The sequence below is a fragment of the Poeciliopsis prolifica genome, unplaced genomic scaffold, assembly GCF_027474105.1.
Source record: "Poeciliopsis prolifica strain line A6 unplaced genomic scaffold, Auburn_PproV2 SCAFFOLD021, whole genome shotgun sequence".
Classification (NCBI taxonomy): domain Eukaryota; kingdom Metazoa; phylum Chordata; class Actinopteri; order Cyprinodontiformes; family Poeciliidae; genus Poeciliopsis; species Poeciliopsis prolifica.
The window spans coordinates 3,286,190-3,574,547 of NW_026562396.1; the positions used below are offsets into that span (position 1 = coordinate 3,286,190).

The 288,358-nt window shown below is 35.9% G+C and overlaps 1 protein-coding gene and 1 long non-coding RNA gene across 5 annotated transcripts; one reads left to right on the forward strand and one right to left on the reverse strand.

Annotated features, from left to right (window-relative positions):
* Nucleotides 1-34,758: 34,758 nt before the first annotated feature.
* LOC129369460 (protocadherin-9) lies at nt 34,759-219,592 on the reverse strand. 4 transcript variants are annotated; one of them, XM_055044862.1, is made up of 6 exons: nt 219,314-219,592; nt 218,827-219,200; nt 215,236-218,362; nt 163,984-164,085; nt 77,812-78,013; nt 34,759-37,168 (listed from the first exon to the last, which is right to left on the reverse strand). In XM_055044862.1, the coding sequence occupies exons 3-6, from the start codon at nt 218,269-218,271 to the stop codon at nt 36,798-36,800; spliced, it is 3,711 nt and encodes a 1,236-aa protein (XP_054900837.1). In that variant the 5' UTR covers nt 218,272-218,362; nt 218,827-219,200; nt 219,314-219,592; the 3' UTR covers nt 34,759-36,797. The 4 variants fall into 4 exon arrangements, with proteins under 4 accessions (XP_054900837.1, XP_054900839.1, XP_054900840.1 ...); XM_055044864.1 differs by having other exon boundaries at nt 77,812-77,887; nt 218,827-219,592; XM_055044865.1 differs by lacking the exon at nt 163,984-164,085 and having other exon boundaries at nt 77,812-77,887; nt 218,827-219,592.
* LOC129369461 (uncharacterized) lies at nt 115,331-117,853 on the forward strand. The gene is made up of 4 exons (XR_008606946.1): nt 115,331-115,504; nt 116,471-116,505; nt 117,138-117,228; nt 117,392-117,853. It is a non-coding gene; the product is annotated as an uncharacterized LOC129369461 (long non-coding RNA).
* Nucleotides 219,593-288,358: the final 68,766 nt, after the last annotated feature.

A 288,358-nucleotide genomic window follows, 5' to 3' on the forward strand; every position in this document is an offset into this window, starting at 1 on the left:
TGTGTAAATACTGGAATGGAAGAGATCATAAAATGATCCATTATACAGCCACTGATGCATACGGTTAATAGAGGTGAGATGTTCAATACTGAGGTCAGCTGTTCCCGAGGGTTAATTGAACCTCCAAATGTTGTAAACAGATCTGATCTAGACAACAGTAAATGAACCGCTGACACAGGTTCAACATTTTTATCCACCCATACTTCCGAACAAAACTTGGGGAGTCAAAGCAACTTTTTCACCTTGCTTTCTGTTTTTCTTTTGTCAAAAATTACTATGGCCGCAAGAGGACTTTGTCATAATAAGAAACAACCATGGATTGTAATAAGCCTCTTGCTCAAATGACCTACGGGGTTGTTTTTATGGGAAGATGGTCTTTACTAACACAGCTGTCACTTCTTCTTCACTTTCATTCTTTTAAGGGACAATAAAGCTGTCGTCTGTGATGTGTGATTCTGTCTTTTATTGTCACTATGGGTTAGTTTGGTGAGTCTATTGTTGTATTTGCTACATTGAGTTTGAGTGTTTTAGAAAAGTATAAGACACCATTTCTGTTTAATTGTCATTTCCAACTTGTGTGTTTTAGCATTGCATTTTTTCAAATCCAATTTGTCAATTTTGTGTCATTAATTTTGATATTAGGGATTAGTTTTCAGAACAGAATATTATTTTTTTCAAGAGTAATAAAAACTCAGTTGATATACAACTTAACAAATGAATTGAGACAACAATAATTATTTTTCTTCATCAGATATTTATCTGTAAATTTGTTGTCAAGCAACAAAATTCTCACGCATTATATTTTTCTTTGTCAGGTATATATCTGCTGATAGATTGTCACTATACTTCTCTACTATTCCCCTTTTGACATTATGGCCATTGCATAATCAGCACAGATGCAGAGCTGAGACATCTTGGTAATTCATAGATGTGATGTTGATGTAAAGAAAGTAAGGTCTAAACTGGACTTTCATGTCAGTCTTTTACCCTCAAAACAAGTAATCTGTCCTAATTTGTTTTGAGTCAAGTAAACAATATATATTATTTTTTGTTCATTGGATGTGTTACACCACATCATGTAAGAGTGAGCGACGCATTATCAAGGGGTACATGGAAAGAAGTGGAGAAAGAAAGAAAATAAAAGAAAAACCAAAAGAAGGAAAGAAATACAGACAAATGTAGATTCTCTCTCTCTCTCTCTCTCTATATATATATATATATATATATATATATATATATATATATATATATATATATATATATATATATATATATATATATATATAATTTTACTAACCTTAATTTGACCAGGTAAAAAAACAATTGATGTATTTTCCCATGATAAATAATATATCTTGTATATCCTTTACATCAGTTTGTGATTGTCCTTTCAAAATAAAATAAAATATATGCATGTGTGTATATTTTTTTCACAGCGTTACTGCATAAATTATTTGTCATCTTCTCATTTAAACAATGGTGATTAAAAGGTTTCTTCCTGCATGTTGGAGCATGGCTCAATAGTTTCACAGAATGAACAATTCGTTTTATGGAGTCGGTGAGAAAAGCAAAATTACTTGGCGATAGATTGACGTGATGGTGACTGCAGTGACATCATCTGCAGTCACTGTACAAAAATGGTAGCAGGTGTGCTGTAGGACTGTGAGCATATTTTTCTTTCAATAAATGCTTCCAAATCAATATGTTCAATTTCACCTTATGGGTAGTTTTCACATTTTGCTCCTCAAGATGGCACATCTCATCCTAGAGTTGACAGCAGCTAATCTCAAAGCTTTGTTTTTCAGCATGATCCACTGCTTATGAGGCAGATGTGTATTGGATCTATCAACCTTTAAAAGTTAACAAGTTGTCTGGGGAAATGCCATTTGTACCAGTTCAATATGAAATGTCAGACTCCGATAAGATGGTAAAGTCATACACACATGCCAGCTGTTGGAGAGGATCTACAGGAATGCCTTTGTGATTTCATCACATCTACTGGCTTTTACTAACAACAATGGGAGTTAGGAAACAAATTAAATGATCAATTCCAAACCCTGAGTCAAAATTACAAGAGTGATTTAGGACTTACTTCAGATAAGATTGACTTAAAACGTAATTTTCATCCCATCAAAGTGATAACAAAGGGGTAGCTAATCATCTTTTTCACAGGTCGCTCTAATCAAAGAGTTGATTGACTTCAATAATTTGCAGGAAAAGTGAAGAACAGCAGATTACGTGTAAACACCACTGAAAGAAACTCACTAACATAGACAGCTGTATTAGACACTATTGTGAAGTAATTTGCAAAAATACTGACTTTTTGCAAAATGCAAGGATTAGAAACAACCAATGCATCTGTGCTTCATTGACAACGCAAACTAAGGAAAATTTTTCCACACAGGCAGGGACTTCATTAAATGGGCACCCCAGTTTTCTGTTTAAGTATTATGCAGTTTGCAGAATGTTATTTAGACTAATCAGTGACTATGATAGATCTTGTTATCAGCGCCCATTATTTGTACCTGTTTCTCTTCCTTGTTAAAATATAAGGCATCATGTTCTCTTTGAAACATCAGGTCACTTTAAGTAAACATTTAGGTAGCATCTGTATGGAATCAGAAACAAATTGGTCATCGTTGTCTTTTCTCCAAAATGAAGACTCAATCCAAATTGTAAAGGTCATTTGAGGGTCAAATATGTATTTTGTGATTGAAAAAAAAATACATTAAGTAAAAGGTAATGTGAGATGCATGTTATGGGTTTGTGACTTGTGTGAAAGTTGTAAACAAATAACGATTTCAATATGACTATGTCATGTTTGCATATTTTGAAGCAACTACATGTATTGAAGGAGTTGATGGTAAAAAGCACACTATCTATAAACAATGATTATGATCAAGGCATCTGCCAAACCATCTACGTTCCTGAGACGTAAGTAAACTTTCTACAATAATCTTTTAATGAGCTAAAACCATTGTTGTTAAAACTCTTCTCCAATCAATAAGTGATATTTAAATGGGTATTTTATAACGGTGCTTATAAATAAGTACTTTGGTTGTATTATCCCCTCATACAGAGGATCTCATACTCCCCCTGTATGATATCTTTGTTTAAAGCTATTGTGAAATAAGTGCATAATCAGTCATAATTAAATTATAACTAGATAGATAAGGTAGGCAAACAGTTGAAATTTAATTACAGCTATTACAAATGGGCAGTGAAAAACAGACAATATAATCTACAAATTGGATGAGGACAACACAAAGATACTTTGTCATTCGCCTCACTTGTCAGGAATCTGTTATGCATTTTCTTTCTTTAACAGTGACAGAACTACAAAGTACCTCATATCTATTTATGCATTTTGCATAGCATTAAGAAGCACTCTTCTTTGTTTGGAATTTAAAGTTAGACATTTATTGCAAAGTATGCATGCATACAATATTAGCTTTGGGAGATAAGACATTACAAAACAAATTACATGAAGAAGCTGTAAACACATAATACTTTATCCACATACAAATTGTTAGAAAATTTCTTATTTGGTATATTTCTCTATTAAAATTATTTTTAAAAAAATGCACCAAAATCTTTTCTCTCTAACTTTCCCGAAATAAAAAGAAAAAATTGACAACCCTCTGCATATCTCACCCTCATGTAAACACACGCCGACGAGCAAAGATAGATTTTAGTTTACCTCCCATAAACTTCCACAGAGTCTTTATCTCATCTTTTGACCTTGATACATTCATTCTTCGGGCCAACGCATCAGGTCACCAAGACAGAATTCCAGATGAGAATATTCGATACCATTCTGTGGTCGGATCACTGTTGTCCAATGGGATTCAGTTTGGAAGTTGATATACAACTGGGAGCATTGAGGATCTCTGGCTTCATGCCACGTCCCTGACTGTCCCTTTGTCCTTTAATGCAACATTATTTTCTGTTTTATTTTCTTCAACTCTTATAGCTCTTATAGGTTTCCCCCACCAAATCAAAGAGTCTATATTTGTTTATTAATTTCTTTATTTAATGAAAATGCTTGCCGATGTTGGAAAGACATTAAACTGTAAATAGAAGTAGATAAGATCACCAGAGGAATCTACAAAGTGGTGACTGAAATTTCAACACATTACAAGAATATTCAAGACAAAATTATTAGTTGATTAATTTTGAAAAAAAGGAAAGCTTTTTTAGAACCAATAATAAATCTGTGGTATTATTTGCATAAAGAAAAAGACTCCTGTACTGCGTGTAGCGTACCTTAACTGTGGAAGCATATTTGGTCACTGAGAAAAATGTTTAAGAGACAAATTTCTTGTCTTTTTAAAAATTTAATGAGAACATTACATCTAGTGTTTAACCGCAAAGTACCATTTGATTGAATTTATCATAAAGAACTATATTTGAATCAGAGGAAGACAGCAGCATAGCCTTGGAAAATAAATTATACCTAATTGACAAATTACGTTGCCTCAATTAGTCTGCTCCTGCATTTATCTCTGTAATGCGTAGCTTTCCACATATAAATGGTCTTGCCTTTGCTATTTTCAGTTCTATTTTAGCTCCGTCTCAAATCATGAGCGTTGTAATATGCAAGCGTTAATAGGAGGCATTACAACTCTAATTAATATTAACAAGTAAGGATCAGTCAGATCAAATTAGAACAGACAGCGAGCTTTCGTTGAACATTCAGATTTTATATTCAAGGAATTTGGGTTCTATGTCTTTCTGCATTCTCCAAAATTATACATATTTAAAACATATTATCAAAAAGGCTAAGCTATGCATACATGCAGATGACGAGGATAGAATCTAAACACTGAAGACATCAATCTATACTTTTTTATTTGAAAGAGTACAGTCTCTGCTCTGAGCTTTGACCACAGCTCATGTCGCTCCAACAATTACCTTTCATTCTCTTGACATTTTTATTAGCCAAAAAAAAGTGACAGGACTTTTTTGTTTTTCTTTAATAATTTTATATTTATGTGACACAAAAATTCTGTGGAAATACAGCAAAATTGTGAAAAAAATCCAGGGATGCGATGTCATTTGATTGGTTATTTTTTTGTTGAGTTTTGGGTTTGCTGGTGTTTCTAGAGACAAATGTCTCACATTTTTTTGATGTTTTTATAAACCAATCATCTTGATTGTTTGTTTTGTTGCAATGTCTCTGGAACAAAATGCGAATCCCTGAATAATTTCTACTTTATAAATTTAAAATTTTCATTATTCCGTCAGTGTACTGAGGCTTTCATCTTACCAGAAACTGCTCACTGAGTCTGAAGTTTGGTCTAACAAAGTCTTGACCTAAAGATCAAACAGATTATGTTTGATCTTTTCACATCAATCATACATCTATGCCAAGATATATTTCAAAATCTGCAGTCTCCGTGTAGGTGCCACATAACTCCTGTCTTAACCTGAGGCTACAGTAAGAATGCATAAAAGTGCTGCCAAACATACGAGAAAATTACAGAGATCTGATCTCTGAATGAACCATTTTTTTTCCTTATTGGTGCCATTTTGTATTTACATCTCCATAAATTCACAAAGACTTGGGGCCAACGAGATAAAGTTTTCATACACAATATGAACTAGTATAAATAACACCATATTGAGAGATTTTATTGCTATGTTTAATAACAAATAAAGAAGTAGGAACATATATATTTTTTCTTGTTATCTACCAATTTACACTTGCTACAAATCCTTGCTAATTTTCTCCTTAGTTCTTTTGAGATATATATATATATATATATATATATATATATATATATATATATATATATATATATATATATATATATATATATATATATATATATATATATATATAATATATATATGATTGGGATTGGACTGGCCATAAACACAAACGTTGTGTTATTCTTTTATTTATTTTTTATTTTTTCGTAACTGCAAAGCACAGTTTGTGCATTTGGGGTGAAAATATTTTATTCCATCTAGAAACACAAGCTACTGATTGAAATGATCCGAGGTGACGTTAGTCTTTTGTCCTATCCAAGCAAACAGCAGCTAAAGTTTGACATTGCTAATGGCTTTGGCTGGTTTCTTGCCTCTTCTTTGCTTTCAAGACTTGTGTCAAACTCTCTTCCACATAGTTAGTGGAATGTGGCAGTGACAACACTGGCTTAAGAAAACAACTTCAAGCATAACGCTGCACATTCTTGAGTCCAGTAGCATTACACTCAGGTATCATTTAAGGGGGTAGCTGAGGAAAACATTTGAAGAAACACCTATCAGAGATAATTTTATTTTAATGAGAACCACTGTAGCCTTTTCCCACCGTGGCAGTCACAGCAGCTGTTAAGCAGCGTTATGCTTTACACCCAGCCAAATGTCTTATATTGAATTCAATCAACTTTGTTTACAAAACGCTGTTCTCAGCACAGCAAATGTCAAAGAACTTTTTTTCCCCCAGGGATGAGTGCTAACAGCCTTGGGTACTGTTTTTCATCTCTCTAAGTTATGCAGTCCTGCCCAGAAACAAAGAAGAAGAACTTATGAAAGAACACCAGAAAGTGTTGGCCTGGGAGCATAACATGTTAGACTTTCACATTTTAAATAATGCAATTATATGAAGTTGCCAAACAGGCAGCACAGCTGTCAAACCATGTTCTTTTGATATTTATTCATGTGAGCAAATAACTATTTCATGTTTCATGCACCTTTCCACCCTAAAACCTGTGAACGGGGAGAAAAATATAAACGTATTGCTTGACCAGTTTGAATCCAGTTTCACCCCATGCCACTCATAATTTAGTCTGGTAGCAACCAGGCCTTTGATCTACACTTTGCTTCATACGGAGGGTCTGAACTTTTGTCTATTCAGAAACAATTGTTTCCTTGAGGCATGTGCTGTGTTGAAGTTTTAAATGTCACCCAATTGCTATCATATGCGCTTGACACATGGTGTGGATCATTTCCCTGAAACTTACTGAAAATTGCCAATAGACAACCATCTCCCACTGCAAAGAGAGAATGCTGAGCAGAACAAGATGTTAATTCACTATATGAAATCGTGGTGAACACTTCCTGAAGTTTGATAGAAGTTTGATAAAACTTTAGACGCACTACAATTCTAAAACAATGCAGAAAATCAAATCACAGCTTCTCCTTCTGTTCACTGATTTGCCTGGTGGAAATTCTATCGGAGGAATCCTGACGTACCTTAAAGTAACCATGTTTGACCACAAACAGCGACTTGTCTTGCGAACTTCTCGGTCTAACATGGCAGCAATACGCAAACGGCTAAAGCGCCCGGTGCAGATTTCTCATCGCCTCTCCCGCTTTAGAAAAACAACACAGTATGAAAAAAGTTAGCAAAGCTAAGAAATAATCAAAGTGGTTAACTGGGCCGATTTATTTACAAAGGAATTATTTATTGGTTGTTTAGCAGTTTGTTCCACTACAGACATGCACAGTAGTGGCCACAAAGTCATGAAGTTCTGCTCCTAAATTTACATTATCATTACCCTTAAGTCTCTCCTGTGAAAGATAAAGGCAGTGAGTCCATTTTGCACCATAAAACCGTTTAAACTCATCCATGCAGCACGTTCTCTCCACTGCCACTTTCAAGATGGTTTTGTTTATGTTACAAATGTAAAGTGGAATTCAGTCAAAAGCTACACACTTTCACTGTTTCAATGAATGATCCACTTTTAAAACCATGTGTTGTAGGTTTAAAGAGAGTTTTTTTCTGTTTCTTTCTTGAGCTGTATTCAGTGTTTTAATAAGATTTATTTCACCTTTTGTGTAATATTTTTTATTTACTTATGTACAGTATTACATTTTTTTACAGAACGTAGCTGCAATTTCATGCTTAGGCTAAACACACAAGACCAAGGATAATCACCTTGGTCAGTTTTTATTTTTATTTATTTTTGGGATATTGTGCTCAATGTTTTAAAATGCCAGGGTTACAGCTGCCAGTTGAGAATTTGTTAAAATGGAACAGAATTAGATAAAAGGCTGTTTTAAAGCTGAAAAACGAAGCTGTTGCACACAAACTAAATTCGGCAAAGATTCAACATGATGTGAATAGATGTCATGCCAGGGTTTAGATGGCTATAATATAAATATTACACCAACAAACTCAAACTATTTTTAAATGAAGGACCAAAGAACTCTCTGTGCAAGGGTTTCATCTTTCTCTCTAGCCAAAGAAACATATTTTATCTTCCAAAGCGCATATTTTCCAACTGCTTTCATCTAAAAAGAATTAAATTACGCAACAAGAAAAACATCATTAGACAAGCTTTTCAGTGTGTGTTCATCAAGGGACCACTCTCTCTCTCATATAAAAGACCCCTGTGGAATTTTGTTGCCAGGGTTAGAGAAGCTTGAGGTAGAAGAGAAATGAAATGGTGCAGCAGATTTCCACAGGCAAACTTAGTGTGTCTTGTAGATATGCGTGTACCCTTCGTCCTACGAATGTGAAAGAGGGAGTTCAGCGTGGTTGAGATTGGAAGATGTTACAATTGCCCACAGCAAGTAGCTGCATCAACTCTCCCTTCAAAACTTGAAAGGCCTGCTGGTCCTCTCTCATGTCTGTTGTCATCATAGTGGTCCACACTGGCAGGGGGTCCCTACTACGTCCATGTCATTAGCTGAGCCCCCAGTAAGATGCTTTTCTACTCTTGACTTCCACTTTCCTGTTCTTTATGACCAGCAGTACATAAAATGAAAGAGGGTTGTTGAATGTTTTTTTTTTTTTTTTTTTCTGACTTTGAAGGTCATAAGCACCATCAATGTTTGGTTAAGATATAAAAGTGGGGTTTTCATGAAAAAAGTAAAGGTTTTTCTTTTTTCTTTTTCTTCTTTTTCTCAGTTACATGGCAAACTGTTATCTGGAATCATTTTCATTTTACAAGAAATAAGACCAGTGACTGAAAACCTTTTCGTATATAATAAACTCCTTCAGTTGTACATTAATAGTAAAAAAATCAGATGTTTATATTTACTGCACAAAAAAGTTGTTTTTTTTCTAGTGGCCTAATAGCTAGAGATAGATTTTATAATTTAGTTCTTAAAAGCATACTGATTAGTATGAACACAAACATTGATTTGTTGTTTATTGCATAATGTACCACAATATTGCAACTTTCACATTGAGATTTATTACACAATTCAGTTTTAATTACATGTTATTACTATTGTGCATGCCAGAGCAAAACCAAACACAGACAAGCAGCATTCAGTTTTCTGCAACAAACAGAAAACTCAATGCTGAAAAATAAATTGTTTCTTTGAATTAAAGGCTAAAAACCCGTCTGTTTAGAGCTGCCTTTGGTTGACAGCTCTGAACAATGATTAATTCTAGTCTGGATTGCAATTTTCCATTATTTTTCTTTACTTTGCCACTGTGGTATGATGTGTCTTTGTTGTATTTTTTGTTGTATTTTTAACATGCGAAGCACTAGAAACGCTCTGGTTTCTAATGTCCTATACAAATAAAATTGTCCCATTCATAGAAGTTTATTAAGTCCAGCGGACCCCAAATCACTTCAAACTATCTTCAGTTATTCACTCATTCATGCACGCACACATTCACGCAATGATGGCAAGTTACTACATTATAGGCAAAGCTGCCCTGGGGCAGGCTGAGAAAAGAGAGTCTGGAATGCAAACCGATGACCCACTGATTACAGGATGAACTCCTGCTGCTGTCACCACTGTTCCCCCCTACAAAACAAACTAATATAATTATAATTAAATACTACAGCAGTTAAAATTATCAGCATTTTTGATGTTTTTTTTCCCCTTCACTTTCAGTATTTGTTAAAACTTTTTATTTCTGAAATATGAGGTGGTTAAAAAAGCATTAAAGAAAATGGTTTCTTAGCATTAATGACCTGTACTAAAATTACACTTTTAATTAAATGTACACTCAAAAATAGAGATCCGACTAGATTCACCAGAAATATCTAGCATGATGAACTGTTGTAAGAGAAATTCACAGAAGATAAAATTCAGTGTAAAGGAAAGTTAATTTGAACTAAATGACACAGTTTTTTTTTTATGTCTTTGCAGATCATTAAAATTTTGTATATACCAGTAGACATGTGGTTATACAGTTCACAACTGGCAGTTTTCTCTGTGGCAAGTTGTCATTTGTCCACAATTAGTGAACCAATGTTTCCCACAGAAGGTCCAAAAATCATCTCTCTCAGAACCTGGACTGAGTAGTTGTAATGGTGGCAGACATTTGGACATTTTTCCTCACTCAGATGTCAATAGTGTCCTTCAAGGAAATAGACGTAAACACCTTTTATTCCTTCATCTCTTCTTCTCTCCAGATCTCAAGCCTATTATTTTCTCACTTCTGTCAGAGCTCTTACAAGGCAATCATGGAAAAAGTCAAAGAGGTAAAAATAGTTATATAATGTAGCATCGCACAAGGATTTGTCTCAGCTGACTGAGAACAAGATTCTGTTTCTTCATTCAACATTAACATAATCTTCCGTGATCCATCTGACCCACTGCAGTGCCCTCTCATCTACAGAACAGCTTAGAGAGATGACTGGGTGCTTTGACAGTGCAGATTATTGAGCATGTCAGTTGACATTCTTTTGCTCTGATGTACATTTAAATTCAAATACATATACATATATGCATATGTGCACCAGACAAAAGACACACAGAGACAGGCATTCACTATGTGGCATTAAATAAGAGCAAACCTACTTTGTTTTAGGTCAGTTAGAAAATAACTAAATTATTTTTGATTTGCTAATTGCCAGAAAACTCAGTGAAAACTTCGTTTAGAGATACATTTGGTCAGTCTCTTTTAAACTGTATTTAAACGGTTGGATTAAATTCTTTTGATTTGCTTTCACAAGTCACAATACTTTGCTGGAGTTCTGGCCCATTCATCCTGACAGAACTGGCGTAACTCACTCAATCGCACAGACCTTAAAGCCCACAAATTCTCCACTGGACTGAGGTTAGGGGTTTGTGATGGCCATGCTAAAACATTGATTTTGTTGTCCTTAATTTGTCCTCGTAAGAGAAGGGGTTATGTAGACCCCACAAGATTTTTGCTCTGCGCACAGTCTGGTGCACTGACTTCATGTGCTGCTTTATGATATTTTCACCGCAGTCTGACTGTGACATTTGCAGCGCTCCTCATGAGCGTCACACAAAGACAGCAATAGATTTTAGCCACCTTCTAACCTTTTATTGTCCATTCTCTTGTCACAGAGATTAAAAAAAAAATTAACACTGTTTGAAGAAAGTATCATCAAAAAACTAGCACTAGGATTGGGAGTTGATATTAATATTAACTGAAGGAATGTAGAACCACCTCATCTTTAATAATGCCAGCTCAAACCAGTACCGTTCATGTAAACCTTGCAGGCATCTCACTCAAAGTAGAATTATGTGCTGGTTGGATTTCCTCCAGTTTCATCCATCCATCCATCCATCCATCCATCCATCCATCCATCCATCCATCCATCCATCCATCCATCCATCCATCCATCCATCCATCCATCCATCCATCCATCCATCCATCCATCCATCCATCCATCCATCCATCCATCCATCCATCCATCCGGTCCAGTTTCATCCATTTTTATTTTACTTTTTGTGTAATAAAAATCCATCCAGCTTTGCATATGTATTTACATAAACAAAAGCATATTTTGTATATGTAAATACATATAAGTAAAATCTGACAACAATATGAACATTCAGTTACGACACAGCAATCTTTGCCAAATGCTCTCCTGCTTTGTTCTTTCTGCGACAGTGAAACAAAAATGTCAACATGTTGATAATATTTGACCTCATTTACATATGGTGTACCTTTATACTAACAGGCACAGACTGCCTTTCTGGCATTTAAATTTCTTAAGTGTACTGGGTGGCACCAGACCTTTGCAAGCTGCTTTGTCTTTTCCACCATATGGCATCTTGACAGTGTTTTCCTCGCTAATTAATCCTTAACACATATGCCAGGTCCAAATCACTATAATGTCAAGCTACATGCTGTATCCTTGCTGCATCAAAAATAAGCTGCCATACAGCATACTAACAAAATGGCATTTCATTTTACTGACCATTTTGTTTTTCCAGTGAAAATCAGATTGTAGATTGAAGAATTTGCCTCAAGAAAAAGAATCCACAAGCATGAAGAATTGTTTTGTTCTGTCTGTTTGCTGCTTTAATTGTTTTTTTTTATTAATATTGACAGGTGTACAAGTTTCCAAAAGGAAAAAAAAAGGCTTTGAATAGGAGGTGTACAAATAGTGTTAATTTATGCAGTTAATACAGTTAATTTCGTAAAGGCTACTATATAGTTGAAAAAATTAGTTTTGAGGAATGCAATTAGCTAAAGATCTCCAAAATTAGTGCTAAAATTGTTTCAGATGTTTGTTCTGCATCACATTACACTGCCTTTCCTTTCTTTCTGTCTCTCTCTGAGATACTTTCATAGATAGGTAGAAAGTCTTAACATAGAAATTAAGCAATACTTCTTAGTAACTAATCTTTATTTGTAGAAATAACACATTTATGCCCATGGAAAACTTACCAAAACCTTACTGCCAATAGCAAATAGATTATTGTGTGATTGACTCTTGTTTAGAGACATCTATTGGATTAGGTTATGCAATTTTGAAGTAGCTAGGCACTTTGGCAATTCAACAATTTATTAATTTAACATAAAGGGTCCTCAGTTGTGGAAGAGCTGCACATAGCCACAATAGCCTTCCACTTCCTCTGTAAGATGACCCCTGCTTGATAGCTCACTTAAGTGGGATGACATCTCAATTGATTTAATGTGGTGTTGGTCGTTCTAGCATGAACAACACATTAAAGGTGTGCTCTGGAAGGACGAGGTCATATCTGCAAGCAGATCGTTCTCTTTACTGCCAAATTCCAGAAGTTTTACCCAATAAAGCCCACTCTGTCTGGATGAGCATTGGCATCTTTGAGGATAATGTTTGGTTACCACAGATGGAGATCTGGTATCATCACTGGGTGCAGAATTTTATCTTGATATATCTCTGCATGAAGATTGCTTCTACTGATAGCATGTCTTGTTTTTCCAAAGATGGCTATGCCAGCTCACAAAGTCGCTTCCGCAAAAAGGCTGTTTAAGACATGTAGAGAGCATTTTTCAAAGGCTTTTATTAATTAGAATTAGTAAAATTCTAATTTGATCTCTTTTCTCTGACTTAATGAATTATATCAGACAGTGTCAGATGATTAACCACTCTGCACTTGTCAATGACAGTATTCCTTAAAATCTTCTGTGATGATGTGAACAGGTATGCATGGTTCTTTTTGTGACTTCTGCTGCTAGATTCCTATGGTCTTTTTTGGCATGGACAAACTGATGTTGTCTCCGTACTTCACTTTTAGCTTACATTTCATTCTCCCCCTCCTTATCTTTCTGTTTGAGTTGGGACAACTGCCAAGGAATTTGGCAAGGAAAAAGAAGGAGAAATGCTTCTTTTACCTTAATACCACACATCTACTGATTCAGCAACATGAAGCCATATCCCTCTTTTCCACTCTTTCCTTCCACTTGTAGCCAACCAGGTATGTTGAAAAGAAAATTAATCACTTTTATTTTGGCTCAATGAATTTTAGCTCTTTCTTGTGTGGACAGAAAGATTTGGCAAATAAGTTCAAGTTAAAAAACGCAGTGTAGGAATATGTGATCTCCCTGGTTGAAAGTTGTGCTCCAGTGCTTTATTATCGTTGGCCACTGAGCAGATAAATTAAAAAAGGCACAGTGTGTACAACAGAAACATCTCACTCCGGAACATCACATTTATTCTTGGTGATTTGAATAGATTAATCTTGATCCCCAACAAAAGAAAAGTATCATGTGTGATTTTTGGTCATCAAATTGACAAGATCCCATTACTATCAGCAAACCAAGAAACCAAGAAAAGCAATGCATGTATAAGGAAGAATGATTATACTAAGCAAACTTCCAGTATGACAATTAACAATTTAACCGAAAGATCAACATATTATTTGACCTATTTCTGTAAAACCACTCAAAGACAGTTTTTATCCTTTATGAAATACAAATCGGACAAAAGAAAATTAATCCTCCCATTCTCTTTTTATTTTGCATTTAATGCTAATATTATAATACATTTCTAGCTGCAGTTGTACCTGTTTTTAAGATAAACTATCTGATCACCTCATTTACTGAAAGGGGAAATGACAGATAACTTTAGATTTGCTAAACTGCATCTGACCAAAACCTCAAGCATGGTGGCTCGCATGTCTTGTACAGAAGAGATTAAAGAAAAGTTTGTAATCCATAAAGTACAGAACACTGACAAGCAAAATATATACCAGTACTTTGTTTTAATCACTGATCCAACCACGAGGGAATGTGTGTATGACAATAAAACATACAATACTTTGTTAGTTACACTTTGGCCATATTTCATCAAACAGAAGCAATCAATGATTCACAAAACAAGGCTGAAAAAGACTAATTTGTTTACTTTCTGCTCAGGTTTTATTTGATAATTTTTAAGTCTTAGTAATGACCAGATCATTTATGTTTTAATTATTTTCTCATGTTAAAATCCTAAAAATAAAATAGTGTCCACTTCTGCTTAAGTATTTTGTATATTACAAAAGCAGAGCATTCAATACTTTACTGTTACTTTCCAATATCGGTATGCTGAATCTGTAATTTGTCCCCTAACACAGCTTGCAAGGTTGCATCCATGTGGTCAGGTGCGCAGGGCCTTGACCGGTTGATGTTGAGCTTCCTTGCACACTAAGGAGTCTGGCACTCAGGTCAGTTGTAATGGCCGAAGCCAGATGGTACCTATCCACTGGGGACGAAGGACACAGACATGCTGGTCACAGTTTAACTTTGGACGTTGCATATTCTAGCATTATTTAATACTTGATTACATGCATCATTTATCACAATTATGTCTTGATAAAAGTTTGATGCAAAACATAGCAAAGACATGCTGAATATTCAAACTTTGCCCTCTCCTGTCTAATCAACCCCAAAGAGTGGAGCAAGGAGAGAGGAAACTGAAACAAAGAAAAACAAAAGTAAAGATCAGCAAAGAGGACTTTGATGATACAATTGCATATTAAACTAGCTGATCATATTTCTTACACAGAGAATATTATTCTTGTATTAGATTTTTTTTAAAAAAATGTTTGAAACTATCAACATTGCACTTCACTTTTTCTGCTTATCAGCACCAAAAAATAAAAGCTTTTGAATATTTGTCTGGTTTCTGAAGTTTATAAGGATAGATATACAATGATCATAAGCATTAATATTGCTGCTCATTTTCCCTTTTGAATAATTCAGAAATAATAATAATAAAAAAACCTTAAAATATATATTCATATTGAAAGATTTGGCAAAGTAACAATGGATGAATGTTGTTGCAGATGCATTTACATTTTGATTGGATTATGTAAAACAAAAGTTGAATTCAAAATCCATTTGACTGAAACTCAGCAAAGGCTATCTAGGGACAGAGACATCATTATGGATATTAATTGTTAATAATTATCCACACCCCCAGGGTACCTAATTTTTCAGGGCAGAAGATTTAGAGAGATAAAAAAAAAAACTCATGCATGTCGCAAGATGGAAAGAGCAAAGCATACAAGAGAGAGAAAAGAACTGCATCTATATCTTTACTGACACTTGTAGATTTTTCTTAACTTCCGCTGAAAACTCTCTGTTGTATACATTGCTTAAGGACTTGAGGTATTAACATGAAATCCAGATTAATGTCAGACCATCTGCTTTAAAATATTTGTATCCACACAGAGGATTTAATTTAATACCAAGACTGTCAAGAGAAGTGCCACATTTTGTAAGCACGGCTGTCCATGTTGAAACCCCAAAGACTGTTCAATTATTTCTTATAATTCTTTATGAGTGATGAAACGTTGGTAAATCTCTGAGTTTCTGTGAAATGATTCCCCAAATGTGAAGCACGGTCTGAGAAAATAGTTTATTTTTTACATTCATATTTTTCCACTGCAACTGTTGAAAAACACAAAGTGTTAAAAAGTTTTCTGTTGCTTTAGATTCAGTGATATGGACAAAAAAACCTAACATGATTTTTTTTTTTTCTGAATTTAATAATTTAACCATGATATTTATTATTATTATTATTATTATTATTATTATTATTATTATTATTATTATTATATTATTATTATTATTATTATTATTATTATTTATTAATAATGACAATTAAATTCACACTACTGATTATAATCAGTCTCACTTAAATAATGGTTTCCATCTTGTTGTGTGTTATACCTAATGTGTTATCTGTTTTATTGAATTTTAAAGCAGGTGTGTACAATCGTTACTGATATTTTCTGTCTCAATATATTTCGAAAATAGTTTTTTTTTCCAACACAATATGAGACTGAATAATTTCCCATCGTATTTCTTTCATTAAAATGTAAGAGAAAATAATAATAATACAAAAAGATCAGAATTTATCAATGCTTGTGTGATCCTAACATTCTGTTAGTATTTTTTATACAGCTGAACATGGTAATGGATCACTTTTGACCTGCAAGACAACACTATGATTAAAAATGCGGTAGAAAAGTTCTACATCAATAAACCCTGGTGGACTGATTCTTTGAAAATCATCTGACTCTGAAACCTGCAAAGGCAAAGGAGCTATGAAATGATTCAAGTCTTGTCAATTTTGGGAAGAAAAGCATCACGAGAAGTATTGAGTTACTGGTAACATTTAAGAAAAAACATAAGAGAAACACAGCATACTGTCAATGTTTCAGTTAAGCTTCTGATCCACATGCAAGGCTCTCAGGAGACAGCAGTAAAAGTAATCGTTTTATTGAACGAGGAAAGTGCAATTGATAATGGTCTTGATCCAGGGGAGATTCTGCTGCTTGAAAACAGTAACTGTAGGGAAAAGGGAGACGGTGAGACTGAGAAGGTGGCTGAGATTGTGGAGGTTGAAGTAATGAGCTTATGGCAGGTGGTGGAGGAAGACGCCAGGGAGGAGTGAGCAGAGCCTGGAGTGCTTGGTTTGTGTGGCAGGTGATCGGGGAAGCTGGAGCTGATCTGACAGATGGCGGCAGGAAGAGCGTTGGAGGGCGGACAGGACAGGTTGGTTCGATGGATGTGTAGATGATTGAGGAGCTTGTGGTTTCTGGCCGTGGTTGAAATACAGAAGGATATGGACCGAGAGATAATTGTGAAGGAATCCAGGAAGTGATGTAGAGGTAAATTTCCAGGAAACGAAGAGGTACCTTCAAGAAACCTGCAACTCTATTATGCCACAAACAAAACTCAAACAAACCCAAAATCTGAAATTTGCACAGGTAGGAAAGACGACACCTTTACTGTTTTTTATTGAAGTTATTCAGAAAAACCTGACTGTTGCATGTTTGCTACTACTTATCAGGGTCTTGGAATAAGACAAATCTAAACTACTCTCCAGGTTGGCATGAAGATAATTGTGGAGGAATCCAGGAAGTGACATAGAGGTGTGCTGAAGTTCATTACCGGTGAGGCTTCCCAGAGTTGGAAGAACAAATCCAAAATCCTATAGAAGCTTGTATTTCAAATTTGACTAACTGATTGAAGCATTTAATTATGCTTTAATCATTTTTGTATAATTTAACAAAAATTATACAAACATTTTGACAACACAAAACAAAAAATTAACATATGGTCAAATGTTTTTTGAAATAATTTTTATTATTTTTAATTTACTGAGCACAATAAAAATGAAAAAAAAACTTCTGATTACAATTGAAAATAATGTATGGCCTTACCTATGATTTCATATGAAGCCCATGTAAATATCATTCTCCACCAATATAGCACTGATTTAAAAAAAAAAAATCTTGCTTGTCTCTCATTTTCCTTTCACTTTTAACAATCAATGGGGATGATCACCAAGGGGGGAAATGGTCGTGAACAGTTCTACTCCAAGTGCATTTTTTGTTGTTGTATTTTTCTGACTCCTTCCAGTCTTTTCAATGTGTAGAAGAAGAAGCTCCATTGTGCTAATGGGTTCCAGCACTGCCCTCTCGCAGAGAGGCACGGTACTTTTGCCTCACCCTTTTGCATTTCCACTGTGCATTTATGGCTAATCACCAACTCTATGTGTCATTCACATTCATTAATATATAGGGCATACTGTGGAACGTCAACATATGAATATGTAATTTATCAAATGCATTGACGTGAGGAGAGTTAGCAATAGGCATGTGCCAGCTGCTTGGTTCATTCACACCTTAGGCTTGTTCCATGTAATTGATAAAATTGTAATTCATCCATTTTGATCATAAAGATGTTATTACCAAGAGATATAAAAAAAATATATATAGAAAATAAATTGGACAAGGTGATTTTCTGTCGTCATTATTAGTTTTACTTTCCATTTTTCTTCTTTGAACTGCCCTTGACTGCACATCACTGCCCAGGCCAGAGGGGATGTATAATCCTCGTTCCTAGGAACCTCTCACTGACCCAAATAGAAAGTACATAGGAAATTATTCTGAACTAATCCTAATCAAATGGCTGAAAAATCTTAACTAACTTCTTTCACTACACAAGCACTACAGGTGATGGAGTTGCGAGCTGTCATTCTGAGGCAGAGAAAGGCAATTTCCACAACTTGTTTCTATCATCTTATTCTTTTTGTAATGATGCATATCTTATAACCATTACTGATGGTTATAACTATCTGTAGGTGGAACAGTAACTGAGAGCTTTGGATTTTGCCAGAACTGTTTCCTCAGCATGCAGCACATGCTCCAGGATTTTCTAGAATAATGCGCCGTTCACAAAACCAACTCTGGTCCACTGAGATCATGAGTGTAAATGTTTCTGGCTCTTATATATATCAGAACATTAGCTTTGCTCTGGCTGGGGATGACACATTCAAAGATTTGGCATGGCAAGAACCAGAAGCTGCTCATTTTAGTCTTACAACAACGCTCGACTGGAGGAAGATGTTTTCAGTCTCTGAGGCTACTGTGAATTTTAAATATGTTTTCTTAGTAAAATATGGAGACATAAATTATAGAAATAAAACTGACGAGGTGTCAATTTTACAGGTTGAGAATTAATGGGGCTTGACCAAAGTTGCTACTGGGGGACGTTCACCTTGAAGCAAATTAAGTATCTGAGCTTGACTACTATAGTGGGTTCTTAATTACTTATAAAATAATACCAACTGTTGCCCTAAAAATATTATTCTCCTGAAAGATCTTAGCTAACCTTGGATGTTAGTAGAGACAGCACAGCAAAACCATGTTAAATAATAATGTTTGACTGTTAAGCTGTGACGACAAATAAGTGGTTTCACAAATTCTGCCAGCATATTGCCATCTTGCGTTCTTCTTAAGTTGCAGATGATAATTGCTAAAGCATATGCCTACTTTCTAACAAGATATTCATTTTCAATACATTATTAATCCCGTTTGTCCATGAAATTAACATACCCCATGGTTAAAAATATACTTGCTATGATTAGTAATTCTAAACTGACCTTAAAGCAAAATCCAACTAAAGTTTTTTACCTTTATTTTTCACCCTACCAGTGTGTTATCTGTGTGGAAATGGAAGATTAGGCATCGCAAATTGTTTTCGTACTGTATAAAGAGGGGGAAGAGGCATGGAGGTTGTAGCCCTGTGAGAATTTTCACAGACACATGTGAAAATGATTCAAGTAAGATTATCACTTAATAATTTCCAAAAAAAATATCTAGCTTGCAGATTTCCTATGACACGATATCACAAGGCCTCCACAGAAGAAGACCAGACATGTGTGGGAATCTGCCTGAAAATGACAGAAACAGACAAACACTGATGCAATTAACAATAAATGCCAAGCAAGGAAAGTGACGCAAATTTGCTAAAGGAAGTTTGACAAAAAGCTTCTCAAAACATATCTTTCACCCCTCTAGTCCTTTAGCAATAGAAATGTATGTTCTTCATCCAACTTTGACTGTGGTGGTGGTACAGTGTGTCTTCTGTCCTTTGGAGCTGATTCTACCAAGAGGAGCTTGATAAAAACTCTCCAAACCACAAGTAAACCAACTGTGTGCACTGCTGGGAAATGATAAAACTATAAAATCTTTAGGATAATTTACAAAATGTTTTAGCCTACAAATATTAGGAGTTCAATACTAGATTCTGCGCTTAACAGGGATTCAATAAAAATATGCTAAAATTGGACAAATATGTTCTTTAAACATTAACACTCTGTGGGCAGCATTTTTGATTATTTTTGAGCATTTTAATGATTATTATTCCCTTCATGATTAAGTCAAGTGTGTGAAAGTTTCTGCAATGAACAAGACAGAATCTGCCAAATAAGTCTTTTACTAGCAAGGTTTTGTTTTCTTTATACCCAATCTCATGACTGGGCCTGTAGTAATAGAAAAAACACAATTCTGGAAGATTTGTTATTTTGACAATTATATAGCAACTTCAGGGATGACAGTGACAGCTGCAGCGGTTTGCATTGGTATATTGTAAGCTATCTATCTGGAGCAAGGGGGTTATAGTTTAGCTCAATTTCTTCCCAACAAGTCTCTTCTATCCTGTAATTTTAGTACAAAGTACTTAAATAAGCTGACCTAGAAATGACTGACAGCAGAGGAAAAATGGTTTGTTTGAGAGAATAGTTTGAACAAAACAATTGTGCCTCTCCAGTGAATCTGCTCAGTTAGGAGAAGTCATTGTTGGGAGATATATTAATGGGGGCCCAGACAATACTTCTAAAAATCTTCAAGAATAATGGGCATGCTGCTTCCAGAAACCCTGTGGTGGAGAGTTCAAAATGAGCCAGTGATTCTAAGATGAATGGTGGAGAGTGGGAAGGCAGGGTTGATAGAAAAAAAATGTTGGAGCAACCAGTCATAGTTTTTGTCCTGCCAAGAGCCTGAAACTTGTAGTCTATGGCTCGCTCAGTCTCTTTGCCACAAAGAAATCTCCCAAAATCGTTGACCTGTCAGGAAGATAATGTCTCATTGAATGCTGACTTAATGATAATAAGATGGCAAGCAGCTGTAGTGACTGCAGCTTGCGACTGGAGCTCCCCTGACTGGAGAGAATGAGTAAACCACCTGAGAAAACTAGTAACACAAGGGAGAGGCAGAGAGGGGAGAAGGACATGTCCAGGACTGCCAAGTGGCAATCGAAGCTCATAGAGGTTGTGTGCAGACAATCTGCAGATTTGTGATACTGTGTTTTCCGATCACATGCCAATTTGAAGGACAAAGCTTAGATGTCCTTTGACATATTGGAGAAAAAGACAGTTGGGATATTTATCAGAGCACTGTAAAAACTGAAAAACAAAGATATTTTTCCAAAAGTTTCATCACAAGCCACATGTACTCTTCAGTTTATAGAATGCTGTAAAAAAATCAGGTCTTCATTTATTTTTTTTTTTTTTTTTTTTTTTTTTCAAAAAACTCATTGCTACAATCCCTAAATGACAGCAGAGACTGGGTGATGGTACATTTTTGGAACTTCATTAATAGAAAGTCTAAGGTTATATCATTATGTCATTCTACATAAGTGGTCCTTGTGCAGTCCTTGTGAATCTCGGCTCTTTGACTCAAAATCCACCGTCACCAATCAAGACCATTTTTAAAAGATCATCCATGCTTTCATTAGGTCATGCCTCAATTATTGTAATTTAATTGTAATTTCTCTGATTTACTTCACCCATAAACCCATATTCTCTTTTCCTTCAGTTATAGCATGAGTTGTCTCTAAATATTAGACAAACTCCTGTTTTCCCTTCTCTCATTTTACAGCACTTTGTTCAGCCATTTTTGTTGTTTTTAAATGTGCTTTAGAAGCGTATTGAACGGATAAAAGCAGTATGTGAGCGGTCTAAATTATTTTTGCATCTGTTTTCGCCCATTTTTATATTCTTTGACCAGGCTGCATTTGAATAAAAACTAGATTGACTTTCATATTGAGTAGTAGAAAATTGCACGTGAAGCACAAAAACTGCACTAACTAAAGAATTCAAACATGCCTTAATGCCATGACAATCCTGATTGTAGAGACGAAGAGGTTCAAGTCTGAAATGAAGCTCTTCAAACATGCATATCCACACAAACCCTGTTTGAAATGGGCCAATTGTAATTTCAGTAAATTCCCCAAAGTCTTTTGACAACCCCTTTTTCAACGCCTTTCAGGGGCTTCGTCTGCTACCAAGAGATTTCAGTCGTCACCACAGGGAATGGGAAGCTTTTCCCAACAGCAAATCATTAGACCGAGCTTCTACCATGGTGTATGAAGTATTTGAAAGCTGGGGAACTGAACTATTTCTGATCAAAGAGGATCTTACTGAAATCAGTTCTTGATGCTCCCTTGTCTCAGTCCTTCTACCTCTGAGTAATTTGTTTGTTTGTTTTTCTTTGTGTGCTTTTGAGAGCGGATTCTGTGATTAATCCGAAGTGGCATGAGAGCCAGAAGCTCATGGCACTCTGATCATGAATTATTCATGTTTGTCTCAGTTTACTAATTTGAAGCTTGTCTTTCATACAGCCCAGGATGAAAATTTGGTCTAGCCTCCCAGAAGGTTTACCAAACAGCTGGATGAGCTTTGACAAGGTTAAGGTGAAGACAAATGGCAACCTGAGTGAAGATGTACATAAATCTACCTAAATGACAAAAAAAAAAAAAAATGCAATATTTATATGAGTATAAAATAGTTGAAAGCATTATACCAGTAACAGCTGGAGAGAGCGGTATCACAAGCCCCCTGCATGTCATACCTTTTACAGTAAAAATGTAAAATCCCTTCTGCCTTTCACTATATAATCAAACGTTTAAGGCTGAGATTTAACTGTTAAAATTTTGTGATTTTACTGCAGTGAGTAATATATGTCAAAGTAGTGGGGTGAGCTAAAGTAAGGCAATGAGAAAATTATAGACACAATAATTAGACCATGTGTTATTTTTTTTGGGAGCTCATCTTCCACCCCCACATCTCACCACCCAAGGATTTTAGCTGTGACCTTGAACTAAGAAAAACAACTTGCAAAGAAAAACTGTTTTAAATTGGGTTTCAAATCAATATGTCTAACCTTTTAACTTTATGTAATTATTTCTTTTCGCTTAGTTCTTTCAAGCCGAATGTATCATCAAGATGGGACCTAAGTTTGGACTCAGTGGTTGTGTTAAAAGGTCTGACAGTGTTGTTCGTGAAGTACAGAGAATGAGCTCATCTAAAAGATTATTCTATAAGACGGTTCTATAAATAACCGGCTTCATAAAATCCGAAAATTCTCAGATTAAAGAATTTCCATGGAATCCCTATATATCCTAAATCCATTCACCTAAAACTGATTAGGATTACTTGTCACAGCATGGCATGTACAGAGATCATCACTGATTAGCTATGCATTGCACTATGTCACAACTGACATGCACAAAATAGTGCTGATTCAAAATTATAGTCCCCATCCCACATGATGTTACTACTGATCAATACAGCTTTGCATGGTCATTAGTTCAAACCAGAGATTGACAGCTTTTTTACAAAAGAAGGTGCTTTTCTTTGATCACATCACTTGGCATGATAACCCCTTCCCCAGTCTCTATGCTGCTTATACTTTGCCTGTTTGTTCATGAATTACAGCTGCCAGCCATCATCTTGATATTCTGTGATAATTTCAGATAAAGTTTCATACAGACCTAAATTGTTCCTCTGTGCTGTCCCACTTGCATTAACCTCTGCATAATTAAATCAGAACTTGTTTGAATTTGTCCTTCCTATTGTCCATCCACTGAATCCAATGTCCACGGCTAAGATTCTGTTCATCTGGCCTCATTTAAAGTAATTTCAGATTTTGGTTGATGTAATGGAATTTCCATTCTTACCCATGTGCACCCTCTCAGATGTCTATTTCCCAGTGAAAGGAGGGTAAAAGGGGTCTCCCTTTTTTTTCTCTCTCTCTCTCTCAACCAGATGAAATATAGCAGGAACTGGAGCTGAGATACATAACAAGAGCCTGAGCTGAACCCTACCTGAAGTTGGAATGGGGTCAGGCCAAAATTATTTGCTTGATGGTCGGGTTTGGGATGGGCCTCTGTGGCGTGTCTAACATAGCAAGCAAAAAAACAAATGAGAATGCACAATGTAAAGTTGCGTTGATCTGCTTATTAAATTCTAAATAGTGGAGTTGGCAGCTTAGCCTGTTGAGGAAAGAAACAGGGCAGAAGTTCATTAGACTGTAACAAGCGTCACAAACCGCAGGCAGCTCCGCTCTGCTCTGCTCTTTTCAATCACAAATCCCAGATGATTTGCTCTTGACTCACTGGTTGCAAAGAGAAACAAAATGGAGCTGAGAGATAAAAACGGGGGAAGTTATATTGCTTACTCAAATTATTAAGCAGTAAAAGGTCAGTTAAAACAATATGCCGTGTTTACCTCTGGCTCGGGTTTATAATTACAGATAATTAGTTGGTTCGGATTGGGCTCGGACAAAATGTTTCGGGCCAGGTCAGGTCGGGTCGGTTCTTTTAGACCCCATCTAAATCTCATAGTGAGAACACTGAAAACATTCAGATCAAAGTAAAATAAAAAATTCTGGCGTTTTTTAATCACGGCTATGTGCTTCAATTTAAAAGCAAGATTTTCAAACTACTTGTTTCTGTTCGTGTTTGTAGAATGACTGCATTACTAATAGTTCCTATAGTAACTTCTTACAGCCTTGTTATTATTGTTTGTCTCCTACTCCAAGTTTTACTGTTAAAACGCTCTCTTTGTGTAAAAAGTTTTTGCCTTATGAAATGATTTTGTTATTCCATGATATGTAATAATGTAGAATTGATTAAAGGCCTTGCGTTGTGAGTAAGTGCTTGGCTTCTTAAAGATAACTTCTGTTGTCCTTTTGGTTTTCTACAGATCACTTAAACAATTTCATATTAGACAATGATGGCCTCACTAAACAGAAAAGCAGTCTTCAGAAATTCAATTGTAGCAATTCAAGAATAGACGAGAAACAAGAAAAATCATATTATCATTTCTCTGTTGGGACCAGTCATGGGCGGGAACAAGAACTGAACTACACTCAGAGAATGAAAGAGACTGATTAGAACTCTGAACCCCAAAATGCACAGCATTAACCCATTTTTTATGACGACTCCCAGGAAGCAGAAGTTTCACAGCTGGAATATCCATGACATCATAGAGCTACAGAAATCTGGCATGCAGTGTGATTCTTTGTCTTTGCCTGCAGCTCTCAACAGACTGCAGCACTCTTTCCCAATCTCTTTTTAATAGGTGATGATGGAAGAAAAATAATTAACTGACTAAGCATAATAAAAATGCTTAGTCCCCCATGAAAACAAGGCGGACACCTTAAAGCATCGTTTGCAGAGATTCATCACTCAGATGCAGAGACTCCTCTTGGACAAGTTAATAAAGAATTATTTTGGGTTTTACATATGAGCACAAAGCAAGTAACGTGGTGACCAGATCCTGTGCCTTGTTAACAATATGTGGTGTAATATACACAACCTACGAACAATCCAAAAATTCTAATTGCTTGGATCTGAATGAGCTTAATGTTTTATCAGAGTAAAAAGCATGCAGGGCTAAATAGCTTTAGCATATTTCTGCAGAAAGTGGAGAAGAAAGCTAAGAAAGACTGACTGTAATTGTTTAATTTCCAGTGTTCAAGTTGGCATCCCTTATTAAAATAAATCAATGGCATTTCCATGAATACTAATTGTGGTGTGGAAGCAATAGCTGGTGTGGGCGATAGGTGAGAATCTGATCAGGCCTCTGCCTTTCCTGCCCTACCCCAGGGAGGCCTGGTGGAAACTCTTTAAAGCAGAAGAGCGAAATCAATAGAAGATGTCGGAAAATAATGAACTTGTTTGGAGCTTAATGTTCACATGCCAAAGGCTTTCTAATGTACAACTATATACACAGGTACATAAAAAAATAGAATAACGTGAAAACCAAATATACTTTGTCACTCATTTCAAAAAGTGAACATCATTTGCATATTAATTTCACACAGTTAAATATTTCTAACCTCTTGATGATTATGGCTTTCAGATGATAAAACCCCAAAATTCAGCATGTCAGAGAATTAGAATGTCCCATAATATAAATAAAATAGAATGTTCTAAACAGAACTTTAAAGATTCTGAAAATAATGTTCATTTCTATGCACTTAATACTTGGTTGGGCCTCTTGTTGCATAAATTATTGCGTCCATATGGTCATAAAACCGATCAGCTTGCAGCACTGCAGGAGTAGTAATGGACCCCCAAGTTGCTTTGATATGAATGTGTGAAGCTGCCACCCAGGGAAAAAAAACAAATATGTTACAACATGAAAACTTTACTGTTCTTGAAGCAAACGATGTTTCGATGATGTTCAGTAAGAAATAAGGCAGATTGCCCTCTCCATGTTTAGAAGCATATGAATTGAGTCGCCACCAGATGATACACTGATTCTTCATGTTAGAAGTTGACAATAAAATGCCAAATGAGTGTACTTTGCTTCTTAAATAATTTAGAGGAAGCTTCTTCGGAGTTCTGTTATTACTATCAGTGATGTATTTTGTATAGGTTTATGAAATCAGTATTTGATTTAAACTATTTTACGTGTTGAGAACCAGATTTTATTATTTGTATGATACAAAACTCTGAAATTAAAAGTGTAGGCTTTTCTTTTCCCTGTGGCAGAATGTTGACATTTTTTTTTGTTTCTGAAAGTAAACTGCTTTTAACTCTATTTTCCTTTCGTTTTTTCATAACACTGGTTCATTAAGCAAACTGCTTCGGAGTTATTCTAAAGTGACTAATTACATTCTCCGAGCAAATTTTGAAAACTATCTTTTCTCAACAACCCAATTATTGTGAGCTTGTTACACATGTAATTGTTTTAGACTTGCCACAGTCTTTGATCAAAGCAAATTGCCAGCTGGAATGTTGCTATTCAGGTGCACACAGTATATTTGGGCTTTTTACATTTAAGATGAAATTATAAAATCACTACGTTTTATTTGGATTATTTTCTGGAGTGTTATTTTTTGCAGTTTGTTGTATATTTCTCTACAGGAATTAAAACAAGCAAATAACTCCGGTAATTTATGAGAATAATATGTTTAGTTTGAGAATAGTATTTGTTTCTCACTTTTGCTATGTTCCCTTTGTTGAGGAAATCACTGTTCAGTGACAGACTAAATATCCTAAATAAATGAACAGCTAAATAAATCTTGAAGTATTAACTGTTACCATACCCCTGGGTTTCTTGTATGAGAATATATTCTACTTTCACTCAAAAAAAAAAAAAATAAATAGATGGCAGCCTAAGAAAAGCCAAGTAAAAAGTAACTTGATTAGGGGAAAAGGGACTCAGTAAGACGGAAGAAAGTTTAAGCTTTTTAACTGGTCCTCCTTTGCATATAAATGAGAGATTAGACAGAAACTATATCTTCGTGCCTATTAGAATACATATGCCTAATTACAATATATTCATAAAGTCAGAGTGTAATTTCCACAAAGGAGATTACAAACGAAGCACAAGGTCGGAAAAAAGCCCCTTCTGTTCTCTCATATCATTAGGATGATGATGCTGATGCTGCAAAGAACATGACTCACGCTCATTGGTTCTCCTCAGAGATTATGGATTTTAAGACTGAATGCAAAACCAGTAATAAAAGCAAGATGAGTAAGTACTTGTGAGTTTTATGCTAATAAAGAAAATGAAAATACGGAAGACAAAAGACAGCTCAGTTGAACTTTGAAAAAGATTCAATTTCAAGAGTTATAACTGACCATCAAGCTCAGCTGATTTGAAGTACAACAGTCCCCTGAGTGTGTGAGGGAAAAAATGATTTTGTATTGATTTTCTTACTCTCTGAAGACATCATGTAAAACATTGAAAACAGAAACAATTATACAACTCTCAGAAACAATGATGATGCATATCCTTGTTAATTGAGCTTGTTTATTTTTTTATTTTTTCAAGAATTTCATTTGTAACAAAAACTATAAGGGGAGAAAATATGTCTTGTTCATTTAGATGCAAACATGTCCTTCCTAAAAGACATGCAGTATATTTTTAAGTGCTTGTCTTTTCAACATGCACCATTTCATCTGAAATTATGTCCTTTCTAAATAAACTATCACATGGAAAAGTCACTGAAAAATGTGTTCTTCAGCAAGTAAATGTTTGAAAGGTCTAATGTCTGGTAATGTTCAGGCACAGTCTTGATTTAAATTTGAATGGATCTCACTTATGTGTGTCCTGTCTTTCAGGTATTCAAAAGTTCTTGGATTAAATAAAATTAAATCATCCCCAAAGCCAGTCCAATTACACCTAATTCTATTTTAATTCGGCCAAAAGGTGACTTGAGAGGAGGCATTTCAAATGCTGGCTGGTTGTAAAAAGAAAAAGTTTCAATTATGGAGATAATATATGAAAAGGGTGATCTTTCATGAAACTAGTAAGTTTAAATGAAAAGGAGAAATATGCACTTTAAAATATGAATCATTACGACCAGCGTAGTTAATTCTTACATTTTTTTCAAACTGTTTCTGGATTTATATATAGATAGATGTAGGCAGATATATATTTATATTAAATTAGCTATATCTGATAATCTTTGAATCTTTGGACATGGCTACAGAAGCAAGTGTTTATTAAACACCTTCACTGGGGAAATATTTATATCAGTATGAACATTCACAAGAAGGACATATGCTTTTAACCTATTCATAATAATGTATTTCTTTCTAGACATAGTATAAGAAAAGCATAACAATAATTCATGAATTATTCCTTTCTTACCATTTGGATATCAGATTATTCTATTGTTTGTCTTTTTTTTATATATATCAAAAAACAGTGACAGTCCCTTACTGATGTCACTAGTTAATTATCACTTGATGGTATCAACATCCCTAGTGACTATATCACCAGGGATAAAATTATGAATGATACGACTTCTTAAATTATTTTGGGGTTCAAAGCATTGAACATATTTAGCAGAGTTTACCTTTTAGGCAAGTGATTATGTTGATTGCTTAAGTAGATTGATCCAGATCTCCTAGTTTAGTCCATCTTTTCTGTAGAGGGTCAATATTCTTCTCCTATTGATATTGTGTTGGGATCTTGATCACTAAAGCACATATTTTCTTCTGCTACTGTCTGAACATCCTCCACCACACAGTTAAGGAATCTCTTCATTATACCATTGACCTTGTTGGCATTATAGTTTACAGTTTATGTATTAAAAAACTAACATCAGCAGCTGAGACTTTCCCTGAAAAATATGAACCCCCACAGTTTTGCTGAATTAATTTTTTGGTCATGCAAGGCATTTGCTGCGGACACAAATCTCAAATAAATTGGCAGCTGCATTATGGGATGTAGAACGAAATAAATTAATAGTGCGAAAACTTGCAACAGACACACGAGGAGAGCAGACAGGAAATGGAGAAACAGCAACAGTAAAATCTTGAGGTGATGGGAAAAAAATGACAGCTTAAATACGCTGAGGTTAAAAGATGAATAATATGAAAACAAGGAGAGTACAATCAACATGGGGGAATCAACTGAGGGAAGGATGAATAATTGACACCAGAGAAACAGAATAAAAATACAGAATACCTACATAGCCAAAATCTAAGGTCTAATAACAACATCTGTGAGATAAAACCAGAATGCACAGAGCAGGACTCAAGAAAAAAAAAAAACTAAGAAACTCAATACAAATAAAGTAACTATTATAGAGACAGAATAACGATGCCGAAATTAACTTCATACAAACAACTTAGAATCTAAATACACACAGCTCACAAATCATGAATAAATGTATGGATGATATTGATAATTCTTAAGCAAAACCTCCATTTCACCATAATATGATTGAAATACAATAAATGGAAAATTGCTAAGAAAAAAAAATCTTCTTTCTGATGTGCCTAGAGGAAGTGAAAATGTGCATGACAGTACTTGATTGATTATTTTGTCTCTGTACGTAATATGTAATGTTTTTCATAAGCCATGTCCCTAAAACCTTTTTTGCAGTCTCTCTGACCAATTTATTTAATGTATGATTTTGGTGATGGCACTCATAAAAATTTACTGTTTGTATATTGCTGAGTGTACTGTGATTTCTTTATAACTTTGTGATTTTATTTATTCTTTTTTTTTTTATGTAAAGCACCTTGAACCACCTTGCTGCTGAAATATGCTATATGAATAAACTTTATGGATTGCATGATATTCAATAAATTAGGTATTGCCATTAGGTGTGCTCATCATATTTTTTAAAATAACACCCTCTAAGTAAGTAATACTCTTTCTTCCATCTGTCCAATGTAATATTCTAATCTTAAATGTCATGTTTTAATTAGCTGTGAGCAAAGAATCGTCATCATTAACAGAAATAAAGACTTAGAAATCAATCTGTCATTAATAAATATAAATGCCACATAGTCAATGGAGTTATTGAAATAGATTAACTTTTCAATAAGGTTCAAAGTTATTGAATGAGTCTGCATATTTTCAAGTGTAAAGTAAAATAACATATGTTGTTTGCCTTCAACAAAAAAAGCAAAAGGAGAAATATCAACCCCAGCACAAGTTTTTTTTTTTTCTACACTGCATTGAAGTAGCACTCTGGGAGTGAGGTCTTAGTCATTACAAGGTCCCACAGAGAAGGCAATAACAGGGGAGAAGCAAACTGCTCTACAACCTATTTCAACACACTGTGTTTAAAGACAGTTGCTCTTGACAAGAATCCTTTTCAGATTGCTGTGGTGGACATGGATGGGTCCAATGCCAGCACCTGGGTTTCTCCTGTGTGTACAGATTTACTGCAGACTGCAGAGGTTAATCAACAATCGCGCTCTGCTTTCTGTCTTTCATCTCAGCCCTCTGTTGAGAGCTCAGGCCTCATCTGGAGGGAATATTGGCAGAGTGTTTGTTCCTTGATTGGCTTGCGGGAGCAATCTATACAGATGTGTCTGCTGTGTCCATGTGGATCAAATTTTGAGAAGGACCAAGATGGACTGAAGCCATCAGATCGTTCTCTAAATGGCCTTCTGGTCCAGGGAATTGCTGTTTCACAAGCAGTGTGCTCATTGATCCTCACTAAGGTGTTAACTCTTGATGACACTATCAGGGCTTTATAGCAGTGGCTTTACCAGGTGTCAAGTTAAATATTTAATTTTCACTTGTGGTAAATATAAATACAATAAGCCTTGCAGACATAGTTTTTGCAAAAAGGTTTTCTAAAAATCCGAATTGTAAAGTTTATTAATTTTGTATCTTTTTGGCGTCAGGGAAGTGTAAAAAAATCTTGCTTTGTGCATTGAAAAAATTCTGTTTCTTTACCTGCCTTGAGCAGTGTTTCAGATTTTCACCAGTGAGGTGTTGCACTGGAATACAAAATGTTCCTCTCAATTTGCCATTCAATTTAATAACAGGCCAGAGAGTTCCAGGCATCTCCCTGTGTAATCCCGTTCGCATCATTTCCTGATCTAAAACTTGGGCATTTAAGGCTTTTAAAGAAAACCTCTGTATTCAGCTTTGACCCATTTTTCACTATGACCTCTATGAATGTAATAACTCAAATGACTCAGATTTGCGGTACGAGGTCAGAGTTATAGTAGCTGGCCAAGCTACAATTTCTCTTTAATCTGTCATAGTTATTGCGGTAGCTTCGGCATGACAGTTCATGTTCCCTCATCATCCTCTCCACTGACCTTCATGTTTCATTTAGCAGGCCACCGCCTTCTCTGGGTTTATAAATATAATATATTATCCTGCTGTTTATTTCACTCTAAGGTTAGAATTTTGAACAAGATGCATAAGCCTCACCTATTTTCAGATATTTCTAAAGCTTGTCCTTACAGAGCTGTGAATCATTCTAGAAATTGCACACTGTAATGCATTTGGAGAATGCTATTTCTTAAAAAAAATATTCATTTGTCTTATTTTTATTTTGTTCAAGTTGGGTTGTTTTTATTGGTTTTATCTCACTTCATTTGAAAAACTTCAGACTCTTATAAAACTTTGTTTCAGGGTGATATTGTGTAGATTTAGTTTTTTAGAGAAGGGTTAAGTAAAGTTAAATAGCTTGGGTTGAACAGCTTCAGGGTTATTCAACTCTTGCCATTATGCGAATACAATCTGTTAAAAACCTCTGTTCTTTCAATTCTGCTCTCTTTCTGGTTTTAGATCTTGGCCTCTCACCGAGGCTTCTTATTTCAGAGCCAAATCTAAATCCCTGCCAGCTCACAACATAAAAGCTCAAAAGCTGTAGGATAGCTCAGTTTGGTTGAGATCCCAGGTAAAGTTACACACTTAGTAGATGAACTCATATATGCTATTGGTTAATACTATTTTTTTTTTCTATTATTATCTGAAAATGTTATTTTTAAACTATGAAGACGGTGCTATTTTTTTGACTACTGAGTTTTGTTGGGAGTTCTTTACTCCTGTTTGATGCGCATGCAGTCCCTGCGACTGATTTCTGCTGAACGTTTGCTCTCTTCCACTCCAGTTTGCCTGTCTGAAAATTATTCACAAAGCCGCAGAAGAACCAAATGCGATTGGGATTTTTTTTTTTTCTTGGTTGTGGCGTGACACTAATTTACTTCCTCTCTCACTTCCAAGGCAATTAGCTTTGAAGCTCCTCAGAAACTATTCTTGCACAAATCGATAGCTAGCATGGCAAGTCAGAATTTAAGCTAGTCCGCTGGGCAACTTCATATTTTTATATTTTTTCATATAAAAATATGAAATTAGGTTACAGTGAGAAAGAGAAACCTAAAGGACTAAAAAAAAAAAAAAAAAGCAATTGTCCTACGAGATACCACATATAGTACGTGGTATCACCATGTAATGCACTTTAAGCAAAACACTTTAATTTGTATGGAAAGGGCCTATGGAGGTGTTTGAACCCCCCAAACATATTTACTTATTTAAGAGCACTTGGGAGTTCATCTCTCAATCAGTCGATCAATCAAGAATAATCTGGTTCTGAATGGTTCCATGGCCGTTGATTGCTTGTTATCGACTCTATTAAATAAATCAAACTTCCTGCTATATGAAAGTCAAATGAGATTGCTTCCTTTTTCCTGTAACTGTTATTTTATTATTTGCTTGTATATGACAATTTTGATAAGTCTTCAACTGTATCATTGTCCTATTATCTATCCGGCTATTATGTCTAAACAGTCCAGTTCAGGGTCCTGTCTCCAGTTTTGGTGCAGCCCATCACATAGCCACACATAGTTTAATTCATCACTATAATATCTGTTGACGTACTAATGTATTTTCAAAAAAATAAAATAAAATAAATCAGGTCTAACCATTTATGTGCTTTTAATTATCATATCAATGTAAAGACTAATGTGTATTTTCAACTTTAGGGTTTAATCGGACAGCATTTGCCTTAAAGCTGCACTATGTATCGTTTATTTAAAAAAAAAATAATGTTTTTTATATATATTTATTAAAACTTTCACTATGTTGGGATAGTGTAATACGAGAAAGATACACTGTAAAAAAAAAAAAAAAAAATCTAACTTCTCCATGTTCTCCCAGCTAGGCAGCACTCCTGGTTAAAAACAACCAATCAGAGTCAACAGGACGGTCTTACTGCCGTCAATCATGCTCGTGTACTTGTTGCTTAATGTGCCACTGGCAGAAGAACAACCTACCTTTACTGGAGAACTGTTTATAGGTGACCATGTTAACTAGCTTGGGAATTCACAACAGGCTTTATGCTTTCGGGAAGACGCTGTGACATAACAGAGAGCAAGGAGGAAGAAGGTGAACAGTGATTACACAGGGATGATTGGCAGTGCAAAAACTCCTCATGACTGACTGGTTGTTTCTGACCAGATGGTGTATTTCTACAGTCAGCATTGAAACACTGGGAAAAGACACACGAGATCCTTTTGTTCGATTTAGGTGACTTCTTTGACCTTATTATTTGTAGTAAACTTTCTATGTGATTTGTCCAATCCGGCGAGTTTCAGAAATTGCACTGAGGGAATACAGTACAAAAACAGGAAAATAATTGAAAAACTCATGATTATTTAAATGGTAAATAGCAAATAGTGGTTGATTTATTTCATTGTTTGTTTCTATTTATTTCTAATGTTGATAAGACCCAATTCCTGAAAGCCATTGCTGAAGAAATCCCAATGAGGAATGGCAAAAAAAGTCCACATTTCTGTGTTAAAATGTTTATGATACAATATTGTATTTTTAAATCTAGCTTTAAATGAAGATCATCAAAATTAACTGATACAAAAGCTTAAAAACATCTGTGTGTTTCTGACCAAGCTGCTTCATATGTTTCACCTAGGGAATTGAGTTACTGAAATAAATTAACTTTTCAATAATATTCTGATTTAATAAAAGTCTTATATTAAATGCTATTTTTGCAAAAACATTCTTATCTTGAGGTGAAGAGATTGAACTTTTTATTGCAAAATAATGCCACGAGTATGTCTTATTTTCTTTGCCTCTCATTACAACTATTATTACAAAATGTTTGAGAATCTGAGGAATTGGTTGGAATAGCACAATAATTTACTTAGTTTAAAAATGCAGCAAAGACTATGTGATAAAATACTTTATAGATGGCTAAAGTTTTTATTTTTATGGTAACCTTGTTAGGGAACTTTCCTTGAATCATGTCTCTTGGGATTTGTATGAGCTGTCTGCTTATGCCACAGTGACCCTGAAGTAATATTTTTAAGAAGCTTTTATTTTCTCTAAGGACAGAAAATGCAAAATAGAACAGTTGCAAGAGAAACTGTTCATCAGGACACACTCTCTTGGAGGATGCTTTAACAAATCTGGTTCTGCTTTGTTCACAAGTAAATGCTTCGACCAAAATATGTGTTAAGTAGTGTAAAAACAGATAATTATTTTCCATTTTTGGAGAGAAAGAAAATCACTCTAATTAGCTGCAAACCCATGCGATATCTAAACAGTGCTTTGAATTTAAATTAAACGTTCACAGGGGCATTTATTCAAAAAAAGGACACAGACTTTCTGACGTAGCCATCTTGTACGCAAAAAAGCATACACATAATTAAAACATTTATTGCAGTAGCTGTATACCTGTAGAGTAACAAGGATTAACTGTTTCAGTATTGGTGATGTCAAACACCCTCACAACTAATAAACATACTGCGATAAGCAAATCACTCCATCCCACTTAACATCTTTATATTGTGACATTAATGTGAAAGTGCTTTACAAACGGAACTACTCTTTATGCACAACTCAACTCTACCCCCACCCAATCTCGAAAAGAAAAAGAAAAAGCAAAGACAAAAATGACAAATTTAATTAAATAAGGTATATCATTTAGCATGCTTTTCCTTTGTGTATTTGCCGTCCATGCTGTGAAAACCAACTCTTTCAGATGGTGAAATGACAAGTTATCTTGGCTGACATACAGTCTGTCCATGCCTTTTTTTATTCTTTGACTTTATTTTGCACTTCATATCTTTAAATGTGACAAACACTCAATGCATAAGGCATTTGATTATCAGACCGAATATTTTTAGTAGCCAACATGTTCTTGTCATTTGAATAAGCACAATTCAGTGTTTCATGAAGGCACGGTGATTTAAGTGTTATCTTTACCTGTGTTGTCTTATGTATGGAAAATAATAGTCTGTGGAAATAGTACATATATATACAGTATATATATTTATATATATATATGTATATTTACATACATAGGTCAATAAGTTGCAGGTACTACTGAGAAATTGCCCTCAGTTAAATCACAAATTGAAGAAAATCTATACAGTAAGATCAACCTTAGATAAAACATTTAGCCATTTACAAATATATTGCTATTCAATTGTACTAAACACTTTTAAAATCAGAGCGCTTTAGAGACTTTCAGTTTTATAATGCACATGTTGAGCACTGACATCCTTAATAAAGCTTTTTTTTTGTTTTGTTTTTCTAACAAGAAAAAAAAAAACTGATTTGCCTTTGAGATTTTGCAGCACTTGAATAAAATTTATATGGGATATAGGAAACAGTAAATTATGTGACAAGATTTTCTTTCAGTAAAAATCCAGAAAAAAAAAAAAAAAAAAAAAACAAATATTTTCTTGTTGGATATGTCACTTTCTGCTGGAGATCTCTGCCCGGCTGAATTTCCCCAATTTTGATGAGAATCCATTATGATGACAAAAGCAGAGAACTGTCCTACCCACTGTGAATATTACTATACATGATTGTGGTTAATAAGTATTATTTACAAACACAGAGACAGTGACAGAATAAACAAGTGTCCACAAACAAGTGTTATAGGACCAACACTTTTTTGAAATATAATCAAAATTTTCTTTGATTGTGTTGATTAATATAGTCCCAAACAGCTCAATAACAATCACACCACAAAGATTTGTATATATTTGTCTGATAGTCATTTTTTTCCCTCTTTTTCAGTTTTATGCAGGTCCTTCTTCCACATGTCCCAAAAGAAGTGGAAAGAAAAAGGTTTTCATTGAGAATTGTATTATTAAAAAAAAAAGGGTAAATGCAGAGACATTTTACTGTGGAGAATTAAGCATCAGCGCTATTTTCAGGCCTACACAGTACATGTGGCGTTGAGACTGCAGAAGCATTAACTGAAGTTGAAGAAAGGAGACAAGAAATAAACCAATGAAATAACGCAATGAAACACAGGGTGAGCCCAGGTGAGATGCCTCACCAGTTTACTCTGTCCAGATTTCTTGCAGCAAAGAAGAGTCAGTTTTATAGTTGCTGGTCCTTTGGACTGTCTGGGCAGGATGCTGACTGGCAAGACTTCAGACTCACCAAAGGAATATCAGCCATGCTGCTGCTGGTGAAGTGTCCTTCCCCACTCCCAAACTGCTTCCTGTCGCCAAAATGCTCTGACCGTCCACTTTCGTTTTTCCAGGTTCTGGAGAGAGTGTGTCCATTAAGGAGTTTGTCCTTCTGACCCCACTCCCGCTGAGAGCTGAAGCTAGACACGGGCGACTTAGGATGCTGGTATGATCCTAATGTGGGAGGCATCCAACAGTTGTCTGAATGTCCAAGGACCAGGCACTCCTGTGTGCACATCTCTGTAGCTTCCACAAGCCCTCGTGGTCCCAAGGGTCCATCTGAAAAACAAAAGGCCAAAATCCAGTTTGAGTAACACTACTAAGTGCATTAGGATATTTTATTGTACCTAATAAATAATCTTATTCAACTGTATTTTTATTAAATACATTAAAAAGATGGAGAAAATATGAAAGTTGGACTAAAACACAGCTCACTCTCCATCTTAAATGATAAGAACAATAACATACAGTCAAACATGGTGGTGACTGCATGAAAGTTGCTTTGGTTTGATGAATTTTGATAATTGATAGAACCATAAATTCAGATCCCAAGCCCAACAACTTGTTTCCAGCTGGATGTTTCAAAAACAGCAAGAAAACAAGCAAACAAACAAACAAAAAACCATAAATAAATAAATAAAATTAAATATTTTAAATATTTAAAAATATGTCGTATGTTGTCTAGTCAACATCTGGGCTTAAATCAAATAGACACATGGAGTTTATTCTGGGAAACTTTCTAGTGAGACTGAATTAAAACAAACTTGCAAAGAAAAATGTGAAACTCGTTACCAGTAATTGTTAAAGAATGCGGTGGTTGCATTCTCAGCTGTTTTTCAGGTAGCTTATCAGCTGTCATTAAAAAAAAATATTCTCCTGTATTAAATGCTAGAACTTGGCTTGACCAAAACAAGAGAATGTCAGTCATTTATGTTCTTAAATAATGAACACTCAGAATTAACACATGGAATTAAGTGCATATATTTCCATGAAGAACGCCAAGGAGTAGTGATGCACTGTTTCCAAGTGGAGACAGGATTCATTCTTCAAAAGAGGATAAAGATTGTTCAGCAGAGATCTCAGGGGCCGTTGAAGAATGGAGATTGCCAAAAAAAGGAGTGGCTGTGATCATGTTCAGGGTGTGTAGGAAAAAGCACAGAAACTACTTACTGACCTGCCATTTATGTGACATTTAGCTTTTTTGTATTGGTAGATAAATGGCTACACTGAGAGCATCATAGCATCATGATGTCACAGATGGCATTTCCTCAAACTCACAATTCTAGAATAGAATATTTCATGCATCAGAGTATAAGTATCTGCATGCAGCATCAGTATTTGTTGTATTAATTGGCAAAACTATGATGTCTGTATTTCACTTTGCTCCTTTAAAGCAACTCGGGGATTATTATGGACACATTGTGTTTTCCTGTTTCCCTGGTGTGATAAACATGACCATTTGCATGTAGCCAATCAGTGCCCTGGTATGCAGCTGAGAATAATTTGAATCAGCCACTTTCTCTTGCAATCAGCACATACCTTCTCATGTCGAATATTTACAGATAAAATTTGATTAAAAGACCACTTGAAGCAGTTAAGTGATGTGTTTCGCAATATATACATAAAAAGCATAACTTTTGGTACTGTCAAGCAGAGCATCGAACATTCATAAAAGTCTATACACAACAGACTGCTGAATGATAATTTGATCTGTTGTCCCCCACGCGTTTTATTAGGACAACAATAAACATGGAAAATGAACCATGTAATTTAAACCAAGATCTAATGTGTCAGTGTCACACTGTTTTAATAAAGCAGTGTATTTGAAAAGTTTTAATTACATCTGATTATCTTTTCCCTTTCAAGAAAATCTGCAGTCCCTTGAAGGTCAGACATGATAAAAATGTCAGTGTTCGTGGGTCCGACTTCACATTCATGCAGCTACCCCACACTCGAAAGACCAGCTTTTCCAAACAAGGTCCTATTAAATACTTTTTATTGTTTTTATTAGATTTACATAGACACAAAAAAAGATAGACATACAATTTTGGTCAATTCAATCAATAACAAAATACTTAAATTTGGAATTTCAAATTATGAATTGCAATCAAATCCCAAATCTATTTTTTTGTCAATTTTTAAAGGTACAGTATGATGTATTTTCCAGGAACAGTGTCATTTTATAGCACAATCAAGTAACTTTGTCATCTTCTATCATAAAAACTAATGCATCAAATAGAAATTAAATTTCCTAGTTTGAGACCTTGAAATTGGGCCTCTGTCTCTTTAAGAAGCTCCTGCTGTTTCTGACACATTGGCTTCAGCACATCAAACTATGCTACTCCATTATGCCATTTACTACTGTTCCTCGGAGTGTTGGGTCAAGATGTAGTTTATAACTCTGTCATGTCTTTACCCTTGAATGATTTATATTTTATTCCACTGCCTAATAGAACCAGGACACTGCAGTGGATATTCATAAAATGTAAATACTGTTTTTCTCAAATGACAAAGACTAACAGAATTTATGCATCTTTGATTTTATGAATAGGACAATAGATCACACATTTCCTAAAGTCCTTGCAGCGTGTTTGAGCATGTATTTATTTTTGGGAAGAGAAAAACAAACAAACAAAAAAACAAGCACAGTTTATTTAGTTTTTTTTTTATTTCTGTCATTAATAGAACTCCAAATACCAACACTGAATAAAAATAATGCTATTTGTTATCATGTGCAAAATAAAACAATAAGTAACAATGTCTTACAGTGGGTCTTCACTAAATACATATCACTTCCTTTTGCCAATGTCTAGACAAAATGGTCAACAAATTGTTTTGTGCTGTTTGTCTGTGCATAGCCTGTTGCTAATAGCTCAGAAAGCAAGTTCTTCCCCAAACACTTGCGCACACATGCACACACTTGACACGCACAAGCAAATAGCCGCTGGCTGGTGTTTGGTGCAGAGCCCCTGAGTGCTTTAAATAACATTGAGGCACAGGTGTTGAGGAATGCAGGGGATTCAATTGTGTGTCAGATGGTGCTGACTTTTGCTTACAGCGTTGTGCAAATTATGCAGAGGTCCACAAAGACAGATACCTTAAAGACAGAGGAACCATTAGACTGTCTCGTGATGCAGTGCTATTAGGATATGCTGGAGGCTGTCTAGTCTTAATTCTGCAAGAGCTGTGGAATAAATGTGAGCCATGAGGAATAGCTGCCTAATGATGGACACTTTGACCAAGCAGCATTAACAAACCTTTCTTTTTGTCCTCCTACTCAGCATCAACAGATCACAGAGGTTACCGAGGGGAAGGAAAGGAAGCTCAGTGCTGACCAGAGGATGTTTGCAACTGTAAGGGAGTGTACTTGCTTTACTCTTCTGGCTATTACTAATGAGATAACGTTTGGCTAATTAATTGGATGCACACTATCAACACTGATGTGCCAGCCCCACACCAACAACAGCCTTCAGAAAGTCAAGAGGGAATGGGAAGAGGGGGTGTGAGAGTGATTGAGTGTGGGGGGATTTAGCATCCATAGGGCTTGTTTATTTATCCATGCTGTTAAGCATGGCCAGATGTTGTTATTTGGGGATAAATATGGCTTTGTTTTAGTCCAGCACTGAGGCTTAAAAGTACCGTACCAATGTCTCCAGCTGGTGCTCAAAAACCCTCCAGATACGTCTGGCAGATTAACATTTCATGCCTTAAATCTGCAGTAGGTATTCCTCGTGACCCTTTGATTCTTCTCAAAACAGCCTAAACACATAGGCCACCATCGTATATAATGATACACCCTATTATAACCATGCCCTGCAAATAGATCTGGTTCACACAAGCAGTACAGATATCACAAACAGCTTGGAGAAAATGTGTGAGCAGTGTCCAACAAGGCATAGAATTACAACTCTATACAGCTTTGCAAAAAAGAAAGAAAAAAGCAGCCTGTGATCTACAGTAAAGGCGATCTGGTGTTAGATAGATATAATAGTGAGCAGAGCAGAACAGAGCAACATGCTGGATGCATTCTCCTGAGAATAGCAGTCTGGCTGATGGATCCTTTCTAGTGCTCCCTTTGAGGCCAGGCAGCAGCTTCTCATGAGAGGACATGAAGGGCAGGAGGGAGTCAAAATAGAAAATGAAGACAAAGCTTGAGTTCTAGAGTGAAGGGTGGTTTAGAAAAATATAAGGATCAGGCAAATTTTAAAAGAACAATAACAGAGGAGGTATAGGTAAGAAAAACTAAAAATATTAAGCATGTTGAGACAGGAGTCATTTACATAATTCCCATGATCCCTGATAAATATTACTGGATTAGACCTCACTAAGTACTATTCTTGGATCAATTTGTAATTTAAATATTCAAACAAATGTACTCTCTTGGAAGCACACATTTTCAGCATTAAAAGTGAAACACTGTCTATGGAAACATACCTAGTATTATTACTTACAAGTTTGTTGGCAATGTTTTTCAAAACCTGTGACTTGCATTTCTCAGTCTTTAACTATTATTACAACTAAGTAAATGAGAGAACTATCAGAGCACCTCTTCAAAGCACATGATAAATTACATAGTAACACATGTTTTTTTCCATAAACCCTATTTAAATTTTTTAGCATCAATATTGTATATTTGACATGAGAGACATTTTAAATTATTGTGCAGAGCCACAGCCTATTGGCTGAAAAACTGAGTGCAGTTTGAATGCAGTGTGACGGTTCATCTAATTTATTAATCAAAATGATCTTTGATTAAAAATATGATATAATGCATCCATAACGTGTGTATACTCCTAATTATTTCAAGGTCACAGGAGAGATTGGTGCCTATTTCCACCAGTCATTGGGGAGAGAGGCAGAGTACATCCTGAACAGGGCACCAGTTCATCACATAGACACACAGAGGGGATGAAAAACATGCGCATCCATACACATGCACACGCATGCACACATACCTAAGAGCAATTACAGACATGGTTTTGGATTCTGGGAGAAAGCCACACTTCCTGGAAAAAATGTACGCATCCAAAGGGCAAATATGCAAACTCCTTGCAGAAAAAGCCGAGGCCAGGATTCAAACCCAGGAACCTATACCTTCTTGCTGCAGGGGAACAGCGGCAACATCTATTGCTATTCAGCCCTCCGACAATACAGCAAATGTTATTCTCGTACGACAACTAATAGGTGTGGTTTTGTCATGCTTTCTGTAGGGATCCACATACATTAGCACAAGATGAAGTAATACTAATTGGGTCACTGCTAATAAATTTGCTTATCACTTATTACATTTTATGTGTGCTTATGCAGAGTCTCAGAGTTGCAGTGTTTATGGTCTATTTTTTAATGCTGTCAAAAATGCATGACAGGTGGTGATAAAATTGTGTATGCCAAAGTGTCAAATTCAGAGAAAGTCCATGTTGAAGCACTATTTGCTTAAGGCAGGATAACTTCCAATGCCAGTGATATATGAAACTTCTCCATTCAAAGTCCTACACTTATAATCTGCCCACTTATTTTCTACATTTCAAGGCAATCTCCAACAGTTGGTGAGTGAGAGGTGGGCACTTCACAAGGTATGATAACTAAGTAAAGTAAAAAACAAACAAACAAAAAAAAAACATTGTGAAGTTCCACTTTGCTGATAATAAAGAAAACAAGCACCATGATGAGCAGACTACATGAGATTCTGCTCCTTTGGTGCATGCAAAGCAGTTATCAGTTTTAGAAACATAATATACTAAAATGAAATGCTAAAATGAAAGGGTAGCTTTGATTAAAAAACTGTGAAGTATTTCCCTCTCACCAGGATATACAAGCAAAGAAGTTTGGGATAACTAGAAAAATAAAAAAAGTCAGAAACATCTTCCACTGCATCTCCGGTGACATTCAAACATCTTTCCTTTTTGCCTCGGCACAGAGACTTTTGCCAACAATTGTTGTCGCTGCAATGCTTTCCAAGCAACCACAGCCTACACCAAATAAGATGGAGATGTGGAAAAAAAAATGTTTGTACTGCACTGCAGCAGAAGCTAAACAAGTCACCATGGACTAGTCGCTACACATCAAAACATTTTTAGTTTTTCTCCTGCAGGATGTCTCCATGTGACAAGCGCTGGCAGATATCACAATGTTCACCGCAGCCAAGTTGCAATGTACATTTTTGGATCTAACTGTGGTTTTGGGAACAATAAATAATCCATATACATTTATTGTATCGTTGCTTTCCTCCAGGTGAAAGCTCGATTGAACAACATATGTAAAGATGACACTATAGAATGCAAAACAAGAGACTCGAAAAGGCACATCGTAATACATCACTGTTTTCAGTAACTACTTCTTTCAGTTTGATACAGTGGACCCCCACCACAGTTTTTCTTTTTCTTTTCATTGTTTTTTATTGTTGGATTAAAATTAAATTGAACTGTGTTTAATGAATGACATTGTTACTATTTACCTGCTTTTCCACAATGATGAGACATCTGTTAAATACAATGCATTTTAAACACCACATGCCATAGACTATATTAGTATACATATAGTCTAATGGTTTAATGTATTCCTAGTAATTTATGTCTGTTTTTGTGAAAGAAACAGTGTTGTTCTTATTTAATTGTTTTTTTCTGTAAAAAAGGAATGATCTGTAAAGCAAGATACAAATAAATGGAAGGGGCAACACCAAATAAGTTTATACTTATGTCTCCATCTCTTTACACAAAATAGGCAATATCAAAAGCAGCAAATTGTCTCTATCAGTTCACTTTTGCAAGAAAGTGTGTTAATATTGCATAAGATAAACAAATAAATAATAAGTATAAGCAGTAACATCTTAATTGATTTCAGTATCAGCCAATTTGACAGCTAAACACACTTTAGATTTGCACTTTCATTTGGTGTTATTGACACCATGTTACAGACAGATACTGTCTGTAACATGTACAGACAGTGATTGTGTTGATTCCAAGAAGAAGTAATATTGCAGCAAGAGTATATTTATTTCCTTGAATCTAAAAAAAAAACAAACAATTTTGCCATCTTAATGGAATAATATAAGAAAAGCATCAGTGTTGTTCAATATTTCGGTTCAATTGCTTGCTAGTGCATCATATTACACTAAGTCCTTGTTATTTTATTTGTTATGTGGCGGTCTGTATTATACAAGTATTGATTTTCTTATCTGGGAGAGATAAGATGTCAAGAAATTGTCACTTATGAGTTGCTATTAAATTGCCATGCATGAATTGCAATTTCATTATGTCAGGCAGAATCGTGTTGCAGACTGCTGAGAGGCATTTAAAAATAACCACAGTAATGAATTAAATGCAATTAAATTATTTTCGTGAAGTAGACTTTCTTTTTCTTTTATGTTTTGATATGGGGTTTGAAATGCATCAGTTAGATTGACTTTACAATTATTTTTAGATATTGGATGTGCTGATTAAAAAGCAAAAACATAGTAATCCCAATCAGGTTGTCATTGTTTGCACTGAAACTAAATATATATATAAGTGTCTTTGTGTGATTGTATTTATTTAAAATAGTAAAAGACTTTGAAAAAAAAAGTATTAAGCAATGGCCTTAAAATGACACAATATTTCTGCAATATTATCTTTGTCCTCTTTATTTGATCAGTCTCTGCAAATAAATGCCTGAATAAGTACAAGGTTTTCAAGAAATGTTTAGTTGCAATGTGTTACCTTGCTGTTTGCCTCATTTCATGAAGTATTTATGCTCTTAAATATAATTAGGTCTATGTAGACCAATTCTGGACAGACATGCATGCAAGCAAAAAACTGATTGCAGCCTACAAATGCAAGGTGTACCACTGAGACTTGTAAGCACAAGGTTTCAACAATGGGTTTCTTCTGTCTTTACATTAAATTGCTCATCTTACAAGTACTTGATTAATAATGACAAATGACGCTGGCATTGACTATATAACAATGCATTAACATGCTATTACTCCTAATGAGTAAGTGATCATGAACTGAACAACTTAGACCACAAATTGTAAATTTAATTTCTCAAAATATAAATACAAAAAAAATAACACGTTTTAATGCAGAAATGTGGGATCAATAAAAACGCAAATGTTGTTATTTTTGAAAGATGCTTTTCATCTGATAAAGAAGCCTCATTGGAATACAAGTTCTACTTTATTGATTGTGAACTTAAACACATAGAGATGGAGGAAGTACTAGAGGTAACAGCTTACTGGCTGGAAAGAGAACATGGAAAAAGTAATAAAAAAGAAATAAAAAAAGTGAGTGGAGAAAGCAGTAGACAATGGATGATATAGAGGCACAGATACATTTTACTGTGAGGTGGTGACAGAAAGATGTAACTTTCTGTGTTGATGATTACCTTGAGCCCCAAGGAATTAGATCAGATAATAAAACAGACCCTTGCTATTCCCCTGCGAACTCTGTAATTGCAGTGCTGAAGTGTATCTCCTCTCTGTTAATAATTGTAATTTCAGACCAGGTTCTGCCTACGTACATTTATTCAAAATTACCTTAGGGAAAGGACAGTGTCATGCTGCCTAATAAAAGTGTGCCAAAATAAAGTGATGAAAGGAATGCTTGAAAAACGGTCAGACATTCTTCAATTTGGTAAAAGCACATCAATGGAATATATTTTTGTATTTAGATTTCTTGAAATAATTTTACTAAATGTACATGAATTATAATACATGGATATTAAAGAATAGGACTGCAGAGTTTGTTTCATTAACAGTTTACTGTGTTTGGTCTCTCAGAGCTTAGCATGTGTTGTGCAGTTCACAGTGATATTTTCTATTAAATATGGAAATGTGTCAAAATATACGCATTGCTCAGGAATCAAATATAGCACCTTTTCTTCAATCATGAGAGTAATTTGCTTCTATTACATTGGTGTTAACATGTTGACAAGTGGTAGATATATATTAAAAGGTACTGCGTCATTTACAAAAGTGTCAGAATTTGTCATGAAATAGAACAAGTTGAAAATGATTCTCTGATCAAATACAGATATATAGGAAAGATAAAATATAACCTAATCTTAATGTGTTTATATTTAATGTGAGGTAATGAATACTGCCTCTACATCAAATCTATAAATATTTTCAGAAATTTATTATGCATTCAGTGTAAATATTGGTTTTGAATGAGAGGTGAAATGGAAAAAACTAAAAAAAAAAAAACGACAGAAAAACCTGTTAATAGAAGCAGAAAATTTGCGTGTCTTTCATATGAATAATTCTGCTTTGTGAGCTGGTTGGGTTACTGGGAGGAAGTTGAGGTCAGGGTCTGGCAGAGACCCCTGTTGGGTGCAGGTGGCAAATAACTTCTGTCAGCCAAGTAATTAAGTGTCCATCACATCTATGCAGGAGGGCAGTGCAACCCAGAAGCATCTTCCAGTCTCCATCTGTGAGACGAACTGGAGCTTCTACATGGCCAGCATACGACCACTATGTCTACAACATGTGAAGAAAATATTTTTAGATGGTGCAATAAAAATATCAAATTCTTACAAAAATGTTTAAAAGATTTTTGAAGCGGGTGTAGGGAAATTCAAATAAAGTAAATTTCCATGCTGTCTTTCATGGAAAGATGTAATTCAATGATAATGTCAAATGTTCATGTGTACAAGGTATGTAAACATCTTTTTTTGAAATAAAACAAGCACAATGTAAGAGCAATTTGAATTGCCTTGTTGCTGAAATGCGCCATCCACATAAGTTTGATTGATTTATTGAAGAAAAAACAAATATTGTGGTTAAAACCTGCCTTGCAAATCATGTCAAAATTGAAAAAGAACTTAATTGAAATTGGGGTATGACTGTGCTAGCAAAAGACAGTAAGTCAATCTACAAATGAAAACATAAACTGGTCTCAATCCCATGGGGTAGAAAATACATAAAAGCATGTAAGAAAATAAAATGCAATAATTTCCATCTGTGAGAAGGTAAAAAAGGGGAAAAGATCTGCTCCACAACTAAAACAGCTTTCACAGATAAGTAGTTCAAATATTAAGCTATGCATATAAAAGAAAATGTACAGGTTTTACTCATATGTTTTAAAAGTTTACATAGACCAAAAACATTTTGCACATTTCAGACATCTCATGTGAAGACTTTTTCAGATTTTCTGGATTTTAAATACCTTCATTATTCCCCCCTATGTGTCCTTCAGTACAGAAAAACACCAGATGCCTACCTGCGTGGTGTTACAGCATTGTTTGGCAGGTCATGTGTTGGATTTTTTTTTTTTTTTTCAATATGCGGTTATGGCATATTAATTTTGTAACATGTGTGAAAGTAATTTGTTGTTTTTGAAGATGGTGGCAATTAATCTCTCAAATGACCTAGCTTGATTAAATCAGAAGAAAGAGAGGATGCTATGAAAATAAATGCCAGCATTAGGGTAGAAATTACATGATGACCTTACTGAACAATGATTTATGGATTCCACAGTCAGGCAATTACATCAGGTGATACCTTTGAAATTTCAAACCATGGAAATTAAATTTGCTCCTTTGCAAACTGTGCACTTGTCAAGGACATTTAAAGTGTGGCTTACAATTCAATCATCCTCAGTAGTCACATTTTACTCAAAAAATTTTTCAATATCAACAGGAACTGTGGAAAACATTTTGCAAAAACTAAACAAAATAAGAGAAACTATACCGTAAAAAATGGCTGTAAAAACTACAGTACTTTTTTAAAAAAACATTGAATTGCAGTTTTTTGTTTGTGTACGAAAATAGAATTTATGTGGTTATATTTAGCAACTCATGCTTGTTTACTAATGCTAACTTCTGTTATTTCTTAGCTAGCATTATGTGCAACACAAGTGCTTTTTAGTTCAGTTCACCTAGAAAATGCAAATAGCTATATTATTGTCTTTTTGCCGAAGTTGTTTGAGGGTAGGATGCCTCAGCAGTTTGTTTTCTTTTTTTTTGTTTATTTGTTTTGTTTGGTTTTTTCTCTCGCACACAAGACTTTCAACAGTAATGTGTTATTACACTCGATTAACCTGATTAACCCAGTTGGTCAGATTTAAATTGAAATAAAGCGATTTTAAATTAATATGTGTATTTTTTATTAGAAAAATAAAAAGAAAGCAACTTAATTTTGCAAATTAAGTTGCTTAATTTACATTTAGATTTAGTTCACATTTAAACTTTCAAAGGCTAGCAAAGTTTGTAGTTTCATGAACTCCTATAAACTGACAACTTTTAGTAATTCTATTGTAATTTTATTATGATAAAAATGTGATGAAATCAAGTAGATCATTTGTTTTTCCCTGTTTAGATGTGACATTTAACTGTTCTAAAAAGTACAGCTCAGTCTAAACTTGGACATTAGTTTGAAAAGTGTAAATCAGTTCCTGTATGAAAAGGTTGAGCCTATTTCTGTCAAGGCCACCTTTTCTAATCAAGAGGGTCACTCGAGATAAGTAGAATTAAAGGCCTTATCTCACCACCATGAACCTATTTCAGTAATAGTGTGTCAAGAACCACTGGATCTAGGTATATTAGCTTCTCAACTTGCATCGTCTTACACATATTTCAGATATGCTCTATGAGAAAAATTCACAAATATTTGAACTTTCCATGAATACTTTGGAATTACAGTCCACAAAAACATCAGCAAATAGGTGAATCTGTGAATACAGAACAAGTACATATATATATATATATATATATATATATATATATATATATATATATAAATCTAACAGGAATGAGCTGTGAGTAATTGTTATCCTTTTCCATTTCTTATTCTTATAATTGGACTGAACTGCACAGGCTTACTTGATAAAATAGCCGCTGGCCAGCTAGTTAAGAGCAGGGCACAGTACTGTCTACCTCACTATTTGTTTCAAGGGTATGATTTAGGATTGCTTAGGATTGTCAATTATTTTAGGTGAATTGTAACATGTTTGTCTGCTTAACTCAGTATTTATTTATTTTTTAATGAAAAAACTATTCTGGGCAAATCTGTTAAAATGATGTATGCTTTCCATTTTTTTTTCAGTTTAAAAAGAATCAGATGAATCAATTGCAGATCAATTTTCTTCATTTTCTACATATGAATGAGCTGAAACATTTAATGTACATCAATTCTGAAAATGCAAAACGAATCAAAAATGTTTCTTTTTTGATTTTTGGCTGCCATCGGGGTTCTACCCTCTGCCACTACAGTTTCAGACAATCATCTGAGTATGCATTTCAAAATATGATGCACGGGGATGAAAGCAAGGCTGCACACCACTCAGGTTTGTTGGAGTAGATGTGCCAGCCTCACCATATGCCACAGAAAACTGCAATTACACAACAAATAAATACAATAAGCTATCCAGACAAAGTGACCAAAACTTTTTGATGAAAATAGATAGTGGTCTTGACATTTAAATTTTAAAGGAAAACATTTTTCATCATGATTATATTTAGAACTAATCTCTATGTAGGTACATTTGTACCTGCAATTGCAAATAGTGGCTGGTATTAAGAATGCAATCTACATGAAGATGAAAAAATAGTAAGATTCAGCTTGTTTGCTGAGCAACATATTCTATTTATATGCAAAAATTAAACCAAAGACCTTGACTCAGATGTGTTTAATTGAAGCTACTATTTCACAGCGCAGCTGGGGTTATAATTATGACTAATTAGCTCCTGTATAAAAGTTGTATAAATTGGACGATTTTATATTTCTGTCTAAGATGCAAGAATGACAAGCTACTGTGATCAGTTTAGTGTAGCTTTCATTTTACATGCCCCATACTGGCCTGCAATGTTCTTTGAATTCAGCTTCTATAGACATCTCCCCCTGATTAACAGAGAAAACAGATTGCCTACAGTATCGCTTTTAAAACTGTTCAAAACAGGTTTGTTGGGAACGCTTTGCTAACAAGGAAGCCTTCAGCTGCTGAAATAGCTAGTAAATTTTAAGTGGCACTCTGTCAAGACCAATCCCTCCAGTGGACCCAGTCACCGGACATTTGATGAGTTGCTTTGTCTGTTCCCCTCTCAATGTCAAAAAATCAGCAGGCACTCTGACTCCCTGATGGGGTCAGAGACCTCCGCCGCTGTGAGAGGGCGACCACGTTGATTCGAGGACACACAATCATCACCCACAGATAAAGGGGCTTACATTTCCTGAGATACAATTGAAACACCATGAGTCGGTGCCAAGCATATAAAAAATAAATTAGACAAAATGTACACAAGATTATAACACTTAGCTAGCAGACAAGTGGTGTCATTGCTATGAACGTCTGCGGTTATTTTTATCCAACATTTGGATCCTGTGACACATTGAATAATGCAAATCTGAATTCACTGACAAAGGAGTGGAAATGAAAGAAAAGACTGTATGGGGCAGAAATGGTGCCAGCGGCCCCATCATTTCATTTATTTTAGCCCATCTGTAAATGGCATGCATTTTAATCCTTTTAATTATGGTTCCTCACTACAATTACCTCAAATTAAATTACTTTGCAAACCTCAGAAGGATACATCGCGAGCGGAGAAGAAGTGGATCCTTCTGTCAGGGATTTAACCTCAGTTTCTGTGTGACACACTTAGCTGTCTCCCCCACCTTGTAAATCCGATGCTATATTAAACTGAAATATTGAAAATACCCAAAGCCTCATACTCTACCCATTCTGGAACCCAATCAGGCCTCAAACTCATCTAAATCCCCCCTTTCCCAGTCTGACTGCATTCACTGGGCTACAGAGATTACCGCAAGGAACCCTGCCTGGCAGGCACGCCACACTTAAATAATCTCTGGGTGAAATCCCAGTGTTAATGTGGGGTTTCTGGATCATGGCACTGCAGCGTTTTGCGGTGCTCTGTGCCACACTGGTCTGGTCGCAGATGCCAGCATGCACCAGCAAGCAAAAGATGTATTGAGAGGGGGGAGGACGGGGAGACGATCATAATGAAAAGAGGGAGAATAAGAATAGTGATGAAAAGAATAGAAGAGAACGGGAACAGAGTGAAGAATTGCAAAACAACAATGTGGCATGAGGCGGCGGAGAAGATGAAAAGACAAAGCAGGGGAGGCATCGAGGGTGAGAGAGAAAGGGCTGTGGAGGCGAGATAGTCCCCTGAGTGGGACAGAAGAAGCTTGCCAAGGTCTAAATGACATTACTCTGCATGTTATATACTTCATGGCCTTGGGTGGGTGTCTCATGTGCCAAGAGATGCATAAAATCTTGACTGCTATTCTTACCCTTCTCCAGAGCTGACCCATAAACACACTCATCTCACACTTGAAGTGTGGCATCAAACCAAGGATGCTTAACGCAGAAAATAAATTAATTACTTGATGTTTCAATTGCAGCGCAATAATTGCTTTAGTCCACAGGATAACCAAGAAAGTGAGAAGATAACATATGCCAGTGAAGGCGACAGCATAATGACAGGATTAGTGTAGGTCTTAAAGACTTCATCTTTCACAGATACACATGGAAAGGGAGGGGGAGGGAAGCTGTGAGACAAGGAAGACAGTGAGAAATTTCTTTGAAGAGATGTTCTCCTTTAAAAGCAAACCACTGGCAAATAACTGTAAATACAAAAACACCTTTTTCTTTCTTTCCTAATGTGAAACCTGTCAATTATTATAATGTTAAAAGCAAAAAAGAGCCGACAAATCCCTATCAAACTCTCTGTTCTGCATCTGACCGATTCTCAAATATTGCTACTGTCTCAATCATTGCTCCATCGCCTGTCATTGATAATCTGGATTCTCTGTTGTAATAACATTTCTAATCAGTCAGGAGAGAAGACTATCTAATCAGCTGAAAAATCTCCTCAGAAGAGATTGTGTTTTAAATAAGTTTACAATAAACAAATCCCAAAGTGTAAAAAAGGACATACAGTAATTCTGTAGCACACATGTAGCACTACGTTAATTCAATTAAAATCTATTGACCGGCATAAGTTCATTCGTATTTGCTTCAATTTACTGTGGATACTGATTAAACTGAAGATTGCTTTTCATACAGATAAAAGGATTCACATGCCGGGTGTTCTGACCAGCTTGAAGAAGGGTAATTAAGAATAGCATAACATCAACAACATAAGGTTGTGTCAAGGCCTTTGACACTTCTAATTGTATTTATCTAAAGCCTTGACTCCTCGGTCCCAGGAAAATTCATTAGATGGCTTAGCAGCATGAATTTCTAACACCGAACGTCAAGAGTTTTTGAACACAAGGCTTTGTGTTGTTGCAAGAGGTAGACGGGCTGGCATCGGCTGGTGTGTGTGGGGAGGCAGTTGGACGAGAGGAACAATCTGTACCAGTTAATTAGCACACACAAGGGGGCATCAGGACAGCTCTCTCTAAATCCTCTCCTTCATCTCATGCCCATCCACAACAAGGGCTGCTAGATTAACCTGCCGGTATTATCACCTCAGCCACTGGGGCTGTCGATGCATAATAGAGCAGGGAAGTCAAAGCCAGAGATGGAAATTACGCATTGAAAGTGGAGTTTATTGGTCTTAAATGATGGCAGGGAAGTGTCATGTCAGGTGTTTTAAGGTGTTTCACTTCATTTGGTTTCTAATTTGTCTGTTCCTATTATGGCTGAGTTGCTCTCCTCAAAGAAACAGCTCAACTCAATATTGTTCAATTTTGCTCGTCATTGCTATTACACTTTTAACACGTCAACAAATGCCTTTATTTGTTAAACAGTTTATTTATTTATCAAGGACAGTTTGTCCTTGATTTATTCATTTGAAAAAAAAGGGATTTTTTTTTTTTTTTTTTTTTAATTCTTAAGTCTACCTTTGTCAGTTCTGCAGGACATTGTTTAATGGCAGTGTGGTCAATTTCTTCTTCTTCTTCTTCTTCAAAAAAAAAATCTAAAACTCTAGCATTCTGAGAAATTTGCAATGGTTACCTTCATGAGTTAACGAGTTATAACGACTGTATTTGTCCACAATATTTGTGTGAATGTAACTTCTTCATAATTTTGGCAGGGTGGCAAATAAATCTTCTGCGGTGATTACCACACTGCCTTCTGATTAACAGATTTTCTGCATTAGTCCTGTAGGGAAAACATTATCTCAGCTGTTTGGGTATTTCATGTCTAAGAAACTAAACTGAAATTGATCAAGCAACTGATCAATTGACAAGCAACTGACAGGAATTGGAATTAAGATGTCCTGTCATATGTGTAATTCTTGGACCACACATGTCATTATTTGTTTGCCATCATGAGCCCAACAATTTAACCCTATGCTGTAAACTGCCTCAATGTGAGCACACGTCCCAAGTGATTTCTTTCCAGGATATTTGTAGCATTTCTCTCTAACTCCTTTGCTGAAAGTACTTTTCTTTAAACGCATATATCACCATGCTGAGAAATGACTTCACTTTTTTCAATAAAAGATAAAGACCATCTTATTACCTTCCCATTAAGGACATAACATTTTGTTAAATGGACTCCTATTTAAAACACTCCTTTGAGCTCTGAGCCAGATTCGATGAATCTCTGCTGCACTTTAATCAACTCCAGCTCTGCTGGTTCCACAGTGCCTTTTCATGATTAAGACGAATAAAAATTCATAGTATATGATTATTCCAAGTCCCATTCAAAGCAGAGTAGAAGTCCCCAAAGGGTAATTTTACATATATCTACATCTACAGTATGAAATATCAACAATATTTCCATTTTTGGGGATGAAGAAATGACACAGGTAAAAGATTAATTAATATACCAGTTAAATCCCTCATTCTTTATCTTATGCATTTCTCTATCACACACAAACACAAGGACAGACATGCATTCCTGGCCATAATACAAAAGGACATAAATGACTCAAATTATAGCATGCAAAGCGATTTAGACTGATTTCAGAGCATGTCCATACCCTTTGAATATTTTAATGGTAATATCAATTTGCCATCATCCAGATCTCCTTTGTTTGAATTGCTAAACTAATTTATAAGATATTATATGTGAAAAGTAAACACTTCCTGAATTTAGCATTAAGGGTCAAGTGAAAATGCTGACAGTAGATGATATTTAGACCTGAAATCTCTGCCAAAGGCTATCAGCCCTGATCATGAAGACTGTGAATAACAGGGCTTTTGGCAGAAAAGGTTATGAAAGTTGAAGACGTTGTGCAAACAGCAAAAGTGCTTCTCAAATAGCTTCATCAGCTGTTCTCCACCAGATAGCTCTTGTACCCAAGGGAAAGGTCACAGTGGCCCATTTTTAAGAGCCTTAGCTCCGAGTGAGTCATTTCAGGGCCCATCATAACCGATCATGTGACACTCCAGGCAGAAACTGGCAGTTGTCAACATTAGTGAGAGCCAGTCCTTAACTCTATTTCAGTTCATGTGCTCTTCCTGCTCTTAGCCTAAATCAACAAACTGTCTTGTAGGGACAGGGTTAGGTGAAATGTTTAAATGATTTAAATAGGAAAAAGTGTCCTGAAAATGTATTCATACCACTTAAACTTTTTTTCACATTTTGTCTTATTTTGAATAAACATGAATGCATTAAAGTGGGATTCTACCTGTGAAGTGGACAGAATATTATTACTCAATTATTAATTTTCTTATTGGAAAAAAAATTATAAGTTTGGTAACAATTTTAATTATTTTATTTTATTTATTTTATTATAAAACCTCTCAATGAAATCCAGGGAAAGCAACAATAATATTAGTAAACAATTTAAGGAACTGAAACTCCCCTGTGCAAAAAAATAAATAAATAAATAAATGACAACAAAGACTAAAATAAATTTAAATTAAGTAGGGAAAGCTCTTACAGGATGAGGCTTGAAACCCTTGCGTGTTTAAGTGACCTCAGGTTCAAGATTTATCTCCCTACTTTTTGACCAGTCAATGTCAAAAAATCATGCAGTGTCATGTATGTTCCTTGGACAGGCTCCATATAAAGCATCCTGAAGGATTTTCCAGGATTACTGTATTTCTTTTCCTGTTAAGGTTGTTGCTCCTGTTTTAGTCTTTTATTTTTTAAGGGAAACATCTGTCACATCCACGCTCCAAAGGTTGGGATCCTATCCAATTCACATATGGCTCCCCTGATAGGGTAGGTTTACTCATTGTCTCTTCTGTGAGCCCATCTGCTGCAGCTGGTGTTACTTTACTCTTTTCTGGAGACTTGGAAAATCTGTCTACTTCAAAATGTAATCATATACCTAAGTATAACTGATTTGATAGCAATTTAAATTCATTACACATTATACATATTTACATAGAAATAAAAAAAAACAAAACAGAACATGATTTTCTGTCATGTTTTTATGTACATGTCTTTGACCCTCAAGTCAAATTAGAACCAGCTGCTTTAAGGGACATGGAAATGACTCCCATATCATTGAACAAAAATTGCATTCATGCTTCACGGAGGTAAATGATAGCAGGGATGTGAAAGGGGTAGTGGCTGATGCACTTTTATTCATTATGCGTTATTTGCATTTTACATTGTCGCTACATTGCTTCTAAATTAGCTTCAAAATTAAAATATGCAAATTAGTATCCGCATCATGTCTGCCACCATCAAAAACAGTAATGGTCATGAGTGCAAGCAGCTCATTCAGCTTGGTGGCACGTTTGAGTGCCGCTTGTCTTAACATAGAGCAAAGTGCAACTGGTTTGTTGTAGTGGTATTCTGGACATTTAATTCATCCTTTATGTACTTTGGAGCTTGTAACACAATAACTTGGTGAGGAATTAATTTGTATTAAATCATTTCAGATTTTATGTGAAAGGTGTTAATTATTTTCTATGGACCTTAATGGAGTGCTCTGTGGTGAATTTTATTTTGGGTATCATTTACAAGCAAAATCCATAAAGATCATAAATCCACATTATCGGAAAACAATGTGGTTTCTCCTGTACTCATGGCCACATTTCACTAACTTTGTGAACTTAGTGTTAAGCCCAACAGTATTACAATCAGAAAATGTTTTGTCAAACCTTTTAACATTCATTCTTCACCATGAATGAAAAACAAAAATTCTGAACGTCAAATATTCACAGAAACTGCTTAAAAAATGACTCAAAGTCCATTTTTGTCTCTTACATTGCCCGTAGTACATAATTGACTATCAGTATGTATCCTGCTCTTGAAATTGTGCACCATCTGGGTCACTTTCAGTATTATGCATTAAGAAAAGATGTTCTAGTGTTGGAACAAGACTCAATTATTTTTTCACAGCTTCATGACAAAATAAACTGACAAAACTGACAAAATATTAGAAATCAACCAGAATACCAGTAATCATCTCAGTCCCTGAACCAGTGTCTCACAAGGAAGATTTTTCCCGTTCTCAGATTGTTTGTACTGATAAAGTCCACAAAGCAATGAATGGCTAAGCACGTGAAAGAGTTGTGTAACAGATTTTTTTTTCTAACCCTTCATCTTTATGGACTTTGACCTATAATGACTACATATAAACCCCTTAAGGGATTTATGACTCTGCTGTAGATGCTCAAGGCCTGTATTATACTTTTACTATTTTGCCACCTATCAACATTTATCAATATCTGATAAAAATAATAGATGTGGACACCTTTGTGTATTTATTCTTGCGATGAAGAAAATAATGACCACAGTGGCCTTGGTGTCCTGAGCCTCAATCCATAACGTCGCCCAAAAATTTACATTCCTGTTACTATCAGTTTATATTTCCCTTTTCTCATTGTGTTAAATGACATCTATTTGGAAAAGAGGCACTGCAAAGACCTGTAAGCTCTGCTTGTTTGCATAGCCCTCCGCGGTAATTAAGTACTATCCAAGCAAACCCTTGTTTCGTATGGGTGTGTGGCAGTACATGAGTGACTTTGGAAGTTTTTCTGAGTAAACATTGAGTGATTTACTGTGGTTCAGTAAAGCATTAGTGTTGTTCATTAATGCGTTTGTGTATTTGACCCATACATCACTGAAAAATAAGAATTGTGCAATCAGTGCACAATTCTTATTGTGCACGGATTAACACAATGTCATACACACACATTGCATATTAACACAATGTCTTAATATGCACTGACATTTTTGTTTTTAAGAATAAAAAATAAAAATAATTTTACTGTAATGTGTACCACTAATGTTTAAGGCAGAATTATTTACTTGTAAATAGGGGAGGCTTAAGGATTTTGTTTTCCAGAATTGTATAATAATCCAGTTTTTTCTATATTTCTGTTGAGCAAAGGTACAAATACGAGTCACATGTGTCTCATACAAACCGTATCTCATACAAACATGTTATTGTAAATTTACAGTTTGTCAATAAGGTAACAACAAAAGGTGTAGACAAACCTTTCACTGTAATATCGACACCTGTATTTTGTCTTATGTTAAGATAAATGAATGACGTTGCAAGTAGGTATGCTTATACAATGCCAACTTTCTTTTCCTAAAAGTGATCTTTGACCCCTGCAGAAAAGTGATCTCAATACTAATAACAGTGGGATTATTTACAGACAACACAGATACAATCATTAAGCAATTAATGTGAAAAAAAAATGCCATTTTCACAGTTATACATTTTATAAGAGTGAACTTGCTCTAGAAGCTGTTTCTGTGGTTCAAAGAGAAGAAATCTACTAAAAACATAGAGGGAAGGATGTGATGTGAGCAGCTCGATCATGTGGGTCTTGATGGAGCTACTGACTTAATTTGGATTAAAGAGAAATGCAAATAATTGATATTGATTGTATTTTTTGATTTTTTGTTATTAAGACTAGTTGTGGTTTTAAATAGCATTTCACTGGTGTGTTCCCGTAATATATAATTACCCAGTGATATTTTTACATTTCCTGTCTACTTAACATCTTTTAATACAAAAACACGGTGGACCGCCAGTGGAACGCCTCAGCGCCCCGACCACCAGGGTTAGCAAGATTTCTGGGGGAAACCCCAGAAGCATTTAATTACATTTTCACACAGGGGTAGGTTGGCTAATAAAATTTAAAGTTTCCTTTTGTATTCACTCAGGCTATCTTGGTCTGAATATTATTATTTTATTAAGAGCATCAAAAAAATGCCAACATAAAAGATTGAATCTGCAAAGGGCAAATACTGTTTCATAACACCACAGACCTTTGCTGTGCTATGAACATTGGAAATGTGTTACTTGCTTTATTATTGCTTTTAGTTAATCTTAAATTTAGAGTTTCAAAATAAGACTGGTGTAATTAGGTCAGTAAGTAGGTCTTAGGAAACTGTTACAATGTAAATGTGCTTAACCTAAAAACGTATTTGTCCTGAACTGCAATTGAGTGTGTGTGTGCGTGCGTGTGGGTAGGCGTGTGTGCGTGTGTGTGCGTGTATATGTGTGTACATACATGCTTTGTTTGATTTTGATCTAAAATTTTGAAGGTGCAACAATTGTGTTTTTTTTTTTTAATCTTGATTACTAAGCATATTAAATGAAAAAAAAATAAAAATAAAAATAAAAAAAGAAAAACTTCTAGTCCACACCCAAATATCTTTTATTAAGTTTGTTCACCTACAAGAAAAATGAAAAACAGCTTGATACAATTTGTCAATTGATTACAATACACCAGGTCAAGGTCATAAACTGGATAAATAACCGCTGTATATTCATTTTGAGTACAGACTGACTCATGGCTGCACTTGGCAGATATATGCAACACACTACACTATGAGCACCAATTATCATTTGTGTGCATGTTAAAAACAAATTCACACATTTGTTCCCAAGCGTGTAATGGAGGCTCGGGGGAATAAACACATCATGATGTGTGATTTCTTTAAATCATGCAATATCCAGGGTAAGTCTGTAATGATCTGACATCTCAAGCGAGAGAAAGGATTCTTTAGTCAAGGTTTGAAGGATCTTGATGATGACTGTTTCTTACTTCATCATACATTTCTTGCACAATGTCTGTCATCAAATCTATTTCTATCACACTCAAAGACAGTTTTGGTTTATCCTGTTTTTTTGGGTTTTTCTGCCTTTGTTGTTTCTAATAAAAGCGTAACTATAAGCTTGCCTTTAACTGTAAAAAAGAAATAAGAGGATGAAAGCAATACAAATAATAGAAGGGGCTTGATTTGTGCCCTAAGCAGGAAGTAATAAATGCAGTGATAGAAGTTTATTCCAGGGTGGACAGCATTTTTAAGAACAAAGGAATTTAAATAGTATGGATAAGGATTTGTTAAAGATGCATACAATATTTTCTTTAGATAGCATGTGCATATTTACTTTTCAGTCACTTGTAAAATGAAATATTAATTTCATCATTTTGAGCTCGTCAGTGTGTGCACAAACACAGGACAAACAAATAGTCAAATTAATGTGATAATTCTTACTCTTGTCTTCCTGACATACTTCTAAACATCCATTTATATTAAAGTAAAGAAAGAAAGACATGAAATAAAATGGCCCAATATACTCCAAGAGTTACAGCTTCGATCAGCTCTTGTATCAAGTACAGACTAACAGTACTCTAAGATGTGTGCATTTATCCTTTATTAGGTATTACAAATAGCCATGTTAGAACTTCAGAACCATCCAGCCAATAAAACTGCCATTTAAACTTTTATTTCTTAAGTGCCCCCAGACAGCAAAATGAAACTCGGCTGTGCATCAGGGGCTACAGAGTTGGGACACCGTGCAGACAGACAAGCTTTGTATCGAGGCAGAGCCGATAGGTCTGGCAAGTGTGTCCTGTTTGGCATTTAAAACACCTCTGCTCACTCCTGTGTCGTGGGAGAAGTGACGGACCTGACAGGCTCAGTCTCCTGGGAGCCACTGGGCCTCTTTCCAATCTCCGTGGGTCAGTGCGGGGGTGAGACGCCAGCGAGGAGCTCCTGGCTAGAAAGACTAATTATCATGGCTGCCTCGCATTTAGCTGTACAGTGTTCGGCGTGAGGTGGCGTACACCTCCTGGTCACGCTGTCAGATACCTCACAGGACTAGCTCTAATTGTGGGGATTGTAAAGCTATGGGTGCTTAGGTTTAGGCTGCCAAAGGCTTCTCTGGCGTATCTAAATAAATGGGTGAACAAACAAACGTTAGATGTCCCTTCCCCAGTTTAATGCTGATATTATTTGTATCTGTATTCATGTATGTTGCCCTTTTAAGTTTGTATGGAATACTTTGATTGGCAAATCACGGAGCAGGCATGTTACTAAATGCACATACGCTAACACACACTGTATTGCCTCTGACCATACTCATAATAATTTAATATATGCCTGAAGGCAGAGTTTCAGGCAGTGGACAAATATAAATATTAATTAACACACCAGGGACTGAAGCATTGTGCAAAAAAAGCTTGTCTGCCTATTGGCTGCTGCTGTATTAAAGGAAACTCTGGTCAGACTTTTAATGTGGTTTAGAATATGCATTAGAACTTCAAACATTATGTTCTGAAGTTAACATGTTCTCACTGATATTGAAGGTTTAAATAGTAACACAGTTAAAGTTGCAGTGAGTCCATAATGAAATTCTGCTCCATGAAGTTTCATTGTTTTTTGATAGAGTTTTTTGACATAATAAATATCTTATTAAAGTTAATTTTGAAAGTTTCAAAGCTTTTTTTTCTAAATACAGATAAACATGTATTTTTATTTCAAGAAGTTTTACCAATTTAAACTATTCTTTCACACAAGAGTATCATAGGATCTCAGTATTCAAGTACTGAGTGCCAGTGATGTATTCTGGGTGACAGATCTAAGTACTCTTTGGAGCCGCTCACTCCCACATTGCCCGACTTCATCATATATCACAGAGAGCTGGCAAGTGGGCAGGAAAAAAATGGGTTACGTCCTGACTTTGACCATTTTAGCCTACATGAAGAATACTGCTCCAAAATGTTATACCACTGAGCATAAATTATAATTTTAGAAAGCTTTTAGTAGCATTTCTAACTAATAAAAAGCAATATGTGATCTATAGATTAAAAAAAAGTACTGAATTCCTTTTTTTTATTTTTTATTTTTTGATGATGCACAGAAATTACCAAGTTTATTTTCCAAATACCTTGAAAGTTTGGTTATCTGTCTCACTTCTATGCACGCATGAATGCAGCAACAACATACACTAAGCTCCGACTTAACCACAGTACTCAGGGGGATCAACTTTCAATCCCATATTACAACATGGCATGTCGGTGGAAAAGCTCAAGAGCAAATTACAGGAGTTTTACTCGTGACTGAACCAACCCTGGACAGGTGTAAAGGCATACATGTTCGACTCAGCTCCTCACTACGAGAAATATGAAATCAGCCACACACAATACGCTCTCTCATCTCTGGCAAGGAAAGAACTGAGGTGTTAAAGTAGAGGGAAGACAGATGGGCAGGAGTTGTGCCTGCCAGCTGCTTATACTGGTTTGCTCTCTACTATCACAGTTTGGCACAAAAATGCATGGATTGTTTTTTCTCCTTGCTATTTCTTTCAAGAATACCTCATACAACTAAAGTTATGACTACAGGTTGGCACATGTTGTTTGTGGTGTATTTTCTCTGTCTAGCCCTTGAGTGCCACAACATTTATGAACAAGAAACAATTAATTTAGAGATCTTTGATTCAAAAATAGTATGGATTTTTAAGAGGGCAGGCAGTAGCTTCTTTGACAAGAAATCACAAGAAAAAAGGGAACAATAGTTTGGAGTGTGATGTAGTTTGAATGCCAAAATTAAGACTATTGTGTTCCCAGTGATAGCTACTTTCTTATTGCAGAAGGCTATATCTGTTCCGAAGCGAGTTACTGACATGATTTATGAGAGGCCGGCACAGGTACCTAGCCACTGGTGCTGGCAAATGAGAAAGAGACTCGTGACTCACTTGCGTCAGCTTTAAGGACCTAATAACTAGCAGTAGAGGCTGGTCACCCACAGGACTGTCTACTTCCTGTGCTCTTGATTACCACAGATAGGTTTGCATTAGCGAATGATTTGCTGGAGTTAACCTCGAAAAGTTTAACAACTACCCAAGGCTGGTCAACCCGCGTCTCCTACTGTCTTCCTGAAAAGAAAACTTTATCAGGAATACAATATTTGTAAGTGACATTCATTGCATCGTGATGTTCTTTTGACAGCGTTTGCTCTGTAATTCAGTTAGACACTAAGTACAAACATGGTGGATAATACAAAGGTGAATATGGCTGCTGATTGAAACTTCCTATTCAGCAGATGGCTAAAGGGCAATTCCATTTAATTTTTCTCTACCTTGGGCATCTTTAATTAGTTGCACTTTGGTGACCTTGGTGGTGAATAGGAATGTAACATAGTTTATAATGTGAAAAAAAAAAAAACATAAATTGATGAGACTAGGCTTGCCTTTTTGGAGTACAAATCAGAAAAAATATATTTTCCATCACCAGGATAAAGAACACAATTTGTAAATGGTATAGTCGTGACTAAAAGAAAGAAGTAAGTGCACAATCAAATTAAAAAATGCTTTTGAAACACAAGGTATGTCTTCTTCACATATACCTTCAACAACTCACTTCTGTTTCTTCTTCAGAATTTCAGATGGACATGCTGACTTGTTTTTCAAGTTAAAAGTTTGAGTTCAGCCCCTGAGGGATTGCACTCTGTCACTTGTAGTGTAAATTCTTTATCGGAGTCACACTGTCTACCATGCAAAATTGCAGCTTGTAATGGCAGATAGATTAAAAGGAATCACTCTCACCTAGTGGCAAATTCCACACCAGTAAGCAACAAATGCCTTGCCAAGCTCTCAGTGACATTTCCAGGGATTAGCTCATAATGTTAAAGCTGAGGCAGGACCCAGTAGGAGGGACAGCAGCTAAGGATAGCAACGTTGTGCAATTCCCTCAGACACACACATACGCACGCACACGCCCACACATAAATGCACATAATATTTATTACAGTCATACTTCATAAAATAAACAAATAAGTAATATACATTGTTTCAAATAAAACTACATTGTTATAAACAGCCACATGCTTTTTTTCCAGTTGTGCAGTGAACAGACAAAAAACAGGCTTATCCAGATGTAGAGATGAACAGAAGTGAATGTCAAAATATTGATTTTCTTGTTGTTGTTTTTTCTCTGAAGAACAATGTCACAAGAAGGGAAATTCTGTGTACACACTTTATTTTTATGCCGTAAGTGACACATCCAAACTTTGTTTTGGAGCTTGTCTGTTGGTTATGGTGTGTTTAGCAAGGTCAAGAACTGGAAACTTCCTACTGTAATCGGTTATTAGTCAAAATGTAGCTTTAATTAGTCAGCACTCCTCTTTTCTTTTGATATGCTTTTGGTCCCTCAGTCTAGTTGCAAAGGCAAGACAAAGAAGGAATGTAAAGAAAGAATACAATACAATGCCACTAGAGTTTTCAGTGGCAGCTCAAGGGTGGAACACAAACAAACAAAAAACTGCAATTTAACAGCTGCTGATGGTCACGTGGTCTGAGGGGTGATGCATGGAGAGCGGTATGGTGAGGATGACATGCAGAGAGAGAGGCCTATATGACAAATTTTGAGGCTTTCTTCCAAAATGCTGCGTCTCAAAGTGTAGGCATAACAGCCATGGCATCAGCTGAGTCAAAATACTGTCAATCAACTGTCAGTCTGCTCGGATTGAGTGATGATGACTGACAGCCAAATGCTCGGCTTGGGAAATGCACACTCTTACTCTGCACCTCTAATGTTTAGGAGCTCAGTGGAATCCTGTAATTAAAGGCTGTCATAGCTTGATCCGATGCAAAGCAAAACTTGATCTTGACATTTATGGAGCTGCGTAGATGTCTGAGCCCAAGCTTAACTCAGGGGAATTGTATAATATGACAATGTATTATTCAGTTGCAGACCACATTTGTATTTGTATGAATGCGTACCTCAAGCCTTGCCTGCACTCTTTTCTCCACTGGATAGCAAGTAATTAAGCCAATGGTCCTCAAAAGCTTTAATACATTTAAACCAACAGGCCTTTCCTTAAATGACTAACGAATACCACCAAACTGTCCACATTTGGATAATGTTTTGAGAAAGCCCTCCTGCAGGAGCAGATTGTGAGCAATCTTTTCTCCTCTGAAACTTGCTTTATTTTGTCAGTGACCTTTTCCCTTCTATCACTTGCAGGATCAGTATGCATTCTCCTCTCAGAGTGATTACTTCTCACCCTGTCAGCTCACCTTGACTTCACCTGTCATCCCTCCATCTATTTTCAACGTGATATTTTCTTTCTCGCCTCTTATTAGTTGTGCCCATCTGAGGTCTCTGTTGAGTACTCAAATCTATGTCTCCTTTCCTTCACTCACCCAGACTGTCTTTCACACACACACACACACACAAATGCACGCATCCCTTCACATGCCATATACAGGTAAAATGTTGGCAGTTTTTTTTTTAAAGCAGACTTGAATCTCTATGCTATTTGTGGTCTACACTCCGATCTCCCTAAAATGCTTTTACATTCAGTAGTTGATTACGGTTGCTTTCAGCATGAGGGATTTACAAACAAAAAGGTAGTGCACTTTAATCTTAGTGATGACAGCACTACAGCAGAAAAAGCCAAATTAAGTCACTTATAGTAACCCAGCAGTATCACTTGAAAGGTGGAGTGAAGAAAGAATCCTATAGGCATCTCCAAGCCAATTTAACCTGTAGATTTCTTAATATTTAAAAACAATAAATGGTATGTTACAACGAAGATAAAAGGTTACGGGGAAAGAAACTGCACAGCTCTATCAGTCTAGACAAGGATTGTGCTAAGGTTTTACAAGGTTATGTGTTCAAAAATTCTATTTAATAAATAAAAGTGTCACCTACTTATGCCCTCAGGCTAGATTATCTTTTAAACATCAGAGTGTTATGCTGTAAAAGTATATATAGCATAAAAGTCAATCTTTTAGTCAAAATGTTTCATGTCTTATCCATGTATACCTCATCAACACAAACCTTTAAAATAAGACAAGAGAGGATAAAAGTGCATTTCTTGCAATCAGTGATTTTTTTTTTCCTGGCTCAGATTTTCATTGATTAAAAATATAAAGCATTCACTGTTATTAATCTAAATGGTAAATGGCTTGTACTTGTATGGCGTTTTATCAAGTCCATAGGACACCAAACCACTTTACACTTTATTCATTCAATCACACACACATAAACATGCTGATAGTGGCAAGCAGCTAGTAACCGGTAGGATAGTGACCCAGGGAAGGCTGTCAGAAGCAAGGCTGCTATGCACCAGAACCACAATCTATCCAAGTGTCTACTTGATATTATTGGAACTGATAATATTATTACTAACTAGCACTATGCTATCGATAGCAGCTGCAGTGTATTGAAAAAAAGTCTCCATTAAAGGTTAAAATATGAGAAAACTTTTTCACGTTTTCTAAAACAATATTCATATGTGTGTGAAGCATATGAAGCATGCATGTGTTTGGCAAGAAGGGTGCAAGTTGATGTATCTGTACTCTTTCATTATAGTGTCATTATTTCAATGTCTTTTTTTTCTTTTTAGCTTATGCTCATCTGTCCATCTATGAGTGTAGGTGTGATATTCTCTATCAATGAAGAGCTCAAGAAATTATAGGTTGATTAAATGGTAAAATATAGAACATTCCTCTCCCACCTCAGCCACTGTAACAATTCAGCAAGTTGAAGTGACAGAATTTTAACAGTTCTGACAAAGTGTTTTAGCAACATAAGATCAAATAATGCTGCCACTGAGTTACTGCAATGATCTCAGATTGATAGAAAGCTGATGCTGGAGCAATATTTACCTAAAGATGTCTTACAATTGCATGATGTAGTATTAGAATTTCATTTTACCATGGTATTGATGTATTATTATAAAACACGCTATGATTAATCCCGATTTCAAACTCCAAGTAACACACACTTTTCACTCTGCTTAACATATGCAAATTATTTTCTTAGTACAATGTTTTTTTTAATTCAATAACTAATTATTTTTTTGGGTGTAAGCATATATTTTCATTCTAAATGATGCAGAACGAATGTTTCAACATATATTTATAAGAAAGGAGTGAAAATTAGGCATCTACAAAGCTGCATAGACACAGTTATAGATTTATGAACATGTATAACATTCTCTCTGCTTTTTCTGTCTTGTTAAAAGAATTCTTATCCTTATTTTTGTATTTGTTTTTAGATACACAGCTTTACCGAGATCTATAAAAATCTCACTCCCTTGATTGTTTTTTTCTGTGCATCTAAAAAGGCAGCTGCTCAAGGATTGTTTTCTCTGGTATTAAATTGCTTTCTCTTACCACATGATTATGGGTTTCCATAACAACCAAGACAGAGATCACAGAAATACCAGGGTAAATAGGACTTGATAAGGAAATATTAGTCCAACATCTCAACCATTTAAAATAATTCGGAACTAAAGTACAAGCAAATAACGCTAATTGTGCCGGAGAAGCAATACTCAACAGTTCACTGTTAGAATGCTGCAAGTTTTAAGCTCAGTACAAGTGTTAAGGTTGCAGAATCCATGAAGCAACAACAGCAAACATGTTGCCCTCTGTGACTTGAAGTCCTTGTCAACCTGTCACAATTGGAATGTCAAAACTGTTGACCCTTAATTGTTGATCTGCCTTCAGCTATACAGTGTCCTTGTTAATACTTTGAAGGCAGCAGTGAGATGTTTTGTTCCACCATGTTGTGTCAAAATTACATTGAGGGGTTGTGAGTTATTGCACAGGACACATGGTAAACAAAAAAGTTAGTGCCAGTCCCTCGTTGGTATGTGTTAGAATGGCTTTAGCTCAAAGGATAAAACCACAGCAACACATCAGTTGGATGATTAAGTCTATTTTTTCCAACAAAAATATTATTTTTAATTTGATGTGTTGATAGAAAAGCGTTTGTAACACAGTAGTCACAAATCTGTATAACTTGGATCCTTTTTGGATGGAAACTGAACATTGTAGGTTTTTGCATACATTTTAAACACACGATAATTCATACCTTTTTGAAAAAGAAACAAACAACACAGTTAATTCCATCCACAAAGCTGGCAGACTTTGAAATCTTCACATTCTACTGACTAGTTTCAACAGGAAGAGAAAAAAATGGTCTGATTTACATGTTAGACCTGTATTCTCATGCACCTGGGAAACATAAAAAAAAATGAAATTCAATCTTTTATTTACCTGAGGCCTTTCAAAACATCTGCTGGTGTTCTCAGAGTCAGACTCTGAATTCCAAATTGGCAAATTTCTGCAATTAACCACAAGGCAACACCTCACTTCTTGGTCGTTTTTTTTTTCTTTCTGAACTAAGCACCATCTGCTTCTCTGAGAAATTCGCCCTTCAAACACACCAACAGACACGCACACTGACACATTAACCTGTCTGCCTCTCACACTCACATGCATATAGGATAAGATCCCGACTGTGAAAGGATTCATCAATGTGACAGTGCCACGTCAACACGTTTTTCAGTTTGTCAGAAGTCTCTTTCTCAGCACTTGTTCCTAACTTCTCCATGGTTTCCTCTGGTGTATTGCTCCGAGTCCCCGTTCAAAGCACACATTGGGGGATTAGTCCCTATCACAGCACTCACCACCCCTAGATCAGTTCACCAGGGTTAAGGTGTAGCTTTCTCTGAAGATACTGTTTTCATTGTGAGAAGTCTCATGGTGACATGGTAAGGGAGACCAGTGAGGGGATACTTAATGCTCTGATAACCTATTTAAGTTGCTGCCTTGGTATAAATATTTGCTCTCTTTCCCTCTCCTTTTCTCCTTGTCTTTCTTTTTAAGTGTTAAGGCCAGCAGTTTTATGTGAACGTTTGACTCCGCAAAAGTTCCCAACATTATTTGTCGTTTTAAATGCACTGTGGACTGATTTTACACTAAAATATTAGCAAATCTTAAAAGGATGAGTGATATGTGTATTCCATTTAAATGCAAACACAATTAAAAATACTTTGTTGATCCCAAAGGTAAATTAAATGCTGTTGGAGTGCATGGTTTACAAATTTCTTCAGAGTGGCTCTGAATGATGATGACTGTGGGCAGGAAGGCTCTCTTGTAGAAATCAGTATTACAGCAGATCTTAGAAGCCTCTAACTAAAAATGTGTCATTGTTGCGTGGAAGTCTGTCCATTACAAACAACTCTGTTGTCTGTAATGTTCTTCACTTTCTAAAGAATACATCTTTGGACAATCATGTCCACCAGTTCAAAAACAGAGCCGGCCTTCTTTATCAGCTTGTTGAGATTTTTTTCGGCCCCTGGCTCTGATGCTGCTACCTCAACAGAGGATGGCAGAATAGATTACACTCCCCACAAAAGACTTATAAAATATATCCAACATCTTACTGCAAACAGTGAAGGATAGAGAACTCTTCAAGGAGTAAAGTCTGCTCTATCCTTTCTGGTAGACAACTTCATTGTTGCGTCTAAAGTCTAGCCCGTTGTTCATATGAACACTGTATACTCCTCCAGTACCTCCATTTCTTCTCCCATGATGGAAATAGTATTTGACTTATTTATCTTTCTTCTGGTATCTACAGCCATCTCATTTGTTTTCTTTATTTCCAGATAAGGCATGTTCCTTTTTTCAACACCATGACACAAAATGATCTGCCAGCTCTCAGTACTCATGCCAATCCATCTCTTGATCACATGACCACTGCAAAATTATTCATACAGATGACAGCAAAGATAAAGAAGATGGTTGTTCACAGAATGCTGCACAGAGAGTTGAGTGGAAGGAAAAAGTGTGGTACGAAAAAAAATCTCAAAAATAAAATGAATTGAAGTGTTCAGTGAAGCTTCGATTCATATTCACTCCATATTGACAGTGAACTGAATATGGAGTCAGAACATTGCATACTTATATAGATATTACCAGCCACAGAGCTGATTGATTGCAATTCACTTTTCTTCTTCAAAGAATTCCAAGAAACAAAGGGGTTCAGATATAAGACAGTTACTGTAATTGGCTCTTTTCAAATAGCAGATAAAAATGTTCATTTCCAGCAGTGAGATCGGAGTGTTCTCACATTTTTCTCCTACCAATTGTGACTAATCATTGGCTGAGGAGATGCTCTACATTAGCCCACCCGTCTGCCTACCCTGGATGTTGGCACCGGCTGCAACAATAATGACTGAGGCTACTCTCAGACAATGTTTACTAGCTGACAGCAGCACCCAGCGTTCTTGGTATGCTCCAGCAAGCATTTCTATTTAGCTCACTTCTGAAGCTCCTGCCTAATTTCTCTTTGGAGACAGAAATCCTTTAAACCCCATTGTATCCTGGGGCAACATATTTACTGAGGGCTGGCTTTCCAATACCTGAGAGAGATTAACACTGCTCCCTGATTTATGAATCCATGCCACCCACCCACAGGCTTGGTCAGGGGCCTCAGCTACTCTACCCTGCGACTTCCTCTTCACACAGCGGGATTTAGGTTTCAGAGAGAACACACAACCACACGTCCGCTTTCTTAAGCACCGCAAAACTGGGCTTAATGAGATTTGAAACTGTGAATATTCATATAACATCACTCTGAATTTCCCCTTTTAAATCAAAACGCAGAACTTGCATTGTTAGAAAGTAAATCGTACTTTTAACTAATCCTTTGCATTAATACTTTCATCAAAATGAAGCCTCTGCATTTAAGAAACACCAGTCTGGTATAACTGATACCGTGAAGTAATCAAAAGAGGCACTGGTTTTACAGTAGCAGGAGGAAGTTGCTGTCAACAGATCTGTGGCTGCCATCTAATGTTTTTGCACACCATCAACTGAAAGTCATCACAGGCTGTCTGCGACTGAGGTGGTTGGCTGGTAGCCAGACTGAGTGGTAGTCTGGTAGTAGTCTTGTTTATCCTGGATAGTCGATTGCTGGGCATCTGTACCACAGGAACAACAAAGCTGTTGGTAAGTACTTCAGAATAGTTGTCTGTTTTGTTTATTCAAATGAGAGAGATTCTAAATTGCCATAATTTTCTAAATAAAGAATTCATTATATGCATAGCGAACGTATTTATTTGAAAATATGTGCATCATTAAAACCAGACAGTTATAGGGCTTATATTATCTTTGCAATATATGACTTATGATGGCTAGCAAAACCCATATGTTGAGGCCTTATGGCGTTTAAAGATGCTATATATAGGTTGTCTCAACAGCATCACAGCCTGTAGTGTGAACGATTTCTTTGTGTGAGTCTTGTATTTTATTTGGGACCTTTTTTCCTTTTTTTCAAATCTCTTTTTATAATTCTATGATACTGAATAAACATCTTTTGTTCAAGTGTCTTCAAAGTAAAATCTGCTCTTTGTCTGCAAATTGACAGTAGGATACAGCATGTAAAATGTAAAAGGACCTTCCTTCCCCTAATTAGCTGTAGAGTAATGCCAGATTGCATTTCATTTGGAGTATTCTACCATTATTCTTTGCTTATGGTAAGCTATTAGTGTAAGGCAAACAAAATATTTTGACACATTGTGAGATACATGGGATCACAGAGTTTTCTTAATGGCTATAGAATATTGCAGACTAATGAGTGCAGCATTGACACACATATTAAAAAGCAAAGCAAGCCAGAAAGTGTGCAACCCCAGCAAGGAAAAAGCAAGGTAGCATCAAGTCTGTCTAACTCATGTTTAAATGTTTAATCTCTAGCAAAAGCCTTAGTCTTTTCTCCACCTCACTGATACTTAGTGGTGGGTGAACATTTAGTTTTAACTTTATTTGCTACAGGGATCAGGATGACTGCTCTGGGCTTTGTTTCACCATCACATCACGGCAATAGCTTCCGTGTGTGGATTACTTCAACTTCAAATGCTTTTGTCTGTGACACTTAAGTGCATTCTTCCACTTCAGCAGCTCATCAAGAGTGCTGCAGTCTTTTTTATTGTTCAACCCAAGTCAAGGTTTATCAACTCTATGCTTAGTTTCAAGAACTGAACACATGCAGCATGAAAGCAAAAATCCAAATTGTGCCCAAGAGTAATGCACACACCACAAGCACATATAAGCCCACTCACAAGGCTGTGCTGAAGTCTTTTTATTTTCTGTTCTAAAAAGTTTATTTTTTTTCCCTGATTTCATTTCATCTCACTTTTGTGCATCGAACGAGTAAAAATAAGTTAAGTGTTTATAAGTGGTTTTCATATAGAAATAGGCCTAACATTTTCTCGCATAACATCTTAGTAATTAGTATAAACTCAAACAGAACATTTAGTTGCATTTTGATAAAAGTCATTTTGGTAAGATGTAAAGTAGACAAACGATTGGAAAATGTCTGTGGGTGAAGAACCATTTTCAGTTTGTAGGAATCCAGCAATATTTTACAAACTAGGGCTGCACAAATATTGTAAACAAATATTTTAGTAATCGTGTAATCTGGTAATTATTCTTACAATGTTATATATATATTTTTTATGTGGGTAATCAGATAAAAAAATATATATAAAACATGAACCAGGAGCTCCAAACATCACTCCCGTCATTTTACGGACACTTATTGGAGCCCCAAAAAATGACAAAAACCCTGACATTGGCATGAATCATTAAAATTCTCCAAGACCGAACTTGAAAATTGGGTGTTGTGTTGCTAACACTTAGCTTTCGTCAACAACTCAGGCGGGAGCGCAAATACGGAACATGGTGCGCTAAATAATGAAACATAACAAAGTTTTGAGGCAGATCAGTTTTCCTCGAAGAATTTTAATAATCGAGGAACTTGAATCACTCGCGGAATCATTTCAGCCCTCTCCCAAATACACCTCAAAACTGGTTCTGGAAAGAATAAAGCATGCAAACATTACGGTTTTAATCTAAACTCACCAAAACCCCAATATCAACAGTATAGAAGATTTGGGGACTACATGGCATTACACATGTATGATATATTGCAAGAAAGTCCAAAAGCATTGCTTCTTGTTCAGTGACTGTGATAAAAATTCTAAAGGATTTACTGACATTGTTAACAGATAGACACTTTTCCAGATAGCTGGAAAAGTACACATTTCTTTTTACATCAACCCTTTGCTAAATTGGTGGGGGGGGGGTTTGTTTCTGAAATTTTGTTTCTAATTTTCTTATTTCCAAAGCCAGTTGATTTTCTGTGATATATTTTTGACCTTAATAAATCAAAATAAGCAACAACAAAAGCAAAAACACACATCTAATGCTTATAAGAATAGAAATCGGTTACTTAATGTTGAGTCTCCACAAGTGCATCAGCATCAAACGTGAAATTTTACTGTCTTTAGATTTTCAAGACAGAGATTTTACTAGACAGCTGTTATGAATAAAATTCAAATTATACAACTAAACTAATTTTTTTCTGAAACTAACATTCAATTGCTTTACTTTCTGTTTTTGCGTAAATTGATTCTGCAAAAGACTTTCTAATCTTACAATTGCCTTTCGCGCTCATCAAATAACTTATCTAAGCCTTTTGTTCAATAACTCCCGTTTAATATCATCTCACATCCCTATATACTGTGTATTTACAGTCTCCTCTCATAAATTGTTTCAGCTTTCATTCAACTTTCTCAGAATCCTTCAGAGGTTATGTGAAGTGGTCATTTATTTGTTTTATTATGACTTCATTATGCAGCAAATGCAGAGAATTACTTCACTCTGTAATTGCAAAGGGACACCCAATGGTCCTTGAAGACATTCAGCATCTGATGACATAGTAACCTCTCCTTTTGTGGTTTATTTCATTTGTTTTATTAGAACAAACTAATAAAGATGGAAACTTCAATTTCAAGTCAATACTTTGCATTTGTTAGGGTAGAAAATGAAAACCACATTCAAATAAGAATGTGCATGTTATCCTTGTCCTCTGAAAGCACCTTAGCAAAAAAAATAATAATAATAAAAAATAAAAATCTGATTAATTTCTTTTCACAGAACATGATGAATACAAATTATAGGCAATCAGTTTAAATCAAATTCCTTAATATGTGTGGACCAACAACCACAATACAAAACAAACAAACTTTGTATTTCAAGTAACTGAACTTTAGCTGCACAGCATGGGAAATGCAGTGTTAAGGCTGGTGAGCTGTTATTTCCCTGGAGAGTGCTGAGTTTATTTCCTCAACTTCAACAGATTGGCATCTTAGTGACTCCTCATGCAGCACAGTGGGCCACAGTGGGAGGAATGGTGAATCAGGGGGTGCAGAGATGCCAGTCCTGCAATGCAATAAAGTTTTCGAGAAAATCACCCAGTGCATCTCATGTAGTTCACCAACAACTTACTTGGAGCACACATCAGCTCGGGTATATGCATTCAAGCAGGTATACTTCTTTTTTTTTGTTTGTTTGTTTATAATCAACCTGTTATTTCAGCTGTTTAAGTAATGTTTAAGTAAAATTTATAAAAAAAAAAAAATTCTATTTAGAAAATAAACAAAGGTGAATAAATATCCATGCACACAAAGATGAAACATAAGAACATATCACAGCCATTCACATAAATTAATGCTCAAAAGCAGGAGGACACAGAGTCGAAAACTGAAAGATGTGACTGATATAAGTAATGTGTTAAAATAATATTTCACCATGAACTGAAATCTGCTAAAGAACCACATTGATGTCACTTCACTTTGTTCACTTCATTAACAGCAGTTCGTCCTACATTTTGGGACTGAAAACTTCACACTAAAGGGACAAAGCTGAAATTCTTTGTAAAGGAGGTGAAAATCCTCTTTTTGATTGGCACAAAATTAAACTAGACAGGTACAACTGGTTGCCATTGAATTATGTTTTTAAATCACACTAGAATCAGTTAAAGATTTAAATAGAAGCATAAAAGCTTGATCTCACCACTTTGCACCCTTTTTAATGCTAAGATGTTTTTACGAGTAGAATGTGGTTCTGACACTTGTTAAAAGTACTTTGATTAGGAAAAAACACAACGAACATATGACACAGATATGTGAATAATATAACATGGACCAAAGGTCACATAGGATGGGCAGTGTCATGACAGAAGCAGAAGATCAGAGGTAAAAGTAGCATTCTGGCTTCCTGCAGTTAAGTTAGCAAGGACAATTACAGCAGCAATAACTTAGGATACCACAAGGGCTTATATCAAGATTTGACACTGAGCGATGAAGGGAACATTAATAATTTTGTCAGGACATATGAGCGGGTGCAGTCATACATGAATAAGCCAGAACAATGGGAAGACAAACTGCCTGCTGACTGAACTGCTGATACACACTGTAAAAACAGAGAATGTAAAATTGTGAGTCAGTGTAATTTTGGTTATTATATGAGAATGGATGATTTCTAAGTGTTAAGCAGAAAAAAAAAAGAATTTTTTGTTTGGTCTTTTGTTTTGATGAGTCATATTCTAATATTCATTGGTCATTTGTATTTTGCATTCCAACATAAACATATTACATATGATGCCGATGGCTGTCGCGTCAGTGGTTTCATAAAAAATCTAAGAGATCTGAATACCTGATTACTTGCATCCTGCAACAATATGCTAACCATAAAACATTCCCTGTTTTAAGTTAGCACAACATGAAAAGTAATCCTCCTTTCAGCAGTCTATCTTTTTTATCCTTCCAGCTGTTCGTGGCTATTTTGCACAGCTTTCACTCACATGAATACTGTTCACTCTCTATACCTTCTGCAGTGTGGCATCGGTTTTGATCCAGGTGAATAGGGTGAGAATAATCGCTGTCCAAGGTTTGCTACAAGGGAAATAAAACTACCGTAAATGTAAGCCATTTACTAGGTAGCATAGCCATCAGCCAGTTGGAGTGTTTATCACCTAAAAACTACAGCACCACTTTTTCCTGTTGATTTCACTTCAGGGCAACTGAACCCTCTATTCCTCCCTAATCAATGTTTTGTTATGAGGTTTACATGAAGCATTCTTCACACCTGTTAGTGTGCTCATACATGAATATCTTTGTAACATTGATTTATAGCCCATCTATAAATCAGATTCCTGTTAGGTAAAACAGGAGTCAGTAATGGAAGCAGAGGGTTTCTGCTTTGTCACTGCAGGTGAAAGATACTGCTGGGTGAAATGTGTTACTAAATGTGACAATTTTGAATATGCACGATAATGTGGCCAAATCGACTTCTTAACACAGATTTGAATTGTAGTTGAAAAATATAGTCTCTTTATTGGCCAATATATTCAATATATTAATTACAAATTAATCTCTGTTTCTGTCATCACTGTTGTGATGGAGTTGATCTAACTTTCGGGGATTGTGTACCTTAGTGTTGAAAGTTTAAAACTGAACCAGCCGTAGGGACTTTTTTCATTACACACTCTTCATACATTACTTTCATGGTGTCATTTGTTGACACCATGAACAAATGACACTGTGTCGTTACTATATGATGTGGTTTATGTAGAATAATACGTACCAAGTTCCTTGAAATGTATTATGTTCACTTTATTTAAAGAAACAAAAACAAAACTAAACTGTACATCAATGTGTGTCCTTGGTTTCTACTTAAAAAAGTAAGAACATCAGATTCATGCAGATGAACATAATATCAGTTTTTTGGGTCACTTACTTTTTTTGTAAGCTTATATTTTTGTTATATCACCGTCAATAATCTTTCTGTGTTCACAAAAAGAAACGCATGTTAACAAAAAAATGTAAATAAGCATCTTGACTGCCATGTCTCTATTTACAATCCATCTGTCTGCCACGTCATTCACTCTTCTGTTCAACAAATGTTTCAATTGCTTTATTTCTTTACATGTTTTTAGTTTGGTTAGGATTTCTAGATTTCTTCGAGACGAAAAAAGAGAGATAATCACTTATAGGAGCCTAGAGAGTCAGTGAACCCTAACTCTTTCAGCTCCTACATTGTAAGCGTGGGTAATTCACATGAAAGCTGCAACCTACGTACGTCTCATTGCTTTCCTGTATAACATAATATAATTAGAAAGTTCTGTGTTTTTTCCACTGAAAGAAGGCTAAGCACTAGAGGTTATTTAATGAGTTTTAACCACTTTATGACTGCATAGTCTGATCTATTAATAATGTAGCTTGTAGATTACAGACAATGTGCCTATACTAACTTTTGCTTTATAAACAAAAGATATTTTCAAATAATTAAGGTTGAAGGATAAGGTTAATGTTGATTTCTAAGTATTACAAATACATTTATCTAAAACCAACTTTAATGTAATCATCTTAAAACTAATCACTTTTTTCCAATGTGCTGAACAGACTCATGACCTTAAGTTCCATAATAATTTTATAATTCAAGCCATTTTGTCATTTTCATTCCTACTTGTATTATTTTTTTGTCAAAAAGTTGTACTATTACCTTAAAAACCTAAAAATAATAATAAAGGCCACCCACCAATACGGTCTCCATCAAAAATCATTTACCATTTTGGAATATTTTCAGTACTGTGAGAACATACTTTTTTATAACTTATCTCATAAATGTCAAATATGCTTCATATATCATTTCCTTTGACAACAGATAAAGTTAAATTATACCTTTAATACAAGAGAGAATCTGTGGCTTATCAAGTCTGACAAAAGGTAACTGAAAACTAGTTAACCTGGGACAACTGTGTTCATATATTTGAAAGTAGCACAGCAGGTAACACATCCGTCATTGACAAGACGTAAAATCATTGTCCTGCCAAGAAGCAGGTCAGTGATCAAAGACCATTGCTGTCACTGTTAACAGTTTGCCAACAGGCAAACAAAAGTAACAAAATCCCTTTCACTGAGGACAGAAATGATGGTAAACTGAAATAAATACACCCTTTTTCCATAGTGAAGCCTCTTACTTGTTCTTCTTCCTGTTTGCTTAAATTAAATGGTCTATAGATTACATTTGTGGAAGAAGAACCTGGTGTGACTCGCTTTACTCCTCTCTCCATCTCCACTGATCACAAACAACTGTTATTTTCCACAATTGTTTATTCTTGGTGGGTCAAAGATCTCTTTCTTTGTATGTGAAAAATTCTAACTTTGTGTGCTGAAAACACTGCCTATCTTGTCTGTTGTGGGCGAGAATGCTTTGAAGCTCATCATGATCTAAATTTTACTTATCTTTTTTTTATCTAAACGGACAAGCCGATTTGCTGCACATGGCAGGTCCACATGTAGCTCTGTAAGCAAAGTGAGCCGCTTGGTCTGAACTTTACTCACTGAATGCTACTGCCAACTGTGACCGCAGCTGCTAAGTTGGAGCCAATATGATATCACACAAACTCAGTTTGTGCACAGCATTTGTTTTTATGTACTGCTGGCTGCTTCAACCTCAGCAGGCATGCCGGCATCGACCTTCGGGTGATGGGTTTGGTCTTTGTGCACGCCTCACCTCTTAATGATAAAATGTGAAAACTGGGTCGGAGATGTACATTCCCACCAGAAATAGTGGGAAGTTAACATCTTCAGCTGAGTACCAAGATTTCCAACTGGGAAATCATCTCTAAATAAATCAAATGAGTTTCACAAATAGGTGAGGAGCCTTTGGGAGGCCCAGGTTTGCTCCTGGGAGGAATGAACAAGTCTGGATGATTAACTGAGAAATGAATGACCTGCTCATGTATCCACTAGAAACCTACTTGTGCAATGAAATGACTCTAAATTAAATGATATTTGGTGCGTTCAGTCCTTTATAGAGACAGATGTTGTTTTTATGACAATTTATTATCTCTTTTCAGGAAGGAAAATGTGATACAGTTCTATTTTCTCAGCCTGAACTTCCAAACAAATATTCAGAATTTACTGTGTTGAATACAATGATCAAATTCACTGTGTTGAATACAAGATGGCTCGATACTTTGGAGAAAAGAAGCAGTATTACATCTCACACAATGTCCACAAAATTGGAATAAAGCAAAGAAATTAAGAAACTGTGTAAAAATGTGTGAAATTGTTCAGTATGGTACAAGAGGAAATTTTCCAGAAGAATGGGAGAGAAAAAAAAAATCTGAAGCAATCAATAATGCACTGAAGAGAAGAGATATTACGACTTACCAGAATTAGGATCGGAGTTGCCATCAGCTTCAGTCCTCTTATCTGGGGAGGCCTGTTCGTAGAAGTCGTCCTGCGCCTGCACCAGAGGGAGAGGTTGTGTGAGGAGAGAGCCACTGCCTACAGGCTCGTGGTCCCCCAGACCGCTGTCACTGCAGCTCTCCTGAGAGCCATCCGGCAGGTGAAACGTGACGCGCCGCTGTGACTAGAACCAAGAGCACAAAACAGAGCCTCTGATGTTAGTGCTCTGCTCTGCCCCCTCATGTTTTTTTTTTTTTCAAAGTATTTCTTTACATTGAGCCAAACATGCTCATGCTTGCTACATTACACAATGAGTCCTGATTGGGATAGCAGTGTGTGAATAATTTTGAACAAATAATGCAAACTACTAGGGTTGCAAACCGACTTTTTGAATTAAAAGGTCTACTTTGACCTGTTCTTGTAATCCATGGGAAAGGGAATTCAGGCATTGCAAATGTAGTCACGTTTCACTGCACATTGACAACCCGTAACAGCATGCAAATTCATACCATGCATTGTAACAAAAATTAATCAGGATGAAAAATAAAAAAGTTACATCTCTTTCATAAGTATGTGGTGTAATGAATGTGTGGCATAAATAATTATGGTTATTAAATCCTCCTCCCTTGCCAGGTGATACAATCATGTTTCAAAACAGTAGCAGGAACATTAACAACCTGACTATTTCGTTTGTCGTGTCGATTTGTTTTGATGATGGTAAAGTCAAAGTCGATCCCGAAGTCAGCAAACCTTTTCCCCAGTGGGTCATTATTTTAGGATTCTGTTCTCTGAAAGTGTCATTTGGCCATGTCTTGTAATCTATTTTCTAACATGGCAATGTTTAGCATCATTCTATTTAAGAGTGAACATTAACAGTCAATATTTGACAATATTCCTGCTTGAGAACACGACTGTTTCTTTGCATGCGCATGCGCAAAGAAACAGTCGTGGGAAGGTTAATGAGAGCAGCTTCATTGCAAATTTTGGTCATAATAAAATGCAGTGATTGCAAGAACTGAAAGTAAAATGTGAACAAACTGATTAATGAACTAGCTGTCGCCACAATGTAAATGTCATGCCATGATACAAATAATGTATCGATTGCGATGTTACATTTGAACAATCCATCATGTTATTTTATGATGCTGTAATATTTGTTTAGTAACCAGTGAACAATAATCAGTGAGGATTAATTAGTGTTTATGTTTCTCTTTATTCTCTTATGAAGATCCTGCTCACTTTTTCTGGTCATTAACCACTTCTACATCAAAATGCTCCACTTTTTCTGGACATTATTGCTATGTCTTTTGCTAAACTGCACTATTTTACTTTTTGAAATATTTTTCAAATATTTCTCCCCCATTGAAATACATTGAAATCTACAAAGATTAGATCTACAAAACGACACAAATTCAGCTAAAATCGTTTGCTTTTTCACAGCTTTCTACTTCTGCCCACATCAACCTAGAAACTCCATTCAACTTTTAAACAAGTCCCAAGACTTTAAACCATATTCAAATATCTCTGCTATTTGATATCTCTTAAGGTTTTTTTTTTTCCATACTTGCGATTTAAGTTTAATGCAGATTTTTTCTCATTTTTTCAGATTTACAATGTTAGGTGGAATTCTCTGTTTTTAGTTGTTAGAGTGCACACTCTAGTATCTGACGTGTTTTTAACTTTTCATGCTTTCTGACAAACAAAATGATGCTGTTCATACATATTTAATTGCACAGCAATAATTTATGCTTTAAAACATAGCCACGAGTAACTACTTTAACTATTACTATCATTGCTACAGGTCTCTGTTTTCTGTCAAATTCTTCTGGAATACAGACATGTCACACCTTCTCCTATTCCTTCAATGCGTTTCTCTGTTTTGCTCTGTTTATATCTGTGTGTCAGCATTTTGCTTGTCTTCCTTTCTGTATATGACTTCTGCTTTTACTGGTTTTACTGTCTACAAAGGTCTTCTGCAAACTTTAATCAATTTGAGCAATTCATATATCAAAATTTTCAGCTTTTTTGTTACTTTAAGCTATTTCTTTTGCTATGTTTCACTTTTCAACTTTTTCAACTATTTCAGGTTTTACACTAATTTCTGCTTCTGCTAATCTGTGCTATATTTTTGGCTAAATATCACACTTTAGCAAATTATTTCTACCATATATGAAGAAAAAAAAAACAGCTTTCTTCTGTTTTTATGCTGTGTTTTGCTGTTTCTTGCATTTTCTGCAGCAATCATTCTGCAAATATGCATTCTCATGACTGTTTCGCTAGGAACAGCAATTTTTCTAGTTGATTTAGTTTTAATCTGTGGAAGCTCAAACATATAAATGATTTCACCAAAGGGAGAATTAGCGCAATTCATCTTAGAAACATTACTTCTGATTCACTTGGATATATGGCAAAAAAATATATATATATGGCAAAAATATATCCAAAAAATATATCCCCTAAAAAAGAAAAATAACAGAAAAAAAAATAATACGCCGATCATCCTAAAAGCCTTCCTGATTGAATTTCCTATTGTAAATTCCGAGTGTCTTTCTCGTGCTCTAATGACATTTTCCTCAGGCTTTTTCATAAGTCCAGACAGAAGCCTTCAACTAACCTTTTGTGAGCATAGAGAGGTCCCTGCCACATCCTTGGCGATGACAGACAGAGGAGGGTTTTATAGTAATTATTGGCAAAAGCAAAGGTCACCCAATCTGCAGTCTAATGCAAATCATCTCATTATATATTTTAGAACTGCTCTGAGTGCGTGCAACATTCAATTAAACAAAAAGGTAGTACAAAGAAAAAAAAGGGTGTTGAAAAAGATGGCTCGATACCTTATTTGTAGAAAAATGGTGGTGAGAACTGAGATAGATAGATAGATAGATAGACAGATAGATAGATAGATAGATAGATAGATAGATAGATAGATAGATAGATAGATAGATAGATAGATAGATAGATAGATAGATAGATAGATAGATAGATAGATAGATAGATAGATAGATAGAGATAGATAGATAGATAGATAGATAGATAGATAGATAGATAGATAGATAGATAGATAGATAGATAGATAGATAGATAGATAGATAGATAGATAGATAGATAGATAGATAGATAGATAGATAGATAGATAGATAGATAGATAGATAGATAGATAGATAGATAGATAGATAGATAGATAGATAGATAGATAGATAGATAGATACATAGATAGATAGATAGAGTTTAACAATGACAACTGAAAGTCGAAGATCCAGCACAATTAAATAAAGGTAAAGGTCTTGTAAAGCAGCATGAATCTGGATAAATGTCACTGTTAGCAATTATAGAGAGGCAGATGAACAGATGTGGCATTTCAAATGAAGATGACATACCAACAGTTCAGCTGGGAAGGATAACCCATCTTTAAAGAAGGTTTCTCGTTTGTTTGTTTGTGTGCAGGTAATTAGGCAGAGCACATCTATCAGTTTTACATGAGCTATGTGGTGCACATGTAAGTCACTGATTTCCATCTTTAAGAGAAGCCTTAAAGATGGCTTGTTTGGTGAATCTGCACCTAATTAAATGGAGCTGTAAATGTTTATCTTTCTGCAAATGCCAACGACATTGGCCTTAAGTGTACATTCACGTAAAAGACAAATGCACTGTGATATTGCAAAGCAATGAATAAATTAAAAATACAGATGATTATATTTTAAACATATATTTTCACATATAGGTAATATATACATAAAGAAAAACGTGTCAAGTTATGATAAAATGGCTCATATGACAAAGAGCAGAGAAGGGAACAGCAATGTTTTGACTCAGTTTCTCACTATGACATGAGGTATGCAGAATACGCATATGCAACATTTACATATACAGGTCGATATATGTATCTGCTGCACTTTAGTGCTCAAGCTCTAAAGAGAATTTCCTCGGGGTCTTATTTGTAAAAAGCATTAATATTTAATGCCAGACAATAACTGAACAATTAATGATTTCACTTTGCGTACAATTTCATGCTAAACAAAAACAAAGTAAATAATGTTCCAGCTTGATATGTCATCCACTATCTATGTCTGCGGGAGTTTTCTGTCTCAGTTTGTGCATGTGGTTATTAATGGGTTTAAGCATGTTTGAAGATATTTGTGTTTTTCTTTAGCTGACAGTCACTTGTGGTAATATTAGCATAAGACCGGCTTAAAGTATCCCTGCTGCCAGTTTACAAGATATTATGGCTTATCATGCCTGCTAACCCTTATTATACGCTTGTTTTTATAATTTGCCTGACCAAACACACATACTTCAACAAACATAAAGCAAATAGCACCACTGATCTGCTGTGTGGTTTAAATTCTAACAAAAAAAGGACAATTACTTCAGAAAGTGCTTGCTTTGGTGATCTCATACCTGAGAAAATGTGTCTCAAATGTGTGAAACAAACAGGTTTGTTCAAAACTAAATATATTCTCCAGGAATCAAAACTGAATTTATGGTTGCTTCTCAGTTTTGTAATCATTATGGATATTTAAGCTGTTGCAAAGCTGGAATGACGTATCTTTAAAAAAAAAAATGTAGTTTTTGTGACAAACAGCAGACTACATTTTAAAGGGTAACTTTTTTTTCTGAATGAATATGTATAGCCACATTTTTATTGCTAAAGTGATTTCTTAAGAAAGCTGAAGAACTTTTTCACAAACAACTAATCTAAGCATCTCTTTGACTCAATACCTAATTTATATTTCATCCAGCATGAAATATAACAACAGCATCACGTTGCAATGTCCACAATAACTTTGAAGATGTCCGTTGTACCTTTGGATGTCGTCAGTCGTTCTCATTACAGTAACAAGCTAATGCAGCATCCACAGCAATCATGAGCAAACTGGATTAGAAGCTTGAGTAAAAACAAAACTGTTTAAGAGAGCTGGGTGGATCAGCATGTGCACCATGTGCAGAGGTTGTAGTCCGTGATCCGGTTGCCCTGAGTTCATTAGGCAAATTATTGCTTGTCTTTTCCTTCTCTCTCCTCCCAGTTTCCTGTCCATTTACTGTTCTATAAAGGTCACTAGAGGCTGAAAACTCTTTAAAAAATAAAATACACAAAAAAAAAACAAGAATGAAAGTTCAAATAAGGATGCTATAATAGTGCACAGCACGAACTGAATCTGGTTGCTGCACAAATTTCCAACTATCTCCAAGAGAATATATGGTTCTGTATTCTGAAAAATTCTGAAGTTGAGAATATGTATGAAAAGCTAGGCTGCCAATGATTTTATCACTGAAGAAATTGTTCAGAAAAGAGCAACTGATGATTAAGGGGCACAGTACTGCACTCAGACACAAGGAACACCAAATTTTTAGGTTATTCTTCCGTTAATTACTTCAAACTCCATTCAAGCAAACAGCATTTTGTTTGCTTGAAAGAGCAAACAAAAATCTAACTTTGAGCAACAGAGATCCTGACAATTGTAGCAAACATTTTCTAAACAGACTTTATATTCAAAAAGAAAACTACTAACTAGACTGTGGTGGGCAGCCTGGACTATGCATGTGTAAGTCCAGGCTGCATAGTCCAGCATACACCGTTCCAATGTAGAAAAGATGTAAGTTAGAACAGAGTACAAAAAGAAATAAATTAATCCATTCCTCATTTATGCCTTCTTATCCTTGTGGTGTCCATTGATGACTGTGTGAGAGGGGGGGTACAACATGGACATGTTGGCAGTTCATCACGGGGCAACAAAGAGACACAGAAAATAACCATGCACACACAGACACACAGTCCCATCTAATTGGACAGTGGGGGGAAGTCTGAGTCCTCGGAGAGTATCTACGCATGCACAGGGAGAACATGCAAAATGCATGCAGAAAGATCAAACTCTGGATCTTCTTGCTGAAAAGCAATAGTGTCCTGTTGCAAAAAATATATATATTGATAAACTAATCTGCAGATCTGTGACAGTGCAAATGTAAAGGAATCTATTTTTAATACAGCTCTTCTGGAGCCAAAAACGTCATTGTTACAAGTAAGGTCGTAAAAGTCATATTCATTATGTTAATTTGGGTGTGCAGGTGTCTTTCCCTGATTGGTGGGACTGGAAGAACAGCAAGACACTGAATGGAGACTAAAGAGATTATGCTGCTGTGGACCACCGAGTATTTACCTTGTCTTCATTCTGAATGAAGCCACAATTCATGTGGCAGCCAAATCATACCCTGAACATACATTCTCTCCTAAACCCAACCAGACGTGACTGTGTTTACACAGCATAGATTTCATTTTCTACTTTTCTTTCGGTTAGAGAGGTAAGTGCTTGACTTTATTTACTTATTTTAAATAGTTAAAATTTAGTTTCCCTCTGTTTCTAATTTTGACTTACGTCCATTAGAGTAAAATCTCATTTTGCAGTGCAAAACAAAATGAAAACATCAATTTCTTAATAAATATCATTGTAAACCATTACAATATGCCTCTGGCTAGTTCTAGTCTGAAGAGGATCATCACCTTTATGTTATGACTTGCTCACCACTAGATAAGCTACCAAGTGAAACTACATCTTATCTCAAAAATTATATCTTTTACATAAAAATATGTTGCAAAAAAACTACTCTCTCAGACTTTAAACAGCAACACCTTAATTTAATTTAACAAAAAAGGGGAGGGTAGGGCTTATGAAAACCCTCCCTGCCTCTGTGTCTTTCTCCTCCTGAGTTTGACCATATGGAGCTCAGTATGCAAGTTCAAAACAACTTCTGTGTTGCACCGTGTTCCAAATGAACACAATATAGCCTTCCTATCAGGCCAACATTTAATGAGAAGAAGCACACACGGGACATGGTGTCAGCACACGCACACACAAACACGCACACGCACACCAAATAATGCAACTAACCTCCTAACCACCACAAATAATCTTATCCAACAGCAGCCTGACACCTGCGGTGAGCGAACACTTCCCATGAGTCCATTCTCACAATCAAACCACGAAGGGAGATCAGTCAACCAGGAAAACAAAGCTCACTCTCCAAAAGATCTCCTTACTCCCCCCCATCTCTGCCCTGCTCTCTTTAAGACACCAAAGGTGCTCTGCCATCTGCTGGTCGTTTGATAAAGTGCATGTTTTTTCCCTCCTTCTGAGTTCCAGTGCTGGCATTGATTTATATTTTTTTTTCTCCCTCTACAATCTGTTCTATGGCTTTGCTTAACATAGTTAAATGACTTAATTAATAATTCACAGATCTGACCATACAGTTTTATTTGCCCCCAACCTTAAAATACAAAGAGAGAAGCTGAATATATATATATTATGCAATTTTTGGAAGAGTATTTAAGTATTAAACTGATCCACAGAGTTTCCGCCAGTTGTGACAAGCTGCTACGTTCAATAAAACATCAAATCTAGTGACACATAAACAGCTGATAGACGTTGCCTCTAGTCAACATAGCATGGAGTTTTCCTTTGGGCTCATGTATAAAATACTGCAGTCTCAGTCAGGCTCTATTTTGATGACATAAAAAACAGCAAAAAAATATATTTTTGAAATGGTAAAAAAAGATGAAAGATACAAAGAAACAAACAGTTTCCAAACAGTTTCCAAACGCCTTTCTGTAAGTAACACTGAAATAAAAAGTGACATATAAATCACAATCTCTGCATCTTTCATTATGACACCTATATTGATGCAGTTTGCTCCTGCCACCTCTCCAGAGTCTAATTCTCCTGCCTTCTGCTTTTTATCATTAAATCACAGTGAGACAGTTGTGAAAAACATCTGCATTCTGCCATGATCACAATAAAACTTGATTAGTCACTCTTGTATGCTGTGCCACAAAGACACAAATGCAAACTCACAAAGATAAACACAAAGATGCATAAATCTCAGTCACATCTGACCCATTTCCCAAATTGCAAGCTTGGATGAAAGGGCACGTTGAGTGTGTTCGTTTATGTCATGTCTAACACTAGGACACATCTTGTTGTTCATTCACCCAACAATGTTTGGGTTTGTGATAGTGCTGTTTGTTATTTTGAGAGTTTTTTTGTGTTGAAAGGGTTTATGCAGATGCAATTCATATGTTGAAAATGTGTTCAGATATTCTTTTAATGTCTTGTTCACATCTGGGATTTTTCTTTCTATTGTTTCATTAAAAACAGAAATAATTGTATGATTGTGGAGCTTATTTCTCAAAAGACATACTGTCTCAAAAGAGATATTTTAAACTTGGCAGCTAATGTAACAAAGTTCTTTTGTCTCATCTTGCACATTTTTTTTTTTTCAGAAACCACACATCAGCCGATATTTAATAAATGAAAAAGCACACTCTTTACTTTATTTTCCAATGTGGGATTTTTGAAAATAGACAAATTTGTAAATTTAATATGCCGTTGAATACAATAAAAAACAAACCACTTTTTGAACATTTGCATTTTAATGACGTGTCTCTTTAAAAGAGTTATGTGCCATCTGCTAAGCAATCACAGTATCCATGAAGGAGATGTCCAGTCTAAACTGACCATTAGCTAACTTTTAGCACAAGAACACAGCTATTGAAAAAATATACAAGAAATACCATTGCACAAACTATTTTTTCCAGATTTAGCTAATAGATTTTATATAATTATAAATTATATAACAGTCAACACATATTGAATTCCAAATATTTTTAGCAATATTACTCTTACACATATTGATTTGCATTGACAGTATATTTAGGATATACTGTGCAGCTCTAATATTGAATTGTATTAAATAGCATAAACCAGTTGTCTTGTTTTTTTTTTGTTTTTTTTTTAACCAAGACCATGGAAATTCAGGGAGGTGATTAGAGCACACACCTTTTATTGGGTATAAGAATTTATTTCATCCCTAAAACCTAGATCTTTGCTAAAGACCCTAACCTAAACCTTTTCCTCCTTTGAATCTCTCTTCTTCTAGAGCCTGAAGTCAGGCTAAAAGTGCAATCAACAGGCACACAGCTAGTTGAGCTAAGCAAGTCTGACACAACAACAGCCTAAAGCTGAGAACTTGAAATGCAAACACTGCCTGAGCATGTATACCACATTTCTACATGGCAGCACCATCTAGCTGTCTCAAAAAGCTTTCCAACTCCTTAAGATTGGTATGCGGTGCACCAACTATGGCATATGGGATTTTACATTGTACATTCCAGTCTCTCAAAACTGAGGAAAAAAAATCATTAACTAAACAGACTTCACCTGAACTGACTTTTTGAGAAGGATGAAATTTCATCTATAATAAATGCTATCTAACACCACCTGGGGCTAAATACGGACATCTTGGCCTCTTCTTCTCTTTTATCCTCTGTACCCTGCAGTGACCCCTTGCCTTTTCTGATGAAGCGTTCACCAGCCTTTCGCTTTACGTCTCCCACTGTCTCTTTATTCCAACTTCAATATGTTGCTAAATCACCTGGCTTGCCTGAGTGAGAACTGTGACACGGTTGTGGTTCGACCAGCTCCCCTCTGCGCCTTAAGCAGAGCTGAAGAAACCTGTGCAACTGCCACAGAGCATTAGCTACAAAGTTAACTACTACTGACTCACTCTTCAGTTCCACCCTCTGCCGACATCTACAACCATAAAATGAGAGACACAGCAATTCTTCTCTATGTGTGTCTCCTGCATCAGGATGAAGGATTTGACACTCAGAGACAGTTAACTATAGAGCAGAGCGGGCGAGGCCCTGAGCACTGAATGGGAAAGCTTGATGTGTTTATGAGTTACAGTCCATGTGATCTAGGTGCCGAACTCACCACACTATCCTCTGAAGTCTTCGGTCCGTGGCACTTTCTGTTATAGAGTGTGTTTAATTTTCATTGAATTCACATCAAATTCTACCTTTGCATAAAATAATTTGTGAAAAAATTATGTGCACATGTGCAAAATAAATAATAATCAAAGCGTGTTCTGTGATTGATACTAACCTACAACCCTATTAGCCGTCATGAAATCCTATTTGTGATTTCATTACATCAAATAGGTACAGAAGCACACATTTGTTTAGTTGGCTCTCTGTTTATCTTGTGGAAATAATGGCTATTTACACAGCCATGATTATCCGGCTTTGAGGGATCAAGTGTAAATCGATGCAGCAGGGAGGTCTGTTTGACGTTGGCAGTTGATGTGAATTTCTCAAATTTGAAAGATATTTATGCAATTGTGAAATGGTTGTGACTTTTTTTCCTTCTTTATAGCAGACAAGAAATTAACTCTCTTCCCTCTGTTCATCAAATGAACAAATGAATGTGTCACATTCCTGCCCAGGCAGATTGATTTTTCACGTAAAGGTTAAGATTTTTACAGAAATCAGGTGAGTTGTGTCACACTGGTGAACAGTATTTATTGGTTTATGACAAGAACACATTTTAAATTGAAACATTTTTACTCTTTTTTTTTTGTGTGTCTTTTGTAGCCCATACCAGAAGAACTAAGACAAAATTGCTGAGTTTTTAAATTATTTCTGCCTCTGCTGCTCTGGGAAAAGAGTTCTTGTGTTTAAACTCTGAAAAGTTGGGGAAACTGTGCTTTCTTCCCAAAAACCAATTTTCTATTTGTGTTCCTTTAAAGCTTTATCTGTCAAATGCAATTTTTTTTCTTCATTTTCTATTTACATTTCAGTACATTTCTTGTTGTAATTCTATTTAGCTGAAGTAAAAGAAGAAACAAAACATATATTATGTATATCCCTCATTAAACTGGAACTTAGATGGGAACTTTCACCTCTGCGAAATGTAGCTTTGCATTTTATTATTATTGATCACTAAAACACTGAAAACTGACCAGGAGCATCAGCCCTCCTTTTGAGGCAGAAAATAAACAATATTAGTTTTCTCCGTGTAGGGTCATAAACTAGAGTAAAATGAAAGTAGCAAGTGAAGATATACATTTTTATAGCAATTTAAAAATGTTTTTTCTCTTCATCAAATATCAAATATCAAATGTATTTTTTTTGTGTGTTTTTTTTGTGTTTTTTGTTTTTTTTTTAGAATAACGACTTTTCAGATGAACAGGTGCTTTTCTTGACCTAATGGACTGAAATATTTAGCTTTTGTAGTTTTATTATTGTGCAAAATGGACACCACAGTTTGGGCGGCCACTACCATAATGAGATCAACTTTATTAGCCATGTTCTTGTCCCTTGTGCCATTTTCAAAATATCCAGGTCTTATCTCTGTTGATAATGTTTCCACTTCTCAAACTATATTTCTTAAACTAACAACCAAACATGTTTTTACACAAAGCAGGTTATTCATGTTTTGTTTTTTTTCTTTTCTTCAGAAACCTAAACGTTAAAGGACTCGAGGATAGATAAAAAACAACTTTACCAGAGACTCTTCCTTCTTGGCAGTCTCTGCCATCCTGACCATTGTTCTCTGTGGACCATTGTTCAAATGACATCCTCATGAAACTATTTTATCGGGCTTTCACTCTTTTTATACAAAGGCTTTATCAAACAACCTTTATTTTCACTTGGGACAATCTACTTTCGAGGTCTTTTGATGCAATGACAAAGACGTCTGTTTTTCTTCTGCGAGTTCAGCTTACTTGGTTGCCGGATAAAAGGAGCGCAGACACACATATCATGGAAAGACAGACGCAGTCATGCAGTCATCCATTAGGTCACTTTCTATACCAGCTTACTCCTGTGCAGTATCATGGAGGCTGGTTCCTTTTTTCTAGTGGTCAATGGGTGAGAGGCAGTTTACACACTGAACATGTTGCCAGTCCATCGCAGTGCATCGGCGCCACAACAGAGACATGTGACGTTGAAACGCATGCTCATACCTCAGGGCAATTTGTCATATTATCCCATCATGCAAGATTTTTAACCACTGGGAGAAACTAGATTACTCGAGATAAGCCCATGCATGCTCCATAACTGCATGCGAACTTGAAATACACATTTTATGCCTGAAACTTCTTGCTATAACAAGACTACATCAAACACCAAAGCCATGCAGCTCTGAAAGTAAATGAATCTGGTTATAATCCAGCACAGCAGATGTTGAATGATTGTGAATGGGGAACACATAGTTACAAGAAAATGTTCCAAAACCTAATATTGTAACTGATCAAGCTTTATATGAATATATCTCCTTCTAATAAGAAGTATCCATTTCAATGTTTCTTACATTTTAAATGGTCAAGCAGAGATCGTACCTTGCTGTTTATTCATTGTAAGTTATAAGCTCCAAAAATGCTCATTTAAAGATGATTTTTCACCTAAGTTTCTGCTTTGAATGCTAAAAAATGTTTTTTCTTTATATTGCACTGTTCCTTTTGACGTTAACAACAAATTAGTTTAAATTTAATTGGCTGCTAATTAGAAAAGATCATTGTGAAAGTGTGTCAATCTCATGAAATTTGGTGAAAATATAGAGCTAATCCAGTACATAAGCTTCTTTATTATCCAAAATAACTATGATTTAAAGCATAATCCGAGTTATCAAAGTGCCTAATACTGTAGACAAAAACCTACTATTCTGATATTACAGGATACAAAGAAAATGTAGTTTGCAAGTGAGTAGTCTAATCAAAGGGGAACAAAATAAATACTTAACCCATATGTTCAAACAAGTGTTTTGCATTCACAGATAACATTAAAAATTGTTTTTGAATACTGAAGGGATGAAACTGAAATTCAACACAGAAACTAAAATCATGTGCTAGAACCAAACAGCTCCCAGTAGAAAATAATTTGATAACTTTGCAGCATGCTTTCACATGCAGTATGTGAAAGCATGCTGCATGCGCCTAAACATTAGAAAACACAACTACGTTCTTCTATGGACTTAAGAATGTAAAATGTCATCTTTTAATACGTAAAATTAATTTCTTGTGAATAATTCGAGTTGAAAACAAAAAAAATATTAGTTTGGTTAAAAACAGTTCAACGTTTTCTTCGAGGGTCTGGACTGTTAGCTAATGAGAGATGATTGCTTGCTGGAGGCGTGGAGTCAGTTCAAGTTTAAAATTTTATTTCATTGCTAAAAGTTTGGCTGTAAGCTAGATCATTCCATGAAGTTTACCAGAAATTGCCTGTAACAACCATCCCTCACTGTGAAGAGAGAAGTGTTGAAGCAACTGAGATGCCTGTTGATGTTGATTCAGCATTTGGAAGCATGGCGAACAAGTAGTGAATGCATTCTGTCACTTCCTCCGCTGCCATTGCTAGAACTGCAGTCAGACGACAACTCTAAAACAGCGCAGAAAATCAACATCGATTTTCACAACTCCTCCTTCTGTTTGCTGATTAGCCAGGTTGGAATTGTTCTAGAGAAATCCAGCTGAATGAGAGAAAGCCCAGACGGAGCATTGTGTAGAAGGGCAATGGCCAGAGTAGGCTTCTACAGATTCTGGTGCGTGCAGGAGGTTTAGAGACAATGCTGACCAAGCAGACCCACTCATACCTTAGGCATGACTCCCTGATGCTCGTGACATGTTAAGGGTGCAGCTCTACTCCCAAGTAGTGTTTGATCACCTAATTTCAAAGATACAATTTCATCTATATACTATAGACAACAGCAGCACAATTTTTATTTATTTTATTTTATTCAATGCTTTTTATTTTAATGTGTACACATTGTATATTGCTGTACAAATACAAAGACACTATTGTTTTGAGACAAGAAAAAAAGGATAAATACTCATGTCAACCACTGATGCTTTTTACAGCTAATAACTGATATTGCCACAGTATAAAACATGTTCCAAGAAATCAAAAACTTTTATTTTTCCTCACAGCAAAGTCACAGAAAAGGCAATAGGCTGAAGTTCAAGTCCTAATAATTAATTTCATGGTCTGTAGCAACTAATCATCTGTAACATATGTGGCAGCCGGGCCATTTTTATTTGTTTTTATCCTAAGCAGACAGCAATTTCCTACCTACCGTTCCCAGTCAAAGCAAGTTGCTGGCATAATGCAGGGTGGTGGATAGTATTTCCCAGTGCATAATTTGTTTTTGTTTGTATGTGATAGCTCGCTTGTTTGTATTCAGTGAGTCTGTGAAAGAAACAGAATACTTCTGTGTCTCTGTCTTCTCTTCACTGTTTGTTTACTTTAATGGAAAACTATTCAGGCAAAATGTAGACCAAAGCAGCATTACATGCTTGTGTACATTGTTGAATATCTAAAAAGCTGTGTATTATTTCAACTTGTGTTGGGAAGCAGGTGTTTAAACACAAAGTTTCATCACTGGAAGTGAGATAAACAAAATCATGTGAATTGTTGAGATTGAAAAGATATGAGTTTCAGGTGGCCAGAAAAAAATAAAGTCCGTACAATGTATGGGCACCAATACTTAAAGGTATTGTGAGTCACATAAAGAGAACCTGCAGCAAGAAAATACAATTATTTCTGTTGCTACTAAAAAAATGCATTGCTTAGCAATATTTTCAAAAAATACTGTGTTTTTGTACATATAAACATAAAGACAAGAGGAAAAGTTTTAGAGATTTAATAGCTAACATGAGCATTCAAAAATAAGTTATCCCCTCACAAGTATGTTTTTTTCCTTTTGCCTTTTATTGTGTTTATCATCAAGCAGATCTAGTACCAGATGAGGACATTTCTCTGTCTTTTTTTTAAAGAAAACAAGTTAGCATTATTTAACACAAAAGAAGTTGTTAAACAATATATATTTATATATAAATATTAATTTTCACATAGAGAAAACAAGTATTTTAATTTATTTGGTCCTTTACGAAGAAGTAATTGCACAATTTGTGGCAATGACTATAATTAAGAGTGATTACTGCCAATAGGCCTTTTATATCACTGGGAGGAATGATCCCCACTCTATTTTGCAGAATTGGTTAAATGAAAAGAAGGGTTTTTATTCACAAGTTTCTGGTTTGAGGTCATTTCAGGGCGTCTTATTTTGTTTTCAATCCAAAAGTTACATTTTGGTGAATTTGAGGGAATTTATTTCTTATTTTCTTGATTTTTTAAAAATAATGAGACATGATGTGTTTTTAAGATGTTCAGGGTATATTATGTTGACAGACAGGTTATGTGCAAGTGTTTTCCTGACTGCAAATGTGGCCGTAAATTAAACTTGTGTGACTACTGAAACTAACTTTAAGATTCAAAAAACTTTCTTCAACCACAATTTAGTTATGATTATAAAAATTATAGATAAAGGCCTGGCGGCTGCTTCCTATCTGCAGGTTGAGAAAACTCATGTTTAGCTGAGCTATAGTACATGCTTTTCTAAGTACAGTTGATGGCTTCAACTGGGAAATCAGTCTTAAGTTGCTTTGATCTGAGTGGGAAAGGTTGGACTTATTTCATTAGAACCTTATTTCATTGTCACTTGAATCATATCTCTTTTGTTTGCTTTAAAAAGCATAAGACAAACAAAAATGATTTTTTTAATTAACATTTAATATGGTACCTTGCATTAGCCTTTGAATGTCATTGTTTTTAAGCTTTCTTATCATGTTCTATCACTTACTTTTTCTATCTTTTTGCTTTGGTCACTTTTCTTTAAATCAAATTGTGTTTTGTTACCCACAAGATTAGAGCTTTTGCAGGCTAAGTCCTTACCCTAACTGCCTGAGGGATGATGCCCTGGTTTCTATAATAAGAAAAAGGCGAGGCTGTGCATGTAGAGTGTGGCTGAGGATTATCTTTTCTTGTGCTCACCTGCTGGTCTTCTCCAGCTTAACTTTGACTGACTAATCTCAACAGTCTTTTCTTGTAATGATAGACTGACGTTTACGCTTCATCTGTGAATATGTTTAAAGAAAATATCCTTTCACAAATCTGTCTCACTGTCACACACTAAGATCATTTCATGAAAATCTCCAGTAAAGATGGGTGACTAATATGGCTTTATGGTTAAACCATGATCCAATACTAATTATCGCATAATAAGGGTGATAAAAGCAAGATGGGACCAATGCACTATTTCAGGAGTATTGACTTTCAGGTGAGCTTTAAGAATGAGCATGGCAGACCACTGGTAAAAAACAAAAAAACAACCTTGTTTCTTCTCTGTGGCCATCAACAGCTTACAAGCAATTCTTGCCTAGTTGTCAACATGTCAGTAAGACAGGAAGCGCTTTCTTGTCAGTCTCCCTTGCGGTAAATTGCCGATTCACAGAGAGAATAGATTATGAGGAGAGCTTAGTTACATATATATTTAACTAGATATCAGAATACAAATACAAATACAGAACAATTGTAAGTTATATCTTTTAAATACATCAAGTAAATTTGAATAAGACTGACTAATCTTACTTAGAAAAAGAAATATTGGTACAAAAAAAAGAAAAAAACTGAGTCATCACAATTTAGAAATAGAATAGAAAGTTTAAGAATGCAGAAAGATGTAATAAAAGTTTGTGTCTTGAATTTGTCCAACAATCTGAAAAACTGCTATGATAGAAAAAAAGAACTCACACACATGCATGCATACAGAGAAACAAACGAGCAAGCAATCAAATAATTTTTAGAGTAGCCACATGTCAAATGTTCATTCATTTCACTTTATTAGGAGGAAACAGGGACCAATATAAACCCTGTCACTTAACACTGACAAATCCTACAATCAGAGTAAAACAGATGCATTTCTGTTTAGGGCTTCAGGCTTGCCACACATTCCCATAATATAAAGCTGTCATTCCTTTCTCACAAATATTTAAAACTGGCACAAAAACATGTTTTCCAAGCCAGGGGTTGACACTCAAAATAATGTTTGCTGTTCAAGAATATCCTGGAGCCATAACTTATTACACATCTAGTAAAACAAATCCCTGGAGAGAGAGAAACAAGCATGTCTGGAAGTTGCATGAGCAGCACAACAAGCAGTTCTATTTTTTGTTCTTTTATGATGGGTACATGTATTGATTATACATGTACCCATAAGATGACTAAATGGCATGTGTTCACTTGGGATTTTCTTTAAACCATCGTAATTCTACGGCTTCACAGTTTATATTGGTTATTTATTTCATCATCCCCTCTTACCAATATTACTGAAGAAAAACAGCATCAGGAAAAATGAGATGACAAGCAAGACCCGGTGGGGGAAAAAATGTCCAAATTATAAGAATGGTTTAAAGTGACAACTTTCAAAAAAGTCATTCATAAAACCTGCCTGTGATGACTAGCTGGGTGCATGTAAACATAATTAATGGCTTCTGCAGCCTGTATCATCAGGAATGTAATAAACCGTTATGGCTTTGAAGTCTTTGCTAAACCTCTCATGAGTTCAGTGACTTATCACATAAATGATTATTGACTTCTCTGTGAGTTATCAATACTATCAGTGCAGTTTTCCATACGGTATGCCTTTCAACTTCATCACAGTAAGCCGGTAGTGGCAGCAAGCAGCGATGGTGTATAGCCGCAAGAGGTTTTTACAGTGACAATAAAAGGGTCAGCTGCAGCACATTCTGCAGAACTATGTGCACCTTTGAATTGAATGGAAGATTACCAAACATAAAAGTGTTCAGCGTAAAAGGGTAAGGATTTAATTCATCATTCATAACTGGATTTGCAGTATTTTAAGATATGACTAAAGGTACAAAAGAGTATGGCATTCTAGCGTTAACAGAGAGCTGCGACGACACAAAAGCATCATCAGATGAATGTCTGATTGTGCAATATATTGGTATAGAAAATGGCGCCCCAAGTCTTGCAGCGGAGCCAAAACAACTTAATGGATTAATTGGGAACCAACAGAGATAATTAGGCCTTTGGGGTTGTATGATTCCACCCCTCGTCGACTGTTGCCTCAGAACTGTGATGTAGTGTGTTCCTGCTGTGTAATCGAGATAATTAGCAAGAATGTTGTGTCACTGTCCAAAGATTAGCAAAAGGGAAAGGCCAAACAAGCCTCATTAAAATGTGATTCCTACCTTGAGAGATTTTATTAGATTTATTTACTTACATAGGTAATGCATCACTTTCATTTCCGTGGTTTGATTTGTGTCCTTGTGAAAGTGAGGTAAGAAAATAGAATGATTTATATGTTCACTTGAAGACAGACCTTGCTCACTTGGTAAGTAAGTGAGAGGAGGTGGCTTTTATCGTTCCGACCATTAACAGGTATCCAAACAAAGCACAGCAATGTTTCCGTTTCTGCTCTGTGTGAGGACTATGCACACCACTGTTAGATATTTGCCTAGCTGGAGGAGAAATAAGTATGAATGGTTAGATTATATTGTAGCTGAGACTAACTGAGCCAGGGCTTCAGTTGTTTACTGTCCTCCTATTATAGGATGCCAAGGTGTCCTTCTGTGAGCCTGTCAGGCACTGAGTAGTAGGCCAAATTGATTGGTCTGCTCTTGCCCACCAAAAGGACCTGAACTCAATTTGCTTGTGATGGCTTCAATTTCCTGGCTGGACAAAATCCCCCCAAATCACCCCCCATGCCCCAGTCCTTTTCTGCTGTGCTCTCTTTCTCAGCATCCCTTCCTCGCTCAAGAGCTGTCATTTAATTTCATTACTCAACAAGGGGAGGTTCATGCCCTGTCTCAGTTTCTATCGTTCACCCCTCATTTTGTTCATGTGAACCTTATCAAGTTTCAGGAAGGAAAGGTTTTTAGACTGCGGTTGTTTTAATGCGTCTGATCGGTTTTACTTACTTTTTTTCTGCCTGGCAGCAGCTGAATCAAAATTTACAAAGCTATTACTGTCAGCTGGAGGGCTAAAAGACTATTTTTACTCAAGTGTTTTAGATCAGCAGAAGACAATTCAATCCTACACATCAGAAAAAGAAAGAAAAAAAAAAGACCAATGCATGACATTTTGTGATTTATTAGGTTATGTATAAAAAAGAGAAAGCAGTCTGCTGGACACATGTTTTAGGGATGTTTTTTTCCATCATTATTTAAGCTGGTTATTCAAAAAAAAGTCATCAAAGGTTAGACTAATTTAGGCCTTACTTTACAAAGGCTTTTTTCTGCAACATTCTCAAGAGCGAAGACCTAATTTGCTTTTCCAAACATAATTTCAGATGCATGTAATGCCCACACGGTCAGTGGCTGATTAGAAAGAAAACAGGATCTAACGCTGGAGTCAAGCTTAGAGGTCTTTGAAGTGATTACCTTACATGTTTGGGCCTTTTTTTTTTGCTGTTGTTGCACAAAGATAAACATGTGGAGCCACTCAGCATATGCCAGCTTATGTCAAGATGAAAGATCTTACAAGCCATTATCAGAGACCTGCAGATTGTTCTGAGGGTATTAGCTGGCTGCTGAAATCCTCTACATTTGCAAAGATCTTGCTGTGATTTCCAATCCGGTGAATGGGGGCCTAAATTCTCACCATTTTTAGATGGCCTCAATGTCTATAAATTAAAACTTGCCAAAATGTGAGGTCCTGGAATTCTACTATATAAAAGAAGAAGAGAAAATTCAGTCTTGAACATACACACTTAAACTTTTTTTTTTTTTTTAGCAGAGATAAAGAGGGGCTGAGAGAAATGGGCTACATATTCGTTCCCCAACTCTCCCTCATTTTACTCATCTTTATCTCAGAGGATATGATCTCTTCTGGGTGTATTTACCAGCGTTCTACAAGCTTTTACCTCCAGGAAACAAGCAGCTGATCTGGCTCATATTTTACAATGATTCATCTTGCTCAGTATCAACCACGAGGCATAAACACAATACAACCAAATTAAGGCCACTCAGACAGACAAACAAGCCGAAGAATTTTAAACCTATGCCTTTTTTTTGTTTCATTTTGTTTTGTGCGCCACTGCAATTTATTGCTATGTGAGGGCTTATTTCTTGAAGCTGTTTTTCATGTTGTAGCTCTACTTTAATCTTTTTTTGTTGTTGTTATTATCCACAGGCAAAGCAGAAGAATGACATTGCTGTTCTTCTGCTTTGCATTGCAGTCTGCACACTTGCAGTCAATGTTTTTTTTTTTAGAGTTTACGGCAATTCTTGAATCCAGGTGAAACTCTCTTGTTTTTGTGTGAGAACGTTCAAATTGCAGGACACACTGAAAGACATCAAAAACTGCTGCCTTAATAAAACATCTACTGTTGTTACTGTGCTTTTTATTTGAACACGGTGATTATTCTTCATATGCAACACTGTGTTCAATCATTGTTACACTTTCTGAGCAGTTTGATCACCTTAAGCAAGAATGACTTCTGCAGAGTCTGCTTAGTTTGCACAGACACACTGTGCCCCTCCATTGCTGGACGTGTCTGTTCTGGCTGTCTTCAAGTAAATCAAAATTCCCCAGAGGGTGAAAAAGCCAGAATCTTATGTTTGGTAGAAGGATCAAAGCAACAAAGAAAAACCCCATAAAGAGCAATGAAAAGGGAGAACAAGCTGGATGCTTATTAAAGCCTTCAGTGTCTCTAACAAACAAAATGTACAGATAAAATCCTTTGAAATGTATAAAATTGTGTTTTTATTTTCAGATACTCTGAGTGTTTAAAAAGATGTTCATGTTTTTGAAGCTTGTTGAGTAATGTGTTAATTTAAACAACACAATTATATTCATTATTGGAGAGCTGTTTCCAAATACCAATCCACATTTGTTTTTTGTTTTTTAAACACGCTGTATTACATGAAATGTATGGAAATATTTTAAAATAGGCTGTGTGGTAGATGAGCTGAGGAATGCTGGGTCTAACTCTTTGAAACAATAAAAACATTGCAAATAATATATAAACAAATACATCTTAAAACTGAATGAAAATAAAAACTATGTATTTTTGGGAATCTCTTCTCAAATGAAATGTTTTAGTTTGCAACAAATCATCAGCAAACTATTCTCCTCTCCTATTTTTTCTTATTTTTATTTCCTTTTCTTTTTGGTGTTTAAGCATAAGGCTTCAAAACCTAAAAAAAAAACCCAGGGTGACAGACAGAAATGACAGAAGTAAAATCGAAATGGAAAGTAAGCATTGTGACATTAGAGTGGGAGTAGTTTAAAAGACTGTTTGACCTTCACATCTTGAAAACTCAAGTTAAAATTGCAAAGTGTTTCCAGGTCAGAGTATGACAGAAAAGTTTGAGGGCAAAATGCTGGATACATTAACAAAAATATATACACTTGTAAATAATTTTTAATTGATAAAATTTAAACATTACAAGTTTAAACCTAAACTGTGTGTGTGCGTGTCTGTGTGTGTGTGTAAAAGGTTTACTTTTGTATCGAGTTTCTGTCATATTCTTGTTGTGGTGCAACTGGTTAAATTGCATTCTAAAACAAGATAGATTGTTCTGCCGCACAGCTGTGCCAAGCAGATAAATCAATTAAAGTGACCCGATCTGACAAGTTGCCTCGTCCCCAGACAGGCTTAATATGAGAACACATGTCCATGAGGCTTATGCCTATCTCTGTCTCACCATAGGACCTTTCTCTTCAGGAACTCTGAGCTAAAAGACAAGCTAACAATGCCAACGTTTAGACACAGCTAGTTCAAAAGACAATGAAATACATTTGTCATTATTATTTTAATTTTCATGAGCAGTTAAATTTTTTTTCACCTGCAAATTTTTTTAATCTAGCTGTGACAAAATCACTAGATGATTTGTTGTGTGTGACATTTCCGTCCAAACTTTACAGTCTAGTGGCAATCAAGCATCATTTGTTTGATTTTACACATTCAACTGCCAAAGGATATTTGATTTGGGAAGAAAATTCATTTGTGTTTTGTGAAGCCTCTTATGATGAGAACACCGACTCAACAACACACTTATGTTCTGATATCATATTATATGAGCAGAGAAGCTTGCTTGATAGGATTGGACTTTTTCTAAAGCAACTCACAAAATCCACCAAAAAACTGAAATTAGTTTTTGTTTTCTCTGTGAGGTAAAAGGGGGTGCATTTTAAAAACTGAATAGAAAAAAAAAGACGCTGAAACACAGTTTGACAACTCCCCTACGTTGTTTATATATCCCTCACCATCTTCATCACCATTGTCATCAGATGAATGCTTAGAAAATGTACATGGTCTCACTAGACAGGCAGTACAGGAGAAACATACTAAAATGTCAGAAAGTGAACCGTTGCTTAGTCCAAAGCACAAAAATCTACCATATCTTGGAGCCCTTCAAGCAATTCCTAGATCCTTCTACCTCATGGAAAACAAGAAAAATGTTGACTGATTTTATTTTTTTCTTTGAAGAAGGATTTTTAACTTAAGAGCTAAGCCTGCTCAGCGAAGAAAACATGGTGGCTGTCTCACTGCGGGGTGCGCAAGACTTAAAAAAACTATCATGAATGCCTGGCTGGATCAGCTGCCGGTAAAGGAGAACTGATCGTTTTATCTCTTCTTTTTTTTTTTTTATCTAAACAGTGACATGCAAAACTAAAGGCAAACTCTATTAATGATGTATAGTTACAGTTTGGGTCATTGTATTGATTTCAAGTCATTACTATTTCTCCATGACACATGAGGAGCAAACTCAAACAAAACATAAATAAAGAAAACTCTATTAAAAACTGTTAGTTAATTAAGACACATTCAGTTCCCTCTTATGCCTGGTCACACAGTGGATGGCTCTAAAGATAAACTTGAGAAATTTCCCCACCGTATGTGGCATGCAAAGAGTGATCTTGTCCTCTCAGAAGGACATCACGACTGCTCCGACCTAAAATCGGGGACATTCAACATGTTGGAATGTCTTGGCCTAATGTAGGGCGCTCCCAGAGGTAAAACGAGAAAGGAGCCTGTTGAATGTGATGTGCAGCCAATCAGAAACCGAGATGACCCACGTAGAGTAATCCAATATAAAGACAAAACAATGCTATGGCGCCCCAGAAAGTCAGATGGACATTGGAGACATCTTTATATTGTTTCTCACTGATAAATGTAGTCTACAAACTATCACCCTTTCTTCTTCCCAGTAGGTCATGTTTGTTTATTCTAAAGTCATGTTTGGTCTCAAGAGGTTTCTCAAAAATACGTCTCGAGAGGTTATATATGAACCATATATGTTTATATATATATATGGGTATATATGAAAACACATATTGAGAAGTGTTTTTATATTCACATCTGAATATGAAAACAATGATGTGTGGTGTTTTGATCCTGCCATGTGGCACGACAGCACACTCTGTGCGACCATTCTGGTTACATCTGTAATTTTTTTTTTTTTTTAATAGATATGTGTGTGGCCTCTCAAGTTTTGAAAGTCGGTCAGCAACTTTGGAAACTTGCCCTGTGAAGCAGGCATTAGTCTTTAATCATCTCAACTATAGACTGTCTTTTATCAAAGCACAGAGAGAACATGAATATGATTCTCCTAAAATGCTATTTGCCTCGTGAGGATCAAAAAACTTAATTTTTAATCATTTGTCTAGGGAAATACTGCTATGCTTATTTCAAACAGTACATCTGTGAACTGTGATCTTTCAAACAATAGTTTGATGGCCTGCTTTCAAAGATCCAGTGGCACAATCATTTAGAGAATTGATCAAGCAGAGAAGCAGGAGCTGAAATTCAAGAGGAGAAAAGATGACAAGAAAAATGGAAAATTAGTAAGAAAGACAGAAGCTGGAAAAATTGAGAAACGGTATAATTTCATATGTGTTTTCATCCTGTTTAAACACTGTTAAGTGCTTTGTTTTTAAAGTGCTGAGTGGTTGGCTATCATGGTAACCCTTCTCCAAGACTGACAGCTGGTGAAGCTAAATATGCAGAGAGACTCAAAAATGCAACACAGTTGCTCGAACAATCTATCAATATCTCCATGTCTCTGTCCCTTTCCATCTCTGTCTCTCTCAATTCAGTTCAGATTGAATTTACTTCAGTGGCATCTCAGGAAAAGAATTGTCTTGAGACTATGATGAGCAAACAACAAACTCAGACAAACGATAGGATGAGACATTTATACGTCATCAATACTAAGTAGAAATAAAATATTAATAAGAAGAAATCAATAATAAATTCCATGTTGTAAACACCATTGGATCGAGTCAACAAGTGATTTTAGAGGGAATGGTTAGCCTGTATATTATATTAAAAATACAAATCTTCTATATTTTGCTATTTTTCTTCACATCAGCAACTGCAAGGCATTCATTGTTCACACAACTCAGCAAATATATATCTATATTAAAATACTCGGGGCACTCACAGAAACACAACTACTCTCAGACATTAATTTATTTTTTAGCAAAGTAGCTGCTGAATTAAGATTCAATATTTGTATTTTGAGGGTGCAGGAGTGCTTGCGTGTGTGTATGAGGGTGGGGATGTGTGATTGATTTTGTTTGTGCCTGTTTACACACCACGACCACTGCTGCATCGTCTCAGGCCCCGCGCCAAATGGGGGGCCAAATGTCACACTCCCTGCCAATGGGTGGTGTTTCCTCTGATGTTTCGGAGCTGCTTTTGTCAGCTCACACCCGATGGCTACTCGTTGGAGGCCCCTGCCTCTGTTGGGCCTCTGCTGCTGAACAGGTGGTGTGCCCTTGGGCGCAAGGCCTGTGGGTTTGTCTCTAGTGAACTGAGGCTGTTGGGGCTCCCGTCTGCCTTTCTCAGAAGGGAGGCAGAGAGGGAGTCCCTGAGGTGGTCCTCCTTGGGGCTTCCATGCTCTGGAGGGCCTCTAGATATCTGGGGCTCCGATCTCCTCTGTGTCTGTTTCAGGCCTAATGAAAGGGGTCTGTGGTTCCACACAAGCTCAATTAGTTTCATCGTACGTCTTACTTACTTAATTGGTACCTTGTGTTGCTGTGTGACACTGTTGTTGTAGAATATGCAAATTGTGTTCTTTCTGTGTTTTTTTTTTCTCTTTCTGTATTTGTAAACGAAGAGTCCCACTATGGTTTTCTCTCCAGTTTGAACTTTTTTCCTGCTCTGTCTGTCTCCATACACCTAAACTCAAAGTATTTTCTAGTGATTTATATTTATGCAAATATCTAGTTGAGTTGCAATGCTCCACTTGAGAAAAGAAAAAAATCAGTTAATTTTGGTGCTTGGAAAACAATAATAATTTCTAGACTAGTCTTTGGTAAGAGACTCTGGAATAAAGTGAAATTAAGACAATTACTTACATGTTTCATGTCATCTCTCTTGGAATTGATGAAAAACAATATGTCTACAGACACCACAACGGTGACCACAGTAATTGTCACAACAAAAACATTTTCATTCACCTATGATAGGATAAATGGCCTCGATGACACTCTCACTCAATGCAGTTAGCTGGCTCTTAACCCCAGACAAATCACAAGAGGCTTCATCACTCTCTCCACTGTTGTGAAACATTGGTTTTAGGTCATGTTACTCTGACCTCCCAAGGTATCCCACCAACCTTCAGGGCGATCTATTGCTGTGTTCCTGGCTCCAACATCAAGTGTCTCTCTTTTGATCTGTCTCTGTTCTTGTCTTCTTTCCCTTTCCTCGCTCTCTCTCTTCTTCTTTCTCATTTTTTTCTCTCTCTCTCCCACACACACACACACACACACGCACACAGACCAATACAGAACCACACATAAACTCCAAAGCACTTACCCTCATGCTCCAGTAATGCGAGTCTAGCACTTGTACTCCAATTATTCTCCTGTACTTGTTCTTGAAAGGGTTCTTGCCTCTCTCTTAGCTAAAGCATGTCATGACCCCCTGTGATTTCTGCTGGACCATCAGAGGCCATCTAGTGTTCATCTCTCCAGGCTTATCCCTATTCAAATGAACATTTCACTGCTATTTGACCTGAAACCTGCTCAACAGTTTGGGATGGGGAAAAAGTTTGAGATCAAGTCACCAAGTATTGATTGTCCAATATTAACTACCAGTGTAGAATTCAAAGCCCAATCAGAAATTTTGATTCCTTCTGTCTAATTTAAGATTCACATTAATTCTAGTCGTTCTTGTCCACAGCAAAAGCAAAAGGGAGGCTGACTTGTAAAAGTTAAAAAATATATATATGCAAAATATGTAAAAACTTATTTTAATTTAATTAATTAGTCATTTAAAGGCTAGTTCATTCATTAAATGCTGATTTTATTCATTAAAGCAGCATTTGACACAATAAACAATGTTTTTTAGTGACTAAATCAATAAATACACATCATTTGGATAATGATGATATTAAAGCAATTTCTTAGAGCAGGAAGAAACAGTATCCTGTCAGATGTCAGCTGCGTTTCTCGTTCGCCTCCTCTAAATGATGCAAATGTGTTGCAGAAATAAGTATAATATTTCTATAAGTTACAGCAGGTTTTGTCAATGATTTATATAATCAGAAGTTTTCAGCGTCTCTGTGCCACCCTGCACTGTCATTGCATTATATCTGATATGTGATTTTAAAATTCTCTACATCTAGATTATATTTTAACACCTGCAGTGTGAACTAAATACAAAGTAAAAAAATAACAAACGTGTCGATTGTTTTTTTTCCTCTCTCTCACCTTGTCGCTGTGTCTCTTTCTGCAACAAATTTTCTCTGGCTTTCGAGGCTAAATGTTGACCCTATCTCTACTAACAATCATTTGTGAAGTTTGCTCACAAAAGCAGTACTCACTGTAGTTTTGCTACTGTTATCCAGCAACGTTTCACATCATAACCTTGTCTTTGAGGCTTCCCCCCTCAGCCCCCCCCAAAAAAAACGTGGCATCAGCTTTGTTGAACTCTAAAATTTATTAACTTGTATGCTCTGTGCAACAACAGCTCTGCACTGCTCTGAGCTGGGTGTAAGTGAAGCCCAACTCCCCCCTCGCTATATAGGTGCACGCAGCTCCGTGGGGCTTACACGGCAATCAGTTTAAAATTTAAGTGCCTTTTTGGGATGCAAGCCCTTAGGCTGCTGCCCTCGGCTCTCTTCACTTTCTCACCACCACCAGCAAAACGCACGAGAGAGAGAGAGAGGGAGCGCTACAAGGCGAGCAGATCATTATGTGCTGCATTCACTTGCACTGGGATGTTTTATAATCAGTCATTTAAAGACTGGTCCAGATGTCGTATGGGTTTGCATTAATGTGGTAACTTGTGTCATTTTTTTAAAGGCAGTGTTTATGTGCCTCCATTCTGAAAGATGAGCTTGGGAGAAAGAAAAAAAAAAAACTAAACATTACCAAAACCACACAGCACTCATAGTAGAATATAGTGATGGGATCAAGGGTTTTTATTGATTTGGATGGAATTATAATCAAGTCAGCTTTTGACCTAAAACCTTTAAGTGTGTGCAACAAAGATAAAGATGAAGAGAGATCCCTTTTTGCAACAACTCAGTGAGACCAAGAGCAAATCCTTATGAAAGGAAAAATAAATGGTCAAGAGCACAGATTTAAATTGGACAGAAGACCTACTGGGTTCACTAAAGAGGACTGTAGATGAGAGATTTCCTAACCTACTAACCTTTACATGGTAAAGTGTGCAAATATTATCCAGCCACGATATAGGGCTCCAACTCCTACCTGAGAAGACTCAATAACATTACAGATGGGGGGATGTTTGAAATGGTTTATCATGATGCACTTTTTTACACTACAAAAACCTGGATTTTCAAATGTGTGCTTTTGAATTCTGTTGTATTTTATCAGAAATAAAAGGGCAAATTGCTAGATTTATTTTGTTCCTCACGAAGGACTACCATTTTATTTGTCATAGGCATTTTCTTTTTCTAATCTAAAAGTCAATACATTTCTGCGTAAGGTCAAATGAGAGGATGCAGTCATAAAACAATTAAATGTGTTTCTTCTGTTGTTTTATGAAATCATAGGCAGTTTGGATTGATGTTTGCAGGATTAGCAGTGTCAGAGCACATGGAGGAAGTTGATACTATGAATAAACATAAGCTTTTGACTACATGAAGCTGCACATCAGTCTGTGAGCAGAAACTGAGCCATGGGACAAAGTTAAAGCTGTACAGAGATATCTGTAGAGATAATCTTCTCCCCCCCATCTCTCTTGCACATTTAAGGAATTATCTCTGTCGTTCATGGTAAAGTGTTTCATGACCTTAAAACCAGTGTTGCAATGGTGGAGACGGGCGGTACCGTTACAGGATCGTCAGCCAGTACTATCCACATACAGTTTAAGCTTCTGGGGCAGGGTAGCATTAATGACATATCTGCAGCGACAGGGCAGCCATATACTTGGACATTTTGGGGAAGAAGCACAAAGAAAACGCACCCCCACACATGCACACACTTTGTACCAGCAAATGTTTGCGGCTAAGTGACACTGGGTTCAGCTTAGACATGTCTAATTCCATCTGTTAGTTGGATATCCTATGTACTTCATTATAGTAGATAGTTAAGCTCCACTGAAAGTATTATTTAAGTTAGTTAGTTAAGAAGGGTATTTTTTTGTTTTTTTTCTGGCCATCTTTAATACTAATATTAGACGACTCAGCCTTTTAGTAGCCAAAGGGAAAATGTGCTGCAGTTTAGTTCTTCTGGCATCTTCTGCAGTTGTCCGAGTCTGTCTGTCTATATTTTTTTCTTTCTACGTTTAATGTAGACAGACAGATGAATGGACAGACAGATCTAGAGTGACAGACCTCAGATTTTTAGCGGGCACAAATGAAAGAGAAGACCACTTTCACTTCTAAAAAGCATTGGTCAGCATTAGTGCACTGACCTCCAGTGCTCTGCAAAAAGGAAGAGGGATCCTGGAAATGTAAAAAGGAAATGTGTCCGGATATGACAGCGATGTGGGCTTTTCAGTGGTCACTTAAGCTAAAGGATAATCTCATTCCTCAGTGGAAACATCATGCTGTACCACTGGAAAGTAAGGCACAGTTGTGATAGTTACTGCGGCAAAATTCTCTCACAGTATCTTGCTCTGTTGACTGAGAAGATTTCTCTTTTAATGTCATCGAGAGAATAGGGAAAACAAAACTCATAAACACTGTCATTTCTGGTTATGAGAGTAGATAAAAATGCTTTAGTATTTAGCATTATTTTAGAGATGAAGTATTGTGGAAAACAAAAAGGTTATACACCATTTACATTCTAACTTTGTTAAACAAATTATGTAAAACAGTTATCTAATTGTCTTGGACTGAAAAAAAAACCTAATTGTTTAAATTATAATATATAACTTAAAATACATACTGTTAAACACAGTCAAAAAATAACATCTGGCATTAATGTTAGTTGTTATATGAAGTCCAGACTATAATAAAAGTAAATTTGCTCATTCTGGTATAAACTATCTTATGAAAGCCACATTCCTTAATAATATCATCTAACAAATTTTACAAAAAATATAGATCTTAGTCTTCACCTATGGTGATGATCAAGGCAAAGATACCAGTATTTTATGTGGCAATTATTATGTAATTATCCCTTGATATATTGATTCATAGCTTTTTAACTTTTGGTCAGTCCAAGTTGTTTAACAGTCCAAGTAAATACAAGTACATACTTAAGACCAATTTGGAATTCAAGAATGTTTTGGTTTGGTGAAAGTTTGTGTAGGACCTCAAAAAAGCAGATATTGCACATTGCATAAGAACAATTGTATATAAATATTTCTTTAACAGATTTGCATTGGACTACAATCTATTGACTGAAAAAAGGGGTTTGAAAACATACTCTTTAGGTGTCTGGTTTCAGCTGAGAATCTTGCTAAGCTAAATGCTTCTTTTCTTTTACCTGTGTTCAGAATTAGACATCATTATGGATAGAGCGAATTCAAATGGAAAGTGGACTTGGAAGAAAGACAGACAGAGAAATCAAAATTGAACAATGAACTTTATTTCCATGTCCTTTCTGCTCCCCACAGGGGGCCGAGTCACTGCACTCTGCAAACGCAAACAACCATTTTCTCATCTGTATTGTTTGGGTTTCAAAAATGCACACAAAAGATATCCTACCTGCTTTTCAACACCACAAGGGGGAAACATTGTCCATCAGCTCTACAGACTGTGGAAGCCTAGACATTTCCCTTTTCTTCTGCTTGTAATTTGTGTGATTTTGTGTTTTGTCTTTCACCCAACTCCCCGTTTCTTTGTCACTAACAAAATCTATCAGTCCCATCCATGTCAATCTAAAAATTAAAACTCACTTTCCTCAAAGACCTGCATCCATCAAACATCTCAAGGTCACAGCTGGACTGGGGATGAGAGGGTAAGATAAATGTGCACATGATTTCCTGTATGTGTGTGTGTGTGTTCGGAGAGAGATAGAGAGAGCGAAAAGGGATAGCGACTGAAGATTAAATGTGTGTGTTGCAGAGAGACACAGTCAGACACAGAAACAGCGACAGTGACAAAGGCGGAGACAGTGGTGGGGGGCGACTAATGGAGGAGCTACACAGAGCTCTGCACCACCCTAAGAGCCTCTGTAAGCCAGACTGAGTAGTGGTCTGAAATTAGCTGATTTTTCACTGTGAGCAGAGCACATTATCTGTGTGGGGAATGGGGAGCAGAGACGAGCGGAGAAGCACGAAGAGAGGAGGTGGGGGTCGGCGTTTAACTTAACAAGATTAATATGTTTGCCTCATCTCTCTGGGTTTTATTTCTTTCTCCTTGCAGGGCCCTTGTCAAATCTCTTTGGACAGGCTCTCACACATGATGCTGGAAGGAGACCTGAAGGACACCCTACAGAGTGGCAAGAAAAAGGAAGAGGCTCCAATTTGCAACTTTGAGATTAACATGGTTTTAACTGTACGTCAGTGCATGACGGACCTTCTCTGATGGATTTCAGTTGACTTTCAACACTTGCCTTAGAAAACACACTTTCTGAAACATAAATTAAACTTCAGTCAAATTCATACTGGTTTCATTTTGAGACGTCAGCTACACATAAGGATTTTTTTTAATGCTTATATTGGTATGCAATTCAGTCACCTGGGGGAATTCTTACCAAATTGCCAAAAGCGCCAGATGATGATGAGGAATCCTGGTGACACATTTTTAACGAAGAAGTTCATATTTGTATAGTAACAGCTGCAAGCACCCTTAAGTAAATTACTCAGTCAATTCAGAAGGCAAATAAAAGAAAAAAAACAGTCGTGATCTGGAGTTAAACCTGAATCCCTCAGACAAAGGACAATACAGGTGATAACTTTCACAACGCTCTCTCAACAGGAGGTCTCTCCTCTTATTTGTGTCCACTGCAGGAGCTGCAGCTGATCATAGTTCAAAGAACTCATTTTACATGGTCAATGTAGCTTCCATTTCAGTGTCAGTCCTTTCACAGCACGAAGAGAACTATCAAGCTGAGATGTTTTCCTGAAGACTGACTGGTCCAAATAACGGAAGAAATGGTGACTGATTTAGATCTCCTAATGTGTTATGCTCGTTTAAACATGTCAACACTTAAATAAAACCTCCATGACAAAACATCGAGATTTGTCAGACATCATGACATGTCTGACAAATTGACCACTCTGGGTTTTTACTGAGCTAATTTACCAGGGATAATATCTTAATGGCTTTGGTTAAAGGTTAAGAGATGCAATAAAATTCTTTAAAAAATTCTTGTTCTGTGAAAAAACAAACTTTTTTCCGTTAGGAGTTTGTTTCCTGCTACATTTTGTAGAACTACATTGCTTAATGTGGCAGTTTGCTGTTACTTTATTAAAATCTTTAGAAGTTGTTATTTGTAACTATAGAAACTACATGCTTTTTCTTTTCTATTCATATTGTTTTGTTCTCATTTTACAGGAAATTTGGATTAACATTGCATTCAGAAAAATGAAGGGAACTCTTAAGAGTAAAGTATTTCGAGACTATGACCCCAAATCCCAGATGAGTTGAAAAGTAGGCACTCTGGATGCAGAACAAACTGTAATTTCTACCATTCTTAACAGGAATGTGAGATCTTTGGAAACAAATTGGATGGACTACAAGTGCTGACAAAGACACAGCCAGATTATGGGGAATTTGTTATTATGTGTTTCACTTACACATGGTGGCAGAAATGTATCCCTGACTCCAGCGTCTCTCTGCTCGGCTTTCTAACCAAATGAGAAGACTGAGATTTCAAAGAGAAGCAAAACCAAAACCAAAATATTGTGAATAAAACATGGCGACATCTAGGATATGGAAATAATATATATTAATCTGTTAGCTGTACATCATTGTCCATGCTATTTACCTCCATTGTTATTTTAACAACCATATGCATTCCACCATCAAATATCGCCAACACTGCACGTGATGCCATCAGCTCGTTTTTAAGCTACAGACGCAACACAACAACCCACTTACAGCATTATCTGGGGATTTTAACCATGCCTCATTCTCGGCTGCATTTCCATCATTTCAACAGTTTGTCAGCTGTGTCACCAGAGAAACCATCCCTGTTGGATTTATTTTATTTTATGCAAATGTCAGGGATGCATACATCTCCAAAGATAGAACACTTCTTGGCAAAAAAAAAAAATCATGAGCTTGTTTTTCTCAACTTGAGGTATAAACTTACATCAAGTTTACACCTCAAGAAAGAATTGAAGAATGAAGACCTTCCACACCAGACTATAAATTGGAATTGAAAGAATATCGATACAATAGCCACGAGTTTTGAGGCTGAAGACTGGGATGCACTCTTGTAGCCACATGGAGATGACACTAATGCCATGACTGAATGTGTGAGCTATTTTGTAAACTTCAGTGTGTAGAACCACCGTCCTACCAGAACTGTAAGATGCTTCCACAGTAAAAAAAAAAAAAATTACATAAAAGAATGGCAAAACAAGAAAAAAAAGTCCCTTCGGGGATTGGAACATAGAATTATTGAGCACAGACAAAAAAAAAAAAAACCTTAAAGCCAAAATTTGAGGCACACATGAAGAACCAAGAAAGCAAGCTACTGCAGAACAATGAGACGTGTGGTCAGGGATAAAACAAACCCCTCGCTTGAGGCAGAAGGATCAAATGGAAGAAAATCTGGACAGAGCAGAGGAACAGAGCACATTGTTAAATAGGTTCACTTTAGGAATAAACTCAGCATTCTTCAATCTTAGCCAAAAAGGACCTCTCGTCACCCCTTGAACTGCAGCATTATTGTCACAAGAACGCACAAGAATTTATTATTGAGAATAAATAATCATTTAATAAATAATTATTTATTAACAATATACTTAGTAAACACAGTGACAAGTTTACCAAGTATGAAAAAACATTTCTTTGTGAGTTACGTACTGCAGCTTTAAGCTACTGGAGAGACCCCCATTTTCCCACATACAACCAAATCTCAGGACCCCCTGCAGGTGGCTTGTCAGAATATATATAGTTACAAAATGGCCTGACAAACCTGTATAATTTTGACTTTCTCACTGAAACCAACAAAAGAAAACCTTAGCAATGCCTAGAGATAGAAAGCAAACATAATGTAAATAGCATTTGAGACTTTCAGATAAAGAACTGCCTTAACTCTTACAGTGAAGCAACAATATATATTTGATTAATCTTCACTTTATACATTGTTAGCATTAATTAGCAACTTATAATAACATTATAATGCACTTCCCCACTTTTCTCTTGATAGTTTATTCACTTGTGAATAAACTATGCATGTGTTTGCAGATCCTTTGCACAGAAGTTCTGATTGACTGGTTTCTGTTAAAATGTTTCAGTTTGTCTTAGTCATCGTTCTGTTCACTGGTATTAATTTAGAGCAAAGGCCTTGCCAAGGTTTTTTGATCCCTTTACATAAACTCTTTATGGTCTTATATTGTTTTAAGCGTTGAAAAAGTGTCCACATATAAATATTTAAGTCCTATTCGGAGGTAAATCTCAATAAGAAATGGAAATGATGAGTCCCTCTCCTCTGGAGTCCCACTCTCCATCCCCAAACCTCAAAAAAGTTGAAGTAATACATTAACTTTTTAAACAAAGGCCATCAATTTGTTGCCAAAACAAGTGTTTGTTCACCAGACGGCACGGATATTTGCAGAATCTTATGAAAACACATATTACCAGCATCTGGCAGCTGATATCTGTCTAGGGGCACAGATGTTGAGTTAGCCAGATTAGTAAGGTATAATCAAATCAAATCGCAGCTCCAATAAAGAAAAATAATAAAATAAATGTGCTCATTTAAGTCATATATCCATAACGATTATATTAAGAATAACTGTGTATGCAGACAGACTATTTCTCTGAGGAGATTAAAGAATAGATATGAGGAGATTTGAAGAGGGATGAAGCGATTAAGACTGACTACTTTAAAACAATTATGAAAGGCTTAGACGGGTAGGTCAGAGAAAGCACATTAGAGAGACACAAAAAGAGCCAGGACACAGAGCAGTGTCTCGTTTCTGATCCATGAAAAAACAAAGGTGAACTTGCTGTACTTGCAACAGCCTTGTGTCACCGGGCATCTTTAACTGTGATGTTGAATATTGCTGGAGAAGAAGGGAGAACAGATGAAGTGAAACAAAAAGAATAAAAACAAGACTACTGCACTCCCATATGACCTAAGAGAAACAATGACAATCAAATGGCCTGCAGCAGACTTTCCCCTCCCTCGTTCTCCCTAGATGTCTATTTTTCCCCTCTTCTTTTCTGTGTACTTTGATGTACAAAATAGCCTGGAACCATTAACAGTACCATTACTTTAACCGGCAACCCCACAATCTTTTTTTTCCCTTTCTTTCTTTTTTGTTACTTCTTTCTTTCAATCTTTCCTCCTTTCTTTCAACCCCTCCCCCCCTCACATACACACACACTATTATCCCAAAACTAATTTCAAGATGTATTTTGCTTGAGGGTTTTTTGTGGTCATGGGTAATATGAAGGGAAGTACAAAATAGTTGGCCATACACTGTATCAATGCTACTAATGCTCACTATCTGACATTGCAGGTTGAAAAATTACATTTGACTGACAGGGACATCTAGCAATTTTCCATCCTTCTTACAGTGTTACAGTCTACTTCTATCATTCTGTCAAGCCTTTCAGAGTTTGGTTGAAAGAACCACAGATACAAGATTTCAACAGCAATGAAAACTTTGCTACGTTCAGAATTTAATGTTCTTTGAGCGAACCTGGCTGTATACATGGAAAATTGTGTGGCTATTTTGTGTGAGACCTTTCACATAAACGCACAGTGACCCTTTGCTTCACCGTGTATTGACTTGTGTCAGAAATTGTGATGCTCTTCTACATTTTCAAACCTTTTGCAAACCTTTAGCACTTCTGGTGCTCAGTGAAGATTAGGTGTCAAACTGGATCTGTTATTTCTAAAAAGAACAGTGCAGAAAACAAGGAGAGCAATTCAGTGTTCTTACTTTCCTCTTGTTAAACTTTCACAGACACCTCATAATACGTACTCATATTTTTCTACAACTTAAAAGGGCATACAACAGTAGATAAACTTTTAAGCTATTTGCACTTACTTGCAAAAGCATTCATAGCCCTCGTTATATTTTATAGTAATTTAAAGCCATAAACTCCAATGTTCTATATATCAAAAACCAGAACCGGAAAATGGTAGTGTATTAGTATTTATCACAGTTTTACCCTGATAGTCCAAAATAAAATATAGATATGCATAAACCACGCATTTTCTTTCCACTTTGTAATTATGAGCTGTTTTGTGTTGGCCTCATATAAAATTCCAATAATAAAACTAAAATGTTTATAGGGCAATAATATAAAATAAAAAATTTAAAAAAAGTTTAAGAGGTATTTTCAGAAAGGCAAATATAATATTTATTAAATATCTGGTTCAATTTTAAAAATGACAAAAATCAAAAGAAAACTTATTTCATAAGGTCAATCTACAAAGCTTCCACACTCTTACTGATAATGTACATCCGCTTATGAGGATGTCATTACATATATATATATATATATATATATATATATATATATATATATATATATATATATATATATATATATATACTTACATATATATACATTATATATACATTATATATACATTATATATATATATATATATATATATATATATATATATATATATATATATATATATATACATATATATATATATATATATATATATATATATATATATATATATATATATATATATATATATATATATATATATATATATATGTATATGTATAATTTTCATTATTGAGAAATCTTCTAATCATACCTCAATGTAAATCAAACCACTAAAAAAGGAGAATGTCTTTAAACAAAAATAATATAAATTCATTGGGAGCAATGTATAAAGTGTACCTTGTTTTTCAAAAGTTTACAAAAAAATAAATAAATGCAAAATAAATGTTACTGGACCACATTCATTATTTATTAGCTTTGTGACTAAAAGTAACCTTTCATTTGTTCTCTTAAATCTAGTTGATGTTGAGTTGTCAAATAACTGCAGTGAAATATGAGCCATATTTTAATTTTGCTGTAATAACTAACTAAATGCATTTTGTATTAAAGTAATTTTAGGAGTGCTGAGTGAATTTCTACATATATATATAATTTTTTTGCTTTTAGAAGACAACATGCCTTTTACAACCTCCTATTTTTAGGCTCTGCAATCCGTCATGCTGTGCATACAGAATGCATCCACACAAACAGCCTTAGACCTGAGCACTAACCACACTGTAAAAAAGGAACCTCAGGGGTTATCACATTAACAAAAGAATATCATGTACTGTTAACTAAATAATTGCGTGTTTGAGCCAAAAACATGATACATTCATGTTGCATAAACAAGATATTCCACAACTTCAACGTTTATAAAATTGAATCATGTTGAGCGAACATGATTCATTATAGTCAGACCGATCCTATGCTGAAGACCACGAGTGAGATCACGCGATATCACGCAAGTTCACGCAAGATTACGGGAAATCACGGGATATCACGCGAGAATACGCGAGACAATCTGTTTTTCTCGCAAATGGAATAAAATGTATTCAAGGTGAGATAACGTGATTCAATTACGTCAGCTAGATCTTCCGCCAAAAAAAAAAGAACGTCGGGGCGTATTACATTAACAAAAAAAATATCATGTACCTTTCACACAATAATGTTGGGTTTGAAGCGAAAACGTGATAAAATCATGTTGGATAAACAAGATATTCCACGACTTCACATTTATAAAATTGAATCATGTTGAGCTAACATGATTCATTATAGTTAGACTGATATTGTGCTGACGACAACGAGTGAGATCACGGGATATCACGCGAGAACACGCGAGACAATCGGTTTTTTCTCTCAACTGGACTAACGTGATTGAATGACGTTATCTCAACTTGAATACATCTAATTCCTCAAGCTCCCAGGCGTCTACCAGAGGCCTGGGAGCCTACTGCGCAGTATCTATATCTATATATCTATATCTATATATATCTATATCTATATATATATATATATATATATATATATATATATATATATATATATATATATATATATAATATCTATATATCTATATCTATATCTATCTATCTATATATATATACATATATATATATATACATTGGAAAAATATATGTATATAATATATATATACATATATATATAGATAGATAGATATAGATATAGATATATAGATATATATATATATATATATATATATATATATATATATATATATATATATATGTTTTTTTTATTTTATTCAATATCAATATTTGTCAAAGTTAATCTAATAAAAAAAAAACACAGTGACGTCAGTTCCAAAGCGCTATTGTGTCAGACTCATCTCCCGCTGAAGAGGATCCAGCGACATCAAGAGATTACGGAAAATCACGCGAGATAACTGGCTTGCACCTTGTTGGGTTTTTTCAAGGGCAGAGGGGAGATTCCTGGCGTGCATCTACTTAATTTGAAGAAGGTAAGAGTCAAACTATTTTCATCTAAATCCATATAAAAATATGTAACTTAAAATTTCTCTACCATTTGCACCATTTTCTACTTGTTCCATACTTGTGTCACATTATTTCATGTTCTGTAGATTAAGTCGGTTAGGTTAAGGCAGATAGCTTTTTGTTTACATTTATCGCCGCACCATGTTAGGTACATTCTGTGCGAAAAAACTCTGCAGAGCCATATGTAGTGTAAGGGTCACAAAGCTGCTGCCAGAGACACAAATGGACCCCAGAAATGTCACAGTTTTGCTCCTCCTGAGCTCCCTGGAGGTTTAGTGGATTTTTAACACACGGATCTAACATCAGTCTATTTCTAACTATTTTAATTCTATTTCAGTAATGTTACTATGGAGGTAAATGTAGATACACACACACACTTTGGTACCTTTCTATCATCATCGAGATTCTTAATTAATTATGGTAATAAAAAGTCCTACATTTCAGTCGGTGAAACCTGCAGAAAGCATTGCTTTCTGAGCTTTGTTAAATGTTCCTAAAATACCTGTTAGTTATGGATTTCTAGTATATTTTGTCAGGCTAAAACTCTCAATGGATTATCCGTTATTACAGACTTGAGCTTTCTATTTTTTTTCTTTAAAATACATATTCCTCTGCTGTAAAGATGTTGGGGTTTTTTGGACTCTTCTTTGTTGTCCCCAAATAATTGTAGCTCAGAAACAATATTGAAGTTCATTGGTTTAATTTTGAAATGTTGATGTTTTTTTGTGTTGATTGTTTGTGCTCATTTTGAACTATGTTACTATTGCTTTCTACCATGTTCAATTCACCATTGTTCTGCACATATGTGCTTGCATACAAGTGTCCAGTGGTTATATTCATGAGGCATTCAAGGGACTTGTACTAAAAGATAAAACTCAGTTCAGTATGAATTGCATATTTTAATGGCTGAAAATATATCTGATCTCTTTCAGAACATCACCTGATCACCTGTCTGTAATCCACCTGCGTAAGTACTGGTCAAGGGGCTCATCGGCTATCAAGTTATAGATTTCAGTGGCTAATAGTAAGTTTTGCCAGATCTAAAGTGACTGAATGTAGTGTTAGAGTGCTTATAAAGCTAGAGTTCAGCTAAACATTTATTTGGCCAGTCTGTTTTATTTGTCTTTATTTGCGTGGGGATGTGGAAATGTAAGGAGTGTAGTCTCTCTCTGTCTCGTAGATATGACCTGTTAAAACATTTTACACTTAAACACCGGCATATGCGACGTTATCCATGCCCACACATAGACTGTCCATGTACTTGTAAGACATGGAATGCTTTGCATATTCATTTAAGTAGAAGGATATAGACTGTGTTGACCATTCTGTACTTTTCACATATTTCTTTGGTGATATATTCATGTCTTTATTTAAACATCCAACAGCTTCAGTTAGATGTTTAAATGAGATGTTAAACTCCATTTTAGTCATGGCATAATGAAGGGATACTAACAATTTTAAATATCTTTCAAATAGACTGCAAGCCACTGATCACTTTTGTTGTGACTTCCTTTGAATGTAGCTATGTTTTCAAGTGTGTGAACCTATACTGCTGGAGTTTTGAGATTGTTCTCATTGTTTTTTGATCTGCATATTTAGGAAGACACTGCTGAGGTCAGACGAGAGTGCATCCTCAAAGGTCTGTGTGTACCTAAATGAAGATCCAGAGAAGCTGGTGAGGGAGTACATGGTATGTTAAATTCTCTTTGTGTTTACAATAGAACTCCTAAGAGTTGTTAAAATACTTTCACCAACTAAGGTCCATGAGTGACTCAATCAATGTCAGTCTTAATTTATTTATTTAATTACATGTGAATTGTCTCCCCCCCAATACCCTTCCCTAACTCCCTTAGGACGTTGATGAATGAAATGGCCAAAGCCGAGACTGTCCTCGGAATCGTCATTTGAGCAGAGGGTGCCGATGCACATCTGGATGTTGGGATTGTCCTGGAGGAGGTGGAAGTTATGAACAGCTTGGGCAGTGTATCTTCTGCAATAGTGATGCTGCTGGGACTAATCTACGCACTAAACTTGAGCTACCCTCAAGTTTAGTGCGTTCAGCACTCAACTTGCTCAGTAACTCAAGCATACCTTTGAAGTAATACAGAAAATAATAATGAAATTGGATGGAAAGAACTTATCAAAGAAAGCACAAGTTCTCAATATGAAACTCGCTGCTAAGTTGAGTAAAGTTTCATATGGAAAATGAGTGTTTAAAGTCTGCAGTAGAAAAGATTTATATTGTTACAGTTCTCTAAGTTGAGCAACTATACTGACATGTTTTATGTTGTAAAGAATTGGCTGGGAAATGAAACTGTAACCTTTTTAGTTGTTTTTTATTTCAATGTCCAACTCGGCTGTGTTTTGTGCTGTGTAAAAAAACGATGTATAACAATTCTGAAAATACAATTGTGTTGTACCTTTTCTAATTGTTGAGTGTTCTTCCTACACTTTCACCTAGTGCTATCTTAAAATGCTTGATTAACGCTTGAAAATATGTCTTTGAATTAACGTCATGAAATAATGGAAAGGATTTTCACATGATTAACTAGCTGTCTTTTAGCATGAAGCATATTTGTTGAGCTAACTTGCTTTTAGTGAGTTGGACCTACTGAATCAGGTAGTGTGAAGGTACCACTGTAAAATAAGGTGGTTTCAACTAGATTTACATTCATCTTAATGAAGTTACATCAATGATTTGGTCCTAAACATTGCAGATTAGTTGGGCGGGCTGTATTGCATTACACTGGGTCACGCTATAGTAACTGAGTTAAAGGAACCTTTAAAACATATGTTGAGCCAACACATTTCATTTGAATTTGAATAACCTTAATGAATGGAGTAGAGCCAACTCATTTGATTTACAATCATCCATTGCATTACCATAATTCTGGTTAAGCCAACATATTTGGTTTAAATTAGAACAACCTTAATGAATTATGTTTTGCCAACTCATTTTATTTATATAAGAATAACCACAATATATTACGTTGAGCCAACATGTTTGATTTAGAATCACCCATTGAATCACCATTGTAACAAGTTGAGCCAACACATTTGCTTTACATTGGAATAATCTTAATAAATTAGGTTGACCTAACACATTTGCTTTAAATAGGAGTAACACAAGTACATGGTGCTGAAATAAAGCAAAGTAATCAGGTGGAAATCCTTTCCATAATTTTTTTATGTTCATCCAATGACTTATTTTTTTCAGTGCATGGCAACATGCTGACAGAGAGTTGTCAGCATATTGTGTATGTGAGGTGTTCGGTCCTTTTTATCATACAATGTGTGACAACAATTCACAAAGAGTGGTAAATCCTCAAAGAAGCAGTGACCATGAAGGTTCGGCATAAAATGGATTATTAACATCAGATAATTTTGGATAATAAAACAGCATTACAAAACAACAAGGAAGCAGTCACCTGTAGCTTAGACATAACTAAACGGCCTCCATGTCATGTTTCTAAGGACACTGGTGCTGGCTTGGCAAAATGATATGGATGAGTAATGGGATGCCACCCACATCCGGACACTTTGGGAAGTTGAGGGTCTGCTGCCAAGCCCCAGTCCCTGTTGACCTCTCTTACTTGCGATCTCAGCAAATTTGCCAATGACACCTTGTGAGTCACTCTCACCAACAGTGACATATGTCACCCAGACTCTCTTATTTAATAATCTCCCATATAACTACATGCTACAAATTTGACAAACTCAAAAAATAAATAGTAAATATGTGCTGGGAAACACTCCCTTCAACAAGTTGGTAACTGACATAATGACTCTACAATCTAAGCAAAGTAAACACATCGACAGCACTTCTTGAAATTTGTCTAATTTTTTCCCCTTATTTTTTCTTTTTTGATTAGCAAAATTTCAATTCCATTCTGGAGCAAGAAGACATGAAAAGAGCCTCCTAGCACACTGCTGATTCAAGGTTTTAGACGAGCAAATCTTAGGCAGGGAGCTCAGTGCACAGAGCTAGCCATTTTGCAGTTTGCTCTCATCTGCCAATTTCTTCCTGGGGCTTTCAGAGTCAATCAAAGAGCTACGAGAATGCTCACACCAGTCTTTTAATTATTCATGGTAATTCTATGCCACTACACACTCTCTCTTTTGCAGCCCCTGTCACCTCCCCCAAGCGAGGTGTGCTCTGATGTGTTTATGTGTTCTGAATATGGAAAGCTAAAAAGAAATTCTTCCCATTACAAACCTGAATTTTTGCTTACTGTGTGTTGCATTGGCAGCTTTTTTCAGGGTTGCCTGGCTCTGGCTTTTGGAAGAAGCTGAGCTGTTTAATGCTGGGTCCCATTCTGTTCTTATAATCTTTTTACTAGACATGTTGGCTGCAGGACATAAACATTTGCTATATTCATTTCTTCACAATGTGCAGCATACCATTACAGTTTTATCAAATTTGATTTTATACAATCACATACATCTTTCAGGGCCTAAACGTTTGATTCCATATGTATTTATTGTGTCTGTTAAACTGGCTCCAAATCTTGATAACATTCCTGCCTAGAAGGTCACTGTGGTGCAACAAAAAAAAGCCTGTCTATCATTGTATCTGCAAGGGATTTGAATTTGTTTGATAAGCGCTGTTGCATTCATTTCCTCCTATGAGCTAATTAACTAGAAATGGGGCAACTCTGCCATTCTGGGCTGTCCATCAACCTGCCACCAGCTACTGACATCACAAGGTAGATGTCAAGTATAGCCTTTTGTGTCTCAGACAAGCCTATTACCAGGAAGTGTGAGCAAAAGGCTTTAAGTGAGCAGACAGCAGCTGAGTGATGTTATCAAAATCTTTTTTACAGAGAAAAGCTAAATTGCCCCCAAAATCACTCAGATTCACATAACAAGATATAATAACAATCAAAGAGAAGAGGGAGCGGGGGAAATTTGTATCTTTGAAAGAGAAGATACTGAGTGCACACTAGCAGCTTGAGCATGTAGTACAATATACAGTCTTCTATTGATGCCCCTTCACAACCTTCATTTCAGTCGTATCAAAGAAGCTGCTGGTGCTGCTGGGGCCTTTGAGGGGAAGGTGATAGCTCCAGTGCGAAGAAGCTGTTCTATTTTGTTGGTTAGTGGTTAGAGAAAAATGGCACACCTCCTTTTTCTGACTTGTCTTCACAAGTCTTGTCAAGATAAAGAAAAAATAAAAAATAAAAATAAAAAAGAGGGGGAAATGTTTCATGTCTCCTGTCTTTTCCTGCCGAAAGCAAAAAAAATAAAAAATAAAAAAAAGAGGGCAAAAAAAGCCAAGAAAGATACAGTGACATGCCAAGGGAGGATGTGGCTGGGATGAAAGCATGTCACTTTGTAAGAGATGTTCATGAAATGCCCCCTTTTCTCTTTTTTGAAAACAGATGTTGTCAGAATTTGAAGGATATATTGTTCCTGTTCTGCAGTACCACTTGAGACAGGAAAGAACTTTGAAATGGGGTGTTTACAAGCCAGTCAAATGTGTCCTTTTGATACAAGTGACAAGAAGTTGAAAAGGGAGACATAAAGATCTGCAGACTACTCTGTCTAAAAACATTTACTGTAGTTTTACCTTGAAATAAACTCTTCTTAATTCTTTGAGACCTTCAGATTATTTGTCTAATTTGTACAGTAAATCAATTAGGCACACGCATTATTACATTGGAAGACGTCAACAAGTTGTGTAATAAGCATCTTAAAATAGTCCTCGTTCACTCCATATTCAGATATTATGTTAAACCTCTTCCACTCGTCAAGATCCCATTTACCATTAGATCTTTTGCTTGGTTTTGTCTGCACATTTTTTAAGTAATTCATCTATTTTTGTCAACAAAAACTGAAAATGCTAAAATACTTCAAATTTGCCTAGAGAGCACCAGAAAGTGGAGCAAAAATAACAAAAAGATTCATTGCAAAACCTTTTTAGAAAAACAAATGTGCTGCAAAAGCTCCACTGGAAAAAGTAACTTGATTTTTTTTTTTTTTTTGTCACATTTTCACAACAGACAGTGACTTTTATTATTTTATTTCATACATGTGAAAAAGAGGGGCTTTATTTTATATGAAATAAAGCATAAAAATCCTTACTGTCAAAAACTTTTTCTGCCAGACAAAAAGTGACAGCAGCTCTGAATGTTTCACATATGTTTTGTAGAAAGGTATTGGCTAAGTTCGGTCAAGCTGGAGAAGCCAAAAAAAGGAGCAGCATAAATATTGAATGCAATATTCATAAATGCCTTCATCCAGCCCCTTAAAACATGAGCGTTTGTTTGTAAACATCGCGTTTACTAAGTAATCCCAGTCAGCCTACAGGAAAGGAATTCCAATTCAAAGTCCTCTAAATAATGACGGAAGGCGCACTTGGCCCCAAGCATTATGTTTATCTCTAGAAACATCAAGAGACCAGCATTGTATAATAGAGCTCTGCATTCACAGCAGGTTTCCTCCTTCCCCACTGTGGTGGTGATAAATGGCAAACACTGAAGCAGTTCTCACCTCTGCAGACCCCGACCTTACCTATGCAGGTGTCCGGTAAAGCATTCTATCTGATTACAAACAGCAGTGCTGGTTCACACAGGTGCCACAAGATGAAAAAAACAACAACAAAAACACGACAGAGATTTTTTTTTCTGTTTTTGTTTACACGAACATGATGATTTTACTTATCTACAATCACAAATAATGCCTAAATTCTGTATGGAGATGATTGTGCAGTGATAAGAGGTTGGTCTGCAGCTCGAGACAGAAAGAGAGAGAAAAAGAGGACATTACCATTGAGTGAGCCACTGAAAAACATTGGAAGAGTCTGACTGGAGCTCTGAAATAAGAGATCAATGACGCATATCACACTAAAGGAGCATGAAGCTGCATCTCAAAGACTAACTGGGCAGGAAACATCATCCCTCTTCCATTTCAAGCATTCCCTTCCTGCCGTCCTCATGTCCCTCTAACACTTATTGTAGCCATCATTTCCCCTTTAAATACTTCTTCTTCGATGTGAGTTACTGCTCTTCATAAAATAAGCCACAAACTTATCACAGTGTTCGCGCAGAAACACGGCATGTTAACTTTCAAATGCTATTGCATGGGGCGTGATGCTGACAAACGCTTCCACTGAAGTGCCAGCTCTGAAAATGCTCAATTTGTCTTGCATTTAGCGAAAACTGCGTAGGCGAGAAGGAGAATAAACACTGAGAAGCATCAAGTAATCCCTGAATGGATATTATATATTGAAAATAACAACAAAGTGTGTCTGGTGTGTTTGGGGGTCATACTGAGCCTTCAGAGGATAACAACAGAGGGAGCACAGGCAGCAAGGGAAATAAAGCGAATTCTGTGATGTCTGTAGGATCCCTGATTTCCGCTGTTGAGTGGAGAAAAAAAATAATAAAATATTGCTGCGCTGCCAAGTATTGGCTTCAAAATTTTGACTTGCTGTGATGTAGCTGTCATCCTTTCAAAGGAAGTGGATAGCAAGGGGGAATGGGTGCATGTACCGTGTCTTTCACTGAGCTTTTCTGAAGTCCAGAGTTAGATGCAGCACTTCTTTTTCAATCTGCATGGAAAGAATGCTGAGCTGGGTGTTAATTCAATGTGTCATCACAGAGGCTTTTCTTTTGAGTAGTTTGATAGGTGTTGGTGGAGGTAATATTCTACTTCCAACATCTTGAAACAAGAAAAACAAAATAGAATTTACTAAAGTCTAGTGACACATATCAAAACAAACCTGGACGGTTTTGCTCTGGTGAGTGAGTACATTTGACTGGACAGAGGGTTGATCCAAAATTGCCCTACTTATAGATCAAAATATGTCTACTTTATTATTTTGGCTGTAGGGATTTTGGAGTAATCCCCCCAAACAAGTCTATAAATTGTTAAAATATGAACACTTAAAATATTCTGAATTTCAAGACAGACAAGTTAAATATTAAATAACTAACAATTCTTAAAGCGACTGTTGTATTTATATGTATTTTATAATGCAATCAATGTAAAGGCTACTATATTTGTTTATTGATATATCACACTGACAATAACAGTGAATGAAGTCTGTTTTTTTTTTTTTTTTTCCCTTTTTGAGATGATTTAGATACATCCATCACACAGCCATCTAAACTCTCAAAAATTCAGAGCCGGCAGCAATTGCACCATCACTGACTGAACGTGTACTGACAACCTGTCCGCCTGAAAGGCTTTTTATTGCCACAGTTTGCCTTCAGGCAGAACATCATCTGTGTTACGCACACTCTGCATGGACTGAGAAAAACTTTCAGGCCTCTAGACTTTTACATTATGTATTTAGTATTAGAAACACACATCGTGAGGAAAAGATTTACAATGCATTTACTCTGGGTTAGTCACTTCCTTTAGGAACTAATCAGTAGAACTTAAAGTTTTGCTGTAAATTTTTGAAGAATATTATGTTTATATTATGCACAACTCTAATTTTTCAGCTTTCTTGGGAGATTTATTTATGTACCAGAAGTGTGTTTGTAGAATTCGCTGTTGTAAATTCCAGCAAATTAAAGAACCCCTTTGAGAATTTCTATTTTTCATTCTACATTATTAGTCTTAATAAATTAGAAAATAGAGCATTGAGCAATTTTAATTACTTTGGATCCAGGTTTCCCTTTTGTCTGGCGTAAATGGAGTTATAGCCCACTTCCCACCATTTACAGAATAGCCTATCCACAATGAACTATTTAAAACAACCATAGATCTTATAGTAATTGTGTATCAAGGGGGGTCTCCTCCTCACATTTGAAAACAATATTTGTTTGGACTAGCACCGTTAGCATTGACGCAAAACCGCATGTGATCAAGCTGAAAATTTTAACGCGATAATATTAATGAAGCTACCTATTTTGACCTAGAAGCCTCTCTCCCACAGCAGAACATCATGGACTCGACACACAGGAAGTGATGAAAAATGAAAGGTTTCTGCGAACGTTAGACATTTTCAACTTTCTTATATATGCCGATAGCCTGCATGTGCACATCTATGTGAAAAAGCTCAAATTTTTACAATCATGAATTACACCAGTTTCTCAGTCGGATGAGGACAAGAGAATGTCGCTTCATCGCACAAATTCCATTGGAAATGAATGGAGAGGGATGTTTCTAAATTATACTCCATTCCAGCTTCTCCTGCTTACCAACAAATACATACTATATCGAGTACTCCAAACATAAATAAAGTGAAAACTAGACATGGTCATGTTCGTTCAATGGACATCACACGATGTCTTCGCTGGATGGAAGTTGACCTGATTAAGATTTATTTAAATTAAATGCTCTACAAAGTGCTGCTAAAATGAAAACATTGACAGACTAGAAAAGTTGACCCTGTCAATGATCAAAGGTGAAACAAGCATTTGAATTGTTTTCTATTTTTGCACTCTGGTGATCAAATTGCTTATGTTAATGTATCAAATGCAACACAAGAAATTGTTTGAGGTTTGTTAAACTGAAGTATATCTTTTTTATTTTACTGACATTTAGAACAGGTACCATGGGTATATGATACATACATGGAATATGCAATACTTTTATGCAAGAAAAATACTGTACAAAAGATACTATAAGCCATAATTAAAATTATCTTTACTTTTTTGTTGATATCAACAAAGCTTTATTTATATATGCAATGTTCTATAAACTTATTTTGATGTTCCTTGTACAATCAATTCTATTTCCTTTTTGACTCTCTAATCCAAAAACTGTCTCCATAGCCTTCAACTATATCTCTAGATGGGGAGTAGTGTTTTTTTTATTTTATTTTATTTTTTTTTTTTATTATTTGACTGAAAGCCTTTGAACTGCTCTCTATACATCAGAAATGTTCACTTCGTTCTTTTCTCAAGTCCTTGGTTATTTATTTGTTTATTTCTGTGGCAGTGAGCAGGATTAGTCAGTAGCGGCAGCCCTACTATCAGTCCAAGATGTGCTCTTCCATCCTGCTGCTGTGCGCTGATAAAGGAACTGCACGACGAGTGACTCAGGTGCACAGAGAGTCTTGTAGAAAACAACATTTCTCTCACTGAGACACAGTCCTGCATGTTAATGATGACCAGCGAGCAAAGGGAGGGAGAATTTATGCCACAAGCAGTGAATTCAAAGAAAGATATAAGAGAAAAAGTCCCCAAAAAATCTTTATACGAAACGTGAACCTGCTGAAAAAGCTTTTCAGCAGTGTCGATCTTTTTACGAGCTCCACATAAATTGTGGATTAAGCCCAAATCAAGTAACTATCCAGAACACAATCTAAACAATTTATTAATAGCAACATAGTATCAAGAGGCCAGAAACCACAACTAAGTCTGACAAAAAAACTAAACATGTTCTTACATCTGCTTCACAGAAAACAATGTTTATAAATCACCGCTGGATTCCCTTTCCTGGATCTTATTTAAGGGCTCACTACTGTCTAAACTTGTAACTGCTTCACTGTAAGACATTAGGGTTAAGTCAGCAGATCTGTAGGCGCATGCTGAGAGACTCGGCCAAATGGTGCAGAAATAATATGTGTAAAGTACTCTTACATTCAGAGAGGCAGAATTCCCTCTTTTCCTGTCTTTCTGAGTCTAACTTCTGATATGTTAGGGCACCTGCTACACAGTCCTGGGCCTCTGTAGTGCTCTGAATTACAAATTACCTTCACAGTGATCTCCCTGGACTTCGGAAGGAGTGCTTGGGGAAAAAAAAAACTTACAAGAACAGCAAAAAATATGCATCTTTGATAGAATACAAGCGAAAGATAAGTCAGAGAAGGTTCTATTCTGTACACAGTGCTTTTTCTGCATGCTATCCTTGGACATTAGCTCTGTGCATGTTTTAAAGCTGCACAACATATGACCTAGATACATAAACTTATTTTTCTCATCTTAAACTGTTTTTCCTACTTGAAAATTCTAGTTTCTTACAATCATTATCTTAAACCATCAATTCAGCAACAATTTTCCAAGTCTTTAAGCATTATAATAGCATTTTGCACATTAGCCTGTATCATTGCTCAACTTTCATGCTGTCCTCTGTTGATTAGCTTAAAATTGCTTGCATTTAGATGACCCCAAAAAAAAAACAAAATTGCTTGTATTCTTTTCTCCTATCCTATTTGCGCCTTTAACAGTTGTGAAAATATATTTGATCATCAGACCTAAAAATATTGCAAGCATGCAATGTTAAATGGATCATCTTAATAAAAGCTTTTAAAGAACTGTCAACATTTCCTGTGAAGATTTGATGTGTCTTGGTCCAAAGTGCTCAAATATGCCACATGCCATACATCTGAGGTGCAGCATTTTTGAATAATGAAAAAGCAAAAAAGGGGGAAAACATGTCGGGCTGAGTTGATTTTAAACTAAACATATGAAATGAGCAATATATGAAATGACACAAGAATGGTAAACAGTCCATCTGTGTTTTCCCCAAGGACACCTGTCATAGTTAGAAATGCACTTAAAGAGGAAGCATGGTAGTAAAATAGCAGTCGAAGAACATTCTACTGGCACTGCGTTGTTTGCAGATTTTGGCCTGAAAAAAAGATAAAAGTGTGGCTATGTAGAGCAGAGAATTGATGAAAGAGCTAACTGAAAACCATACAGCCAGAATCTTACTTTGCTGCAAAATTTAGTTTCTTTTATGTTACTTTAGCAAGACTTTCTTTCATATTGTTTTAGCAAGACATTTTACTGCAAGACAAAATTAAGAATAGCACTGTACTTGACATTTTGAATAGTATCGTAATGTCAAACTATACCAGCAATGTTTGCTGCTACTCAATATCAGTTAATCCTCTGTGTTTGCAAGACAGGAATAATCTAAAAATGTGCAGTTCATTCTAAACACGTCACATTGTATGCTATAATCCATTTATCATCTGACAGCTCAGTGTGGTCTGAACTGGGATTTCACACAAATCATAAACAATTACCAGGTGGGAATCACCATGCTGGATCAGACATTGGAGAACAAACAGCCAAATCTTTTAGTGCCTCTAATCTGTGTCTCTCTCTCTGTTTTTAGTTTGCATTCACACTGATCAACATGCTGTCACACATTTTAGATGTTAATTGTTTCAGTACTATCGGCAGGGTTTTGTAATTAAAAGGCGCCGTTGAATATATTTATGAACAGTGAGACTGTATAGTCGACATTGCTCTTCATAGAAAAAAAAAAAAAACTTTATATCTAGACCTTGAAGCAGGCGCAAGGTGTAGATCATATTTTTAATGTAATCTATTAAAAAAGCAACCCTTTATTGTTTATGTATGTGTTACTTTGTATACTGTGTATTTGTGTTTTTGTTTTTCAAAACGTGTTGCAAAATTTTTCTTCTATGTGAATGATTTATGGTTAAAAGCAAAAAGTGAAGCTTTGAAAAACAAGTCACAAAACCACTAATTCTTAAAAAAAAAAGCTAAAAAGAATTCAAATATAAATAAAAATTAAAAACAAACATAGTCTCACCTATAAATACAGCTTGCATCTATACCACATTCATATTTTAATGGGCTTACAAAAGAATTTTTTATTTTTATTTTGCCATTTGCTGGTCTTTGTTACCATGTTGCATTTCGCTACACGGCTTCTTTCTATTTTTAATTCCGTCAACTCAAGCCTGATAAGGAGGCTCGGCTCAAGCCACACATCTCTGAAAAGGATTTGTCATTCAATAATAACAGCAGACTGCATCCAATGCTTTAGTGATTGTGAAAAAAGCAGTCTGCTAATATAAAAGCTTTGGACCCAATGCTAACAAATTTATGGCACTAACAACATGAGAGCAAATGTGCCAGAACTGGTGGATTTCCAGACACTGCCACAGTACACATGGTTCTTAGATTGTTATGTATTTATTTTTCTTTCAGTGGTAGGTAATGTGTTGTGTTGCCATTGCAGACTAATGAAACAGACACACATAAAAGTTTGTCTTTTCCAGCACTGAATACAAATTATGCAATAATTTTATAATACATTTTCTAAAAAATCAAGTGCAATTAGAAATGCAGAGTTAAACTGAAATTGCACGACACAAAGATAACAAGCAGAACAACTCTGAAGTCAAATCTCAAATTTTGACGTTTATATCTTGTCTTTTTGCCTATTTAAATCATCTACAGGGTCAGTATAATAGAAAATACTTTCAAACTTTGTTCACAACAATGTCTGCATGTGACAAGGAATCAGCAACAGGGGGTATCTCGGAGACGAAACCAATCATTACTTATCGAGAGACACTCAAAGTAATTAATGACTTCCGCAAACTGTTGCAAATGGAAAACATTAATGAATAATTTTTCGATACATAATCAAGTAATTATGAAATGAACTCAAGAGTAAATCCAGGAATGATGATAATGAATACTGGTGATTATCAATTTGAAGCTATCTCCCTCTTGGCCTCAAGGGACCTGTGCTAGTTTGAGAAGAGGAGAAACGGGGAAGGAAGGATTTCTCTTTCGACACAGTGATAATGTGCCAGTGCCACTCAAAGATCCAGAGTGACACACAGCTGTGAAGACACTGAATGTCTTCACTATTCCACATTTTTCCCCCTAAAAGCACTGTCATGTCTGCTTCAGTTCATTCCATAATATCAAGAGGAATCATTTCTATGTCTACTAATGTGCAGCCTTGTATGTCAGACTTACCCCCATTTTTAATGACAAACATGTTGAAAACTGCCCTAATTATTTATACCAGGTCCTCATTCTGTCAGCTATTCAAGGACACTTTCAAGTGTCTCATGAAGATTTTTGATTTTTATGACGTGCTAGGTATTGGTTGATCACTGGCTACAGAAATAACCTTGAATAGTCTCTTCTTGTTTATTATATTATTTCTAATGTCAACTGCAGTTCACAATTAACTGAGTCCTTAAACTAGGAGACAAAGTATCTTCAGTTTAGCTTAAAAAATCCAACTATTACTGCTTAGAATGCATGGGAGAAGACTCCAGGTGCCTTGTTACGAGTATGACATCTTTTGATATATTTTTGTTTTAAAACAAAAAAAAATTACAGTGTATTTCATTGTGTGATAGATTCAAATATATAATTTTCTGCGTTCTTATCAATAAAAATCTGAAAATGATGCACACTAATGAAATCATCGAACGCATCCGCATTCACTGTCTTTACTCTGATGCCCCTAAATGAAATTGAGTGACAAAGATTGCTTTCATAAGCTACCTTTATAATCAAAGGAAGTTGTATTTTCACTTCAAATATTAGTCTTCAGAAACATCTGCTGACCAAAACTTGAACGTCAAACTAAACAGGCACAAGTGAAAAATACATTGGAGGAGTGATGAGGCCCACAACAACTTTACAGCAGCTTCATGATTAAGGAAACTGAATATGTTAACACAAAAACTATTTTCTGTGCACTTCACTCTTCTGGCCTTTAGGGAAGAGTGATGAAAAGAAAACAATTTTTGAAAGAAAATCATAACACTCCTGTTTATAATTTATGCCATTTAGGGGACATAGCAAATGGTTTAAATCAAACCAGATCCATATGTTACTTTGGAAATACAGACCTAAATCTATTTTGATCGAAGTGAAATTGTCCTACTGTGCAAAGCTGGTTGACAAACTCTGAAAAACAGAAATAGCAGCTATATGCTTGTACTAAAGAACAACACAGCGCTACTGAACAAAAGCCTTTAACACTTCAGATTTTGATTTGTAATGTTTTTTTTTTGTTTTTTTTAATGATATAATGTATATTTTTGCTTCCCCTCGCAATAACAAACACCAAGTTGGTTTATCCTTCAACATTCTAATAAAGTACAATAACATTTTTGAATACAACATTACAAAATGTTAAAAAGGTCCTGAGAGTGTAAGTAGTCTTCAAGGTCCCTGGATCTTAAAAGTAACAATATGTTATGTTTAGAGTAAATAAGCATCTCAGATTTCCGCCTTTTCACAAGGAAAAAATAAATAAATCTGTACTGCTGTTTGATTGTGGGAGTTTAACCAGAAAAATAAAGGCAAATTACTGTAATTCTTTCTACTTCAGCACATTGTAGTTAAAAGCCAGTACTTCCAACATCAAAAAAGATTGACAACGCCTCACGTTGATAACACAAATTTGCATTCACATCGCTTTTGTTAAACTCATCCTATAGGTCACTGTAACAAATGGCCCACATTGCTGCATAGGTATGAGGACTTGTAGGGATAAATGGTACCCTGAGGCAAAATCATTATTTACGGCAGCCATGGCTATTAAAAAAGCATGATAAGTGGTGAAATAAAAATAGACCCAAGTAGGCTTGTAATTTAGCAGATAAACAGACTGTGTAAGCAAATACCCCCAGGTAAATGTCTGTTGGTTTAGTTTACCTTAAAGCCTGAAATGAACCGTCTTAGGTCGAATCCTCATCAGTTGCTCTTAGACTTTTTTTTTTCACTTTAAGAGCAATAAGACCTAGCTATAAAAATATTAAACATTCAAGTAAAATGACTGTAGCCATAGCCGATTTCCTGAATATTACAGTCATCAAAGTTTTTCCAACCTGCAAATTTCGAAACCCTCATTTCAAACTCAAAGGAGAAAGCAGACTAAAAAATGCTAAAATGTCTGGTCTGATTCAAGAGACACTGTTCTTGAATTTGATGGACAGAGATGCACACCATATAAGCACAGGATCTTGTAAAAGATTTCCTAAATATTCTGTTCTGACTGATTGAAGCACGCTTGATTTTTTTCTTTGTCATTTTATTGCTGCTCATGCCAGATATTAAAATCAGAAATAATAGTAACTTCTGTCTATAATAACTGAACTCACCTCACAGGGACTGAAGTTGTTTATACAGCAATGGCCATATTGATGTTTGTGCCATGGTATGTCCGGCCTTATGTATTCTTAAATCAATTCCTTCATTTCATTGTTTTTGTTGTCCTCTGTTTTACATCTCTATGGATTTTCCATTTAATTTGGGTTGGCATTGTGAGGGAAGACAGTATTGATTTCTGTCTAAGGGGGTTTATGGGAACCATGTTAAGCTTGTCTCCTTGAGATTTCAGAGTAGGTTGTGACAACACATGGAATATATTCTTAAGCGGCAGTGAAAACCTGACCCCACACCAGGCTGAAGTCAAAATTACTTGATGCCTCCCACCTTAGCTCAGGTGGGTAGTCGTGTACACACTTCTCTCGGGTAAAAGGATGTCAGTGGAAAATATCTTACTGTTGGGAAAAATAGGACATTCAGGTCAAGCGAGCACAGAAGCCGTAGGAGGATGTTGTCTAGCATCTCTAGGAAGCAGCATCCCAGACACACATACAGAAGGTCAGGATGCTGCCAAGCTGAAGTTGTTTGTTGATTCAAAAGTGGCAATAATTGTCCACAACCCCACATCTTGAAAATGGCCTCAACAGTCAACCAAGCTCTTCAGGCCGTAATTCAGGAAAACACATTTACAGACACAAAGAAAAAACCAGAGGCACAAAAAAAAGGATGAACAAATTTGTGAGAAAGATGAAAAACTTTATCACATTATGCAAAACAACTGAACTTTTAACAGGTGCTTCAAATAGAGATGCAAAAGAGTGTTGTGACTGTCGAGAACCAGTGGCAAGTGAAGTGTTTTCAGAGTGAAAAAGGGAAACACTTCTAACTGACTCTATTCTTTGTCATCTAATGTGACATCATTATTTTTTGTAATTAGCTTTAAAGATACAGTATGATTTAATGAATCGTAATTGCTAAAAAAAAGTTAGTATTTTATGAAGGGTAGTTCATCCAATCCTATTTTGAAAAATGCACAACAAAAAATAAAATGTCACTGTGACAGAGCAGCTCACAGGCTGCAAGAACTGCATGTGAACACCATCAGCTGCTAAATGTTTTTATCCATTTGATGCAGTTACATAGGAATAGTGATAATATTTGCACTTTAGAATGGTACAAGATAAAGTACCATTAATTATTGGGTAGATTACATTGCATATAAAAGAAAACCATTTTGCTATAACAGTGTTTAGTTTGAATTAAGACACAAGTATGAGCCTTATTTCAATTTTAATGCACACTGGCATTGGAGGATGTGCCATCTCATTATTTTAAACACAAAAATAGGGACTACACATCAGAAATAACAGAAAAAAGTACTTTGCAGATACTAAAAGTACCAGGAGGATATTCTGTGATAATCTTGATTGGTTTATTGGGTTAACCATCCAGCACAGGAGAGAAAAATGAAAATGGCAAGATTTTATGAAAGAAAGGCAGAAGGGGCTTGAGGTCATCTAGATTGCTGAAGGGTGGATAAAATGAAAACAGGATGTGAAACAGGGATGCGTGGGGTTTGTATGGGAAATGTGCTGAAACAACAGAAAATTCTTTTTTTCTCTCCCTATTTTGTGGGGGACCAAGGAATAATTTAAACTGTGAGCTGAGGTGGAGATCATTTGCTACTGATGAAAACACTATGTTTCATACACACCTACAAATATCCACACATCAAATGCAAACAAAAAGAGATCCACAAGAGAAGCACACAATCTCTGCATCAAAATATTGCCTATATGGTCTCCATTTTCTTGTATTTTGGTCCATTTGTGACATACATAGCTCTGTGCTAATATATCTGTGCGCAAGCTAACATAAAAGCTGTTATATTTATTTCAGCATAATCAATAATCCATGGAGTTCTCTGTGGAGATATTTTTTTCTTCAGGAAGGCAAACTGCCATGATTTATTTCTGAAGATATTATGAAGCAAACCCCCTCCACTCCAGTGATAAACAGAGACACCACTCCATATGTTTAAGATTTGTATTCCTTGCAAAGAACTTTACTCCAGAAAGTGGTCAGAAATTTACCCAAAAATTTTTTAAAAAGCAATAAGTTGCAGGCTGTAGACTTATTTTTGTTAAGTTATCTTCTCTTTCTATGTTACCACTTAAAACTGTCAAAGTTTGTTTTGTTGTCTTTAAACAGTAATTTACAAAACTGAAGCGCAATTTCATAACCCACTTGTATGTCGAGGCCTATTGTCATTTTGTGATACTGATTTATAGTCACATTTTCAATGACACATTCCATTGAATATTTAGATAAGGTCAAACTATCTTTAGTGTCCATTTGTGACAAATCCCCCTTAAACTCATTTAGATTTTACAAGATTATTCATCATGTCTTTGTCCTCCATTTGGACTTACACTTCAACAAGAAAGCCTGAGCTGAATTCTATTTTGGACCTGATGAACCTGAGAATTTGGTTGCAACCATAAATCATTTTTTTTCTGACTGATGGTTTTTAAAACTTTAGCAAGCATCACTTTGCATTGTTTTCCTGAAGTTTACTACAAGCTAATCCTGTAAAATTACAGGATTACCCTCACCCGTACTCCATTTCAATGCCCAAGTGAGGAACCAGCGGAGACGTTCAGAGACCAGTTTGCGGGTTTCTTCCTTGACCAAACAACAGCTGTGTGTTGTATTCCCCGTTGGCAGAGTTTGAGATAGCTGTGATGCCTGAGGTCCAAATTTGGTTGCCAAAGAGAACTGACTCAACAATCTCGTTCTTCAGAGGTGGCAAGAGCTTTTGGACCAAAGGTGGCTCACTTCTCTTTGCTCCTCGTTTCCCCCAAGAATCTTTCATTTAAAATTAGATCAGATACTTAGAACATCAAAAAAGTATGCAACACTTTCTAAATAAATTTCACTAATAAACCTTTGATGAAGTTAGAACATTTATCAGAGAATACTACTCTGAATGTTCATTCTTGGCTCCCTTAGGAAATATTTAGTGGTTAGATTTCATGTTTATTTCTTTATGATTTTTTTTTCTTTTCTATGAGTGTTGAGATATTCTGTGTTGGGTGTGATCACAAAAACATAAAAAATAAAATTTGTGATCATTTTAAATTGTGCAATATTGCCATTCTGAAAAAAAAAAAAACATTTTATGAACATCATTTATTTGTGTAGAAACTGCAAATAGTACTTCCTAATTAAGAGAGAGATTCTCTGGTATTTTATGATTGATACAAAACTGCTTAATTTTATTTCACAAGACTGATAAAGCATTTTAATTCATAAATCTAATCTGATGTCGAGTTCTCAACTGCTACATTATATTTAAGAATGAGTTGCTTTCAGTTCCTCTCTTTTTTTTTCTGACATAATTTGAAACATCGTAAATGGTCAATTATTTAATTATCTTATGTCATTGCTGGATACTGTTTCTGTCTTTCACCATTTATCTCGCTTTGTGCTTTGGGTCCACACAACGGAGTTCCTCTCTTGGCATCAACACTGTGCACACAATCGTCCAAGTATAAGGTTTTCCTTCTGTGTTTACAAACACTCAATGTACACACCACAGATACATGCACACACACACACACACACACTAAAGTCCATGTCTGATTCTGTCCTGCTAGAGGTTTAACTTTTATTGGCTTCTTTACTTTTTTTTCTGCAGTGCGGAACAAGGTCAAGTCTCATGAAATTTAACCTCAACACAAGCCTCAGATTAAAGGTCGTAGCTTCATCCTTCACATTTTCTTGACCCATAATATCATGTCATAATACAGCAGGATTAATGTCTCACCTTACCTCTGGACTTTATCTTCGTCCACACATACCCTATTTCTTATATAGGACCCAATTCCTTGTTCCAGCCTTTACTGTGTGCAGAATGTCCTGTATTCCTCGATTCACGCTGCACTTGGCGGCAGCTCAATCTCAATATCATGTTATCGGACTCAGGGGCCAGGGATATAAATACTACGTACCATAACTCTCTCCTGTTCAATAACCATTATATGCTCTACTTTATACATTAGAAGCACCTGATGGGGCAGTAAATTCACAGCTGCAGCTCGACCATCTCAGAGTGCCCTTAGAAAAAAAAAGGACGTGGAATTCAAAGAAACAGTAAAACAGGAATGTGGAAAAATGTGATTTGGCAAAAAAGAATAATTCACATAAGGGTAAAAAGAATTTGATGCAGTCAGTGATTGCATACATAAAATTAAAAGAACATAGAGGAGACAGACTATTACAATTTTCTATTGGATTTGCTTTCTCACTGTGGCAATTGGTATTGTATTTGTGTAATAAGCTTTGTACATTGAGTGAATCATACATTCCATTTCCCAGAGTCGTTGTTAGTTCTGCCTAGACCTTCAGATCTATCTGCCCTCACAAAAGGCTTGAATTCCTTTTGCGTAGATTATTTCAACACCACTGCCAACGTCTGTTCACTTTCCAAGGATAGCAATCAATAGAAACATATTTTTCATCCAACTCAACGATAAAGTAAAGCCTGTACTGAGCATGGAAATGGCAACAAATGTCCATTCCCTACACCCAAAGCACAGTGCAAACAAGCACACAATATCGCGGGCACAGACTCAGACACTACTGTTTACCACGTAAGCATGACTGGATGCAGCACTGAGTTCACGCTTCAGTGCACTTTTTCATTTGGAAAGCTAGGGTGGTTACCCACAGAGCGAGAGCTGATTAAGAAAACAGTCCCATTTAATTTCTTTCTCCTCAACGGCCAGAAAGAGAAATGTAATTAAAGCCACTAAATCTCCCATGGGCTCTGCTACCTGCTACACGACCAACATGACACGTCGTGTAATTCGGCCGACCTACAAAGGCAACGGCAGGTTCGTTTTTTTTTACCCCCGCCGCGGATGGCGCAGTGAGTGTAGGACTTCGGAACAGACAACCAGCCACAGAAAGAAAGATGAAATTAGCTCGTCTGCTAGGAAACGTCAGTGTTGTCTTAGGACAAGACATGAACTTGAATCATAAGCTTTATTTGAGATTTTCAACTTTCACTCATGCAGTATTCTTTATGTAAAACAGTGGTGGACGGTTTTATTACAACAGACCCAATGCTATTGCTGGTCACAGGCAAAGGTTCATCCAATATGCCAACTAGGGTCCTCCATCAAGATTTAATTGGGGTATTAAAGCATTGAAACTTTGTTCCATGCTCGTTAGTTTGTGTTCCTCAAATGGTTTGTTAAGGACTCTTGTTGCCTGTGTTGTGCATGAATATATTCATATGAGTGCATTCATGCATGGCATTCACTTTAATGAGAACCTTTAACCTAAGGATGCTGCTTTTTCACATGATGAACTTTCAACTTTCACTCCTTGCGCAGCTTGCCGAGGAGTAATGAAAGAGTAGGATTTTGGAGAAAAAAACATCTGTAAATTGAGAAAGGTTTAGGGCACTTTATCTTTGCAATTTTATGAAGGAAAGATACACACCATTTCCCTTCAAAGGAAAGCGCTTGGTGACACTCGAGTGCAGTTCAGGCTGTTGCATGTGTCTATCTCTCTGGGGAAAAGCAATTGATGATATGAATGCCTCTTGGATGAGTTTTAAACTTAACTATGTGAACTTAAGCTGCATGGCCAAACAATCAAAAGCTGTAGATTGTTCAAAATTGTGTCTGCTTTCTGGTTCTTTCATGGCATTGTTGGTTTGCAGATAAAGCACAAATAAGCCAAGGACTGAACCTACTGTCATTTCTGTCAGTTCTAAATTATTTCCTCTGATGATTATGCAGGTAAACTCTCAGCCTAAAAACTGTAGCATAACCTGTCTTTAATTTGTGTGGCTTTTATTCATTTTTCATTTCTTACAACAAAGAAAAAATTACATAAAATAAAACTCAATTTGTTGAGAATTTTGCAAATTAAAACACAGTTAATTTGAGCAAGAAGAAAAGGAGAACTAAACAGCCATGACTTAGATGACAAAGGCCAAGTTAGAAATGCCACCTAATCATTTTATTAGTATGCTAAGTGGCAGATGGTACCATAACCTTTAGTAAATTATCATAAAAAAAATTATTTAATAAACAAGGAGGAGATGAATTATTAAAATTAGTTAAATACACCGTGTTCCAAATAATTATGCAAGTGATATTTTCTCAGATTTTCTTAAATGGTCAATGCGAATGATGCTCAGTATAATTTTGAAGGCATGAACTATTACAATATAAATCAAATTTTACTGAACAAAGCTCCCCATGAAAACAGTATTTTTTTTCAAAAATAAAAAACTGCGCTGTTGCAAATTATTATGCACAGCAGATTTTCTAAACATTTTATGGATTATGAAGAACTGCAAACAGTTATTCTTTGAATGCGCTGCATTAAGTGTACTAAAATAAAAAGCTATTTTAACAGCTGCTTTCTTTATCCAATGAATTTGTCTAACAGAAACCTTCCTCATTATCCCTTTATCTGTTCAAACCCATCTTTGTTCTGAATCATAAATCTCTTTACAGTTCAGTTTTGGTTAAATATCTCATGTTTTTATACCTTGCCATACGGCTCTGCACTATCTGATGATTTTCGTCAGCAAATAGATCCTTTCTCTTCCACATATTTCTTGAAACCTGTGGCCTGCTTAATAATGTGGAACATCCCTCTTAAGTAGATTTTCTTTAATTGAGTTCACCAGACAAACTATTCAACCCAGCTCTCTGAAATTAATCATAGTGACTCAAAGAGCCCTGACACATAATACCATCTATAAATTTAATAGCACAACAAAAAATGTATCTTTATGACACCTTAAACCAATTCACATAACAATTTGGAACATGGTGTAGCTCAAGCTGGGACTGTGGATTTATATCAGAAAGTGTGCAGTCTGAATTTCCAGTTATAGCCTTTTTGAACTGAACTCAGAACTAGCGTAGTAAATTTGAAAAATGTTGTTTGCTTTGAAAAAGTCATCAAAACTTTAATAGAAAACCCTGACTTTCTTTGGAATGAGAAGCCTTACAAGAGGTGCTATGTACTCTAGTCTTCTAATCAGCCCTTTGTGGAAGACTGACCACATAGATGCCACAACTTGCTGAAAGACACATAACAGCCTGCTGGGAAACTGCAGGTCGCTTTTAAATGGCAGGTGAAAAGAAAACCCACACAATAAACATCAGTTATAAATTGGCATCCATTTCCTGTAGCGGCAGTAATGACAGGAAGGGTAGGCAGGCAGGAGGAAAAATGTAGGGTGAAATTAAAGTGAAAAACTTTTCCATTGTGGCCACGACCTCTACTAGGGGCAATGGTTTTAATTTTGATGAGCGAAAGAAGCACATCAAGCAAGTAGTTCAGTGGCTTCAAGAAACTGCTGTGATCTCCAGCCACAGTCCAGACAGACATCCTTAAGAGGTCTTTGTGGTGTATTGTAGGTGGTACAGAATGGCGTAGAGTACCATTTGCATGGTGCATTTATGACCGGACAATATTATACCAGCCACTGAAACATCAATGCATTAACCAAGACCACAGTCTTCTTCAACTTTAACAAAGCAGACCATGCAGCAGAAAAACTTTATAACTACTTATCAACACAGATTCTAGAGAAACGCCACCAATCTGGGAATTATCTCATCTAAATTAATAAGCACTTTTCTTTATGCATTTAAATTTTGAAAAAAAGTAGTAATTACTATTTCAGGGGCTTGAGTTGTTTTGAATGTTATTTTGTTTTCTTTTTTCAATTCTTAATGAATAATGGGAATATTTAAATAATTGATTTCCTTCAGGCATATAAACATACAAATGCTTTTAATGGTGATGTTGTTTAGGAGGCCAAACAACAGGGCACATTATCTAAAATGCAATAAATAAATAAAGAAAAAGCCACACAGAAAACCTCCAGTAATGCCAAGCCTACGTCAACCAAAAAGGAAGAGGCTTTCTGTCGACCAGTTGTACGGACACAGTTTCAAAATCCAATTTCCCCCTCAAAGTTTTGCCACAGTATGTTGTGGAGGTAGCTGCTGTGCTCCATGGGAGTCTCTGCTCACAGAAAACAAGAAGTCTGACAAAGCCAAAGACAGCACACTTTATTTCTTTAAGGAACAAGCCATGTTTTCTTTATGAACACGAAATGAACACAAGCTTTAAAAACTCTCCTGCAGCTCAAATCTGAGGTGAATGTCTGAAGGATACCAGCTAAAATTTGCTTTGCCAAAACTCTTCACACTATGAAACTCTCCAGACTTCTCTTGGTTCAACACAACCTCTTTCTGGCAAATGAGAAAGTGTTTTGTTTTAGCCATACAAGAGTTGGAAACATTAACATGAAAAACTATAGATGTTAAGGCTGGCTTCCATACAACTCAGCTGCTGTAACACAAACTGTAACCTCTGCCCTGTGGCTTGAAATGATAATGCTTGCTCATAAAAAGAATTGCAAACTAATTTACTTAGCACAATCAGATACCAAAACACTTACAAATAGAGTGTATTTATGCTCCCTCAGCTATTTAGAAGAGGCCTGCTATGTGACAATCTCTTGCTGCACAGTGGCAAATTTGTGAAGGCAGCATGAAATATCTGCAGCAAGCACGACTTTGTTTGCTGGTTTCATTAATTCTTCAGGAGGGTATATCTCAAAAGTGCCAACAAATACAGTGAAGAAACATGTGCTCTGGCACCGATCCATGCTTCTAATTGGGAACCTTGGGCTTCAGGAGAGCAGGATGCACCTATGCTCAGAAAGACTTCTCCATTATTCATAGAAATGTAAGAATTATAGAACAAAAACTTGCAGCTCTTCTGACTAAGCTAGTAGGAAAAGGGTGAGGGTTGCACATAGATAAAATGCCTAATAACCCCTTTCATTTTAATAACATAAAGCATCAAAAGTTTCACAAGCTACATCTATATGCATAGTCTATATAAATATAGAATATGCATATATAAATATAGAATATGCATATAGACATATGTTCATTCTTCACTGAACTAGACAAAATATATATTATCATTCTAACACTACAAAATAACAGATATCAATAGAAAGGAAGATATCTAATCATATTTTTTTGTTATTAAACTGCCTCCAATCAGTATTTGTTGACATTGAGCTGAAATTTTATGTGAGGGAATAAGAGGGAGTTGATTAGAAATGGAACTGATTTGAATTTTTACAAAAAGAAACACTTAATATCCCTTTAATTGTCTCTTACCTCAGACGAAAAATCTGTAGACATGACAACTATTAGGTGTTATTGTCTTAACATTAAAAAAGAAAACATAAATGTTGAAATAAGCTATAAAAAAACCCTAAAAGTAGGTGTTCTTGTCAAATGAGACCAAAGTTTTACTTCATGGTGGAAATGCCAAATGTTAGGAAAACTAGTTGTGCACAATCAACTGAGCTCGAGGAAGTTCGGCAAAGAAGAATGAGCAAAGACTTCAGACTCAATATGTGCTAATCTGGCAGCAATACATTTGAAATTTTTGTCATTTTTTTGACACTGATTAAGTGGCGCTAATACCAGATATTTGCTATTCTTTTCAGACTTTTTCTAAAAAATATATTAATACATTTTTTAGTATCCCTTTACAATTATACACAGTTATTTGTGTGTGTTAAACACAAAAACAATAGAATTTGTGGTTGTGACATCGTGAAATATACAAAAAGTTCAAAGAGTATAGATACTTGTCTGCAAGGCAATGCAATGACTTCACAATGACTTCACTAATATATATATATATAAACACTTTAATATATTTAATATTGACAGTTTGCAGTTGCTGGGTTTCTGCATCACACAGCTCTTTCATAAGTTTAACCAACAGATTATATCCAGAAGTTTTTCATGTTCATACTGCGAAAAAATTATTTCAGAGGAATAGCACCATAGATGAATTGCATCTACAGTAAATGTGTAGTTTTATGTAGTCTCATATCTGCAAGAGGGAAAATCTTTATATTAGGGTTGAGCTGACAGGGTATGGCATCATCCATAGCTGACAAGCTACTCACTCTGTTAGATGCACTCACAGAAACACGGAGATACACTCACATGCACGTTTCTTTTCTTTTTTTCCCCCTATAAAGTAGCAGGAACACGGAGGAAACAGTTTGAGAAAAATAAGCTTTACGCTATCTTCTTGGAAACATGTGAATTATCACTCTAGATATCATGCGGAGTCAGTGGTCCATTGGGTTTTGTAAGAGCAAAATTGTGAGACTCTAGTGAAGTGTAACAGCACAGGGCTTCAGTGTTAACACAAATACAAAAAGAGGATTACAGACAAGAGCTGCTGGGAAAAAGGGTGACCACTGCATCGATGCAACTAACTGTAGGGACACCAATGGTGGACTGGCTAAGCTTTGTGGAGTTTATGTGAGCTAAAATTAAATAGATTTTGCTCCAAAGCATGTCCTATATCATAGGACACAGTTAGGCATTTGTGGAAAAGTGTTTTCACAGAAAAACTTTAAGAAATTGTTTCAATTCTCAGCATGAAGAAAGATGTTCTCTAACAATCTTGTTTTTGTACAATTTTCTGCAGTTGCACTAAGACTCAATAGCTAAATTTAACAAAAATGCTGTGCACAGCTTCTGTATTTATACATATTTATACATTCAAACACATACATATTTTTGTGTCTTTTTCATTGTGTTACTGACCAGGTTGGTAGCTAATGCACCTGACTTCTGCAGTAAATTGGCACCATGCCGATTTTGCTGTAAACTAATGTGGTGCCAATTTACAGCAGAAACATAAAGAACATGGAAATCATAAAATCTTTTGAAGCAGCACAAAAGCAATTTCATCCCCTGTGTACCTGCTCCTTGCCTCAGAGACTATTGAGAAATGAATAATCTGAAAATACTTAACTTCATGTGATGTACGATCATCTCTCATGTGGAAGGCCTAACCAGTTCCCAGAGGTAGCAATGAGTCCACAAGAAGAGAAACAACTGCAACCATCCTTCAATAGCTATTAGAAATGCAGCCATCAATGTGAGGCGTGTAGCACAGAGCACAAGGCAATGACATCAAGGAAAAGACAGTAAAAATGAAGGAAATAAGAAAAGGAAATGGAGGTTAGACAAAGAAAAAAGAGTACAAGAGCATCATAGGATAAGACTGAAAGGGTAGGTGTTCAGAGACATGACAAACGGTTTTGTTGAGATAGGGATGGAGAGGAACATCCATAAAAATATGTTAATCCGAGGAAGTAAAGGTCAAAAAGGTTGTTTGGCTTTATACCCTGTTTTATCATCTGATAAATGTTTGCTTAGAAGTAACCTGACTATGTGTTGTTTTACATTTATTTGCAATAAGTTTAAGCATCAACCAAGCATTGTTGAAGCTTTGTGAAGTAGAAAAACCTGGCAACAATATTTCATTTTTATTTATGACCAAAGCATTGGCACATGCAAAAAAATAAATAAATACAACTTTTGTGCGTATGGAAAATACAATTTTATGCATAAATAAAAGACTGATTTAAAAAAAATAGATAAAGTTATGAAGTACAGCTATATTCATAGTAATTGTCTATATATATAAAAAGAAAAGTTAATAAAGCTTCTGAAAGCAAATAGTCTCCACAGAGGAGACATCAATAAACCTCACAGATTGATTTCTAACACTCAAAGGAAACAGTAAATCTCCAACAGTTGAAAAAAAAAATATTGTAGATCACAACCATAATCAAGACAGATAGTGTGAAAGTACAAGCCATATGAAATAATCCCTCAAGCCAACAACATAAAATACATTTACAATTTCTGTTGATATTTTTGCAATCACAATGTTGGAAGCAATTTTAAAAAAATAAGTATATATATGGTAAATACACATCTCTTAGATTTGATTGTACTTCCCACTTACATCTTGTGATTCATAGACAAATGATTTCCCAAGTCGCTAGTTGATAACTTATGTCCTATAATATGAAAAAAAGAAAAAGTTTCTTTTGAAAAAGGCAATATGGCATAATGGATCATTATTGCAACTATAACTTATTGAATCCCTTTTTCAAAATGGATTTGCATAGAATTTTCAACAAAAGATCAACATGTTAATGTAGGTATTAAATAAATTGTCCAAACACAAAACAAAGCAAAAAAAAAAAAAAAAACAAAGGTGAGGACACAGTTTTTTATTTTTTTATTTTTTTTTTTGCCATTCTTCTTCGCTGCCTTTTTAAAACAAATATCAAATCTCAGCACTCTACAGAAGTTTCCACTCGGCACTCCCAAGCCAGGGATTAGCAGTCAAAACCAGTCATTCTCTGTGGAACCCCCTGTCTTGAAAGTAGCTAGCTATCACAGAGTCTGAAAAACTGCAAAGAGAGCAGACTTCAGAGGAAGGTTTGAAATTCCAGCAGTGTTTGAGCTTGTTTATTTGTATGGGTATCTCATTGGCACAGAGGGTAAGAGGGTGCATCTGCTACTGCATCTGCTACCGACTGCATTTGGTGGAATATTCTGTAATACTTTTGACAAGCCAAACTGTTTTTGTAATTGTGTATTTACATCTGTGACCAAAGGATGGTTTATGTTCTCTTTTAGCATCTTCTGTCACTAGGAAGTAGTTGCTACAAAGGGCAGGATGAACACTAAACCCATGTCAATTTCAGAGGTGATGCTGACCCTATGGATGAGCCAAAATATGTTACATATCCCGTTTTCCACCTGTGCAACAATATTTTTGTTGGACTCTAATTAGAGTCTAACTTCCTACGTAACAGCAGGGTTTCTCTGCAGTTGCTCCAGACAATGGTGCCTGAAAATAAAAGTTACTGGATGTAACTCTAGGTCTCTGACAACATGCTGTGAGGATGCTTTAAATCTAGAACTACTGTTTATTTTCTATTGCTTCTGCAAAACATAAACAATTAAAAAAAAAAAAACTGTAAGAAAATCCCTTTAAGCACAAAATTGCCTGTTGTGTTTGGATTGTGCACAATATAGTAACCTTTCATATTTCCTATGCCCACAGCAGCAATGAACTTGAACAAAGCATTTTTGTCTTTTAAATATGACATGGCAAATCTGGCAAAGTTATTGTCGACACTGACAATGTATACTCACACGAGCTTGGTTGTAATGTAAGCTGCAGGGTAGGGTACATAGATATCTCATAAGCCGTTTGAGCATTAAGCGGCTTTCATGAGTAAGAAAACACTATGAGAGGAAAGAGTTTGAAGCTATAATTAAATAAATGTGGTTTTAAAAAAAACAAAACAACAAATTGATTTACTGTCTATTTGACACATGGCATGATTTCAGTTATTTTTATTTCTTTACACAATTCAATAGTTATTGCAAGAAATGCATTTAGAGTTAAGTTTTACAAATGGATTTTTTACCCCCTGGGTGGAGTGTAATGAGAGTTACCAGGCATGAAAGAAAACCAATCTTTCAGCCCTTAAAAAGTTACATGAGGTAAGCAGTCCAGCTCTTTTTTCTGATTTATTTACTTTTTTTTATTCTGCCCAAACTAAATCCACTCTCCTCAAGGTTCACAACATGACTGAGTCAATATAGGTCAGGATGATGTCGAATGCAGCGCTGCACTGAAATCAAGGCCTCATTGATTGAATTCTCAAAAATCTCTCTGATGAAAATTTTATGAAAAGTACCCATCTTAATCATTTAACTTTTATTTTTCAGTTATCAAAGTTAAAATTAAATAATTTAAATGCAAAATATTGTTAGAATATGATGTTTGGAGTGTTAAAGATTTGTCAAGCATGACTGCATTGTTTGCCACCTCACCCATCATCCAAATGTCTTTCCAGTTTATCATAATTCCTTACAAACTGCTCATCATAACACATCTCAGCAGACTCTTCTGCTCATATTGCTCATTGCTTGAGGCAATAGGCATGATGAATTCCTAGCCTCTAATGATTTCAGAAGTTGCCAAGAGTTGGCAAATGACACTTTATGCTTATTAGATTGGTTCACGGTTGGTTGATTTTATATCATTATCAAAACTATCTTGTTTGTGGTGGAAGGACTTAATGACTTAACAAGTCCTCAGTTGTAAGAGAGGACTATTTTTTTTTTAGTTACAGAAGATTTGATTCATTTTGCAAATTTAACACAGCAAAAATCAATCTGACTATAAATAATCACTTTGAAACAGTCTGAAAGATAAGCTATCATACCAGCAGTGATCAGTCTGAAAAATCAGGGGGGAAAAAAAGATTCAAACCACAGTAAGTAATTTTATAATCATAACTAAGACTTTTTAAATACACTTTATCATCAGTAAAAGCTTTTCATATCCAGGGATATGTACAACCTCAGATTTAGTGTCAGTTTAGGGAAATATGTTTGAAAAACATTAAATGTTGAAATGATTAAAGCCTTTTCTTATTCTAAAAAAATGATCCACTGTGCATGGTGGAAAGATAAACCTTATCCAGCGTTCATTGTCACCATGTAATTTGTTTTAAAACTTTTATTCATTGTCCTGACTGTAAATATTAGAAAGTTCAGCTTTGTAGTGATTGTCTTGGCAGCAATTTTTCTTTGACTTTTCTAAGGAATTGCAGAGATATAGGCCTCCTCTCATACATTATACTTGTACCCCACGGACAATCATGTCTCAGCAAAAATAAGTTGCAGAGTCCTCTGATTTACTTTAAAAAAGTTATTCAATGATTGCACATTCAATTATTTGAATCGCACATTCAAATACTTCTGTTGTTTTAAGTGTCATGCATTGTTAAGCCTACTTATTATCTATATAAACTTTGGTTTTTACAGTGCCACTACAAAAAATAGTGTACAGTGTACATATAAAAATAAAATGTCAGTGTGCCATTTAAAGTTCTCAATTATTACATAAAAATGACATGACACCCTTTTATGTATTTCTTTATTTACTTTGACAGCACAGGGATACTTCCCATATCACACAAGAGTCAAAGTAAAGCTGCTTATCTCCTTATCAGTCTTCTCAAATCTTTTAACTACTTTACCCTCCAAACAGTATGCCTGAATGAATTAAATAGTATTCATATAATCCGTTGTAATTGCATTCAATATATAAAATTGATTACAGAGATTAAGGAGACATTTACATTTGTTCTTACTAAAAAAGAGAGAGATGGTGCCAGATGAATGCCTGATATCCATTTAATTTTAGATGCCTTCAAGCAGTCTTTTATGCTTCACTTTTACAGTTCATTAAGAGTCACAAAAGACTGCTATGAATGTATGACATTCAAGCTGCAAGACTAAATTCACTTGACCTGATGCGAGTTTAACCCTAGGCACACAAAGATTTAGGATTCTCTTGAAGAATTGGTGCTTTATTTAGAGACAAGTTGGGTCAACCTAAAAGAATGTACATTAATCCCAACAGAAACTTCTAATTTTCTGGCACCATCCTTATGATATAAATGAACAAACTCTGGATATAAATTATTAGAGCCTATATTTTATGACAGACACCACCCCCCACTCTGCCAGGATTAAGTGGGCATAGAATATGAATGAACGGGTGGATAAATGTTTTATGATCAAGTTCCAGCTGTCTTTAAACAGAAAAACAGTATATTTTATGCTTTCTATGGTCTTGCAGTGCAAATCTGAATCTCAAAATGTTCTTTAAAAATCATAGAGTTGGTTTGTCTTGCTTTAGGTTTTGTTGACAAAGAAATCACAGTGATGGAGGACAGATGTCTAAAATCAACATATCTCAAAAGATCATTTGTATGAGATATGCCTTTAACATACAGTTGTAATGTGAAGGTAGCATAACCATTTGCTGCCATGCTGCCAAAGGAAACTACACATCTGGGTTCTGTGAAAACCACTGCAATAGTATAAGCTGATTAATTGTGATGATTTTGACCATGCCTTCAAAATAAGCCTGCTCAAAATCTGTTATTTAGTGTCATCAGGCGCTTTTAATTTTTAACAAAATCATACGAATCACATTTGAAGAGTTTTGAACCCTGTCTGCAGCCTCCAGATCTGATTGTAGAAATAAACTGCCTTTCAGCATGACGATAAATTTAAATGAATGGTTGATATTTGTTTCCACCTTTAGGGCGCTCGGACTCAACTCTGAGCGTGATGGACTTTTATGAACTATGTTACAAATTGTTTTATCTTTTTCATGTTTATTTCCAATCAAAATAAACTGTTCACTACAAAAGTCTTTAGACATCAATTAAATATAATTTAACAATATTTTATCGTAAATGTTTTTTTGTTGTTGCTTTTTTTAACTGCTGACAAAAGCAGACAGGAAATTAATTAAATACGTAGCCAACCATGCAACTAAGTTTGAACTGAATAGGACAAATAAATATGTGCTGAAAAGAAATATCATCATGATCAGGTGACACAAACTATGTCGCACTGTCAACTACAAAATAGTTAAAGATATTTAATATTATGTATTTTCTAGGCACATGGTGCCATTTTACAGCACAGTCAAGTGACTATGTTATCTGCAATTGTAATAAAGATGCTATTTATTTCAAATATGAAGAAATTTACTTTGTAAATTATTGCCTTAAAATCGGGACTATCTCTTTAAAAACTCTTGTCGGAGCACCCAGGCATATTGCACAGCAGTCCCAGTAAATACAAAATACCATTTTTGAGATGTAATCACTGAAGTGCTACTGGGAAATCTGCAGCAACTACATGATGCTACTATGTCAACGTTGACTAAAATCTTAGAGAAATGTTTCTAAAACCTTTGATCTCACAAAGAATTAAAACTGCTCTGAAGGCCAAAAAGCTATAATGTTTTACCAACTGGTGAGTGTATGATTGCAAGCATAAATGGGTCTAGATAGACCGATAATCTTTTGTTCACTTCTGAGAATTGTTTTTGCGTTCCATGTTTTTTTACTTCAACCTGTGTTTCTAAAGTTTTTGCAGTTGCACCATATGAACTGTCTCATTTCCTTCAAAACACTTTCCACGGCCTAATCAACACTCAGCTGTCCTCTGCATTGACTTCAAAGTGTAGTTTATAAAATATTGCTAAATTGCGACTTATTTCTAATTATTATTGATGCTTTTTTACAAAGTTACTAAAACATATCCAGGTTTGGTTTCTTTTGCCTTGACAGTCTGTTCATTTACTGAATAAATGGGTACAAAACAATGTAAGTTTAATAACTGTACAAAGTGCATTTGAATAAAATAGTCATCAAATAGCTGCTATTTGATGGCCTCACTGCAAGGCTGGAGTTATTATCTGAACCACCAAAGAACGTCATGACCTTAATGCTAAAAACAGCATGAGCGCAAAACTTGCTCCCTTTGCTGATGTATTTTTCTTGATACAGGCTTTTGTGGAGGATCAACTATGAAGCTGCACTGACATCAGTCAATAGCTTTAGCTGAAGTCATTAGAGTGGGCATCGCAGCAATACATTCTGTGGAAAGTTCCACTCAGTTCAGAGGTACTCAAATAATCAGCAGGGGTTGTTCTGCTCAATCTTACCTTTTGGGTTGAAGAATAAGCTCTGAGGTCACAGTTCAGTTACTGAGACAGTCAAGACTACATCTATATGAATAAAAGGGCACAATAGGTTGCTGTTCAGTCCTAATAATGGCAGCTCCAAAGTAGAAAGATGAGCTTCCAGAAAGACCAGATATTCACCTATTAGTGTAAATAAAGGCAAAAGGATGCTTATTTTCTAAAAATCAGATGCTTGTTGATTTATGTGTCAGCCCTTTTCAAAAAAGTTGCCAAGGAACAAAGTGTTTTTTTTTAGATTAAAAACCTGCATGACTAATATAATCACATGTATAAATCCTATTGTTTTCCGTATTGTTTCTCAGATTGATGTTCCATCCGCGCTGTTTTTCCCCTTTCAAGAAAGGTTGATAGAATGCAAATATAAATATGGGATTATAATTTCTAATTAGGGCTTTGAATTACATTGTTGGAACATATTTTGATTACTTACATCATAAATGATTAACCTCTTGTTAAAAACTTTGTGTAATTATTAAATGTATTGCTTTTGTAGACCACAGCGCTCCTTTATTCACAATGTGCATTTATTTATACATGTTTTAAAGCTGCACATATTGATATATTTTAATGCTGCATTAGATTCATGTTGTTGTATTCAAACTTATAATTGATAAGTGAAGGAAATTAGATCTGCCAAAAATAACAATCTATCAAAATGATAACTATAAATTACAACCAGAGATATGGATTTGCAGCTTTAATACTTGTCACGTACAACATCCAAAGTCTTACTTAAATGAACTTCTCATAATTGAATGTAAAAAAATAGCAGGAAGTGTCAATTCACATGCCACACCATTCTAATTGAAGGTAGAAAGCTTGGATTGTTTCTGTGGGCCTGAAAAACGTAAAGGAGACAGATTATGAACACAAAAAAAAGATTCAAACACACCCACATTATTCTTTTCTTGTTCAAACTCACCCGTTTTTTTTTATTTATGACAACTTGTAGAAGGAATACTATATGCAAAATTTGCACACAGTAGATTTTGAAAGAGAGGTGAACAAAATATTTGGGACATTTGCAAAAACAGAAAAGATGATGAGTCAATGAACCCACAAAAATAGACCATGTGGGCTATTCAATCTTATTAAAGATGCAAACAAAAAAACAGATAGAAATATTTCAAACAATAGTTAAATTGGAGTTGTCTCAGTAACTGTCACTTAAATTGATAAACAACAACCTGATGCTATCCTTTTCATTTGCATTTTCTTGACTGATCATTAGTGTTCCCTAAAGTAAAGTGAACATGTAGACTTTGATCGATTATATCCATTGGAGCAAATTTTACCCTAATGGTAATGGGTCAACACATAGGCTACAACCTTTAAATTTATGACCTCACTTTTAAGTACAAAGTTCCTGAGTACCTAAAACAGCTTTAGCATTTCTACAATGGTTGCCATGGTGACAATGGCTTTTAGAGGACCCATGCAGGGAAGATAGCTTTGGTGTAATAAATTGGGTTATTGTTTGCTGTTACATCCAAGCTCCATTAATATTGTTTGCCCCAAGTATTAACGCTGTCTCCCAGCAAGCCTTAGCATCCTGCTATTATTGCATTTACTCTGCCTTGCAAGCAGCAATTCCTGTTGTTCCATGCTCATGTTTAGATAAAGCAGATAATCTAATCAGAATACATTCTGCAAGGATTTATCTATTCTGACTGCTCAAGGTTAGAACTGGCACAGTCTGACTATTCAAGGGTGGTAAAAGGAAAATTGCATTTTTTAAAGTTCAACAACCTCCCTGGAGAATGACACTTGAAACAAACACTCAAAAAACACGACTTCAAAGACAGTATTAAAAAAAGCTATTTATGTATTGGAAACAATAACCCATCCACACAGCTTCAGTACACAGAGACAAAATGCAAATATATAAAGACCATAGTGCCATAAAAACTATTAGGAAAAAATGAGGTATTGTGACTGCAGCAATCAGTGTGGCCACTATTCTTAAAGTAATCGTTCCAGTAAACGGTTTTCTCTTTATATTAGTTGAGAGAAAACTTTCTTTTTATGAAACTGTTTGTTTTAAGATAAAAAATATAAAATAAAATTGCTAAAGATCTCCTTTACTTCAGAGCCCTGATGGTATGGCTTAGAGGACTGTTTCAAAACAAAACAATTTCCCCCTAAAATAGGTCACTAAAGCAGAGAGGGTGCCTATATTATGTTCAGGGATTATCAAGTAAGAGGTATTCACCAAATTTCAATACCAAACTAGGTCATGACAACATACACCAGGATTAGGGAAATCCATATGAAGCAGAAATTATTTTGTGAGATTTTCATCTGTGTTGAGATTATCATCTTTATTGTTTGGTATTTATACTTCCAATTTACTGCACAATCAAGAAAAGATAAAATAAACAATTGTATTTGTATGCTCCCTCTGGGGATCATAATATCTGCACACCTCATCCCTACAATCTCCCTTGCTAGCACACCAGCTCAAATATTTGATGTATTTTTTTAAGGACTATGTCAATAATATGAATACAAGTCTGGAGAGGATCAAACTCTGGAAATCAATTTCCAATGCAAAAGTGAAAGTGTCTTCCCTATTTTATTTTCTTTGAAAACAAAAATCCATCTCATTTGAATTAATTCAAATGAGCCATCTGCCATATTTTTCTACTCAATAACTAAATGTTAACTGAATTGTACAATACATAAATACATTAATAATACTGTGAACAGTAAGTCTTTCCACCCACACAAGCACATAGCCTCAAGGACCAAACGTAGGCATGGTTCAAAATCCCAAATGTATAATCCTACGAATAGAAAATTCACTTCAAAGTCCTATTTCATCCATCCAAGACTCATACACTCATGTCTGCACTACTACAGTCGGGCCCCTCAGGTACTAGTTTTAGGGTCAATGTGCTGATAAAACCAGCTAATGATGCCTTCAAAGACCACTCAGCCTGCAGAGGCTGACCACAGGAGATTCGACTTTTATTTCAATATTTATAAATATATATGAGACCACTTATTTATTAATTTAACCCCTGCACCTAAGCTTAATTCTTTACTCTTTTCATTTAATATTCATAAGTGAACTCTGTTCAGTCTGTGTGCTGATTTTGTTTGGCAGTTCTCAGGAGCCCCTCATCAACCAAGGATCACTAACCGTGTTGAGCTTGTTTGTGTGTGTGTGTGAAAGCAAATATGAATATGAGTTTTTAGATGGGAAACGACCCTGAATAAATATTGAAGTCAGGGAGGGTTTTTTTAGAGCACCAAAGAGTTGTTTACCAAAGAGCTTTACAAAAAGAAAATCAGCTATGATCACTAAGACCTCCACCATAGATAAAGGGTTATAGTTGATTAATTACTCAAATGAAGTCAGTTATGAGTAACATTCAAACACAAGTGCTTCTCAGAGGTATTCAAAGAACACTCAACCTAAAATAAAAGCAAACAAACAAAAACATACACAAAAGAGCAGCTCCTGAAAAATTTTGTAACATAAAAACATAAACAATTGGAACACAAGCAATAAAACAATGAGCATCATGAAGTAGCAAAGGAAGGCTTTTTTTTAAAATGTCAAGTTTTGCACTTAATGCAAACAGAGTTTTTTAATTCCACTGTCAGAATTTGCAGGTTGTTGGTAAACCTGCTGTCTGGGAGCAATTTGTAGCAGAAGCAATTAACTTCCCATGTTGGACCAGGTCATTTGGGTATGTGTCGAATCTACTCTTACTTTCAGTGTTAATAGATTGACTCAGCTGTGGCTCAAAAGGACAAGTTTCTTCTTGTCAGTCGCCAAGTCACCCCACATGTCAAAACGGTGAAGATCAAGAAAGTGAACCTGACCTTGCTCATAATTTGCACAAGTTATTGAATGTTTGTAGTTAAAATGTAATTTGTATTTGAGTTGTCAGGAGAAATAAACTTGATGAGAGTTTTTTGCATAATTTGTATTTGTTCATTTGTACAGTCTTTGAAGCTCTGCATCAGGTCATATTATTTCAATTTTAACTTTTGCAATATTTTGTAGTTGAAAGGTTGATCTGGACACTTGCTAAAAATGATAGATCTAAATTTTAAAATATAATACCAATATACCTAACATCGGTACAACCAGTAAAAACAAATAAATAAATAAAAAATGCCATGGAAAAATTTTGTACTATAAAAACCTTTATCTCTTAAGCTTCTTGTGTAATTATTCATTTATTGCTTGTATGTGGTAGGTCATTAGTTTTGGTTGACCTAGACAACTATTTTTTATCAACCCCTTAGTTTGCTTGACTTCCATAGATACATGTATTTTACAGATTTTTGAATAATAAAGTCTCTGAAATGTGAACATGACATGACTATTTAATTTCTTGATCCGTTGTTTGTTTAGCCCATTTATCCATAAAGCATTTTAAGAATCAGTTAAAATATTGGTCTGCGAGCGCCAACAGGAACAATTGAACAGTCTAAGAGATTTAGTAAAAAATAAAAAGTTATAAAATCTTTTGTTTTAATCTTCAAAACAAAAGATTTAGTCCACAACAAAAGAAAATGATGAGTGAAGTGTTTGGGTCAGTACTAAGTAATCTACATGAATAGTAGCCTCGCACCAGCTTTTTTCTAACCTGTTAAACAAGACTTTGGCATTTATGGTTCACTGTTGGTCTTGTTTTAATTAATTTCCGTTTTCAGCAATGGCTATTTTATGTTTTGTAAGGGACATTACAAACTTATAGCAAGGAGAGTTTTAGTCTATGCATTGTGGCCTCTGTATCCAAAGTCAGTATATCCCAAAGATGGATAGAGACTTACTAACAAATATAATTTCTAAGAAAACAGACAAATGTATTGATAAATTCCAGGACATCACCTTCTGGCTTCAATGTTATGAAGAATGAGCAACTTTATTTATGTTAGTGCAGGAGTTTCCTTTTGAGATTCTTTCATAGAGAAGTGATGGGAAAAAAAATGTATAATAGAAATTGAGTGAAGGAACAACCAAAACCAAGCAAGTTATCAAAAGCTAAACAAAACAAAACAAAACAAACAAAAAAAATCTTAATCCAAATCAAATGCCAAACTCTTAAATCCAAAATTGACAGTGCTTGTGTGCATGTCTGGGTAGCCACAGTACAAAATAAATAAATAAATCTGTGCAGCTGAATTGTCAGTTTTTGAGCAACTTAAACACTGAAGAATAATAAGAGTTGCTGAAGCAGTAAGAACAGGGATGTTTCACCGATTTGGATTTCAGTTATTTTTCGTAGCTGATGCATTTTTTTTTGTCTCGCTCTTTGCTTTTAGCTTTTTTTTGCTTGCTCTATTTGTTTTTGATGAGGATTTCCCATGATAATTTTTACACACTGTATTTCCCAGGGTGCACAGTGTGTGGCTGTTGTAAAGTGACAAGGAGTGTAAAGCTGGTAAAGTGGTTAGCAATAGAAAATATTTTGAGCATTTTAGAGAGTGACTGGGTACTGAGAGGAGACAACATGACTGAAAGAGATAATGTGATCACAGCCGCTGTAAGGATTTAAAACATTTGAGAGGAGTTTCCTGTAGTGTGGCAATATATGTGAGATATTTCTCCTAAAACTGTTTTATCTTTGAAGAATATTAGGAATAAAAAATCAAATGAGACATATAACATAGTGCAAGACACATTGACTTCCTCATAGCAAATAGAGCTTCACTTACACCACTATCACAACTACTGCAGCAGATAAACATTTACAAGCTATTAATAACTGTAAACTAAAAAGTCACCAAAATCACTTAGTTTGGTCAGGTTTGCTACTGACTCTGACTTCACTAAATAGTAGTGGGATCACAAATCCATATTAATACAGTTCTTTGTTGCACCTAATTGATAGCCTTTTCCTTCAGTCATTGTATCTCCAAAAAGAAGTGCCTAAAAACAGCAGAAGTACATTTTAAATTCAAAATGGCCATGGTTTAGAAGCACCCCACTGCCTTCAAAGTGCAACTGCATTCTAAACAAGAGAAAGCTCTCACAAATTTAGAACAACCCCCTAGGAAGGTTTCATATTATCACATTTTAATGTGACTGCAATTGAAGCAAACTTTCTCTTTAAAAAAAACAACAAAACTCATTTATCACTTCTGCATTCGTTTTGCGTTTTTGGTAAACAGAAGAAGAGAGACAAAGGGAAAATCATCCCCACTATAAATTGTGTAAGAAGCACACAACACCTTATTGTGTGTAACATGTTACGCACATATCCTGTGAAATGGGCACTTTGGTGTGATGACAAACTGGTTTCGTTTTGCAACTAGATGATTAAAGGGGAAAAAACTGTGCAAAGGTGGAAAATAAGGTCAACGTGTACATTTCCCAAGAGGGTATGTACCAATTTACCATTTCTCATTTTCACAGCTCCAGTTAACAGCTTTGGTACCAATTAGTAAAATCAAACCTACCCTGACAAAAGCCCATGTGGTTATATGTGTCAGGATCAGCCACTTATTGCTAAAACAATAATTAAATGAGTTTAGAAAATAAGATAATATTTTAAAATTGAAAACAAAGGGGTTGAGGTCTATTGTCCTTTTCTTGTTCATAATTTTAAATGTCCAATTATTAAGATTGGGGCAAAATGTATTATTTTTGCCAAAAAAAATAATATATTTTTAATATATTTTTGCCCCAAAGCATGTAACGTAATTTGCCCACAATACATGCTTTGAGATATTATTGCACCATCTCCTATTTTGCCTTGTCTGCTGAAGTTTCGAAAAATACATTATATGGGGTCAAAACATAAAGAAATGAAGTGGCATTCTGGGAAACATCAAGTCCTGTCAGTGTCAGCGCAGTGTGTGTGTTGCTTTTGATGCTCTGTTCTAAATATTGTGTGTGTGTGGAGGTGTGGGGGGGTCAAGGCTGTGACCTCCCCCATGTTACGTTTGGTATGACGTCATATATTTAAGAATCGACGTACCATTTGAGAATAAAATGTCAATGGTCAGTTAGTGCCACAACTGAATAATTTTTGATTAACTGAATTAATCAAAAAGTAGGTTTGTACACATTTGTAAACAGAAACAAGTAAAATATAATGGGACCCCATTGCAACATATAAATTAATGCTCTGGTGCTATGGCACAGAAATTTGAGAGATTCTTCAACCACATGTGGCAGAATCTTTCATTATGGTGAAACACATGTGACAGGTTGACTTATTTGGGGTTCAGATTCTGCAAACTACTGTTAAACACTAGATTATGTTTTGCCCTCTGGCATTTTGTCTTACTCCACCGGAAAGGCAGATGTGCAAAAGTGCAACAAAGGTTTGACATTAAGTCCAAACCATGTGCACTTGATCTTATTCACAGTGTTCAATGTTTGGACTATGCCTTTTAAACATCCTCTGATGAGCATGCAGCTGTAATTTGGGTGTTTACTTCTAGGATTATTAATCTAAAGGTACAGGTCATGCCCAAAGCTAAAATGTTGTATTTCTGAGAATGCCTGGAATAGCAAATGGCTTATCATTTTAATAACACAACAAAACAGTCACAGAGGAACTGCACCAAGTAGCTATTAATTCAATCAAAAAACCATACAAAATGAGCATGTAGAGTAAAAAATAAGTCCTTGAGGCAGAGAAACTTCACAGCTCTATGTAGAAATAACAGATGGACTTTTTCTAAAAAAATAAAATAAAATCTTGCACTCAGTGAAAAGACTGATTCAGGAATACAAAAGTTGTACTCAGGCATGTTATAGAATCCATTGTAAAATGTGTAGGAAGATTCTTTAGTGGATACTTTCCACCTCTCCCTGTTATATAGCTGAACAAATATTTTCTAAGAAAGACATCGCAGTCATTCAAAAGGTTCTGGTCTTACATAAAATCCTCACACTAAACTGATTATATGGGTTAAATGATTCAGAATTCATCTCAATATCTGCAAATTATTTAGATGAATTGTGAAATTGTTCAGATACAGTAATAGAGAAAAGGTACAACTGGAAAATTTTGACTATTACAGTCAATAGAGGAAAATTAGAATTCTACATTTTCATACTGATTGACATTTATTAAGAAATGGACAAGGGGGGTGACTAAAAGTTCACTTTATGTATTCAGGTTACTTTTCGAGCATGATGATTCCAAGACACAAATCAACTGCTGTCTGCTGTAAAGAGAACCCACACACTGTAGAGCGAATGAGAACAACCTCCTGGCTATCAACTGTGCATTCAGGATAACAGGGAGAATTATTTTCCAATATTACTACTGGGTAATTAAATAAAAGAACAATTAATAGAGTTTTGGCTTTCAATACCTCCACCACCTACTTAGCAAATCATTCTGCAAACAATGTTAAGCAAGCTGTTCCAGTTTGTTTCCCCAATGTCTCCAATAAACAAAGAAGGAAAAATGGGATTTCAGTCATGCAATTTAGGATTCATGACTGGAAATAGTTGCACAAAGGCTTCATATTTGTGAAATAAATTAAAATCTGGAAGTGTGCTGAGCTATAGGTCACTGATAATTAGGGGAGTAATTGACATGTCACCCTGCAATCTGGCTGAAAGACTGTACACCATATTAATAAGGCATCATGTTAACTTTCTTTATACAATAAAAGATATTCCGTCTTTCTCAGAAAAAATACAATGTCAGGAGGGATGTGGGATCTCTGCAATAGCTGCTGATAGAAATTCAGGTTTTCAAGCATTTTTTTTATACAGACAGCAAAAAAAGAATTATGCAGTTTCAGGACTCCTGAAGCTTTCAAAGAATATGCACTTTTCCGACTACCTCTCCCTCCTCCCCCTATTCATAGTGGTAAATTTGTATCCAAGTGACTGGCCTTCTTACTAATGTTCCTCCTTGTCAGAGACAAAGGAGTTATAAGACTGGAGGATTTGGCAGGCTCTACCACTTGCAGCCATTATTTCAACCCATCCATCTAAGTAGGATAATAGAGTGTCCTTGCCTTTCAACGCCTAGAGGAGTGACCAGTTTTCACAAACCACCAGCTCTGTTGTTAATAAAGCACGGGATGGGAGGATCATGCTTGGGATAAAAAAGAACGAGGATAGAGGGAAGGGTAGAGGAGAAACGGGTCCGTGCTATTCTGACAGACACCTTGCAAAGGTGAAGTTGATCACAATCAGCAGCCAGTTGCCAAGCTGGCAGGGGTTCTCTTTTAACATCTTAGCTTTAGTTGCTGTGAAGATAAATTTAGCCCCATCGCATCTCTCTCTAGACCACGGAGAGGGGTGGAGAAGTGAGAAGAGGGGGAGATGAGAAGAATTGGAGTGGAGAGGTGGGGCAAGCAGTGTTAGGCTGATCTAGCTAATGGCCAATCTGACCTTCATGGAAAGTCAAATGGTACGAACAGGGAGTAGTGTGTCATTCAAAGCCACTACAGTTTAATCAAGGCTTTTTCCATTATGCTTGACCTCTCCATGAGTTTCATCAAGTAGTTGAAATTTCATTGATTGCTTAGAACGTGTGTGGAAATCAAGTATCATGCAGGATTAAACAAGTGAAGAACAAATAAAGAGGAGAACATGTGTTTATTTTTCTGCCTAATTTACCTAGAAAAAAAAAACATTGAAAACTGATGTAGCATATTGTGACCCAAGTGTCTGTAATTATAAATTGGGTATCAATGCTTAGGTTGCGAAGAGACTTAGTAAAGCATAATATAGGAGAAATATTTAGAGCAGATTCAGTTTCAGATGAAGCAACATTGTCCCCATTCTCTTGTCTGATACCTGATTTTTTTTTTGTTTGTTTTTTTGTTTTATCATTTTGTCCACTCTGCAGTCCACAGCACATTTCCTTGCTGTTCCTGATTGAGATATAGTCTCAGAAGCTTACAATGACACTGCACCTCTCTGAGGATTACAGTTTAATCTTAGCCTAAAGTTTCTTTGTCAACAGCGACTGCAGCTATGCAGCATCTTCAAAACCTGTGATGGAAAAAAAACTCTTTGTTGTTGCAAATAATAGTTCTGTACCAATACTATTGAAGTGAAGAAAGTAGATTTTATTCGACATGAATCGCAAAAAAAAAAAAAAGTCAGCTGCTTTTTGTGCAGCAATCCACTATTTGAAGAACATGTAGAGTTTTTAGACACTGAGGTTTGAAATCAACAAAAGACAATGATACAAGGCAATCTTATAGTGATCTGGAGATTTTCGAGATTCCTTGGGCTCTATTGTGCCCACAGAGTTGTTCCAAAGATTTTTTTTTGTCTTTTTTTATGTAGAGCTTATCTTTCTGAAGGAGATGTAGTTACCATGGCAGGCTAGTATTTCATCTGCGACAATCTTAAGGTGGGCCGTCCTATTAAAGTAACATCAACATGAATATTTAGGGCTTTTAAGCAAAGAAACTGCAAGCAAGACTATCAATACTGCTTATGTAAACTGTTGATTTTAATAATGTGGCTGACAAACATTAATAAAGCACATGTGTCCAAAACCCATATATCCTGGGAAAACACCAAGAAAGCAAATAAAAAAAACAACTGTTAAGAATCCACTTTCCTCCAAATAGAAACTTCCAGAAAAAAGTATTCCTGTCTGATGCCATTGTATTGATGTTTTTCTCAAACATTTCCTAGATCTATTTAATAAATGATATTATTGCATCACAACTCAATTATGTAAGCAACAAAACTCATATAGAATAATTTCAAAAGTCCAATTTTTAAAGCATCCATATTTGTCAATTTTGATGATTTTTAGCTTGTCGTCAATAAGACACAATATTTAATTTCTTAGAAATTAAATATTTCTAAGAAAATTAACAGCCTAGAATTTCATCAGGCTGTTAAAAATAATGATAAACAAGTGTGCTCTTAATTAAAAGTATGTCTCATATTTGATAAATAAAAACAGTTAAGTCTTCGTTTCATTATAATGATGAAAATACAAATATAAAGTTACATTCTCAAGTGTTTCAAAAAACGTGTATCAGTGGAAGGGGTGTCAACTTTGTCTGTATGAAATCTTTCTGGATACATATGCTACACAGAGATACAGCCCATTCACTGCTGTGCTTTTATAAATTGCATCTTCCAAAGTGGTGTTACTGCAGCATTATTGGATATTCCATTTCCAAAGCTCCCAAATGCTTCTCTCTAATATCAGTTCATGGCCAAACAGGATTTAGCACTTGAGTGTATTTCAAAAGTCTAAAGATTCTGAGCATTAAAAGCAGCAAGCATGTATAGCAGTTTGCTAATGTGATTTTCCAGTATGGTCAATAAGTACATTTCAAACGAATACATTTTGACATTATATAAACCTTGTAAACTGTGTCCAGAGTTAGTTTGTTTTCAACCTCTGTTTTCAGACTATAAACCAAAGATTATTTGTAGTTCAAGTAACTATTCTAAAAACTAGCTTGTTGTCTGTTAAAACGTTCAGGTTTTTTAAGTATATTTCATACAAACAGCAAAAAGAATTACGCATTTTCAGAACTCCGGAAGCTTTCAGAGAATATGCACATTTCTGCATAAATTAACAGTTAACACCTGCTTACTGATCATTTCACTGCTCAGTTAACTGTGTATGAGGACCACAGTGTTAACTGTTACCATTGCTAAAGCAATTGCGCGAGTTAACCTAAAACAATATGTTATGTTGTTTTGTGAAACAGTGAGTCGTGTTACATTAAGTACCTATTTTGTGCAGTGAATTTGTATTGGGATCACAAGAATAAAATATGAAACATGTTACAACATCAAGGATGGCTGAGTTAACTATCTGTTTTATTGCTGTTTTTTGGCTACATTATCAGAAATACAGAAAGTTGATAGTGAAAACCTATTTACCCAAAGGTGCTTTTGTCATACACTTCTAAAATCCCAAAAACAGTTGTATTCAGTGGTATGACAGATATTTAAAGATTACCCCTGGCATAAACAAGATTAAACTATTCAGACAGCAGCTTGGCAACAATATAAATTGCAAATAAATAAATAAATCAATGCCATAAACCTTGAAGACATGAGACTTTTCTTCTCGATTCTTGTTCATTTGTTAATAGCTTTTGTTATCCTCACCTGCAAGTCTGTTCTTTTGTATTCATTTTACAATAATAATTAAATTTCCAGTTATCTACTCATCATGCTTTTGGAGTAAATGGCAATAAGTGTATTGATCCCTACCAGTATGAGGACCACAAACTGAAAAACATCCAATAAATCAATGGGACATATACAGTCCAAGAGGTGACTTTTCCAGTTTATTGTCTTTTACTTGCAGAACTACGGTTTGTATGCAGTTAGTTTCTTGTGCGTCATGACTGGTGTTCACAATAAACACAACCAACCTATTCTTCTCCATGTAATTTGGAATAAACTATTAATGAAGGAAGGTGTCTCTCTGTGGCCAAGGACTGCTCAACAATCAGCCCAAGGACTCACCACATATAGGATGGGATAATTTCTGCCAGCTGTGCCTTTTCACGTTAGCTCCTGCCCCTCTCCCAACCACTCATCCCCACGCAACAACTCCCTGATGCACTCGGAATGACAGAGGAAAGAAAATTATCGAACACCAATACAATAAAGCTGTCTGGTAACTTAATAGGCTGCTGAGTAGGGGCAGCGTGGCCATCTTGCTTTGAGGCGATAATGAGAGTCATCATTCCCTCATGGGCTAAAAGAAAACGGCCTGTGTGAGAGGACATGCATTTATCTGAGAATGCATGCGTATGTTTGGCTGTGAGGCTTTTTGGTCCAGTGAGGCCCAATAAGCACACACTACCGTGCTATAACAAAGCCAGCTGGATATTTTGCTGAATTCAGCTGAAAGGAATTTTGTGAGAAATTCTGTTCACTAAATCAGGAGAACGTCCGCATAATGTTGCTGTAAGCTTCAGGGAGACACAAAGCATGCACTGTCCTATTTATCTTATTACAGGTTCTTGAACCAGTTCCAAATGTGAGAAAAAACATCCCAGATTAATAAAAATAAAAATAAAAAAAACTATGTTGTAATGGAGGTGAAAGAAAGATTTACCAGGATTATTGAAATAATAATAGAAGGTGCTGTAATTTGTTTCTAGTGACAAGGATTTTTGTTAACACTGGACTTTTACTCGTGAAAGCATTCCTTTTTCAATGATACCTGCACTACAATTAGCTGCACTAATTGTATGAACATTATGGGTTCTTTTAGTTCTTCTGTTTTTATATCAAGAAAAAGTTATTCTAATTTAGATAAAATAGATATAAAATTACATGGCTGGGAGAAGATACCAACTAAAATGTGAAGGCTTTGCGTGTTTACTGTCATGTGTACAAGGATAAGTAGCAAACAATTCATGTGAAAAAAAATGCCAGTCCTTTTTTACGCTACATTTTCTGCCCTCAGTGACTGACAAAACTATCAAAGTCTTAGAAGTGTTTACAGCAGCTAAGGAAATTTTGACCTGTTGACTGTGCTGATGCTAGCTAGTACAGTAAAATCACTGCATGACACAGTGGTGTGCCCGGTGGCATCAAGGGAATGTGGGTGAGATGGAACTGCTTTGTGTTTACACCATTGCCTCGTTAGCTTTTCCCTGTTTGCTGATAGTGGACCCAGGGGGACACAACAAGCATTAAATATTTAATGGAAAGAAAACTGAGGGTTCAGTGTTTGTGAACATTACTGGTTCATGAAAAATAAATATATGCAAATGTTTTCTCAGCTGTATATTTAGGAAAGGCAGATATAAAAGTTTCCAGTGTTTTTATAAAGTACAAAAAGTTTAAACTGTGTTAATTCTTTAACATTTTTCTCCAGTGATAGAAAAGTGAATTGTCAGACACTATTTTATTTCCTGCATCAAGGTAACTCTCAGTGAGTATTTTGGAAACTAATCTTGAATGTCGTCAAAGCGTAAAGTAAAGAAAGTAAACTTACGTTTGAAAAAAAAAGGTACAGTACAATCATTAAGCACTGTTGATCTGGAACAGTCCAACTGCAGTATTTTTTCTCCTATCTTGTAAATTTTCCTTAACTCTATAGCTAATAATTCTTGGATTGTTTTCTTAAATTGAACATGCATGTTTTCATTTACTAGTAACTTGAGGCTGGTTCACCTGAAGTTCTTCAAGGTGGAACTACAAAGGACATTTCTATTGTATCCACCTTCTAACTGACCTAACAATCCTGCAAATGTACTCATGTGTAAACTAAGAAATAGATAGCTAATCAGAAAATATCCCATAATGGTAATTTATGCTTTGCTCATTTCATTTAATTCTAAATGAGTAAATTAAACAAGTCGTTATTTGTTGTTTCAGAATGTTTTGGCATGGAAAATTACAATGATCACAGTGCTTTATTCAAACTCGTTTTGCAAATGTGACCTGCTTTTTAGTATTTCATCCTTGTGAGATGCTTACAGAACTTAAAATTAAATGGCGTCTACAGTTACAGTTCGGCAGGAAATATATTGATACTCTCTGCAGTTTTAGGCTATAAGTGATTGCTTAATGTGCCAATATTAAAAGATCAAAACTAGTGAAACTCTTCACACCTGTGGTGTAACAGAAAGAATTGCATGCACCTAACATTATCTGTAAAACACAATGACATAGAAGGAATTCACACAAATTATCCCTGCGACACGCAAAAAAAACTTGGCATTGCGGTGAGTAACGGATGCAGATTATGGTTAGAGTCCAACCCCCCTCTCAGCCCTTGTTGATACACTGTAGCAGAGAAAAACCGACATCATTAAGATTCACCAGTGCAAAGCGACACACACAAACCTTCTCTAAACCCCCGATGACTATCAAGCACTGTGTTTTCCAAGCACGGAGGTAATGAGACAAATACTTATTACTCAAGTAAAAATGGCATGAATATTAGCATCACATTAGCCCTGAATTTAATGATGTTTTGAGTACAATATGTCACTGTTAGTCAGCTGCAAAACATTTTTAGGCTTTGTAGGAGGAAAAAGTAGACTTTATTTTTTTTTGCAATGTCTCTTACTCTATAATGTTCCAAAGCTGGAATGGAGACAAAACTCAAAAAAATAAATATATTTTTACTTTCTCCATGGAATACTGACGTAATGATGATCTTCAAAATAGTTTGGATTGTATGATATAAAATGATTTGCATTAGGTGAAACGCTAATGATTGTTTGCCAAAAATGGGACCATCAGTACTCACTAAAGGGGTGCAAGGGGTCCAATACTCGGGATTCAGCTCTGCTCGAGGACGGAGGTCCAGATATTCGGGGTTCAGTTCGGTTCGGGCACGAGTTAATGTTCCCTTCATGAAAATTGAAAAAAAGGTTCTGTTAGAATTGGTTATTTAGTTATTGTTTGGTTTACATTAACAAAATGTGTACAGAACAGAAAAAACACAAAGCTCACATTTGCTAAATGACTCAAATATAAGATTGTTTACAAATATATAAGAATGAATATCAAACTCTCTTCAGATAAACTTGGCCATGCATGAAGCTTATATACAGATATGTATGTATGATGTTAATTCATAGGATTTATGTAAAGTTTCACCAAGAATTTCAATTAAAGAACAGAAAATGAGGTTCGAACGAAGTTTCCCATTCCTGAGGCCTCTGAACTAAGTGACATGCCATTGAAATGGACTGATTTTGCTGGGCCCCATGTGGTCTATGATATATACTGTAATTATCTGCTGATTCTCAAAATGGTTGTGTGTAATGAGGCTATGCTGCATGAAGCCCCAGGCATAAATCACTGTCTTTAACTGACTTCCAGATGACCAGCAACAACACAGAGCAGAGGAAGAAATGGGTTATCTGAGAAGCACTACTGTAAAATTGTGTCTCTTATCAGCACACACCATATTGTCAGCCTAAATAATTTCACACATTATGTTTTTCTCAAAAAGGTATAAGTCGGCCTGCAATTTATATATAAAATTATATATATATATAAATTTATTTAAAAAAAATATATATATATATATATTTTTTTTTGTTTTCTTATATCCTGGCAACCAGTTCATTAACTGCTATCAGTCTTATTGAGCATTGCAAATATAGGTGGAGACCCCGTAATGTATGCGTTAGCCTCAACCTTTTTGAATGAGATGCGCCTATCAGGTGGTCGGCTGTCCTTGGAATGAAACTCCTTCAAAAACCACATTGCTGAGAGGTACACAGGCAACACTCCTGTATAAAAACAGATGCTTATAATAATGGAATGGATTACATGGTGTGCGATATTTGGTAAATGGAAAATCAACGGAAATAAAATAATTTACTTTCAATTCAAAGACACCCAGTCTGCAAATTACATTACATTTATTGTGTTGTAATATTTTCAATAATAAAAATAAATAAATAAATAAAAATTTGATGAATAAAATGTACACTAAATGTATTATTAATGATTAATATTAATCACTCCTGACAGTGACTAAATTTAATGAACCTTAAACCCTAGTTAGACCATTTAACTAAAAAGCTATAGAAAACTGCACTGAATGCATGTTTAAAGTCACAATTAATGATAGTAAAATAGTAATAATATTAAATCACAGTGAGCAGGTTTGTGTTTAATGTGGTTTACAAATGGATCTATTTTAAATTTCTTATAAGTTGCAGGTTCACACTATATAGTGACACGGGTATCATCCAAACCATGGATAAAACAGAACAGAATGTTGTCCAAAGACCTATGCTACTTTTATGTTTTTAGTTGGGTGAGAAATCAACCTTTCCAAAATGTACTCAGACAATTTTAACTAGACATGTTTCTCACAACAGTTTCCCTTAACAGTTCTTCCAATTATTGAAATACCAGGGAAACGGGTAGAATGCAGCTGAGCAGCACTTAGAACCTTTTTCTCATTTTGTGTTGACTTAATATATGATTTCACTTGTCTGTCATTCTAATTAATGGAAGTGCTGTACTATAAACTGCCCAAAATGTGGGATTATTTATAACTATCTAGCCGTTTATCATTGGTATGATATGTGACAGAGAGAAGGAAGTGAGAGTTGGCAATATTATAATTGATCATTTTTCACTTCACATTGTCAGTCACTGTGGTAAAGTCCCTGGTTGACGCTGACAGAATCACATGTTACATCTGTCAACTCTGACAACAAATATAAGCAGCACAAATAAAACAGTTTATTAAGATTTACTGAGTGTCCTGCAACTGCATGAGGTGAACACCACTTTCCACTACCTGAGCAAAAACTGGAGTATTCTAGATAAAAATGCTGCAGCCGAGGAATGAGAGATCATTTAAGTGTGCCACATTTTGAACTATACCCAATCAGTGGTGTTAATGATGGTCTGAAAATTACTGATTTAGTTTAAATTTACTGAGCAGCATTGAAGACTGGGGAGAGGTTTCTTGTCACTAAATGGCCACCACTGGAAGTTCTCAAGTAATTAGTGTTTTTTTTTTTTTTTCTGTTGTGTGTTTTTTTTTTAAATTAGGCAATGAAATTAAACTAGCACAGCATCATTCTGTTGTAACAGCTTGTGGTAAATGATTCTGTGTAATTTTGTCAGTAGTACTCTGTCATACAACTAAATGATTATGGAAACTTAGATGAACAACAGATTTCCACCTGGTGTGAATGAAACTGGTATCTACTTTGCTGCTTTACTATAAAAAAATTGGACCTTTCTGAGTTAAATGCAGCAATCATCATTGCAGCATATTCCTGAAGCGTGTGACCTCTTTTTTAGATTTAAAATCTTGGTAAAGCACCTTTATGGGACTGTGTTCTGGTGCTTTGTAACATGCTGTTAGCAACAGGATGTGGCATGGGGTCTGTTTGTTTTCAACACATGCCATCAGATTCTCTTAGATTGCCATCAGGGGAGATGAAAGGTCAGGTGAACACCTCACAATTGTTCTTTTTGCTCCTCTTCTGCAGGTTTTATTAGAGCCACAGTTTTGGTGAGAAAAGTCAGCTGCTAAAGAGCAGCACAGTTCCCATACAATGTAGGGAGAATAATAAAAGTAACAAGTTTGAAAACATCCAAGATACAAGTTTTTATGTCTACTCAAAGGTAGAACATAATGCATTATTTAATTTGTAAATCACTGATGACATGGTTTAGCAGACTAGTGTATTCAGTAACTCTTCTGTTTCGCTGTATTTCCAAAAATCTTTCACTGAAATTATTGATATTGAAGACTTGAGAGAATATCAAGGGTTTCTGGTTTGAGAACTTCTATGCTTTTTGCAGATGATGTGGTTCTGTTGACACCTTCAGGTCATGACCTTTGCTATGCAGAGGAGCAGTTTGAAGATGAACACGAAGGTGCTTTATTGCATGGAGACCGGCTGTTCTGTATTTTTCAAACAAAAAAAGGGTGTTTGAAAGACCTGAGTTGGACTTAGACTTAGACTTAGACTTGACTTTATTGATCCCTTGGGAAGACTCCCTCAGGAAATTATAGTTACCAGCAGCTCACAGGCAAAAATGTGGCACACAGTAAGCATACACTAAAGAATACAAAAAAATACAAATTAAATACAAAACAAAGAATATAAATACAACACAAAAGGAAATTATAGCAATTTGGTGGATAGATTGACCAGTGATATGGTATTGCACTGTATGGTTTGGCCTGATAAATATGGAGTTCACATTTGTAGAAAAACTACTCCTTCTTCCCTCTGTCCTGTGTCACCTCCGACCCCCCAGTGAGGAGTTGTACAGTATAGCACACTCCTCAGACTATTGCTTTCCCATTAAGTTCAGTAATCCAAATAAGATTTTTGATGTTGCAGGGAGGTGGTTTGAGCTTCTGTTACAAATCTCCTTTTGCTTCCTCAGTTTTGATGTTATCTGGTAGTACACATTCTGGTGTACTACCAGTTGTATTCTTTCTGACTAGAAAATCTCTTGGGATCTCCCATAATGAGCTAAAGAGAAAGGTTGGGATTTAATTTATAAACTGTTCCTCCCCTTGACTGACTGATACTATTGCCCCACCACTACCCGTTTGAATCATTATTACAAGGAAAAATAGTGTCATACTTTTATGTTTTAAAGTCCCTCCACTGGCTCCCTGTAGCTCAAAGAATATATTTTAAACTACTGCTGTTAGTTTACAAATCACTGAACGGTTTAGCACCACAATACATCAAAGACCTGCTGTTGTTGTATCAACCTTCCAGACCTTTCAGGTCTTCTGGTTCTGGTCTGCTCTGCATCCCCAGAACCAGAACCAAGAGAGGAGAAGCAGCTTTCAGCATCTATGCACCAAAAATTTGGAACAAACTTCCAGAAAACTGTAAAACAGCAGAAATCCCTACTTCCTTTAAATCTCAACTAAAAAGGCACCTGTTTAGAGTTGAATTTGAAATGTAATATGTAACAATATATTGTTTATTCTATGTCGCATGACTTCGTGTTTTTGTGCTTATGATGTAAAGCACTTTGAAATACCTTGCTGCTGAAATGTGCTATACAAATAAAATTTGATTTGATTTTGATTTGTATGTCTTTTAATGCCAAACATTGACTCTATCAAATTAATAATGGGAGTGAAAATAAGGCTTAGCAGAGCTGGCAATTTTTGTCCAATCTGTTATTGTTTCATTTTGGCATTCTTGTTTAAACTAGAGCCTCAGTGCGTGAAAATCTCAGTAAATCAATAACTTCAAACCAGTCAGTTGGCATCAACAAACAGTGCTATTATCATCACCTAAATCCTTCTTCAGTCTGATGTTAAGAATGAACTTTGTCAAGTCATCATTTATAAATGTAAAATGTTTTGAGATGCAGTAATAGAATTTGCTGATTTGCTTTGCATGTTAGCAGCTGGTTGTGAAAAGCATAACTCTATCATTGTTTCTTCATTAGTTTATTTGCATGGTTTTAAATGTAAATATCAGAAAGTAGTAAATGGCGAGGCCAATATTTTATAAAGCTCCAATGTGAAATCACTCAGTGAAATAAATACAGACTGGAAAGAAAAGACTTGAATATAAATATATATATATTTTATTTTTTGGAGCCACTTTTGTACTTTGCGTCTTGCTCTCTATTCCAGACCTGGCAGAAAAAGGTCTTTGTTGCATTTGTTTACATTGTTGCTAAAGTTGTTTTATTTAAAAGGAATACAGTGCTTTCTGAAAAAGGAAAAGCAGAACCAAAGGATCTGAATACCACGCAAGGTTCATAAATAAAAAGGTTGTGTTTCTACATCGGGGGAAACCTGAGGAAAATTAACTTTAATGACATGGCAAGGTAAGAATAACAATACATGTCTGAAAGTCTTCCTGGACCCATAAAGCTACTCAGCTGAACTTGTCTGGAAACTGTGGGCAGAGGAGATGACTATCATTCAGGGGATAAAACACACTTTAATTAGCTTTACCATTAGTCTATCCCTGCCAAGGCTTCTCAGTCACAACAGACCTTTAATTCTGTTTAATTACCTTAGAGATACCACTGTATGCACTCTTCCTTGACATCACAAGACAACATTCATTTCTCAACAAGTGCTGCATGCGTGTGTGTACTGCTAAGAGGAGAACACGATGTTTATCTTGTGACTCGTGGCAAGACTCATGGGGGTAGGTGCTTTTGAGATGAGTGTTTGGAGATGACTTATTCAAGCAGTTGTTCAATTATTTCTTTCTTACCTATTTGCCTGATCATTTTTTTTCTCCAAAGGTAAATAAGGTCGTATGACATAAACTTAAAACAGAGAAAACATGCCAAATGAACAGAAATTGTTTCATCAAAATCTGGAAATGAAAATATTTCTTTTTTTTTAGATTGATCTCACACACTTTGCTCATAGAAGTGCTACAATTGCCAAACATTAGCAGTGAAGTAAAATCAATCACTGCATCATCAGAATTGTCTTTGGAAATTGCTCTCCATTGGTTAACATATTACCGTCATAATCAGTCAGTGCTGGCGTGGCTTTCTTTTTCTTCACAGTCTGTTTGCTTACAGTCATTCGGAGCTCTGGCAATGCAAATGAACCTATAAAGTGGCCTTATGTGTGCATTTTCCCTCTGGACATCGAAATGAGATCAGCTGAGCAGTGTTGTCTCTTACTTCACAATGCAATCGTTACTTCATACAAAACAATCAGACTTTGCTGCAAGGCTTTGTCCTTTGTTTTCACATTTTGTTTATCTCTTGTGTAAACTTAATCACTGAGCAACAGAATAAAAAAGAAAGAGGTTTAAGGGAAAATGTGAAATATGAGCTAGAGAGGGCAAAGTGGGAGTGCAAGGAAAAATAGAAATCATGGCTGGAAATTTGTGACGATTATAAAATAAAAGTGCACAGGAGGGGGCCTGCACGGAGTTGTTTATATTAAGCTGTTGAGATGGCTAGGCAAGAAAATCTGTGATTATCATTCTCTGATTTGCCAAGCTTTGCAGCGATTGGGCCTTCCTTTGGTGGCAGCATTAAACTTTATGTTTATGGGTCCCCATATTAAGCCCATTTCCACGCTCCCCATTCCATGCGCTAAGTATTGACATTCCATTTAAAGTTGCCAACAATGAGGAGGCTATTTTATGACAGAAATGTAATGGAAACAAACACAACAAGCACTGCAGAAAAAAAAAAAACACAATTACAAAGACATTTTTGCATAGTTGCAGAGTAAAAGGAGATAAGCATGATGCGCCCCTGCTTTCTTTACTAGGAACAAAGGAAATGAAATTCATCACATTCCTCTGCCTTTCTGGACTTTCTGCTGCTTTGTAACATGCAAAGAGAATGGTTCCTTCTGAGTAGCTCACCAACCCTAGATATGTGTGCTTCAAAAGAAATTTATACAGACATTAGACTTGATATGTTAATTAATTGCACAAGTTTAAACATGCCCTTCCTATATTTAAAGTCCCAAGACTACTCTGTTCAAAATTGAGAAAAAAAAAAAAGTCAATGTAATGCCACAAATTGTTAACGTAGCCATTCAATGAAGGTACTTTGTGCACAAATGGAAAACAAATTAGGTTAAAGTCTTGTGACAGGATAAATAAAACCTTGATCAATTAAGTGGTTGAAGAGGATGACAGTCCAGCACTGAACTGAAAGAGTCCCGCTGTTACTGTTTAATTCTTGAGCCACAGAGAAGCATTGATTCTCTATGGCACCATGTCCTTATCATTACAGTCAATGCTGAGGCCAGCCCAAACCATTCTGAACAGTCGCTAATGGCTTAAAGGAATTCAGCTGTACTAGAGGCAGAATTGTAATAAGGGGATTTTATGAATTTGTGGCACGGGGACTAGAGAAAGCAGAATTTTGCAGGTCATCCGCAGAACACAGTGAATGCATTAACAAAACAATTCTCTCTCATTACTTAGAATTATCTCTTTTCACAGTGCCGAATGGAGATTGAGGTGGTAGGGAGGTCAGCTTATCTGATGAAATAAGTTGCAATGCTAATGTTTGTAACCTGTCTGAACCAATATCTCGACTGCCTAACAAACCTTTTTCAGTAACAAAATAAATACATAGCATTTGAGTTTTGCAAGGAAAACATTAAATTATATATATATATATATATATATATATATATATATATATATATATATATATATATATATATATATATATATATATATATATATATATATATATATATATATATATATATATATACCTTTTTTTTTTAGATATTTTTGGTTCTCTCAGCCCTTTATCTGTTCCGTAAGCACACCTTTTATCTCTCCGGCTTAGGACTTCAACTCACTGGGGTTCTGTCTTTGGTTTTGGCCTCAAAACAGTGTTATTCAGAGAGTACTCCCATAGGAGCTGTGTACAGAAAGAGAAGGAAGTTGTTGCAGAACAGCAGTTTGCTTTGAGATCAGATGGGTTTCTTGTGGTCACTGTGTTGTGTACTTCTCTGACCTTGATTTTTTTTTCTGCCGACAACAGCTTTTGCAACTTCTTCTGTGCACACTTGTTTAAACTGTATCTACAGTCATGTTTTTATCATACTTTATCATCCTTTCATTATAAACTGAACGAATAAACCAAGCTCTTCCAGATCCCATTCAGATATAAATTTGTGACTGATTTATGATTTTTTTTTTGTAGTTGCTTTGCAGTTAAAAAATTTACTTGAAATATAAAAGGCTTTTACATCACATATGGTGAGAGACAACTTACACACTTCACAACAGAAACCTGATTTTTCACATTGGGTTCAGAGAAGGTTTCCTAAAATTGTTGCCTGAAAACTTCACATTTGATGTTACAGAAAAACAAGTCAGCAAATAGAATTCATATACTGAAGAGCACCATAATTTATTGTCGTCAGAGTAAATAGAGGCAGTCATTTCATACAGCCCTTTGTTGATAGTTGCACAATCAACATTTTCCTTTTTTCCTTCTCTAAAGTGTGTCTTTGTCCATCTGCCTAGTTGTACAATCTATTCAAATGTTGGAGCAATGAATCTTCTTCACAAAAGCTAAGTGAAACAAAAAAAACAGTTGCAGTGAAACTTCTTTAATATAAATCTACTAAGGTTTCCCCTTCCAGGCTAACCTACACAGGCCCTACCTTGAGACCTCCACAACTCCAGCTAATTAAATTTAAGGTCAGCATACTTGCTGGAATCTAATTTCTTTGTATGGGTTAAAATAAGTAGACGGCTGCATGCCATTCAGTAACGGCTATATACAAAAGCTGATTTTATTCTGTAACCTCTAAGCTCTGAGTCCATTACATTACCGCCTTCATGATGGGGATTTTTATGATCTTGGAAAATACAGGTTCACCAGTCTAAATCCTGTACAGCCTTCAGGTAGGACACAGTGAGCGGATAAGCCGAACGGCAACTTCTCTTTTTTTTCTGTGCCAACTCTTGGACATTTTTAGCAACTCAAGCAAGAGAGCAAGACACCAAGTATGGCATAACCAGGTGAAAGTAAATAGGAGCAGCATCTTTTTAAGCAGCCAACAGACTACCTCTTATTTTTGTACAAAAAAAAAAAAAATTACTTTTTTTTAAAACATCTCTGTTTTTAGGCTATATGTTTACAGTTAAGACCTACTGATGCTTATATATATATATATATGTATATATATATATATATATATATATATATATATATATATATATATATATATATATATAATATATATATATATATATATATATATATATATATATATATATTTATTTATTTTTTTTTTTTGATAATTGAAAAACTGTATTTGTAAAAAAACAAAAAAAACAAAACAAAGGTTTAATAATGTGTAAAACACTGGTTACAAAGATACATTTACACTGCAGTTTTGTTATTAACTGATCTAAACTAAAGTAGGAAAACTAAAGACTGATTAGATAATTAGTGAAGAATTTTAAAGAATCCTAAAACTGGTGGCCTAGGTTTGATTTGGATCATGATATGTCACATTTCACAATACTGAGCTGGCCGAAAGAGGATCAGAATCACATTAGGTTGTCGTAATATCAATGTATTGTATTATTCAACTTGCCAAAACTAAAAATAATGCATTTAAATGTAATTCTGTGAAATTTGAGTCTTTTTATAATCTAATGGGAATCACAGGGTAATATAAATAACCTGAAGTCTCTTAAAAGATAAAAAAAAATAAAAAATAGTTGAACTAGTTAGAAATTACTACAATAAAAAAAAACTAAACTAAATATTTAAGGAATGAAACATATCTACAAAAATTGCACAAAACATCTAAAACATTAGTTATTAACTGAACCAAACAGATGTGCATTTACACTACATTGAAAGATATGTTTCCCCACTCGATCTTAATCTCTGCAAGGCAGACTCTGTTGGTTGAGGGTTAATAACTGAAAGCAGTTTCACTATATGTTTCCACAGTAGTTAAGAGACTAAAAGTGAAGGACCATATGGCCTTTGGGGGCTTCAGGGTTCACAAATTGCAAACATTTATCATCAACAGACTGGTGCATACATGGCCAAATATTGCCTTATAAAATATTAAAGGAAACTTAAAATCAGCTGTTGGAAATCTAACATTAACTTATAAATAAATAAAGACACTGTAAAACTGCTCAGTGTGAATGTGTTTTTTCTGGTTTGTTCAGATGTACAATATCTTTCAAAATAAATGGCTCAGTAGTCCAGAGAAAGAGATATAATCTGTGTAACACTATTCCAGTAACACAGTAAGCACACAATAGGATACAATATCAGCATCTCAGTTTTCATCTATTCAAACCCTCCTACCAAACCACTCAAAAGTGTCAATTGCATGTCTTTCAGTGGTGGGTTAGGGGTCTGGTATGTGTTTTGTTCTAATATCTTGGTTTCACAGACTGAGAAATGGTCACTAGAAATGTCTTTCAAATAAAACACTGCTTTCTTTTAAAAACACATCCACAAGCCTTGAAATATCATCAATGTCCAAAGTTGTTTCAACGTTTACTTTGGCTTCGCTTCCAGTGTGTTTTGACATAATTACTTCGGAGGTCAATTTGTTTTTCTGTGAAGGCAAAAAACATTTTTGTTTTACTCTAGCAGAGCACTTTACTAAGGCTTTTTTGGTTCTCAAAGCCGTGTTGTTTTTGAACTTCCATCCTGATGTAGAAAACAGAAACACATATATCACTTCACAATGTTTAGCTTCATACTATGAAAATGGTTATCATGCATCTTAATCTTAAAAACTGGGATAAACCATAGATAACATTTCATTTTACGTTATTATGTCTTTGTATTCATAACTGACTTTCCTGTTAAACTATTTCTTCTGTTAACATTCCTGTCTACTCTCTCTACAGAACAATTCTATTAAATTTTGACAGTAATAATGAGGCAGAAAAAATGTGCTATTGAAAGCACTTGTTGTATTCTGTGGCTTCTCTCATCAGACACTAGTAGTCACAGCTGGGTGCCAAGTGAGAGGCGTAAACCCTCATGATTCAGACAACAGTCTAACCATCAGACACTGATAGTCAATAAAAATTTCATCAGCTGGTTAAAAATAAAAAGTCATGGATTTGTTTTTGTCAGCATGCCAAATTCTCTCTGAGAATGTTTATGTTTATATAAAAAGTACTAGAGCTGACAGAGAGAAACTGCACACTTGTTTGTCAGCACTTGATAACAACTTGTACTTTATGTTGGACAGTTGAGACACAAACTTGCATTTACTTGTATTTTCAGCTCCTGCAATGGAATTAAGAAGTACGGGGCGCTGCAGTCAACACTAATTTCTCGGCTGAACTTTGAAATTTTAAATATTTTTAGGATCATTAACATTGGCATTTTACGGGAAAATGCTTTCTTCGATATACATCCCCATATTTTCAAAGGTGAGTGCATGAGTTAGAGGGTATCTGATTGATACCAGGGCAAAGCCGTTTCTGCTCACACTCACCAATCAAAGCAGCAAGTCAATATTTATGAGCCACGACAGCACGTCTTGTATTGTTTTCCACTTACGAGTGTGCGAAAGTGTGTGTGTATGCATGTGCTATTGTGTCACTTTGCAAAGCATGGCTAAAACTCTGGAAACACAGTTTTAATGAAAGCATCCCTATATGTTTAGATGGATGGCAAGCTTGCTGTTGTGCATTCAGATGTTACTCTCGGGTTTGTGATCCTTTCTTTCTGTCTCCATGATGTGTCTGTATCAAAGCATAAGGTTTTATATTTATAGTTTGACCTTTGATAAGAAAAATAAACTGCCTTGTGTTTTTTACTTGTCTCATGATTCTTTTTTCCTCCTGTTGGTGGGTCACAACCTTATCACACTACTGCATATCTGTCTTGTGTTTCAATACCGGAGGAATGCTTTTAATGTGCAGCTCTGAGTAGATAACAATCAAGCGTCGCCTTTTTTCTACATTTGACAGTGTTGCGTATGGAATGTAATCACCACCTAACTCAGGTTGCCACTAAATTTTTATAACATTAGTTAAACAACCCATCACAACTCTTCAAATGGCATGTATGCTGCATGTATGTAGGGGTTGCTGCTACAGAATTTACACAAGAAGATCATCAAAGCTAGCGCTATACTATGCAGATGCTATGTATGCAATGATGGAGATTCAACTTAACTAATACTAAATAATTGGAATCATCCTGACTGACACACTTTGACCTACTTTCTGATTATTTAGCTGATGTTTACTCAACCACATGGGGGCAGTCACAGGATGCATGCTATGGCTCTCAAAAATATACACACCTCTATTAGGCTTCAAATTAGCGCATATATGTATTTATATACAAAATAAAAAAAGCTGTAATACCATGGCTACAATAACTGCTTAGCTTGGTATCTTCTGCCAATTAAAGTGAATCTGGTCATCCTGAGATAAAATGCTGCTGTCCTTCCTTGATATCTGCTCATGAGCATCTTTTAGCTAAAGCCATAGTTTGCAGCAAGGATCAAAATCAAGACTGGAACTGATAAAAAATGCTACAAAACAAAATAATCCCAAAAGAAGTTGTAGAAATGTGCTTAGTGTGTTCCATATATGATAATAATATTTTGTATTCTCCATACATCAAGCATACATAGAATAGCAAAAAACACACTTTTTGAGATGGAAAGTCACCTTTTTGAATTTGTTCTGCAGAAGGTTGTGGGCAAAACTCGTCCTCCAAATTCGAATGACCTGCAGAACTTTTGCGAGGCAAAGGGAATCAAAAGGTTTCTCAACAATATATTAGTTTATGGGTGTGCACCCTTATGCAACTGGGTATACCGCATTTATGTTTTGTCTTTGTCTTTTTTGTGTGGTTTTACTCCTGTCAACTTTTTTTGGTTGAATTGTACAGAATAAATAACGTAATCTAACAAAACACTTTTTTTTCACCATCACAAAAACATATTAACAGAGGTGTGTACACTTGGACTAAGAGCTGCTCAAGATCACCAGATAAACAGTTGGTCTGCTCCTGACAGTCATCCTCATTTAACATTATGTATGTCAAGTAATGTCATGGAATTGCCTTTGCTTTTATCAAATGTGAAGAGAAGTTGCTAAATTAACAAATCCTGTGGAAAAATGCAAACTTTACTCAAGAATGCAGTTTTTGTTATGTCACATGAAATTTAAAGAAAATGAAGCTACTTCTTTAATTACTACATAACAATTACACCCTAAATTACGTTCCAATACATCACTGTAAGAAAAAAGACTTTTAACATAGTTGTTTATTCACAATGAATGTGAAAAAAAAATAACTACATTTGATATGAGGCATTCCTTTTGTGGCTTAAAGCTTCTTTGAACTATTAAAGGTTTAAAATGAAGGAATGTTTTTATACATTACAGATGCATATCTTGTTACTTATTCTCCCAGGTTTAAATGTCAGAATCACCTAATTTACCATAATTAAGACATGTTCTCTTATCAAAGGAGCATCTGCTAGCTATATTGCAGGAAACCTTCTCCTTATGAATATGTAAATCAGTGTTGAACCTGAAAGAATCTGCAGAAAGCTGCAGGCCAAATCAGCCAATGATAAAACACTAAGATATGAGAAATAACATTACAGAGGATTTAAATGAGTCAACAGTATGACCACCTAAGATAATCCACAATTAATAACACAAAGACATCAGATGTTATCTGCTCTGGTCAATCCCTAATGGCAGGGAATTAGATGAAGTCAAGTGTGTCAACAACATTAATGGTCCAGATTATCTCCCTGGGCTGATGTAGCTCGGAGAAAAGCTCAAGTCAGCCAGCTCAGTGGTTCCTGTCAGTGTCACCTTGTTTTACTGCTTGGGAATGGCAGTTGGATTTTGAGGATCTGGAACTGCTCAGAGCGAAATGAAACTGATTTAATGGGTCAGCAGTGCTGCATATTGTCACGGATAGGGTGACAGGTTCAGGAATCTTGATATTTATTCCAGGAATTAAGTTGAAGCTGTAGTTGAAGAGCATAATGTGTTACAGTTTTATTTGTCCAACACATTTTAGTACTACGGTTTAGATTTAAATGATGCCTGAAGCTTATTGTAAATCCTTGATTTCTCTTTATAACCTCAGAGTGAATGCTCAGAATCACTGGACAGGGAAAACATCTAGATGTTTAACAGAGGTTCACTTGATATTGCTATATCGATTCTGCTTCAGACTTTGGACAAATTTCTCATGCCCTAAAGGTAACAAGAGAAAATAAAAGTGAAAAACTCACACATCCAAGTTTTCAAGGCCTTTGGGAAGAAATTAAGTTCGGTTGGACTTTAAAGAGGCTGTTAGACGGAACGTTAGACGTGATTTTGCTATCAACCTTTCACTTGCTCCACCATCTGCTATTACAGTAAAATCTAAAAGCTGCTGCTTGCCTGTGCAGTCTATGCTCTGTGCCATAGAGTAGTTTATTTTATGAGGTCCAGCATATTATCCCTGGACTTCAAGCCCGGAGAGGAAAAAAAAAAAAAGACATAAAATGTAGAGCAGCTGGACAAACTGCCAGTCTTTTTTTCTCTATAACCATTTATTTTGGCTTGCCGTTTTAATTTTGTGCACGTTTTAAAATATACATGTCTCTTGCTAACGAGCAATGGCAACATTTTTGACACACTGGCCAAAATTAAAACATCTTATGAACACAAAGGCTAGAAAAAGCGTTACTTTTGTTTATTAAAAATGCTAAAACAAATGAATTTATTTTTTATGCTTAAGAATAAACTGAGCACATGCTACTGTGACAAATAGATAAAAATAAACATGCAAAGACAGACAAACATCTTAACTCTTAAGTTGACTTTTCTTAGAGTCGAAAAAAATGCAATATATTCTAAGCAACATTAAGAAAATGTATGTCACTTGTTCTTCTAAACTAACTTTAATTAACAAAGTTCAATAAGTAGAACTCCTGAGTCAAATGTAATAAATAGGATTCCTATTTATTACTAGTAACATTTGAAAATAGGATTTATATTTATTAACAGTCAAGTTTAGTCAGTAGGACTCATACTTCTAAATATCTAAGTTTAATAAATATGACTCATATTTATTATTAATAAAGTTTAACAAATAGAACTCCTATTCATTAAACTTTGCTAGCAAATTAAAGGTATTTATTACGATTTTATTATGGTTGTGTGAGTTACTGTCACTTAAACTTATTTTATTTTTGTTGTTTATAGTAAGAAGCAAGAGACACAGAGAAATCCTGAAAGAATCCTGCACTGATGCTAACAGGCATGTCACTGAACAGTGTTGCTCACCTTTTTCACTTGGGCTCTGAGAATGAGTTATGCTGGTATGGGGGGTTAGGGTTGCTGCTGACTCTGACTCACATGTTGCTAAGTGCGGTAAAAGGTACAGGAACAAATTAAGTACACGAGTGTCTTACTAATTTTATGGGATTTTTTTAAACTACACATACATTGTTTGATAACAGCAACAGGTGAATCTATCTGGAAACTGCTGATATTACAGCAGTGGGATATTATTTGGAAATTTTATTTGCCAGCCGTAATTAATAGGTATCACACGGTTCCGTCTGAGAAGTCATTTATTATCCTTCCACTTATGTGTCTCTTCTGTGTCAACTTTGCTTTTTATCTTTTCCTAATTGGTGTAAAACGTCAGGGTTCTATTGCTAATTTTTATTTGCTTTTAATAAAATCAATCACAATAAATTCTCACCAGTTATGCAGACTCTCTATGTCCTTTAGGGCCAAATAGTCTCAACCACAGACATTTTCTATATGCTGCATGTACAGTCCTCATTGATGCGTCTAAACTCTGGAATAATTGTAGTTGTGCTGCAGTGATCACTGTCTTCCTCCTCAGAGATACTTAATGCCTAAATCTCTTTAGGGTTATAACCCACTGGGAATACCCATTTGTGTTCAAGAGTTAATTTCTTGACTCCTGTCTTGAGAAGTTGTTGAGATAATTCCTTATGATGCTCTTTCCTTATTGTACCATTTATTTTGTGGAATGCACCGGATCCTCTCGCAATACAACATACAAAGCAACTCAACTACTCAGTACTTCACAGTTGGAAAAAAGGCTTACAAGATCCCCTTTTGTCTTTAAAAGTAATAATGGTAATTCTGGCCAAACACTTTGGTTTTTCCTTCCTCAGACTACAGGACCAAATCTAAAAATAAAAGTTGTCCCTGTGTGCATTTGCATTCTGAAATGTTGCATATTATGTTACTTTTGGCTTCTTCCTCTCTAAAGCCCTATTTGCATTGGATTAGTTTTCCTAAGGCCACATTGTATTTGTAATAATTCCAGAGATTGTCTGTGTTGTTAATCCCATGCAAATTGACCATGTCAGTAATTTGAAATGTCAAATTTCACCCACAAATTACCTACAATATTTTCCTGAACTCTAATGTCCTGTGATAATACTAATCCAATGTCAATAGGAATTTCTGTGATTTGGACAGCAATTTCTGTGATTTGGACAGCAATGGGCGGCATCTGAAACATAATTAAACCGTTTTTATTTGCTTTTGGCTAAGACCGGACCAACAGAACCGCATCACATAAAGCATCAAAAAGAGAAGGCTGAAGTGAAGGAGAAAAATCAAATGCTCATGGTGGCTCACGCCGTGCATTGCACTGTGTGGGTAAGAATGATTTTCTTATGTTTGTAGCCTTATGCAGCTGCCTGGCACTGACAGTAACACAGAACTGAGCAGTCACCGCAGCCTGAAAGAACAATTTAAAAATGCAGAAAAATGTGGGTTTGGGGAAAAAAGGAGAGGGAAGGTTGACCTTTAGTTGCTGTTTACAGAATTAAATTCATTGCCAGCTAATTGCTTCCAATATAAATGCACAACTATACAGATTGCCCAGTAATAAGGTACAAATCAGCTAAAGAATCTTGATTAAGAAATAGATTTTTATTTGGTACATTTTAAAACAGATTGAAGTAAAGAAATAAATTAAATTTCCATCTCTAATGGTTAAACTCATAATGATTTATACTACAAAAATAGCAGTTTTAGAACAACTTAAGATTTAAAATACTTAATAACCCAGGAAAAGTCATAACTGAGTCATAACTCAGTAGACATATTTTTAAAAATCTACAAAATTCAGTGTAATTACTAAAAGCTTGAGACTTAATATTTCACCATTTGCTTGTCTCTAGTCTTTGAAGGCACTAAAAAAACACTTAATATTCTAAAAGCACAAAAATACATATGTGAAGCGCAAATAACTTCATTTGCATCTGCTCGTTGATAAAAACTCATTGCCTGAAGCCCAGTCTCTGCAGTGACAAAAAGCATGGCTCACAGGAGTGCAGTGCAGAGCCAACACCACTGATTTACCATGTCTACTTCTCTAATTCACCATGTTCTCCATGTTGGCCAGACAATCCATGTAGACAGCCTCAAACCAACCATATTGACAGGAAAGGCAAAGGCATTTGGGGGTCTGCCCATTGCGTCTCTGGCCATGACACACCTGTCAATCAAATGGAAATACTCCAGTATGCAAGCCAGAAAGCTTTTGGATGTGGGCCACTTGCCAAAAAGATCCAGGAATGTGTTTTCTTTGTTGCCATTATAGCCTAAGTCTTAAATTACTGGTACTACTTGGTAGCGCTTTGTGTCATAAATATGCTGTTTTTTCTTTTGTTGTTGTTTTTACTTGTGAAGAAAGAGATAGTATATTTTTACCTTTGTCTTGTTTCTTTTTTGTTTGTTTTTTTTGTTTTTCGTCAAAACTATATTAGACTATTATTATTATTATTTATTTATTTATTTATTTATTACAGGATATCATTGTCTGAAATTAAACAAACACGTAAAACATTTAAGCTTGACAAACAAACAAAAAAACAGAAACATTTTCAAACACCTTTTAACAGGATTGTACAGTAATTTATTTTCTTCTATCACAAGCTCATTTACTCCAGCAATTATTTTTTATTTATAATCTACTTTTTTTACTCCATTCAAGCACAAAAGCTGCTGAACCTGTCTATGTTTGTGTGGATGTTTCCTATTGTTTTCTTTTTAAACCTATTAAGCCTTCCAGTCAAGGATGAAAGGTTTTATTAAATGGACTACACTGACGTTTGAAAAGATTAGCTTGTTGGTCAAGCTACCGTTACATGATGACAAAACAAAAATTGTCCATGTGTCCTTCACAGACTGTTTACTCTGATGCTAATGCTTCACCCAGCCAACAATGGCACTGACTGAGTGCATAGCTGACAGAGAGCCTGAATGGACTGTGACTACTTAAACCTACTATAAAGGTGTAATGCACATCTTGTAATGCTATGCAGACAAAGAAGAAATTGATTGTGTCTTTGCATTTATACGTAGCACTTGATGCTCACATCTGCTGGCTTAGTAATTGGCACTTGTGTTTTTTTTCTATCAGCGCTTTGCAAAATAAGCACAGTGAAGGAGAGGTGAAACAGTGCCAAGTTTGTATATTGTCACTCTCTATATATACACATAGGCAGGGGTAGAGTCAAAAGGGTTGTGGTTGCTGCAGCAAAGAGGATTTATTTTTGGTTTTGCTGCAGAAGTTGTCAGTTGAGACTCCAAACAAAGGAAAATGTAGTAAAAAGTCATAGTGATGTTTTGTGTTGAGGTTTTGGGTGGAGGTGAGTGGGCTGAGGCTGATCTCTGGTGAGAAGTGGAGTACAGGACAAATAATAATGTACAATCTTATAGCTGAAAACAATTTAGAGTAAGCAATTAATGTAAACGGCTTGTTTTTGGACTGTGGTAGGAAGCACGAGTGCCCAGAGAGAATCCACGCAGGCACTTTAGGACCATGCTAACTCAATGCAGAAAGTCCCGAGACAAGCGACTTGTAGAGCAATCAGAGATGCTCACAAGTAGGGTTTTTTTGTCTCCAAGTCGAGTATTTTGCCCAGCTTCAGAGTCGAGTATTATGTCTAACATCTTGTGGTCAAATTCGCAACAGTGGAGAAGGAGTGCACCTCCGTCACTTAATTGTTGACTTCGATTCCAAACCCAGTCTGTTTGTCCTCAGGGCTAAATTATGTGATCGACATTTAATAATTCAATATTTCAATATTTATTAATAGGTATCCTTTGATCTATCAACATTTAGTTCATCATCCAATATCTGCTAAAGTCTAAGTATGTTATCTTTAAAATTTATTCAATATAGAAAGAGACTAAAACCTAGTAATGTTGAATTTCTGAAGTCATTGGGAATTTGATGTTTATATTCACATGTATGGCCTCAATTCTGAATAGTTAAAAATTGCAGAATTTAAGGCATACACTGTGAGCAAATTGTAGTCGATAAATGAATGAGTACTAATGAACAGAGTAGGCAGAGGTTTTATTTTAATAGTTTTGGCAGCAAGTATCCTTGTAATATTGCAGCGAGGTGCATTGGTGGTGAGGTGCATTATTTGGATTCTTAAATAATAAAATCAGTAATTTATTACGATGTTCAGCCGGAAAGGCATTCACATGGCCATTGTTGTGAAGCTGCCCCTAGCACGAACAGATTGTTATGAGCAAATGAAACCCATAATCCATGAACATCACTGGATGAAAATTCAGTGCAGCCTTTTACAGTAAACTATGCAGAGTATCTGCATCTTGTCGCTCACATTCTGGCTTCCTTTCACTCCTGATCAAATGAGATAAAAGTTTTTAAAAAAACTGTTACTAAGCAGCAGTTTTCAAAGTAGGAGCCCAAGTGGAGCCTCAAGTATCAGTTGAGTTTAAATCCCTTATTTTTGCAACTTAAGCGCCACACTGAGACAAACTGTCAAACTCAAGTCACCGTCTTTAGTAGCGATAACAAAGAAAACTATGTAAAGCCAATCAACCATGTAACATAATGAAGCTATAATGGTTCAAGTAAAACATGCTTCAAACATGTTGTTTTTGCAAATGTGTCCACCACCCCAACTATTTTGCATGTCACTGTTGCTGTGCGTGCAGAAAAAAAAATGGATGAATATTTCTTACATATAACCCCATTCCACAAACACAAACATATAAATGCACACTTGGATTCTCAATATGACTGTGCTTCTTAATATACGCCGTTTGAGAAAGAAAAGAAACAAATATGTCAAAGAAAAATCTTTGGAGCATGATATTACGCAAATTGCTTAAATGGCAAGGAGAGGCTTGGAGTCATAATGAATATCAACATTGAAACAACATTGGGTTAGTTTGCTGATTGTGTGAAGAAATACAAGGGGAATTACAGAGTGGTTAAAATGTATGCCTGCACATCCAACAATATGGTGCCATTCAACCATATGCAGCGTCACATGAAAATCCCTGGATGACTGGATTTTTGGAACATAGCCAAGTATGCCTGAACACTTGTAAAGAGCAATGGATGCATGGCATACTAAATATGTTATGATTTTGCCTAGAGTTAAGAACAGGAAAACAGCATATCAAAACTTAAGCTAAATTAGGATAGTATCATTGCATGATGATCATGTCTCTACTACAAAGCACTGTAAGTGGCTCTACTGACAAGCTCATATCAATCTTAAGTGCTAACAATTAAATGAAACAAAAGGTGCTCATTAAATCTTACTGCCTGACTTCCTAATGTGCTACATTTACAAGACTCAAAGATTCTTCTCTGCAAAAACACACACAGTTAAAACTCTCTTTTCCCCTGATAGACTTTCTCTAGTGATAAAACAAAACACATATGTTGTGCTTCTTGTTGGAGATAAATTATAAAAGTATTCCAAAAATTGGCATATAACGTCAGATGACATAAATTGCATCTTTGGCACATCATCAGAGCTTTCTCAGAACATGGGTTTGACATTGAACCAATGACATTAAAGATAATGCCAGAGTTTTACTCTGACAGTGTGCGAGAAAATAAGCACCACGACGGTTTAGCAGGAAAAGGTCAGAATGGGAAAGACTGTTCACTCATTATATGGCTCCTGAGGCAATTTTTTACTGTCACTTCGTAATGATTGTCAAGCCAGTTACTTCCAGTGATTGCTACTTTTAACTGGCGTGGGAGTTTAGTACCTTATACTGTTTCTTAAGTGAGGTGGAAATCCTCATCAGTGTCTCCCGAAAACTTACTCTCAACTATCCAGCTATCGTTGACTCACTGTGGGTGGTAAGATTTGTATTTAGAATGCAATAAAATCGGAGGGGGGCCTGATTGGTCCCTAATTCCTTTGGTCGCATGACAACAACCCGAGGCATGCAACCAGTCATAAAAACCGAAGGACAAACACAACAAGGAGCTCAGCAACAGACGGCATACCCGACTCCTTCCTCATCACTATGCAGTAAGTCTGATTATGGTGCTTAAAAGGCACTGGGTGGTAACGGTAAATAGTGGTTTGATAGATGTTGGCTCTCTACACTTGTGACATGTCTTGGCACAAGTATATAGTACAAGTATTTCCACTTTAGTTTGAGCTCTTAAAACCTATTCACTGTGCACTGCATCATATTTAGAGATTAAGTCAGAAATTCTGTTTCTTTTTTTCCTTCAGATGTGACTTCAAAAATGTACCTTTCTGCCATTACCAGTAGAAATATACAGTCCCATTCAATAAATAAGAATATTTCTGAAAAGTCACTTTATTTCAGGAACCTCATCACTAACTGAAAGTGTGTGGTTGATCTACATTTGTGTGTACATTAGCTACACACAGAGGAATAATTGCAATAATTTTTCTGTTTTAAATTTAATAAAAATATTACATTTAAACGTCATAATTTCTTCAGAACAGTAAAAGTAAAATTTTTAATACATAAATAAAACTTTGTTAGAAAGTATGTTTAATTTCTCATAAAGGTGGCCAATTTCCAAACACTACTTTTGATCTGACAAATGAGCCTCATGGGATCGCATATTCTTATTTATTAAATATGACTGTAAATGACAATATCAGCACAGGAACTGAAAATGAGCATCTGCTCATCCTAACTCAAGGCACACCTTGGTTTACCACTCTCATAAATATCAAATGTTATTTTGTAAAAGCTATTTGAATAGTTAGGTGCTTATTCATTAGCTGCAGCATTATTTGATATCAGAAGCTCATTTCTACATCAAATTGAAGAAAAAAAAAAAGCGTGTAAGTATGGCAAAATAATGACCTTCAATAAAACTTTCTTGGTTCCATGGTATCAAAAAAGTAATGCAGAACATAATTGCTGTTATTTAAAAATATTAAAATACATAATTAATTAGGCTAGTTAATTAGCTATCTTCTAAAAGTAAGCTACTTCCAGCTAGCTATGATGTATGGGAAGGGGAGTCTGTCACTCATAGCATCTCTAGACACCGGTGGAGTGAGAATTGGTTTTGAAAGTATAACCTTGAAGACCTTAGAGTGATAGATGAATACATAGGTAGATAGATACATGTGGTTGTTTTTACCCCCTAAGTACTCTCCCCATCTTTTTTTTCTTTTTGTTTTTGTGCACACACTCAATTCTCTATGCTGAGTGGCCAAGATAAAACATCAGCTGCAAGTCATCAGGCACAAAAATGGCCTGCGGCTTGCCGCTTTGCCTCATCTTGACTTACATCGCGGCAAGGGACACATCTCTCCATCCCTGCAGCAATCGATGACACCCTGGTCACCTCTTGTCCCAGCTCTTCCTCCTTCTTGCAGATCTGCTTCTCCAACCCTGAGTATGAGTGTTCCAACCCGTGACTCACTCGTGTCTGAACTTGGCCGTTAGACAAAACGAATGAACAAAAGTGCAAACAGGGAGTCACAGAGATAGACAGACACAAACTTGCACACACAGACAGTCCAAAAACAAAAGTTGCTTGTGAATGTCACTTACATTTTTTCATTTTGTAACCTAATTGGTTTTTATCTCTGCAATTGTGATGGTGCCATATCATTAAAAATATACATAATTGAGCTGTTTTACTAAGGAAGTAAAGGACATATTGGTTGGCATTAATTACATTATGTAATTACAGTAATTGACATTGCATTAAATTAACATTATGAAAATGTTAAATACAGAAAACACTTACTAAAACAAATTAGTTATTTTCTATCCTCCTCAGATGGTTTCCAGTTTCAAACATTCAAATGAATAATAATGATTTGTTTTTTATATTATTTTTTGCAATTAACTGGACAAACTGCTCGAGGGTATGCTTAGGTAGAAGAAAGAAGAGAGAAAACAATCCATTATGTTTTAACTTTCTCCAAAAAATCATCTAACTTCCAGAGATATACAAAAAACAGATGTCCTGAGTGGACAAAAGAATCATCTTGAAGAAAAGCAGAAGAAATAATAAACCATTTATTCCTCTAGTCACCATAAGGGAAGGTATGATTCCTTTCAGATAAAATGGATTAGATTCAAGAGGTGAGAGAGTCAAAGTCACAGTTTCCTGCTATATGTGCACATATAAGGGTAACACATTTTTGTTTTATTTGCATGAGATCATCCTTCAAATACGCAGCAGCCTGCTTGTTTGTAAAAATCCCAACAACCACCTATCTCAATATGCTGGTAATAAATAGCGAGTGATGAGTTGCAAGAAAGGTTGCTTTGAAAAGTACAGGCTCAGAATATGAGCGGCTGTTTGAATAATAGGACTTGTCAAACTCTTACAATGCACCAGAAGGATCACAGGCACCATGAGCTAAAATAAGAACCAGAAGTAATAAAATTAAAAAGGCCTATGCCTCTACCCTTTCATTAAACCGAATAGACTGTTACAAATAGCATTTAAATTTGCATTTAAAACTTCCCGTGTGGTAGACCATTTAAGTTCAAGTGGCGTCTGCTGTAGGTATAATTGTGGCTGTTTGTGTATGCGTATTTGGAGCTGACAATATCAAAAGAAACTGTTGTCTGAATTTTGAATCCTAAGAGCAGATAGATTTACATAAAGCAACAGAACTAATTCGGCAAAATGTAGCAGAAAGATTGATTGATTCATTTCTACAGTACAATATGTCATTAAATCAGTTTGGTCTTTATATGGATATCTGAGGAGTTGATATTTCAGAAAAAAGGGATTAATTAATAAGATATGTAGCAAAGACCTGCCAAAAAGTAATGTTAAATATTTTCCCAACTAAAAAGCCCACAGTGTAACACTTTTTACTGGATTTACAATGCAGTTTCACTTTTCTGACAAAGAAAAAGAAATCCTTCCAAATATGATCAAAAGCTGATTTGCAATATTGCAGCACTTAAAATATAAATTACTTCCATATCTTAAAATAAAAAGATATGTAAGTAATCTATTTGAAAAAAAAAAAAAATAGATATTCACCCCCATTAAAGTTCCTGACCTAATTCATCAAATGTCTGGTTAAATGTCTGGAAAGTCCTTTCACTGACGTTTCTGGTTACAATTACAGCAAGAAGACAAAAGTCCGCTCCAGAGAAAAGGTTATTGAGACAGATAAGTCAGGGGATGGATAAAAAAAATCTCTAAATATCCCCTGAAGTTCATTTAAGTCTATCATCATGTAATGGAATTAATATTGCACATGTGTAAATCTGCATAGATTGGGTCATTATCACAAATGAGTTACTCTACATTGAAGGAGTGATTCAATGGAGCAGTTGCATACAATGATGACTGCTCAGTAAAAGTTTTTTTGGGAAATCAGAAAGTTATTGTTGAAAAGGAAAAATCACATTAAGGCTGGATTTGAATCAGTTAAAATGCATATGGTAGACTATACGGTTAAGTTCTTTGTTCTGAGCTTTTTGGCCATCAGACAAGATGCAATGTTTGGCAGACATCAAACGCTGCACATTACCACAAACACACCTTCCCCACTGTGAAGCATGGCGCGTTGTGCTACTGTGATGGTACGTCTACTGAATACTGACTTGAGGGGACGTTGAATAAATCACTAATTTTATGTTACATATTTTTGATTAGTCAGCATTTTGTAGAAATAAGTTATTACTTTGACAATAAAAGGGATTCTTTGAATTATTTTATATATGAAAAAGCAAATGTTTGTTGATCACAACTGATTTGTCAAAACATTAAAAGGGTAAAACATTGAAAAGGATTATTTTTTTATAGACATTGTACTTTTCTGATAATTTCACATGCAGAACTTTTTTCTTTTCATTTCCATTTTATTTTTTATATAATTCATTCAATAATTAATATATAACCATAAAATAATTTAAGGGTAATTAAATTTCATATTCAAAAGGGTTGCCTTAATACCATTGTATTAATTTTTTTTTTCTTTTTTGTGCCTACTAATAATCAGAAAAACATTTTTTTTTATTTTTTTTTTTTTCAAATTTGTAAGCAGGACACCATATGCCAGAGGTGGTCATGGTGACAATTTAGTTTGTATTAATGAAGATATTAATTATTTATAACTCAGCCTTGCACTTCGTACACAGTCCCCAAGCACTTGGCCTACAGATGGTGTTGTGTCAAGGTCTATTTCTCTCCCCATAGAGATATGTCAAACCCTCTCTGGCGACCCACTCTGCCCTAAAAACCAAGCTCAAACCAAACGAAACAATAATAAAATAAAATAAAAGACTTCACATTAGACAATAAAATATATGTGTAGCTCCATACTACCGCTGTACTGTTAATCTGTTGCCTAAATGTTGATGGTTTCATGTGTTTTACAATCCTTTTCTGATCCTTTCACCGTCCATTCATAAATAAACTGAGGATCATTTTCATATTTCACAATTATATTCAAACATTTTGGAAGATTCGTGTCTCAACGAATGACTCTCAAGCATAATTTCCATTAGATTTTAATGGAAATCTGTGCTATACACAACTGAAAAGAGCTTGTGTTTTTGTAGAAATCTTAATTATCCCTTTTTGAGCCAGAGTGCTGTAACCATTGGCATAACAAAGCGAGTGGGTCAAAACTTTGCCCTGAGAAATCTGCAATTAAAACAATACTGTTTGACTCTTCATTCCTAACTCTTTTTTTCTTTCTTTTTTTTTTTTTTTGACAAAACTAGACATTGGAGACACACACTCTAATGTGCATAAACTTGATGCTTGCGACAGCATTCAAAACCATCAGTCTAATCCAGCATAGGAGGCTCATGGACAGGTTATGAGTGAATTTCCAAGCTAGGGCAAAAAAAAAAAAAAAAAAGAGGAAAATAACAAATTCCGAATGTCAGCCTGAGTGTCAGGGCTGTGATTGGACTAATACTCAGTGGTTCACCATAGCGGCCTCTGTCTGTGCTCATCGCCTGCAACACGTCAAACCTTATCAGAAACACCGCTCTATACAGTGTGGCACAGCTCAGCACAACAACAGCACCACAGCACAAACAACAAAGATCAAGAGCCGCACTATCTCAGAGTGACACTCCTAAGGACTGTTGGAACTCACACTCTCTCTCTCAAGCACACGCTATACAAGAATGCATCCAACTAACACATGAACAGATGCATAAACACCCACTCACATACATATACACATACATAGCTGTACTGAGGCTTTGTTCGCAACTCTTCAGTTGCAGACAAACAAGGAATTTTCTTCCATCCGCTTAAGGTAGAGGTGTCAGATATTTTGATGAGGGTACTCAGAAATCAGCAGTGGTGCAAGGAATACAAGAGGAGCATATTGTCTGGTATTAACGAGGCTGTACACAACTGTCTTTGTTTGGAGCAACTGGGTAGTTATAGCATACCCTTATTTTCATCATCTTACAGCAGGATTGTGTGCCACTCTGCAGAACTCCCTAGAGTCTAAGTAATAGTAGGGAGATGCCACCCTCTTTCCAAAGCAAGCCTTGTTTACTCTCATGCAGAATGACAAGCACATGCAAGGAAACTGACAATGTGCAAGTGTAAATTAGGTCCCCAGTCTGCTCTGCATTAATTATAAATTAAGTATAATTGCGGAGGGATTCTCTGAAGTCGATTCATTTGGACTGACTGTAAGATGAATATATTCCTGGCAAACAAGCATTACGTTTTAAAGGGTTTAACAGACAAGCCCAGACAAAGCTGTGTTGTTGCAGCTGGTCAAAAACATAAGGTGAACCACATTTCAAAGATAACTCTGCATCTTACACTAAACCTTTTTGTGATATACTGTAATATGGAAACCACGCTTAGGAATTGAAGTAAATAACATTTTGTATCTTGAGCAGCATGTTTTTGTTCACTGAGTTTTTTTTTGTTTGTTTGTTTTTATTGTTATTTATTTTTTATTTCATGCTCTAGTTATCCTTTTTTCATGTGTCTATTATGATAACAAAGCCAAATCTAAATTTCATGCACAGTGTCCTGCCAATTTGGAAACGCTACATTCCCGACTTCATGTAGAGCAGCAAGCAAATGAACCAAAATGATTCACCTCATTTTATAGAGTACAGACCCTTAATTTTCTATGTCTCAGCTGTTGCCTTTACAAACAGAAAAAAGAGGAATGCTAACTGCATCTATATGTCAGCAACTATTTAATAGGCAACCCAAGGCATGCATCCATGTGCTTGTAATAAAAGTAAGTAGAAAAATGAAGGAAAACCTTCACGGTGTGCAAAGTATGAATAGAAAGAAAGATATCCTGCAAACCAGCAAATAAAACTCAATGCTTAGGTTTGCCTAGTCGTAATTTAGCTTATAAAAAGAATTAAACATGAAGTGTTCAGCAAGTATTACAAGACTTTAACCTTTTTGATTCACGTTTTAGTTGTTGATGTTTTTGTAAGCAAAGCTGACACTGGAAGAAAAACTGACTGAAAGGAATATTATCATTCTTTGGTAGCCCAGACAGAGTCCTGACTTGACTCTGATATTCAACATTTCAAATGCAGGAACATTTTCAGGAAACAAAGTTGTTTTATGGGGTAGTTTTTCTCTTCCATGCATTTCCACTGCAGGAGTCACAGCCAAGACGGGCAAAAGTGGATAGAAATCTTCTCTGAAAATAGCCCTGGTAGAAAGATAGGATGTTTTGGGCATAGAAACGAGGTATGTGCCTGGAAACTAGCACATTTAAATGAACTCAACTTATTCTACCATGAAGAGAAGTCAAATATGACAACAAAATTATGGCAGCACTGTCATATCATCAAAACTAAAGTAACATCTCTGCAACTTGTGCAGTAAGTCTGAGCCTGCAATTTCTATTATGTGTGGATACAAAAATTAAGATGTGCTCTCAAAAATTGAAATAAATAAAACACCTACATTAAAAGAATGTTCATGCATGATAATGAGTGTACGCAAACCTCTGACAAGATGTTTACAGGCCACTCACTGCTAGCCTTCCTAATAGATGAGGACAACACCTCTCTTCCAGATTATGCCTCTCAATCCTTGATTGAGCTAGTTTTTGTTGTTCTGTGGTAAATATTTGCCTCAACATCCACGGAAACCTCAGAGTAGAAACACACAGCCATGAAGAAGTACAGGCCTAATAATATGAGTTGAAAGTTTGAAGATTTGCAGCCTTTTGACTAAAACACTTTCACAAGAGACTCCCAACCAAAAAGTTGAGTTTGCTGTTTTTGCTCAAAAGGTTTATGCTTCAGAGCCCAGCACTGTTGTGTTTGCTGCAACATAGAGGCCAAAATGCCATCTCACCAACATGCAGAGATAACCTGCAGTGGTCTAAATAAGACCTTTCAACATAAACTTCTCCACAATATACAGCAATGCTTCGTCAATCAAGCATTACGATATTTTCACAAAAAAGTTGCTTACTCCAGTTTTCTTTAAAAGTTTCTGATTAAATTTTTTTTTTCAAACGTCTATTGAATGTCTTCTGTATTCATAAACTACTGATTTGCAAATGTTCTTGTCTGCGATGGTGCACAATTGGCCTTTTTCCAGAGAGTAATAAATTATAAATTATTCCTGGGCTGGCCCTTTCTATCAGATCAATTTTTCAAACAACATCAGATCTCCAGGATGAACTTTGTAATGCACACAATTCAGGAGCTCATAATTCATCATAGCCACTTTTGAATAAAGCTTTAGTAGTGCAAACTGAATAAGAAATAAAGGTGCTATTGTTGTGTTATAAAATTAACAAATGAAGATTAAAGCTTTAAACAAAAAAAATAAGAGCGGTACAAAAATAACTTGGGCCAAAAGTGCTAAACAACCACTGTATTGTGCTAATTAGGCATATTTTACTTTAAATAAATCTTCAAATAGAACATGCAGGCAAATAAGAATGTGTTGTCAACAAAATAGCTTCACAATTTCAGCTCTTGACCACATCCACTGTATTGTGACTGTTACTTTGTGAAAGAAAATATTTTTCCTCCAGTCAGGGAGAAAGTAAACTTTTTGCAGTGCTCCGTCAGTCATGACCAGCCCTAAAGTCAGTCCAAACCTGGCTGTTTTCGAATGATTTACTTTGCATTATTTCATAGAATCGCAGTACATTATTGTGACATTAATAAAGTACTAAGCAATACTCGGCTTTGGAGCTTGATTTTGTTTGACAGGAAATTGTTGACATGATAATTAAGCAAGGCGACAAAAGTGATTTAGTGAGAATGTAGCCATATGGTCTTGTTATCTAAGATGTGATCCTGCACACAGAAATAAGACACTCTATTACTGAAGATTCACTGCCTGAAATCTGAAAATGACCTATACAGCTAAAAGCAGTCTCCTCCACTCACACTGAATAGTTCTATTATCATGACAACAGACATGCAGGACTGTCCATTGAAGAAAAGCCGAGTGCAGCATTTAGAGAAAGGGGCTAATTTTCACTCAGTGCAATTATAATGAGCCTGTCATCCTCTTATACTGCCCAGTAACCATTAGAAACCATAGCAGCTCTGACACGAGCAGCAAAGCAGAGCAAAACTGCCTCAGCATTTTTTTTTTTTTCAAAAAAAGGCAAAATAAAAACATCTAATTTTAAAGATCCAGATATCCGCTTCCTGAAAGGGTAATGGTGTGTCTCATCTTCGTTTGAGAATCACCAAAACAAACCTCCCCTGGCTCATCGTGTATTTTCTCTTTCAGAAAAATTATATGCACAAATTAGTCATCTTGCATCAAGTATGAATGAAAATGTGTTTACATTGGTAATAAATCTTCGTTCCATACAGCATGTTGCTGAAGAGTGTATAATTTACGAAAAGCTTCATTTGGAATTGCAGGTAACATCAGCAAAATATTTATGCGATGTGCCACATTACCTTTTTATCAAATATGTTCTGAAAAATGTAAAGGTTTCATTTAGTTCAGTGACTTGCACAGATACAGTCAAGGCGCAATTTATTAGGCACACCTGTTCTATTGCTTGGGAAGAAAAACAGAATCAGCCAATCACACAACAGCAACTTAATGCATTTAGGCAACTTGACATGATGAACACGACTTGCTGCATTTCAAAGACGGCATCAATGTGGAGAAAAAAAAAACCCAGAAGATTTATATGACTTTGAATGTGACATGATTGTTGGTGCCAGAAGGGCTGGTCTGGGCATTTCAGGAATTGCTGATTTATTGGTATTTTCATGCACAAGAAGAGGGTAGTTCAAAAAAAGAGAAAATATCCCTTGAGTTGCAGTTCTGTAAATAAAAATGTCCTGCTGATGTCAAAACTCGGGGTACAACGGGTAGACTGGTTGAAATCTGGTCCGAATCTTCATCTTAGCAGCAGCATCCATATGGTAGAGTGTGACTTGACAGCATTGTATTAACGGTCCAGGCTGGTGATGGTAATGTTATGGTGGGGGGGATATTTTCTTGCCACATTTTAGCCCTCTCAGCACAAACTGAGACATAATTCATGACCATAGTGCCCACCTTCTCACTAATTCCAACAGAATAATGCACCTTAAGACAGAGCTCTAATTATCTCAAACTGGTGTCTTGAATATCCCAGTGAGTTTACTGTACTCTGTTGGCCTCTAAAGTCACCACATCCCAATCTAACAAAGCACCCTTGGGATGTGGTAGAAAGGGAGAGCCACATCATTGTTGTGCAACAAAAAAACCTGCAGCAACTGTGTGACATCATCAAGTCAATACATTACCAGCCAACCCAGGTGAGCTCAAAAGTGTCTGGCAATTATAAATTAAGAAAGCTTATTAGAGTCACTAATGCTAGGTGGGGAGAACACAGTCGATTCAGTACTTGGATTTCAATTAATAGCCCTCTTGCCCAGTCACGTTAAATCCAAATAACAGGTATAAATCTCATGCAAGTCCACAATTAAAACCTTCTTTAAGGATTCCTGCAGTAAATCCTTCCATAAAGCAAGCAGACAGATTATCAGAGTAAACACGTTTTTTATTGAAGGCATTCTACTGAGGTGAAGCAAAGAAAGCAATTGTGAAAACAGCTTGGACGGTTTCATTGTTCCAATCTTAATTGTTTACATAGTCTTACACCTCAAGGAGCTGTGAAAGCCTTGAGCTTGTAAAGAACTTCTGCGGCTTTTCTCACAAAAGGAGCGAATCACCACGGCAATGCGGATAATACAAAAGGTAGCATGGAATACACTCGGTGACACGTGGACATGAAGCAGCTCTGCTGAGATGGCCTGAATATGAGGAGGTTAGCCAAACAAACAGATTGCACATGAATGACAATGAGGCAGAAAATTGGTGAGAGCGGCAACAGACATCGACAGAAGACTGAGAAGCAATATTGCATGAGGGCTTTAAAATATGCAGGTAGGTTGTGAAGTGGATTCTCAGCAAACGGTCTTCCACAGCTTCCACTCAGAAAGGACACCCACACAATGTCCGTGCACTCTCTCAGTCTGTCTTGTTCTTTGCCCCATTTACTCACAGAAACCACAGAAATAAAAAGGGAGAGTAGACAAAATGATGGAGTGAGCCTTAGAGGTTAAGGGATGAATTTCCCAGCATCTTTTGCCTCCGCCTCTGACCATCTGCCTCTCTGGCAATAGCCTTCGCCTCCTGAGGTTAAACTCTAAATTGGCAGTAAGCTAAGCAGCCACTTAGACAGGAAGGTTCAGGTGGGTAAAATCAAATAGTTATATACAGAGCTGTGTTACACACTTAAGGTAAGTGCATATTGAAAACTAAAGAAGATGTTGAATGTGGTTAAATTGGACCACTAAAATGTTGCTTTCCAACAAACAAGCAACGAAGAGAAAGGTGAAGTGAAAGGAAATTGACAGGCAGATGGTCAATGAGGGAAACACACACACACACACACACACACATACATATATATATATATATATATATATATATATATATATATATATATATATATATATATATATATATATATATATATATATATATATATATATTAGAGAACAAAATGAGAAAGACATACGACAATAAAATGCAGGCATAAAGCACAGAAGATTCAAGAACACGGATGGAAAATGAACTGAATAGATCAGTGGGGAAGAAATGAAGAGAAAAATAGGAGACTATAAATTAGACATAAAAAGATAAGAAAAGGGACAGAAACTGGGTTCAAAAGAAAGAAAAAGAAACAGAGAACAGCTTATTCTTTCAAGGGGGGAACATATAGAGAGAAAAAGCTTGTTCAGATGTAGCCTGTGGTCTCATCCCCACACTCATGCAGAGGCAGAAAATGAATACTGACAGAAAAAAGAACAAAAGAAGAAGCAAACAAAGAAAGTAAAGAAGAAAAACAAATGTCAGGCTATCATTAAGTCAGAATCTGAAGCCATCCTTCTAATCTCCTACTATGCTGACCAGTGCTCTCCAAAAGCTAAATGACTTGAATAAGAGTTGCACATCAGGGCCTCCTGTCCTCATTAATTACACTTCTCAGTGCTGATTTTTTCATATGCTAACCACCCAGGTAACATTAAGAAGTGAATCACCACCGGGGTGAAGATGAGTTTCCTTAGTTTCACTGTGTAGGAACAACAGGCAGAAACACAGCAGGGCTACCATTAATGGAAGGTGCCTGGGTCCCATAATCTCACAGTTGACCCAAATTCAAAATGGCTTTTTTTATTATTATTATTATTAAAAACCCATGAACCCTCACTAAAAACCACAGTAATAATCACAGTCAATTCTGTATTACACCTACACTCAAACATTAAACAAAATGTGCAAAAAAGACCATTGACAAACAACATATCTTACAGACGTTGAATTATTGAAAAAAATTAATCATTTAGTAAAGACCGTTTCCTATGTTGTTTTTCTGTTTCTAGATTGGAGCACACATTTGCATTTCTGCATGTGCTCATTGGCCTGGCATCGACTCCTCAGAAAGTAGGACTGAGAGCTTGTTACAGCAGCCCCACTGTGTGGCCTCCCTTGGCACGCAAACACAAATTAGCTGAGGGACGACTGCTGTGGCAGAAAGCTTCTCTGCAGACAAAACCTCTTAATATTCCTTCCAAGTCCATTAGAGCCTCAAGAGATTGGCGAGGATTGATTGTTTATACTTGATACTACCAGGGGCTTCAAGGCCAGATTCTTGGTCAAAATTAGAGATGGCGTTTGGTAAATCCCAACCAATTGAAAACTAAATACAAACCTGAGTGTTGTTGTCATGCCCAAAGAAAAAGACAGAAGAGAGGAAGCCTTCATCTAATTAGAAAATGATTGTTGCCTTTTGGTTTTAGCTTTAGGCTTCACTGACAGTTGAACTAGTTTCCAAATCAGAGGCTTTCAGTTTAGTTTAGTTTATTTTTAAAAGTCACCATGTTTTTTTTGGGCAGGATAGAGCTTGCCCAGTGAATTATTCAATTAAACTTGTGACCTCTACACACCCTCACCCCACACACTCCACACACATGCAAAATCAAGAAGAAGAAAGAATGCCTTCTTGTTCAGCAGACACACAGGTGCAGAGTGGAAATGTTTGACTTAAAATTATGCTTCAAATCATAGTGTATAATGTTCTCTAAAAAACAAACACAAAATCTGAATAGTAAAGTGTTATATACAAAATTTACTAAAATACTAATAACAGGAAACTTGCTTTCAGCAGGAAAAGGGATTTCTTCACAGATAACTTTAGAAATATATATCTCTTGGGATTTCGGATGATTTAAATATATCAACTAAAATGATGAAAAGGACAACTTCATATGTTTAACAACTTAATTGCCATTTTTTAACCATCTTAATATTAACTTAGTAGTTGTTAATGTGTGCAAATCTGTGTCATACCCCTGACTTCAAAATTTGAGTCTTTTTTTATTCACATAGCAACTTCCAATAAAGAGTGACATTGCATTGGCTCCAATAACACATAATTCTGGCTTTAAGATTTCTGAAAATGCAACTGACAAAGTTAAAATTCAGTTGTTGTTTTTTTTCCTGTAAAATCAGAGTATTTGTCAGGATTACACTCCCCGCTGTATATGCTATTCAATATATATTGAATAATAAGAAAGAGCTATTTTTATTTGCCTGAAATACTAAAATGTAATGGTAATGTGTAATATCTTAATAAAGCATATGTTTTCTGACAATGGAGCATTCAATAGCCTGGGCCAAGTTATCAGGGAGACCAACATACATGTTTTTTTTTTTTTTTTTTTTTTTTGATGGGTTTTATGCTTTTGACCACACATATAATACACATATATTAGTGGTGGTAGCCAGGTTTGGAAATTAAAACATGTTAATAATGCAATATCTTTGAAAGTGTGAACGTGTCTCCCTGTGCACAAGTGTGTGAGCTCATGCAAAACATGACAAGTGACAAACTGGCCCTCAGCTGCACCTGACAACTTGTTTTGTCTCACTCTGACACATCTACGATATGTACCGGAAGAGATTTTCTGATTTTTTTTTTTTTTTTCAAATTTGGTCGGTTCATTTCTCATATGCAAATTTATTTCAAGCGCAATGCCAAAAATATGAAATTGTTTTGGCACTCTAGGTAAAAATGTGCAGCCGTAGAACAATAAAGCAATGAAAAATAGCAACTTTCAAAATTTCAGAGTACATTTGTTCTTTGGGAGAAATGTCTGAGCTATTACATAAATGTTTTTCACAAATTTCCTGCCAGACTTATTGGCACCCCTGTGGTTGACAGTTTGTTCAGCAAATTTTTGACAAGACAGGACTTAGCTTCTTCTTTTAAACTTTCAAACAGTTGAAGCGTACAGAAAGAGGAATCTATGACTTATTCTCTGTGTATAATTTTTTCCAAAGTCTGGCTTCTGTCTTCTCCTCAGCTACCAGTACGGGTTTTCCAAAATATAGTTTTTCTTTTTGTCTAGGGGCTTTATATAGCGATGAGGAAAAGTTACTTTTTTGCATTTTCACTTTTGTGCTGATTTAGCTTTACTTTTTGAATCATTATCCAGTTAAATGATTTTAGCCCAGCATCAGAGATCCCCCACTATACCAGTGGGCATTGGGGTGCATTTCCATAAAGCCTCCATTGTTTATCAGTGAACTCAATATGTGTTGCAACTGGCAAGAGTGTTTTATTTTTCTTCTGTATAAATGCACTCAAATTAGATTAAATTTTCCAAGTATAAGAATATGCTACTTCAATAAAGATTATTTTAATACGTTTCTTTCATTTTCACCAGGCATGTCAATAAGTGTGGAGGAGGCTAAATGCAGGCAGTCGGAGGAGTGGTATGCAAGGAGGAGATTATTTACTTTTGAGAATCCAGGCGGATTTGTAGATTTAAAAAATTAATAAGATTTTTTTTTCTCCAGAAAATTACTTTTTATCATATTTGGAAAATCACCAAACTTGTTAGAGTCACAGGACAATCAATGATTCTTTGTCCACCAGTAATTGAATGATAATGGAAGAACATGATCTTAAGATTCTAATCAGTTCAATATGCCCCATGCGTTACATTGAGCACTCTCTCTTCTGGTCTGGTTATGAATATCAGCCAAATGACTGATCTATTAATAAACAGACACACTTCCCACTGTGAAGATATGGACCAGAACAAGGCAGCCATTGATCTCTTCGGGTGAACTGCTGAAAGCAGGATTGAATAAGTGTTAAGGGAATAAAGTCCCACAACAATCACAGCAAAACACACACACTCAAACACACATGTTCCCCTTTCATGGGGGATTCCATGTGATGTAGAGCCTGGGGTGACCACAATCCAAAGTCTGGCAAAGAAGGACTTTAATTGTTCTTGGAATGAGGGTGGGCTGGTTTCTGGGACACTACGAAACCCTTCCAAGAATGCAGTCGGGCTAGATGGCAAAAGAGGCCACACTGTTTAAAGCGGAAACAAGAGCAACAGGGTCAAACATGTGGCTGTGTGCCTTCAGTTTGTTCTTACACTGGACTTCAGTTTGTAGGTATAAAAAATTCTGCTGCATCATCTGAGAAACTCCAATAAAATAGAAGTCCGTAATGGTTCTCTGTAATGATGATGGCTTGGATACAATTCTGCTGGGTGACAACTGCAGTTGATAAATCGACAAAATTTATAAAGTTTCTTATTTTTATGTGTGTGCTTCCTTGGATACTACATAAAAGAAATTAGTTTGTAAAAGAAAATCCCTTGCTATTTTTTTGCCTGGCAGATGTTACCCTCAATTCTCTGTTACTGGAACTGTGCCTTCTGAATGTCACAGCTGAAAGCAGCCATAAAGCTCTTACACTGGAAAAAAAACTTTCTTGGAAATGCAGTTGTGGCAGGAAATAGAAAATAAATCTGGGTGCATATATCCATTATCAGGGCACGTTATCGTCAGAGGGGAGTCTGCGGAGAGAGAGGAAACCAGGCTGGATCTCTATGTGAACCGCAAGATAGGGGAAACCAATTTTCCTCCTCCCTGTGCATCCCCAACATACTACTTTCTTCAAACCTTGCTAACGCTGCACAACCAGGGTTAAATCACTTCATCTAAATAAGCCAGCCAAATGTTTTACACCTCTGCATATTATTGAGTAGCGATAAGGTGCTAGTTCACCGTTCTGTGCAGAGCAGCTCTTATTTTCCTCTTTTCCGTCAGTTCCGTGGCCCGAACAAAGATGAGCACGTCGGTAAGCTTCGGTGAATGCAAAGCCCGGCGAGACAGAAAAAGACTGAAAATAAGAGTGAGCAAGTATTTAAAAAAAAAAAAAAACGTCCTTTTCTTACGCCCTTGACGATAAAACAACAGACAAGTCATATTTTATGTTTGTGTTAAATATTCCCGTGTGTGGCCTCTCTATGACAGCTTATTCTAAAGCAGATTTATCACAAGTCTTATCTGCTCTCCTGAACAGACAAAGGCAAGGCACATGGCTTCCACTGTAACACACTGATGCCTGGGGCACAAGACCAAACATACGATCAATACAAGTCTCCAGTCTATACATTGAAGACGAGTAGGTTGACATGCGTCCTTCCAGCTGACACATATCACAACTTTTTCTCTAATTAGGTCTCTAAAGAGCATTATACATTTATCAATGCCCATTTTAGACTCCCCCAAGAAAAACTAAACAAATATTATCCTGGCTAAATCCTCTTTGTCTTTGTTGTCCTGATGAGGGAAATCCCTGCACAGATTTAAGGAAATATATAATTAGTCTTCACGCTAATTAATGGATGTTCTCAATTCACCTCACCACGGGAACAGATGTGGACTTAATCAGCTGCCATTCAATCACAAGATCAAACATTTTTCTAAGTTAATAGCAAGACAGCTACAACTAGATGTGAGCCAACAGACACCTTCGAAAAATATATTATTGAAAAACGACGATCTAAAAAATGCTTATATCATCTTTCTATTTCTTGAGACACTGTTTGTGTTATGAAGTTCTCAAATTTCCATCTTGTTAACGACTGCAGTATGTCTTGATCTTTGAAAATCCTCATAAATTATGTTGTCATGTATGCTTTCCTCACTTTGATGTACTAATATAAGAATTCACGAGAAACTGATATCTAAGTCTTGTGAGAACCATATCTAAATACCAGTTGATGAGTTGATTATAGAAAACAGAAATATAAAACATGAGGAAATTAGATCAGACATAAGATCAAGGTAATCAGACAAAAGACAAGTAAATGCTAATAACATAGAGATCATGAGCAATTGACCAAGTTGACTTCAGTGCCAACATAAGAAAAAAAATCTCTTTTCATATCAGGTTTACTGAAACTGTAAAAGTGTGAATATTATATAATTAAACCAATTGAAAAAAATGCATACTGTATTATAGCATCTATGTTGGGTATAATTAAGCTGTCATAGAACATGGTCAGTAAAAGTTTAAACATGAAATAACATATAGTACTTTCTAATTAAGGGATATAAATAGAATAATATGTCCACCTAGATGTCAGCCCATTTTTGTCTGTTTACTATATTCATGAATGCTATAATGCAGATTTCTTTAAAATTTATAGAAGTTTTAAGAAACACAAATTGTTTCTCACTTGAGTTACATCTAATGCATAGTCTGCCTAGTTGAAATATGTCTCAGACCATTTTTTATTTTTTATTTAACCAAGTATTTTACTTCTGATAGGTAGGAGTCAGGCATTTTAAAAGGAAGATATGCACAATTTACTAAGAATAGTGTTGAAACAAAATATCCATTGTTTATTAACATTATAAAATGGCATGTTGAAATTTTTGCGATAGTCTTAGCAATCAGGGGAAAAAAGCTTTATAAGCATTGCAGCAGTCATTAAAGCAATCACATTTCTGGCCAGTTTATGATGAGAAACAAACCTGTGAGGCTGGAAGGAGTCTTTGGTGTCACCCTGGTCTTTAGCTACCTTCACATATTGTCTTTCAGGTTTTAATTGGGACTCTTTTCGGGGAACTCCAAGTCGTTAATATTACTTCTAATCAAGTGAAACATGGTTGTTAACTAAAAGACATAATTTGTCTTAAAATATAGTTAAACATTTCCTCTTAGCTCTATCCAATTAGATGGAAATAGAAAATATGTTTGATGATGTGTGAACAGAGTAGTATGGCTTGATGTGGAGAAATGGCCACATAGCCAACTGATTCAGGGCAGCCTGGACGCGCAAAGAAGCCAAGAAAAAAAAAAATGCATTGAGTGCAGTCTGCTTGGACATGGAGGTTGGGCAGCAGTGTTGTTAGATGGACGAAGCTCAGAGTGGAGCTGGCAAGGCAGAACTTCACCCTCGCAGATGTTCATCTGCTGGAGAGCAGGGTGGATTATTCGCAGCTTTAGATACACAAATATCACTCACAAATGAGTGACAACTATGTTTTTTGTGAAAGATCATCTCCATAACAACACATTCAAATCTAGCTTGACCTATTGGCAGATTAGAAGCTATCATTCCATCCAGACAACAGAGCAGCAGGCTTGCAGTGAGACATGCTTATGCTGTGGTATGTTTAGTTAAAATGGAACAACTGGTTACCACTGGGATTAAATAGAGACTGGATGGTCTTCTATATTGCTGATGAAAGAGTTACCTTAATTTCATAGGCAAGTCCCCCTGCTGCTTGGGCGTCAAGAGATTTGCTTGATGCCGTTGCTTCCTATCCTATTTTTTAGGATAAGGTCTGGCTTGAACATTTAAAACTACTCCCTATGAAACAGCAGTCTCATCCGTTGAGAGATCCCACTGGAATAAGAGGGGCCTTGTGCCTTGCTAAAGGGCACCTCTGTGGGGGTTTCTTCTCCCTCGTCTAATTTATCCTCCCTGTTCAGAACTGACCAAGCAAGCATCTAATCCGAAGTTCGTTTTCATGACCTTTAGTACACTCGTTCTATGTCTGCAGTTGTATGTGAATGTAAACTTGTCTATGGAAACTAAAGAGAAACAAAAAAGCAAGATTTGCCTCAGGCTCCCAGTGCCATGACCAGTGCACTTGCTCTTGAAAAGGATCCAACACATAACGTAAGACAGGGGCTTTTTCCTCCTTGCAACATCAGTACAAGAAGGAAAACTCAGACAACTCAACCTGAAAATGAAAGTGCTTTGTTTGCCTTAAAAAGAAAAAAAATATAAACTAAACAAAACTCAGACTACATGACAGGTTTTAAAAATGAACCTTTGGATTCAGACCACACTGTTACAAAGGAATATGTAAATATTAAAAAAAAAAAAAAATATATATATATATATATTATATATATATATATATATATATATATATATATATATATATATATATATATATATATATATATATATATATATTTCCATAGATAATAAAAATAACGACTAAAGTTTGCCTTCTTTTCAAGTGCCAGACGGATCTTGATCGTAATTCAGTACAATGACATCAGGGCGATGACAAATTCAGTGAAGATTCACTGCACGCACTGTTAGAATCCTCTTGTCTGATGCTGTTTTCTCATTTTTCTGTGATTTGGTCAATTTGTCTCCACTCATTTTATGGAACCCCGATTAGTTTTTCCTCTTATTTCAATAATTGTTAGTGTCAAAGTCATGTTTGTTTCATTTATAGTTTTAGGCTTGTTTTGTTTTATCCACCTTCTTGTTGAAAGCCTATGAAACAAATCAAAACAAAAAAAAATGTACATTTTCAGTGGAAAGCGTCTATCAGGAAATCAGTGCAGATTATTATTAAGACTCTGCCAGTCTTATCTCTTTCAGACAAAAACACATTTCATATTTACAAAGGAGGCTATCTTTCCTGCACAAAGAATTACTTTGATTGAGAGGAATGTGATGCCACAGAGGTGCAAAAAGAGGGAAAATCTCACATAGAGGTTTCTGTATTATTTGGAGCCTCTTAATCTGCGTCGCACATTGAGTCCCTTTAATGTCTCTGTAGAGTTCAATATTGTTTTAAAATGTGGGCAGTTACAGAATGTATTCTTGTGTGAATAAAAAGCTGCAGCCTACACAATATTTTCCAACAGAAGTGTGGAATGCATCAAAGCATATTCTCTCAGCTACTTTAGTGATCAAATACAAAAAGGGAAGGAAAGAAAACACCATGGGAACCTTTATTTTGTGCAATGAAAACTATCAGAACTAATCCTTATGTAAACCTCTACAATATTGAACATCGTCATTAGAGAATTATCCATTGAGAAGGTGCTTTTTCACCTGTTTCTCTTGCTTTCCTGTTACCTGAATAGTTCTATAGCACCACAAGTGAGTCATATAATATTGTGATTTATGTATGGATTGTATGACTGTCAGTATTATGAGCACATGTTGTTAAATTCACAGTTTCTATGGAAAGCGCCTGAAACTACTGGTAGAGGACCAGGAGTCAAATTAGGCTGTTATTTTTTATTTATTTATTTATATATATATATTTTTGTCAAACAGAGTTAAAAAGGCATGTGACATCATCCTCATGTGGATAATTGTTCAAGTGGATATACGCTCTGTCAGGCGCACTCAATTTCTTCATGGCAAAATTGTATAAAAGAATGAATGTGAGCATGAGGGTTATAAATCTGCTTCAAAAGGCCTTGTGTACATCTGCAGTAGACATGAAGGGTTTCTGTGACATGCCTTCACAGAATTTAACAATTCTAGTTGAATGGCTCAGTTTCAGCCTATTGTGAAACAGGACTTTTGTCTCATGTGCAGTCATTTAATTGTTCTGGCTTAAAAATAAAACTTGCATGTTGCTTTGTGCCTTTTTGAGTAATAATTGAGAGGATGCTGAATGGAGTAAATGGATTGATTTTTAAGAGGGTTTCATGTATGCATATGTCGTATCTTAAACCATCTCTAAGCGCCAGAGTAAACCTGTTCGACAGAACTCAAGTAAGGCACTGGATTTGCAGATGTTTCTGTAGCCTCATCATTGCATAGGAATTTTGCTTGATTTGAGAAAAAAAAGGAGAAATGATGACACATTTTGAAAAGGCAGGCAACATGGTTATATACTTACAGGATTCGGGTTTCAATTTCAGACAGCTGGTGTACATAGCCTTCACAAAGTGACCATGTAGATGGGGTCAAGCTTTAATACCTACATTTATATAGGAATTTTATTTTATTTATCTGCTTCTTTTCCTTCTGCCACTCTCAAATGCAGACTAAGCTCTGCTTCTGGCTTTGAAACCGAGTAGACAGATTAAGCTGAGTTAGGCCTACTTTTCATAAATGTGTTGGTGTGGCACTTTGAAATCCTCCACTCCCTCTCAGCCCTATACACCTTTTTCCCCTGCAATAGAAAGAAAACAGTTAAGAGGTGACACATCTGTGCTTCTTTATATGAAAGGTAGCTGGAGATTAACGAATGAAAGAGTCAGTACTGAAAGCTGTCATTATAATAAAGGGAACAAAAAACACAAGTACTCCTCTATATGAGGCTGTTTGATATCCATCCACACATATTTTGAGAGCATTTCTGATTAAGATGATCCAGATGGTGATGATGAAAATGGGAGTGGTGATAGACTGATATATATATATATATATTTTTTTTTTAGTTGCTGCTCAGCATAAAACAAAACTACAATTACTTCCCATATACTCCAAAACCAAATAATCATTGAAATCAAGCACTATAAGGCCCCATTCTAAAATCACACTATAAATAGAGATTGGGATGATAATATCTGTATGCAGTTTTTTTTTCTTTTTATGTAGGAGCTTAACTACATACAGTATACAGGACTTTAGGAAGCCATGTTAAACTACAGTCCTTATTTATTCTAGGACGATGTAATTTGAATGAAAGCACACACAGAAGGCATATAAAAATTAACACTGTGGAAACATGGTGTGAATAACTTTAACCCCATTTTATGATTCTTCCAGTTTTCATGGTTGTAAAGCCCTCAACTTCTTAGTACTGCTGCTGTGTAGGAGTTGAGAAGGAGGCTGGGCTATCACATTTAAAGAGGCCACTTTTGCACTTTATAGGTATCCGTTTAATTGAATGGTTATTCCTAGACATTTACATTTTGAAGTATTAAAAAAATGTAATTGTATGTTGAAATAATATCAGTGTAACTTTTGTTTAACATTCCATTTTAGCTATCACTTTTTCCAAGTCTTAAGTCTTTACACTATCAATCTGCTCTAATTGGTCATGAACAATTGAGTCAAAAACAACTGGAGACTTGTTTCCTGTGTCACTTGGGTCGAATCATGAGAAATTTTAATTTGTTCAAGGTCTCTGTGAGCCTTAAGACCTTGAGGCTCTTATCTCATCTGTCAAGACAAATACCTCTTAGCTGCATTTAACAAAGAAAACAGTAAAAACGTAACCCTCATATATAACCTGTATGAGTCTGTGTGTGAAGACGCACACAAACTGTCCAATTAACTGACTGCCAAGAATCATTCAGTGAGCAACCAATTTACTTTTTATCCTTCAGCAAAATAACAACAGCTTGTCTTCATAAGTCATCTGTACTAATAGTTTTATCTTTTTTTTTTTTACTCCACCTTGTTGTAAGGATGCAAATTGTGCCAAATGTAAGCAAAAGACTGAAATCAAGCAAATTCACTTTATTGGGATTCCATTAAGTAATAAAAAAAAAAAAGGAAAGGATTAACATCTTTGATTTGGGGTTTGAAAATTTTTTAAATGATCAATAAACTATTTAGCACAAAGAATATTAGAAAGAAATCTCTTTAATCACCCGGTATGGGTATGGATGAAAGTAAAAGTTCATAAATGCTACAATATCTCAGCAAGTCTTTTGTTTCTGAAATAACTCACCCCCACCCTCCAACTTTGAATAAAACCCTCAGCATCAGAAGTTTTCAACAACTGCCAACTTGATCCCACTGACATTCATGAATTTAGGTCAGCAAAGCTCAACACTTAGTGTGCCAGCAAACACTTTTGAATTTTATTGTTAGTTAGTTATTATGTTGCTTGCGCATCAGTTTCTCTTTGAGTCATTTTCAAAAATACAGATAAGTCAAACTAAAAACTCTCCCTCTCCAAATATACCACTTGGCAGTCTAATCAGCTGCTGTTCTTCTTTTGCAGGCAAATGCCAAGGGATGCACAAATGGCAGCCTAGATACTACAGAAACTTCTTAACATCACAGAAATAGAGAACAAACAGACAAAGTCAAAACAAGTGAGAAATGGTCTCTTTGAAACATTTATTATGAAATTATAAAGGTAAAATAGCACTGTTCAGGTAAAGCTTTTGTTCACAGAAAAAGGAGTTGCAGTGTACTTAAAAACTGTAAGAGTTGATTCCAGATGTAATTGATGCGTACCCATAAAGGGTAAACGTCAAAAGTAAAAGGAAAGGCAAGGCAAATGACTAATACCAAAATAAAATCATCAATATTAATTACAAGCCCATTATCGTATAACACAGCACATTAGGCAAGATTACCAGGAGTTCAGTTTAAATGAAACATTATATATACAAGATTTACATTGATGAGAGTTACAGACCCGGTTCTTTATGAGCTATGAGGCTCGATGGCAAAGCAGTCAATGGCAGTCACATTTAATGTCCAGTGTAAAAACCAACAACAACAACAACAACAAAAATAAAAACAGAACAAAATGGGGATGTGGAAGGATGGGGAGGGAAAGAAGTTGGCTGGCAACGGCATTATCATGACAATTAGTCTGGACACTGGCACACCTTAGTGACAGCTTGTGACTGTGAGTTACTTGACATGACAACCCAGCTGACAAGGTATCCCTTTGGGGTTGGTCATGTCAAAACGTACACCAGCGCAATACCCATGTACCGCTGCTCCTCTAATGATAAACAGAGAGTCCTGAAAACAAGCCACCCTCATCTATTACTAATGATCACAACGCAAAGGTGAAAACACCCCCTTTGTTGGCGATTTAACATTGCATGTAATGGCATTGACCCAGATAGGAGCGTGGGTGAAAGGTTAGGGCTGGAGATGGGGAAGAAAAAGGGTGGGTGGAGAGACCAAGTGAGGAGTGGAAAGAAGAAATGGGTTGTCGGGGGCAGGGGGTGAGGGGCATTCAAACAATGAAGTAGCATCAAAAGTTCATTTTCTTTTTTTTTTTTTTCTTTTGTTTTTTTTTTTTACAAAACGTATTTTTTCTTCTTTTTTTTGCAGACAAGCAAGCAGTCAAGAAACATTTTCTTCCACCCTCTACTCTTAATATTTTTATTGGTGCTTAAAAAGAATTCAAATAAGATGTTAATATCACACTGTACATGTCTTAAGCAGCAGTTTTTGTTTGTCATGCAGTGTTAGAAAATTTACGAGGTTAGTATGTCAGCTTGATTGATTGCTTCAGAAAAAAAAATGGGAAATGCAGTTTGCAGATTGGTGAAAACATGAAGTTGAATTAAGTAATGACAGCCCCACAAAAGCCACACAGACTTTTTGTGCAGCAATATCACAAAGCACAAGTGAATGATGAATTTGAGATAAATGGGTTGCCAGCCAAGAATGATGGACAATCAACAAAACCAGAAAGAGAAAAAAATAATAATAATGTGCACAAACACACATAAAACTATTCAGTATTGTGCAACATTTGTCAATATGAAAACTTAGTAGTACATGTGTCTTGGAGGAGAATAACTGTGTAATGAGAAAAGATTTGTCATTATGTGTTAAGAAATAAAAATATTAGAAACACACGTAAATAAAAAATAAATTAATTAATTCCTGGTAATTTGCCATTGTCTGTGTTTTGTCTAAATATTGCCCAAGGTTGTAATAACAAAAAAAAAAACAGAAAGATTATAAATACATAAATATGATACATAAATATATAAATATATAATTTGAACAGAATAAAAAATATAAACACACTATATAAATTAACTCTCAAGTTTAAACAGTGCACCAACAGGGAGTTTTGATTTATTTTTGGTGTTTTGTGCAGACAAAACATGATCACCCTTGGGCAAAAGTCTTCTTAGATAGTTCTACTCACATCTGCTACCTCAGTAAAACTTGCCATCCATTTCATTTCCTTTTACCCACCTAGACATAGAGTACATGACAAGGTTCTTAAAGAAATACAATTTCTCTGCGGCAAAGGGTCTTGAAAATCCTACCCTGGTGATCTGAGGCTTTGATGAAAAAACTTTTTTCACAGGCTTATTGGCTTACTGTTTAAGGATAGGTACATTTGCCTTAGAGATATGCTACATTTTATCCAATAAGATAACACAGTACTCAATCTAGGTTTTTGTTTGTGTGTTTGTTTTTTTTGCAGCTACCTGTAGTTTGCTAAATAATCAAACTCCTGTTGGCAACAGGCTCTAGACAGATCCCAAATTTGCTTGATGAAAGTCTTGATATTTATTCATCTGGTGTTATTACTAATTCATATCCACGAAAACACCTGGAATTTTACACGTGGACTGTTGTTTTCAAGGTTTGAAACCCAATGGAACGTCATTAATCAGAAGTATCAGGGGCAAGTAAAGCGTTAGAGATCACAAACAGAGTATCCTGATTAAGTGACGGGATAGCTGGGGAGAAGGATGTATGATCACAGTCGACAACAATCACTGGCCTCTCTCCGTCTTCCACCACCAAACTCTGTGTCAGCACAACCCAGAAGATATAGCAACAGACTTTTCCCCTCAGGTGCAACATTGTCATAGTTCATTAATCTTCTCAAACTTCTCCTGCTGCCATCAGCCCCCGTACATACTACTAATCCCCTTATTAATGTGGCAAATGAACCTGCACAAGAAGGACGACTCCCCCAAGGCTCCATAATTACAATGGTCTGTATAAACTCCTGTTTGCATTGAATGTCCATTCATTAAATGTACCGACAAGACAACGGAGGAATTACTGAGCTAAGCAGTCATGTTTCTCTCTTGCAGGTTTTTATAACACTCCATGCTTTAATCTGTGTACTTCATCAAGTATAAAAGTTAATAGCCAGCTCATTATTTGTTACTTACACTCCAACATACATCTGCTTTTGGTCGCAATAGAACAAAGGTTGATACACAAGCCCTGGCAAGTCAGGAGAATTGTACTTTTTTGGAATTAAAAAGAGTGTCTCTCTTCGTAATTCCAAAATTAAAAAGAGAAAGAGTCTCTCTTTTTAATTCCTAAAAAGAGAGATGCTATGGTCTCTGTCCCCAAAGCTAAGGCATGATTTGTGATGTAAAGAAATACGTCGCAGAAGTACAAGTAAAATGAAAGTCAAGCACTACCTCTTCTCTGCCGTGTGGCAGAAATTAAACACACTCTTAAAAAAATAAAGACCTTAACACATGGATTTTAAGGACAAAGTAATAGCTGCCAATTATTTTTGTCTCCTCACACAAATCTCATTCTGCAAAAAGCAGAGGAGATAAAACGTGTTTGGTGTTTGTGAAAATCTACACATGTATCTATTTGATTTCAAATTTTTACAATGTTACTTCCAAACCCTGCAACCCCCACTCAACTATGATTGCATGAGCCCTGGGATCTGATGCAGAGCACATAGTTAATGCATAGCCACTGGGCTCATGCTATGATAGTGAACCATAGCTACGCCTAAGACTACTGACAGGATGAGAGGAAGACTGATGGTGATGATTATATTTGGTTTCTCAGATGCTTGTGATGCCTTGTGAAACTAGGACAGTTTTTTAAAGCTTCCTTTTTTTTTTTTTACTCCAGTGCTGTTTACACTAATGTGTGTCCCTAGAGGGTAAATAATAACCAAGAAAAAAGAATGGGTAGGCCAAGATTGCTTCCACTGCTATCAATAGAGTTTGGGCATGGTATACCACAAGGCATTTGTCTGTTATAGCACAATTGTAAATGTCTGGTATTATGATTCCCTACATGCTCCATGCTCTATGCTCCAAGAAATGAAGGTCAGGATTTACTGTTGCTTTCCATGTCTTTTATCCCTGCTCCTTTTTTTTCCTATCAGTTTTCATTGTTATTGATTGGCACTGATGCTGCACAGAAGTGACTGTTGAAAACTGAAAGAAAATTGCTTTTTAATTTCTAGGGAAAAGGTTATTTTCTGTTAACTTCAGATGACAATGGATGTTTGTTGTTAGTTTGTTAAAGAAAAGTAAATGCTAAATTTCATCATTCTATCTTTCACCTCTGTGATGGATAGAATGAAACAGATTGCACCCCACTGACTTCAATTTCAGTATATTACATCAACTTCAATTTTTCAACCAAAAAAGTAACTAGTAATAACTTTAAGACATATTGACACACTTTATTATCTATTTGTATATAAGAAATCTTTAATATTGCCATTCTTATCTGCTTTTCCCCCCCTAAAGCCAAGTTACTCTGCATGGAATATGATATGATAATCCGATGATATTGCTTTCTGGATTTACTGTCTGCTTAAGGTTTCACTCAAAAGTAATTGGTGTTATTTTCATTCTTGCTTTTAAAGAAACACTGTGCTAATCTTCTTTCTGTTTTTTTATTCAATATGCTGATAGAAATGTCAGAAATGAATGCAATGCACTCTGCGTGGCAATTGTGTGTGGTAATGACATACAAATATCAGTACAGACGGTTGGGAGTGTACAAAATAAGATAAGACAAGATAAGAATTTATATATATATATATATATATATATATATATATATATATATATATATATATATATATTATATATATATATATATATATATATATATATATATATATATATACATAGCTGAAAAATATTGACCTGAATCCAACAAATCAAAGAGAAATAGAAGACAAGAAAATGTTTTTGGGAAGCTTTTAAATAGATAACTCAACTAGGACCATTTGTTCCCATATCCCTCAGAAAAGACCCTACAGTGGCTTTGAGTCTGCACTGGATTTTTTAAATAATGTCACGCAACACTTGATAAAAAAAAAAAAAAGAAAAGAATGAGACATGACAGTATTAGATTGTGAAGGATTTGAACATGTTGACAATCTGCCAAAGTGAAAATATGATTAAATTATCCGTGACCCCTTACGATTTTGGCACTGCTGACAATTTTGGTAATATTTAACTGAACAAGAAAATAAATGAAACTGCAATTGTTTGTGAAAATTGGGTCTTCGCAAACTGTTTAAATGTTTTCCACATTTACTCTGATGCTTAAATGTAAAAAAATGAAGATCTCTGTGATCTGAGCAGATCAGTTGTTTCTTGAGAACTTCTTGCTGGGCAAATTTGTTGACCTTTACAAAACAAAATGATACAGCATTGTGGGTTTTTAGGTTAAGTGTTGTTAGAACTTTACTTTATTTTCAAAAATCCTTTTTTACATTTGTGACTTGTTTTTCAAATGGACTAAATCATTAATCTAACAACATAAAATTTTAGATTAATTTAAGCCCAAATTAGAGATAATTTTTTTTTTGTCTACGTGACAGCTGTAATTATATACAATGTTAAATCTTTATACAGCAACCATGCACTACACTCGAGTGTGCTTTATTAGATTCTTTTAAATTGAAATACAACATTTGAATTTGGTTAAACAGTCTGGCACTGTGTACTTCAAATCTTAAGTATTACATTTCTGCTATTCTTGTCATATTTTGCCCTAATAGCACAGAATAAAATCTCTTTACTTTTTTTGTATTATTTTGAGGCAATTCCTCTATTTTTTATCTTAAATAGTTACATTTACCGCCGAGATAAAACTGCACTCATGACTTTAGAAAAAGAAAACTATGATATGTTTTGTCATATCAACAATTCCATGTTGAAAAAAGAATGTCTTTACATTGACTGAGCTTATTAAAACAAGACCACAATTAATGTTTGATGTAGCTGAAACTGAAAAGATTTAGAGAAAGCACTGAAAATTTTACATTTTGATGTTATCCATTAGATGATCAGTTCATTTTTTTTAAAGTTATTTCACAACATTAGGTCATGTATGAATTAATCTGGAATGTGGAATTATGCATAGCCTCTTTCACGTTATTGGCCATCACTGTAATTTCCACAGGCAATAAAACAATCAGACTGTATCACCAAGTTCAAACTGTTACAATTGGTGTTAGCATAGAAGTAAGATTGATTGGCGACTGAACTGCGTAAAGATTTGTACGGGATCCATTTATGTTGTTTGTAAAGGTTCCATTTATGTCGTACACAAGTACTTCTAAAGGCATGAATCAAACTTCATGAAGCTCAGTGAACAAAAAGGTACATTGTAAGTGGCACTATAGAGAACACATTTGCTCTGTTTGTGTGCTTCTTTGAATCATTTGTTAGAATTATTGATCGCAGTAAATCTTGTGTGGAATTGTGGGATGACTGAGCAGATCAATGAAGTTGTGCTTACAGTATAGTGTCATATCTCATATGTCATCTTCTAGGGCTGGAATAGAGTACCCTAACCCTCAACTACTCCCCCAAGTGCAACCATCCTTACCTATTTTATCGTCTCTTCTCGCATCTCTCTCACATCGCCAACTGCACACCACCGTCAACTGGTGAGTGACGCCACAATGAATGCCTCTTTTGACTGCTACCTCTCACACAGAAGCACGTTAAATGCATCCCAGATGCAGTGACCCGAAGGTATGCATCCACAGGAGTTGAACAGTGTCATTGCTGTAATTCCACTCTCTCCTCCGGATATACCTTATCACTCAGATCTACAACTGCCATTATCAATCTTCCCCTGTGCAGCCTCTGCATCATTAGGTGAGAGTATTTCACTAAGAACTCTAACATCGTTTTCATTCCTGTCTTGTCCTCTCTTGCATTCCACTGCAAGTTGGCATAGTGCCAGGTTGTGCCATGTAGCGCAACAGTGCCACCTAAAGGTTCAGTACCACCACATGTCGAGCCTGACCTACAGACTCTGATCTCACAGCCTTCCACTTCTCTCCCTGCGGTTTCTCTCTCTCTCCTGTTTTTGTCCATGTGTGTTCCATTAGATTAGAACTGTGTGTTGTGTAGTGCTGCTTTATTAGCAGAAAAATTAATAAGGCTTTGATAAAAAGCAGCATGGATTACGTTGAAATTTGAGGCTCATTATTGGCTAATCCTTTTTGAATTGGATGTGTATCAAGTTCCAGACGAGCTTTACTCAGTTCGCTAGTGTGATTTGAGAGGAGGCATTTAATTCAAGCAGATGATGAGGCAAAGCTTACAGTGACATTCACAATACCACTGTAGCAGTCTAATTATTGACTATTGTTGCAGCAGCAGGTGTTGAAAAGGTTACAAAATCTTTAGTGATATTACAATACACATCAAAATAAAGAAACAAACGAAAAACATGAAAACACTGTTATGAGAAGAGAGGTGAAAAGTCTGCTTTTTTTCAAGTTGGCAGCATTTTTTGCTGTGATGATGACCGTTATCTGAGTAGATAGGCAAGAAAAAAATGTTTCTTTCACAAAGAACGGTGAATCACAATTATTGTTGTGTAGATACAGTTTGCCAGCTTTCTAAACTGGGTGCTGAAGAAAAAACGTAAGGCAAGAAAACTGCTTACCCACTTGCATTTTCTTAAATATTAATTCAGTAGTTTTAATATTAAAACATGTTGATAATTATCATCCCCAAATTACAATTCTGAGTCCATGATCAACTCCATTAATTAGGAGGTGGTCTTTCTTTCTCTCTTTCCTTGTTTCATTTTTTAATTTAGGTTGAGACACAGAGGAATTTGTTGTAGTTATAACTCTCCAGTACTGTTTTTCCTCTTTCTTCAGACTACCCAATAGTGGGTCCCTAATCTAGACTGGCACTTCAGCACTGTGGAACAGGGCAGTTATAGGCAGTACTTATAGACCAGTAAAAGTGCTCCTTTACCTGCTGTCTGGTGTGCATGGGCCCCTTCGTTTTGAACCCTCCTTGGGAGCTGCTCTCTGAGGCACTGAAGTGGTCGGAGCTCGTGGAGGATCTCTTGGAAAGGGTGTCACAGCCCCCAACAAATGTGTTATCCAATGGGAGTTCCTGGATCACGTGATGTTTCTTGACTGAGACAGGTGTGTCGGCCTTAAGGTGAAAGGCCGACTGCGGTGAGGCTGACTTGTAGTGCCGAGCCAAGTCGGGACTGCTTGGTTTGAAGGTGGTAGTAGGTGTGGCATTCCAATCAAAGCGTCCAATCCCTTGTTCTTCCAGCTCAGTGGGCAGACTGATGGTTCCGTTAATTGGTTCATGGGCAGGATCATCTGGTTTGTTCCCCTCGATGGTGACAAAGTTGAGCAAAGAGCTTTTTGGGGACTTTCTTTTCTTGCGCTTTTTCTTTTTGTTCTGCTTGTTTTCTGTGTTGGGTGACATCCACTCAGCCCCTTGCTTTTTTCTCTGTGCGGCTTTAAATCTGGATGCATGGCGACAGCGCAGCAGCACAGTCACAAAGATGACAATGATCACCACCAATGCGCCAGTGACAAAGGCTATCATTATGGTTAAATAGTCACCATTTTGATACGTTTCGCTACTTTCACCAATGTTTCTGTCTATCGGGGTCTCCATGGTGCGCCGGATGAGATCATAAATGAGTGTTGCGTTGCCCACAGTGTCATTGACATACAAAAATACAAGCACCAGAGTGTGGAGTGATTTGGGATATCCTAGGTCACTAATATTGACCACTAATCTGTGTAAGCCTATGTCAGTTATTGCAGGCTTTTCTTCCAGTGTAATGTTTCCAGTGACAGGGTCGATTCTGAATAAACCCTTGTTATTCCCGCTCACAATAGTGTATTTCAGTTCCGCATTCATCCCTGTGTCACCATCAACAGCAAACACCTCAGCTACCACAGATCCCGGGATAGAGGACAGAGGGACAAGCTTGAAAGAGGTGTTAGAGGGTGGATAGATGACAATTGGCGTGTTGTCGTTAACATCAATGACATTGATGGTCACCTTTGCGACTGAGGAGCAAGGAGGCCTGCCACTGTCCACAGCCTTAACATCAAAAGTATAGGAGCTCTGTTGCTCCCTGTCAAAAGACACATTAGATTTTATCACCCCAGAGTATGGATCTAGTATAAAGTTCTCATTGTCATTCAGAATAGAAAGAGAGACAGCAGCATTTTCTCCTGCATCTGAGTCTGTCACAGTTATCACCCCCACAGTGCTGTATTTAGGCAGATTCTCTGACACAAAGAACTGAAAGTGGTTATGTGTGAACTTAGGATTGTTATCATTTTCATCCAGCACAGTCACAATAACAGTTGCCTGTGTTTGCAAAGGGGGAGTTCCGTTATCTCTTGCCGTTACGGTGAAGAGGAATCTGTCCTGATCCTCCCTATCAAAAACCCTAGATGCAGTCAGGACCCCAGTTTTACGGTCCAGATCAAAAAATGATGCATTCGGTCCCAACTGATACACTATCTCTGCATTCTTCCCACTGTCCTCATCTGTAGCGGTAAGGGTGGTGAGGAACAGGTCGCGCTTGTTGTTTTCCATGACGGGCAGCTCGATGACTGGCTGAGTAAAAATAGGTGGGTTGTCATTCTCATCCTCCAGCCTCACTCTCACCAAGGCCGTCTGATTCAAACTCGGTTTTCCAGAATCTGAAGCGACAATTTTAAAGTTGTATTCCTTTGTCCCCTCGTAGTCAAGCAGAGCAGATGTTTCCAGCAGATACTGGTTGTCATACACAGCTTTCAGGTGGAAAGGTACATCCTTCTCTATAAAACAAATGACCTTGCCATTTATGTCAGTGTCTCTGTCTGAAACTGTGATGAGAGCGATCTTAGTATTGATGGGATCCTTTTCTGAGAGGAAAACAGTCCCATTAATGGGACTGATTATGTATCTCAGGTCTATATTAGGAGGATTGTCATTAACATCAGTCACATTTATAGTAACTGTAGCTCTGGCTGGACTTGAGCTGCCATCACTGGCTAAAACAGAAAGCTTGTGAATAGCAGTTTCCTCCCGGTCCAAAGGTCTCTGTACTGTAATTATGCCAGATGTTGTATTTAATGCAAAAAGTCTTTTAGTCGCAGGAGACACTTGAGTTCCAAATACATAATGTATGTCTGCATTTGCCCCAATGTCTGCATCCGTAGCCTGGAGTTGCACCACAGATGTGCCTATAGGGGAGTTCTCGGGTATATGCACCTCTATCTGACTCTCTTTGAACACTGGCTTGTTATCATTGACATCTGTTACAGTCACCTGAAGAATGGCAGTGCTGGATTTCTGTGGACTGCCACCATCCTCCACTTTAATCTTCATCACATAAGTATCCTTCTGTTCCCGGTCAAGATTCTGCTGCACAATAAGCTGGGGCCACTTCTCCCCCTCAGGCGTCTCCACAATGTCTAAACCGAAGGCACTTTGCCCATTGATCAGCTCGTATTTGTGGACACTGTTGGGGCCAGTGTCTGGGTCAGTGGCAGAAGGAATAGCAAAGCGGCTGTTAATGAGAGTGTTCTCTGGGATAGAGATGTTGATCACAGGGGACGGGAACATGGGGGCATTATCATTTGTGTCTTTGACGATTATTTTTATCTTAATCAGCCTGAAATAATCATTAGGCAGGATAACCACTTCAATTTCAAAGGAGCACTCGCTGTCCTCAAATGAGGGACCAGGGCACAACTTCTCTCTGTCAATTCGGTTTGATGTTGTGAATATCTCTCCAGTACTGCTCAGAACACGGACCAGTGGGTTGTCTCCAGCTTTGGAGACCAGCCGGTACACGAGATTTGCACTTGCTCCAGTGGCAGCATTTGTATGGGAAATGTTTAAGTCCTTTGGTATATTTCCAATAAGGACATTTTCTTGCAACTCCTCCCTGATGGGATAAATTAATTCTTGAGCTATTGAAGGATCAAGCCATATGCAGGCAAGCAGAGCAGCCAACAGGTAATAGTCTTTCAGATCCATAGCAATGTTAATTTCTCTTCAGGCTTTGTAGTTTAATTATTCACTTCTGTGCAGTGATGACCACGATGACAGTAATCTTCCAAGAAAATACCTATGAATACACGAGAGAGTTTCTCTTCAGTTAACTTTCTTTTGCATGCACAGTAATGACGTTTATTCTACAACCACTTTTCTAAAATAAAATTGCTTTCCTCACTGTTGTCTTTTCTGAGTGCGTAACATTACATTCAACTGCAAAAGTTCTGCAAAATATAATTCCAATATTCACAAAAATCAGCAAATTCTAAACTGCAGCAGTATCTGTTTTTTCCCCCCCTTTTGCAATTCCTCCTAATTTTATGCTCACCAAGAATCTTTCACCCCGAAGGCTGGAAAACTTCACAACACATTACACAGTCTTAATAATTTCTCACTTAAATTGGCAAAGTTAAAGAGCTTAAGCTGTGTGGGGGCTCCTAAACGAATGAATGAGCATGAATGAAGCCTACGAAGTAAGCTTAGTCAGATGTTGCATTCAGCGGGCATCTGAGACCTGTTCTTATCCTACATACATACCCCAAATCCGTTGCAGCAAAGAAGAAAAATTGGAGTGTGTCAGCTCATAGTCTTCTCATCCCTTGATGCCGTATGCGAGTTTATTCAGGTACAGAGATCCCTCTCTGCCTCTGTGGCGTTTTGTTCCAGAAAAGAGAGAGAGAGGGAGAAAAAAGCCCCTGTCGGAGTGATCAGACAGATGAATAGGTTTGATGTAAAAGCTGCAAAGCGCAAAAACTGGGGTTAATGTGAGGCTGCATAGCGAGTGTCGCAGTTCCTTTCTCCCAATTTAACTTCAGGAATGGACAGGGGATGACGGCGAGACCTGCGAGGATTGCGGTGATCAGCGTCGGTCCCCCGGCATACCCAGCAAGGTGATCAATGTTTTGTGATGCCTTTCACAAGTAGAGATCCAGAAAGAAAAAAAATAATAATCAATGGTGATCTCCCGTACACGTCCCGAGAAACCCGGCTTTCACACACACACACTTTGCTTATACCCGGCTACCTGTGAAGGTGAAGGTGCCGTTGAGGTGAACGCAGGAGGAGACACTCGTGTCCCGTCATGATTCAACTTCACGCAGCTCCATTAGTAATTGCACAAATGTTTGCACAAAACAGCAAAAGACAAAAATATATGTAGATGTTTTTTATATATATAAAAAAAGCAGAGGTGCAAAATCTGAGATTCAATCCCACTCGGAGATGTCAAGCAACACAAAAAGCCTCTACTGTGTTAAACACCGATACTCCGAGAGCGCACTGCCGCTTATCCTCGCAGTCTCACTCCCAGAGCAGAATATCTTGCACTAACTCTTTGTAAACCCATAGGAGGGGTGGTGAAGTATACCACTCCAATGCTCCCCCCCCCTCCCTCTCCAACCCCGCCGACCCTCGTCATTGGACACCGCCCATCTCTTTCAGCTGCGTTGTCAACCCAGAGCCGCGGCAGGATTGGTCCGCAGTCACGTCACTTAAATCGGTCCGGAGGGTCGTCGGCGACGAGTCGCTCGGAGAGGATGCTGCAGGCTGCAGGGAGACGCTTAACCAAAACCCGGAGGCTGGAGGGGGTTGATGATGAGGATGACGACGAGGATGATGAAGCTGGCAGTTCTACTGATGATAACGTCTAAATAATAAAAAAAGAAAAGAAAAGAAAAGAAAGCGGATATTCTTTCGCCTTTATATTATGTGTTAGATGAAGACAAACCTTACTGAGTGCCTTTAAAAGGGACTCATGGAAGCGCAAATGCCAACCTGTTTGCCTGTTGTCAGGTAGGCTGCAATAATTGGCGAGCCGCTTTGGAAAAAAAAAATTAATTAAAAAAAAGCACTCCGTAAATTTTGGCACAGCAAAATATTTAAATAAATAAACTGAAGCTTAGAAGAAAAGCTTTGTGTGAGAGTCTCCTATAACTGTGCTCCAGACAAAGAATCCGTTGTCTAAGCATCTTTGCGGTGAGGTGCATATTTGCGCTGCGCAGCTCTTCGCACCCCGCAGCCAGCCGTCAGCAATTGTCCGTCAGAAATAACCTTGACAGTTATCCTCTGTCATCAAAGCTGTGTGCAACACTGGATGGAGGCGCTTTGCGTTGTGGACACATTACACTTCTTCTTTGTTTTTTTTAAATAAGTTAATAAGTTGCGCAATTTGTGCTGATTTCGGACTGTTGTGATTTGGCTTTTGAAACAATCCTAATCACTGACTTTCAAGTTTCATAGGATGTATCTAGTGACTAACCCATAAAACGGCATGTTAGTAATAACAGTAGTTAACCAAAATTAAAACAAAATATAAATTAGAATAAGCCATTGAGATACAGCCGTGATTTATTGTCGTCAACCTTCAGATTGTTGCTTAATGTCAGTTTAGTGCCTATAACTCTCAACTGAAGCCGCAGCTCTCTGCATGTGTTGCTTCTTCTGCTGCTGAGAAAGGCAGGATGTGTAGCAGAAGAGCAGTAGAGACTACTACGGTGAACACTGCCATCTTGAGGTGGACCTTCACATGCGCCCCTTAATCCAGAGTTGAGCTTCAAATCTCCCGTAACCTCACAGTTCTGAATCAAGATTTCACTTAAAGCTCTTGTGCACCCAGGAGAACAGCCTGCGTAACAGATTACACAGCGAGTGACTGGGTAAGGAGCAACGTGCAAAGGGCCAGAAAACAAAAGTGAGAATAAGCACCAATGTTGGTAAATGGCGATGGAAGCGATGCAAAGGACAAGGGAGCCACACCGCTGAGGTGAGAACTGGGCTGTGAATCTCTCCGGAGAGTGTGGCTTAGTGCCCGGTCAGCAGTCCATTAGCACAACCAGCCTAGTGGCCTGACCTTTCTGCCTCCATATTCAGCCATCAGTGTCCTTAGCTGGGAGAGAACAGCCAAAGGAGGGATCTGTCACTTTAGTTTAAAGTCTGACACCCTGATGTAGAGAGAAAAAGTGACAACATAACTGTCTTCATGGTGAAACAGTGTCTTGCTCTGGTGGCCAGCTGGAGTCATTAGTAACTCATCACCTGCTCTTACTTGCTCACTGGGAGTGTGCAAGTAAGAGCGTACATCTGTCTTGAGCTTTTCTGCATAACGGAAAATATATCCAACTAAGTGGAAATGTTCTAACCCTGCAGGTCTCTGAGGTGTTTTTGTGTGTTAGCGCAGGAATAATTGCTCAGTAATTGGGAACACAGGACATAGAGAACACTTTAAAAAAAAAAGTTATTCCTCCCACCTTCTGAAATAATAATTAAGACTCTTGTTATGATCACAAGCTCAAGTAATTTGATGCGTATGTATAACAGGTTCAACGGAAACATATATTTGTTATCGTCTGACGGGAGTGTCGAGTGTCAAATGACCCTTGTCTCAAACACCAGATGGAAATATGATAAGACACGGCACAGCTCCTGATTTTAAATTTAACATTTCACTCAATTTTTATCTTCCTTTTTTGGCAGATTGAATTTCCTCCAGCTAGTGTTTTAGCTAGTTATATTACTGACAAGCGCCAAATGATGCAGTGTTGTAATACAGGTATAAGTAACTGGGGATATATCTTCCTCCCACTGAAAAGACAGCTAAGGTAAGTGTCTACACCTAAGGCCTTATGATTCCTCATATACACGGTGCAGTCAATCACACCATTCACCTTGGTTTGATTCCAACACTGACTTATTGACTTGTCCAAGCTGCTGGATTGACCTCATGAATAACGCAAGTACAAATATGTTTATCTTTCATGTCCATTAAAGCACAAGGTCAAATAGGTAATTTATGTACGTACTAAATAAAACAAGGTCTTGCAAGTAAAAGTCAGAAAATATAAATTGTTGGTGTCGAAGTGTCTCTCATGATAGAAAAAGGGGACAAAAAATTTTGCTAAAAATTGCAACTTTTTAAAAAAATTTTACATTAGTAGCTGAAACCAGATATTTGCATTTACTGCATGTTTTTTGTCTTGTCACATTGAATCAGACTAGACATTTTCTGTTTTAGGTCAGTTAGTGTTATTCAAGTAAATATATTTGCTCAATACCAGAAAAATAAAGATTCTTCAAGTTAACTGTCTGACTTTCTTTAAAGTCAGAAGCTTACCTGCATTAAAATCACTACGCCTCTAATACATTTGACAAAGTAAAACAGTGGATCTGTTTTAAAGCAATGCCTCAAACACGTCTGCTTTGGGCGTCACCGTGGAAACATAATAAATACGGTAAGATATTCGGTAGAGCGTTGACAACCTATATAAGTCTGGGTCATATTTGGGTACAATTCTCAGATGCCTTAAATTGCCCTGTTTATCTATTTAACAATAGGCGCCATTGCAACGTCCAGCCATTCTGCTCATCGAAAAGACAACGGGCTCTGTGTCCCAGAGATGAAAGTCTTCTGGTGTGAAATCTACACAACAGCCCCAGAACAAAGGAAAAAGTCTTTGTGAAGATGCTGGCTGAAGCTGATAAGAGTCGTTCATGATCACAGTAAGATGAGTCCTGAACTCACAAGGGCCAGAGGGCCTCTCCATGGGTTAGTGGCCATTTCTCCAAAAGCAACATAAAAAGAAAGATTAGATTACAATTGCCAAATGCCCTCAAGGACAAAGACTGTAACGTTTGGACACAAATTTTGTGATCTGATGACAGTAAAGTTGAAGTATTTTTCCATAATGACCGTCATCACATTTGGAAGAAAACCAAAGTCTGTGAATACCATTCTGGCCATGAAGTACAGGGCTGATAGTATCATGCTTTGTGGATGTTTTATTCCTGGAAGAATGGCTATGCTTCAGAAAAAATATATATCCTTTGAGAAACAACATCGGAGGAACACCTCAAACCATTGCCCAAAGGACGAAAGCTTTGTCACAAACAGGCCTTAGAAACTGACATGACTCTGAGCATTCTACCAAATTATTTAGAAAGTGGTTTAAGAAAACCACATCACTGGTTTAAGGACGCCACAAAGCCCTGATCTCAATCTCATTAACTCATTGATAGCGGTTCTATCAGAAGAAATTTCCGAAAATTGCTGAAGTTTGTGGGAGGACACCCAGAACATTTATCCAAAGTCATGCTGTACAAGAGGCAATTCTACCAAAAAATTACTAAGGAAATGCATGCAGATTTTTTTTAATTTAAAGAAAATGTAAAAGAAATATCAAATCTAAATAATTGTGGTCATCCTTACTGAACTAAGACAAGAAATGTCAAGTTGTAATTCATGTCCAAGGGGAATAAAAAAGGGCCTTTTTAAAATGTCTTTTACAAACAAGAATACATAAAGTGTGCAAATACTTTACTTAGGAGGAAACCTTTCAAAAGCAGTGTTAACACTTTAAGAGAGAGAGTAAAAAATTCTAACATTTAGGATATACTCACAAAACATTTCTTTTTCTAAATGTTTGCTCAGAAGAATAAAAATGGCAATGCTTTAAGAGCAAAAATCATCTTACACTTGTTAAGCTCATTGAGGGTTTTCTTCGCTCTGCCTCACTAGCTGTGTGAGAAACGATAATTAGAGGCCATTTCAGCCTGTGTGAGCTGCTTGACTCGCCGTTCTTTCTTTATGCACAATATAGGTATTGTAAAAAGAAAGAAAGAAAAAAAAAGATTACACTTAATTTTTCCAGAACTGTAATTATGCAAATCCTTTGCAATTTCTAAGGTGAAACAAAATAACAACAAAATAAATGACAGTATCAGTAATGAATACTTATTTTTAATCTCCACTTCCCACCTCACTTCCTGTAATCAGCTGACTCAGAGAAAAAACATAATTTGGGCTATTATCACTTTAGCTGAATCCTGCTGATTTTTACATTGCGCCGCCTACCAACCAAGCAAACGAGCACAAAAAAAAAAAAAAAAAAATCGGGCTTCTAAAATAATTAAGTCCTTTGAGTAGTTTCACTCATTGTTGAAATCATACTTTTACAAAGTAGGTTTTACAATGTGTTGAGTTACATGTTGAGGTTCAAACACCACTTTCTTATAACATTTTGATATTTAGTTTATCATCTATTTTCAAAGCTCAACTTCCTCTAGTTAATTCTCTCCTGTTATAGTTTTCTTTTTCTAGCAGAGAATGTGAACTTCGCTTGTTTAGTGTTTTTGCGAAAAAAGCCTCGGCAACTTCCGATCAAAACACTTGCAGATTTCCTTAAAACCCTTTTGCCAGTGGGACTTAGAGCACTAATGACCCAGTGGATAATTGGCATCACACACCCTGCAGTCACTGAACACTAATCAGAACTTCCAATCAGACATTTCTGACTTGAAAGTTTAGAAACATGTGAGAGAAGATTCAGATAGGAATCATTTATCATTTGCTTTGAGTGTGATTTCAGTCAAACTAAACCTTTGAATTCCCTGAAGGATTTTGTGTTATATTGCTTAACAAGGTGGTAACAAGGTACTTTGATATGTTCAGGGCCAGAACTTTCCTGCTGCTGGCTTTTGAGTCATATGTAAATGCTTGTTCAAGGTAATTTTTTTGATTCACCATATGGCAACCTGACAGATTTTTCTTAGTTGATCCTGAGCTTTCCTTCTTCCTGCAAATCGTTTTAAATGCATTTTTTATGCACCCAGCAGATACTTTACTGCCAGAGAGTTGGCATTTAAGGCATAAAATGTCATTTATATTAGTCTTTTGGACATTGATTGGCATATTGTTTGATCAAAAAAAGATATCCTGGGTGGATATGGTCTAAATATGCCAAAAATTCAAGATATCTCCGATAAGAGTAGTCTCTTCTGTCAATACAGCCTCGGCCTGACCAAAATTTGCTCTCTTCCTTCAGTTTCAGCTCCTGTTTTTTTTTTTTTTTTTTTATCTTTCTGACACATTTGAATCACATATCACTTTGCAGACCGTGCACTAAAAAAGGTCAAACATTCCTTCCTATATTTTTTTCTTACTCATGTGAAAGCCTGGGCTGAAATGGATCCTGGTCAGAAACAGCTGTGAACCAGGGAGAGAATGTAGAGTAAGATCCTCCTCTGCTTAACTCACGCATAAGCAGGGCTGACCTTGTGCAGAATGAATGAAGAAATATAAAAGTCTTAGATACTTGGCATGCACTCCAACACCAGAATGATTTCAAATCTTATCCAATAGCGTTGTATAAGTTAGGACAGGGAGATCATTTTCTTCAAGTTCATCCTACAGTACGTCTCAAGCAATTATAACTTGCAATGTCTGCCACCCTCTTCTATTTTTGAGCAAATACTTGACGTACAGAATACAAATGTAAAACCGCCATCCGTAACCTTTGAAGTCCCTGCTTCTTTAAAGTTTAATTACTGTTTTAATAAAATTTCACTGATTCCTTAGAGGCTTGTTGTCATGGTTTAAATATCAGGCTGAAACAAGCTCCAACAAAGAAAGATCCCATCCGGTACCGGATGTGCAGCTGCAGACTCACAGCCACCGTATCTTTTCAAAATGTCAGTATCAGGCTCTAAGTGAAATGTACACTAAGTTAATTTATTTCTGCTTGTAACCTAATTATGACTCTGGCTGCAAAGACAAGTTGTGGAAAAAGATGGGAAATGGCAAGGAAATGTCTACATATATGCACAAGCTCTAATATGCTATTTAAAAGGTCAGACTTGTGTTTCGTGACTTTTGTCAAGAGTTAGTCAAGTGACTACTGCCTTAAAAGATCGACCTAATTAGAAATGTTGAGATATGTTGCATAAATTGCTAATTATATGCAGCAAGTGTGCGAACAAATGCATATTACAGTGTGTCTTATTTGGGTGGACACACATAAATGATGGAAGGACTCTGCTAATAAAGCCTTTATTAAAAGACAAAAAAACGACAACAACAACAAAAAAAAACACTCCAACCAGTGTGCAGATAAAAGCTCAAACCTCTTGTATAAAACACTAAGATCACTCTGTAGGTGTGCAGCAATTGTTGCTGCTCCACTTTTATGTAAAGTACACCCACTTATTAGTTTAATCAGTGGTCTAAAGCTGAGCATGAGTCATTCTCTTAGCATGAGGATCCGCAGATTTGTCGGGTAGTTCTGAGCATACACCGATGAGAAAAGTTTCTTTGTGAATGTACTAAACACATTTTACATCTATATTTCTGCATTTCCCATCCTGCTTCTTGTATATAAACATAGTATTTTAGGAGATGCATCATATTTTCATGGCCTCATTGCTTTGCAGTTCAACAAAGTTTTATGATTGCCAAACACTCTGACATATCAACACAGCCAACAAACACATTGCATTTCTGTGTAATTCAATCTAAGTTGTAGAAAATTATCGTTTTCCTTCATGTTTCACAGGCTGTTAAAACACACCAATAATTTCCCTTTACCCAAGAAATGTCAGGGAGACCCTGCTTGTTATTTTACAGGCAACAGAAGCTTCTAAGATCCAAATCCCTGCCCACTGTGATGAGGTATTATCAGATGACAACATGCAATTTAGGTTTAACAAATGAGATGGAGAACAGGAAATGTCACTCTCCCTCATAGTAATTTTTACCCCCCAAAGCACAGATTCTGATGTAGAAATATTGTCATATGTTGTTGTTGCACATTCAGTCTGGTGTGATGTCTGACGCAGGTGCTGCCAATAATTATGTTTGCATGGTGAATCCAGCAAACGGTGACAAACAGTGACTGGCAACTTAAAGGGCTCTTTAATGCAAAATTATGTGTGCTAAATAATTGATCAATTAAAATGATCTATCTATCTATCTATCTATCTATCTATCTATCTATCTATCTATCTATCTATCTATCTATCTATCTATCTATCTATCTATCTATCTATCTATCTATCTATCTATCTATCTATCTATCTATCTATCTATCTATCTATCTATCTATCTATCTATCTATCTATCTGCATTAATATTGATGATTTTACATTTTTTTCTTCTCTTTTGAAGATTTTTAATATCCAACCTGGAACGACTGGCTTATCTGCGCTGAAGGCATTCATAGGAATCTAATACTGTAATCTTTTCTTCTAATGAGTTTCCTCTCTCATTAATTTGGGATCACATTTTGCTCCTTTACAATCTATGGAGCACACATGCCAACCTCAGCAAAATCTGTGAACTGATGACAAATTGTATTTTTTTTCCATACATTTGTAGTAAATGCAAAATTTGCTCTTTTTTATTTACTGTTGAGATATATAATTTACTAATTCTCAGTAAGTCTTCTGTTGACTAATGGTAAATATGGTAAATGGAAAAATAATTATCTGAATGACATAAGATTTGAAAAGTGAGATCACTGCAATTGTTTTTTTTTTTTTGTATAAACATCTTGAGTGATTAGACAGAATATTACTCTGTAATTCTATTTACCTAAACCGTGTCAAAAAAAATATATATATTTTTTCTAACCTTTTTGTTGGTTGTATTTTTTAGAAAACACTGCAGCCTTATTAAGTTTTTAAAGACCAGCTTTAGCAATATGTGTATATGACAATTTAGAGAAGTCAGGGACACAGGGAAATCACTTGGGAAAATGGACCCATCAACATCATTAATTGTTAAACTTTGTGTCCATATTGCAAATAAAACACACATTTGTTAAGCTGAATATAACTATCGAACAAAGCTCAATATGGCCATGCTCGCTATTCCAGTTCCTGACTCATCACCAGTCGGGGCCGTGTGTCTGAGTGAGACGCTTTTATATCCAAATACAGAGCTGCATTACGTGAAGGCACGCCATTATAAATAAATAACACAGTTTGACCAAAGTGGCCAGCACTGAGACAGTTTTAAGTAAAATAATGCAGAAAAATTTACATTGTCAAAAAATGTAAAAAAAACAAACTTGAAAATAGAGATGCATATAACTTATTTAGACAGTTTATCAGCCAAAAGAAAAAAGAAGAAGCTGGTAATAGTGTTAGTCACACCTGTACTGTCATGACATCACAAGATGAGATGTATAGGAAACGTTGGTGTGCATTTAGGAGCTGAACAGATGATGTCCCTTGCTCTGCTTGCAATATTTTGTTTCATCATATTCATATTATAAACCCACATTTTGATGGAAACTACAATACCTCTTAAGGGAGAATAAACGGCCCATAATTCTAGTTTGAGGATATTCCAGTCACCCAGCAGAATTTCTCAATCTTACGAGGGGATAATTTGCAACACTGAATGTTTGGGTTGCAGAAACACTAAACTGGAAAATTTTCCCTGGACAGACTTAGCTGATAATATGAACATTGATTGCTTGAGTTTATTGTTGAGAAAGTAGGATATGACAAAACTCACAAAACAAAATGAACTCCTGAGCTCATTTTCCTTTAACTCATAGTTGTACAACAATAAAAAATGTTTCTGTTTCTCTGTCCATTATCAGTTTATATAGTGGCTTTGTTAGACTCCATTCATTTCAAAAATTTAATAAACGGGCGATATTTTATGGAGCTATGGCAGTGAAAACAATGCATTTTAAATTCAACCTTCCTGCAGAAAATAAAGATTTTTCTGACTTCGACTTATTTGGAGAGACGATACCACTGCAGCTTTGTAACAAGACCAGGAAACTACACGGATGATTTGAACTACACGGATGATTTGAAGCGATGAAGTGAAATGAGAAAGGAAAGAAAGAGTTGGCGGATGTACACTTTTATTTCCCAGTTGTTGAAGCAGTTCTTGTTGTGAATAAACAACTGTCTCAGAGGGTGTTTGCTTGCATCCGACTCCTGTAAAAATGCTTTACATAATTACGTTGTTAATTACAATGTTTTCTAAATTTAAGCAGTGGGAAAACCAGTTTGCTTAGTCTAGAGACCACCCTAAGTTTAGATATGTACTGAATTATCCCATGTTGTGCATTAGAAAACAAATTTTAAGGGGTTCTATTCTCAAAGTCATTTAACTTCAGACCCTGAAGACAGTTAACAGTTTTGTAATATCTTGGTCTGGACCAAGTGGTACACCAACAAACTTAGTGACAAACTTATTACTGTTGTCCCTGAAGCCTTCCTAATAGCACAAGAAAAAATCTACAGTGTTATTGAGTCATTTTTTTTTTTTTTTTTTTGTTAGTGCGCTGTCCTTGTCCTGGTTGAGCTACCAGGCTGTGCAAGATTATTTCCAAAGAATAAATTGTCATCTTCCTAAAAAAATTAAAAAATGACCCAATAATTTTTCACCAAAAGATGATTTAGGCAAAACCGACGTACGCCAAAAAATAACTTAGGCCATTATAAAGCGAAGATCAAGAAACCACAACATCTATGAAGTCTCATCCTGTTTCCTACAGTTAAGAATGTATTTCTCTGCAAGTCCATCGTCTGCAGGTGCCCTCATGCAGACGAGCTTCATGAAGGCACCACTTTTAAAACCTGCAGAAGGCATTGGAAGACCACTGTGGGAAGTCGATTAAGGCAGTCTGAGGAAACGGCACTACAATCTGATTACCTGCAGCACCTCTTCAGGGACATGCAATATGATTTTGTTGGAATTCAAATTTGAGTAGATATTCATTGTTCAACGTTTTTGGGAAAGACAGAAGCATATCTGCTTTTGCATCTGGGTCATGTCAGCATAGAGGGATCAACTTTCCTACTGACAGCAAAATATATCTAGATTGATGGAAAAAAGTGCTGGGAAAAAAAATAAACATTTGGAATGAAGCCTTTGACCTAGTTGTGAAACACTGGGCCATTTTAATGCAAGAAAAGTAGGGGGCATGTGGGCGTTCGAGCAATAAGTTATCTTATGTTTTGTGGACTTTGTGTCTTCTGCTGTGACCTATAGGAGGAGCATCAGGAGTATAGAGTTGCGGCCTCTTTTCTACAGATTATTCTATCCTTGTGCAGTGGGAATTTGATGTTGTATTGGATGGATGGAATCAGGCTTGACACTGAGCGTGAAACTATACCCGGGCTGTCATTAGTTGTAAGTTCTGTCCTCAGTTTCTTGTAGACAGAAATCTGAGGTCCAGCCAAGGGCCAGAAAGTATTCAGTTTGGCTGCTTTGAGATTGCTGCTTTCCTTTTTGCAGAAGAAATCCTAAAGCTTTCACTAAAAGCGTCTGCAAAGAGCATTTGAGGGCATGGCCCTGTCTGTAGCGTGCAAGAGATTCACACGAAGATTGATAAAGTACTGCAAAAGTTTTGCTGGTTATCGGTGAATATCTTAGTCTAGATATTCACAAATAATATCTATTTGTGAAATAGTTCACCTTTGCAGAAGTAAATATTATGCGATAATTAAAACGGAGAACAGCAGTTTATAGTTTCAAACATTTTGCCATTTTAAAAGAAGACGTACAGTTTTCAAAAGTTAGATGTAACATCTCATATCCTAAAACCATGATATGACATTTCCTTACCACCACTAAGCATCACGATTGCAGCAGATTAGCACACTGCCAGTAAATTTTGTTATCAACAGAGTACTTTTTATCAGCTCAGCAGTCAGACTGTCGAGTCATGTATAAAATGTAAATGTAAAGAAATTTCAGGATGGCAAGAGTGTGTTATTTGTGGGTTCTCTTTAATAGAGAACCTTTTGAAACCCCTTTGACAAATGATATGTTTGTAAAATTCAGGAGGTGTGAGTGCGTGTGTTGCTGGTGGACGTGGCTCAAGTGTTGATTCACCTGTGTGACCACATTCGAGATTGTTTTATTGGACAATATGGTAATGAACTTCCTTCTTGAGGTTGCAGAGGTAATCAGGCCTTTAATGTCTCCTGGAAGCATTTCCATCTGGACGTTATGTGTTTTTGCACTATCCAATTACAGTGTAATCACCTCGGGCATGCTGATGACACTAGCTGCACAACATAAAGAGGTCAGAGAGACAACCCTCACTTTCAGCCATACTGAGTTGCCAAATTTTATCCTAACTCCTTCTTCTAACTCCTTCAATTGTGCAACAATTTTATAAGTAGTGCACCAACTGAAGGACAACACATCAAAGTTAAAGAGTGAAATACTTTGTCACATATGAGTAAATTATACTTGATCTTTTCTCAGTGTTTAAAAAAATAAGACAAATGAGCAGGAGGACAGCATTCTACTCTGCAGTCTTTAAGTCTTGGCAAAACTAACAATTTCTTGCTTAACGCTAAGTGTAGAAATTAACAATGTTTTATGGTACTAAGGTTTAAGGATAGCACATTAACCTCTCTTTTGCTTTGTAGTTTTGTGCACAACAGCATAAATCCCCATATAAATAAACTGCTTTTCCAGCAAGCCAGGCCCCTGTGCCCCCACAGTGATTTTCCATGTATAGGAGGCTTAACTGTGTAACTCTCCATCTATTGTGCTTTTTTCAGATCTCTTTGCCACAAATTAAATTTGAATTGTTCCATACTGGGTCAAACATCTTGAGAGAATAAACACGACACACCATGAAATTAGACTTTTGTTGGAAAATGCCAGGGTACACTTTGATACAAATTTCTTATTACAGAAGTGTTTGCACATGGATCTATGATGTGGCTGACTGGTCTGCTGTAATACTGAGCAGACAAACATAACCTCCTCTCATCTCCCTGAACACTGCATGTTTGAAGCTGCAGAGACATAAACCCATAAAGGAACACGTTTAGGATATTATTATTTTTTTGGTTACCAGATGAAAATAAGCGTCAGTGAATTAAACCAGACACACAATTCTGCCAGTCTGCAACTAACCTATGAAATTCTTCATATATTCTTGTAAAGATCTTATTGCAAAAAAAAAAAAAAAATCCATTTGTCATAATTTGTTCTTAGCAAGTTTAATGCAAGCCTGGTATCCACATTCTGGACTCACATGCCCACTCCAAAGGTAATGGTTGTTTTTTTATGACGCTGTAATGAGCCTTTGTTTCACACATTCAGCACTGCTGCTATAACTATTGTGTTTGGTGCACACTTTAAATCTGGCTTTTTACAGCAGGAGGGGCAAGGTGTGAAAGCCGAGCTTGTGTAAGTGCCTTGAAAATAGACAGATCAACTTGTGCATGCGAGTTCAGGTTTTTAAGTAAAAAAAAACAAACACTTTTTCTAAAGAACTAGCATAGGTGAAAATATCATCATTCTGAAATGTTATTTGCAACTGAATTTGATGTCTAAGATAGATATAAAATACTAGTGTACGTTGGGACTGTGCTGCAGTAATTGCAAGTCTTCATGTAAATGCACGTTCCATTATATATGCTGATTGTAGGTTTTTACCCATATTACCCAGTTACTGCAGTTTGGCTCACATTGAATTAGCATCTATATTTAAAGCGAAAAAATAAGAGAAAGTGTTGCTTGTCTCTTATCAGCCAGCACTTTGGGCTAAAACAGGAAGAGGAGGATATTCTTCTCTTTATGACACTGGACTGGAGCGCACATTCTTCAGAACCGGCTAACGGCTAACGGCAGCATGACACGAGTTTTACCGCCATAAACTATCCAGCCCTTGGACCCTTGGACAACGGCACGAGGTACATATTTAGAGATGTGTTAATCTGTGAAGTTAGCGTTACCAGGTAATGTATTCATGCTTTGTGTCAAACAAAAGCACTTAAGCAAATGTATTTATTTTTCTTTTAGAGCACAGTGTATTCACTGCTCTTCAACAAACATGGTTTCGTACAAAGTAAATCCGAATCTACTGCATCCATCAAAGCTTTCCGTGTTTTCTTGGGTTTGAAGGACTGCTATGGTTTATATGGCCTTGACCTCTATTAATTGATTGACTGTTGGGTGAAGAATATAAAAGTGCTTTCAAAAATTTATGAAAACACTTGAAAAAAAAGACTATTTGCTCCTAAAATAGGGAGAATATAGTATGATAATTTATTTGACAATATTGCCTTTTATTTCAAGTTAAGAATAAGTGTCCCGAGAACACTTTGCACGCATGTGGAACACCTGAGAAACCCTTCTTCATCGCACAGAAATCAAAAGCAATTTGTCAATATATCAGGAATTGTTTCACATTCAGCTCTTCAAGTAAGGGCATGCAAGTAAAAAGAAATTTATCTGGAGGTGCAGCCATCATACCCTTTAGTTTAATGTGTCCCAAAGAAGAATGTTTTGATGCAAAATATGTGCATAAATATCATAAACAAAATGAAAGACCTTGTAAAGATGCTGGCTGAAGCAGGTAAAAGACTGTCATGCTCAGAGAATTAGAAAGCCTCTACAGTACTCCAAAAGCAAAATAAAGTCAAAACTACAGTTTACAAAGGAAAAAATACCTTATTTTTTGGTGACATATCCTGCGGGCCCACTGAACTTGAAAAATCAAAGTGCTTTTTTTAACCACAGTCATTGTAAATCTCAGGAAATCAATTCAGTTGTGAAGTACAGGTTTGGCAGCATCATTTGTTTTTGTAGCAAGATTATGGAGTCGCATGTATGGCAAAAAGCTTTGACGATTATTAAGCAATCACAATGGCGCATTTATTAACTGAAAGTGTGCACAGATCTGAACACAAAGTCCTACTCTTCTAGCATGGCAAGAAGTAAAACATCCTCCCTCCACCCCTCTTCACACTCTCATTGGAATGGCCAGTGGATTTTCAGCTCAAATCTGGTGAGTGCTAGCAAGGGTCTAACAGGAGTAGAAGAAAAGTGGGGGACATGAAGTGGATTCAAAGTCCAGATGGAGAGGAGGAGGCAGGTGAGAACAAAGAAAACAAAAATAAAATTGCTAATTTCCCTTTGATTTTTATTTAACTTCTTACTCGTCTATGCACAGAAAGGAAATTGTCAGGCTGGTACAGATAGGCAGAGGAAGCTAAAAATTAATTGTCAACAATCAGAGCTGTGAGCTCTCTTAATTACTGAATGTGCTGTTGTTATTACTACTTAATAAGTTCAGGGTTTTGGGTATGAATGTGACGCAATAATCTTGCTGCAAAAATAAATAAATAAAAATAAAAGAAAAGAAAAAAATGGCCAGAAATAAGATGGCACAAAGACCTTGGGGATCATGCTAAATAATTACCTGAAGTTCAATGAAGTCAGTGTTTTTGGAGCGGTAATCACAAAACCCTTACCTTGGTCCATAGAACATCACAAAGGAAAACTGAAAAGATGTGAAAGCAAGGCAGTCTAAAACTTTAGCTTGGTTACAATTGTTCAGTTTGGTGGACTGGACCAAAATTCCCCAAAAAGTATTGTGGAAAACTTGATAACCATAACATTTCACCCAAGTAATAATGTTTCTGTAAATATTGTGTTTAAACTCTATGTTACAACAGCAAAATGTCTGCAAGCATTTTCTGCACGAGCAAGTAGGTATGACGAAAAAACTGCACGCATAAAGTAGCTCACTGTAAACCATCATCAAGACTTGTTTGCAGAATTTCTTGATGATACCAAGAGATTTGAGCAGGACTAAGACGTGCAGCTGCATAAGCAAACAACATTATGTGCCAATGCTGATGCTTTGCTTTCTGTGATAGCACATGAGCTGCACCATGCACTTTGCAATTAATTACTCCTTCTCTGTCAGAAGAAGGTTTCAGGGCCACTGAAGAATTACATAAAGCAGTGATAATGGCTTTTTGTGTTCAGTTTATTGCTGGGCTTTCTCTGGTGATGCTCAATTTCAAAATTCTGTAAAACCATAAATGAAAAATTAATTACACACTTTAATTTTGAATCTTTTACCCTGCTCAAAACCAGAATTCACATTGACTTACTCTAACTTCTAGATATTTATAGATGCAGTGATTATCCCAAAGTCAAGCGAGCAGATCATGCTGTGAATTAGAATATCTTAATGTAAAATGTGTTCAGTCAGTCATGCGTTCAAAGTTGGATATTATACCATTCAATCCAATCACGCTATCGTCTGAAAAGAAAAGTTGGCTGCTGTGAAAAGGATACATAAGTAGATAATCTACCTAATAACTTGTTGAGAAAAACAACAGTGTCTGGCCATGTGAAGTGTGGTAAGGTCCAGTTTTGGGTGACATCCAATCCTATATTAAGCAATAAAGGTTCTTTTGTGCTTAAAACTCTCACTTTTAAATATCTGTAATTCTGTGGGAGGGTGCTGCCAGAAACAAGTGTTTTCAGTAGTGTGGTAAAATATCTAACACCTATTTTTTTCATGCACTTTGTTCACACAGAAGATTTACTGATTTATGGCCTGTTATCTTGAACCATCTCTGATCACCATCACCTTTAATAATAGAGCAGCTAGAAGCTGGGTGACAATAGTGCAGTAATGGTCCATCCATTTATTGTGGACTATTCTGACAACAGAAAGCGTGCGTGTGTGTGTGCACGTGTATATACTGTATTGAGGACTACTTTCACAACATTTACCAACAAAGGGAGGTAATTTGTGGAAAGTGAGGACCTTTTCTTGGTACTCAATGCAGCTCTACTATACTCTACCAATTCGATTTGTAGGTATAGTGAGAATTAAGTTTTGGTTTATGTTAGGATTAAACTTGTATGGGATGGGTTAGTGAAAATCTCTGAGTTAGGCAAAAATGCAGTTACTAAAATGAATGGAAGTTAAAGTCTCCAGTTTGTGTAGAAGTACAAGGATGTGTTTTGTGTGCGGAGTGCATTGCCAACTTATATAGATCACAGTGCTAAGTTATAAAGTGTTAGCTGTGCTTCAACAAAGACTGCATTGATTCCTTGCCAATAGTGTTTCAAAGAAATACATTTGAAGTAGCACCTTCAGTGTTTCCTACATTTCAAGGTAAAACTCACTGTAGCCAGTTTCACTAGCTCTTTATTTGCTTGAAAGGACCAAATCTATGGTCTAATCTAATCTAGCAGTTAAAACCATCCATTTGTATTTCTACTCAGCTGTATTCCTAAAGAAGTAATGCATAGTTTACCACCTGATTAACAGTTTGAACTAAAACTTTATGCAGAAGTTTAGTACATTTTTTTGCTTACAAATCAAAATAAATCCAGGAAAACAATCTCTAGGTCACATTTTTGAAGGTTTAAGAGAAAGTGCAGGATATCTGCTTTTGAGGACTGGAGCTGCAGGTCCTTGTTAAAAGGTATTCATGCAATGGAAAAGGCAAAGCTCGACATAAAAGCTTGTGAAAGTGTGAGCTATTAGTAGCATAGTATTGTAAGCAAATAGAGTTACTCTTATTTACGAGCACATTGTTGATGCATTTGTGTTTCTTTTAACCAAAAATAAATTAATCTACATTCATTTAGAAACGTTTCCAGGGACACCACATTTGCATCAGTTTCTTTCTTGTTTTGATCAGAGCTATTTGTAATTTAATCAAACCTCCACTTGTAATTACATTTATTCAAGCTTAACTTTACACATCTGGGGTTTCAAGCACAATCAGCTTCCTCTCATTATTAGAACTTATTTAAATTTTATAACAAGTTTCCATCCAAATCGAGTGAAATTATGGGTACATTCTGTACTGCTGACAAAAGAGGAAGTGAAAATAGAAATCTTGTGTCTTAAGTGTGAAACTAAGATATGACCGCAACATCTGCAGGTCTGTTAGGCACTAAAAGCTTAAACAACTTGTCGCTCTGATGTTTACCAAAGCACTGTGTACATAAACACACCTGGCACAAATCTCACTGAATTCTGATTATAGCGCACCCTCATTTCACAGGGACTTATTTACCGCATCGCTTAACGTCGTGTTAACAGGCTGTCGGGGAAAAAAATTGAACCTCCTTCCTCTTCGTACTTTTTAATAGCCCGCAATCTCCTCTGTCTCCCTGCTGTTGTCACTTTTGTGTTGACCAATTTAGATAGCCTCCTTTCTCTTTTATTTCTTGTGCTCATTCTCTTTTGTTTCTCTCAAATCTGGCAGAAGGATGCCATCGATCTTCATGAGGTCTTGATACACATCGTTTCACCTCCTGCAGTACCTGCTTTATCAGGAGATTGGAGTAGGATGGATGACTGATCAGACTGATATAGCTCCTCTCGCATTTCACTGACACCCCCCCACATCACCACCACAACTGCCTTTCTCTTTTCTCATTCTGTTTCATCGTTCTTTGCCTTTCCTCCTCTTACCTCCTAAAAGATAATTGAAATTTGAACAGCTTAGCACAGTGTTTGGCTCATTGTCGATACCATCATAACTTCAATTTAAGCTCAGCTTGGTGAAGCCACTTGCAGAAGGTAATTCAAAATCAAGCTTATCAAATTGTCTCATCACTTTTGTAAGGTTTGCAAGACTGTCTAATTTAATGTATGCTTAAGATGTTAAATGGACAACTTTGTGGAAATTTATTTAACTCATCGTGAAGATTGTGAATGATATTACCAATAAAATGATCAACTGTAATGTAATAAATCACCAAAAAAAAGAGAAAATATATAAGCTACTGAGTGAAAACACCCAAGTCCCATCATTTCCCTGTAATATCTCATCTGGAAACAGGTCAAGTTGATGCAGGAATTTATATGAGGATGATTGATTTCCTGAAATGACTAATTTCCTTTTGCTGGCAGTATCAGCGTGTTGATATTACAGACACTCTTCGGGAGAAGAAATGCAGAGGAAGGTCACAAGAAAAGTCTTCTAGTCATGAATCTCAAACAGGAGGTAACCTTGAGCGATAGTAAGGATGTATGTTGACAAACAGGCAATGTCCAGTGCAAAAGGCTGGCCAAACCAACAAAAATACAATGCTTTATCATGTGTGTGAATGATCACATTTTCATGGTCAAATAAGTGCGAAATGGCTGGCATGTCACAGCATACAACTGAATTTATTAATGTGTATGACTGCTCTGACTGATAAACCTGCATCAGATGATAAGAGATGGAATGACTGGGAATGGCATTTGAATCAACTTCACTGTGTTCCTCTTCCAACTTAGAAAAGCATCATGATTTGTTCATGAAAACACTCATTGAACAGGCTGTTATTATCAATGCAAGCAAAATGCATTGCTGGGGCTATGTGCATGGTACTGCATTTGAGATTGTGTAAAAATAGGATGCACAGTTTCATTGGGTCAAATAGATGTTTTATAGCAGCCATAACAAAATCATATACTCATGTGAACCCAATTACATTTTTAAGATCAGGCTCATGGAGAAACATTTAGTTTTTGATACATCTTTTTCCAGAAGCATATTTGTAAAATTTAAGCTTCTGACTACATATGCAACACAAAAATAAACAATTAAGCAGTGCTAACGGAAAGGAATGTTTTACTTATTGTTTGTTTACAAATAAATGCAAAATGCAGCAGTTTAGAAAACCATGTATCTTTCCCTTCCACTTGTCGGTCTGCCACACAAAATTGCACAAACATTTATGGATGCAATGTAACAAAATGTGAAAAAGCTTAAGCATTGTCAATGCTCTTGAAAGTAACTACATGTTTTAATGTATTTTCTTACATTTATTTTACAGAACACATCACAGCTCTTTAAAAGCAGCTTTGATCTCTTTCATTTGGTAATTGTTGCAGCAAGTTGTAATTGTCTTTTCCAAGAAGCATTGCACCACACACTTGAGAAAAAGACAGAGTATTTAATCTACTTTAAATGTTGCTCATTTGTTGTTGTTTTTTTACCTGTTGACATATTTAGAAACACATTTGTTGAACCTTCAGCTTACAGTTTGCCTCACAGCACAGGTTTAAATTTAAGCCGCCAGTCGTTTTCTCTGGCATTTGCATTTTCTCTCCATGCTGTGTTTCTTCAAGGGCTCCGCTTTTCACACTGAACATAAATGGAGCACTGATTATTGTAGGGAGGTGCATTCACAGGTGCAACTTCAGTGGTAGTGCCTATATCTGTGTGGGAACTTTATTTTTTTTTATCGTATACGTTTTACAGAGAACTCTTTGTTAAAGTAACAATTAGGCCTTTGACAATTTACAAAGACTACAGTCATATTCAAAAAAATTAGAATATGTATTCTAATAATCCTCATTTGTCAAATTAAAAGTATCTTTAGGAAATACCGACCTTTAAGCAGGTAATAAACATTCCTTTCATCCAGCCCACATTCCTGTATTTAATGCTATATTGTAGATGTAATAATTTAATCTTACATTTGACGTTTTCATGAGCTGCACGCAAGAAATCATCATCAACAGAAATAAAAGCCTTGAAACATCAGTCTGTGTAATTAATCTATACAATGTGTTTTCACATAGGGATGGGGTTCCTGAAATCAATAAACTTTTCAATAAAATTCTAATTTATTGAATGGGTCTGTATCATGGCTTCTAAACATCCAAATAAAAGTCACTGCTCCAAACCTATCCACACTCACTCTTGGTGGAGAGCGGGAGCACTCCTTTTTTTTTCAGAAATAGATTTGCCCCCCCACTCTTCAATACCAACCTCCTCCTTCCACACAGCTATGGAGTGCCTGAAGAAGCTTTAATATTACATCTCATCCTTTTTATTTTAATAATTAAACACTGAACTGCTGCTGATGATTACTCTTTCAGCTGCCTTATAAGGAAAAACAGCTGCATGTGAAAAGCAAATATTTTTCTTACTTTTAGATGTGATTCTGTGTGCAACATGAGGGAGATGACATTCGGTACTAAACGTCCTTTTGAGCAGCCACAGCTTACTGGAGCAACCAAATCATGAGCATTTGGCTGCTCATGATTTGGTTTCAAAGGGGACAGAAGATTATTTGATTCTTTGATTGCGGACCAAAAGCTGAACACATCATTCCCTAAAACAGTGGTGGTGGCCTCGGTAGCTCTATGGTGGAGGTGGGTGGGGGTTACAGTTGATGGTATTGAACATAGGTTTTCCAAATGGAATGAAGGCATGAATCTGATTGAATGCAAAACATAGTCTGGTGAAAGCAGCTCATGTTTGTCCACAGACACTGAGAAACTGTCAAAAATAGCAACCCCAATGGAATACGACGTTACTGCGGCACGAGTGCTCTTCACCACCTTGAATCTAATAAACTATGTAAAGGTTGACACTAACTGCTGGCAAAAATATTGTGGCAAGGGGAATACTCTAGTTAAATTGCCTGACATTAATTGTAGGCAGTTACAGCAGCAGGGCCTAGTAAAAAAAAAGCATAAACACAAGCAGAGACACTGTGTTAAATTAGGGGGTTGCTAAATGAAGGATAAGGTCGGAAATGCGAAGCCAAACTGCTGGAAGCAGATAAAAGGTTGGTGGTGAAATAAAGGAGAGGTTGGGAAGCCAGGCCTTTGCAGGTGGCCCCATCACCACCCAAACGGCTTGGTAATAGCTGCCATTCATTATGGAATGTGAGGCTGCCTGGTTCAGGACCAAGTACCCCATCTATCCCTGTCAGCCTGTGCCATGTCAATGACAAAACCTTAATTACACCATTAATTAATAGAACGATTTTTTTCCCAGCGAGTGCTGTGCGCCTGATGTTCGTTAAGCCTCCTTGTGCGCAACCGCTCATGCAACAATACCGTTTAGCTGACAGAAGAGCACTGAGGAAAAAAAAAACAAGTCAATGAAATGGCATTCTGAGGAAGGAAGGCTTTGAAAAGCACTGCAGAGTTTTATTGATTGACAAGATAAGAAGAGAAATTGGTTGATCTTGTGTTAGAAACATCATCAGCTGTAGTAATTCACATCCTTTCACTGCCCTCCATTGTTTATTTGACTTGCAATCAGAGTGTCAAATAGCACCAGAGGACAAAGTGTCTCTGCAAGAGGAAAGCTGCCGCCCAAAACAACAGACATCAAAGGAAAACATGACATACATGACTAATGTGCGATTATGAAATGACAGAAAATGTGTTGGCAAAAGAAAAAAAAAAAGAACAGCAAAGGTTACATGAAGGAGAAAATCAAGAAGCACTACAGGAAACCTCGAGGCTCTTTACAGGGTCCAGCTCCCAAGCTAACAAGGTTCAAAATAATCTCTTGGAAGAGCTGCACAGACTCCAGCCCGTGCTTTCAACCGAATCATAACAAGTCCTTTAACATCCATGCTCATCAACAGCATATATCTGCAACATCTGACGGCTGTTCACTGTAAAAGCGCATGCAGCTGAAACAAGAACTGAGCAATTTTGAAAACATACATGGTCTCCACTGAAGTCAAGAGATCATCTTTTCATTGCTTTGTATTGTTTTCTTTCTTTTCCATAAGGTTTGATAAAAATGTTGGTGAAACGACTGTGTCTCGATCTTAACCACTATCTCAATTAATCTTTTCGGTGCCATGATCAGAGCTGATTGAACAGATAATCACATGCTATTAATCACCACAAACATTACACACCACATCATCAAAGATACATTACTGGGGTCAAAAAAAACAATAATGATGAATGTGAGGCAACTCAGTGTGAGGACATCACAGTTAGTCTGTCTCACACAATCACTCCAGAACAAAAGAAAACATTTATAATGAATAATCTCTTCAAAATATTCAGAAAGACATCTCATCATCTCTTCCTTTTTTTGACTTATCAAAAAAAAATGGAAGCACTATCAAAGCTGAAGCTGTGTCACTGAAGAAGAGAGAGCAAGGGAAAAGGGAAAAAAAATGAAAAGGTTGAAATGCCTGAAACTGACAGTGGAGTGCAGAAATGCTGTGTACAGAGCTGTGACCGGTGTCAAGGCCTCATCAGCGCCAGGCCAAAAAGCTGAATAAAGCATCAAATCACCTGACAGTGGCAGAGAAAAACAGAAAATGGACATTACTCTGGAAGTCAGAGAAATAGAGCCAGCACAGTGAACCAAAAATCAATTTTAAGAGGCCTTGGTAAAAATGTAATTCCCAGCAAAAAATGTTGATGACTTAGAAATAAGCCAGTGATATGTAAAATCTATAGTTTTTCTTAACATTAACAGATAAAAAAATTATATATATAATTTTCTTCTCTTTTTTTAAACAAAAAAAATATCCTGAAAATCCTTTTTACAGGAATAGTGGATTTTAGATTCACGCATTCCCTCTCTACATATTTGCCATTCTATAAGCCAATACCCTCAGAGTGTACTACTAGGGAATGTTAGGTTGGGTTAAGCGAAGACAAGTAAGGATCAGAACATAAGGGAATGTGTCAGGCAACTAAAAACTCTTTGGAAGAGAACCAAGAGGAACTATAATTTCTCTGCATGGCGGGTTCCACTGGCAGATTGTGGAAGTGGTCAATATCAAGAAAATTAAAAAAAAGACTTCTAAACCCTACAGAACAAAGTCCCAACACTCAGCACAAGAGCAGGGAAGGCTGAGTTTCTACCATTGTAGACAGGAACCAAGAAGCAGGCTCTGTTGAAACGCCACAGATATGGTCCAGCACATGATGCCAGGAAGTAAAATCCAGACAGGCACAGCAGACGGGAACATCTGTTCCAAGTGTGAGCTGGAAATCTCACTGCCAAGGGTGGTAGAGAAATGACAAGGCTGAGATGCTGAGGGGCTTCCAGACCCAGACTGAAAAACAGGTGATGGAGAACCAAATTGAGATGGTTGGTGTCATCAAAATACAGAATACAACAGCAGGGATAGCACAGGAATCCCAAGGAACATCAACTTCAATAGGAATGGACTTGAGAAGCTTGACAAATTCCAACTTTGGAAAGAGAAAAGAGAAAAGGTGTGAAAAGTTGAAAGGTGAGGTTGGGTCCAGAAGAACACAGGCACCAACTCTTGAGATATTCAGAGATTGCTGTTCATAGGAGTGAGGAAATATATATGTAGATGTAGGATGTTGTAAAATTTATAGATTCACTCATTCAGACTGTTTCTTACAGTTATTTATTCATTTTATTTTGCAACATTGGAGTCTGGATCATACCCTGTTTTAAATACTGTATGTGCTCTGAATCAGACTCAATCATATTACATTTTTCAAATGTTAATGCAGAAACTCATGTTTTTTAATCATGCACAACTTTCTATCTTTGTGAGGCAGAATTTATTTGGCACTAAACCCGAGTTCATCTGCACAAAGAATTTTAAACTAGTCCTGGAAAATTGCCATGATATGCTTCCACTATGACTCACCTTTTATCTCAACACAATAAATACCAGTAATTGTAAATTGCTTCCAACATTTTAAAGATTATTGTTTTAGGGTGGGTCAAGGGGTAACAAAAAATGTCTAAAAAAGGAGAAAAAAAAAAAATCATTAAAAATGTCTTAATTACAAGGAGAATACTGCAGACATTTTATAAACCTTTGAGGTTTTTAGATGAGACATTCTGCAAGTTATGGCACTTGTGTAATTGGAAAAACCGATCACTCTCAAAACCTTGCAGAAATAAGATGACAAATTACCAAGGTTACGAAAGTGAAAAAAATGAAATATTTTTTCTTGCCAGATGAGAGGTTTTAACAGCTTTTCAGCTCCAGCCCTGGCCTGCCAGTTTAGATCCCAGTTGCTTTGATCACTGTTTAAAAATGAGCAGAATGTGGTTTGGAATCATCTTGTTAAAAAACACACACAAAAAAAACCATAGAATCACCGAAATTCATTTTGGTTTTGTATTCACTACTCAGAATTTCTGCTGGCTTCAGAGATGTGCACTTACACAGGTTATGTGCACCAACTCTCCTAAAGTTACATCAGTGTTGGTTTTTGAGTTGATTTTCTTCCCCGCAGAAAAACGGTGTTGATAATAATTAGAATTGAATAAATTTTTTATTCTTCACCTTGATCAATCTTAATTAGCTGAGGCTCAGAGATTTACCAATACTTATGGGTTTTTTCTCCTGGATTTTCTCTCTCTTTTGTTGGTGAACTTTTATTTACTGAGAAGAAATGATACTGCAGGGATTTACATAACAGAATGTCTGCATTTAAGATAACGTGGCCTGGGACCCTAAGAATGATATCAAATCAGCACTGGTTTGTGTCTTCTATACAGAAAGACAGAGAAACCACTAAACAGATGATGAAATGCATTTCCTAAATCTGAAATTGTAGACTGAAATACATTAGACATAGTTGAGTCATTTCACAAGTCGTTTTTTCTTAACATTACGTCTTTGCGAGCTCGTTGTTTATTTGCACAAGTTACCTTACATGACATTGCGAATAAGTATTTCATTAAAAAAGAAAAAAAAACGTATTGACTTTATTTGTAAATGGATTTAAAGAGTTGACAATTACAACTGTGAATGTGAATCTCATTTTAGATTTGTTCCTACTTTGTTCATTGGAATGAACCTAATGTGTTTGGAAACTTTGGGTGCAGAATCCTTTTTTATCACACTGGAAAATGGTTCTGGTTTTAAATGTTTCTTTAATATTCAAAAGTTCTCTGGTGCGATTTTGTTGCATTATTCTTGCTCTTGTTATTCTGCACTTAAAACTTTTTAAAAACAACAAGAATCATAATTTGTCATTTCATACAGATTAAAATATTTTACATATGATTTATATCTGGTAGATCAAACAGCACTTGAGTAGGGAGTGGCATGAGTGAAATCTTTTGATTTGCCTTAGATATATCTGTGACTTTGGTCAGTAATATCTGTCTGCCAGCCTGAATCACAGTATTCATGTTAACCAGCTGCTGTATTGGTTTATGGGTTAAGAAAAAAAAAAAAAAAAAAAAACTTCTATTACCTATTCAGGTCTTGGTCTAGTGATGCAACACAGATCCATGACAAACAGTTTCTGTTGTAGAAACTACTGCTCTGTCATTTCAAGTGTATCATCACCGCTACAAATAATCTGATTATCTCGAAAATAATCTTCAATTCTAAAAAGCAGTGTTGTAGTTGTTTTATGCTGGTCAGCTGTGATGCACGGCTGGGGAACAGCTCTGGTGCATAGATGCCATCTTCTGGCTCCTCACTCAGACGGCTCAGTCAGCTGAACGCCAACACAAACTCCATGTGAAACTTTTTCTAAAAAACCTGTATGTCCACTGTACACTTATTGTGAACTTTGTGCTGTTTAATTTGTCAAATGTATTTCTTGAGGTTGATTGTTTTCTTCTAAAGGTGAAAAATTGCTCACATATGCAAACAAATAACTAAATAACTAACAACAATGTAGCGTTTTTGCTGGAAAGTAAGTAAGTCAAGTTTTATGTGCTTAGAAACGCTCAATCATTGTTTGATCTGCTCCGGTATTACATTAAGCAAACAGGATAATCACACCTCATTAGATATGTTATATATTAATGGGGATAATGTAAATAAATCCCCCTGAGTTTCCAATGGCTAAGCAAGAAAATACGTAGCCCCTTATCTTCCGGCTAATGTGATCTCAGTAAATGAAGGGGCTTTGTGCTGCTGGAGACTGCAAGAATGAATAAACAAAGACCCTTTATTGATCTGCTAAGTGGTTCAGTGAGCATTGGTAGAAATGTCCATGTGATCCCAGAAACATAGTCCAGTACTGAAAGACCATAAACTATGTCAACATATGATTTTTGTAATGTAACAGAATGTTTCATTGATCAAAATGAGTTGTAATGAGTATTTTGGCTGAATATAGAGCATAAGTAATGCAACGTGGGGGTCATTGTGTTATACATCCACAGTAAGTAAAAGAATATGGCACACAGTGTGTGATGCTGAAATCTGTTAGATCTCCCTGCTCACTCTTTGTGTGTCCTACTTGAAATTTCTGTTTGATACTTAGCAGAAGAGAGCAGGCAATCATTAATACACAGGAATATCTACCATCAGCTCCATGTTCCTTGGAGCTGATGGTACACAAGGTACACAAACCAGCATGTATATATACATATATATATATATATATATATATATATAAAATCCGAGGACTCCCTGTCGTATTTATAATTCCCTTGTCTCATTTAGAAATCAGCCTTGCTTTGAAAAATGAAGACATAATCATACCGCTTCCTTTGAAAATCAATGAATTTGACTTGTTTACTGATAAATAAGAGAAATGTGTGATTTGCATCTATCACAAATTCTCTATTAGATATTTTCTATCTGGGATATACTTGTGGAAAAAACAGAGTCATGCATTATTTAAATTACAACACTTTAAATCATGTTGATTTATGATACTTTCTCAATGTTGAGCCTCTGATGGTATCAGGCAAGGTGTTTTATCATTTCGAATGCTGCACTTGAAAAGATCTAAGTGTGAGAAATCCCCATGACATTGACCTGTGTGAATTTAGATTATTATTTTTATTTATTTATTTTTTTTATTGCGTCAGAGAGCGGCTTTGACTGTGGACAATATCTCTTTTATAATGTAACTTTAAGGGGATTTGCTACAAAGGCAATTCTTTGTTTTGGCAATCACTGAGCTATTGACAATGTTTATTGATCAAACGTTGGTTGAACAGTGTTTTATTCTAATTTCCGATCAGAATAAAACTTCATGCTTGAATTAATAACTTCAGATCAAAATCTCCCTGGGGTACAAATCATTTTTTACCAACTGTATCTTAGCAATAGTTTAGAAAGATCTGTTTGAGATTTGAAACACTTTGAGATATGGCTACAAAAGTAAGACAATGTTAACGAAGGGAACCCAACAATATACATTACAACCTCTATGCACTTCACTCACTTCATTAGGAAAGTAGAGAAGGCACCATCTGGAAGCGCAACCAAAATGTCATGTTTTGTTTTGTGAAGAACCCAAACATATCTATTTGTTCCAAAACAGAATATTTTATAAAAATGTAACAAGGAGACTTATAAAAACCACAGGAGAAAAGCCTGGCATGGAACAGGAAAACAGCAGAAAGGCAAAGGAAAAATTCAGCAGTGAGTGACAGAAAGAGAGGAGCTTAAATACTGGGAAGCTTCATTACTAGACAAGTGACAGGTGGCTGACTGGGAACAGTGTGCAGCTGTGAGAGGAGGCTAAGCAGGCAGACTGAGGGAAAGACACTAATAAACATGAGATAAGCTGAGGAGCACATAAACAATAACCAAAGGAAAAAAACACTGATCTGAATGCTAATGAAGAATCTCCAAAGGCAAGATCTGGCCCTATTTGTTTCAATTGCCAACAACCACTTAATATGGCAATGGCAATATTTTTTGACATTTAGTGAAAACCCACGGATCAGGTGACAGTCACATGTGATAAAAATGAATACACTCAAATTTGCAAGTCGTAATTGAAAGAATAACTTTTATCATTTGTTCATCTAATTGTTCAAAATCTTTTTAATGCAACTCAAAGCCTCCTTATAAACAGTCAAGTTTATCTCAGTTGAGGATTTATTTATCATGTGATATCTAATAAAAAGGTGTGGCACTCATTGTTCCTTGACAGAGTAGTCAATATTGTGACAAATGGTCATCTTCAAACAAACCAAATACTTTGTCAGATACACACAATTATATTCATTATGGAAGCATTTGGCATCCTTAGCATCAAAATTGACTTCATAACTTGCTCTGGGGTAGTTTCATTTGAGAATGGTAAAATACAGGTTATTTCTCCAGAAATAGTAAAGTTATTGTGAAACTTTATACTTATTTGGGGAATGCTTACAGTCATGATAACAGAAGATCATTCACCAAATGCTGATGATACCCGACTGTGTCTTGAGTAAAGAGAATTTCAAAATCTGTACAGTAATCAACTCGGCGCTGCGTTAACATCACTACTGGAGAAAATATAAGACATAACAATGTGATTGTGGAAAGGTCATGTCATTTTCAGCTTTGGCAAGGCTACCACATCACTAAACTGCTTCTTTTTAGAAACCATTTAACGACATCTATACAATAGCTGAAGCTCTGCCAGTCAGTTTATGCAACAGGGAAGTCATTCCAAACAAAGCTGAAAAGAAGAATCATAGATATGCAAAAAAAAAAAAAATCACTGAAAGGTGAGATCACAAATCATTAAATGTTTTGTGGTGAGACCTTGGCAGAATTGTGCCAAATAAATCTCTCCGAAACCAAAACGTTAAAACCCTGACCAACAAAAAAGCAAAGGCCTTAAATCCTCCACAGTGAAAGGAGAAACTAATATATTCAGTGATTTTGACATGATTATACATGTTTGCTCTTGATTTTTAGTCTTTGACAATACTGAAATATGTTTTATTAAGAACCAGGTGAAAACAAAGATTTGGTGATGTGTCTTGTGTCTGAGAGATATTACAGTTTAATTGTGCCTGTCAGATTTTTATCATAGGCAGTATGAGACAATAAAAGGTGCATATTTTTACCTGTTCCAATTATACCCCGGTCTGTACAGTAATCAGCTTGATGTCAGCTAAATTTTTCACTTTGAGAGGTTTTTTATTCTGTTCATTAGTCTTTCAAACGTAAGATAATTAAGGTCGTTCTGTGACACAAAACTTCAGAATTTCAGGTGGTTTGATGAGATGAAGCATCAGTGGGTGGTCATGCTTGCAAAGTGGCAGAAATCTGTGGCTTCTAGAGAGATTTTATTGCTTGGTTGACAGTTGTATTTGTGTCTTATTTTTTGTCTGCTTTTCTTTTGCTTTCACAAATTACAAGTTAATCAAAATGAAAGGAATAAAAGTTAGCGGAACATATCAGCTGAAAACTATGGATATAGAAGAAGCACCATCTATCTGCCTTTAATATGATCCTATCTGCCTTTAATATGATCGTGAATCAGAAGCTAATTGCTCTGTTAAGAACCCAAGGAACAGTCAAGTCCTAAATATAACAGGAATGATCTGACTTGTTAGCCCGACCACCTATTACAATGGATTCACGGATTTTCTGGAACAATAACTTGTTTGTTCGCCATTAGCACATTTAGCAGTACACAAACATAGGGGGCAGCGCTAAGGCCTTCCTCCTGGTTCTGATTGGTTGTTTTTGACTGAGACTGGTACATTTTTTGATACTGCAGTCGTTGCATTGCGAGGAGGTGGAGAATAATGATCTATTCAAAAATTACTTCTCTCACTTGATATTGTCATGACATAGTGAGAGTTTCAGCAAATACGTAAATAAAAACATGTATGTATTGCACGTTTAAGGGACTGGGTTATAGAATTTTCATCTTTTTTAAAATTATTTTCAGAGTTGTCTTCTTGTCTGTTGACTAAATGTAAAGTTAAGCTTTAAACAGATGTTTTTAAAAAAGACATTTCAGCAGAAGGATAACTCCCAGGGGTCATTTTAATACTTAAATGGATTCTTGTAGCAGAGCAGATTGAAGTGAAGGTGGTTTGACCGCAAGGATTAATATATACAAAGGGGCAAAACAGGGGAATAGATTGCTGTCACAGTTGGTAATTTCACAGTTTGATTGATTGCTGGCGTATTGTATTGCTCATACTGAGGTAATTAATCTGTCTTTGCATAGTTCAAAACCCCTATGTCTCAAACATGTTTGTCTTGCCAGTAATCCTGTTGGACAAAAATGGGTCTCAGTTTTCTTTTGATTTCCTTTTTTGTTTTTTTATTTTTCCTTTCTCTTTAAATACCCTGAATGTTAAATGTGTGAGTGTCTGCACACAGATTTATGTGGATGAAAGCAGTGACCGCCATGTCTCAGTGAGCGTTATTAACCTTGCATTGTTTACTCAGCCCTACATATATGCATGAATTGGCAGTCCATAATTCCACACAGATTAAAGCTATTTGAATGCGAGACAGAAAATAATATCTGTCAGAAACATGCACGATTGAAATTTGTTAAATTAATGAGATGAAAAGAATGTAAAAGGATGGCAGCAGGTACACCAGATGACGGGGTCAGTGAAAGACACAAAAAACTGATCATGATTGATGATGACGGATCAGAACATGTGTGCAAGCAGGTGAGAAATAATTGAAAAATGTGTAACTATGGTTAAATAAGTAGTCCCTCACAAACGATAAGCACAAATGCTATTTATAAGAACATTATAATCCCAAGAGGAAAATTGGTACATTTCTCAGTATCACTGGTTTTTTGATTGCCTTATATAGGGGCTATAGTTCTTCTCCCGTGTGTTTCATTCAAATTAAAAAAAATATTAACATTATATAAAAAAGACAAAGTCACCCAGTCAAAGGAACACACATTATGTAATTACATCCACTGGGAAGCATGTTTTGAGATGCAGATTGACGGTTCAACAGATGGCCTCAATTCCAGTCGATTTATTTTCTCACAGAAAGCGTTGCAATAGGCTACAGGTCAGAGAAGATTTTCATGAATAACTCAGTTCAAGATGTTTTTGACAGCACGATATTGAACATTCTTCCACACCATTACAGAGCATAAAAAAATGTATGTTCAAAAGTAACAAAAAAATTGAACCACGAAATGTGGTGTATTGATATTGCAATCTCTTCTCTCAAAATTTCTATATATATGATCTGATTGATAACCATCACAAGAAGCCAGAAATCTTTCTGTTGACAGATCTTCACCCTTCCAGGTCGTACTTTCATGGGCCAGCAGTACTCTCGCTAAATACATGGCCTTGGGGTAAGCACACAATGTGTGTTTAATCTTAATGATAACCAGGAAGGAACCTGGTTATCATAGTTACACCTACTTTTGTTTTAACTTTAGTAAGACAAAAGCAAGATATGGAACTGGAGAAGAAGAAGAAACCAGCAAGGTAACCTAAAATCTGCTGTAGGTAACTTCTATAAAAATATATTTTTATATTTTCATATTTCTGAAAATATGAAAACTAGCTTTTCTGGCACCTCCATATAGTCCCGTTACCATCTGCAGAAATATGCAACTCAGAAACAACCAATCATAGCACTGTCAATCACGCTTGTGCAAGTATTGTTGGAGAAACACTTCACTGCTTTGTAAACACTGTTTATCTGCCATCATCCATGGCCATGTTTACTAGCTTGTGGATGCACAGCAGGCTCTGTTGTGGGTACAGAGCTGAAGCGCAACAGTGATCAAGGGGGAAGGTGTGAGCAGCATCTACATGAGCTTAAGTGATAGCGCTAAGACTCTCCTTCTGTCTCTTTTTTGACCAAGCAGTGTATTAATGCAGATGATGGTGGAACCACAGGGAGGAGGCAGAGGAGCATAATTTTGTCTTGTAATAAACTATTACAACACAATGAGAGTATCAACAAATATGCAAAAAAAGAAACTTTTTTCATACATAAAAGTTACTTACTGCAGCTTTAGATACTATGGAGGGATAAAGAGTTGAAAACTAGTAATTGAATTGAAACCAGGTGAGTTTCATGAGAATGATGGACAGCTGAGGGACAATGCTGAGCAGAGGAACTGAGGAAGCTGACTAATTAACACAGCACAGAGGGAGCTGAATTAAATACAAAATATCTTCAAACCTAATGGAAAAACTCATAACCTCAAGGAGGGAAGCATTGTCTATAACTTCATACTGTCAGCTTTAATCAGTATGATTAAATAAATAAATGCTTAATCTTATTTTTCTGTGATGATTTTAGAGTTAACTTTAATAATGCAAGCATAATGTGAAGAAAACCAACCTATAAAATGGAGTGTAAAAAGAGAGGGAAGATATATTTTCTCTGGTCCTCTGTGCAGCCTGTGGGTTATTTTTACAAACTGGTTTTACTTTTCACAGAATTTATTTTTCTCAAATTGCTCAAGTCTTGGTCAACTTTGATGCAATAAGAAAGGGGCATCAAAGGCAAGCAAAATGTACTGTAAGACAGGCATGAACAGTGATATATCCAAATAGACAATCAACTGAGCTTTCAAAATTCAATGAAAAGTCGAGGCAATCTTAAAGCAACCAGGCAGATTCAAATGCATTTGTGAAGTAAGCACCCATACTGTGTTCAAGACATGGAAACTTTAAACTTGAAATGACTAAACATGACAATTTTTGCAATTGCTTTATTATTATTATTATTATTATTATTATTTTTTTTTTTTTTTTTTTTTTTTTTTTTTTTTTTTTTTTTTTGAATATTTTCTTCTGTTGGTAAAATACAATTAACAAATAAGACTCAAATACTCTTATGGTCCAAACTTTTTTGAGGACACCCCGAAGAATAAAAAATTCCAAACTCGAGAATTTTCACTCAAAGGCTAACCAAAGCTTTAAAGATCAAAATTCTGAAGGTGCACACATGCATTTCCAGGTTTATTATCTTAAAGACTGTTTTTCAGAAATGTTCTGGAAAAACTAGAACATTTCTGAAGAAATTTAAACGGGGACTGCCAAAGTGTGCCTGTCAATTGGAACCCAGTATTCTGAAGCTAAAAATTAGCACCACTGCAGAAGTAAGCTACAATGTACAATACAGCACAATATAGCGGTTGTACATTGTACAATACTATGTGGAGAGTCACAGACATGTTGAGTAACATAATTACTTCATTCAGTATGTTAAAATTAATTTATCAGCTAAAATGATCCAAAATACCAATGTTAGCCAAAATGCTGCCAATGGCATGTTATCAGTAACATGATACCCCACGGAGGACGTCTTACATTGTTGTCCTCCATTCAGTGTGCTAAAAATGGCTAATAAATAACAAAAATAGCTAAAAAGTGTTGAGAGGAGCCAGTGGAGGTGGCTTGGGCATCCTGAACACAGGACAGCTTCTTCTGGAAGAGAAGCCATTTGGTTGGGGAGAGGGAAGTCCGGGCCTCCCTTCTGAAGCTGCTAACCGCACAACCCAACCCCAGAGATGAATAGCTAAAAAGTATAATATAGGGAAAAAGTTACTGCTAATGTTTGTGCTAATGTTAACGCACCCCCTTTTGATTTTTACTTTTACGAAAGTAAAACACCTGATTTTTACGTTTTTAAAAGTAAAAAAAGTACAGAAAACATGCTCATCTCTTAGCAACAGATTAACAACATTTATTGTTGTTCAAAAAGCGTCACATTTCTTTGTGTTCTTTTGAAGTACTACTATACTACTCACTACTTAAGAATTGTGCAGTTGGTGAAATTTGCAAGAAAGATAAAATATTTTTGTTTTGTTTTTTGTCATTGGTGGTAAATACATTATAAAACAGACATTCAACAAAAAGTAAAAATTTGATTTACACTTTGTGGCAGTTCACTACCAGAATAATCATCTCATAATACCACATTAATAAGAAACATTGTTGTTTATGAAACATATCCTCTTTTAAAATACTCCTTATGTTGCTGGGTATAATACGCATTTAATGTTATTAATATCAAATCTAAAATTTTGAGAGTTTATTTACAGATCGTGCCTCGATTAGTTTTGTCTGTTTACTGATCGTGTCTCGATTGGTCTCGTCTGACTCGGGGTAGTGGAACGCGTTACTTCTGTTCCTCCATTACAACACTGGAAGTGAAAGAAGTGACGTCGTGTCCATGTCGGTGTTCACCATTCCCTTATACAAGGTCAACACTTATACACAAGAAATTTACAGTTCAGAAAATTTCCAAACGTAATAGATGTTTAATTTGTGGCACTTGGTTACCCCAAACACACTCATCTCTTAGCAACAGATTAACAACAAATATTGTTATTGTTAAAAAAAAATAGGTACGATTTCTTCTGCTCTTTTGAAATACTACTCATCTCACGCTAAACAAGAATTGTACGCTCAGTGAAATTTGCAGGCAAGTTTTTATTTATTTATTTATTTTGTCATTGGTGGTAAATATATTATAAAACAGGCATTCAACAAAAAGTCAGTTTAATTTATACTTTGTGGTATTTCGTTACCAGAAAAAAAAAAAGCTCCTCTTTTAACACAAAATTAATTATCGTTCATAAATCGTAAGTCCTTTTGAAATACTGCTTGTCTGTTTAGACACAAGAAATTTACAGTTGGGAAATTTTGCAAAAGTAAAAATCTAATGTTTGTTTCGTAGCGCTTGGTTACCAGGAAACACACTGATTTCTTGGTAACAGATTAGCAAGAAATAGTGTTATTGTTAAAAAAAAACAAAAAAAACATAAGATTTTTTCTATTCTTTGCAAATACAAGTTTATATTACTTAACAAGAATTGTGCATGTGATGAATTTTGCAGAAAAGTGAAAATATTGTTTTGTTTTCGTCATTGGTGGTAAATATAGTATAAAACAGACATTCAACACAAACGTAAAATGCTGATTTATACTTTGTGGCAGTTTGTTACCAAAATAATAATCTCTCAATACCACATTAATAAGTATCAATATTGTTTACGAAACATAAACCTAACAACAAATATTGTTGTTGTTCAAATAAAATGTAAGACTTCTTCTGCTCTTTTGAAATACGACTTATCTCATACTACCTACTACTAAACAAGAATTGTACAGTTTGTGAAATTTGCAGGAAAGTTAAAATGTATTTTTTGTTTGTTTGTTTTTTGCCATTGGTGGTAAATATAAAACAGAAACAAAAAGTATGTTTAATTTTTACTTCGTGGTACTTTGTTGCTAGAAAAAAATGCTCCTCTCTTAACACCAAATTAATTATTGTTTATGAAACATGAGCTCTTCTGAAATACTGCTTATCTGCTTAAACGCAAGACATTTTCAGTTGGGAAATTTTACAAAAGTAAAAATCAAATGTTTGCTTGATGGCACTTGGTTATCAGAAAACACACTCATCTCTTAGCAACTGATTAACAACAAATAGTGTTATTGTTCAAAAAGCATCAAATTTCTTCTTGCTCTTTTGAAACACTACTTATCTTATTCTACTTACTGCTTAACACAAATTGTGCAGTTCGTGAAATTTTAAGAAAAGTGAAAATGTTATTTTTTTAAATTTTGTCATTGGTGGTAAATGTATTATAAAACAGACATTCAGCAATAAGTGAAATGCTTACACTTTGTGGCAGTACGTTTCCAGAATAATCATCTCTTAAACCACATTAATAAGAACCACTATTGTTTATGAAACATAACCTCTTTTGAAATAGTGCTTATACACAAGAAATTTATAGTTGAGAAATTTTCCAAACGTAATAGTCGGATGTTTAATTTGTGGCACTTGGTCACCCCAAACACACTCATCTCTTAGCAACAGATTAACAACAAATATTGTTATTGTTCAAAAAAATAGGTAAGATTTCTTCTGCTCTTTTGAAATACTACTGAGCTCACGCTGAACAAGAATTGTACACTCAGTGAAATTTGCAGGCAAGTTTTTATTTATTTATTTATTTGTCGTTGGTGGTAAATATATTATAAACCAGACATTCAACAAAAAGTAAAATTTGATTTACACTTCGTGGCAGTTCGTCAGCAGGAAAAAATGCTAATTTCTTAAAACCAAATTAATTATTGTTTATAAATCACAAGTTCTTTTGAAATACTGATCTGCTTAAACAAAAGGAATTTACAGTTGGGAAATTTTGCTAAAGTAAAAATCTGATCTTTACTTCGTGACACTTGGTTACCACAAAATGCGCTCATCTCTTAGCAACAGATCAATAACAAACATTGTTATTGTTTAAAAAAAAAACAACTGCTGCTCTTCTGTAATACTACTTATCTTCCACTAATCACAAGAATTATGCAGTTGGTGAATTTGGCTTAAGAGTGAAAATGTTTCAAAGCTCTCTTATGCATTGTTATATCAGGCCTCAGTTATAGACAACACCATGCTGATCTGACTTCGGTGTCTTTGGAGCTGTGCATCATTCATTTCTTCAATCTGAATTCACATGTAAAGCACAGAAAAAATTGTTTTCGTCAACTTTAAAGATCCTTTTTTAGCAAACAAACTGCTCCATCACCTCTTTCTAATCGACAGAAGACTTAAAGGTTAATAATACATTTATAATTTATTAAAACATTAAACTATAAGCTTTAGTGATATCAGGTTAATTACTTTAAGAGTGAATGATTTCATGATACATGTTACATGTTATGTATAAGAAATGGACCTCCACTGTCTACCACAAAGGATTTGATAATCTGAAGAGGAAAATCCACCCATTTTCTAACACCCTTGTCCCCAGTGGGGACAAGAGGGGTGCTGGTGTTTATCTCCAGCGAGCGTTTCAGGTGAGAGGCAGAGTAAACCCTGGACAGGTTGCCAATCTGTCACAGGGCAACACAGAGACAGACATGACACACAACCACCATCCACACACATTCACACCTAGGGAGGATTTAGAGAGACCAAATAACCTAACAGTCATGTTTTTGGACTGTGGGAGGAAGCCGGAGTGCACAGGGTGAACATGAAAACTCCATGCAGAAAAACCCAAGGCCGGGAATCGTACTCAGGATCTTCTTGCTGCAAGGCAACAGAGCTACCAACTGTACCACTGTGCAGGAGGAAAATGTAGAATAAATGACCACAGGCATCCTCTGAAACAAAAAAGGAAATCCGTACAATGCAGCAGGGATTTTGAGCAATGAATCTCTTCTACTTTGTCAAAACTAAAAAGTATTTACTAATAAGTAAATACAGTAAATAAGTAAATAACTCAGAAAAGTTTAAGTTGTTCATAAACTACCCCCGGTATTGCTAAAAAAATAAGCATTTTAAATCAACATAAAAATCAGAGTTTTGGCCATACGTCATTGTAAATAACTTACAACTGAATTGTCAAAATTAAATGTCTTTTTACCACTAGCAGAAGAAAAATTACTTCTGTGTGTGAAGACAATGTCACACAGCTGTACTTTCTGACAACAAAAAAAAAACGATACTGATAGAAAGAATTAAATGAATTGTCACAATTCCTGATGTGAGGCATTTAAAGTAAAAATAACTCTTTTTTTCTAAACTATTTTAGAAAAAAGAAGAAAATATGTTTTACAAATATCTCACAAACACTGCAGTAAAATCTAATTTGAAGCAACTAAAAATCTAAGAGATGTTTTTGTAAAACTTGTTTTTGAAACATTATTCTGCTTTTGAAGGCATTTTGGAGGAACGAACTCAGAAATCTCAAAGTGGAGAATATCAGGCATCACAACTTGACCACATTTATATGACCAAATGTGCAACTCCTGCACTTTTCTCCTTGTTACTTACCCCTGACCTGCTGTTGAAAATATAGCCATCAGCATTTTGCCACCACTGACGATAGGTAATCACGTTGGTTTTCTTCATAATGTTCTTCATAATGCCTTCAGTGTTGAGACACAACATCGTAAACAACACACATCTAGGGACGTTTTAGACAGATGGTGATATCCCACTTAACGGAAAATGCAACAGAAGACATGTTTTTATGCCTCAATAAATAGACCACTGAGCATATTCATACTTGGAATAAAAGGTCATGAATTTACGTAATTACTTGATGATTTTTTGCTTTACTGCGTGTTGAGAATCCTGAATGGCTTTGATCACTCGTTCTTTATGTAGTGTTTTTTTTTTTCATCATTTCCCTCAGAGTAGGGGAAAAATACCATCAAAGTGTCAGTCTTTTCCCAGCCCTTTGGAAAAGTGAAATGGTGAGCAAGGCTGTTTGGAAACTAATACTCATGTTTGCTTATGCTCATTTCATTCCGCCTTGTACTCTATTCTGTTTCAAGGGTACAGAAAGCAGAGAGCCACAGATGAATTCAAATGCAGATGGAATCATTTGCAAACACTTTCAGCAGCTATAAATATGATGCTTATGAACTAAAGCTCAATTATGTGTTTGCAAGACTTCTGAATTTTGTTTTACGATTAAAAGTTCTGGAAAATCTCTAAACTGATTGAATAATTACTGCCATGACACCTTTAAAACAATTGACCGGCAAGTCAGAAATAAATCCTAGTTGTTTTTAACTTTAATACGGTGCTATTTTATGAGACAAGCATAACATTATCAAAAAATATAGTATTTACTTGCTTTGAAAACTGAAACTCTAAAAATCTGGAAGGGTCATTGTACTGCTGACAGTTCAATGTAGATTGTGATAAATCTAAGGTTTTCATAAGGTTTTTAGCCATCCTCATATTTATATTATCTCATAAAAGCATGTTTACATGAAGGTGTGCAATTCCGAGGCTTTACCTGCCGTTATTGCTCCGACTATCCTCCAAGTTTTTTTTTTACTTTTCTTTCATGAAATTATTTCAGCCCAGCTAAAATCAAACCTCCACAGATAGTATATCTGAGCTAGCAAGTGAACTAACACTAAGACAAAGTGACATGTTTTTATAAAATGAAACACAGTGAATGAAGCTCAACACTGCCTTAACTCATTCCATGATGACAGCTTTCAGCAAACATTGATTCTGCACTGAACTGCCTCTGGTTTGTGTAAACTACTAAAACTTCTGGGATTTTAACAAGAACATCTGTTAAAATGTTCTTGTTAAAGACTGGGCACAAAAAAATGTTGCATTCTTTGGCCCCATTTAACTTTCACAAGCTGTATATTAATGGACCAAAATGCATTTATATTAATATATAAATTGTTTTTCAAATTAGCTATTAATGAAAGCATATTTTTCCTGCAAACTAAACATATTTAAGTCAAACAGTGTCTGTGGCTGGTTGTAGAACTGGATAGTGGTATATTTTTGTTGCTATTTCAGGGTAGCAACACATTAATATGAATCAAGCACTGAGTGCTTGTTGGCTAGCAGCTGTTTGAGGCCCCAGATCTAATCCCAAGAAGCACACCGGTTCCCAGCAAGTGCTAACTGCAGTGAGGCATGTCGAAGAGATTTGTAATTGTGCTCTACAACGCTTTGTATTTACAGGAGGGCAGAGAGGGGTGGAGAGGAAATGGATCTCTAGATTATTTCCATGTATAATTTCTTATCTGGTGAAGTGCATCTCTTCTGCCTCTGCGCTGATTGCCCCCTGCAGGCACTGCCTTTTACTCCCTGGGTGTGCCACCAATCCAGAAATTGAATTTAAGGAGTGGAAATTAGAAATGAGGGCATTTTCATTTCAGTTTATCTCACCAGTGAAACACTTTTGATGTGAGGCTTTTACAAGGCTGCAAGGTGGAACTCCTACCCACTTGATACCCTTCACCTGATGATCTTGTCGCTTTCATCCCACTGGTGGCTTTTTATACCCATGTAGCAGCCCCTCTATCCATTCTCACTCCCCTTGCGAGAGCGCTACATCTTAAAAACAGTCCATTTCCTATCCAAAATGTGCCACCTGCTTTTGGCATCTAGAATCCCTGGAAAATGTAGATAAATGAACAGAGCTACCTGAGGGATTTTATGAATCTACTTCAGCTTGGCAGATTCATTTGCTCGCCACCACAGAGAGCTGCACTGGTAAGCACAGATTACAGTGTACAGCGCTATTGGTCCCTCGTATTCCTCTGTCCTATACACCGTATGTACAAGCAATGAGAGGCTGCTGACCTGTACTATATCAATATTTCAAACTGTAAATGTAGCCTTGTGTTCTGCTGTCTGCCTTCATCTTATCATTACAGCTAGAATGGACCTAGCACTGGCCTCAGGAAACTATAATATGTTTTTTAGTGCTTGATTTAATCTAGGGTCAATCTCTAGGATATTTGAGAAAATTGTATAGAACTGTAAAATGTCACAAAATGCACTGCTGCTCCACACTACTATTTACAGTACATCTGTAAGTATGCTTTGTATTATTGTTGCAGACCAATTAAATAGATACATTTTATATTTTATTTACAGTTTATTTAAATCCTGGAATAAACGACTGCAATGGCGATACATCTGAAATAAATGTAACAAAATTTAGTCATTTTAGTTGCTCACCATAAATATAGCATATTCAATCGATTTTGATTTAGTATCAATTTCCATCAACTTGTCTTATCATACAAATACGTAACTCTACAGTTTTGTGCCTGAAGTAATGCACTTAGTTATATTTGTCTCCTCTTTTGAAAAAATACCAAAAAAAAACCAACATAGAAACAATCTACATCTGATTAAGATGCCCGAAATGTTGATAGATGAATTATGATTTAATCAAATCTTATTTCATTAGTCTTTCAAACTAGAAAAGATTCACAATGTTACTAAATAGCCTGTCTATGCAAAATGGAAGTTAAAAAGAATGTAATCAGCATCCTTATTGGGCTTTAATGACAGGCAAATTCATATTTATGTCCTCTGGCTGATTATGTGAACGTAGATAACACATCGACTGAGCTTGATTCAAGCATTGAAGTAAGAGGATTCCAAGTTTTCCCTTGAGGCTTTAAGAGACTCCTTTTTTAAAAAATCAGAATTTATTTAATGTTATCTGTTTAAAATTAATTGTCTATGGCGGCGGTTTTCAAAGTGTGAGGCGCGTCTCCCCTGGGGGGCGCCAGAGCACATTAGGGGAGGCGCGGTGCGAGGGAAAAAATAAACCGAAGAAGAAGCTATCCTCTTGCTGTCTACTGGTGTGAGAGAAAAAAATTGACAAATCTTTAGTAAACGTGTTCATCTCCTTCACTTCAATCTATCTCTGTGAATGTGGGTTTTCCGGGATTTGATAAAAAGCAAATCCCGGTCAGGGCTGCTGGTTGAAAATGATCTGCGGTTATACCGCTCCACAGTGCAACCCCGCATTAACCGGATTTGCGCATCAAAAACACAAGCACATTGTTCCCACTAAAACGAAGGTGAGCTGAACAGTAATGTTGCCACGTTGCCAATTTAGTTAAAATCAAAATAAAATGACTTACACATGATTCAGGACCGTGGTAGAAAAAGAGGGGTGCGCATAGCGTGCGTAAATGTTTGTTCTTTTGCATGCCTCCGCTCTTCCATACTGCACGCTCTTTTAGCTCGAGATAAATTATTTGTTTAAATTGTTTAGATGAGCCACAAAAGAGCTCCACAATTTTGCAACTGTTTAGGTTTTTGATTTATTTTTTAAATTTCAAGGAAATGTGCAACATATACAAATGTGTTCCAAAGATCTGATCAAAATGTTTTTGTTAAGATGTGAAAACATTGCTGGTATCTCAAACATTAAACTCAGAATCTCAGATGTAACGTTTGTTTGAGAAAACGGTTGAAAAATGAGTTTGGGGTTTTTCTTATCATTAGAAAAATGAAAAAAGGGCGTATTTGCCATCCAAAGGCCCTGATAAAATAATTTAAATGGGAAGAAATGTTTTAAAATGTTCATGTGTTAAATTTTATTCAAATAAAGTGTCATTTTAAAAGATGAGATGTTCTAAAATAAAAGCAATTAGAAGGTGTTTTTTTTGTAGTGGCATTTGTTTGTTTGTGTGTGTGTGTGTGTGTGTGTTTGTGTGTGGGTGTGTGTGTGTGTGGTGGGGGGTGGGGGGGGGGGCGCAGCAGGCATTGTGCTCCTTGGAGGGGGGGCTCACCCTTTCATACTTTGAAAACCCCTGGTCTATGGCAATTCACCACACAGAATACATTTATTTCAAGGTCGCAGTAATCAAACAGTGTGTAGGACTTCAATTGCAAAACATGTAATCCTAATTGTTGAGAGCATAAATATTTATAATACAACACATTTAATAACAATTACTTTACTCATTTTGGTAAGGAAACAATATTTAATAAGTACAAAAATATTGTGATGAAATGTTTTTTTTTGTTGTTGTTTTTTTTGAGTTTGTGACATTTCTAATACCTCCCCTCAAAACTAGCCGACAACATATTCAGAATAATAAACCTTAAATATTTTCAAAACAAAGTAATGGTTGACATTAGTTTGACAAAAGCTGCCTTTCTGCCCCACTCTTATTATTATATGTTAGAAAACCCCAGATAAATTTGTCCCTAGTTTGGATGACTGGAGTCAACAAAAGAAGAGGAAAACCTCTTCTATCTGGGAATATTAAGAGATGATCGTTCACTGTCATGTTTTTCTGAAATAAAAATCAACCCTACAAGTACCTGCCCTCCAGAAATTTGATAGAAACTCCAACAAGTTTTTTTTATATGTTATCAGCAAAGAAGTGTCTCAAACAGCCTGAGTGAAATTCTGCATATAGATAAAAGTAATGGATCTGAATCACAAGACCCAGAAAAAAGGTATTAAGAATAAAGCATATTGTGTCTGCCCCAACAAGCACTGCACACCACACATCTTTATTGTTACCTGTAGGTAGCTAGACTTCTACATAGGAACATTTCTGCCAAGTATGAGTTGGAAATGCCATAAAGTGCGAGGCACCACCAAGTATATCTCACTTCATATTTCTGGGTGTAGTAAAATGTTTTTGTGTGGTTGATCATTCTATATAATTATGCAACCACTATCAGAATTTAGGGTGAATAGTTTAAAGTAACCCACATGCATTTTTGGGTTGTCAAACAAGAGCTCACTATTTTAAAAAAAGGAATATGGATTTTGCCATCTTTGGATGTAGTTTAATGTTATTCAGCAATGGGAGGCAATAGTATTGTCATAAAATTATAAGACGAGGGATAGCAACGAGAGAAAACAACTAATAGCAATATCCATTGACTGAGAAGTCTTTTTAGATGTGTGTTCAGATCAAGAGTTGTCCAAGATGTGATGTGATATGATTTACTGACAATTTTCTTTCATAATTTTATGATTACAAGTTTCAGCCATTATAAACATCTGGATTTACTGCACCCGGCTTTTCCTGCAGCATAATTATGATGCATGTCTTTGAAAACTGTCGAAAACAAGTTCCCAGATATTTAGCATAGGACTCCAGTGTAAACCCAGCCAATATTCACATTAGGGATTCATGTTCACAGTGATCCAAGTCCAATCAAGGACATCCGTGAGTAAGAAGCTGGATCCTTATGAGTCCCGGATGTTTTGCTACATTTAAGCTTATTCTGTTTCCCATTTAAAACACAGCTAAAGTATATATGGGCCAGGAGAGATTGTCAATATGGATTGTGTTTTGTTTTTGCTAAAATCTATGCAAGGCCATGCTTTGCCTAAATCTTGACGAAATTATTTGGATAGCTCCATGTCAAAAACAGTAAAGGAATGATTCATAGAAGGCCCTCATTAAACTATAATAACTTCTTGCAACTGTCAGATTAGAAAAGCAAGAGGTACGCTCTGTGGAAAAACATTACAGATAAAAAATTTACATTTTCTGCCTGCCTATCCTTGAACACCATACCTCCAGAGTGCATATTCTGAGTGTTAACAATGTTGTCATCTTTTATGTACAAAATGATATGTATCCACGTTTTAATAAGGGAAATTGCAATAGTACAAGAACATCCATTGCTGTGCATGCCTTATTCATGCAGTTCCATGGTCATGCTTAGCGTCCCCTGTCACAGTAAATAGATGGTTTTCTCCTTCAAATCTATTCAAAGAAAAACATTGGTTTTAACATGCTTTTATTTCTCAAAAGAATTTGTATAGAAGAATGTCAAAGAATAATGAAAGTTTTTTTCAGCAAATATTTTAAATCTGGGAGATTATTTTTGCTCCCATTAGAGGCCATTAATGTATTATTCTGTTTCATTTGTAACCACAAATGATCAGAAGACATCACATTCAGCAGTAGCAGTAAGTTTTACTCCGAATATGCATTTTTTACTACTATAAACAAATATAATCAAAATAACTGATAAATAATTAAATAAAATATAAGAATCAAAGAATTACATTGCTTCAGTCTCATATCCAAAAAAGGATGGGAAGATGCACAACCTTATTTAATTCCTCGTCTTCTCCAAAACAAACATAGTTAACTCAAAACAATTTAAACTTCTCAAATTCTCTAATATTGTATTATATTTATATATGTATTTATACTTGTGTCGATGTTTGCACAATAATAATTAAAAATGTCATAGTTCAATGAATGAAGTTCAGTTAATACACACGTGAACTCACAATTTAAACTCCACAATCCAGCTGTGTTATTTTAAATTTTTTTTGGTAATACTATGAAAACGTGTCCTGACAGTTCCGATTATTCAAACATTGTCTCTCTCATTTCATATGGTCTTGAAACTTGGTGCAGGACTTTAGGATATACATCTGCCAAGAATGTATCTGAAAAATACATAATGTGACATTTAAAAGAAAATAATAGTAATTACCCAAGTCTTCCTCAGTGTTGTAAGCCTATCAACTTATTTGTCAGTGACTGCACATTTCTATAAAGTTCAAGGACAGAAAATGGTTTAAAATTCCTCCTCCTTGCCTATTTCTGCACCTGAATACTAAGTAGGCGGTCAAGCCTGTGTTGCTTTCTAAACTATAGGGTTGTATAACAAGCTGTCTTGCAGTCTTAAACTCAGATTGTTGTTTTCTTTTTTTACATATCTTGAAGGATTACATCGGGACCATTTCTACCACTAAATTACAGCTTTCAAACTTGCTCTATCTCCAAAGTATATCTACTTATGGTAATTTGTCAAATATTTTAAAAAATGCCTCAGATGTACTCATATTGTAAAAAGTTTCATAACGTGGAACAATGTCATGTATATACATACATTGAAAATGCTTTCCAAATACTTAAGTCAATAGAAATCTTTTCAGTTTTCTTAAAATATTTATGTATAAAAGGCTCCTACTCTTTGATTCTTTTTTTTTTTATCCCTTGAAGTGCACTTTAACTTTCCTTTTATTTCAACCCTCAAGCACATGTCTGCACTGGAAGTAAAACAGTTCCAGCGTTAGCCTGGTGCTGGCGCTTACCTAAAAGAGATTTCTCTGTTTCCACCATTTCTCTGTTTGCACTCTGGTTCTCTGGTTTGGTTTTGCCAACAACAATTTACTGGTCCAGCAAACATAACCAATTCCCTGCATGGCTGGATGTGACTCATTGAGACTCGCCACTGATCAAAACATTGGTTGTGCCAAGTTTAAAACTTTCTGCTTAGTTAAAAGCACAAAAAGTAAAAGCACTGATCTTCATCATCATTGAAGTGAAATAAGCACTGGAATTGCAAAAACTAATTGTCTTTCTCCTTCCGCATTTTCTTTTAAAATTGCTTGCCAGGTAAGAAACGCTGCTAATGCTTCAAAAGGTGAGGTCTTCGTTTGTATGTTGGCAAACAACTCTAGGCAATAAAAGTCAGTCCAAACAGTTTTAGTGTGAAATACTCGGTAAGAAAATCTAAGTGATTTATTTAAATTAATGTAATTTGACATGTATCTGAAAATGAGGTGCAGTGAGTTTGTCTTCCATAGTTTACGGTCTTAATACATCAGCGTTCCTGCATCCTTCAGTAATTCCTCTTTCATAACAACACAGTGATTGAACAGTTACCATGGCAAATTTACCGCTCCATGCTATATATCCATGAGTATGACATAATGGGACAATTCTCCGTGTCAAAGTCAAAGTCAACCTTGTAGAGTCTCAGACATTATTACAATAGAGCGCAGCAGGTGGGTTGCTATTAATATGGAAGTCCAGCAATTTGATCACTGCATAATTTACATTTTATAGCCAATAGAAGAGTAACTCCATATTCTCTCTTCTGTCGCAAAAAATGTACAGATTTTTGTTCCAGCGACGTCAGAAGCATTAAACATATATCCCTTAAACTATTGTTTCTAACCAGATAGTTTACATTGTCCAGCTACATTTAACAAAAAATGACAATAAACTTTAACCAGTCATACAGTAAAATCTGTAATAGCACTGCTATGCTAGCTGCAACCTTTGTATGGTACCATTATTTTGTTAGCATTGTAACTCTACTTCTTCTTTTACAAGATGTTGTTGTTAATCTTAGGCTGTTTCATTTGAAATATACCAAGCGGTGGGAATCTTTAACTAGCATTCACAAATGATGCTTTAAGGTGATTTTCTGTGGCTTACTCATAGACTGTAAGGAAATTATAATGTTATGACTAAGATAGACAATATCTATCAGCATGAGGCCACACAGATAATTAGGTATGATCAAAGTTCCCCCTCTATGCTTTTTATAATGCTCAACAGGCCCATTCAGGTCATAGAACAAAATAAATGGGAATAGAGTACAATGCAACATTTTCAGATAAAAAAAAACTATAAGAATAAGAGTCATTATTCTTGTAATTATCACGTGCAACTGAATTACTTATAGATGAGATTTTAGCATTTCCATTACTATTCATGGCTGTACTTCATGAAAATACCTAATTAAAAAGAGAAAAAAAGTAAAACAGCATTTCATTGCATCCGTGGAAAATTGTTTGTTTACAGGAACAAGACTGGAAGTAGGACGGATGAAATGGCAATATGATGATGTGAACTGGGGATATAAATTATTGAAGTGGCAAATTGATCCAAAGCAGATAATCTACAAGGTATTAAATGGGTGAGGAGTGAATGTGCATAACATGGAAGAGTGCTTTATTAGAATGTAGATTTAAGTAATATGGTATTCATAAAGAAATCAAAATACTTGTAATACACAGTAGAGAAATCTTAAAATTACAAACTTCTGACAAGGTAAAAAAAAATCCATATCTGAACCATCATCAAATGTTCTTTTTATCAGGTTCATTGAGATAATTCAGTTACTTTGTGATAACAAACTTTCATAAAAAAAGTGATGTTTTTTGTCTTACCATGCAAGTCTTGTGACATTGATTTTACTGTTTTTAGCATTTAAGTTATACTTACAAGAATGAGTTTTCAGCTTTATTTAATCTTCCAACAAAAGCAGTTATTCAAACATTTAAGTGAATTGTGAGCAACTGCTTAGCCTTGAAAGGAAGCAAAGTTATCTAAAGGCAAAACACGACCCTGAAAATCCAGGAGCATGGAAACTAGTGTGGTAATTAGATGCTAAATTAGTCTACGTGGACCAATTAGGCAGGACAAGACATGGGGGCTCTGTAATGCTTTGTCAACAGAAATGAAACCAGTACAAGGAGACAGACGGGTTGTGGAAGAACAAGTCTGAATGAGAGACAGAAAAAGGGAGGAGGGTATGAGAGCATGTACACTGATTAAAGGGAAAAAGAGGATCAAAGAGATTTTATTTGGCATGTGTGTGAAGATTAAACAAACCTTTAGAAGAAAAAAAGCAACCCATCACTTCCTGTGTTAAGTTTGAATTAAATTTTAATGTAGAAACATTGCTTGATCTCTTTTACAAATCATGATGCTTTGATTTCGATGCTTTAAATGTAAGTGGAGTCTCTCTGAGCAGTGCTGACTCGCTAGACCTTCTTTAAATTTCCTTAGACCCGCATACAGTACTTTCTTCTCAAATCCTGCTGATCTTTTTAGTCTTTTTACATATAGATATATGCTTTTGAAGTTTGACCACTAATTAAAGAGGAAATGTTAGTTCAGTCCAAAAACTCGTATACTTTTCAATGATATCTTTGTACTTTTTTAGTTTACATTTTGTTTCCTCAACATCGATTCCATGGAGTGCTCAACAATATTATTTAAAAGTTATGAGGTATTTAAATTTAGAGGAGTTGCTTCCTTTATGAGCACCATTACATGTCTAGCAGCTTTGCCTAAGATTTGATTTGATTTGTAACCAATTGCAAAAGACAAAAGGATATTAAATGACTCCTATTAGTTTCACCTGCATTTGCATTTGTTATAATTATCTGGTGGAAAAATAATACTTCTGCTGACTCTGTTTTTTCCACTTTTGTAATGAGGTGGACACTGCCACGCCGTCATTGACTCTTAACAAAATATCATCTACAAATAATTCAGTACTAAATCCAAACTTTCTCGGAAAACAAAATAAAGTTTCTGTTCTAATGCAATAGAATGGAACAAAAACAACATTCGTAGAAACATTGGCAAAATCTGTGGTGTGTTTCAGTTTTATATTCTGTAAACTAAGATGTCATATTACAAGTATTTCTATGAAACAACTTGATTTGGCAGCAGAAAATAACAAATATAATATTTGCTCCAGTCACCATGTATCATGCTCAACCATTTTAGTTTCATTGTTTTACAGCTGAAGTATTGAAATTTTATGTGCCTTAAATTGATCCCTTGATTACTGTTACATGGCTGCAGCAATAGCCCATAAAACCTTGACTGTCTGGATGTGCAGACTGTGTTCGTTTTGTTGGCGCAGCTGCAAGACGAAGATAAGAGCACTGATGATAACAACCTGTCGGCATACTGACATTTCTTTGGACAGTCAGCAATGAGCTGTTAGCCACAACCCTGCAGAAAAGAATCACAGTTAAGAGAGTAAGCCATGGTTTTGTAAGCTATATACTTGCAAAATGAAACATATTTTCTAAGTTGTGTAGTTTGTTTTCCTTTTGCAGATTAGTTTTGTATATCCCCCCCAAAAAATAGATGCACAACAAACAAGTCCTTCCAGTGCAAAAACAGTGAAGCCGCACTGTGCATTCACAGAACTCAACTAAGTCTATATCGAATGCTAAATTATTTCAGTTTGTTAATGTTAAGTGAGACCCATAATGAATTAAATAGCTTTATGAAATGCAAATGTCAGATTTCCGACATTTCAATTTAAAAAGTTTTCATTTCTTCTAATGAACTATTGCTTATGTAGACAGCTTTCATTGACAATAAGACAGTTATTTTAAAATGTGATATATTGAGATAGATCCTCAAAAACATCATATTTTTCATGTATTCTTATTCTGTAAAATATTTGGTCAGAAACTAGATGTTGACAAATTGTAATACATGTTAGATGCAAATAAATATGCATTAATAATTCAAACTAGAGTTATGGTACTCTCTTCTGCTAGAGTTTGTCTCTTAGCCACATCAATGTAAAGTAAATTATCAATTATTATCTGTACTAAAATTAAAAAGATGAACATCAGGTTAGTCTTGGCCTGCGTTATAGCAAATGTACAACAGTTCAAGTTTAAGCTACAATTTATAAGCTTTATCATGATGTTGAGTTTTACAATGGCTACGTTAATGGAAATTTCTGAGTTAACATTAGTTGCATGAATCCCAGATAATGAGATTTGCCGGTGGTGTGTTAGGCCTACAGAACTTTGCAGGGTGGAGGCGTCTTCGGTAATTTCAGGTGTATACGTCTTGACATTTGAAGTGCGGAAGTTATCTGGGGTGTCAAACTCCAGCCCTCAAAGGCTGGTGTCTTGCAACATTTAGATGTGTCTCTGCTGCACCACACCTGAATAAAATAATTAGGTCATTAGCAAGGCTCTGGAGACCTGATCTGCACAAGGAGAAGGTAATTAAGCCATCTTATTCCTGTGTTTTGTACCTGTGGCACATGTGAAAACTGCAGGACAGTGGCCCTTGAGGACTGGAGTTTGACACTTGTGTCTTCGAGGAATTATCCTGTGAAATCTTTGATCATTCTTTCTTTACCTTTGGGGAAATATTTGGATGCATCTGTGGTCCTTGTTTGGCTCAAGGGTGAAGCATACCATCTAATAATTAGGAAAAATAAGTAATCTAATCTGAAGTATAAAACTTCTCTTTCATTTTAATCAAACATTAACACCCATAGCACTAACCTTTACGACGTTTTATATCAGTTATTTGTTCATTTTATGTATTTATTCCGGACGTGCACAGATGTCCCAGGTGGAATGGCTCACACCTGCCCTTGCCCTGCTGGAGCTACAGTTAAACTCAATAAAATATGGCTGAGGTCACCTGGGACCTCGTGCATACAAGAGTGCACAACTTTCATACTGAAAGTTTGCTGTAGGGGGAAATTATGAGACTTGGGGAACATGAAAAATGGTACAACAAAGTACATATGTTACCAGCAACAGATCAAGGGGGAATCTGGAGCGGCAACAAATTGGACACGGATTAAGAAGCACTGTGAAACTAAAACACTACAAACAAAGTGATAGTTATGAACAAAATTGTAGTTATAAACCAGTTGTTAAAAAAACAGTATTTTCATCATGCCAATATATTAATGACAACACAATATGAGACAATTTGAGAAAAATCTGCAGTTCTCTGCCAAAATCCACCGCTTGTTGTAGCAACCAATCAGAACCAGGAGAAAAGTTTTAATGCTGTGAATCACGCTCATGTATGCACTGCCAAATGTGTGAATAACAAAGAAACAACATACTGTTACAGGAAAACTGTTTCTTTGCTGTCATATGTGGCCATGCTAACTAGCCTGAGCTTTCATGACAAACCTCGGTATCCAAATTGATAATCAAATGGAGATATAGATGCAAGCAATATGGGTTTTAGTGCATCGTTTTCCCAGGAGGGTGAGTACAATGAGAATGTGAATGCCTACTTGAGCAGTCCTTTGGCACCACCAGGAGGGGCTTCTGATGGAAAATCTTTATGTTGTAATCTGCTGCGGGTCCTTAAATAGATCCCTTTTTGATTAATTTGAAGGAAAAAATCTAGCTCGAGAGCACTCCTGTTGAGTGATCCTCCATCAGATGTGAGCAATCTGGTAAGGAACAGCCATCAAAACCCCAGAGAACAGCTGAGGAAAGCAGGTTCTGGCACCAGCACAGTATTGCCGGAAAAGGGTTTATGACTCACACTTTGGGGTGGAAGACATTACCTCAGGGAGACATGTATGGATTTACAACCCTGAAAGAAAGAAGAATCTTTCTCTGAAGTTGATGTGTCACTGGGCAGCACTTTGAACAGTTCTTGAAAGACTACAGGATGCAGTTGTTGAAGAGAAATCAAGTGACATTGCTTCTTTGTGATTGATTGGCACCTTAGCTGACCCTGGGCTTCCTCTGCAGGAGAATCCAAAGTAAAGGCTCAACCTCATCCTGTTGCTCCACAGACAAAGGATGTCAGAGCGCCGCAACGGCAGCTTGACAACTTTAGGAAAACAGATGGGTTGCATGGGACAGTTGACCACTTGAGTCAGGGCTTTGTTAAATGTGTCTAAACAAATTTCTCTGGATTCATTGCTCTGATGTCTGTTCTCTTGATTTGTTTGTAGTAGTTTAAGAAATATTGCATCCTCTGATGACTGCTCTTGTTCTTAATGTCACTTGAGGTACTCTTGCAATTGGTGGCAGTTTTATGAGTGGAGACTGTGTTAAACTATGGCTGAAGATGCGGGGACTAATGTTCATCTTTTCTGAGAGCCCAGGCTGATGAAATTATTTGATGTCTTTGAGTGCAAGAGCTCTAAAAGCTAAAATTGTAACCTTGTCAAATCTGTGCTTATGAAAAACAGGTTGATGTCCAAAAGTAAACTTAACTAACTTGTCACATTATTGCTGAGAAATGTAGTATGTTAGCACAGATAAAACATCCTCATTTTCATTTATGCACAAATGTCCTGTCTGTCAAGATGAATATAAATCCTGATACTACTTTAAATCTTAATGTACTTGTTGAACTACAAATAAACTAACACACAGAAAGAAAACATTTAATCTTTCGACGGAGAGTTTATAAAACACAATCTACAGCTAAAAGAAACATATAGTGAGTAGGAATTTAAACACTAATGTACACAGTATTCCCATTGTTATGAGTAGATAATGGCCTACCATTTCGAGAAATGATATTGAAGTCGGTGTGAATCTCAAACAAGGAAGATGAATGTGTAATGTTTGCTGGAGTGGAAACCAGGGAGTGAGGAATAACATGTTAGCAGGCATAGGAGATTAGGGAGATGATGAGGTGGAAAAAGAAGAAAAAGTTCAGTACCAATGACAAATTTTAAAGAAATGGAAAGGGAAGAACATTACAAAGGTGAGGTACAGGAAGAACAGTTCAAAGAATTAGACAGCGTAAAGAATAAATGAGAAATGGTCACATGGTGTGTAAATTTTTGCAAATCAGCCTTCATCAGAATTAAAAGTACAAATCCAAACAAAAGTCATCTTTACAAATCTGTTACTTAACCGGCAACCTTCAATTAAAAGAGACTGAACATCTAAAAATTAGGTTTGATTGAATTTTTAGATCTAAAATTTTGAAGTTTTATTTTGACTACATAAGCACACATGCTTTTATCATACAGTGTCATTCCACAAACTCTCTTGAGCCACACCACCTGATGAATGTGTCTTATAGGGTCATTCCTCTTTTTAGTACATTCGCCAAACTCTCCCTCATCTAATAAATGTATCACCAAAATGGTTATCTCCAAAACGTACATAAGAACCACATTTTGTATTTCAAAGTAAAGTATTGTAGAAGCACTATAACAGGATACCACTGCACCATAGTTTTGTATTTTTGTCAAACATTACTTAATATCCTTACCAGTCCTTAAAATCCCTTTTCTAATTAAAAGAAATTGCAAACTGTTTTGTTTTCTCTTCAAGTACTGCATAATTAGTTTTGAATAGACATTTTCAAAGTATAGTGGTGATTGAAACATTATAAGTGTTCCAACAGGTCTGTAAAAAAACAAAACAAAACAAGGAGTACCACACGAATACTTCCATTGTTAACAAACAAGAAGGACGTCCATTTACTATTTGCACTTTACATTTGAGGGCCATAAAAACACAAATCACATAGCAAGGTGAGATCAAGCAATCTGTCAAGCCACAATAACTTTTAGATCACTATGAATTAAGTCAGTTTTACTTTTAGATTTTCTGGTTTCTAAATCAAATTTATCCAGTAATTAATTTTTTTGTTCATTTAAATTTGGTTGGGTTGCATACATGAGTCTTTGGTTTATTTGTGCAAGTGTTGGCTGAAGTTATATTTACACCAGCTTCTTTGGGCTGCAATATATGTAAAATGAGATTCAGCTCCTCCAGGAGCCACAAGGCATACTAAAGTTACCATGAAACCATACTAAAGTGGAAAGAGAGCCGGTGACATTTTAAGGTCTTGATTTATAGCTTCAAGCTACTTTGAGTAGTAATGATAAACATGATCCCAGCTGTGAAAATTGCAATACATTTGTTGTAGTATCTGGAAAGCATGTGTTGTGTGTAACAAAATGTTCTTTTTTTTTTTTCACACTGAGTTTTAAGCCCAGCACTGAGCTTATGCTCAGTGTACAAAACAATACGAACAAAGCCAGATTGGCCCATTGTCCTCTGGGAATTTGTATGTCAGTGTCCAAGCCTTCTTCAAGCATGTAGAATGAAACTAACACACTTATTCCCCAATGTTTCCTCGTTTGTGCCTTTCCAGATGGTCAAATGTTCTGATGTGGCTACTGGGGAATGTAATACTACTTATTTATTTAGATGGAGCAAGCCATTGCTTTTTCACTCTGATAACTTGAGGGTTTAAAATACAATAATATGTATCACAATTTACAAAGTTACTCTCTGTTGGAACCCTTTTTCCAATATTTGCTCTCTGGCCACTAGAAACAATGGAAACATGAACGCAGTGTTTGAAAATTTACACATTTATTATTACATCTACTTATTTTATTTGGGTGAATTAACTTACAAGTTGCGACATTGTGAAACTGATTAAATCCTGTTTGTGATTCTAGTTGTACTTAGAGCAAATATTGTAGTTATAAATAATAATTGTGATTGAAATTGCGTCTGAAGAATTCCAAAAAGAAAAAATCTGTTTTCATTCTCTATGATGAAGCAAAATCCCTGTTTGTGTCCACTTTGGAGACTAATTTCAAATACAGCTGTATGATAACATTTTCTATACTGAGAGAGTTTCTTTACTCCTCATAGACTGTGTTTGCACTGGCTGGCATTTCGCACAGTGAGAGGGACTGTTGTAATAATTCATTATGATTGATCAGCATGGTGGGAGAGCAGATGTCCTTTTTGTATTTCTACAAATACCTCGGGGATTGTTGGCATGTCGGGGGTGGGGGTAAAGGACTCCACTCCACCTAAGATAATCATTTTGCAGAGATGTTTAGTATCTTGCAAAATTATTCATGCCCTGTAAACCATAAACCTCAGTGTATTTTGTTGGGATATTACATGATATACCAACACAAAATAAAAATGGTGTGTAAAGAATATATGGTTTGGATTTGTAATTAATGTATTTACAGGTTAAAAGCTGTAATCTATGTACTTGGTAAATTACAATGGAGATTTTGACAGTTGATATTGTTATCTGCAATGTAACATGCAAATTCTTTGTAATCACACTGCAGTATAATAATAAGTAGTGTGGACAACAATTCACGCTGAGAATGTAAAATATAAAATATAATATAATATCCATGTAACATCATGTCAAGCTAAATGACAAAATAGAGCAACATGCTGTTCCTTAACAGATTTTTTTAAGGATGAAATTAGCTCAGTAGTGGTCCATTATTTTACACAGCATGGAGGCTATGTTTTTTGATATTTATTTATTTATGTCTTTTTTTTTTTCTTTGTTCAAGCATCAGTCAAGGTGACCCTCCTTTTTCAATAGTGTGGCCCACAGCCTACATAATATTAGTGGAGGCGTTGTGTGCTGCACAAAGTGAGCATTGTGGATAGTAATAAGGTATTTTATCCCATGTAGTGTGACATGATGAAAGACGGTGGATGGGTAGCTTCGGATGCCTTACTATCAGTGTGACAATGGTGGACAAGTCTGCACCCACGCGCATTTCAGTAATAATGGGCATTTTTCAAGGATGGTTGGCTTAACACATGATGATTTCAGGCAGGGTCTTTATGTTTTTTCTTCTGTGCATGTCATTGTCTTTGAAATTGATAATGACTGTACTTTGACACACACTAGTTACACAAAATGTGAGACATGGCCTGGCTATAGGGGTGTTTTTCAAATATCTAAAAAATTCTAGAAAATGAAGCAGTCAGTGTTTGGCTATTTGGGTAATAAATAACCAACAAAGGTCATGTGACATATGTTTCTTTTTGTTTTTTTGTTTTTGTTTTGTGGTTTGTACAAGTCTTAGCGATGACCAAACACAGAATATTTTCGTTACAGTAATTAAAACCAAATTTTGTCAACATGCAGTCAGATTACCACAAATAACATTTGACAGTTAAATCCTGTTATCTATATGTTTGTTTTAGGAGGGGGGTAAAGTCTTAAAATGTGTGTAAAGTGATAATCCCAGTATTGGCTTATATGTGCATCCTACTTGCTCCTAGGCTGTAAATGGTTTTCTGGATTTTTTTAGTGTTTTTATGAAAGATAAAACTTTACATAATATCTAAAGTTCCTTACATAAATAAGGCCACTAAGAGCAATAATAATTTCTTCCAATTTTTTCACTAACAATGAACTTGTTTACACCTTTTTTCCTTTACTTTGTAAAATTAACAGTTTTTTTTTTTGGAAATTTGAACTAATTAGTTTGGTTTAATATTTGCGACTATAAAATAGGGTAAAGTCAGCTGGGGATCTGTGTTCAAAACACTGTGTAAATTAATAAATTACAGTAAAAAGAAAAAGTTAATGATATGTTTTGCTGCAACTGCAGAACTGTTCCTTAGCTGTTCCAAACACAGATTTATTCCTCTCCTCTTAATCAGATTATTTAAGAACAGATAGTTTTCCAAGCCGAATCACCCGTACAGACAAAATCAAATCTTGCTATAACATAACAGCACTTCTATTCAACCCTTTTGGTTCCATTTACTTTTTATTTGTTCTAATGTCATTTCTGCTTCTGAAAAAAAAAAGGTAAAACATAGTTATTAAACAACAGACTTAAGTAGAAACCATTATGTTAGAAAAGTTGTCTCAAAGTCTAATTAGTTGTTCACTATTTAACATTATTTACACATGAACAGTCCAATCTAATTTTTATTTTTCAACACGATTCACAATTTGCATTTATAAACATGTTTCATGTTCCGACAGTTTCAGTGGAAGGAACGCTGAAACTGTTTCTACAAGATCCAAACGAAGAAATTGTGAAATTCAACTTCATTTTTATTGTTGCTGAATCTCCACTTTTAAATTATGGTTCTCTAAATGGAAAAAAAAAAAGTTTAGTTCTGGCCAAAGGGAGCACTTTACTCTGAAGGGTGCACTTCAATTTAAGTGCATCCCCTACTGCGTGTACAATATATTTCATTAAGAGATAGAAATCCATGCAGGTCAGGGGTTCTATTAAGGCCTCCTCTTCCCTGAAGACTAACAACCACACACGGCTTACTTGGAAAATGCAGTTTAGTGCCTGCCCACGCTCAAAGAAGGAGGAATTAGAGACATATTAATGTGATACACAATAGCACTCTATGCCACAACTTTGCCTTCAGCCTCGCTTTTTTTTTTTTTTTTTTTTTTGATTGAAGCCACGAGAGGGGAGAAATCCACATCATACACCTGACATATAAATAGAATAAAAACGGCCTGGCAGCATAGCTCTACCTATATTTAATATATGTGTGGTAAATCAGGTCTGACTTCCTAAATATGTTCCTTCTGTAGCTTGTGTTTGTCATGATCCACAGGTGTTTTTGTTTTTGTTGGGTTCTTCCATGTCACTGCCTGACTGTGCAAGTTCGTCGTTGAACGTAACCTATGAATTGTAGTCCCTGTCTGCCCGTGGGTCCCTTCACACCTCAAACATGACAGTTGTTTTGCTTTTAGATTAATATTTATGATTTCTTTTAGCATACGCTACATTTTTGGTGCTGTCATGCAATGTTTTTGAGCCTCTACTGGACACCCACATTTTGCTCATATTCTTGCCCGCGATGTCTGGTGCATATCTGCACTTTACTTAGAATTCAGATTGGGTTGTTATGTGTACAGTGCTGAAGAAAAATATCGGAGTTTCCAAAAATAAAAAGCTGTGGTCAATGTTGACGCTTCAAAACCCTCACACAAACGAAGCCGAATCGCCTGTACATAAACTATTCTTGCCATTTTCTAAATATTCGAGCTTATTCGTGGTGTGCTTTCGACATTTTTTTTTTTCCTTTCTCCATGCACATGATCTGGGCTCCACTGTGCTTGTTGTATTTTCAGCAGAATGTCAATTTTGCTTTGAACAAGCTTTAGCCATTAAAAACATGTCACAGAGTACAGAGAGGAAGTGAAAATAATAATGAAAATAATAATATAAAAGGCAGAGGCTAAGGACAGAAACACTCAGAATAAGAATGTATTTACTGCAGTGAAGTTTTTGTGATGGCAAGCTTTTGGCATTAATTGTTAATTACCTGGCTATTCCAGTGTTAGACAGTTTGGATTCATTTTCACACTGAAAATTGTTACTTTTAAGAATTCAGTTTGCTCGTTGCATGCTTTTAGTCAAAAATTAATCACTAAAATAACTTTTTAACAACTCTACACAAACTGGTAAATTGTTCAAGAAATTGTTACAGATTGATTCACAACATTTTCTCATATAATACAAGCTAGTCGGCTTCTGTCTCTTTTGTCAGACTGTGGTCTGGGAACAGATAGACTCCCGCGTCTAGACCTGTTTTCGTTATATTTGGTTATTTTTTCACAGAGCACATCCAGCCTACAATGAGCATCCCATTGTTTCGGTTGCCTTGGGAAGAATTTATACTATTTGTATAATTAGAGCTTTTATATAAAAATGAATGAAGTCCACATTAAACACACACTTGTCTCATTGTGTCAGAAGAAAGCATGTTCTTTTACATTTATTTTTTGGTTGGGTTTTTTTTTTTACATTGAATGAAGAAATGTAACCAATTTGACAATTGTAGAAGGAATCTCGACAATAAATTGGAAATGTAAAAGATCTGGTGGAGATTGGGAGAGAGGGTGACACTGACAGGAAGAAAGGAAGTGATGAAGGTGTCATGCTGTCACTTGCAGTAACAGTATGACAAAAGTTCTAATTGATAATAATAAAAATAGTAATAATAATAATAATAATAATAATAATAATAATAACAATCCATCCATTTTCTGTCTGGAGGTGCTGGTGCCTATCTCCAGCTAAATTCCGGGTGAGAGGCGGGGTCACCCTGGACAGGTCACCCTGGACAGGTCGCCAGTCCGTCGCAGGGCGACACAGAAACAGACAAGACAAACAACCATGCACACACACACTCACACCAAAGGAGAACTTACAGAGACCAATTAACCTGACAGCCATGTTTCTGGACTGTGGGAGGAAGCCGGAGAACCCGGAGAGAACCCACTCTGCAGAAGGAGAACGTGCAAACTCCGTGCAAAAAGACCCCAGGCAGGGAATCGAACCCAGGACATTCGTGCTGCGAGGCAACAGTGCTATTAACTTTGCCACTGTGCAGCTCAATGATAATAATAATACTAATAATTTTAATAATAACAATAATAAATCAGACAAAGTCAAAACATTAATGTAAACTTCCAGAAAGTACATATTGTGCCCTATAACTCTAAACACATCACTTTTGATTAGTGTATTTTTGAGACTTTGACATGTTCCAGAAATTCTTTGTATCTAATCTTCTGCTTGTCGCCTGAGCTGTGGTGTATTAGCGCAACTGTATTAAACCGTCCAAAATAGCCGCACAAAGCAGCACTTTGAGAAGTATTACGTTTTTCTCCAACCTTTTAGTTCTAGAGTGTGTAAATGAACCTTTTATGTGTGTGGTTGAATTATTGGTTACCTTGTAATATATTATATTTGTGAAATGCCCAAAATAAACAGATAAGAAGTCTAGGGACTAAATTAAACAAACAAAAAAAAGAAAAATATCTGTCATACCTGTTTTGCTGTTGACACCGAAAAAAGAAAAGAAAAATTAATCTCAAAATAAGGGGAAACGGGATGACAAGTAGTGTTTTTTTTTCTCTTTTTTCTCTCTTCAAAGCTCCACTAAAGACTTTTTGACACAGAAAAAAAATAACACAAATGTTTTTGAAATTCATTTGTCCCATATTAAGACATATTTTGATTTGCAAACAAGAACAAATACTTTGTAAATTATATTATTTCTCTCCTAATAAGACACACCATGCCTCTGAAAGCATCTAAGCAGTGTCTCCTTGTGGATGTTCTGAACTCTTTTGGGTGTGCAAGATATCACTATTCTACTTTGCCATGGGATTTTTGTATTTTTGTTGTGGATTTTTGTCTTATTTATATCTATAAAATATGCAAAACAACACCATTTCAACTCTAATTCTGTAACAACAGTGTTTGCGTTCCCCTCTTCCCCTTTTGATATTGTCTGCTGAGTGATGATTTATATCAAGGTTCATAGCATTAGTTAACAGAGAATGAAAGTAGTAGACTCCCAGACTGAGTGTCAGAGATGCTGCTCCTGCTTCATAGTTTCCTTTGCACAGGATAAGCAAATATTAATGTTTTTACTGAATAAAGTATCCCTTTTGTACGTTACATCCAAAAGGGATGAGACATAGAAGTGCTTATTCACCCTTTTTTTTTTAAATTCATGTTCTTCTCCCAAAGTACCTTACAGCAGCTGTCAGTGGTGTACAAAGCCTTGTTAAAAGGATATTTTTATTACAATGTATGTAAAAGAGGGGACTGTGAAAATTTGATTTAAAACGCATGATGTAAGATTTATGCTTACATCATACGACTCGGCAGAAAACATGCACATTTGTTAGAAGGAAAAACATAAAGTAAAATTGCAATATCCTAGCTACATAAATGTGCACGTGGTTAACAATAAGACTTTTCTGGAGTCATGTATTGACTCTAATTTACCATCCAGTCTGCTTTGGTTGGAGTCTGTTAACATGCTGTATCTTGACCTATTAACATTTGCCCAGATTTTTAGGGTAAACTTACCTTTAGTTGTCCACAGGTTTATGCCCAGTTTCATCATATACCAGAAGTCGTTCTTCCACAAGGTTTTAAAAAATTTTAGCCAGGCAGAGCAAAAATATGCATTGTAAAATGAGCAGATGATGGAACGGTTAGTGTTGAATGTATAGATTCAGGATTGACTGATGCACTAAACTGTGATGGTATCAGTCTATAAATATGATTGTGTGGGGTTAGAGTTGATTTGAGTTTGACTTTATTGAACGTAGAGGAGATGGTATTGGGTAATCTCACAATATTAAACTGATTAAGTTTTCCAAATAGGTGGCACGCAGCCTTAAGCTATATTGTTTCATTTGATTATGCAACTTACATTTTCTTTTAGCAGTGGAAAACATTTTATTTTTCATGTTTGGTGCTTTATGCAAACCACTCACCATCACTGTGATATGAAACAGAAGAAGAAACTGGAGATTTTTGTCTCATGTCACAACCAGCACTTACCAGAATGTCCTGCAGCTCCGTTAGTGTTTGTGTTGGCCTCAGTCTCCTTTACAAGCTTTTGTTTTATTTGCCATTTTGAAGAAACCTTGAATTTTTGTAATGCAATGGCTGTTAATTTTAGCCTAAGAGTGTGTACATCTATGCTTCCAGGTTATTAAACATGCAGTAAAATTTTGTATATTTTAGCAAATTCTATCTTTTTGTGGAAATAAAGATGCAACAAAACACATGTTTTCTTTATTATTGTCAAATTTACTACATCCCAGTATTGTAATATTGGTGTGTGCACTTTCATAAAGCCACTGTAACTATCATCTTTTGAACTGCAGATAAGCTGTTTAGTTCCAGTATTTACATTTGGACTGATGAAAATTAAATCTGACGTCATGGAAATGGTTATTTTAGAGACGCATACACAATAACACTATTTCAGCCTCTCAATTATGCCTAATGCAGCTCCTGACTTCATCACTAGGTCCTAAAATGCTGCCCCTAATGTATCTATAAAGCAATTACCGTGTGCTCCAAGGATTAATGAATATAACTTGCTGTTTTGTGTACTTTTTTTCTCTGTAGATTAAAGTACCCATTAGTCACAATGCTCTAGAATTTGATAAGACTAATCCTGCAGCATGACATTCAGCGGGGCATTAAATAGTTTTCAATAGATGGAAATAATAGAGCAAAAAGCCCATAGAGCCTTAGAGTATTAAAAAAAAATGTCTTAAGACGAAAATTGTCTTTTCATTGGGACAGTGATGGCTAGAAGAGAGTGAAAAGGACAGAATCCAGATAGGTGTCAGTTACAACTTAATAAAAACAGACTAGCTGTTAGTGATTTTTATTTATTTATTTATTTTTGGGTGGGTGAGGGACGGGGAGGGCACTAGCACAAATGCGTACTGATTTTATGTCTTTCAGTGTTCCCGTAAACAAGCAAAGATTCATCGAGTGCACTCTGAATGCTTGCACTCTGACATTTTAAATAAATAATGAGGAATGGTCTTGTCTCTTCGAGTAGGTCATTTAATTCACGAATAGATCTTTTTCACTTTTCAAATTTATGCTGTAACGTCTCTGAGCATATGTTATAAGGATCGACTTTTGTCCTTACTTGTGAGTCATCAATGTAAGAAAATATATTTACAAATACACACGCAGTGAGAAACGTCAGAATTACAGCTGCCAGACAAAAGATCCTAAATCAATTGGGTTTTTTATTTATTTATTTATTTATTTATTTATTTATTTTATTATCTTCCCTGCTACAGGAAGATATCATCGTTTGTTTATTTTAGAAAGACAGAGAAAGAATTTGATTAGATAGACCTTTTTTTCCGGTGGTCGGATTTTTCAAATTATGCTCTGGTTTGATTGAATAATCACTGGAGGCTATGTGATTTTCATTGTAAACAAATGGCTTTATGGCTGAATACTCAGAGTTCAACTTGGCACGATCCAACACTCCTCATGCCAGAGTCTGAGCACGCCCTGAGTCACAAATGATAATTACAATATTTACTATAAATACTCAACTGTGGCAGCAGTCTGTGATTGATAACTGTACATGCACTTAGGGTTGTGTGAAACATACAGCCAAACAGAGGCAACAGTGATGTGTTATATAGAGCAACTGATACTAAATGGTTGTGACAACACACTGTTGGCTTGTATACACCGAAATGCTATAATATTACTTTCATTATTGATACAAAGATTGAACATGACACATAACAGGACAGGACATCGAGGAACAAAGACAAAGTAGCGCTGTAAAGAAAGAAAGTGATGGTGAATAAATTTAGCAGTGAGAATATCTAGAGCAAGTCAAGAAGCATAGGACCACATTACATTACAGTAAAAGAAAACCCACCTACACGCTGTTTATTTGTTTAATAATAAAAAAGTCATCTGAACTATTAAAAAATCGCTGAGGATTGCTAATCATAAGTACATGAGTTAAAGCCATTTGTCATTATGATCAATGAGAGCTAAAGGAGAACAGTTTAACTTTATCACTCATATGTTTTCAAACATTGACAAAAACATTTCACAATACGCTAAAAGGTCCATATTAACATGTACTTAATATTTGATATTCAACTAACTCTGAAAAGAAAAAAAATAACTAAACATTAATATCTTAGCAATTTGAATTTCCTGAAATTGCCAAGATATTAATGGGCAATATTATTGAGGTATCAAAGAACAATCAAGCTTGTGATTGCAAACATTTAACATGACTGCAAGACATACGCTGAGAAAAGAAAAGATTTGACAAGAATCAAACATGAACAGCAATCAGAACTGCAGCCCACTGTCGTGTCTTGAACAACAAGGTGTTCACTGCTTGGAGACATGACCATGGTAAAGAAGACAGAAACCCCAAACTCTGAACAATAAACATGAAGACAGAAAAGTCTGTTGAGATTTCCAGAGGGTTTATGGAATAAGGAGATTTAGTGGCTTCTGGATGAATGAACAACAGGTAAAATGTTTCACTTCGACTTGGACACTTGCAAGGTTGAGGTGGAGAAGAAGTATGGGCTGCTGTTGTTAAAGAGATTTGGGTGAAAAGTTGGGAGAACATGCAAACTCCATGCAGAAAGACCCCAGGCTGGGAATCAAACCCAGGACATTCTTGCTCCAAACCAACAATGCTCCCCACTGCACCACTGTGTAGTGTGGGTTCTCTCCGGGTACTCCGGCTTCCTCCAAAAACACCACTGTTAGGTAAATTGGTCTCTAAATTCTACATAGGTGTGAGTGTGTGTGTGTGCATGGTTGTTTGTCTTGTCTGTTTCTGTGTCGTCCAGCAACAGACTGGCAATCTGTCCAGGGTGACCCCGCCTCTCACCCGGGACATAGCTGGAGATACCAGCACCTCCCGACCCCATTAGGGACAAGGGCGAACAGAAAATGGATGGATGGGTGAAAAGTTTAATCAAATAATATAAAAAATACACTGTCTTCAAGTTGTGGTACACAAAACTGTGAATATCTTTCATTAAACCTTGGTTTTTATACAGGTTATGCTCCACTATGAGTCAAAGTACTCCACTGTATTGTTAGCCAGTAAAGGACTTAATGATTGAAGGATAATGACATGACCTCTCCCTCATCTAAATTGAATCCCATTCAGAACTTGTGGGCTCTTCTTAAACATGAGAATTGTCTCAGTGTCTATAAAAACACTGAGTCAGCAGAACCAGAAAATGACTCCATCAATTGAAGCCTTGTGACTGTTACTGAAAAGAAGGGTAAATGCAGCAGTCATTAGTTAAAGTCTCCATTAGTGCCCATATATATATTTATTATTTAGTTTTTAATTACTCTACCTTTAAAAGCTAAAAAGTAAAGTAACATATTTTTTTCATACTGACCTATCAGTATGTCGATAATTGTAGGTTTGATTCACTGACTGTAATCAGCAAACAAGTATGATTTAACATCATCTGCGTTTTCCACCGGCCTGCAGCTGATGTATGGATTTACTTAGACGAAAGATAAATAATCTAGCATGGGCTTATCTAGAAATGTTTGTAAGAAATGAAACAATATCTGACAATCTACGAATTGAGTAAGTTGAGTGATGCAAGATGTTTTTTTTAAGGGCAGGTTTTTACCAGTTGCTTTAGAAGTTTCTCAGATAATACTGGTTTTCTGTCAGTTCTTTTTATTGCATGTGTTTATTTCATTGATTTAAAGTAGATTAAACTGTTGCATTTTGTATTCAGCTGACACCATTGTGCTGCGGGTAAAACTGCAGTTTCTACCAGTGAGACAACAGTGAAACAGGGAGAATCTGGCCTGGCTGTAGAGTCTTTTTTTTTTTTTAGAACTGTACTCAGGGTGTACTTTATTTGCAACCTGTATGAAGTTGTATCTTACTTTGCACTTTTAGCCATGGCACCCTGCCATCCCACAACAACCTTTGGCTTCAAATTTTTTCACAAAATCTGATATAGAATCTGATGCATTAAATTGCTTTAGCTGGCAAAAAGAGAGAAGAGTACTGACTTGCATTATCTTTCAGTAAAAAAAGAATAGACTGCCACAGTTATTTTTTTTTCTTTTCACTTAGAGAAACAATAGAATAAAAGAGCCACATTAATCTTTTGGCTCACCATTAAACCCCTTTATTCCAGGCTCTGTCACTTAAAGTATTTGTACAACTTAGAGCTGGATCCTTTACAGCCAAAAGAGGACTGGAAAGTTATCTCAGACCAAATAGGAATAGAGTGTGAGGAGATGGAAAAGTGATCTGCTTTGCTGCACACTAGAATGAAAGGATGGTTGTGTTATAGTTTTATTATTATGTTCAGTCAGATGTAACCCAGCAGCAAGGTAAACAGAAAGATACCTTTAATAAGGGAGATGTTTGCTGGGAAATCATGGTTAACCAACCACATAAGGCAGTGAATGCACTGTGTTCTTGCATATAAAGTAAGCATTTAACAAACCTCCTTTTCGTGCTGCACTGTGTGAGTATATTTTCACAATGAAAATTCACATGAATAGTTGGTCCAGATTTGAAATGATATTTCAGTTTGCAAAGATTTTTTGAATCCAATAGTTATGTGCTGCTCTTGATTCATGCAAAAAAGACAATGTAACGTAGAAACAGGCTTAACCGTCTGACTAAAGCGGTTGTCTTGTAACTAGATGTGAGATAATATAATTTGTGATTTTCTTTTTTCAACACTGAAAACATAATTTTTGGATGCAGCATAAAACTTTAGCATATTGTTTACCCGTTGTTTGAATGTATGCTGCCTATCAAGTCTTGGTAAATGTCAGGCTTATAGACTGTTGGTTTGGCACTCATGACCTTGTCTCATTTAATTTCACACAGAAAAAAAATGCTTTTTTTTTCATTATAATACAAATTTCCTAGGATTTTTACACTCTTTATTCTGTTTTATTAATCAGTCATTCAGTCGTGTTCAACAAAATGTGGCTATTTTGACAGAAAAAAATGTCAATTATTTTATGCTATGTATTTTTATTTAATTGTCACTAGTTTGTATCAGTTTTCACTTTGACATTAAAGACAAAGCCAAATGTTGTTGATCATGGTTGATTCATAAAAACAATAAATGGGTAAAAAGGGGTGAATACCTTTGACAGGTATTCACCCCTATACAATTGTATAATTATACACAATTATACAATTGTGTATAATTTTAATTCAACATTTCATAAAAATGTCAGCTATTTTTGAAGTGTGTTAAAATAAAGCATCAGCACGTGAACTCAGTGAACAATCCCTTCATATCACCCTGCAACATGAAGACTTCCCTAACCAGATCATATAGTTCTAATTTTTAAGTCAGGAAGAGCAGAAAAGCAGCAAACACCTCTGAGCCTTCAATAAAACAAATTTAAAATAAAAGTCAAGACTCCCCGCTGTTTTCACCACTGGCAAAGATATCTGCCACAGTCCCCAAACAAATGCACAGTTTCATGCAATATATACTTAAAACTGAAGCCAATGAAATTTACTGGTTTATGTTCACCGAGGGACCCATACAAGGACTCCTGCAGGAAATAATCTGCTGCAGAAGCTGCAGAGGTAAGCCACACTTTTTCTCTTATTGGAAAGATCTTTACTTATTGCATTTATTTTCACTTGATATCATTATATCATCATAAAAAATGTCTTGTGCTATTAAACTATTCCAAACAAAACCCTAAGTTTTCACATTTGCCTCCAAACCTTTTTTATTGCCATCTGTTGTACTTTTTAATGATTTTGCATGGCTGAAGATGCTGCTCATATAGACGGCCTTGTAATAATTGTTTTACAGCTTTCTATCTCAGGGTTGCCTAAATGATTTTGAAATTACCAAAAGAACTGTACAGAAGTCGAAATGTTCAGTATTTTATGTACATGTCAGGTAATACAACCAACTTACTTGCAATTTGTCTAATATGGAATAAAGTATTATTAAAATATTCTAGTATTATTCTAGTGTGTTGGTTCATAGCATGAGGCCAAGTAAGTAGGGCATGGCTAAATACTGAGTATCTGCACCACTTTTGTGTCTTGCACATTTTGACAGGAAGTGAAATGTTTGACCACATCAGACATAACTCCAGTTTGTCGGTCAATCACCAAGCCTCTGCTCAGAAGTGCACCAAAGCTTTTAACATCACAAAATAGTATTATCAGATGTAAGCTCTTGATAACAGAGCAAACAGGCAGATCCTAAACTTAGAGCCAACATTCTTGTCCCCAAGGTAAAAGCAGACTGCCTAAAATCCACTACCCTTCAGTACCCTTCCTGGCGATGCTCTGACTTTGAACATGAAAAAGTGATTTCTAAATGGCAAAACATCTTCTCTGATTCAAAGGCTCAAACTATCTTGGAAGTGTAAGAAGAGCATCTGCTTTGACCTTGTGTGGCATCAAAAAAACCCATAAATATTAAAAAAGTCTGCGTCTGATCCACTGCCCTCAGCACTGTTTGCAAAGGTCACAGCCCAATCGAGTCTAAATCTGTTTTCTAACACCAAAAATGACACCTTGTGTGCACCGTGTAAGGTCTTCCACTCAGCACTGTTATCACCACCACGGCGTGCAAAATAACTCATAATAACCTAAGCTGCACAACATAGCTGCAAATCAGAAAGTGGTTTTATTTTATAATTGTGTAAAATAAACATTTAGACTTTACATATAAAATTCTGTTTATGTCTTATTATCCATTATGTAATATGATGTATGCTCATAAGGCAAAGGAAATGAGGAAGTCTCTTGCTGAGTTTGGCCTTGAGAATATTCAGTGCTAGACTGGCCCATAAATCACAAATGCATGTCATTTCCATTACCATGACATATATGCATAAATCCTTCTCTTCTATATTATATTAAAGTGTATTTTCCAGTGAAATGTGTATTCTCATCTAATGCTACAATGAGGCGCTTGGGAAATACAGGGACAAAGAGGGGAGGAAACAAATATAACTAAACACAGGAGCATCTAAGTCCATTGTCAGTCCCAATAAGAGCTAATAGTAATTGATCCTCATGTAGCAGCAACACTCAAGAAATCCATCCATTGATAAACACTTTGTTGAAAAAGTCACGCCGTAGCGCCAGCACTGGGTTTTCGTTTCATTTGTGAAAATGAGGCAGCAATTTATTTCTAATCCAAAAATGGTAGCAATGGGCTAAACACAATACTGTCTGCGCTGCTCTCTCAATATGATTTATGGGGTGGAATCTCTGTATATTTCTTTGGCAATAATAGGAAAATACAGCAATAAATCTGGGAATGTCAGGCAATTTTGGTATCACCTTGTTGGAATATCTGAATACATTATCAGAGGAGAGAAGAGGCAGAGGGGGAAACGTGTTCGACATTACAGTGAGGAAACATTTGGCTCTGCAGATGAACTGTGGCCCATCATTTCAGGTTTCATCATTGCATTTTGAATATTTTCAGAGTATTCAAGAAGAAGATGAAGCATCTTTTGATATTTTATAAACTAAAGTCTTAATCACTTGATTCAAAAAGTAATCAGTGTATGACATTATAATGAAAATAATGGTTAGTTGCCTCACTAATAAGTAAATAGCTTTTGTTTTTGATTCATCTGCCAAGCCAAAGGTTTGTGTCACAATAACAAAATTTGTTCTATTGTGCAGTATACCATCACATAATTATGTGTGATTATTGTGTAATTACATAATTATCGTTCCCTGCCAGAGTAAACCAGGGTACACACAGAATTTCTTGATGCAGCAGAACTCTTTATGAGTCTGCTTTCCCTTTTAGCTGTAATCACTTAACGTTAAATAAGGCCTACATGCACAGCCTTGTTTCGAGACATGCTTGTGATCATCGCAAAGGTCATTGAAAGCCCCATTCCAGCTGCCTGCCCAGCCCCACCTACCCCCAAACCTTCTCCTTCTCCTTCTCCGTCTCACACACACGCACACACACACACACATTGACACACAGAGACTGAAATGAGCACACCACGAAAGAGGTTGGTATGGAGATCACAAGCTCATTTGTCTCTTTATCAGACTGTGTCTCCCTCTCTCCAGAGGAGGTGTCTGTTTGAAGAATGTGCCACGGTTGGGAGGATGAATTTGCATGATGAACTTGGAATTTATTTATTTATTTATTTTCCATCAGGCATCTCCTTACCATCACCTCACGCTCCCCCCTTAAAAAACAGATTTCCATTAGATTGAGGGCAGCCACAGATTCTTAAACAAAATGCTGTAGATAATGACTGTGCCCCTTAAGCTGTCGCACATAGAAAGGCAAAGATTTGTTACACTTCCGCAGAGCATTCACAGAGAAATCCTCTGTCGCATTGTGAAGCATCATGGTTTTAGAGGGAGTGCACATTAGCTATCCACTGGCATTATCCATAAACCCCAGAAAACACATTGGAAGAATATAATGCATTGCA

Bases quoted from the DNA above. Each gene is read 5' to 3' on its own strand.
- LOC129369460 (XM_055044862.1), bottom strand. From the start codon at position 218,271: ATGGATCTGAAAGACTATTACCTGTTGGCTGCTCTGCTTGCCTGCATA. The intron at 78,014-163,983 runs GTGAGTACTGAT...TCTTGGTTCTAG, and splicing joins GGACCCCTTGCACCCCTTTA to TCACAGCGGCGCGTCACGTT. The intron at 37,169-77,811 runs GTAAGTCGTAAT...TTTGTTTTTCAG, and splicing joins CAACTCCGATCCTAATTCTG to ATGGACCCTTGGGACCACGA.